Source organism: Canis lupus, chromosome X (assembly GCF_011100685.1).
Source record: "Canis lupus familiaris isolate Mischka breed German Shepherd chromosome X, alternate assembly UU_Cfam_GSD_1.0, whole genome shotgun sequence".
NCBI classification, from domain to species: domain Eukaryota; kingdom Metazoa; phylum Chordata; class Mammalia; order Carnivora; family Canidae; genus Canis; species Canis lupus.
The window spans coordinates 5071-286078 of NC_049260.1; the positions used below are offsets into that span (position 1 = coordinate 5071).

Sequence of the window (281008 nt, forward strand, 5' to 3'; positions counted from 1 at the left end):
ACATACCGTGGGACAGGGGCACGCGTGGACAAGCATAGGTAGACTCTGGGTGTCTCAGGTGGAGAGAAGCCCTGCAGCAGTGGACATGCCGTGCGGGTTTATACTCTTGTTCGGAGGCCTCTGCAAGTGTGCCCTAGGTCATGAAGCTTCCGGGATCTCTGCAAGGCTGTGCTCTGGGGGGACTTTGCTGTGGATGGGACAACAGGGCAGGGGGGCGGGACCCATGCCTGCCAGGGCTGGGACCCATACCTGCCTCGGAGGAAGCACCGATGCCTGAGGGTGGGGCAGGACCCATGCCTGCGGGTGGGGGCGGGGGGCGGGATCCATACCTGCCCGGGGTGGGACCCATGCCTGCCACGGAGGAGGGACCCATGTCTGCGAGTGGGGCAGGACTCATGCCTCCGGGGGGGGGGGGGGGCGGGCGGGGCCCATACCTTCAACGGGGGCGGGGCCCACATGTGATGGGGTCGGGACCCACACTTGTCACCGGGGGTCTGCGTGGGGGGCGGGACAAGAGGCCACGGGGCAGGACTCACCGAGTAGGCGAGGGACAGTGGGCACGTGGCCCAGATGGCCTCACACCACGCATGGGCGGGACTCGGTCGGAACCGGTCCAACACGCACCTACGCCCAGAGAGCTGCCAGGTACAGCGACAGAGATCAAGGGCACAGGACACCGAGGGGCCGAGCCCACAGCGACGGCCCAGGAGACTGCCGACGGTTGACGGTGACACCGAGGGCGGACGCACCGCGCCGAGCTGCCAGGGCTGAGGGCCGGAGCCTCCGCGAAGGGCTGACGGTCCATGCACCGGGCCAAGCCGGGCAGAGGGCGAATGCGGGGCTCCGAGGGGCCAAGCCCCGATGCAGGGTGCCGAGCAGTGAGGACGCCACGGAGCCTCACCCTCGAGATGACAGGGGTGCCGGGGCCCACGGGGTCCCCGAGCAGTGGGAGGGCTGGGGAGTGCAGGGGGGGCATCGGGGGTCGGGAGCAGTGAGGATGACTCAGAGAGCTGGGAGTGCGGGGGTGGGGGGGGCGATGGGGTCCCCGAGCAGTGAGGATGGCTCAGAGCCTGGAAGGAGGGCTGGGGGTGCGGGGGCTGACAGGGACCCAGAGCAGTGAGGAGGGCACGGAGGGCTGGGGGTGTGGGGGCCGACAGGAGAACATCGGGTGGTTTAAATCTTTTTTTTTTTTTAATTTTTATTTATTTATGATAGTCACACAGAGAGAGCGAGAGAGGCAGAGACACAGGCAGAGGGAGAAGCAGGCTCCATGCACCGGGAGCCCGACGTGGGACTCGATCCCGGGTCTCCAGGATCGCGCCCCCAGCCAAAGGCAGGCGCCAAACCGCTGCGCCACCCAGGGATCCCCATCGGGTCGTTTGAAGGGAGGCAGACAGGCAGTGATGGAGACCCGGGGACGGTGGCCTGCTAGGGACTCCGGCACCCACAGCCCTGCAGGGGAGGCACACTCCTGCTGACTGGGAGCGGGGCGCCCGCCGGAAAGCCCACCTAGTGGGGCTCACACATCCTCTCTGAGCAGCACACACTCAAGGAGCCCCCACCCCACCCCACAGCCTTGAGAGTTGGAAGACTTATGCTATCTTTCTGGAAAGGCACATTTTCCTAAGTGTTTTCCCTAAGGGCCTCCACTCAGCACGCCGGCCACAGCCCTGTTTGTCTGTCCCGCAGGTGTCCTAGCAGAGGAAGAGGTGGGACACTGAGTCCCAGAAATCCTGTCCTGCAGGCTGGAGTTGTCCCCAACCCCGCCAGAGGTCTCGCTGCACCTGGAAGGTGGTGCACACGTGCTGCTGCTGCTGGGGGGCCGGGAAGCGGGCTGTGCAGGGGGGCTGGGCTGCAGGAGGGTGGACAGGAGGCTGGGCTCTGCTGGGGACCTAACGCGTACGTCCCCGTCCCCTGCCTGTAGCTGCACTGAGCACTGGCCCTTCCTTCTCGGAAGCAAGCAGTCACCGGGCAAAGCTGTGACCGTGGAGCCCGCGGCAGAGAAGTTCACCTGCGTGGGGATTGCCCAGTCTGAAGACAGGGCTGCTGAGCGTGGGGCCTGCAGAGCCTCGGCGGCACAGCGCCCGCTGCAGTGTGTCCCGGATGCCCACGCAGCTATGTGGCAGCCATACACGTTGCAGCCGCGCCATCTGCCCTGACTAGATGGCAATGGGGCTGTGCTGAGGGACCCGAAGTTTCTGGATAGACTATGAGGCTGCCATTCCGCCTGTGTGTCTGAGCTCCTTCCTTCAGAGCCACAGTCCCCTGCACGGGGCATAGGGGTGCTCAGGACCCTCCTGCCCCGACCACAACCGCACGATCTCCTGTCCCCAGACCGATGCCTCGATCCAACCACGGGGAGTCATGAGCGTGCCTGAAGAGCGAACTCTGGCTTCAAGGGCTGGTGTCTGCCCCTCCCCATAGCCTCACTGCTGAGCCCACGTACGCACCACTGTCCTCGTCTGCCCCCGCTCTTTGTGCCCCAGTCACATCGGTCATATCTACCGCCAAAGTCTATCTCCCCGGGTCCCACACGGATTCCCCCATATGGCACAGCGCTGCCCCCAGCCCCAGGCCTGGGCCTCATTCCTCTGTAGAGCCCAGAGGAGGCTCCTGACACGTGGTCACCTCAAGTCCAGCCCCAAGGAGAGGTTTCCAAGCACCAAGGAGACCGTGAGACTCATGCGCCTAAACTCCACGCAAAGCTTTCCCTCTACGTGAAGTGTCTTATGGGGGTGGGGGGGACTGCTGCTGCTGAGAGGCCCAGACATCCTTGCTGAGGCTGTCGGCCCCGCACCTCCTGACAATGAGCCCTTGTGTGCGCCGGTCACACGGACACCACAGTCATCGGATGACACAGCCTGATACCCCAACCTGCTCACCCAGAAGGGGGCCGGCTCCCTTGCTGCTTCATAGACCGGTTCCCCAGCCGATTCGCACACAGCGCGTGTGGGCACCTCCCTCCGTCCGTGAGCGGATGTTATGGGCCACACCACGTTCCCCAAGATACATACATTGAAGACCTCGGCCCGGGACCTCGGAATGGGACTGTCTTTGGAGAGGGAGTCTTTAGTCGGGTGGTCACGGTGAAATGAGAGGAGGGCGAGCCCTGATACCGTAGACTGGGGGTCCTTAGGAGAGGAGGACACAGCGAGAACACAGCGTCTACACACCCAGGAGGGAGGCCTCAGGGGGAACCAGCCCTGCCTGCCCCCACCCCCCCGATCCCGCACGTCCAACCTCACATGTCGCAACCCTGAGAAATGAATACCTGTTGCCTGAGCTGCCCAGTCTGGGGTATCTGTTGCGGGGGCATGAACATGCCGTGAAAACCAGGTGCCGGACCTGACAGAGCCGGCCGCCCTGTCGTCTAGAGCCGCAGGCCCCAGGGCCCGCAGGGACAGGAACGGGAGAGAAGCAGGCCTCGGCTCCTTGCCTTCTGCCGCACCTGCTGGGTGGCATGAGCGCCCTCTCTGTAGCAGCTACTCTGTGTCTGGGCCCTCGCATGCGTGTCACAGCAGTCCGGGGGCTGGGACACTCCTCACACACTTGGTGAACGCTCTAGCAACCCAGGCCCCGGGAGGACGTGGGTCACAAGCTGCTAAGCGGCAAAGCCAGTCCCAAGCACACCTTCCACGCGGAGTCCCAACCCCCTCCGCCATCTGCTAGGGCCCTAGAGCAGGGGAGCCTTGCTCTCCCAAGGGCAGCAGCGCCGTCGGGCGGGGGTGCCGGGCCGCCCGGCCGTTCCACAGCGCGGGATCAGGAAAGCCTCCCGTGCGAGCCGCACCGACTTGTGTCCTTGCTGGGCGTGCCGCCGGGCCCCGGCCCCCACCATGCCATCTCACACCGGCTGCCCTTCCACCCCATGCTCTGCACCGCCGAGCAGCTTCCTTCATTTCAAGGCCACTTCCCAGCTGCCCCAGCAGCAGGAGTGGATTCCGACTGTGTAGCCACCACCGGGGTCTGAGTGCAAGTGCACGCTCGGCCCTGAGGGACCACCATGCCCTCAGCCAGTCTCTGGGTGCCGGCCCCCCAGCAGGAATCTCCCTGTGGGGGCCAGACCCAGGAGTGGCACCTGGGGGCTGTCGGCACCCCCTGGCCTCATGGGCCCCCTGAGTGGGAGCAGCGGCCGCTCTGCTGCATCACTTGGAGCTGCCGAGTGCCCCGTGGGAGGCACACTGCACAACACCGTGTCCGTGGCCACCGTCCTGTACCCCTGGCCCTAGGCTGCCTGGGGAACACAGGGGGAGATCATTGGGTTTCTAGGTGGCACTCAAACCCAGGGGTGAGCATGTCTGCAGGTTACCGACACTCGTGACCCTTTTGGTTGTTACCTGTGCCGCTTCACCACCAACATGGTACCAACTGTTCCGCTTCCAAGCACGTGTGATGACAGGGACTTGCTTGCTTGCATTTCTCAAATGCACTGGCTGGTGTAAACATGGCCATTCTACCCACAGCTTCTTGGGAAGGCGGGGTGGGAAACACCACCAGCCTCGCCCCCAGTCACTGGGGTGTCTCGTTACCACTATGTTCACCTGAGCACACGCTCCACAGCAGCAAGTGTTACAAGCACCCTAAGTGTGCCCGGAAGGCTGACTGCTCATCTGGGGCGCAGACCAAGGGGCGCGCACCACACAACCCACTGCGCCTGCGTCTCCAAAGCGCAGCACAGGCGCCACGGTAATGGTACTGGTTCCATTGTTCACAAACGCACTAAAGCTTATACTACGTGACTATGTCTTTTAAAAGCAATAGAAGAGATTTTAGGTGCCTCACGTTTACCGCACCCCGTCCACATTCGCACAACACGTTTTCACTCTCGCTGGTTCTCGGTGTGTGCGCCTGCGTTGGCACCTCCAGGCTGAACCACAGAACTTTGCTGTGACCACCCCCAGAGCATAGCTGGACGTGTGAGCCACCTTCTATAGGATTTCCAGAACAAGGAAACATCAGAGAGTCCATACACATCTGTAACTCCTATAACAGAGGGAACCAGAGACTGCATGAGACCCTGGTGAGCCCACTGCAGTACCCAGTGACCCTTGTGGCACCTCGGCGACCCCACCGTGGTGTCTCAATGACCCTTGTGGCACCCCAGTGACCCTTGTGGCACCTCAGTGACCGCACTATGGCACCCCAGTGACCCTTATGGCACCTCAGTGACTGCACTATGGCACCCCGGTGACCCTTGTGGCACCTTGGTGACCCCACCGTGGTGTCCCAGTGACTCATATGGCGACCCCACCATGGTGCCGTGCCCTGGTGACCCTTGTGGCACCTTGGCGACCCCACTGAGGTGCCCCGATGACCCTTGTGGCAGGCACCTCGGCAACCCACTGAGATGCTCCAGTGACTCATGTGGCACCTTGGTGACCCCACCGTGGTGCCCCCCTGGTGACCCTTGTGGCACCTCAGCAACCCCACTGTGGTGCGCCAGTGACCCTTGTGGCACCTCGGTAATCCCACTGCAGTGCCCCAGTGACCTTTATGGCACCTCGGCGATCCCACTGAGGTGCCCCGGTGACCCTTATGGCACCTCGACGACCCCACTGTGGTGCCCCGATGACCCTTGTGGCACCCCAGGGACCTCACTGTTGTGCCCTGGCGACCCCACTGTGCCAGAGCTTCCCCACCAGACCCTGTTTTTCTTCCTTTTTCCTGCCCATGTCTCCACTGCACTTCCCAGGCTAACGTCACCTTGCGGTGTGGATGCCGCCTCTCTAGGTGTTACTAAGGGGACATAGCAGGATTGAGGAGGGTCTTAGGATGAGGGGTCGGCTCCTGTGTGATCACCCCAGCAGCCCCATCCCCTGCTGGCAGGAACCCTCCACCCAGAAGGAGGAAGGAGAGACCAGACGGACAGAGCCTGGGTCCCGGAGACCCACTGGCCCTAGACTCACATGACGAACACATGGCCTTCGACGGTCAGCCCTGCTGTGCCAGGGCGCTCCACTGCAGTAACACAGTTTCCCTAAAAACAAAGGTACTTTGCAAACCCCTCCAGGACTGTGACAAAAAATACGACTTCCTAAGACTTTTCCCCAAGCCATAGCCCACGCGGAACGTGTCCTTGCAGACCATGGGTCAGGTAAATGGCTTGAAAGCAGGGGCCCCTCTGAGAGGATCGCCCGGAGTTCAGGGCCCGCCCACTTCTGCCTTCAGCGCTGAGGAGGAGTTTCCTTGACAACCGTGACAAGCCTGCTCGGTTCCCATGGCAACCAACTTTCTGAATCGCCAAGTCTTCCCTGTTTGCAGCGTTCCTAATGGAGTCTTGTGGAGCCGAAAGTGACAGTGTTGTCATCATGTGCCAGCAATCGATTGCTCTAAACCTGCAATTATTGGTTACATGAGGTTTTTAATCATGAAATTACACAAGAACCAGCTTTCCAAGGTGACTAATTCTGCTCTTGGCACCCACGGAAAGCATGGCGTAACTGTTCTCGTGGTGGATGAGCCCCCTTTCTGATGGAGCCAGGCCTGGGGTCCTCCCTCACAGATGCTTTGAGTGTCCCCAGACGCACATGCCCACAGTATAGCTGTCAGCACCAGTCCATAGAAGACCTTACACATCCCCTAGGATGAAAGGGTTATCTTGTACCCAAATAGTGGGTTCAGTTGTGGACCCCAAGAGATATGTTCCCAGAACATGTGAAAGTGACCTTATTTGGAAAAGTATCTTTGCAGATACATTAAATGAGGAATTTTTAAAAAAGATTTTATTTATTCATGAGAGAGAGAGAGAGAGGCAGAGACACAGGCAGAGGGAGAAACAGGCTCCACGCAGGGGACCTGACGTGGGACTCGACCCTGGGTCTCCAAGATCACGCCCTGGGCCGAAGGCGGCGCCAAGCCGCTGAGCCACCCAGCTGCCCTAAATGAGGGACTTTGAGCTGGCACCACCTTGGATGAACACGGACCTAAATCCAATCACAGGTGCCCTTACAAGAGACACAGAGGAGGAGCCACGTGAAGACGAGGCAGAGAGGCAGGGCCGCAGCCACCAGCCCAGGGACTCCTGGAGCCCCAGAAGCTGGAAGAGACAGGAGGGACCCCTGCCCTCTGGAACCGCTGCAGGGAGCACAGCCCTGCCCAACCTGGACCTCAGTGGTCCTGCCCTGCCTAGGTCTCAGGCTTCTGGTCTCCAGAACTGGAAAAGGATAGATTTCTGTAGTTGTAAGCCATCCAGTTTAGTTTGTTTTACAACCATGATCCAGGCTCTGATCCAGGATAAAGCTAATATAAACTGCTGACTTCGGGGTACTTTCGATGGATGATGTACAGGAACTTTTCCACCATATTATTACCTTTTTGAAAGTCTTGTCATTGAGTCAAAACAAACATTAATGAAAATTCTCAGCAAAAGTCTATGTTTATGCTTGATATGGAGACATTCCTTGCTTACTAATATGTCTGTGCCTTTGCTTTGGGATGAATTTGGTGGACTTGGGGCAATAACACCTGCTCTCCACTCAGGTTATGAAAAGGGCACATAAACACAAGCAGCAAAAGCAGAAATACACAAACGGGACTACAGACTTAAAAGCTTCTGCACGGGGAGGCCTGGGTGGCTCAGCGGTTGAGCATCTGCCTTCGGCTCAGGGCGTGATCCCGGAATCCTGGGATCGAGTCCCACATCAGGCTCCCTGCATGGAGCCTGCTTCTCTGTCTGTGTCTCTGCCTCTCTCTGTGTCTCTCATGAATAAATAAAATCTTAAAAAGATAAATAAAAGCTTCTGCACAAAGGAATCCATAGAGTGAAAAGGAGACATATAGGAGAAAATAATTGCAAATCCTATTTCTGATAAGAGGTTGATATTCACAATATACAAGGAACTCTTACAACTACAACAAAAACAAGTGGCCTCCTAATAGGCAGACCTGAAGAGGCATTCTCCAAGAAGACACGCAGATGGCCAACAGATCTATGAAAAGATGCTCAGCATCTCTAATTGAAAGAAATGCACATCGGAAGCACAAATACCACTTCACACCCATCAGGACGGCCACTATCAAAAAACAGGAGACAACCAGGAAGAGTGGGTATGTGGAGAGATTGAAGCCCTTGGCTGTGCTGGTCGGAATGTAAAATGGTGCAGCCACTGTGGGAAACAGCATGCAGGGTCCTCCAAAAACTAAAAATGGAACTACCGTCTGACCCAGCGATCTTACCTCTGGGCACATATCCAAAACTGAAAGCAGGATCTCAGGAGCACCTTGCTGACTCAGTCCGTGGAGCACGCAGCTCTTGATCTCGGGGTTGTGACTTTGAACCCCACATTGGGCGCAGAGATGACTTAAAATAAAAATTTGGGGCACCTGGGTGGCTCAGTCAGTTACGGATTCGACTCTGGATTTGAGCCCAGGTCATGATCTCAGGGTTGTGAGGTGGAGCCCTGCATCGGGCTCCACCCTGGGCACGGGGTCTGCATAAGATTCTCCTTCTCCCTCTGCCCCTCCCCACCTCTCTCTCTAAAACAAACAAAACATTTTAAATCTTAAAATTAAAAAAAAGAAAGCAGGATCTCAAGACATATTTGAATGAATTGGGGCCCAATTCATGAAAATGCAAGTAGAATCGTGCGTGCCAAGGGCTGGGAAGACAGGATGGGGTCTGTTTAAGGGGCAGAGTTTCAGCGTTACAAGATGAGAAGGTTCTAGAGATCTGTTACACAAAACAGAAAATAGTTACTACTAAACTGTATGCTCGAAAACTGTAAAGAGGGTAAACATATTCTGTGTTTTACTACAATTAAAAATGGGGGTTTTGGGATTCCAGGGTGGCTCAGTGGTTTGGTTCCTGCCTTCGGCCCAGGGCGTGATCCTGGAGGCCCAGGATTGAGTCCCACATCGGGCTCCCTGCATGGAGCCTGCTTCTCCCTCTGCCTGTGTCTCTGCTTCTCTCTCTTGTGTCTCTCATGAATAAATAAATAAAACCTTAAAAAAATAAAATAAAAGCTTTAATGAATTCGGTTGGATAGTCACAATAGTTGAAAGTACGGCATCCTCAGTGGGAGAGAGTCCACGTCCTCGGTGGGGAAGGACTCAGGTACTATTGGACTCGGCACTTCCCACAGCCACTCCAGGCTCCAGATCTATGGTTTATGGCCTGGGACACAGCAAGAAGGGGAAAGGGGAGAAGACAAAATGCAGGGCAGAAGGCCACGGAGACGGAGGCAGAGGCCGGAGCAGGGCATGTACGAGCCTAGGCCTGCCAGCACCCCCCAGGAGCTGGAGAGGCAGTGGGACCCTCGCCGCTGGAACGGCCAGGGGGAGCGCGGCCTTGCCCACGTGCATCTCGACTTCAGGCCTGAACCCAGAGAGCCCGCGTTCCTGTTGTTCTAAGCCAGGGCTGTGGAAACTTGGCCCAGTGAGCTGCAGGCAACGCACCGACCTGGTTCCGTAGGCTCCAGGGAGCAGGGGGCTCAGGACAGGCAGGTGGGTTACAAGCGTCTCACAGCCAGCGGCGGCCGCCCGACGTCCCAGGGCAGCGTCTGCACCACACTGCTGAGGGCTCAAGTCTGGAGGCCCCTCTGTGCACAGGCGGCATCCCAGCCTCCAGAGTCTTGTCCCGGTGCATGCGGGGGCGGGGGTGCCGGGTCTGAAGCCTCACACACCATCTGCCGGGTGACCTTCAGGGTCACCGTTCACGGAGGGAACCAGGAGCCGGTAGATGCAGTGATGAAACCCCACTGGGGCATCTGCTGCGCCCTGAGCAGAACCCTGAAGCCGAAGGGAGGTGGTCAGAGCGGGGGAGGGCGGGGGTGTCCTCCTGTGAGGCCAGCAGGCCCCGTGCAGGGAGCGTCCCCCTTCCAGTGGAAAGCTGCCCCGTGAGGGGCCATCTGACTGCTAGCTCAGCCCAGCGGTGTCTGCCCCTGCCGGAGCCACCCACCCTCCTAGTCTTGCCACACAGGCCGTGGGCAGGAACCTGAAATGCCGGATCGCTGGCAGTGGAACCAAAGCAGGAAGGACATGCAAGGCCTTGGTGGGGATACTTTTCTGGAAGTTTCTGATTTACCCAAGTCAGCCCTTCCCTTCCTCACCCATGGCCTTGTCCTGCTTCCTCACCTCTGCATGGGGGGAATTTCACACCGTGCGTGCAGCTCACTCATCCTCTCCCTTGGCAGGTTGCAACCCAGCAATTCAGAGGGAGGTTGCAGCAAAGGCCGCTCAGACCAGGTGACCTGCACAGCCACGGCCCCTTGTTCTCTCTGCCAGCCCAACCCTGGGGCTACTGACAGGACAGGTAGCATCACCCTACGTTGCTCCAATGCAGTGGAGCATCGCACCAAGGCTCCACTGTGTCCACAAGAATTCATGAGGGGGGCTGGGGGGTGTCTACGTGGGAGAGCTCACAGCATGTTTTGCTTTGAAGAGGGGGCATTTCTACAGACCTCTGCTCCAGGGACACCTGGGCCGCACTCCCAGAAAGGCTACCCGTGGCTGCGTCAGGCTGCCCTGATGGGCCAATTCTCACCCATCAGGAGCTCATAGTGAAGAAGATGGACCCTGCGGGAACCGGTGTGGGGGTCAGGAGGGGTCAGGGCTGACGTGGGGCTGCTACTCTGGTTTGTTTTCTAAGTCATTCAACCAGGTGGTGAGTCAGGGTGCTTCAAGATCGTTCTCACAAGATGTAAGGAATAGGAGAGGACAGGGTGGTGGGTGGAGACACATGCCAGGATGCCCTTGGGTGCAGCAGGCACAGCAGCTCACCAGCCGAGAGAGGCCCTGCCCGTGTGCAACAGAAGCCTTGTACACGCTGGTGGAGGGGGCCGGACAGCATAGCCCTCTGCACCAGGAAGAGGTGGGCTCATCCAGGAGCAGCGGTGGGCCTTGCTGGGGCCCAGTCCGGTCTTCTAGTATCTGAGCTGGGAGCTGGACCAGAGGTGGGTGACTGTGCCCCACAGAAGCTCCTGGTGATGGCAGATAGAGCCTGCTCAGGGTGACCCCAATAATAGGACTGTAAAAATGGATCCCATTGAAGGGAAGGAGTTTGTGAAACGGATCCCACTGAAGGGAAGTTTTCTGCAAACTGAAGCCTAAGAGTCAAATTTTGTGACAGGGGTGGTCAGGGGGCATGGGGGGCAATGCAGAGGAGCAAGTGGCTACTCCAGCCAGCCCACAGCCCCAAAACGCACCAAGGCTCCACTGTGTCCACAAGACTTCATGAGGGGGGCTAGGGGGTGTCTATGTGGGAGAGCTCACAAGCATGTTTTTCGGGAAAGGTGTGAACGAGTGGGGACTCGGGCCCTGACGGCTGCCACCTTTGCTGTGGAAACTTAAATCTGTCCTGAGAACGCAGAGAGGGAAGAGATTCCAGCCGCGGGGGCAGACTAGTTGTGGATAGTTCTGGATGGTCTTGAGGGGCACTGGAGACATCTAGACGGGAGCTCAGCCTTCCAAACACTGGAGATGCTCCCAACACAGCAAGGGGCATAGGGAGAGGGGAGGTGTGTGGAGTCCGCAGGACCAGCCCCATCTCCAGGGACTTGTCCTCCTTGTCCTCCAGGAGGCTCACAAGAGTGGGAATAGGTTGCGAGCATGTGTCACGGTGCACCCTAGGGATGCAGGCCCGACCTCAAGGTTGCTGGAAGGGGTTGGTCAGCAGGAATCCGGGTGCTGATTCCTTATGCTCCCACCGAGAGTTCCCACTGGTCTCGCAGAGCATGCTGCTCCCCCAGCAAGGAAGGGTGAAAACAGGGGCGCATTCCTCCAGGGAAGCCCCTTGGAGACTCCGTGCTGGGCGGCCGATGTTCACAGGGGCACGCTGCCTGGCACCCACCGAATCCCGGGCACCCGGAAGGCAGCAGGTGTTCCGCGTGGACCTCCTGGTGCCAAGAGTGCAGGCACGGGGAGCCCCTCCCTCGGTTAGGAGGAGTTTCAGGTAGGGGACGGCTCAGGGCTGTTAGCTTCCTGGGGTCAGCACCGTCATCACACCTGGACTGGGAGCTGGGAAACACCTGGGGAGCCGGCTGGGCCTGGGGGTGCCGGAGTGCGTCCTTGAGGCCGCTGCCCTGGGGGCGGGGCGCAGGGCCAGTGTCCAGCGGGAGTGGGGAGGTCAGGTCATGGCCTGGGGGCTCTGGAGGGTTAGGGTTAGGGTTAGGTCAGGGCCAGAGTGGATCCTGCTGAGCCTGGGTCAGAGCCCAGCAGGGACTGAGTGGGGAGGCGGGTTAGGGGCATGGCTGAGGAGCCACTAGAGAGGGGCTGAGTCTTTCCCGCTCCTTCCGCTGCCTGAGTGGTCTTGCACACGCTGCCCTTTTCGTAGGCACATCTCGCCCACACCGGTGCACACATACACACGCATCCGTGCTCAGATGCATGCATGCACATACGAGTGCACGGACAGACATGCACATACGCCCACAGGTGAGACACGTGTATACCCACACGGGTACAGAGTGTGGGCATCTGCACTGTGCACGTGCACACAGCTTGTCGTGCATACCCACACGTCGTACACACACGCATGCACTCATATGCACGTGGACACCTAGCCACACATGGACACACGAGCGCAGCACACCCGCTCACATACGCATAGAGACATCACACATTTCCAGACGTGTGCGTCTCACCCACACAGCAGCTCATCTTTCCTGTTCCGTGATGGCCTTCTCAGGCCCTCCCATCGCACATCACGGCCGACCCACTGGCTTGCACTGCAGGTGGTCCTGGCCTGCTGGGAAGACGTGACCACATCGGCGCCTGCCGTGGCCCAGTTTGTCTCTCCAGCGTCGGCTGCACAATGAGCACTTGGGTTGTCAAGGGGCAGCTGTGCTGTGGGGCTCAGCTCCAAATCTCCTTTTCCAGGCGGGCACAGAAATCTTCTCAGGTGACACGGGGCGTACTTTTGTGCGGCCAGTGAGAGAACATGGGACTCTGCTGGTATCTGGACAGACATCGGGAAGGTGTGAGGCTGAGCTGTGGATTTGGCCTCTTGATAAGTATCGAAGGGTTAGGGTCTCTGCTTCGAACCTTCTTCTTCCTTCTGCAGCCGGTGGGCACCATGTCCTCATGGCCCCCAGATGAACACACGGCGCGCCCACCTGGCTTCTCCGGCGGGGCAGGTCCAGGGCAGGTGTGAGAGCTGCACTGCTGCGTGTGGCCGCGCAGGACTCCCGTGTGTGTTAACCCTCCATCGCTTGCTGTCACGTGGGCTGTTCCCGGCTTTCGGCGGTTGTGCCGCTGCTGCCGTGAACAGCTGGATACAAGTTTCCACGTGCACGTATATTTTCCTTTGTGTTGGCCACGTACGTGGGAGCAGAATTGCTCCCGTCGTGGGCGGCTGCCTGCTGAACATCTTCAGAGGCCGCCAGACTGTTCTCCCAAGTGACGGGACCATCGCACATTCCCACCGGTGATGTTCGAAGGTTCCAGTCTCTCCCCTGGTTTACTGTCAGTGTTCTGACTGCAGCCTCTCGGTGGGAGTGGAGCGGCGTCTCGTGGTGGGTTATATTGGTGAGAACACTACCCTCCCTTTCACGCATCTCATGCAGAGGCCCGAGGGTGTGTCTGCACGCGTAGTTCACATCTGATGAAATGCACACATCTATACGCAGCTGTAATTGCACGACAAAGGGATAAAGGGAGATGAAACGTACACGTGTTTTAATAAAACAACATGTAATTTAATATGTCAGTGCTCGGCTTCAACCACACTCAAGCTGTAAGAGTAATCGGGTGCTTGCATTTGAATTTAAGAAACGAGATTCAATTGGAATCAACCTTTATATTTAATATTCCCGCATGAGGGCAAATAGGCATATCTGTATAAAATCTGAATCACCATGGTTACAGCAATCCTGGCGCATTTATGGGCAATTCAAACACTGAGCCACGTTACCACTGAAGATATGTTTCTCCAAAATGCTGAATAATTCTCAGTAAGACCTTGAGTAAAAATGAGAACCTTTCCTAGAATCACACTGTAGTTACATTCCTGCAAAAATAAGTGCACCATAAAGCCATTCAGGAACGCATTGTGTTATGAGTAGACAACGTCAGAGTGTTTGCTCAGACTTGCTTGCTGGGCCTCCCCAGGACAGCGAGCGGGACACGGTGCAGCGCGCCAGCCTGCAGGATGCCTGGCAGCTCAAGGCACCCCCGCGATACGGGCACACAACACCGGACTTCTGTGCCCACCAGCAATCTGCGATTCCATGTACACCTGTGAGGACGCAGCTGGGCCCGAAGGTCTGCAGCCTGCAGCTCTCATGTCCTCTGTCCAACGTGCAGGAGAGGGCAGCGGTTGGGAGGGAATCTCTTTGCAGAGCCTCCGACTCATGGGCGCTCCTGAAACTAGCCTCCTGGGAGCTCATCTGCAGAGCAAACCCCTCATGCAGCCCCGTCTCCGACACACGTGAAATCCTCATGATCCCATAAATGCAAGATGTTGGGTTGTGGCCACCCTCCTGACTCTTTATAAACTAACTTATCTCTTTATTTTATTTTTTTTTAAATTTTCTATAATTTTTTTATTTATTCATGAGAGACACAGAGAGGGAGAGAGAGAGGCAGAGACACAGGCGGAGGGAGAAGCAGGCTCCATGCAGGGAGCCCGAAGTAGGACTCGATCCTGGGTCTCCAGGATCACACCCTGGACGGAAGGCAGGTGCTAAACCGCTGAGGCACCCGGGTTGCCCTAATTTATCTCTTTAAAGACCCCGTGTCCACATACAGGCACCTTCGGGGGCCCTGGGGTGAGGACTTGAACTCCTGGACGTTAGGTAGACACAATGCAGTCCGTGAGAAAAGGCTGCCCGCGTTTTGCAGCTGGAGATGTTTCTGTTGTAGGTGAAAGCAGGTGGCACTCATGGGGCATCATGAAATCTGCCGCCTACGGGCCCCGGGGCAGCGGGTCCTCCAACGACGCCAAGAATCCCTGTGTCCGGCAAGAGCGCAGGAGCGCAGGAGGGCAGCGCATCCCCGGTGTCTCCAAGAGGTCAGGAGTTCCGCGGCTGTGACCAGGAGCAGCGCTTCCCAGCTTTGCCCACCATCCTCTTCGGGTGCCTGGCAGGGAGGGGGGTCCCGAGAGTCAAGAGTCGACGGGCTGGGCTGTCAACAGTCCCACCCGGGGCTGCTGGTGCTGCCGGCCACCCTCCCCCGGAGCCTGCCAGGATTCCTTCCTGAACTGCCGATAGGCTGCTTTGCTCGAGCGGAGCTTCTGAGATTGACTCCTGCCCTAAGACCCCAGTCCAGGGCTGGCCGGGCCTCGCTTTGTCTTGCAAGCGTCCCTGCTTCTTCTGCTGAGACGTGTCTGTATTTTTCTGTTAATACGGTGCAGTCTGTGTGGTGGTCGGCTCTGTCCCTGCCCCTCCCCCGGGGAATTAATGTATGACCACGACAAAAGCCCTGATTTTTATATGTCTTCTTATTGACTTATTCCTAAAACAGAAAACCCCAAGTTTGAGCCACACGCTCGCAGGCACACACACGCAAGCATAGGCCCTTAGAAGACGTGCAGTAGCGCCTGTGGCAGAAGGCAGGTCTGGGGTTGTCTGCCAACAGGAGACGGCGGGGGCGGGAGGACAGCTGAGGACAAGGGAACGTCGTCCTGTTGACACGGCAGCAGTGTCAGGGTGTGCGCACGTGTCACAACTCACCGATCCTGTGCATTAAATGTGCATTTTTTATGTTACTGATGTGATCACCAAGCTGCCAGGAACATTCTGGGCTTTGAGTAGTAGCACATGGCGGCAGCTTCGGAGCATTGTTTTGCTCCATGTTGTTTGTGCACGAGCCCCGTGTTCGTGGCAGTTCCGTGGCATCTGGGTGGTGGCTGGGCTGGTTTCAGGAAGGGGCCCCCGCTCGCCTGGCCGGGGGTGGCGAGCTTGCTGTCAGCACACGGGCGCGCATTCTTCTCGCGTTGCCTGCGACTGTCTGAGGAGGGAGCGGCCTGGGTGGTGGGCCGGGATCCAGGGACGGACACGCAGGCAATATCCCATCACCTAAGCAGGAGGATCTTTGGTTTTTTAAAGGTTTTATTTATCTGACAGAGAGAGAGCATGAGCAGCGGCAAAGGGAGAGGGAGAAGCAGGCTCCCCCTGAGCAGGGAGCTGGACGCAGGACTCGATCCCAGGACCCCGAGGTCATGACCTGAGCTGAAGATAGACACTTCACCGGCTAAGCCACCAGGCGCCCCTAAACATGCAGATCTGAAGATCCTATGAGTGAGAGGCCTTATGAAGATAAAATACCCCGCGGGCAAAAGCGGAGTAAGATGGACCTCCCCCAACTTTCCTGAGGCTTTGAGCACGTGAGCCAGTCGGGGCACCCGGCTGGCTCCGGAGACTGAGCGTGAGACTCTTGATCTCGGAGTTGTGAGTCCGAGCCCCACGTTTGCTGTACATACTACTCAAAAATAACGTCTTTAAAAAAAAGAGCAAGAATTTTTAAGTCAAACACTATCTGGCAAAATCAACAATTGCGCAATTGCTAAGCAGCGCTGAAGCCTGTTGGCTGCTCCCCAGACCCCGAGAACGGGAAGCCAGTTTCCTGAGTGGGCCACACATCCTTTTGAACGTTTGCCACCATTTGCTTTGCACTGGACTGAAGGAGAAGCGGATCACAGTGTCCGCTGAGGGGACACAAGCCTCCGTGCAGTCCTTGGCACGTCGTGAAGAAGCAGGTGAAAGACGTGATATCGTAACAAGCCGTCGATGCCCGTCTAAGGAGTCTCGCTGCTAATATCTCAAGGTGGAAATGGGGAATATATGTAATGAAGCTTTTTCAACTTTAATTTTATGTATCCATTTAGGTGATCTCTACTCCCACCATGGGGTTTGACCTCAGGGACGCAGGGTCAGGAGTCGCACTTCTGCTGACTGAGCCGCTGTAGTGATGCTGCCGTGATCAATACCGCGTTTTTAGGCATCAAGATCTGTCACAGAATAGTTTCACTGCAGGAAAAAGAAAATGTCTGACAAGCTGAATGATGAGGAATGAGAACATAACTTCAGGTAGAAGCAGAGGAGAAGAGAGGGACGCCTGTCTGGAAGGGCAGACGTCGGGAGCCGTGAGAGTGGTGGTGCTGCGGGCGGAGGGGCCAGGCGCGCCCAGGGCACTTGGGGCGGTGCCTCTGCTCTCCAGGCCCCGTAGCTGCGGACTCGCGTCCTTGTCGGGGGTCCAGGCCCCCAGGTGGCAGCAGCAGGAGGAGCCCGAAGGACTCGCAGGGTTCATGACGTGCGACGTGAGCTCATCACTCATCACTAATGTGCCGCCCAGGGCCCGGCGTTCATCATCGGGGGCCCGGGGGGGGAGCTCACGGGAGCCCTGCATTTTCTGCTCAGGGTTTCCGTAGACCTGAAACTGCTGCAAGAAACAAAGTGTGTTCGTTGTAGCCCCAGAAGGTAAAGCAGAGGGGTTAGGGGAGAGAAGGAAGGAATAACAGCAAAGACCGGAGGCCCCGCGCCGCGCGGCTTACGAGGCGGGGTTCCAGGCAAAGGACTGCAGTCGGAGGGACCACACTGCGGAGGCCTCACAACAGGTGACTGTCGCCAAGGTAACGTTCATGGGACAAGGAAGCCCCTCAGGATCCCATACGCCGTGAAACTTTTTGCAAGTTACAGACAGTAAGAGTTAAAAGGCACAGCTTTGAGGTGCTGAAGTGGGTTGAATCGTGATCCCCTAGACATGTCACATCCTAACCCCTAATCAGGATCGTATTCGGGAAGGGTCTGTGCAGATGTGATTCAGTGAAGGATGTGGGACGAGCTCATCCTGCAGGAGAGGGGCCCCGAGGCCGGCGACCGTGTCCTTAGGAGACACACGAACCAGAGGCAGAGACGGAAAGTGTAGGTGGCACTGAAGGCGCCGACGGGCGATGTGTCTACCCACAAGGGGCGCGGGGATGACCCGGGCCAGAGCTGGGAGGCAGCCTGGACGGACGGTCCCCTAGAGCTTCCGGAAGAATCCAAGCTGCTGACAGCCTCGCTTTGTGCTTCCGGCCTCCCCAGCGTGACCGTGAATGTTAAGGGCCCCCATGTGTGCTGATGTGTCGGAGCAGCCGTGGGGAGGCGACAGGAACACCCAGGGGGCCAGAGCCACCCCAGGGGGAAGGCCCGCCCCAACTGTGCTGGCCGGGGCGGGACAGCAGGGCTGGGTGCACACAGCTTTCCATGGTGGGGGTTCGCAGGTGCTGACCAGACCCAAATTGTCACACAATGTGCGCTCGTGGGCACAGCACGCTTAGCGACCCAGGTCCCTGATGTCCAACTGGCCACTGTGGTCCCTCGGGACCAGGCGATGCGCTTTGCTGTGATTTCACGGAGATCGGCCTGGATGGTGTTGGGTACAGCATGTCTGGTGCAGGTGGAGATGGGAAGGTCGTCGAGCCCACGCAGAGCGGCGAGCAAGGCTGCAGTCCATGACCACCAGTCTGCAGGCGGCTCCCGCGTGGCGGGCCATGGGCGCGGGGTCCTGGCTGCGGTGCGCGGGAGTGGCTCCCCGACCCAGCCAGCTGTGAGGAGGGGCGCACAGCAGGGCCACCTGGGGCTCAGGTGCACGGCGGCCCCAGCCGGAGGCCTGGTGGCAGGACAGAGGCTGAGCCTGTGGTTGGTGGCCCTGATGCCCACAGGCCGAGCGCTCGGGCGGCAGAGCCAGCGGTGGCCAGAGCGAGGGAGGGAGTCCTCGGCCCGAGTCTCAGAGGAGCCACGGGACAGCGCGTCACCACCGGGAACCGGGATGCCAACACCAACGCGCGCTAACAGTGGTGGAACGGCAGAAATGTGCGCACTGTCGCCGGGATCTGGGGGTGCTGCCCGGTCGCGGCTCTGGGTCTCACTCCGGGTCGCTCTGCGGGGGCTTCGGAGACGGAGGGCTTCCCTTCCATCCTCTTGTGTCCGGTCACTGAGGCCTGTGCGTTAAAGAAAAGAAAGATCAAAAGGAAAGCAGAACGCAATTCCCGTGAACACCGACACGCAGAGGGCTGCACAGACAGGAAGGGACGCTCATGGATGTCGTCACGGTCACGGGCGACGGACCCTCTCAACTAAGGGACAGCTTGGGTTTTGAGGGAAGATGTTGCGGGGACGAGAGCATGAAATCATACGGCTGCTTTAGGTCTGTCTTCAGTGTCTGCAGGTGCTGCCAGCCCATCTCCAGAGACGACGGTCACTCCTCGTCCTGGTGCAGGACAGGGTGCCGGAGCTTAGGCCACTTTTAGGTGGAAAAGAGGGTGGACACCTCCTCCGTACGTGTCCGTCCTCAGGTGCCAGAGGCTCGAGCCAATCTGTAGGCCAAAGTGGCTGTTCTGGGGTGGCAACTCTGGGTCCCCTTGGAGGGACCTGAGGCCCAGATGCGGCCGATCCGGGGACGGCTCGGCTCCAGGCGTGTCCCACAGTGTCTGCGGGCTGCTGGGTTGTGGCAACTTCTCAGGACGCTGTCCCTGGGTGGGTGTGTGTCTGTGGCCCCGTTTCCTCTCCTTATGTGAAAATTGGTCCAACCCAAGACCTCGCTTGACGTGATGGCCTCTGCGCGGACCCCGTGAGGTCACAGAGTGAGGTCCTGGGGCTCCAACCCCAGCATCGTCTCACCCACAGTGCAGCTGATTTCTGGAGCACCGAGGCACGGATTCCTTGGATCACTGCACTCCTCCAGGTGCGCAGGATGGGGTGACCCTCTGCACCCTCGGGGTCTCCTCATCTCTTCTCCCAAGCCCATTCCCTCTGTGTTCCCTCGCCCTGCTGCGGTGCCTGGGCTCTTTGCTGGGATCCCACGTGGTGTCGCAGAGACGCCCACCCTGCACACTGGGGTCAGGTCCGGAGCTGAAGACCCCAGCCCAGGAGCATGTGTCCGGAGGGGGGCGTTGGGGGACTGTTCTGCTTCTGCAGCTGTGAGAGCACATGTGAGCGTGAGCTTCGGTGAGTGTGTGAGCGTGTGAGCGTGATGGAGAGAGAGAGACAGAGACACAGATGGAGAGAGACAGAGAAGGAGACACAGAGAGTCACAGAGAGGGGAGACCCATGGGCGGTGGTCCTCATAGTGTGGACACACAGACGACACACGGACGACACACGGATGAGCCTGCATGAGGTCGGCTCCACCCCGAGCAGGGTCGCAGGAGCTGGACAAGGAGCACGTGGTGTGATCCCTGGGAAACGTGCACACGTCGTCTCCCCACGCTCCCGACTGAGGAACTCGTGCATGAATGTGGTCCCTGGACATTTCACACGATGCTGCTTCGGAGCCTAGGAAACTGGTCTCGGGTTCTTTCCCCAGAACCGGGAGCCCACGCGGGTGAGGGAGCCCCAGCGGCCCGGCCCCAGTGGGGCTGCTTGGGAGTCCCTGTGAGATGCCTACAGGCGGCCCCGTAGGGACGGCAGCCCCGGGGGACTCAGGGTCACGGCAGCCTCCCCGCTCTCGGGCCCGTGGGACTCAGCATGCCTCTGCCTGTCGGGGTCTGCGGCTGCACCAAGAGGCAGACAGACGGGGACCTTGGGCAAGAACACAGCCGCGGGGTGACTGACGTCCATGAGCCCCCCGGCAGAGGCAGGACGGTGACCCCTGAAGAAGTGACCAGAGCAGGAGAGGTAGCACCGCTAGAGAGGTAACACAGAGAAAGGTTGGGAGGGGCTGTGGTTGTGGAGAAGCCACAGGGACCACGTGTGGGGACAGGGACAGACCCCGGGCAGGGGACACGGGGAACTGACCTCAGGGAGCAGGAGGGGACACGGGGACTGACCTCAGGGAGCGGGAGGGGACATGGAGGAGAGACCTCAGGGAGCAGAGGGGACACGGGGCAGCAACTCCGGAGAGCAGTGGGGGGACAGGGGACAGGGAGGACAGGGGTGATGTCACGGGGTGGGATTCACTGGGTGGAGGTCACTGTACTGGCGGCCAGGCTCACAGGGTAGGGGTGAGGGGACAGCATCTGACCGGAGAGTCCGGAGCAGTGGCCACAGGGGGAAGGAGATCCCTGCATCCGGGTAGACCCTCGGCGATTCCCAGGATCCCCAGGACCCCGCCTGTAGGTCCCCCGCGCAGAAATTCAAGGATAAGTCGGTACCTGAAGAATTGGTACAGAAACAATACTTGATGGAAAACCTGTAAAAGGTGTTTAGAACCTTGGTTTTTGTGTTTGTTTGTGTCCCTGCTGGAAACCATGAGAATCAGGAAAACGACCCCAGGAGAGAAAATCCTGCTGACCTGGTGCCGGACACGAGTCGTGTTATCCCGGGAGGAGTTTCAACCCTGAGACCTCTTCACCCCCAGGTACATCCTGTTCCCAGCACAGGTCCCAGAGAAATGGGGTGGGGGTCACAGGGTGGGGTGATGTCACGGGGTGGGGGTCACAGGGTGGGGTGATGTCATGGGGTGGGGGTCACAGGGTGGGGTGATGTCATGGGGTGGGGGTTACAGGGTGGGATGATGTCATGGGATGAGGGTCGCTGGGTGGGGGTCACATCCCTGGGGCCAGGCTCACAGGGTAGGGGTGATGTCACGGGGTGGAGGTCACAGAGTCAGGTGATGTCACAGGGTGGGTGTCACAGTGCTGGAGGCCAGGATCACAGGGTATGGGTGATGTCATGAGGTGGGGGTCACAGGGTGGGGTGATGTCACGGGATGAGGGTCGCTGGGTGGGGGTCACATCCCTGGGGCCAGGCTCACAGGGTAGGGGTGATGTCACGGGGTGGGGGTCACAGAGTCAGGTGATGTCACAGGGTGGGCGTCACAGTGCTGGAGGCCAGGATCACAGGGTATGGGTGATGTCATGAGGTGGGGGTCACAGGGTGGGGTGATGTCACGAGATGAGGGTCACTGGGTGGGGGTCACAGTGCTGGGGGCCAGGCTCACAGGGTAGGGGTGATATCATGGGGTGGGGATCACAGGATCAGGTTATGTCACACGGTGGGGGTCACACGGTGGGTGATGTCACAGGGTGGAGGTCACTGGGTGGGGGTCACTGTACTGGGGGCCAGGTTTACAGGGTAGGGGTGATGCCACAGGGTGGGGTGATGTCACGGGGTGGGGGTCACATTCCTGGGGCCAGGCTCACAGGGTAGGGGTGATGTCACGGGGTGGGGTTCACTGGGTGGAGGTCACTGTACTGGGGGCCAGGCTCACAGGGTAGGGGTGATGTCACAGAATGCGATCATGGGGTAGGAATGATGTCCAGGGTGGGGCCATGGGGTGGGGGATGATGTCACAGGGTGAAGGTGATGTCACAGAGTGGAGGTCACAGGGCTGGGGTGATGTCATGCGTTGGGGTCACACCACAGACTCAGCTGCCTTGATGTTAATACTTTGCCCCCAATGTGACAGCACAGTGCTGAGATTGAGGGTGTCCTTGGGAAGAGGTGGCCATCGTCCTCCACAAAGGAAGGTTCTTTGAGCGACAGTGCTGGCCCCCCACAAGCAACCTGTGCGGGGAAGACGACCCCACTGCCTATAGGGTGCGCCGCAGGTCCTGTCCTCACACTCATTGTGGGTTGTGCTTTGGGGACTGACAAAGCTCTGGGACTAAAGGAATGAGGTGCCCAACATCCAGGAGGAAACTGGAGGTGCCCATAGCCCAGAGGGGGAGGGGCCGGGGTGCAGGGTCAGCCTCAGTGGGTGGGGGAGGGGACCCGGGTGCAGGGTCAGCCTCAGTGGGTGGGGGAGGGGACCCAGGTGCAGGGTCAGCCTCAGTGGGTGGGGGAGGGGCCGGGGTGCAGGTCAGCCTCAGTGGGGGAGGGGAGGGACCCGGGTGCAGGGTCACCTCAGTGGGGGGAGGACCCCGGGTGCAGCGTCAGGTTTGACGTGGGTCTCTGGGCTCACTGAGGTGTGGGCACGGCCGCCCCTGTGGGTTCCCTAGCCTGTCCAGCTCCCAGAGCCCAGCATCCCTTGGGTCCTGGCCCTTGTTTTGTCTGCAAAGCCAGGAGGCTGGGCGTCCTTGTCTGGGGCGTCCTCCCCGTGTCCCCACATCCGCCCCGGGACAGCCTGACCACTTGGGTCTTTCAGGGCCATGTCCTGCTTGGGCTCAGCAGCTTCTGGGGATGGCCGAGGTGCAGTCCCCGTCCTGCCGCCTGGGACAAGGCTGGGACTCAGGAAGTTCCCCCAGATGGGGGGAGGGTCTGTTCTGCAGGGGCGGGGAGCCCAGAGCTGCTGACTGTCAAACCCCAGAACTCACCGCCCCAGCTCACAGGCTCCGTGTGGGGCCCTGGGCTGCCAAGAGGCCAGGGGGCCAGGGAGAGGGCTTCAGGCAGGGAGCTGAGTCTCCATGGAGAGAGGAAGGGACAGGGAGGAGGGGGGAAGGGGGAGGGAGGAGGAGGAAGGGGGAGGGGAGGGAGGAGAAGCCACTGGGCTATGATGGCCTCTGAGCTGTGTCCCCGTGAGACCCCACGGTGCCTGCAGCCATCAAGGACTCCAGGGTGAGGGTGCCAGGACCAGGACAGAGCGAGGCCACGGTCCAAGGTCCCACCCCGCCCTGGGCTGGCCCTCTGAGCCACCCCACACCTGTGTCCTGTGTCCCCGCTAGGTTTCTGTCTCTGGCAGGCATGCACACACCTGCATGAGGCACATTTGCTGAGTGTGCCATGAACGGGGGTGGGGGGGCGGGCAGCCGGGGCAGGGTTGGGGGGAGGACCACGGTCCCACCTGCTGGGCTCCCAGTCACCTGGGGTCAGCATCAGGGCAGGGGGCGGGCTCCAGGTGTGCCCTGGGGAATCCGCCTCCTCCACGGAGGCCACATGCCCTGGTCAGGCCCGGGACAAGGGCCACTCAGGCTAGAGGGCTGGACACTTCAGTGGAGGACATGGTCACTTTGTCGACCAGGGGCTCAGAGGTCACAGGCACTGGGCGCGGAGGCTGTGAGGCCAGTGGAGCTCTGATGAAAGTCCTGTTTGCTGTGGCCCCGGGGTCCAGAGTGACAGCAGCAGACCACAGCCAGGGCTCGTCCTCCCGCCCCCGCCCCGTCCCACGGCTGCTGGCCCCGTGCTCACGCTCAGGACGTCCTCCTGTCCTCACGTCCTCTCCACTGACCCCACGGTCACACTCAGGACACCGTGAGGACACCCTCCTGTTCCCTAACCACTGACCCGGTGGTTGCACTCAGGGTGCCCTCCTCTCCCTGTCCTCTGACCCCTGACCCCACGGTCATACTCAGGACATCCTCCAGCCCCGTTAGACGGTGGTCCCCGCAGCCTGGGGCTGTGAGGACCTTGGCCGTGGGCCAGCGCCGGCCCCGGGGGGGGCTCCTGCTCTGGGCCTGGGGGTTGCAGGCTGCTGCCCGGTCCAGGTCCAGGGGCAGAGAGAAGCATCTAGGAGGCAGCTCCTCCTCCCCTCGGGGTGGTGCTCCCGGCGACCAATGGCCTGGCAGAGTTCGTTTTAGGAAGTGCTTGAGCGGCAGTGGCCAGAGGAGGGAATCTCTGCCGGAAACTCTGTTGGGAGAGACTGCGGCGGGTGGTGAGTGCCGGGCTGGCCGGTGGGGGGCCGTGGGGACAGCAGGCTGAGGGGGACCCAGCCTGGGGTGTGGGCACTGGGGCCACTCCTCCTCTGACCCGCGGGAGGTGCAGCGGGAAGGGCCACCAGAGTGTCCCCTGCAGACTCGCAGGGAGGGTGGCAGGGTGCTGGGGTCAGAGCTGAGCCGGACGCCCAGGCTGTGGCTACAGGGTCCTGATGGTGGCAGGTGCCCTGGGCACCGACCCTGCTGCCTGGCAGGTGAAAGGATGTTGGCGCCCCGGGTGCCACCGCCGGTCTGGTCCTCAGGTGCTGGGGCACCGCGTCTGGCCGGTCTGGGAGCGCTGGGGAGCCCGGTGAGGACGGAATGCCGGCGGCTGGCAAGTCGCTTAGTTCACCTACAAGCTATTTCCTGAGCTATTTCCTGAGCTATTTCCTGAGCCAGTCACCGCCCGCAGATGTGCCACGTGGGGATGGGCAGTGTCCCTGCAGGCTCACAGGTGGGAGGCTCGGCTGTGTCACCTGCCTGGGCTGTGGGCGCCTGCAAGCCGGCATGCACTCCAGTTTTGTGCAATCCCTGTCCACACACACACTCCAGGGCTCCCTCCCCCAGGGGACCGACAGAGAGCGCGGGGGCACCGGGACCTCTCCCAAGGGACCATGGAGGGGCCTCCGCTGGTGGACATTTGCTGTCCCCTTTACGCAGGCACTGGTGTCCCGCCATGGACTGTGCTGTCGCTCCCGTCTGGCCGTCCACGGAGGATTGGGCCTGGGCTGGCCTCGGCTGCGGCTGCAAGGGGCGTGAAGGCCCCGCCCCCGTTCTCCTATCAAGGACATGGGCGGTAGCCTCCTGGGGCCGAGCACACAGGGGAGGTCCGTGCACACCAGCAGTGCTGAGGGCTCGCTTACACAATTCCCGGTCCGCCTGCATTCCAGACACGGCGTGTGGCCCCGGGTGCACCTGGAGGAATGGTTCCTGTGGGGTTGGGGGCGCAGCCCAGCCCTGCCCCCTGGACACCTGCTGCATGAACGTCAGTGCCCCCAGGAGCTGTGGGGTTCCACATGCTCTCCTGCAGGGACACCGCTGAGCCTGAGAGCGAGCTGAGCCCTGGGACACACCACGAGGGAAGATGGGTGCAGGGGTGCTCAGAGAGCCTCTCAGGGACCCCCTTACGGATCGGGAGAGGACGGGTGCTCGTCGCTGCCGAGGTGGGAGAACCAGCGCTACCGGCTCTCGCTCTCGGTGCCCTGGCCGCGGTGTAGACGGGGAGATTGTGCGCTCCCAGGCTTGGGGACGCGACCTGCAAATGAAAACGAGGAAAACCAGGAGGCTGTGGCTGGTTCCATGGGTGGAACGTGCAGCGCGTGATTTCGGGCTTGCGAGTTTGGGCTCCACGTTGCGCATCAGGCTTATTTTGAAAACTAACAAAGAAATAAACAAAATGACCAAAGACGCACAGGAGAAAAGGTCAGCTCCGTGTGCGAGGCCTCGCAGGGGAGGAGGATTCACGGAGGCCACCCCCGGTTTGCCCGCCTTCTCAGCGAGCCGGGCACCCCTGTGGGGACCCTGGGTGACACCGCGGAGGAAGGGGGCCGGGGTGTCAGGACAGTGACTTGTGAGAAGGTAGACGTTGAGGGGAAAGTCCGGGAGGGAAGCGTCACTTCTCTGCTGCGAATGTTCCTCATTTCTGGGCTGGAGCCAGAACTGGGGACGGAGCAGGGAATTGCCACCTGGTTTCAGGCAGAGGGGACAGCTCGGAGCTCCCGGGTGGCTGTGGTTTCTCAGTCGCCTTCAGCTCAGAATAATCCTGATAGCAAAGTGGCCTATTTCAGGGAGGCAAATTCTGAGCCCCTGCGCTGTGCACACAGAGCACCAAGAGCTGCCCAGGGGCAAGGGGCACATGCACACCAGAGGGGACTCGGCCCTCCCACGCATGGGTGGGGTGACGGCATGGTGGCCAAATGCTGCGTGGTCGCCATGGGCCTGGTTCTTACATCTCGTGTTTCTGCTCGGAACCCTTCCTACGCCCCAGGGCTGCAGCCAGGGATCTGGTGGGGGGTGGGGGGACACGGCTCAGCCCAGGACAGGCTCCTGCAGGGTGACCGGGATGTGTCACCTTGGGGCTGGGGACATGGCTCAGCCCCTGATGGTGTCCCTTGGGTACAGGTGGCAGGTGAGGACGCTGGGCTGTGGTGGGCAGGCATGTGGCTTTAGCAGTAGGGGACCCCCAGGTCTCGCCCCCTGGCCAGGGAACACTGTGCACACGTCTTGGGGCTCCCTTTCCTCTGTAGGTGATGTCACACACCCACGCGTGTGCTAATCCTGAGGGTCTGCTGCCCTGCAGGGGTCGGGCATGCTCCTGGCAGGGGCTCAGGAGGCAGTGGCCGGGGCCACAGGTTAAGGACCAGAGGGCTCCCTGCCATCCCCAGCCCGGCATCTCCCGTGCTTCTGGGGGACTGTGTGGGCTTCAGCGGGGCTCTGTCTGGGACTCCACGCACCACATTCCCTGCACCCTATCAGAGGGAGACAGAGTGTGGGGTGCTGACCTGGGCCCTCGAGGCGTCCCCCCCCTCAGGATGGAGGACCTGCCCCCACAGACCCGGGAAGGGAGTCGGGGGGATTAGCATGACGGGAGCAGGGGCCGCCCTGGAGGCAGCTGTGGGTCCCCTTGGTTTATGTCTGCAAACCTTCCCTTCCGTCCTCAGGTCACGCAGGGTGGCCCCCGATGGGCGGACAGCTGAGCGCTTCCGGCAGCTTCCAGAGCCTGCCATGCACCACAAATGCAGACTGGATGTCGGCGCTGTGCCCCCTGCTCTGGGATGTGCCCCTGCACCACCTGTCCATCCCAGGTGAGGGCCTCTGTGTCCCCTGCTGGGACGCTGCCGGCAGGGGACGGTCTGGGTGTGCTGGAAAGCATGCAAAGTGCACACTGGATACACATAATATAGTCGGACAGGTGTGCATGCACACATGCATGCACACGGTACAGGCACGTACACAGATCCATGTACACGGTATAGGCATGTACACATAGATGAACACACACATAATACAGGCACATAACACATGCACACCCACAACACAGGTGCGTACACAGATCCATGTACACGGTACATGGCACATACACACACATGGACACACACAATGCAGGCACCGATCCACACACACATGCACGCACATAGTACAGGCACACATAAACATGCACACACGTGTACACACGCACACTCGAGCACACGTGCACACACACACCATGTGAGTGTCTTCTCTTCTCCATCTCCTTTGTTATGATGCATGCCTGTCAGGCACCTGCACACCCCCGGGGCGCGTGGCTCCGTGGGAACCTGACAGCATAGGGATTCGGGATCACGCGCCCTGCCAGCCTGTCCCTCGTGTAGGGAACCCTCTGGCTTCTTGTGGCTGCATCCCTCATGCCCCGTCAGCCGCGAGCTCAGCGTCCTCTGCAGTTGGGGCTGGAGGGTCCAGAGGTCGACCCACAAGGAGGTCACACTGAGCTCTGGGGACTTTCTGGTCCAAGGACCTGGTGGCCCTGATTCAGGCCCTTGTGCCTCCGGTGGCCCCGGGACCAGTGGCCACAGGCCCACACTGATGAGCATGTGGGCATTGCAGCCTTCAGTTTTTGCAGAAAAGAAGTGTGTAGTGGATCCCGCCACGTGTGTCCACGTCTGTGGACGTGCAGTATCTGGAATTCCTCCTGGAAAAATAGGCAGATTTCTCACCTGGATACATGTTTACAGTTTTTGAGATTTATTCACATTTTCACATACAGCTGTGTCTTTCTTTGGGAATTTTATCACTTTTATTAAAAATTTATTTACTTATTTTAGAGGGCGGGGGGCAGAGGCAGAGGGAGACAGAGAATCCCAAGCAGACTCCCCGCTGAGCACAGATCTGAGCTGAGCTCGTCCTGGACCAGGTGGCCCTATGTCCAATGACAGGGGTTCTCATAGGAGACAGAGGAGGAGACGCAGACGCAGAGGAGGAGCCCCGTGAGGACGGAGGCAGAGACGGGAGGGACGTGGCCTCTAGCCCGGGGACACCTGGGGCCCCAGACGCCTGAAGAGGCAGGAGGGACCCTCCCTGGAGCCCCTGGATCTCAGGGGTCCTGCCCCCCCGCCCCCCCGGAGCTCAGATGTCGGGTCTCCCGAGCTGGGGGAGGTTGGATTTCACATTCTGTCTGCCGTGTGGCATTTGGACATGTGTGTCCCGGGGACACCTTTAGGACGTTAGTCCACTGACCACAGGGACACCCACAGCATCTGATACTGTGTCATTTCTATCTTTTAAGTTTCCACATCAAGGAAAAGTCCATTTTTTCCCCCTCACTGGGGAGGCCAGCAGCGTGTTCTCCCTCCGGGTCGCATTCAGAGCTGCCCAGGTCCTGGGAAAACAAACAGAAATATGTGTTTATTTGACAGACAGTGAGAGAGAGAGGGAGAGAGAGAGAGGGAAGGGAGGGGCAGACGGAGAGAGAACCTCAAGCAGACTTGCCCTGGGCAGGGAGCCCCACACGGGGCTCGAGCTCACGACCCCGACATCGTGACTGGAGCCGAAATCAAGAGGCGGATGCTCAAGCCACTGAGCCACGCAGGCGCCCCAAGGGAAGGTCAGCTTTTCTTTGGGAAATCGGGTCTGTCGGTCTGTCCTGCACAGGTCTCAGGTTAGGGCCACCCTCAGAGACACTGACCACGTGGCCCAGAGGGCTGTATGCCTTCCTTGGCCACCCCGATCTGCAAGCACCGTGGGGCGCGTTGGGCGGGGAACAGGCCCCAGGCCCCCGGTGTGCACCGTTCCCGCGTGGCCCGCTGACCAGGGCGCCTGCTGACAGTCCCTCAGGTCCGTACCACGCACCCCGGTGTGAACGCAGTATTGAGATCCGAGTCTGCGGTCCACGACGCCGCGTCTGAGCAATCGTGGCAGGCTTAGTTTTGCACGCATAGCACGCATAGCACGCGTACTTTAGCACCTCATAGAAAAAAATCCCCCTTTGTTCTTTTTGTTTTTCAAGTTTCTGGAAAACCCTCAGGTTTTTTTTTAATTTTTTTTTTTTACTTTTTTTTTTATTTATTTATGATAGTCACAGAGAGAGAGAGAGAGAGGCAGAGACACAGGCAGAGGGAGAAGCAGGCTCCATGCACTGGGAGCCTGATGTGGGATTCGATCCCGGGTCTCCAGGATCACGCCCTGGGCCAAAGGCAGGCGCCAAACCGCTGCGCCACCCAGGGATCCCAACCCTCAGGTTTTTTAGTGTGCACGAATGTGAGGGTGCTTCTTCCCGGTCAGAGGAGCACATCCAGGGCATGTGGGGCGACGACACGGTTTGCACAGGGCCGACCTGGCAGTGACCTCCAGTTTTCCCCTCCCGGGGATGGGGATGCCTGGTGTCTGGTGGCTTCTGCCATGCGTGTCTGTGTCTCCTCTTCTGCCGCTTATAGGGACACGAGGCCCCAGAGTTCGGGTTCCCCTGGTCCTGGATGAGGCTCCACATACCCAGGCCCCGTCCACAGGATCCGGGTGGGCGTGTGTGCAGGGCCACGGCCCACGCCCGGCGCTGGGCGTGCTGTGCACGTGCAGGTCGCACCACATGGCTCAGGAAGAGGCTCCCTGGTGAGACGTCCCCTCGGGTCTGCTTGTAGGGAGCCACGACACCATGACCTACTGCCTGAACAAGAACTCGCCCATTTCCCAGACCCAGTCCCGGCTCCTGCAGCTTCTGGACAAGGTGCTGCCGTGTGTCACCCGCCCCCTGGTGCTTAAGTGGTCCACCACCCAGGTAGGCTCAGTGGCGGGCCTGACCGCCGTCCTCCGGCTGGGCAGGCGCCCTCACCCCTGTGTGTGTGCGGGGGCTCTGAGCCCGGCCCCGGGCCCACCCAGCACACACAGCACCCCAGGGCCCTGCCTGTGAGACCTGGCAGTCTGTGTGTGGAGGCAGCCGGGGCTCGAGGCCCGTCCTCCCTGCAGAGGCCAGCGCTGTGTCCTCCCTCCGGGTCACCTTTCAGAGCCGCCAGGTCACAAAAAAACACACCCCCGAGCTGTGCACGTGTGCAGACAAAGCAAGAGAAAGGACCCGCAGCGATGGGTTTGTTCAGTAAATGCACGGAGGAGGGCGCAGCCAACCAGTCCTCACCCTCATGCCCAGGAGGGAAGAGCCCCTCCTTACCGACTGGGGTTTGCTCCCTCCTCCTGCTGGTCCCTTTTCTCTGGGGGGCCAGCAGGTGTGTAAGGAGGGTCACAGTGACTCTGGCGGGGGGGATAACTGCTGTGCAGAGGAAGGTCAGGGTGACCCAGGGGGTCCTCATGGGGGAGAGCAGAGGAAGGTCAGGGTGCCTTGTGGGGTCCTCTGGAGGGGGAGCAGAGGAAGGTTAGGGTGACCTGGTATGTCCTCATGGGGGGATGTGCAGAGGAAGGTCAGGGTGACCTGTGGGGTCCTCATGGGGGATGTGCAGAGGAAAGTCAGGGTGACTTGGGGGTCCTCATGGGGGGGCATGCACAGGAAGGTCTGGGTGCTCAGGGGGGGTTCTCATGGGGATATGCAGAGGAAGGTCAGGGTGACATGGGCCATCCACGTGGGGGGCACCCAGCTGCAGTGGGGCTGCATCCTGCAAGGCTTTAGGCAGCCTGTATGGTGGGGGTGCTGGCCTGGGCCCAGGTGCTGGCTCCCCCGCGGGGCCCCCCTGGGGAGCAGCCCGGCCCTCAGGGTTAGGCCCCTCAGGGTCGGGATCTCTGTGCTCAGGTCTCCCACATGGTGCTGGAGACTCCGTGGTGGCGGCACCAGCTCCGGCTCTGTCCTTCCCAATTGCTCTTCCTGGAACTCCAGTCCTGGAATGTGGAAAGACCGCATTCCTGCCTCCTGCAGTCACCCCGAGCCCCATGGGAGGGATGAGCCCGTTCAGTGCAGCGACCTGCAGTGCTGGGTCACACGGTCCTGGGGGCCCGCAGTGCTGGGGACCCTTAGCACCAGGCCCACTGTGACGTGGGCCACGAGAGGTCCACGTTGTGTACGCGGGTGTGTGGCGATGCTGGTGACAGGGCTGGTGGCTCAGCACGAACTGTGCGTGTGCAGGTACTGGGCTGTGGCCCTGGGATGCATGCAGGCCTCTCTGCCGTGCCCCCCCCCCAACTGTCAACGAAGGACCAGTAGGAGGGGTGTGCATTCCCCGCGCGGCTACCCAGGGTGTAGGCATGACTCCCCTGTAAATTCCTGCTTTTTCCATTATGGTGTTGCCTGCAAGGGTCCAGCCGTCCCGTTTACGCTCTGCGGACCCCTTCCTGCCAGTCCTAGTGCTGGTGGTGGGGTGGGGACAATGCTCAGGGTATGTGACCCTCCTGGAACATCCTGCCCTCCCCTCTCCCCGCCACAGGGTCCCAGCGAGGATCCCTGGAGCCAGGCGCCCATACAGGGTCCTTCCTGGTGGCTGCCCTGGAAGAAGGGGAGACAGGGCCCAGCAGGGAGGTCTGGAGGCCGGTATAGGGCCGAGGGGCCGTTTACCGCAGGACGGGACCTCGCAGCCTCCATCTGGGGCTGGATGTGCCCAGTGTTGCCAGGAAGCACGTTCCCAAATGCGCGGCCCAAGCGGCGTCCCGGACCCTGCAGGCGTCAGTACCTACCGACTCCACATCAAACGCAGGCCCACACGTGGGCATCTCCACACCAACTCCGAGCCCCGGCACGGGGGCAGTGAGCCAGCCGAGGTGGGGGCCACACGGCCCCCAGCAGAAACGAGGACCTTTGTGCACAGGTGCTGAACGTCACGGAGCAGCTGGACGCGGGGGTGCGGTACCTGGACCTGCGGATCGCGCACATGCTCGTTGGCTCTGAGAAGAACCTACACTTTGTGCACATGGTGTACACGACCGTGCTGGTGGAGGTGCGCGTGCGAGGGCGGATGGCTGCGGGGCCTCCCCGTCCACACCCGTGTCCACTCCAGACGGGAGAAGGCCGGCCTCCAGAACTCTTGGCCAGGGTGCATGTGCGAGCCGGCACCCACACCCCCGGGCCTCCCAGATTCTGCAGACGTGGGGCGCCCTGTTTTCCCGCCTGGTTCAAGGCGCTCCAGTCCCCTCCAGGCGCTGTGCGGGGCGCTCTGAAGTCAATATTCGGCGTCCCCGTCACGCTCATGCCTGCCCTGGGCACCCCGTGCCCCCCAGCGAGGCCTCAGGGCGTTTGGGGCCGGGAGACCATCCCGGGACCTCACTCTGCACGCCCCTTATGGGATGTTGATGCGGCCTCGCTCTTGCACACGCGGTACCCTCTAGCGTGAGCCTGCACACACTGGGTCACACGCATGCACAAGCGCAGCAGGCGGATGCTCCTGCCCTGGAGCATGTGGCTTCGGCGCAGCTGCGTCTGAGGGGTGTCTGTTGGTGCAGGACCTGGGCCGTCTGTCCAGGAGCTCTGTTTGGAGAAGCCCCTTGGAGCGGCGGGCGCGTCCCTAACCCCTGGTCCTCTCTGGGGACGGTCTGAATGAGCCCCCTCCCCTGTGCAGGACACGCTCACAGAGATCTCAGAGTGGCTGGAGAGCCACCCCCGGGAGGTCGTCATCCTGGCGTGCAGGAACTTCGAGGGCATGACGGAGGACCTGCATGAGTACCTGGTGGCCTGCATCAAGAACATCTTTGGAGACATGCTGTGTCCCCGAGGGGTAAGAAGCCCCATGGTGGGGCTGGAGGGGCAGGATCATGACAGGAGACTTCCCTGCTCACTTGGTCCCGCTGAGCGCGATGCTGAGGCAGGGTGGGGTGGGGGAGGTGCTCGTGTGTCTGCAGAATCCCCGAAGGATGGGGACCCTGCCCTCCGGGCAAGGGGCAGCCCGGTAGTGGCACGTGCGCTGGTGGGACAGTGCAGGCTGCTTCTCCGGCACCTTGGTGACCTGTAACGCCTGCTTCCAGGTCGCCTTGGTGACTCGCTGCCCCGAGCACGCTGCGTGTGCCCGCAGCCCCTGCCACATGCGATGCGGCAGCTGGCAGCTGCCGAGAGGGCCGGTGCCCTTGCGGCCTCTCCCGCGTCCTCGCGTGGTTCTGTGCGTGTCTGTCCCCCCATGTCCTCTTCCTGTAAGGACCCCAGGCTACGGGGTCAGGGCCCACCCTCCCGACCTCCCCTCCCGACCTCATCGGAACCTTCGGTATCCCCTTAAAGACCCCACCTCCAGAGAGTCATGTCCTGGGGGTCGGCTGAGGACTTCAACATGTGACTATAGAGGGGACGCAGGTCAACTCACAACACAACCTGCTTTATCATCTAGAAAATCTTTTCCATTTGTCGGGAGGAGAAAGGCCTCCCTTAATGCTCAGGAACCCCAAACACTGTGGGACTAGTGCCCGAGCCCCTAATCCTGCAGAGCCAGTGTCTCGGACAGGTGGCCCTGGCCTCGCTCACCCCGACAGTACTGCCCAGCTTGCAGCAGTAAAGCACCCCAACAATGACGCATCACCCCCTCAGCGCCCCGCCCCCCGCCTCGGGGTCCCTCACGCGCCCCGCCCCCCCGCCGCGGGGTCCCTCATGCACCCCGCCCCCCTCCTCGGGGTCCCTCACGCACCCCGCACCTCCGCCCCGGGGTCCCTCCGACCCGGGGTCCCTCACGCGCCCCGCCGCCCTCCTCGGGGTCCCTCACGCGCCCCGCCTCCCTCCTCGGGGTCCCTCACGCGCCCCGCCCCCCGACCCGAGGTCCCTCAAGCGCCCCGCCCCGGGGTCCCTCACGTGCCCCGCCCCCCTCCTCGGGGTCCCTCCCACACCCCGCCCCGGGGTCCCTCACGCACCCCGCCCCCCTCCTCGGGGTCCCTCACGCGCCCCGCCCCTCACCCTCGGGGTCCCTCACGCGCCCCGCCTCCCTCCTCAGGGTCCCTCCCACGCCCCGCCCCGGGGTCCCTCACGCACCCCGCCCCCCTCCTCGGGGTCCCTCACGCGCCCCGCCCCCCGCCCCAGGGTCCCTCACGCGCCCCGCCCCCTGCCCCGAGGTCCCTCACGCGCCCCGCCCCTCCGCCTCGGGGTCCCTCACGCGCCCCGCCCCTCCGCCTCGGGGTCCCTCACGCGCCCCACCCCCCGACCCGAGGTCCCTCACGCGCCCCGCCCCTCCGCCTCGGGGTCCCTCACGCGCCCCGCCCCTCCGCCTCGGGGTCCTTCACGCGCCCCGCCCCTCCGCCTCGGGGTCCCTCACGCGCCCCGCCCCCCTCCTCGGGGTCCCTCACGCGCCCCGCCCCGAGGTCCCTCACGCGCCCCGCCCCCCGTCCCTCCAGGAGGTGCCTACCCTGAGGCAGCTGTGGGCGCGCGGCCAGCAGGTCATCGTGTCCTACGAGGAGGCGAGCGTCGTGAGCCGCCACGCGGAGCTGTGGCCCGGGATCCCGTACTGGTGGGGCGACCAGGTGAAGGCTCAGGAGCTCATCCGCTACCTCGAGCGCATGAAGAGCTGCGGCCGCCCAGGTGAGCCATGCGCGGCCACACGGCAGACGCTACCCTGTCCCGTCACCCGCGCTGCCACTCACAGGGTTGCTTCCGCGTTTAGGAGAGGAGTGTAGGCCTCGGGAATCTCCTGTGCGTGTACACGTAGGTATGAAGTCACGTATGGGTGTGTACACGTGTGTATGTGTGCATGCAGGCTCACGCACACGTGAGCATAGACACAGACACGCACATATCCACATGACCCCTATGCTTGTGAACATACGTGTACGCACACGTGGCATGGATTCCGGCGTGCATGTAGTGTCCACACCCCGCCCAGGCTGTACTCTGCACGTGTGGTTGTGCAGCCTGCACAGAGGCATGAGCGCCCCGCGTGGTGTGCAGAGTGCCGTGCTCACACTCAGATGCTGTTTCTTGCAGCGAGTGAGCGCCTGTGCGGGGGGCGCTTGCTAAGGGTCCATGCCCGGGCTCGGTCGTGCTGCCGCTGCGCAGCGGGGACGTGGGGGTATCGCCTCGCGATGAGGAGTGAATCACACCCAGTGCCCGTAGCTGCACGTTTCCCTGGCCTCCTCCGCCTGTCCGTCGGTCTCTGACGGCGTCCCTGTCCGTCTGTCTCTGTCAAGTCTGTCATCCGACTGAGCTTTGGGCCTCCTTCGTACAATGGCTGCAAGGCGCCCACCTGGCGGTGACAGGCCTCTCTGCCGGGACCCCTCCTGGCTGCCAGCTTTGCACGCCCAGCGCCCGCTCGCGCACCCTCGGTCCCCCTGTCATCGGGCGGCTGCCCAAGGCCGAGCCCCGCGTCCAGCTCAGAGAGGCCGTGTGGGAGTCCGTGCTCCCGAGGACTCCCTGTGGGAACACCCGGGGGTCCCCGTGCCCTGAGTGTTTGTGCTGCTTCTGTAAAGAAACCAGCCGTTTCCTGGCACACGTGCTACGGTATCCCCGCTTTGCAGCTGTGCTGGGCGTCTAGGGTTTGTGGCGCCCCGGCTCCAAGATGGGGGACTTCCCGCGTGTGCGGTCTGCGGGTAGTACTTCACGCGCGTGGCGCAGCGTGCGTGGCTCTGCCGGTGCCCACGGGGCTCCGGGTCTGCGCTCTGCCTCATGTGATGCGCCAGTCGCGGGGATGCGGCTCCGTCCTGTGTCCCACCAGGCACGGCGGGCGGTTCCCTGAGCAGCCGCCTTCCAGGATGATTTTTTTTTTTAAGATTTTTTTCTATTTATTCACGAGAGCCGGAGAGAGGCAGAGACCAGGCAGAGGGAGAAGCAGGCTCCCCGCTGGGGGCCCGACGCGGGACTCGATCTCGGGACCCGGGGTCACGCCCTGGGCCGAAGGCAGGTGCCCCAGCGCTGAGCCCCCCGCGTCCCGATGACAATGTTTGAAAGTGACAGGGCGGGCGGCGCCAGCTGAGCGGCCACCGCAGACACCGTGGCGGAGGCGGTGCGCGCGGCGAGCTTTGCCCGTGCTTCCGGCGCCACTCGGGGCGCTTCTCCATGGAAGGCTGCCGGGTTTTCACCCCGCCGCTGTCCTGGCCTCCGGCTTCTTTGCTTGTTTGGGGTCCGTTGTGGGGCGCAGCTTTGATGGATGCTGGGGAGCAGGCGCACGTGGTTGAAACCTGAGGGTTGCGACTGGGGCACCGTCCTGCCCCGAACGCGGCTGAGCCTGGGCCCTCGCTGTGCGGCGCCCGTGTTGTCACGTGCTCCGGGTGGACACGAGCCAGGGTTCAGGGTGGAAGTGTAAGCTGGGTGGGTCCCACCGAAGCCAGGCCGTTGGCAAGGCCGGCAGCCTGTGCAGGCTCTGGGGAGCACCATGTCCTGTGGTCCCTCCTGATTGGGCCGTCCCACAGGACGTCCCCTCCGTGTGTTTCAATCCGCCGGTGCCTCCTTTCCTTACGGTGGGACCCCGCCCGCCACGTGGGGGTCAGGACAGGGATGACTCGGGCGTGACTCCGCCCACCACGCGGGGTCGGACCGGGGACGTGACTCCGGGCGGCGTGTTGGCTGGCGGGAGAGGCGGCCTGACGCGGACGCGCGTGTTTCCTGCGCTGCTGGGAGTCGCGCGGCAGGGAGCCGGAGCCCGCGGGGCCGGGTGGGCGGAGCGGCGGCCGCGGGCAGCTGGGATGGCCCCGCAGCGCGCCCGTGTCCTCCCGTTTCAGGCGGGCTGTTCGTGGCGGGCATCAACCTGACGGAGAACCTGGCGTATGTGCTCGGCCACCCGTCCGAGTCCCTGCGGAAGATGACGCTGCCCAGCCTGCCGTGCCTGCGCGCGTGGGTGCGGGAGCAGTGCCCCGGGCCGGGTGCGCGCTGCACCAACGTCATCGCGGGAGACTTCATCGGGGCGGACTCGTTCGTGGGCGACGTCGTCGGGCTCAACGCGAAGCTGCTGCACCGCTGCGGCGTCCGTCCCCCGCCCGGCCTGGGGCGCGCGCCTCACGGCCCCTGGGCGTTCCCGGCTGCGGCAGCTGGAGCGCGCCTGCTGAGGGGACCGTGCGGTGGCCGCGGTTGTCGCCTCAGCCGGGCCTCGGGAGAGCGGCAGCCGGCGGCGCCCCGTGGTCGCGGGACTGTCGGGCGGGGTCCCACGGAGGAGACCGTGGAGCGGGGAGAGCAGCGCCCGCTCTGGGGCCGCGGGGCCTGTCCTGCCGGCCGCCCTGGGCTCCCTGGGGCCTCGCTCGGGCTCCCCTAAGGAAGCGGCGCCATCAGGGCCTGTCCTGCCGGCCGCCCTGGGCTCCCCTGAGGAAGAGGCGCCGTCCGGGCCTGTCCTGCCGGCCGCCCTGGGCTCCCTGGGGCCTCGCTCGGGCTCCCCTGAGGTAGCGGGGCCGTCGCGGGCCGCCTGAGGGAGCGCAGCCCCCGCCGCCCGGTCCGGAGGCCCCCCCCCGCCCGCTGGCCCGTGTGCGCGGGGACACCCGTGAGGGGCGGCCGCGTGCCCGCAGCGGGGTGACACGCGCCCCGGAGCCGCCCTGCCGCAGCCCTGGTGCGAGCGCCTCCCGCCGGCGGCCGGGCCCTTCCCGCCCCGCCCGTGAGCCGCGGGGACCGCCGCGACCTCGCTCCTCAGCCGCCGCCGTCTGCGGGGCGTTTGTCGGCCCCCGCCCCGCCCCGCCCCCCAGCTCTGGCGTCGGTCGGTCTGTCTGTCCGCCGTTTCTCGCAGGCCCGAGGACGCCGTCTCCCTGCTCTCTGCGTCCCCACGCCCGCGTTTGGCCCCGCACGCTCGCTGACAGGCAGGCCGATGCCCACGCGGACACAGGCCCCCGGGAGCGCGCACGCGTCTCCACGCAGCCGGGCGCCCCATGAGCCAGCGCCCGCGGCCCCGACGCCGCGACTCGCGCTCCGCACGCGGGCGCCGACGCTGTGTGAGGCCGCAGGGCGCGAGTCCCGGAACCGTCCGGTTCCCGAGTGCGAAGGAGCGCGAGGTGCAGGCTGCAGCGCACTGGGTGTGCACTGGGTGTGCACTGGGTGTGCACTTGCGTCCACGCCGGAAACACCGCGCGCACCTTAAGCAAAACCTGCTTCCGCGCGACCGAACGCTCAGCGCCGCGTGGGTGCCTGGAGCCCCCGCGGGGACCGCGGCAAAGACGCCCCCAGGACAAATGTCGGCGGGAATCGCCGAAGTGTGATGCGGACGCTCCAGCTGAAGGCACGGGGCTGGCAAGGCGGTGCCGGCGGCCGCTCGCTACTGGGCGGCCACAAACACGCGGGGTCGGGTCGCGGGGACGCTCCGTGCGGGCGGGTGCCTGGGACCCCAGCCTCCACCCTTAGGGTCGCCGGCCGCACAACCCCGACCCGTGTGCTCTGTTCCAACGCGCCTTTTCCAGGGAAACTCGGGGGCCTCATGCGATTTTCTGCTTCTTGCCCCCAAACAGGTTTTTCCCTGTGGCCCCGGAGGGTGGGTGCGTCCCCTTCTCTGGGGAAACGCGGATAATTACGTTTCTCTTCCGGCTGAGACACTTTGGAAATGCGCCCCGGGAGGGTGTGTACAAGCCCCCCGTTGGCCCAGCACTTTCTCCGGGTCATGCACTTTGTTCAAAAATCACTGTCGGGGGGGATCCCTGGGTGGCGCAGCGGTTTGGCGCCTGCCTTTGGCCCAGGGCGCGATCCAGGAGTCCCGGGATCGAGTCCCACGTCGGGCTCCCGGTGCATGGAGCCTGCTTCTCCCTCTGCCTGTGTCTCTGCCTCTCTCTCTATGTCTATCATAAATAAATAAATAAATAAATCTTAAAAAAAAAAAAATCACTGTTGGAAAAAAAAATTTAAAAAAAAATCACTGTCGGCCACTTTATTCTATTAATTAAAAGACTGGATGCGGGGACCCCTGGGTGGCTCTGGTGCTTGCCTTGGGCCCAGGGCGTGACCCCAGGGTCCTGGGATCAAGCCCCACATTGGGCTCCCTGCCTGGAGACTGCTTCTCTCTCTGTCTCTCTGTCTCTCTGTCTCTTATGAATAAACAAAATATTAAAAAAAAAAGACTGGATGAAACATTTTAAAGTTGTTATTTATGTGAGTGACAGGGTGACAGCACGAGTGGGTGGCGGGCAGGAGGGGGGGGGGGGCGGGGCAGACTCCAAGGAGCAGGGGCGGGGGCGGGCCTGGATCCCCGAGCCCCGGGTCATGACCTGAGCTGAAGGTGGATGCTGCGCCGTGTGGCTGAAACTTCCAAGTTCTGTGGTATTGGAAGCCTGTCAGCGCAGACATGAAGGAAGGACCGCACACCTAATTTTTTTTGTGTGTGTGAAGCTTTTACTTTTAAGTAATCTCCACAGCAAGGCGAGGCTCGAACCTCACCAAGAAATCAGGCGTCGCACACTCCACGGAGCCCGCTAGCCGCCCCCCGCCCCCCGGGGTACTTACTCATAGAGGAGCTTGTATTTGAGGGTCGCCCGCAGAGGATCTGGGCGGCAGGCGACGTGGAGGCTGCACGAGGCTGCACGTGGAGGCTGCACGACGTGGAGGCTGCAGCCCGTGGGGGAGGAGGTGGCGCGGTTCAGCTCGTCGTTGACTGAGTGAAGGACCATCAGGGCTCGGTGTCTCTGTATCCCTCAGGCCCCTGAGGTCCCCTCCCGCTCCCCCCAGGTCCCCTAAAGCTCTTGGCCCCCGCCTGAGCCCCCAAAGGCCCCCGCCTGAGCCCAGGCCCCTGAGACGAGCCCCCGCTTGGCTGGGCACGTGCAGTGGGTGTCCCGCAGGCCTCAGGGGGGGACGCCCGGCACAGTGGCAGGTGCGGAAGGAAAGGGAGACCCCCGAGGCCTGCCCCCCGCACCCCGCCCCGGCGTGCCCCGCACGGGGGCGGCCAGAGCGCACACAGGGGCCTGGCGGAAGGAGGGCGGCCCTGGCACAGTGCCCACAGAGCGCCCGGCTGAGGGTGCACACCTGCAGCGCCGGGGGGATGGGGCAGGGCCTCGAGGGGGGGCGGCCCACAAAGGACGCTCCGTGACCCCACCGTGTCCCGAGACCCCTGGGGCTGAGCTGGGGGACCAGGAAGGCTGGCAGGGCTCCCGGCCTGGTGCGCCGCCCCACAGCTCCAGCCCCTCCGGGGCCCCCGCCCCCGCCCAAGAGAGGGGCTGAGACCCAGGCAGAGGGAGAAGCAGGCCCCATGGGGGGAGCCCGACGGGGGACTCGATCCCGGGACCTGGGGTCACACCCTGGGCCCAAGGCAAGTACTTACCTGCTGAGCCGCGGGGATCCCCCAGATTTATTCTCTTCAGGGTTCTGGAAGGCAGGAGGCTGATGGGTCCCTGGACCAAAGCCAGGGCCTGCGTGTCTCAGGAGCTGCTGGCGGGAACGTGCTCCATTTTCCACCCTCCCTGCTTCCTGCCTCCCTCCACCCTGGACACCAGCCGAGCCCACCTAGGGTTCTGACGCAACCTCTGCTCTGACCTCACACCTCAGGAGTCTGAGCCCCCGCCTCCCCGTCACTGGGACCCGTGTGGTGGCCTTGGGCCCGCGGATCACCAAGGCCATCGCCACGTCAGGGTCCTTAACCCCGTCCCCTCTGCAAAGTCCTCTCTGCCATGTAAGCAGCATCTTCCTTGACAGGAGCTGGGGGTCGGGACGGGGACGTCCTTGGGGACACTATTCTGTCCGCTGCGTCGGGGCCAGGACATGTGCGTGTGGGGACGGTATTATTCAAGCACACCTGCCCAATCTGACCTCCCACAGGATGGCAGAGTTCTGGAAGGCCAGCGGCAGGAGCACTTGGGGAAGGACCCAGAGGTGGCGCGAGGCCCGTAGGGCCATGTGTGTGGACAAGTCTCACGCGACCTGAGAACGCTCTGTCTTTAGAAAAGACACACCCTCGTGCACGCCCTGAAGCAGCGTTGAGATTTATTCCTGAATGCCGAATTCCAGAATCACTCAAAAAACCACACTGGAAGGATGAGCACAAATTGAAGGGGGAAAATGACGTGGGACGTTATCCATGGCTGCAAGGGACCCCTCACGTCGGCATTTCCTCTAGAAAACGGGCAACCGCGTGGGTCTAGTGGGCTCCCTGAGGTGCCAACGAATGTTTCAGAAAGCAGGACTGGGGGTGCCTGAATGAGGACAGGGGCGCCCGGGGGGCTCCCTTCATGAAGCGTGTGCCTTCACCTCGGGTCAGGATCCCGGGGTCCTGGTATCAAGTCCCACATCGTTGGGCGCCCTGCTCAGCGGGGGGCTGCTTCCCCCTCAGCCCCTCCGTTTGTCCCTCTGTCGCTCCCTCTGTCACTCCCACGCCCTCCGTCTCTCAAATAGTCTTTACAAACAAAGCAAAATTAAAGCAGAAGGGCTGGCATGGCCAGTTCTGCACCCCTGGGTATGTCCTGGGACCTTGGGTGACGACAGCCCAGGTCTGTGGGCCCGGGCCGCGTCTGTCCCTCCCATGGGCCACTCTGAGTGGCCTGCCCGCAAGCAGGTTGCTGCTGGTTTCATGCCGACTCAGTGACAAACCGTGTTTCCTCCGCCACCGGAGCAGGGAGGCCCGTGGGTCGCCGCGAGACGGTCAGGAGTCGCAGACACTGTGGGGCACAGCGAGGGCTGGCGGCTGCGAGTGTGAAACAGCCGATGGAAGCTCCAACACCGGGAGGACGTGGCGGCCCGCGGGCGGGAGAACCAGAAATGCCGGTGCAGACACAGCGGAGCCTGTTCCTTGTAGCCAAAGCCAGGGGAGGGGAAGTCAGCTGTCATGATGCAGGATCCACGATGCAGGACCCCCGGGGACCAGAGCCCCCTGCGACCTGACCTTCGACTTCCAGCCGCGGCCGCCAGCCTCCCACCCGGCAGCCCAGAGGCCCAGAGGCGGTGTCCGCTCACTCGGGGAAGAGCTTTCGGAATCTGCCGTAGGCTGAGCTGCTGATGACCACCGTGACGTCGGCCACCCCGGCCTCGGGGATCACGTCTACGTCCTGCACCGTGGCCTCCTGGTGCAGCCAGCTGACGGAGCGGGGAAGGGGCGCTCAGTAGGGACCCCACGGGCTGTGTTCCTGAGCCCGCAAGTGACCACGTCCTCACTGGCGGGTCCCGCCCACAGCCCGGGGGCGCCCACATAGGAGTCACTAACCCACGTGCGCGGCAGGCAACCCCACAACCCCACAGCCGCCAGGGCTCCTCTGCTCACGGGGCTTTGCGGCTCCACTGCCTTCCCCGCACCCGCACCCACTGCACGGCCACTGTCCCGCCTGCTGGGCGGCCCCACGCACCTCAGCTGCACGCCCGCCAGCTGGACCCGGAGGGTGAGGACCTGTCTCCCCGTGGCCCTCAGAACGGCGTCCTCCAGCCGCGCTTTCAGCTCCGGGAGCCCCTGCCCCAGGAGGGCGGACACGGCGACGGCCTGTGGGCCCGCCGGGCGGTACCTGCGGGAGTAGCCCCCCAGCAGTGCCTGCTCAGCCTCGGGAAGACGGAGTGAGGAGCGCCCAGGGTCCCCCGCCCCCGGGGCCCCAAGTGTGACTGCCCCAGTGGGTGCCAGGAGAGTGCATAGAGCAGATCACCAGGACGCGGCAGCGAGGGGCTCACAACGCGCCCCCCGGGGTGTGCAGCTCTGAGGCCCTTCCCGGCCCGTGGGTGGCAGAGGGCACCCTGACCCCCCCGTTCCCGAAAGCAGAGGGATGCCTCCAGTGCCCGAGGAGAGCAGCCCACTGTCACCAGCTGGGGCGGGGCCACGGGCAGTGGGCAGGGGCGCCAGGGTCGTGGGCAGCGGGTGCGCCAGGCTGCACTCACCCGGGCACCAGGTCCACCTTGTTATGAACTTCCAGCACGGAGTCCAGGAGGGCGGCAGGCAGGCGCAGGCCACGCAGCGTGGACAGGACGCTGGCTTTCTGCAGCTCTGTCTCCGGGTGGCTCATGTCTCTCACGTGGACGATCAGGTCCTGGGGGGCAGGGGAGCCACATGGTGGACACAGGGATGGCACCCCACGCGGGAGGACCTGCCTCGGACGGGGGCTCTGATGGCCACTGCAGGCCCGGGTGGGAGTGGGCTGCTTCCCATGGGGTCCCGGCCCTGTGAGGTGGGTGGCACCCGGGGCCGGAGCTCCCCGAGACCAGAGCTGGTGGGCGGCCCACCCGCGGCCCTTGCATGGGCCCTGCCCTGGCCAGGCTGCTCCCCTGCGCCCGGCCTGGGCCCTGGCATCCCTCACAGCTCCCGCACCACAGGGGCCTGCTAGATCCCTGCCTGCTCCGGTCCAGCCCCACCTCCCCCCGCGGGGGCCTCATTCTTCAGGGGCCTTTCAACCTTCCGTGAAACTTTCAGATTCTGAGTTATTTCAGATGTTAAAGAATGCTTTGTGCCGGGTTTTAAACGTCTCACTGGTGGGAATTTTGTGGGACGCCCTCCAGTTGGAGTCTGTCTGGTTTTCCCTGGTGTTGACGCTAGGTCTGGGGCTCGGTGGAAGCCCAAAGAAAATGGGCCCTTGAATGACATCGCTGCAAACCTGTGCGCACAGGCTGACCGAAGGGTGGAGGCGCAGTCACCCACTCCCTGCACAGCGGCTCCACCTCCTTCTGGAATTAGTCTTGGAAGAGGTCACTAGGAAGGGCTCATGCTCAGGGTGGGTTAGGCACTAGCTTCGTGAGGAGGTGGTATGTAAGGGGATCGGTCCCCGGGGTGCAGTGTGGTGAGGGAATCCAGTCCCCAGGGTCGTGTCATGTGAGGGGATCGAGCCCCCACGTTGTATCAGGTGTGAGGAGACTAGTTAGTCCCTGCGTCCTGTTGGAATCAGGGAATCCAGTCTCCATGTTGTGTCATGTGCGAGGGGACCAGCCCCAGATCACGCAGGTCTTTTAGGTAAGAGCATCGCACACTCACCGAATGAGCCACGTCTTCCAGGGTGGCGGAGAAGGACTCGATGAGGCTGTGGGGCAGCTGGGAGAGAAAGCCGATGGTGTCCATGTAGATGACAGCCACGCGGGAGGGCAGCCACCCAGCATGGGCTGTGATGTCCAGCGTCGCAAACAGCTGATCCCGGGGCTGCACCGCATCATCGCCTGTCAGGGCCTTGATCAGCGTGGTTTTTCCTAGAAGGTGGGCCCCAGAGGACATGCTGCCTGAAAGGCCCCCTCCCGTGTGTCCTACTATCTACTGTTGCACTGTGGGCGGCGCCACGTCCAATCCACGTGCCTCTGCAGAGGGGGTGCCCGTGGTCCGTAAGGTCTCTGAGCTCCTAGGTCTCAGCAGGACCCTTGGGATGCCCTGTATGGTCGAAAGGAGGATGGTGCTGCCCGTTGTGCTCGCGGGTCGAGAGGGCCAGGCTCTGGGGTACGAGTGCCTACACACAGCAGAGTGATGGTGTAGACAGGGTGCTGATGTGTGTGAACCTGGGGGGGGGTTGGGCACCTGTGCCAACAAAGGCAACAGTGTAGACAGGTGCTCATATTTGCATGTGAGTGATAGGTGACTGGTGCCCACATAGATGCGGCCGGTGCTTTGTGCCTAAGATGTAGTGAGTATCTGCATAGGGGAAGGTGATGGTGGAGTGGGGCGGGTACAGGGTGAGGGGGTGGGTGTCTGTGTGGATGGGGATGATGGTGGAGTGGGGCGGGTACAGGGCGAGGGGGTGGATGTCCGTGTAGACAGGGTGATGGTGGAGGAAGCGGGGCCCCTACTCTGTGTGACCTCTGTCAGCCACTGCCGAAGGCCCCAGTCACTGCCTGACACACCCTGACACCCCTGCCCCATGCACCCCAGACTCACCCCCGACACCTCCCTGACACCTGCCCCGCCCCCCACACAGCCACGCAGAGTACTCTGCATCCCCAGCACACGTGAACCTACACCTTTGCAAACAGGATCTTGTAAATCCTACGAGTACCCACAGCTTCCCGTTTCAGGTGGGGCAGTTCTGGGGACCTTCCCCCCCCAGGTCAGGGAGCTGCTGACCTCACGTGGGGTTTGGAGCACAGGCGGGCACACTGCCGCTTCCAGCAGCGAAGCACGGGATGGCAGCTGTACCACGACGTGAAGGGGCAAGCCTGCCGTGCTTTCCCTTTACGGGAGCATGACCGTGAGCTCAGGGCTTAAGGACGGAGGAAACCCCGCTCGGCGTCCCGCACACAATCACAGTGACCCGCACAGGAACCTGAACCCCGAACGCACCACGGGGTCTTACTGGACACGACCTGAACTGCTTTATAGTTCGTCCGGACAGGTCTACCAGACACGAGCTCCAAAACACCACGTTTCCTCTCATCTCTGAGTCTACAGAGCAGCGGCGAGAGGCGGCAGTCCAGTGCGCCATCCAGCACCCGAGCACCACGCGAGTGACATGCAGGGTGCGGGCCGTGGGTGCTGGAACACCCTGGGACACAGCCACGCCAGCCGCCTCTGCTCGGCACGTGCTGACCCGAGTCCCCGGTCTCGCGGCCTTAGCCAGCGGGATCTCCCGCGACACGGCAGCCCGACAGCGGGGTGCCCGGCGTCTCACTCCTGGAGCCGTGCTCACCACAGTTGGTGTACCCCACCACGGAGATGACGGGGAACTCCTGCCGCCGGCGCTGCCTCCCCAGAAGACGCCTCTTGTTCCTCAGCCTCTCCAGGGCCTTCCGGATCTTCATTTCCTGGTCCTTCAGGAGGCGCTGCTGCACCTGCACGAAGGATTCCCCTAGAAACACGGAGGTGGCGAGGCCGTGAGCACAGGTGGCAGGAGGCACGGAGAGCACCATGCGCCACTGGGCTCCCTGTGCGGGAGGCACTCGGGCATCACCTCGCTGGGCCCCCGACCTGCTCTGCACACAGCCGCAGCCCCAGCGCTTTCCCTCCTGCACCGTGGCTCTGCCCAGCGAGGGCTGCCGCACCTGCAGCCTCGTGCCCTGAAGTCAGCGGGGCTCCCCTGGGTCTGGGAGCGAGGGGGAGCCTGGGAAGGAGCGCCCCTGTGATACCCACGGCCGCCGGAGCAGGCCCTGGGAGAGACACGGACATCCTCACCCCAGGACCTGCGAACGCGACCTCATTTCACAGTAGGGTCTGGGCGCCCCTAGCTGGTCAAGGCTCTGAGATGAGCTCGTCCTGCACGAGGTGGCCCTACGTCAACGACAGGGGTCCTCGTAGGAGACAGAGGAGGAGCCGCTGCCGCTGAAAAGCACCCAGATGTCGCAGCTGGTTCGGATGTGACCACTCACGAGGCCCACATGCAGCCCCTGCCCCCCGGTGGTCTTCCAGCGACATTGTCCCCTTCCTAGGGGAGGACGGCTGCCGTGACAGCCTCCGTCCCGAGTGCCCAGTGCTACGGGACTCACACGTTACCTGAGCCCATGATGTAGCGCGAGCCCCATCCTCGTCTGTCCGGGAGGGCCATGCTGGTTTTCAGGCGGGACCTGCCGTGGCAAGGGGGCATCTCAGCACGCGGCCGCACACACGCGTGCCCACCTAGGAGAGCACAGCAGGCGCCAACACCTGGAAGTGAGGGTGGTGACGAGAAGGCAGGGTGGCCTTCCCTCCCGCCAGGGCCTTCGGCACCTTGAGGGGCCACAGTGGGCCACCGAGCTCTGGCAGGGGCACAGCGTGGGAGCCACGTGGTCTACAGGCCGGGGCCAGGCCGTGTTCTGTGTCCACCGCGTCCCAGGTGACCGTCCAAGACACGAGTGCGAGGAGCGGGGGTGCGGTGGCCCCTACCTGAGCAGGGGCAGCTCCGCCAGCGCCACCTGCAGCCGTGCCTCCTTGGTCCGCGCGTTGCAGCGGAAGATGTGAAGCACCACCGTGAACCGGTCGCACACCTGCACACCCCAGGCAGCCTCCAGTTCCTTCTGGAAAGGGAGACGGGGGTGAAAGCATAGGCCAGGGCAACCCGGCGACGGGGGCGGGCGGCACGCCGTGTGGGATCCCGTGTGCCCGGCGGTCCCGTTCCCGCAGGACGCTGGCCCGGCTCTGTCCGCCCACACCGGGGGAGACCACGGGACTCCGCAGTACCTTGGTAGGCGCGGCCAGCCGCTCCACGTTCAGGAAGACCGCCGTGATCTCTGGAGTCCCCCTGATTTTCTCTGAGGAGAACAGCAGGTGCCTCAGACGCCCCTGCTCCACGCACTCTGTCGTGGAACCGACCCGGGGCTCTGCTGGCCGTGTTCAGGGGACACCCATACCCCCGAGCGCGTGCTGGGGAATCAGGTGTGCAGGACAGGGGTCGAGGGGAGGACTGGGGCTGCCTTCAGGGCTGTGGGTCTGTGCACGCACGGAGGTGGCGCAGCCTCAGGGGCCTGAACGGGCCTGAGGGCTGGGGTGACACGGATGGGTGGCACGTCTGCGGGGCGGCCCGCTGCTCCTGCCATGTGCTGGAGGGCGGCTGGGGCTGCAGACCCTCGGGGTCCCTCGCAGCACCGTGTCTGCAGGGAGGGAGGGCTGGGGCCGCGGGGCGGTTCCCACCCGAGTCATAACTGTCCCGACGGCACCAACGGGCATGGAGTGGGTTCTGAGAGGGACACGTGGCTTTCCCATGTCGGACGCGAGTCCTCGAGGGGCTGCCCACATGGAGCGCCCACTGCTGCTGCTTCTGTGCAGACGGAGGGAGCTACGGAGGGGATGGACAGGGACAGGGACGGGGACAGGGACCCACCCGTCAGATGCTCCAAGGTCCCTTTGCCAAAGATGAGCTTCCCGTCTGACGATTTGCTGGGCACCACCATGCTCTCCACCACCGACCAGCCGTCCAGCGTGTGCACGAGGGCTTCCGCCTCCGCCACCTGCCACTCGGCTGTGGGGACACACAGGGCCGGGGTGAGGGGGGCGTCCCTGTGGGGTCGGCCCGGGCCCCGTCCAGCCCTGCCCAGCGCGCCCTGGCCCGTGTCCCTCGGCTGGGAGGGCTCCTGCAGTGTGCAGAGGGCCCCAGAAGGCCCCCAGGGAGGCCTGTTCCCACACACGGCTGTGCTGTTCCACGCAGACCAGCAGGAGGGACGACAGGCAGGAACAGGAAGGACGGCCCCTCCTTACGTGGGACCTGGGGCTTGCACGTAACGGGACGTCTGCTCAGTGAGGCCCCAGGGACTGTTGTGACCCAGCAGACGGCATGTCCTGCATGGCAGCCCCTGAGGGCCCAGGACCCGCTGCTTCCCCCGCAGTGAGCCCCCGAGGGAAGGAGTGGGCGTCCCCGGGGCCTGGTGCCAATGTGGCACAGGAAGAGGCACCGCTCAGGGCACATGGGATGACACTTGGGTCCTCGAGGCCGGCCCCGCAGGAGGGGGTCCGCGGCAGGTTCTAGGAGCATCGCCGGTGGTGGGTGGTCATCCCCCGAGCTCAGGGACAGGGAGGAAACAGGCCGGGTGGGGATGTGCATGAGAGGGCGGCAGGGTTTGGAGGCCAGGGGCGGCCCCAGGCTCTGCTCCGGGGGGACGGGGTCCCCATCCTCTGGGCTGAGAGGAGGCACAGTGTCCTCAGCTTTGACTGCTGATGGACAGAGCTGGTCCTTCTCACCCCCACCCCGTGGCCGCTCAGGTCAGGTGTGCAGGGCCACCCGGACGTCCCTCCTTCACCGTCACGCGTGGCCCACTGACACACCACACCCGTGCTGTCTGCCCTGACCTCCGCGGGGGCCCAGGTTCCCCAGCTCCATCGTGGATCACGGTACAGCTTCCCATAACCTCCTGCTGGGGTCAAGTGCCTTCGGGCTACTGCCACGGGCCGCCGCCTGGGGGCTGCTCAGAATGCCATGTGGCACCCCTCAACTCCAGGCCTCAGGCCCCCGTGGGGAAGCCAACGCTGAAACGCTGCTGCAGTCCACAGCTCAGAGGCACGGGCGCACTGGGGACTGGGGCTACCGAGTGCTTCCCCGCCTGCACGTCACCAGCACAGCACCGCAGGCCCACGGATGGCAGCTCCTCGGCCCGCGCCTCATGCCTGCCCACCAGGCAGGAATCACAGGGCTCGCCACGAGGAAAACGCGCAACGTGAAGACAAAGAGCAGCATCAGAACCAGAGTCTGACAGTGGCAGGGCTGGTGGATTCATCAGTTGGGGAACCTGAAGCGACTGTGACTGACGTGCTAAGGGCCGTGACAGAAGACGGGACGCCTGGGTGGCTCAGCAGTTGGGAGCATGATCCTGAGGTCCCGGGATCGAGTCCCACATCGGGCTCCCTGCATGCAGCCTGCTTCTCCCTCTGCCTCTGCCTCTCTCTCTCTCTCATGAAAAAATAAATAAAATCTTAAAAAAAAAAAAAAAAAAAAAAAAAAGCACACAAGAACACACGGCAGCGTAAGCAGACAGACGCACAGGCCAGGAGAGAACGGAAGGCAGATGCCGGCTAGCGGTCAGAAACACGCTAACAGAAGTGAAGACTGCCTCTGATGGGCTTCAGTGAGGGCCACTAAGGCTGAGCCCAGAATCTCTAAGCCTGCGGATGCGAGGACGAGTGACAATGACAGACGTCTGCACCTGGAAGGAAGAGTCGGGCCACAGACCAGAGCGAGACGTTTGTAAAAAACATGTGAGAAACGACCAGTCTCCACAACGTATGAACAACTCCGGAGGCTCGGCGGTAAGAGAGAAAAACTTGATTAAAAATGGGGCTGGAGGGATCCCTGGGTGGCGCAGCGGTTTGGCGCCTGCCTTTGGCCCAGGGCGCGATCCTGGAGACCCGGGACCGAATCCCACATCGGGCTCCCGGTGCATGGAGCCTGCTTCTCCCTCTGCCTGTGTCTCTGCCTCTCTCTCTCTCTCTGTGAGACTATCATAAAAAAAAAAAAAAAAAAAAAATTGGGGCTGGAGACCTGTCACAGATGTCACCACAGGACCTGCGGACACGCCAAGCTGGGAAGAAGACACGCTCAGCGGGGGGAGCAAATGCAAACTGGAATGAGAGCCCAGCACGCGGCCGTGAGCCGGGCCCTAACGCAGCACGTGCAGACCTGTGGGGCCGTGCAGCCACGACGTCTCCGTGGCTGCTCACGGGAACGCAGAGCGGTGCCACCGCTGGGAAAGCACCTTGGAGGCTTCTTACAACACTTAACACAGGTGTGGGGCGCCTGGTGGCTCAGCAGGTGAGGCGTCTGCCTTCAGCTCAGGTCACGACCCTGGTGTCCAGCCCCGCGTCGGGCTCCCTGCTCAGTGGGACTCTGCTCCTCCCTCTTTCTCGCTTGTGCTCTGTCTCTTGCTCTCTCTCTCTCTCTCTCTCTCTCTGAGGTAAATAAAACCATAAACCACATCAACAACAACCCAAACCTAAATATGCTCGTAGGGTCCAGCGGTCACGTTCCCTGGGGTTCATCCAAGTGAACCGAAAGCATGTGTCCCCACACAACCTGCAGAAAGATGTTTACAGCCGCTTGGAAGGACCCATGTGTCCCCAGCAGGTGGATGGATAAAGGAACCAGGGCCCACGCAGATGACAGTGTCATCAGCACTAAACAAGTCAGCTGTCAAGCCACAAAATCACGCAGGAACCTCGGATGCACGAGTTGGTCTGCAAAGGCTGCGCGGTGCACGAGTCTAACTACGACATCCTGGAAAAAGCAAGATGAAGCACATGGTAGAGAGCTGTCGTTGCCGGGGTGGGGGTGGGGTGGAGTGCAGACTGGTGTGGCCATGGAACTACCCTATGTGACCCCGTATGGTGGGCGAGCGGCATGGCACCCTGTCCAGACCCACAGAACGTCCAACACCCAGAGCGAAAGGTGACCAAGCCGCGGCCTCTGGGCACGGCTGCATGTTCATGTAGGTTCCTGCACTGGAACACGCCTCCCAGTGTGGTGGGGATGCCGATGACACACGATGCTGAGCAGTGGGACACGACCTATGTGGGAACCCTCTGCGAATCTGCCCCTGCATGAAAACAAAGCCTTTGAGCAAAAAAAAAAAAAAAAAAAAAGAACAAAAGAAAAAAAGGAACAAAACACTTCCACAGCTCGTGCAGAAGAAGCAAGTTCACAGAGACGCAAAGCACATTCAGGGCTGTGAGGGGTGGGCAGGCATGCTGCGGAGAGTGGCCGCTATTAGCGGGACGGGGTCTCCTTCCCAGGTGACGAATGTAACCTGCGCAGCGGTGGAGGCCGCCCAGCACTGTGGACGTACTAAATGCTACTGAACCTGCCCATGAAATGGTGAATTCTATGTTACCGAGAATTACACAGAGTTCGGGGAAGGTCTCTATGGAGCAGGAAGGCGTGGAGGAGGGATCCCTGGGTGGCGCAGTGGTTTAGCGCCTGCCTTTGGCCCGGGGCGCGATCCTGGAGACTCGGGATCGAATCCCACGTCGGGCTCCCGGTGCATGGAGCCTGCTTCTCCCTCTGCCTGTGTCTCTGCCTCTCTCTCTCTCTCTCTCTGTGACTATCATAAATAAATAAAAATTTAAAAAAAAAAAAATTTAAAAAAAAAGGAAGGCGTGGAGGAGATGGGAGGAGGAGGGGAGGAGGGAGAGGCGGGGGATTGAAGGAGGGGAGGGGGAAGGGATGTGAAGGGAAAGGAGAGGGAGGGGAGGAGCAGGAAGGGGGAGGAGGGGGGAGGAGAATGGGGAGGGGAGGAGAGGCAGAGGGGGAGGGAGGAGAGGGGAGGGGAGGAGAGGTGGAGGGAGAGGGGGAGGGCATGTGGGGGGGAGGGGCAGGATAAACTGCACCGCCACCCTGTGGGGTCCCTGTTCTGCCCAAAGCCAGTGTGGTTGTGCCCTGGCCTCACGCGAGGCTCACACCCGTGCCTGTGTCACCGCCAGGGACTGGGCTCTCCGCGGCCTCCCTCTCCGCAGCCAGCAGCAGCCAGCCCCGGGGCGAGGTCCCTGGAGGGCCGTCTATGCTGTCCGGAGGACCTCGTCCTCCGGCATCCTCCCGCTGTGGGGCTGGGTCATCCCAGGGCATCCAGGACCACCCTGCGGGGTCCCCAGCCCCTGTCGCCCGGCCCAGGGGGCGGCTCCCTGCCTGTGCCAGCGGCGCCCCGAGCCTGCGTCAGGGGAGTCACGGGAGGGCGGAGGGTGCCCCTGCCCCAGGGACGGGGCCTGGCAAGGGCAAGGGCGGGCCGCCGCCGGTCTGTAGCTGTACCGTGTGAGCACGGTAACACCGGTGGCGCGACCCTTAGGGTTCAGGGACATGATGAGAGTATATGCCCGCTCACACTCACGCTCGCGCTCACAGGCTCGCAGACCCGCTGACACACACACCCCCTGGCCGTGCACAGGCTCTACAGTTGTGTCGGATTCCTCCTGTGCAGATGGGGAGCAGGAAGGTCACGGCACTTATATGCCCCAGGGAGGGGGGGTCCCGGGGCAGGGGGTCGGCAGCTTCCAGCCGACCCAGGGCAGCTTTGGGGGGATGGCGGGGACGCTTTCAGGGTGATCCTTGGAGCCCCGCCTCTTGCTTCCGGCCCCGCCCCCTCAGCCCCGCCCCCTGCTCCCGGCCCCGCCTCCTCAGCCCTCGGAGCCCCGCCTCCTGCTCCCGGCCCCGCCCCCAGAGGGCCACCGCCCACTCCAGCCGTCGGAGCCCCGCCTCCTGCTCCCGGCCCCGCCCCCTCAGCCCTCGGAGCCCCGCCTCCTGCTCCCGGCCCCGCCCCCTCGGCCCTCGGAGCCCCGCCTCCTGCTCCCGGCCCCGCCCCCAGAGGGCCACCGCCCACTCCAGCCGTCGGAGCTCCGCCCCCTGCTCCCGGCCCCGCCCCCTCAGCCCTCGGAGCCCCGCCTCCTGCTCCCGGCCCCGCCCCCTCAGCCCTCGGAGCCCCGCCTCCTGCTCCCGGCCCCGCCCCCGGAATCCTGGCGTCCCCGTCGCCCTCCCCCCGCCCCTGCGCCGCAGCGGGTCACCTCGAGTCAGCTTCGGCTTCTCGGGTCCCCGCTTGACCTCAGGGTGGATCAGGCACACGCGCTGGGTCCCCAGAGGCAGCAAAGGCTCCGTCCTCAGGAGCGCTTCCTCCTCCTCTTCTTGCTCCGCGTCACCTGGGTCCTCCTCCTCCTCCTCCTGCTCTCCCGCTCGGCTTCTCGGGCCATCATCGTCCCGGCGGCCCCGGCCTTCACCGCCTCGCCTCTTGACGCCCCCGGGGCCGAAGGCGGCGAGCGCGCGCTCCGGGCAGGCGGGCGGCGGCGGCAGCGGCGCCAGCGGCTTGGCTCTCGGAAGCCGGCGGCCGCGAGCCAGTCGGCAGAGCCCCGGCCCCGGGCGGACGGCGGCCCGCAAGGCCCACATCCCGCGGTCGCTCGCGCGGCGGGGGCGGGGCTCCGGGGGCGTGCTCCCCCGCACTCCCCATTGGGCGCCGGGCGTCACGTGCCCGCCGCCTCCTGATTGGTGCGCGGTCTCGGGCGGGCGGGGCTTGGGATGCCGCCGGCAGGCGGAGCTCGGCTCGCGGGGCCGACTCTCGGCGGACGCCCGCGCCAGGTAGTGCGGCCCGCCCGGGGCTCCCCGCACGCGTCCCCCTCGCCCCCTTCCCGCCCGGGGTCGCCGAGCCCTCCGCGGGGGGCGAGTGCTGCCCTGGGTGGAGGGGGTCCCACCTGCCGCCGTGGACATCCGTCCAAGTGCTGCCCTGGCTGGGGGGGGGGTCCCCCATCCTGCCCTAGGGTGCGTACCTCCTGCACTGCAGGTCCCCTGGGGGGTCCTCATATCCTGCCCCAGGGGTCACATCTTGCCGTGGACATCCGTCCAAGTGATGCCCTGGGTAGAGGGGAGGTCCCCCATCCTGCTCTACGGTGCGTACCTCCTGCACTGCAGGTCCCCTGGGGGTCCTCATATCCTCCCCCAGGGATCCCACCTCCTGCCTTGGGCATCCAAGTGCTGCCCTGGGTGGAGGGGGGGTCACCCCATCCTACCCTAGGGTGCGTACATCCTGCACTGCAGCTCCCCTGGGGAGTCTTCATATCCTGCCCCAGTGGTCACATCCTGCCTGGGACATCCATCCAAGTGATGCCCTGGCTGGCGGGGGGTCCCCCATCCTGCCCTAGGGTGCGTACCTCCTGCACTGCAGGTCCCCTGGGGAGTCCTCATATCCTCCCCCAGGGATCCCACATCCTGCCTTGGGCATCCGAGTGCTGCCCTTGGTGGAGGGGGGGGGGTCCCCCATCCTGCTCTAGGGTGCACTGCAGGTCCCATGGGGAAGGGATTCTCATATCCTCCCCCAGGGGTCCCACATCCCATCCTGCCTTAGACATCCATCAAAGTGCTGCCCTGGGGGGGGGTCCCCCATCCTGCCCTAGGGTGCATACATCCTCCATTGCAGGTCCCCTGGGGAGTCCTCATATCCTCCCCCAGGGGTCCCACATCCTGCCTTGGACATCCATCCAAGTGCTGCCCTGCATGGAGCGGGGGGTCCCACATCCTGCCTTGCAGGTCTGAAAGCCCCCAGGGATCTGGCACCTTGCCTTAAGGGGTGCAAGTGCTGCCCTGGGGGTCCCAGACACTTCCCTGGCTTCACATCTGAACCATTCCCCGGGGGTCCTGAAGTCTGAGATAGGATCTGGAGCCTGGCTGAGGAGTGGGGACTGCTTAGAGATTCCGAATTTAGCCTGGGGGGTCATGAAGTCTATGTTGGTAATCCAGGTGAGGCACTGGGGGTTCAGGCCTCAGAGGTTCAGGCCCTGGGCTTTGAACCAGCCATCGGGGTCCGCAACTCTGCCTTGGAGATTCTGACCTGGCCGCAGGGGTTCCATAGCCAGGACTGTGACCCAGGGGCCCTAGACCCCGCTTTGGGGAGATGAGCAGAGCCTCGGGAGGCCTGAACCCTGCCGTGGGAATCTTGTCCCATCCCTGGGGGTCTGGAACCCTGCCTTGGGGGCCCCACACCCTGCCTCGGGGATCCGAGCCAGTCCCTAGGAGTCTCATTTTTCCTAGCACGTCTGAGTCCATCACTGCTATGGGGGTATGACTCCTGTACTCTGCCTTGGGCGTGGGATGGTGACTTGGGGCATCCCCAGTGCGGCTTGGGGTTCGACTCCGGCCTGGGCAGGGTTCAGAAGTCTGTGCTGGTACTGGCCTGCATGTGACCCTAGGGGTCCCAGGTCCCGTTTGGGGACCAACACGTGGCAGGTAAGTGGTGTGCAGCATGATTGCAGAGTCTGCTGGGTCCAGGCAGAGAGAGCAGGGCTGTTCCAAAGGAGCGCGCCTCCCGTTCGGGCCCTTCTTTATAGTCTCCAGGGAAGATCCAAACGCGCGCGGTGTTGAAAGGGTCACGTGGGTGCCCGCTGTCACGAGGAGGTTCTTGTTTTCACAGAGGAGCAGTTTTAATGGAAACGTTCCCTTTTAAGTGTGTGCAGGATGCCGCGGCCTTTTTGCTGTTTAGAGAGAGGATGTGAAAGCTCCGCCCTGTGACACGTAGCACGGGGCAGACACCCGGGGGCCACGGGGGCCGTAGCCTGGGCGGCACCTCCGTTCCTACGTACGGGCAGTAAGGGCACCCCGGACATGGTGTCACCGGGCAGGCCTGTGGTCCGCGTGGCCCCAAGTCACGCGAGCAAGCTGAGCAGGACTGAGCTGAGACATCGGTCCCTCGGCACACGGAAAACGGGCAAACTCAGCCCCGACGGGCCGTCCTTCCCGGTGCCGTCCCCATCCCCGTGTGGATGGAACAGAGACGGGATTAAAACTTGCAGCCGGGGCAGGTCCCCCAGCCCTCTGCTGTGTCGCACGGCTCCAGGCCTGCAGGGATGAGGGAGTCCGGGGAAATGCCACCGGGTCGTGGGTCCCCCAGGAGCTGGCTCTGGGAAGCGGGAGGCCCGTGGGCAGGGCAGGCCAGCGGAGAGCGCTCGGGAGCCTGCTGTGGTCCTGCAACGCCACCTGGCGTGAGGTCCGGGCAGGTCCCCGCACGCAAGCCCTGCCTCCTCGGGAGAGGGGAGCGTGTGGCTGGGGGAGAAGCGCCAGCGAGCGTGTGCGGGCCGGGCCGGGCCGGGCGCTGGCTCCCCGCGGCTCGCGCCCTCTCGGGGGCCTCGGGCCGCATCCCGGCCACATCCCGGCTGCATCCCGCCCGCGCCCCGAGCCGGCCTGCCCTGCGGCCTGTAGCAGTGGCCGTGGGAGGGCCACGCGAGGATTAACGCTTCATAATGAGGTAACGCATTTTTTAGGGCTTTGCTGTGGACCTTGTGTCTCATGGCCGCTCCTGAGGGCAGACGGTTCCCCCGAGTGAGCCCCGGATCCTGGCAGCCTCGCGTACGCAGAGCGCTCTGGGGACCTCACTGGCCACGCAGCCCTCGCACGAGGGTCCCCTGTTTGTGCTCCACGGGCAGCGATGGGGATGAGGCTGCGGGGGGCGTGGGGAAGAGGGGAAGACGGGCCCCGGGGCAGATGCGCTGTGCACGCGGGCGGGGAGGCAGCTCCGAGCGCTGGGCTGCATCTGAAAGTGTTCCATTTTCTCGATTGTCCGCTATCCGCGCTTGGGAGACGCAGCGCGGACGGGAGGCTGAGGTATATCCTGGGCTCAGACGCCCCAGACCCCGCAGGGTGACTTAGCAGCAGGCAGAGGCGGGGGTGTGATTCACCCCTCCCTCCTCCCTTCGCAGTACGGGGACCCCTGGAGCTCACGCCTTCCTAAGCCGGCCGCTCCCGATTCCTTGGCATTGTCTGCCGTTGTTGCTTCATTCCCTCTGCCGACAACCATTTGCAGAACGCGAGTGGCAGACGAGCTACTTGGCACCCCCGTGTTTGCAGTCGCGCTGTGTGCCTCCGACAGACTCGCGGGGGGGCGTGGGGGGCGGCCTGTGGCACCAGGGGCTCCAGGCCGCCGTCTGACTTCTCTTGTGTTTTGGTGGAAGGTCTGGCCGAGAGAGGGTGAACGCGGTGGCAGTCTGTGGTGGCGGCGGCCGGGACGCTGTGTTGGTAAGTGCTCCTGCGCCGTGAGCGCGGCCACGTTTACACGGACAGCGTGCACACGGGAGCACGGAAGGCAGTACCCGTCCCTTGTCATCCGACCGTACAGCGGTCACTGCCAAGATTTTGGTGAACATTCGTCCAGGATTTTTATTTTATTTTATTTTATTTTATTTTATTTTATTTTATTTTATTTTATTTTATTTTATTTAGGTAATGTCTACACCCGATGTGGGGCTCGAACTCACAACCGTGAGATGAAGGGTGGCGTGCTGTCCCCGTGGAGCAGCCAGGCGCCCCCTTCTGCTCTCTTTGTACCACACACCTGAGCGCACGTATGCACCTGCGTGTCTGCTCGTCTGCGCCCGCAGATAGATGCCCGAAACCTTAATTGAGAAACGCGTTCACATCATATCTATTGTCTTACAAAGTTTTAAGGCTCCGTTGGCGGAGCGGGCTGGCTCTTGATCTCAGGGTCATGAGTTCGAGCCCCGTGCTACACGTGGAGCTTACTACAAAAAAAAGGGCAGAAACGTACGAGAAAAACAACACAGTAAGGCTGAATGTATCCTGAGTGCGGCTGGCGTGAGCACTGGCTGCGGAGTCGGCGATCCCATCTGTGGCTGTTCCGAGTGGGGCTGATAACCCCCAGCGGACACTGGGTTGTTACCAGCACCTGAGGCTGTGACTGCACCGCAGTAAGATCGCTGTTCTCTCTCTCTCTCTCTCTTTTTTTTTTAAGATTTTATTTATTTATTCCTGAGAGATGCAGAGAGAGAGGCAGACACCCAGGCAGAGGGACAAGCAGGCTCTCTGCGGGACTCGATCCCGGGACCCCAGGGTCACGCCCTGAGCCGAAAGCAGACGCTCAACCCCTGAGCCACCCCGGTGCCCCAAGATTGCTATTTTCTGATCGCTCCTGATTTCAGAACGAAAATAAGCAGCAGCCCGGCTATGATTTTGGTGTCGCACGGGCGCTGCCATGTGGAGGGTGACAAGCAGTGGTCTCCAAACGAGTGAGAACCTGCTGCGTCCATGTGCGGCACACGGGCGGGCGTGTGGGTTAGGCTGCGGCCCTGTTGGGCGCGGAATCCCAGGCCGTGAGGGGTGCTGAGGGTCGGGGTGAACGGGGCGGGAGCTGTGTCCCCAGGAGGAGTCGCTGGTGACGCTCCTGCCCGACTCATAGGCACGGAGCCTGCTTCGTGGGCTGTTCTCGGCTCCCCGTCCCTTGATCCTGCTGCCCCCTCCACGCGGACGTGACGTGTCCTCTCGTGTACCTGCCACGGAGACTCAAGCTCATTGCATGTTTTTCCCTAAATGCTTGATGTGGAATCAATGCGTGCTGAAAGCGTGCGGTGTGACTAGGTCCACACCGTGAGACCATCACCACCATCGGGACGGTGGCACTCCGCCATCCCCCCAGTCTCGTAGGGCTCGGTCTTGCCGCCTTCGTCACGGGCGTGCCCGCTGACCGTGCCCCCTGAGCGCGGCCTGGGCTTTGTCTACACGGGCTCATGCACTACACGGTTCTTTTCCGTTTCTCTTTGGGTTTGGTGGGGCTTCTGTCCTCAGCACGACGACGTAGTTCCGCATGTGGCTGCACGGTGACACCTCGGGAGGTCACCGCCCTCGTGGCGACCAGGCTGCCAGCCCGTGGGCCCCCGGCACGCTGCCTGTGTCCTGGGGTGGGCCGAGCCTGTAGGTCGGCTTGTGACTGCGGAGCTGCCAGGAGGCCATGCCCAGGGCTTCACACTGACACAGGCCTGTGCGTCTCGGGTAAATGCAGGGGCGCAGCGTTGGTGCACGAGCTCTGCACGGCCGAGAGTCGCCGCACTGCCTTGCAGCGTGCTCGGGTGCACACGCCGGCAGCTAGGACCGTCCCCGCCAGCACCCTCAGCTTGCGGGATCTTCGCGGCCCCCACAGCGGCCGAGCGGATTCCGTGTGCACCCAACACGAGCGCCTCCCCATGTGCGTCGTCCCGTCGGAGTGTGCTTTCTGCTGAAGACTCTGCAGGAATCTTTCACGGGTCATTTTTACTGACCTGTTTCATTCCTTGTTGAGTTTTGAGCGTTCTTTAAAATAAAATATCAGGAAACCTCCTTTGTTAGGTTTGTGCTTTGCAAGTATTTTCTCCCAGACGCTGGCTTGTCTCATCCTTCCGTCCGCAGTATCTCTTACAGCGGAAACGTTTTCAGTTTTGATAGAGCATAGTTTATCAATCATTCCTTTGATGGATTGCGTTTCTGGTGATGGGTCTAAGGACTTTAACGCCAGATAACAAATTTTTTCTTCCATTGTTTTTCTTGTGAAGGCTGTATGGTTTTAAAGCTTTTAGGTCCAGGGCGGCCCAGGTGGCTCAGCGGTTTAGCGCCGCCTGCAGCCCGGGGCGTGATCCTGGAGGCCCGGGATTGAGTCCCATGTCGGCTCCCTGCATGGAGCCTGCTTCTCCCTCTGCCTGTCTCTGCCTCTCTCTCTCTCTGTCGCTAATGCATAAATAAATCTTAAAAAAATGCATAATAAAATAAAGCTTTTAGGTCCATAATCCATTTTGAGATGATTTTTGGGTAAGCCGGAAGATGTGGGCCGGAGGTCACTGTTTTCATACGGGTGTCCAGTTGTGCAGCACGATACTTAAGCAGATTATCCTTTATTCACTGAGTTGCTTTTGCGCTTTTATAAAAAGCCAGTTGACCGTATTTGTGGTTCTCCTTGTGGACTGTGTCCTATTCCACTGATGTACGGGACTGTCTTTTTCCACACAGGGTTGATTAGTATACTTTTACACTAAAGTCTGAAATTAGATAGTGTGAATCCTCCAAGTGAGTGATTTTTGCAGATGGTTTTCACTGTGCTCATTGCTCTTTCTTTCCACTTAAATGTTACACCACCTCACAAAAAAAAAAAAAGAAAAGAAAAGAAAAAGAAAAAGAAAAAGAAAAAACCCAGCTCACAAATATCTAGGGAATTTATGCTGAGGTCTTGATTGGGATTTTGCTGACTCTCTAGATCATGTTGCGTTGTGTTCACTTTTTAATACTCGGAAGTCTTCTGGTCTATGAACATAGGATGCTTTTCCATTTATCTATATCTTCTTTAATTTCTTCCAGCGATGTCTTGTACTTTCCATTATTCAAGTCTTTCACCGTCATGGTTAAGCTAATTCCTAGGTCTTTTATTCTTTTTTTTTTTTTTTTTTTTAGGATTTTATTTATTTATTCATGAGACACAGAGACAGAGAGAGACAGAGACATAGGCAGAGGGAGAAGCAGGCTCCAAGCAGGGAGCCTGACGGGGAACTCGACCCCGGGACCCCAGGGTCACGCCCTGGGCTGAAGGCAGGCGCTAACCGCTGAGCCACCCAGGAATCCCATAAGTGCTTCTATTCTTTTAGATACTGTCGTCTGTGTCCTCTTCTAATTCCTTTTCAGATTGTTCGTTACCGGTGTGTAGAAATGCAGCTGATTTTTGTGTGTTGACCTTGTATCCTGCGACTTGACTGAATTCATGTGTTGGTTTCCACAGTTACGTGTGTGTGTCTAGGATCACGAGCGTTTCTACACGTGACATCATATCATCTGCAAACGTAATTGGACTCATTCCGGTTTGGACGTCTGTCTGTCTGCCTTCCCTCCTTCTTCCTTCCTCTCTCTCTTTCTCTCTCGCCCGGCCTGCTTGCTCTGCCACTACTCCCACTACTGTGTTAAATACAAGTGGCACGGGCAGCCCCGGTGGCCCAGTGGTTTAGCGCCTGCCTTCAGCCCAGGGCATGATCCCCAGGTCCTGGGATCGAGTCCCGCGTTGGGGTCCCGGCATGGAGCCTGCTTCTCCCTCTGCCTGTGTCTCTGCCTCTCTGTGTGTGTGTGTCCCTCATGAATAAATAAATAAAATCTTTAAAAAAAAGCCATCTCATAAATAAATAAATACATAAATAAATAAAGTGTCACAAATGAACATTCTTGCCGTGCTCCTCATCTTAGAGGAAGACCTTGGGCCTCTCCACGTTCCCCATGGTGTTCACTGTGGGCTTTTCATAGACGGCTTTGGTTACACTGAGATTATTTCCGTCTATTCTTAGGAGGTTCTCGGTGTGTGTGTGTGTGTGTGTGTGTGTGTTTGTGTTTATCCAGAAGGGTACTGCGTTTCGTCAGATACTTTTTCTGAATCAATGCAGTTGATCATGTGACATGTTTTCCTTAATTCTTTTGGTGTGGTACCTTAAGTTGATCAGTTCTTGTATTTTGAACCAAGCTTCGACTCCAGGAGTAAGCCCCACGTGGCTGTATCGTCCTTTACCGTGCTGCTGAGTTCTGTTTGTGGGTATTATTTTTGAGGTTTTCCACATCAGTGTTCATGAGGGAGAAATCTTTAAAAAATCTTAAATCAAAATCTTAAAAAAAAACAAAGCAGGTTTGTACAATTCTTCAGTGAAGCCGTCATGTTCATGATCTCTCAGATTTTGGTTAATGATTCAGTCTCGTACTAGTTATAGGTGTGTTCAGATTTCTTTTTTAAAGATTTTATTTATTCATGAGAGACACAGAGAGAGAGAGAGGCATAGACACAGGCAGAGGGAGAAGCAGCCTCCACGCAGGGAGCCCTACGTGGGACTCGATCCCGGGTCTCCAGGATTACGCCCTGGGCCGAAGGCAGGCGCTACTGCTGAGCCACCCAGGCATCCGTCACTTCTAATTCTTTATTAGTTCTTTCCTTCTGCAAGCTCTGGATTCACTTTGTCCTTTTTCTTGATCCTTAGCATGTAAACTTACTTGCCTTGTTTATCTGAGATCTTTCTTGGTTTTCAGTGTCTGCATTTATAGCTATGAATTTCCCATTAGCACTGCTTTCCCAGTGTCCTGGAAGTTTTAGTGATGTTGTGTTTTCATTTCCCTTTGTCTCTAAGTATTTTCTAATTGCCCTTGTGATATCTTCTCTGATCTACTCATTCTTTGGTAGTACGTGTTTTATTTTATTTTATTTTATTTATTTTAAGATTTTACTTATTTACTCATAAGGGACATGGAGGGCGAGGGGGCAGAGACAGAGATAGAAGAAGGAGCAGGCTCCATGCAGGGACCCCGATGTGAGACTCGATCCTGGGTCTGTCTCCAGGATCAGGCCCTCAGCTGAAGGCGGTGCTAAACCACTGAGCCACCCGGGCTGCCCAGTAGTATGTGTTTTAATTTCCATAGATTTGTGAATTTTCCAGGTTTCCTTCTGTTCCTGGTTTCTGACTTCTTTCATTGTGATCAGAGAACATGCTTCGTATGTTATGTCTTTTGAAATCTATTAAGACTTCATTTGCGGCCTAAGAAGTGGTCTGTTCTGGGGAGTGTCCGGAGTGCTCATGAGTGGAAGGTGTGTGCTGGCTGTTGCTGGGTGGAGGGCTCAGTCTATGTGTCTTAGATCTAGTTGGTTTCTTAAGTCCTTTTCGTCCTCACTTGTCTTCTGTCTGGTCGTTCTGTCCCTATTGAGAGTGGCTTATTGACGTCCCCAGCTGTTGTAGAGCGGCTCAGTCCCCATTCCATTCCATGGACATGGTATAGCTCACTGTTTCTGAAGGTCTTATTTGATTTTTTTTCATCAAAGTGTTGTAGTTTTCCTACACAGACCCTACACGTATTTTGTTAGGCTGATGTCTTAAGTATTTTGTTTTTGAGGAGCTGTCGTAATACGTATTGCTTTTCTAAAACTTTTGGTGTCCAATTTTTCATTGCTTGTTTATCGAAATATGATTGATTTCATTATACTGACCTTGTATCCTGTGGCCTTGCTAAATTCACTTTTGAATTTGAGGAGAGAGTTTGTTATGTCCTTTGGGATTTTTCTACATAGCCAATCATGTCAAAATTGCCTCAGAATAATTTTATACCTTCTTTCTGAGTCTGATGCCTTTCATTTCCTTCCCCTCCTCGTTCCACGGGGTAGGACTTCCAGTACCTTGTGGAATAGAAACAGTCAACCTTGCCCCATTTCTGGCCCAGTGTAGATGCAGGTATAGGACAACCATCCAGTCTTCCATGGGCAAGGAGACTTGTGCTTCTAGTGCTTATTCATCCCTCATGCAGTGCTGCTGGCCACATGGAGCAATTTATTTTTATTTATTTATTTATTTTTAAAAATAGAGATCGTTTTTTTTTAAGGTTTTATTTATTTATTCATGACAGACACACACGTAGAGAGAGAGAGAGAGAGAGGCAGAGACACAGGCAGAGGGAGAAGCAGGCGCCATGCAGGGAGCCCGATGTGGGACTTGATCCCGGGTCTCTAGGATTGAAGGCAGCGCTAAACCGCTGAGCAACCTGGGCTGCCCTGTGTATGATTTTTGCACATGTTCTGCAAGTCTGTAATAATTTCAAATAAGAAAGTCTAATGTTTGGCTTTTGGTCCTTGTTATCCCCAGGACATACCACTTGCTTGCCATTCCTCCACCTTCAAACATTTACTCTGCTCCCTCTTCCCTATCCTACGTAACACTACAGAAAATGCCTTTTATAGCTTCAGATTTTAACCCAATTCTCAGACACTGATGAGACAAGTAGGGATCAAAGATATAAATTCCTCACATGAGCATCACACCACATGTGCGTCACCGCAGTGTCTCTGGGGATGCATGTACCTTTGTAATTTTATCTTCCTGAAGGCACCTGAGAGCGTGTTCCTGACGCAAGGACTGTCATGTACACACGTGTCAATGTGCGGTTCCTAGAGGCGGGACCTGGTGTGTGTGGCGGTGAGGTCATCGTGCCAGTGAGCCAGCCTGGCCTAGCCCTGGAGACCTTGCATGTTCTCGGTTATGAAGACTGTGCCATGTGGTGATGTCATGGAGGCCCCCAGGGTGGGGATGCAGGGGTGGGGTGCTGTATGTGCGCCTATCCAGCAGGCCCTCTGTGCCGCAGGATGGCCCTCGGGGACTCACAGTGTCAGGGAGCCCTTGGTGGGTCAGATTGTAGCAGGCGGGGCAGCCTCGGGTCGGGGCAGGTGTGGCCGTGGCTCTCACTGCGTCCGTAGTGGTCCTCACGCGGGAGCTGCAGCCCACTAGGGAGGGTCAGGCTGCTATGGGGCAGGAGTACCCTGAGTGACCCCTGAGTGCTGCTGTCTGCCTATGTGGCCGCAGTTTCTGCCAAGACCCCCCAGTCTCACGGTCTCCATGACTGCCGGGGTCTGCCGTCTTTGCGCATGACCGCAGCTTCTACTGTGACCCTCTTCATCGGCATGTGAACATGACCCCGGATTCCGAGCCACCCTCCCTGTGCCCCCTGAGGCTGTGGTGGGCTCAGACCCTGGGCCCCACCCACCCGCCCATAAGGACAGGGAGAGCTGGCTCACCTGTCCCAGGAGACTGACCTCCCCCGACCTTGGTGGTCATGCGCCTGAGCTCCCCATCTGCATCCTGGGCCCTGATCAGTGGGGTGATGGGTACCCCATGGCGCTGAGGGACAGCCCTGAGCACTGGGTTCAGAATGGTTTGCAGTCCCCTGGACATGGCTGGTTCATGGCTGTGGCTGTAGCACATGGACTTGCTGTGTCAGGCTGGGCCGGGGACGCAGATGGGGACGCGGGCACAGGGGAGGCTGGTGTATGAGCAGTCAGCTGAGGGCCTGGTGACAGTCTGGAACTCTGACCGAGGTGTCTGTCCCGCAGCTGCAGTGGGTGACTTGGGCGGCATCCCTCCTAGCCTGGGGGCCCCTGCTGGGAACCGGCAGCTGTAGCGGCTACTTTGTGCCTGTGCTTCCTGACTCCTGTGGTGAGGGGTCCTGTCGTCAAGCCGGCGTCCGGTCCCCCGCCTTCCCTGACTCTTCACATCCCACGTTCTGCTTGTAGGTGCAGGAAGGACCCTCGGGGGGCCGGGATGCCAGGGGGCGTGGACCCCGACGGCGAGGGCGGCCCTCGTGCAGGAGGCTCAGGAACCAGGCTGGCCAGTTCATCTCCATGGTGACCTTGTTTGAGGTGATGACAGGAGGAGGAGCTCCAGCTGGCACAGAGCACTGCTGGGAGGGGTGCCCGGGTGGGGGTGGCGACGTGCTTCTCCATGGCAGGCCGGGCGCTGGGCGGCTCCCACCCTGGACCCTGGACCCTGGAGGCTTTCGTCCCTACATTGCCTGCCCACCGAACCACAAGCCCAGGGCCCCATGGTGCTCCCAGGGTGCTTCCCCTCCCAGTGCTCAGACACGGCGTCCCCTCCTTGTCCTCAGGCTCAGTGTCCCCTCTCCATCCGCAGACATTCAGACATGGTATCCCCTCCCCTGCCCTCAGACCCGGCGTCCACTCCCCACCCTCAGGCTCAGTGTCTCCTCCCCATCCTCATACATGGTGTCCCCTCCCAGTCCTCAGGCTCAGTGTCCCTTCCCCCGTCCTCCAACTGGGCGTCCCCTCCCTGCTGGGGGGGTGCTGGGGTGTCTTCGGCCACCGTCACTGCAGGTGCCCGTGGCCCAGCCCATCCTGCGGTCCCCGCCCGGGGTCCCAGGTGAGCAGGGGTGGCCTCTGGCAGGTGCAGACAGGCCACGCGGAGCCAGGACTTGTTTGATGTGATGGCCGGCCGTGAGGACGTGGTGTGGCCGGGCCCCCCAGGGCGTGCCGCGGGGTCGCTGTTGTCTCCTGATTGTGACCGTGGAGCTCCCAGGACCGTGGTCCTCGTCCCCCAGGACCTCAGCAGGGCCTCCTCGGGCTCCCGGGGACACGGGGCTCCGGCGCAGGGTGCAGCCCCGACACATCCTCGCCTTGGCTTTCAGACGCAGGGAGCGGCCTCCGGGGGCCTGAGTGCCAGCGGGCAGGGCAACCACCGGCGAGGGCGGCCGCCGCGGAAGCCACGCAAGAGGAGAGTGGCCGTCACCACTGAGCTGACCCTCTTTGAGATGGTCGCCCTGGGGAGGAGCTCCGTGCAGGTGCCGCCGCCGCCGTGGGGCGCGGGTGCGGGAGCGGATGCGGGTGCGGGAGCGGATGCGGGCGCGGGGAGCGGGTGCGGGGAGCCGGCGCGGGGTGCAGGAGCAGGGTGTGGGAGTGGATGCGGGAGCGGGTGCGGGCGTGGGCCGCGGGTGTGGGAGCGGGGAGCAGGGTGTGGGGTGTGGAGCGGGGTGCACAAGCCGGTGTGGGAGTGGGGTGCGGGTGCGGGCGTGGGTGCGGGCGGGGCGCCTGGTGGGAGTCTGCGGACTCAGTACCCGCTGCAGGCAGCAGCGCCGCAGCCCCGTGTGAGCCTGCCCTCCGGCTGTCACGTATGCCCTTTGCACGTGTTCCCTGTGGCCTGGCACACACACGTGCACACACGCATGCTCAGTGCTGCCCGGCACACACACCTGATCTCACACTCACGTGCACACACATGTGGTCACCACTTCCCATCCTACACACAGCTGATCTCACACACGTGCTCACAGCTGCCCATCACATGCACCTGATCCCACACACATGTGCACACCCACAGGTGCTCAGTGCTGCCCAGCACACACACTTGCTCTCTCCCTCACACAGACACACACGTGCTCACCATTGCTCATCACCCACACCTGATCTCACACACACATGCACACGTGTTCGTCACCGCCTGTTGCACACAGGGGACCTCACACACACATGCTCACAACTACCCATCACGTGATATCTCACACATATGTGTGCTTTCATGCTCCTCATCACACACATGTACATACACACATGCTCACTGATGCCGTCGCATGCACCTCATCACATACACGTGCACACACAAGTGTTCACTGCTGCCCGTCATACACACACCTCATCTTACACACATGAGCACACACATGTGCTCACTGCTGGCTGTCACATGCACCTCATCACCTATACACACACACAAGTGCTCACTCGTGTCTGTCATACACACTTGACCTCACACACAAGTGCCCCCACTGCCTGTCACACACATATCTCATGACAGACATGCACATACACATGCTCACCACTGTGCACCATATGCACGTGATCTCATACACACATAAGTGCCCGCTGCTGCCCATCACATGCAGCTTATCCCACACACAGACACACACACACAAGTGCTTACGGTTGGCCCATGCATGCCCTTCATCACACATGTGTGCCCACACCTGCTCACAGCTGCTCCGTTACACACAGCTCATCACAAATAGACAAGTGCTCACACATCTAATCTCACACACACACACACACACACACACATGAGTGCCCACTGCTGCCCATCACATGCAGCTCATCACACACAGACACACACACACAAGTGCTCACGGTCGGCCCGTCACATGCCCTTCATCACACATGTGTGCACCACTGCTCACACTGCTCTATCACACACTGCTCATCACAGACACAGGTGCTCACCACTGGCCATCTGATGCATGATCGCACACGTGTTCTCACGGCTGGCCTGTCACATGCACCTCCTCACACTCGCGTGCTCACCAGTGGCTGTTGCCCATGCAGACGGCCGTCGAGGAGTGGGTACAGTCGTATAAGGAGGACAGGGAGCTGGCCCTGCTGGACCTCATCAGCTTCTTCGTCCAGTGCTGTGGCTGCGAAGGTGAGCTGTGCTCCTGGGCACTTGTGGGTGTCCCCAAACATGGGTTCGCTGGGCCTGCCTGTCCTGCCTACGTGCGGATTTAAGAGCCAGGGTGGCCCGGAGGCTCCTTTATGTGGGAGAGCTTGCTGCTTCTGTGAGCAGCGTTGTCATCTCAGAGCAAAGGATGGATTCTTCCCCAAGGGAAGATGTGCCCACGTCCTGACCCCAGGACCTCAGGATGTGACCTCACTGGGAGGTAAGATCTTTGCAGATGGAAGCAGGAAGATAGTCCTTAGGGTGTCCCTGGTCCCATGAGACCTTGTCCTTGTAAGAAGAGGGACGCAGGGGCACCTGGGTGGCACACTGGTTAAGCATCTGACACTTGGTTTCAGCTCAAGTCATGATCTCTGGGTCGTGGGATCGAGGGGTGAAGATTATTCAGCGACAGGCAGTGGGGAAGCGCTGACCTCTGCTGCCACGTGCATGGACTGTGAACACATGGTGCTCGGGGGGATGTGCAGGCACCGGACCGCACAGCTGTGACCCCTTGTGCACGAAATGCCCACAACGGGCACGTCCAGCCACCAACGGACGACGTCTCAGCGGTTCCTGGGCCGGGGAAACGAGAGGACGCTGCCCACGTGTGGGGGGGGGGGCTGCCTGCAGTGGGCCCTGGTGATGGGCGCTCACAGTGAGTGTACGCACCGCCGCTGAGTGCGCCCCTCGCCCGTGCGTGCGTCACACCTCGAGCAGTCGTCCTCACCGGGGACAACCAGGGCATCCTCTGGAAGCTGCTGCGGCCACCGCGGGGCCCACCAGCCTGTCGAGAAGCCCCTGCGGCGGCCGACGGGCACCCTGTGCGTGCCTCACCGAGGCCCCACCGTGCAGACAGTGGGAGCTGCGGGTTCTGCGGCCTCGCCCCCTCTCTCACGGACGAGGCGTCACCACGGGGGAGAAGGCGGCTGGGGCCACGTGTCCCCCTTTCTTCTGCAGGGGTGGTGACGGCCGAGCTGTACCAGAGCAACCAAGGCAAGAGCGTGGTGCACAAGATGACCGAGAAGTTTGACCAGGTGCGGCGGGCTCCGTGCAGCCCGGGAGCCCGGGGCCGCGGGGCGGGAGCTGCCTCCTGAGCGCCGCTGCCCCGCCGCCCCCCGGCACGCGCGCCCACAGGCGGGCTGGGGCACGGGCAGGGAGGCCACCCTGTTTCTGGGGTGGGAGCCGTCCTGCCGCTGCTGGCTCATGTCACTGCGCACCACGTCCTCAAGGTCCGTCCACAGCAGGTGCACAACGTCCTTCCTCTTCGAGCCTGCGCCCTGTTCCGCTGTGTGAGGGGACCGCGGTTTGCTCATCGACTCGTCCTTTCAGGGACGGGCGTAATTTCTGCATTCATGGCTCGTATCTTAAAACACTTTCACAGTGCCCTCCGAGAGTCTTGTGAATCAGGTCAAAGAACAGTAACTTTTTTCTTTGATTTCTTATTTGGAACGACTAAACTAAGAAAAGGGGAAGGACGTGTAAGCTTCGAGTGTGTTCAGCAGCTAATACTCTCCTGCCTTCCTCTCACTCCCTATGTGTGTGCATGTGCCTCTGAGTCGTGCTGTGCGTACACACACGTGTGCACATGAGGGGGGGTGTGTGTGCAGGTCCATGCGTATGCATATGCCTCTGTCCAGTGCTGTACATGCACGCACGTGTGCATATGTGCATGTAAGTTTGTGTGCAGGTTCATGTATGTGCATGTGCTTATGAATGGTGCTGTAATGCTCACACGTGTCCATATGTGTGCAGGTCTGTGTGTGCATGTGCCACAGCGCTGCTGTGCACACACACGTGCATGTGCACGAGTGTATGTAGGTCTATGCGTGTACATGTGCTTCTGTGCTGTGCATACATGCATGTCTACAGATGTGCACATGAGTATTATGTAGGTCCATGTGTGCATGTGCCTCTGTGCTGTGCATGCACACGTGTGCATATGTGCAGGTGAGCAAACGTGTGTGTGTAGCTCTGTGCACGTGCTGCTGTGCTGTGTGTGCATGCACATGTGCCTGTGTGCACCTGAGCGAGTGTGTGCAGGTCCATCTGTATGCATGTGCCTCTGAATGGTGCTGTGCATGCGTGCATGTGAGCGAGTGTGTGTGCAGGTCCATGCATGTGCCTCTGTGCTGTGCTGCATGTGTGTATATGTGCACGTGAGCGAATGTATGTAGTCCCATGCATTGGTGTGTGTGCCACTGTGTGTGTTTGCCAGAACCCGCTGGGACCCCATGTGATGTTCACCGTCTGTCCCCGGGTGGGCTCCCCTTAAGCCCGCAAGCTCAGGGGTGTGGGGAGCCCAGGCCTTCAGTTGTGGGGGACACCCCTGCTGTTCTTCTGGCCTCCACATCCCAAAACTTAGGTCCTTCCTTTGGGTCACTCGGCGTGGCCCTGACTCAGATTGTGCCTCTTCTTCGGGGAGCCCCCGTCGTGGATCGGGGTCGTGTTCAGTCTCCCCCACCTCAGAAGCAGCAGTGGTGGCTCTGCCAGCCCCCCACCCTGCCTCCGTCGCGGGAGACCCTGTGCCTTCCAAGGAGCAGGACACTCTCCGGGGAAATGCCGTGCGTGCAGGGCCCACAGCAGGCGGGTGACACACGTACTGGCCGTAGGGCGTGCACCAGGGGAGCGCGAGCAGCACACGCCCCCGCCCCCCCGCCGAGTGGCATCTGTGCCGAAGTGGCATCTGTGCCGTGCCTTCTCCCCTGCCTGGCCTCCAGGGAGACGCAGTGTGTGTTCTGGGCGTGAGCCCGTGAACCCAAGGGCTGCGCCCCATGGCCGCTGTACGTTCCCGCCCCTCCCAAGGGTGCTGGCGTGAGGGCGGACGTGGACTCCTGCCTAGAGGAGGGCACGCGCGCTGTCGGCCGCCCGGAGCAGGGCCCCCTCCGCCACGGGCCTCGGCCCCTGGGGGGTCGGAGGTGCTCCGAGCGCCCGTGCTGCACGGGCCTGGCCCGCCGGAGCCAGTCGGGTGCCCCGGGGACGCTGCACGTCACCGCCGCTTCTCTGTTCTTGCAGGAGACCGGGCTGTACTACAAGAAGTTTCTGGCTTACCCCTGGATCCTGACCATCATGTGGCCAGAGAAGCTGGTAACACGCTTTGCGGAGTTTCAGAACGGGGCGGTTCCGCGTGGTTTCCTGCCGAGCCCCACGTCCGCGGAGCCCGCGGAGCTCGTGTCGGGTTCCCCGTGCGGGGCGGGCGCCCTGGTCGTGGACGAGGGGCCACGGCGTGTGCCGGGTAGCGCTAGGCGGGCCCCGCTGCCCGGGTCCTGGCGGCCTGCTGGATTGTGACCTCACCAGGTCCTGACTGGGGCGAGGGGAACTCCCCCCGACCTGACCCGTCCCGTCCACACTGGCTACAGTAGCGCTTCCCAGGCTTGCGCACAGTGCGACGGTACCTGGCGGCGCTCGGTCCACGCCGAGTACACTGAGGGCCCACGTGAGGTGGTGGGGCCGGGCTGTGTCTGTGCGCAACAGGGCAGTTAGAGCTGACTCGTCCTGCAAAAGTGAGTTCATTCAGTGAGTCCTGTCTACACTGGGACACTTAGGCCCGAGCCTGTTCTGTCTACACTGGGAATGTCTACCTGCCGTGTGCTGCCTACAATGTGCATGTATACCCGATGTGTCCTGTCTGCACTGTGTCATGGAGCCCTGACAGTGATCTGTCTACACTGGCACACTGACACCTGATCGTGTCCTGTCTGTACTGGCACATTTAGACCTGATGGTGATCTGTCTACACTTCATCATGGAGCCCTGATATGTTCTGTCTACATTGGTCATGGGACCCTGACTATTCCATCCATACTGGTACATTTAGACTTGATCGTGTTCTGTCTACACGGGCACATTTAGACCTGACAGTGTTCTTTCTACACTGTGTCATCGAAGCCTTACTGTTCCTCTACACTGGCACATGTAGACCTCATCGTGTTTACACTGTGTCATGGAGACCTGTGTTCTCTCTACACTGGCACATTTAGAGCTGATTATATTCTGTCTACACTGGGATGTTTAGACCTGACAGTGATCTGTGTACACTGCGTCATGGAGCCCTGACAGTGATCTGTCTACACTAGGCACATTTAGACTTATGTCCTGTCTACAGTGGGATGTAGACCTGACGGTGATCTGTCTACATGGTGTCAGGGACACCTGTGTTCCATCTATACCAGTACATTGGACCTGATCTTGTTTTGTCTACACTGTGTAATGGAGTTCTGACTGTATACTGTCTACACTGGCACATTTAGACCTGATCATATTCTGTGTGTACTGCAATGTTTAGACCTGACGGTGATCTATCTACGCTGTGTTGTGGAGCTCTGACAGTGATCTGTCTACACTGGCACATTTGGACCTGACAGTGATCTGTCTACACTGTGTCATGGAGCCCTGACAGTGATCGATCTTCACTGGCACATTTAGACTTGACACTGATCTGTCTACGCTGGCACATTGAGACCTGACAGTGATCTGTCTACACTGTGTTGTGGAGCCCTGACAGTGATCTGTGTACACTGGCACACTTAGACCTTACTGATATGTCTACACTGGCACATTTGGACCTGACAGTGATCTGTCTACACTGTGTCATGGAGCCGTGACAGTGATCTGTCTACACTGGCACACTTAGACCTGACTGATCTGTCTACACTGGCACATTTAGATCTGGTCGTGTTCTGTGTACTCGGTGCGTCAGCCCCCGAAGGGTGTTGTGATGCTCATGGTTGGAATGACCCGCAGTGAGGGTTTGTGTAGTGTGTGCGTGTGCGTGCAGAGTGGTTGAACAGGGAGTTGTTCTAGGGCACCGAGCGGCAACCACAGGTTCCGGGGGGGGGGGGTGGGGGAAGGGGGGTGATTCGTGGGGGACGGGGTGGAGGGGGTGCTGTGCGGGGAGCAGCGCAAGGAGTGCACGGGGCAGGGGTGTGGGCAGGGGCATGGAGGCGGCGGGAGGAGGGCTGTCCCCGTGAGCCCCGTGTCACGTGTGCTGCAGGAGGTGGGCGCGGGCTGTCCTGGTGACTTGTGGGCATTGGGGCGGGAAGCAGACGGAAGGCGGGGGGTGCCCGTGCCCGCAGGCCCAGCACTGCTGCCTTTCCCGACCTCGGCCTCCGACCCCCTCCCCAGTGGAGTCCCTGGGAGTCCCCTGGTCCCTTGGGGACAGCAGGACCTGGCTGAGCCCCACGGGCCAGAGCGGTGCCTGTAAGGAGCTTTCACGCTCACACGGCGGTCGGCAGCTGCACGTGCTTGGCCACAGCCAGAGGGCCCAGCTCCTTGGGGCGCGTGCCGGAGTGGGGGCCGCCCGGCACAGCCTGCCGACCTGCCCAGGGGGACGCGGGACCGTCGGCCCAGGTGCAGGCTGTGGGGGACATGGGGTGACCCTGGTGGCTGTGGATATGTGACCCCCAGCTGCTGGGTCTCAGGGAGGTGGGGTCACTGGGTGTGTATATCTGATCTTGGCTAGGGGCACGGCGTACGAGAGCTGGGGTCACTGTGGTCACTGTGGACCTGTGATCCCCCAGGTGCAGGACGAGTGAGAGCTGCGGTCACGGGTGAATGTGGACGTGTGACCCCCCCAGGTGCGGGGTCAGGGAGACACGGGGTCACCCTGTGTCAGTATGGACCTATGACGCCCCCAGGTGCAGGGTCAGGGAGATATGGGGTCACCCTGTGTCAGCGTGGACCTGTGACCTCCCAGGTGCAGGGTCAGGGAGATGCGGGGTCACCCTGTGTCAGCGTGGACCTGTGACCCCCCAGGTGCAGGGTCAGGGAGATGTGGGGTCACCCTGTGTCAGCGTGGACCTGTGACCCCCCAGGTGCAGGGTCAGTGATTCGCGGGGTCACCCTGTGTCAGCGTGGATGTGGGACCCCCAGGTTCATAGGGTGTGCTCGTGTGACCCGGAGACCCTTGTGCGGGGCAGAGCTCCAGGTCGCGATCTCGGGGCCCAGTCCCCTGTGCCCGTCACACAGCACCTCGCCCCCTTCTGTCTTCAACACAGCAGAATGACTTTTACCCCATCGTGGGGCCGGGGCCCTTCTGGAAACGGTTTAGAGTGAACTTCTGCGAGTTCACGGAGCTGCTGGTGCACCTGACACACTCGTCGGTGCTGTGTGACGGCCACCTCATGGACACGGTCATCTGCATGCTCAGCGGCCTCACCAACTCGGCCGTGTACAGCCTGCGGCACACCAGCTCCCTGGCAGGTGAGGCGCCGCCGGGCGGGTGCCGGCTCCCGGGGCTGGGGGCGGGGCCACTGGCCACAGGGGCGGGGCCACTGCCTTCGGGGCGGGGCCACTGGCCACAGCGGCGGGGCCACGGTCCGGGGCGGGGCCACTGGCCACAGGGGGCGGGGCCACGGGCTTGGGGGCAGGGCACAGACCGGGGGGCGGACCCACTGGTTCCGGGGCGGGGCCACAGACCGGGGGCGGAGCCATGGGCGGGGCAGGGCGGGGCCACTGACCACAGGGGGCGGGGTCTCGGGCCCCCGCACATCCCGGGGGCGGAGCCATGGGGCGGGTCCACTGGCCCCGGGGGTGGGGTCTCGGGCTTGGGGGCGGCCCCACGGGGCTGGGGCGGGGCCACTGGCCACAGGGGCGGGGCCACGGTCCGGGGCGGGGCCACTGGCCACAGGGGGCGGGGCCACGGGCTTGGGGGCAGGGCACAGACCGGGGGGCGGACCCACTGGTTCCGGGGCGGGGCCACAGACCGGGGGCGGAGCCATGGGCGGGGCGGGGCGGGGCCACTGACCACAGGGGGCGGGGCACGGACTGGGGGCGGGGTCTCGGGCTTGGGGGCGGCCCCACGGGGCTGGGGCGGGGCCGTGGGCGGGGCCACTGGCCACGGGGGCGGGGCCGTGGGCGGGGCCCCGGGGACGGGGGCTTGGGCCTGGGCGCCTGTGTCAGGGCTGGTGTCCACACCCCGCGCTGCCAGCGTGCGGACCTGCAGGCGCAGAGGCTGCTGGGCGGGTGGGCCCGGGAGCTGCAGGGGCGCAGAAGCCACGGAGCGGGGTTTGCTGCGGGAGGACCCGGAGCAGAGTGTCGGGGGCACGAGCGGCTCCTCCCACCGTCCCGCGAGGAGCAAAGGCCGTGACAGCGGTGGGGGGAGCGCGGCGGGCCAGGGCGACGTGTGCGGGAGGGCGCGGTGCGGCGGACCCGGTGCCGGGGCCCTGGGCCTGCGCTGCCGTCCGCCCGAGTCCCGGGAGTGGCCTTGCCCGGCGGGTCCTGTTTGTGTCGCAACCGTCTTCAGTTGTCCTACCGTCCGTGGGGTCTAACGTCTCGTGAGCGACCGCTGGCTCCAGACACCGGGTCATTGGTTGCGCGTCGCTACGTTGGCGTAGCTGGTCCCTGGGCAGGCGCTCGCGGCCAGCGCGGAGCACGGGGACTCGGTGGAGGGTCCTGGTTCCCGTCCTGGGAGTGAAGCGAAGGGTGCTTCCGGAAGGTGCGGCAGCCGACAGCCAGCGCCCTGCAGAGTGACCGTTACACACACACACGCACACGCGCACACACGCGCGGCCGTCACCTGGTAACCGCGCAGGAGCGCAGGGGCCAGGACAAGGCTGCAGCGGGAGGCTGCACGTGGGGCTCGGATCCCGGGTGCCAGACGGGTCGTGCACACAGAGGGCTCTTTCCCGTGTGTGCGTGGGCGTCAGCCCCACTGGGGCCGCGTGTGCGTCGTCCCCACGCCTGGGCCTGCAGGGGACACGGGTAAAGGCGGCGCGAGCCCCCGAGGGTCCCATCCTGGCCTCTGTGGCAGGAGGGTGGGGCACAGCGACGGTCCCTTGGCCGTGCCCTCCAAGGCCGCGTGCGGCCCACTCCGTCCCGCCGGCACCCCAACCTGACCTTGCGGCGGCGGAGGTCACGGGTGTGTGTACGTGCCGGGGTTGCCCATTCGTGTTCTCGGGTCGGCACACACGCTCATCATCGGGGGGACCGTCCACGCGTGGCCCAGCAGGGGCAGGACGCAGCAGCCCCTGCGGCCCCGGCCTCCCACCCCCATGTCACCCTGATCCCCCCGTCGGACGGCCAGAACGGGCCCTGGCGTGGCAGGTGCTGCCCAGCGCTGGGGTCACGGCCCGGGGTCACGGCCGCGCTCTGCTGGCAGCCATGAAGCTGCTGACGGCGCTGGCCAGCGTGAACCAGGGCATCTGCACGGGCAGGCGCACGGCGCAGCGGCTGTACGAGATCGAGAGCATCACCAAGCTCAAGGGCAGGCACAAGTACTACATGGAGCTGCTGGACCAGCGCCGGCACCAGGTGAGGGGGTGGCGCGGGGGGGGGGCAGCACGGGAGGGAGGGAGGGGACCCAGGTGTGAGGACATCACTGTGCAGGAAAGCAGGTAGGAGCCAGAGTCCGCCCTGGGCCCCTCCGCCGCCCGGCTGCCCCCTGTGTGGTTTGCACCCCATGCATGGGCGCCGGTGGTGAGGACAGACCCCGTCCCCAGGGCTGTGACCTTCCCCAGGGTTACAGGTTCCCAAACGCCGCCGGCGGCCAGGAGGGGTGCGGCCGCACAGCAGGGCCAGCAGTCCCTGCCCCTCCCCCAGTCCCTGTCCTGCTCCAGCTGCCGACCCTGGGGGGGGGGTCATCCCGGGGACAGGCAGGTGCCCCCCCTCCCTGCGATGCTCACAGACGAGTCTGTTCCTGGGCTCACCTGTGCTTCCACCGGTGCAAACTGTCATCTGCCTCTCTGCCTCCTGCGCCCTCTCCTGTCCCCGCTTCTGCCCCCCTCATCCCCCTGCTGTCTGAGCCCCCCCACACCTGTGGGCACATGGGAGGTCACCTGTATGGCATCCACACCTTGGGGTACAGGAAGCTTCCAGAAAGACAACTGTGCACCTCTGAGGGTCCTGCCCCTCTAAGTTCCTCTGGCGCAGCACAGTCCTCCACCCTGTCCCCCCCGCCATGCACCGCCTGCATCCCCCACCCTCACCCTGCACGCCCTCACCCCTGCTCCTCCCCTCCCTGCACCCCTTCTACCCCCTCCCTGCACCCCTTCTCCCCTCCTGCTCCTCCTCCCAGCGCCTTCACCCCTGCCCTGTATGCCCACGTGTGTGCATGGTCAGCATGTGCGAGGCGGCCCCAGAGGCCCAGATCCAGGGGCGGGATGGTCCACAGCGAGTGGCACAGGCTGGTCAGCATAGAGGATGCAGACGTGTGTCGAGGGGTGACCGCCCCCCAGCCGCGGCTTGGTGGCGGCCTGCAGCGCCCCGCCCAGCGCCCCCGTCCTTGTGCCACCACAGTTCCAGAACAAGCCCATGGCCATCAACAACATCATCTGCGCGCTCTTTAAAAGGACGTTTGTGCCGCGCTACCGGTAAGGCTCTTCCCCGCGTGCCCCGCGCCCCAGGCCGTGACCTAGCCTTGCTCAGCCCGGGTTGCCACGCGCCCGGCCGCCGGGTGACGCGCTCGCTCGTTTCCCAGGGACGTGAGCTCGGACATCCGGGTGATCTGCATGGGGGAGCTGGGCTGCTGGATCCGCCTGTACCCAGACATGTTCCTAGACAACAATTACCTGAAGTACATCGGCTGGATGCTGTACGACAAGGTGCGCGCGCCGCCGTGGCCTCGCCCTCTGTCCGGAGCCCAGTGTCGTGGGGAGGCTCTCTGCGCTGCCGTCCTTGGGCCCGACGGCGGGTTTGGGCTGTGGGGTCACCTGTCCTTGGGAGACCTGCGGACGTGGCCCTGCGTCGCGCCTGCCCCCCGCAGAGGATCACGGAGCGGCCATGTCCGCAGGTGACCCCAGCCTGCGTCCCCGTAGCCCGCCCGGTCCCGGTCCACCCGCCTGCAGCCAGCTCAGTCCTCACCCGGCCTGACACCGGGCCACCGCCGTGGCCCTCGACTGCGCAGCTCTGAACCCCGCGCTCACGTCCCCGCACAGCAAAGGCGGGGGTTCCGCGGCCGCCGGGGCGCTTTGCTCCCATCACAGACGCAAACGAGTGCCCTTCGGTGCTTCTGATCAGATGCCTTCTGGGCGGCAGCGACCGTGATGTAGCCCTGGGAGTTGTCTGTGCCCACCCGTGGCTGTGATCCCGTTTCCGGAGCCGTTTTGTCCTGCGCATGACTCCCGAGCTGGGGCTCTTGCCTCCAGGGTGCAAGGGGCAGGCGTGGGTGCACCCCTGGAGCTCCGCTGCTCCACGCATTTTGCAGGCAAGGCCCCACAGGCGGTCCTCCGCTGTGCGCGGAGTTTTACGAGTTTGTGGCTCATCACGGTGTTGAGACGAATGCCACGATTGCCTGTGGCGTGCTGCCCGTGGACGGCGTGGGTGGGAGGGCGGCGGTCGGCCATGCGTGGCCGCGGTCTTGGGTTGTTGCGTGGACGAGTTTGTTTCTGCGGGAAAGGGCAAGGCGGCTGGACTGTGAGCTGTTCTGTGTCCTGGGGCTGAGCTGGGGCAGGCGGCGGTGGCGGACCCCCCGCGGGGCTCCCCAGCCCGTGTTCCCTGTCCTCACTGCTGGGCTGGGCCGTCCCGGGTCCAGGGGCCTCAGACCCGACAGGAGGGAACCCTGATCCCTGGCTCACGGTGCGCCTCCCGCCTGGTCCTCGCGTGGAGCCTGGGGCGAGGGGGCGCTCTGGGGCTCGTCCTTTACAAGGACCCGGCCCCCTCCTTGGGGCTCCAGCCTTAGGACCCGGGCCCCTCCTTGGGGCTCCACATTTAGGACCTGGTTCCCTCCCCAGGGGCTTGACCCTTAGGACCCGGTCCCCTCCCAGGGGGCTCCACCCTTAGAACCCAGTCCCCTCCCTGGGGGCTCGATCCTTAGGACCTGGTCCCCCCCGGGGGCTCCACCCATAGGACCGGTCCCCTCCCGGGGGCTTCACCCGCACATACCATCCCCTGGGGGCGTCGAGAGCTAACCTATGGATTTGGGGCACACATTGGCCTGGAGCAGACTTCTCTGCTTTTCCCCTGTGGGGTGGGAGTGGGAGAGGCGTAGTGCGTGGCCACAAGCACGGTGACTGCACTGGGCCACGGGAGCCAGGTGTGCAGGGAGGAGGCCGTCAGGGCTGCCACTGGGGCCACGCTGGGCCTGCGGGGCTCGGCCGTGGGCGCTGTCGCGGCAGTGGGGCACGTGGGGGTGTGCGGTACTCCTGGGTCCTGGGGGGCTGCCCCCACTGTGCCCCGCATTGCTTGGGGGGTGGAGAGACCTCCGGGAGGCACTGAGAGGCCCCGCGGGCCCTGGGTGCGGCGAGCGCCCCTGCAGGGTGACCCCTGGGTGCGGAGGACGTGCGCTCCCTGATAGGCCGCCTGCCGCGCCCCTGCGGGCAGCCTCACCCCACGTGGGGCCACGGTGTGGCGCGGGCCTGTGTCCTGCTTCGGGCCCCGCGCTGCCAACGTGCGGCTTTAGCCCCGAGACGACCTCAGGGACCCCCTTAGTTTTGTACAGAGAACGCGTGGGGTGCAGGGGTCGCGGAGCCGTTGGGTGTGCTGGGCCAGGCGGGTGTTTGTTTCTTTCTTCTTGTTTTTTTTAAGATTTTATTTGTTTATTTGAGGGAGGCCAGCAGGCACACGCCGGGGTGACGGAGGGGCGGAGGGAGCAGCACACGCCCACTGAGCAGGGATCCCTGACCTGACGTGGGGCTCAGTGCAGGACCCCGAGATCGTGACCCGAGGCCTCTGTCCTGGGCGTGGAAACCCCGAGCTCTCCCCGTGTCCTTACGTGCCCATTCCACTCCGCGTGTCTGTGTCCTCCCGTCTCTTTATAGGGGCCCCGTCCTATGGGATCAGCCCGCCCTACTGACCTCATTTGGCAGCCTCGTCCTGCCATTACAGACCGCGCCTCCCAAAACAGCCCCATCGGAGGTCCTGGGGGCGCGGGGGCCAACCTATGAGCTGGGGGTGCACAGTTCAGACCTCAGAAGGCATCTGTGCCCCGCGAGGGGGTTGCGAACCCGCAGGTCCCGCCTCGACTGTTTCAGGCTGCGGGCGGCCTGGCTTGCGCGGTCGCGGACGGAAGCGTCTGCGGGAGAGTGTGGGGGCGCGGCCGCCCTTCTGCGGTGACTCGTACCGTTTCTGTCCCCAAGGACGCAAACGTGCGCATGAAGTGCATCCTGGCGCTGAAGGCGCTCTACGAGAAGCGAGAGTCGGCCATGAAGTTGGGGCTTTTCTTCCACAAGTTCAAGGTGCGTGAGGTGTTGCGTCTTGGCTGCCGTCTTCCTCCGAGGCATCTCGGTGCCTGTGTGGACGGGACGCGCAGCAGCCGCTGGGGGCCCAGGGTGTGGCACACGTTGGAGCTGGGTGCCCAGGCCGCTGTACTGCGAAGGTGAACCTGGAACTTCTCGGGGTGTCCGAGCCCTCGGCCGAGTTGCCCGGCTGTCACTACACTCCGGAGATGTGCGCCCTGGCCTGGAAACAGGGTGCGTGGTGTGCGCACCCCCAGGGGGCAGGCGGTGTGCTGACCTCTCCATCATGCGCGCGGGAGCCACACGGGGAGGACCCAGGACACGTGGCTGGTTGGGAGTGGGGGTGGGGCCACGGAGGTGCGTCCTGGACGTGCAGCGCTGGTGTGCGTGGCGGAGGCGCCCCGTCCTCGGGGGAGTGTGGGACAGCAACTGGTCCTCGACCCTGTCAGCGTCCCCAGCGGGGTCTGAGCAGGAACCCGGCGAGGGCAGGTGCCAAGCAGCCCCACATGGTCGTGTCCTCATAGAAGCCTTTCCTGACCTGGGGACCCCCGAGGGGAGGTCAGGACACATGACGTCACGCCTGCGGAAGGGTGGGCGTCAGGGAGAGCCCGGGCACGATCGTGTGCACCGTCTGGGAGCTCAGGGCGCACCTGTGCTGCAGGTGCAGGGAGGCCGCGGGGGCTGCTGTGCTGGACCCATGGGCTCTCAGACCCTCCAGCTTCAAGCACCGGGGTGTGCAGGGCGCTGAGCCCCCTCAGGGCGCGGTCGTGTCTGGGGGCAGAAGGTCCCAGTCCTGGTCCTGCGACCCCCGGGACCTGATGAGTGGCAGCGTCTGGGGACGGGGTCTCCTGTCTGCTGGCTCTAGGGCTGGGGTCTGATGACCGGTGGCCCCGAAGGCGTAGTCCCCGCGTCCCAGCTTCGAGCGCGCGTTCCCTGTCACGGTGCGCCCGCAGCAGGTGACCGCTAGGGACAAAGTCTGGGGACCCTAGGGCGTCACCCAGGGGCGGGTGCTGGCGTCTGGGCCGACCCGGGGCGCCCACACGAGGGCACGACCCAGCGCACGGCCTGGGGGCCGCGGGGAGCGCACGTGCCCCCGACCAAGGTGGCGGGGCGGGGGCGGGGGGGGGGGGCTCTCGGCGCCCAGCTCGCGGCCCGCTGGGGCCAGGCTGCGTGTCGGCCGCGCCGTGGGCGTCCGGGCGGCTCCGGGGGCGGTGGGGCCGCGGCGACACGTCACGCAGACGGTGGTCGCGCGCGGTCTTGCTCCCGCAGAAGCGCATCCTGTCCATGACGCAGGACCAGCAGCCGGAGATCACGTCCGAGTGCATGCAGCTCCTGAGGCTCATCTCCGAGTGAGTGCCCGGCGGGGGCGGCGGAGGGACAGGTGCGTGGGAGGGGCGGGGGGCGGGACCAGGTGCGTGGGAGGGGCGGGGAGCGGGACCAGGTGCGTGGGAGGGGCGGGGGGCGGGGCCAGGCGCACAGTTGGGGCGGGCCGGAGGGTGCGCAGGCGGGGGCGGGGCCAGGCGCACAGGTGGGGCGGGCCGGAGGGTGCGCAGGGGGGGCCAGGTGCGTGGGGGCGGGGGCGGGGCCAGGCGCACAGGCGGGGCGGGCCGGAGGATGCGCAAGCGGGGGCGGGGCCGGGGGAGGTCCGGTGGGCGGGCCCAGGTGTACAGGTGGAAGGTGGGGCTTGGGAGGGGCGGGGGCGGCGGGGGCGGGGCCAGATGCGCAGGCCAGGCGAGGCGAGGCGAGGCGAGGCGAGGCGAGGCGAGGCGAGGCGAGGCGAGGCGAGGCGAGGCGAGGCGGGGCGGGTGGGCGGGCTCTGGCGGCGGGCGCTCCTGCAAGTTTAAAGAATTGTCACCAGCGTCCTGGTTCGAGATCCGAGGGAAGGGTTCGTTGGGTCACCTGAGGTCACCCCAGGCTTGGGCTGGCACTCGCGGGTGTGGGGTTCTCTCTGGGGTCCCAGTCTCCCCCGTCCGCTGCTGCCCGTGTGTCAGGGGCTCCAAGGAGACAGAGGGGCTGGATTCAGGAGGCAGCAGCGACTGGCCCGGCCCACAGAACCTTCTGGAAGTTCCTGGATCCCTGTGAGGTCTTAAGCCGGGACGATGGGTGCTTGTTCCCCTGTACGTCCGGCACCTGCAGGATGCAGCTGCCTTGTTGAGACTCAGGCGTCCAATGTTGATGTGAGGCGTGTTGCGGACACGGGGACACAGGTCACAGCCTCCTGCTCGGCACTGTGTGTAGACGCCAGCATGGGTGCCGGGGAGACGTGCTGTGTCCCAGAGGCTGCGTGCTTGCCTGTGCTGCCGGTGTGTCCTGAGCCGAGGATAGCGTGAGGCCACTTGGGCATCGGATCCTCGGTGGCTGTGTGTCCTGCTGCTGCGCACACGGGCACCCTGGAGCTGGGGATGGGCATCCTGCGTGCTGTGCTGTGGTCCCACGGAGGCTGGCGCCACCCACACCTGGCAGCACGCCCCCTGCGCCCCCGGGAGCATGGATGGGTGACGAGGTGTCACGTGGCAGTGCACCACGGTGTGTACAGAGCAGAACGCCCACGGGCGGCGCGGCCTGGGTTGGCCCGGATCCTGGGAGGAGCACCTGCAGCGCCCTGGAGTCGCCCCGTTCTGAGCACAGCGCGGACGCACTCGGGGCGTGGGCCCTCTCCTGCACACCCAGACGAGCCTGTGGGCAGAGACGGCCGGTCCCCCAGTGGACGCCACGACTCTCCTGGCGTTGGCAGCAGCGGGCAGCGCGCTCGTGCAGGGATCCAGAAGGTGCTGGAGGCCTTGGGTCCGGGCGCAGGGTGGCCGTGAACAGGAAGCCGTGACCTCGGGGCATCTCTGCTGTGCTCAGATCACGTCCCGAGGCCGTTTCGCTCGTCTCGCGGCCGGGCCTGCGTCCTTCAGGTGCCGTGTCCCCCAGGGGCGCCTCAGGCCTGGCTGTGGTGGCCCCTCCAACCCCGGGTGGGGGCCTCTGCCTCCTGCCCCGTGGAGGGTGGGCGGCCCAGGCTGGCTGCGTGTCCTGCTCTGTGCTGTTCCCTGCGGCCGCTGTGTCAGCGTCCTGCAGGGAGACGGGGCTGTGGGGACATGGAAGGAGGCCCTGGTGGGAATCGGCTCACTGTCGCAGAGGTGGGGACGTCCCAGGACGTGTGTGCGAGCTGGGGAGGGGAGCCCTCCTGAGGGCCTGCACGTCGGCGGGTGGCCCTGGGGCACGTGAAGCAGGCTCTGGGACTGAAGCTGGACACACGCGTGGGGCTCGTCATGGCTCGGGGTCTGCGGCGAGTCCGCAGCTAGAAGCTGCACGCGCCTGCCAGGAAGTGGCAACGGCTGAAGCCTCGCGTCGACCTCGCTGCTCCCCGTTGGTGGGCGCTGCGGGCGGCGGCAGCTTACGTGGGATTCCAGGCTGAGGAGCTCCCGGATAGGTTGGCCTGTGCTCCCTGGGGGTGGGCCGCGTCTAATCAGGGGGCCCTGCCTACTACAACGGGGAGGAAGTGTGCGTCTGCCGGGCCTGGCTCCCACACGCACGTCTGTCTTCTGTCGCCCTTGGCGGTCCTGCTCCCGGGCCTTCCAGCTGCATCTCTGATGGCAGCTCACGGGCCTCAGGGGTGGGGTAAGGCTCCAGGTCTTGGGGCCACACCGTGGCCTGAGTCCCCAGGCAGGTGCCAGTGCACTGGGTCGGTCACGGCAGGGGCCTGGGTGCCCCACACTGGGCGGAGCCGCGTGGCTTTGAGGCTTGAGGTTTGGACGGGGCCGACTCGGAACCACGGAGTGTGCTCCCTGCTGAGTGCGGTGCCCGCGGGCGAGTGCAGGTGTACCCCTCACTTGCGTGGGGCCTTCCCCGCCTCCTTGGGACCTCCCCCATGCCCTTGGGGTTTTTTGTGCCCTTGGGGTCTCTGCCCTGCCCTTGGGGCCTCCCCGCATCCTTGAGGTCACTCCTCCACCGTTGGGGCCTCTCCTGCATCCCTGGGACCTCTGCCCCCACCCTTGGGATCTCCCCATGTTCCTTGGGGCCTCCCTGTGCCCTTATGGTCTCCTCCCTGCTCTTGGGGTCTCCTGCCATGTCCTTGGGGCCTCCCCGTGCCCTTGCGGTCTCCCCCCTGCACCTGGCCCCCCCCCCGCCCTTGTGGTCTCCCCCTACCCTTGGGGTCTCCTGCATCCTTGGGGCCTCCCCCCATCCTTGGATTCTTCCTGGATCCCCTGAGGCCCTGTGTCCCCAGAATCCCGAGGTCCCCTGCCCTGTTCCTGCTGCTTCTGGCAGCGCCCAGGGGCTGTCGGCAAACGGCTGCGCTGTGGCGGACCCGGTGCCACACGTGGGCTCAATGTGCGTCTTTGGACAACGTGGCGTCCCCCGTGTGGTGTCGGGGTGTCCCCCACCCTCATCCCCTGATCGCTTCCCCCGAGTGCACCCTGCAGGGTGCCTGCTTGGCACCAGGAGCGCTGCGCGGGCCGGGGGCACACCCCGGAGAGGCCCTGGTGCCCACAGGGGCTGGAGGGGAAAGGGCCCAGGACTGGCGGCCCTGTCGGGGGCGGGCCTCCCAGGATCCCGCGCTCGGGGCCGGCTCTTGTGGCATCTTCCCCCGTGGCCTGGGCTCACGTCCTGGGACGTGTCTGCGCGGGTGAGCGTCGGCTTCCCGGGGGCCCCGTGTAGGGGAGGCTGCGACTGGGGCCACTGGGCCAACAGGGGATTAGGAGAGGAGCGTGGCGCCCCGCGTGCACAGGCGTGTGAGGCAGGGCCCTGGTGGCAGCGCGTCTCGTGTAGATGCGTGGGGAAGCCCCGCGTGCAGGCCCGGGGCTCACGAGCGCGTCCCCCCAGGCACTACGTGGGCGTGTTCTCGGCCATGGAGTACGTGTTCCTGTTCCAGTTTGTGTACGCGGCCTACAGGCCCATGGCCACGGCCGCGGGTGAGCTCATCTGCAGGAGGTGAGTGCAGCACGTGCCCGCTGCTGTCCCCGGCACCATGACGTCACCGGCACTTCGGAGGCGGGCCCCACAGCCCGTGTCCTACGTCCCGTCAGCTGCAGGCCCGCAGGTGCAGGGTGGAGGGCAGGCCAGGTGCCAGGGCTTTGTATAGGGGACAGAACGGGACGTGCGGGAGCGCCACGGGAGAGGAACGCTGCTCCACAGTCGCATCCGTGACCGCACGCAGGCTCACTGGTTACCTGTTAGAGGCAGGTCTATGCGGGGATTGCTTTGACTTGGTGGGGTGGTCCCCCATCCCCGAGGGCGCCCGCCTTTGGGATCCTCTGAGGTCTACTGTCCTTGGATGCCCTGGGGCCCCCTGTGTCCCTGGGATCCCCTGAGGTCCCGAGGTGCCCTGTCCCTGGATCCCCTCTGGATCCCCTGAGGCCCCCTGTCCCTGGGATCTCCTGAGGTCCTCTGGATCCCCTGAGACCCCCTCTCCTTGGGATCCCCTGAGGTCCCCTGGATTCCCTGAGGCCCCTGGATCTCCTGAGGTCCCCTGGATCTCTTGGATCCCTCGAGGCCCCCTGTGTCCCTGGGATCCCCTGAGGTCTCCTGGATTCCCTGAGGCCCCCGAGGTTTCCTGGATCCCTGAAGGTCCCCTGGATCCCCTGGATCCTGAGGCCCCCTGAAGTCCCCTGAGGTCCCCTGTCCCCTGGATCCCCTGGATCCTGAGGCCTGTCCCCTGGATCCCCTGAGGCCCCCTGTCCCCGGGATCCTGATGTCCCCTGGATCCCCTGAGGCCCCCTGTCTATGGGATCCCCTGAGGTCCTCTGGATCCCCCGAGACCCCCTCTCCTTGGGATCCCCTGAGGACCCCTGGATTCCCTGAGGCCCCTGGATCTCCTGGATCCCTTGAGGCATCCTGTGTCCCTGGGATCCCCTGAGGTCTCCTGGATTCCCTGAGGCCCCCTGTCTCTGGGATCCCCTAAGTTCCTATCCCTGGGATCCCTGAGGTCCCCTGAGCCTCCCTGTCCCCAAGGTCACCTGAGGTCCCCAGGACCTCAGTCTGGTTGTTCATTCCCTCCCCAGTGCTGGCCTGAGCTGACCAGCAGCTCGGACAGCAGAAGTCAGTTCTAGAACTTTCCTCCACGGGTCCTGGTAGCTCTGCTCCCCGGGTCTCAGTGTGGCGCGTGCTAGCGAGGGTGCAGGTCAGCCCGCCTCGCAGGACCCGGGGCCCAGCCGCGTGCTTGGGGCCCCCCAGGCCGACGTTGAGGCCCCTCTCTCGTCTCCCTAGGCTCCTGGCTCCTCCGCCCCACGAAGGTTTCTTTGGCCAAGAGCCCCCTGACGAGTTTGACAGAAACCTCCAGAACATGAAGACGCTCATTGACTTCTACCTGCAGGGTGAGGTGAGGGCGCGGCAGCGTGGGGCCCGGGGACGCGGCGTCCGAGCCACACGAGGGACCGGGACTTGGGTCCCGCCCCGCAGCCCGAGTTCCGTGCCGTGTCCCGCGCCACGCGCCACGTGCCCGGAGGTGGGCTGGGCCGGGCCTTGCTTCCCGTGTGAACAGCCTTGCTGTGGCGCGTGGGACTCGGGCCGCTGGGTCGCTGTCCTGCTGTGTCCTCACGTGTCTGCGCACGGGGGGGTCGGGAGGGGGCCGTTCCTGCCTGTGTCATCACGTGTTCTCCTTGCTGTTCGTCGTCATCGCATGACCTCCCTGCCCTGTGTCATCATCACGTGACCTCCCTGCCCTGTGTTGTCATCGCGTGTCCTTCCCATGTTATTACATGACCTTCCGTGCCCCGTGTCGTCATCACGTGTCCTCCCTGCCCTGTGTCGCCGCCACATGAGCTTCCTGCCCACGTCGTCGTGTGTTCTTGTCTCCGCGTGGTTGCGTGTCCTCCCTGCCCTTTGCCACTGTCACATGACCCCCGTGCCCCGTGTCGTCATCACGTGTGGTCCCTGCCCCGTGTCTCACTTGTCCCGCTGTCCCGTTCTCACGACCTCACACGTCGGGCACGTCCCTGTCAGTTCCACAGACACGTCCCGTACCTGGTGGACGGCCTGTGGGAGGCAGCGCCCACCCTGGTGCGCAACTGGGAGTGCATGACGGCCCTGCTGCTGGAGCCACGCGGCGGGCGCCAAGGTGAGCGTGGCCAGAGCCTGCTCGGAGTCGTGGGCCGGGCCCGTGATCCTGCTGGCCGCCCTGCCGTCCCCCTAGGCCCACCGTCCCTGCCGTGTCCTGCCATCCTTCCCTGTCCTGCTGTCCTCCCCGGGCCGTGCTATCCTCCCCACGTCCCACTGTCCCCCCATGTCCTGTTGTGTCCCTGTGTCCTGCCGTTCCCCCATGTCCCCGTGTCCTGCCATCCCCATCACCCTCGTGTCCCCATGTGCTCCAGTCCCCCTTGTGTCCCACCCCCACCTCGTGTTGCATGTCCTTGTCTGCCTGTGTCCCGCCATGCCCCTCCTCCTATGTCGCGTCATCTCTGCGGTCCCCTGCCGTCCTGCCAAGCGTCTGTCCATGGTGTCACTGATACGAGCGGCCGGCACAGGGCGCTAGCGGCCCTGTCCACACTGCTGTGCAGCGTTTGCTCCCTGACTGGTTGGTCCGGGGGAGGGGCACGTGCCGTGCTTCCCTGGGGCGAAGGGTCCTCAGGCCTTGATGGGGACTCCCCGGTCTCTAGTTGGGGTCTGCAGGACAGTGGCCGCGGCTGCTGTCCTGCAAGGGGATCAAAGCCCGGGCCCCGCGGTCAGGATGCAGTGTGGGCAGCTGCCTGGTGAATGAACCCTGGCAGGCTCGCCCCTCTGAGACCACCCCGTCCCCCCGGGCACCGCCCCAAGGAGACCGCCCCTCCTCTGACGCAGGCCCGCAGCCCCACTGGAGGCCCTGCCCTCTGAGACCCACCACCCCCCCAGCCCTGCTGAAGACAAGTGTCCTCTGCTAAAACCTGGAGTCCCTGAGCCATGCCTGAGGCCTCCAGGCCTGTCCCCTTCCTGGTGGGGCCAGCAGCCTCCACCACGCTCCCGGGGGCCACGGAGGGGCCCGTTCCTTCATCACCGGGGCGCCTCCTTTACTCTGACTCAAGTTTCCAGACCCCGCCGCGGGGTCTCTGAGCTTCTTGACCATGAGCTTGGGCCTTTGCTGCCCCCGGGCTCATAGTGGCACCGATCCCAGGATGTGGGACGCTGGACAGGAGGACCCAGGTGTGAGGTTCTCGCGGTACCTATGACAAATGACCTCAAACCTGGGGGCTTAAAACAAGAATCCGTCCCCTCCCAGCTCTGGAGACCAGAGTCTGAGGTCCGGGGGCTGGACCCCTGAGGTCCGGGGCGGGGCCTCCGGGGAGGGTCCCTCCCGCCTCTTCCAGCGTCTGGGGCCCAGGCCTCCCTGGGCTGGTGGCCCATCCCTCCCGTGTCCTCCATCCTCATGGGGCTCCTCCTTTGCATCTGTGGCTCCTCCTGTCTCCTACGAGGACCCCTGTTGCTGGATGCAGGGCCACCTGGTCCAGGACGAGCTCAGCTCAGAGCCTCACTTAGTCACACCTGGAAAGATCCAGTTTCCCCACAAGCTCCTGTTCTGAGGTTCCGGGTGGCTGTGACCTGGGGTGAAAGTCCCTGGGGAGCAGCCGGTGAACACAGTGTCCCCTCAAGTGCGTGGCTTTAGACCCGAGTCCCAGGGTACGGGATGGTGCCGGGTGGGCTGCCGCCCGCCGCTGGAGGTGGCGTCAGGGGTTGCCGTGAGAACGCGGCCCGGGGCTGTGTGCACACTTTGAGGGAAGGGCTGGCCCTGGTTCTGCACACTGCTGACTGCGTGAGCCGGGTCGGGGCCTGCTGTGCCCAGGAGCCTCCCGCTCCGCACGTGCTCCGAGCCTGGGCCAGGCCCAGCCAGGCCTCTCAGCAGTGCATCAGTCCAGAAGCTTCCGTGACCCGGTGAGGGTCGGTGTGGGCTGACCTGCCCCCGTCTCCGTGTCCCCGCAGCGCTGACGAGCCAGCAGGAAAGAGTGCTCATCGAGATCCTCGTGGCCGCCGTGAGACAGGCTGCCGAGGGCCGCCCTCCCGCTGGCCGCCGCCTGGGCAAGAAAGTCAGTGCCACCCCTGCCCCCTGCCTGGATGCGCTTCCTCCCCTGTGCTGACCGCTGCGCTGTGGCTGCTGTGCCGCTGCTGGGAGCCCCGCGCACGGGGGCGCTGTGGGTGCCCGCGCCTGCCTCAGCCCTGTCGCGCCCTGCCGCGCCCTGCCCGGGGCCGGGGACCGCTTGCTGCCGCTTCAGCCTTGCGCTTGCCACCCTGGCTGCTCACCCGGCCGCTGGCGCTGCGGGCAGGGCTCCCGGCCGCCCAGGTAGGTGCTGCTGGCTGTGCCTGCGGCTCCCGCGCACCCTTCCCGCCGGCTGCCAGGCTGTTTGCCAGCTGGTCCGTGTCTGCTGCCTGCCTCCCTGGGGAGGGCCCTGCGCAGTCCCCCCCCCTGCCGTGTTCACACCGGACACGGCAGTGTGTCAGCCAGCCTCTGAATTGCCTCCATGTGAGCCTCTGGTGTCCCGGGGGACATAAAGCCATGGGAATTAAGCGCTCACCGCAGTCCTAGAGACCAGACGTCTGAGCCTGGGCGGGCAGGACCACCGAGATGCAGGCGGGGTCCTTCCGGGGCTGCAGGAAGGGTCCTTCCGGCCTCTTCCAGCTCCAGGAATCCTCGGGCTGTGGCCGCGTCTCTGCCTCCATCCTCACGTGGCTGTCGCATTCTCCCTTGTGCACGTGTCCGGCTCTGTGTCCTCATCTCTCATTCTTATGACACCAGCCCTGCGGCATTAGGGTCACCGCGAGGTGCGAACTTGCGGGAGACAACTCAGTCCTGATGGCTTCCCTGCAAGGGAAACGCTTTCCTGGAAACCCAACACCAGAGGCAATCCGGAGCTCTGTCCTCGGTTTCCGGGCAGCGCCGCCCGCGTGTGACCTGGTCACGTGGGAGCAGGTCCCCGGGCCACTGCGGGACTCGTGTGGGCCGTGGGCTCAGGCCATGCATGCTCTGCCTGCAGGGTGCCAGGGAGGTGGACGGGACCCGCCGCTGGCGCGAGCATGCCAACATGAGCCGACACTTTGTCAAGGTGCTGCCCCAGCTGCTGTCCAAGGTGCCGAGTGGGGAAGGGCCCGAGGCCGGGAGCGGGCGCTGGGGGGCTCCAGGGCAGGTCCGGAGGCTGCAGGAGGGCGCTGGGGAGGCTCCGCGTCACGCCTGCTGTCTGGGCAGTTTGCAGCGGACAAAGAGAAGGTGACCCCCCTCCTGCAGATCCCTCAGTACTGCAACCTGGACGTGTACGACATGGACGGCCTGGGCTCCGTAAGTGCCCGGTTCCGGGCGCCTCCCAGGGGGACGGCCTGGCTGGGGTGGGGGCTGGGGGCTGGGGGGTGGGGGAGCGGGCCTCCTCCTCCTCCTCCGGGCCACGCCCCTTCCCTAGAGCAGCAGGGCCCCTTCTGGGCCACGCCCACTCTCCTCCGGGCCACGCCCCTTCTCTAGAGCCTCAGCACTCCTCTGGGCCACGCCCACCAGCCACGGCCACGCCTCCTTTCCTAGAGCCACACTTGCCCTCCTGGCCACGCCCCGACTCCTCTAGGCCACGCCCCTCCCCCCGCAGCCCTCCTGGGCCACACCCCTTTCCTGGGGCCACGCCCACTTCCCTAGAGCCGCAGCCCTCCTCTGGGCCACACCCTTTCATTGGGGCCACGCCCGCGTTCCTAGAGCCACGCCCACTCACCGCGGCCACGCCTCCTTTCCTAGAGCCACAGCCGCCCTGGCCACGCCCCACTCCTCCAAGCCACGCCCACTCCTCTAAGCCACGCCCCTTGCCTGGAGCCGCAGCTGCCCCTGGCCACGCCCCTACTCCACTAGACCACGCCCCTTCCCCCCTCCTCTGCTCCACACCCTATTCTTGGGGCCACGCCCACCAACCGCGGCCGCGCCCCTTTCCTAGAGCCACAGCTGCCCTCCTGGCCACGCCCCTCCCCCCGCAGCCCTCCTCCGGGACACACCTTTTCTGGGGCCACGCCCACTCCCTAGAGCCACACCCACTCACTGCGGCCACACCTCTTTGAGTCCGTGCCTGTGTCCCCTGGGGCCGAGACCTCTTCCCTAGAGCCCTACCCTTCCCCTGGGTCACGCCCCCTTCCCTGGGGCCACACCCCTCTCCCTCTGGGTCCACATCTTCTCCACTAGGGCCACACCTGCTTCTGTGCATTTAGACAAGGAGGCTGCATCCCCCTCCCTGCGGTGTCAGGTGTGGGGGCTCCTTTCCTCCTCCCTGTCCACCCTGCAGGGGTCAGCCGTCTCCCACCCAGTGGCAGGGTCCTGACTCCTATGTTTGCAGCTCCTATGAGCATCCTCTTGCCCCCATACCCCCTGCCCTGGGCTCCACCTGGCCCTTTTCTTCTAGCCCCCGATCGCTCAACCCTGTGATTTTCCACCCCACCCCTCATCGCCCGACCCTGTGACCCCTGACAGCTCCCCATTTGACTGCTGACCTTTCGTCCTTGACCCCATGACCTTTCATCTCAACCCATGACCCCATGGCTTCCTCCCTAATCTCCTGACCTTTCGCTGGCACGTTCGCCCTCAATCTCCTGAGCCCCTGAGCGGCCCTCTCGACCCCCCTCCAGTCCCCTGACCAGCCCTTGCTCCCCCGCCCCCCAGTACCTGGACGCGGCGCTCCTGGAACTGGACTGCCTGGTGCAGCGACACTCGGACGTGGCGGTGCTGGAGGCCTGTGCCCGCGCCTACGGCACCTACTGTGACGAGGGCGGCTCTGCCCACGGCCAGGCTGCCCCCGCCTGCAGCCGGCTGGTCGACATGCTGGTGGACGTGCTGACCCCGCTGCTGGACGTGTTCATCCAACACGAGGTGCGGGCTGCGGAGGCTTTGGGGGCTCCGTGTGGGCCGTGATGTGGGTGGTGCGGATGTTGGGGCTTGGGGAAATGCGTGGAGGTGGGGACCCCGTGCTGAATGAGGGTACTGAGGCTCCGTGCTCTCTTGTTGAAGTGTTATAAAGTGTGCACCTGTCAGGGGTCAGCTCCGTGACCTCGCCAGTGTGACCCTGGGCACGCAGGGCGGGTTCCCCTTCGAGCCCCGACTGCTGGTGCTGTACCCGATCTGCTGGCAGCGTGTACGCTTGGCGGGGGGTGACAGAGTGTCCTGTTTCTCCCCGTGGGAGCCCTGTAAGCCCCCGGAGCACAGCCTGTCAGAGGCCCTGGCCTGTGTCCACCGGGCACTGGTGTGTAAGGAGCTGCGGCGTGACTGTGCGCTGCTGGGCCATCCTGTGCCTGGCGGTTGTACGAGAGCAGCGCAGCCAGCACGTCACTGGGCCGCGTTCCGGTGGAACTTCCATGCAGACGGCGGAGGGCCGCGTAAGCTGTGGGCCGGAGGTGTGGCCCGGACTCGGCCGGTTACCGCATAAGGAGTCCACGTTGCTCTGAGTTCCGCAGCCCGGGGCCTCCCTGATCCTGGGGTGCTAGGGGGCTGCGAGCGCTTCTGCGACTGTTCTCCCAGCTGCAGAGCGAGGAACGCGTCCCGCGTGGCGGGTTCTTCACGGGGCGTGAGGCGGGTGCAGGGAGCTGGCCCATCCCGGATCGTCCCGGCCCCGCTTGCCAGCGGCGTGGACAGAGGTGCCTCTGCGCCTCTGGGGTGGCCTCTGGTCTCCCGTGTCTCCTGGCGAGCTGGACGCGGGATGGGCTGTGACACAGTTTCCCTTTTTGGGAGTGTCCAGCGCTGCCTTCCGAAGTGGGGGACAGACAGTGGGGGGAACGCGGGCTCGGGGAGGCTGCCTGGGCCGTGCGAGGTCCGCCCCACCCCGCGTGCTCTCCCTGCCCCGCAGAAACAAGGCCTGTTCCTGGGACATGGGGAGATGGGGCGCATCTGCTCCACGCTGCGGAGGCTGGCTGCCTTCTACAGGTGAGGGGTGCGCGGCCCGTGCCCTTGGGCTGTTGCCTGACCGCGAGCAGGGGGCGGGGACAGCGCCGCGGGGTGTCCATGGGTGTGCCCGGGGCTGAGCCACGTCCCGGGAGCTGGGGCTGCCTCACCCGCGGGGCTGGACACCGTAGTGGACGGAGCCCCCGCCTGCCGTGTGGGGAGGGTGCCCCCAGTGTCCCCACGGGCGGTCCCTCAGCCCCAGGCCGCTGACCGACCGCCGTGAGTGGCTCACCCGGGGCCGAGGCGGGTGCTGAGATGTCTCGTGGGCCTCGTGCGCAGCACACACGACCTAAGTGGCTGGAACCTGTACGAAAAGATGGACAGCCTGCTGACGTTCCGCAGACACCAGGGCAGCCTGCCCACGGAGGTGAGCGGCGGGGTGGGCAGGCGCAGTGCTGCGGGAGGGGGTCGGGCCAGCCCGGGGTCCCTGCACGGTGCCCCCGGCTGACGGCCCGCGCCCCTCAGGTCGTCCACTGCGCGCTGCAGTGCACCTACTATGCGCTCCTGTGGCAGATCGTGGCGGCCACGGACCGGCTGCCGTCCCAGGTGGGTGCAGGCGCGGATGGGGTGGGGCCTGTGCTCTGCAGCCGTGCACGGGGTGGGGTGGGGTGGGGGGACCTGGGGGGAGTGGGTGCAGGCACAGGCCCCGTCATCTGTCGTCCCGGGCTGGCGGGGCTCCGGGGCTGTGACGTGAGCGCCCACCTGGGGCCACGGCCCGAGCGCCCTGTGCACCTGTCCCACGAAGCAAGGGTGTCTGTGGGCGGAGACCTCAGTCCCTGGTGCTGGCCAGTCCCTGCGTGGGGCGCCAGACAGGTTCCGGGGTATGTCTGTGCTTCTCTGGGGGTGCGTAGGCCTCAGTCGGTCCTGAGCAGCACAGGGCAGTGGGGCGAGAATAGGGGGTGATGGAGGTGGGGGTGACGGGGAGGGGCAGTGGGGGTGGGTGACGGTGGGGAGGCGGATGGGGAAAGGAGATATAGGACGGGAGGGGCGGGGTGCACGCCATCATGATGGGAGGCCCCGCCCCCGCCCCCCAGGAGGCGCTCCTGGACCTGAGGAAGCGGCTGCTCAAGTTCTGCCTGGCGTGCCGCGTGTACCTGAGCCACCAGAGCAAGGTGCTGAGCGAGAAGGTGGGTGTGGCCGCGGGGGACCGTGGGGGCCGGACATGGGGACAGGCCGCACCAGCTGTCTGGAGCCTGCCGCGAGGCGGTGGCCTGCCGGTGCCCCAGGCGTGGACAGAGGTGCCTCTGCGCCTCTGGTGGCTCTGGCACACGGAGTCTGTGGGGGCACGAGTGGGGGAGCCGGGGTGAAGGCTCGGCGATGCGGGTCCGGGCTCCTGGTGTCCACTCGGGAGACTGTCCCGCTGTGGATAAAGTGTGTCTCATGCGCGGCCGTTCACTGGGGGGGGGGGGGGTGTCCCTCGGCAGCCATTGCCCTGTCCTATGACCCTGCGCGCCCCGTGCACCAGGTGTGTCACGGCCTCCCTGTCCGTGGGGCTCGGTGGTGGCCTCAGCCCGCCCTTCCTGCCCGGGTGCTGGGGACGTTTCCGATCGCAATCCGTGTGTGGGGTGTGGGTCTCGGGTGTCCGTCAGCACGTGCTGCGGCCGCATGTTGGGTTTCTGGTGGACGGGGGTTACGTTACAGGGTGTGTGTCCTGCACGTGTGTTGTCCATGTGCGGGGTGTGCAGGCCCAGCTGTGTGTCCCGACTGCGTGTTGTGCATGTGTCCTAACAGCCTGTTGCATGTACAGTGTGCCCTGCCCGTGTGTTGCGTGCGTGTCCCAACCGCGTGTTGCAGGTGTCCTGCCTGCGTGTTGCGTGTGCATGTCCTGACCACATGTTGCATGTGCAGCGTGTGTCCTGCCCACGTGTTGTGTCCCAACTGCACGTTGCATGTGTGCAGCGTGCGCACGTCCCGCCTGCGTGTCCCATCGTTCTGCTGTCACCCTTGAGCGCCGGCATGTGACCCCAAGCGTCCCGCGTGCTTGTCCCATCTGTACCTTCACACTTGGGCCTGTTGTGCCTGCGGGGTGGGATTCAGGTGAGGGCGCCGGGTGCTGAATGCCCTGGGAGCTCTGTGTGGGCGGCGCATGAGGTGGGTCCCTGTGGGGGTGGGGTCCTGTCCCTGGGCGCCCCCTCACCCCTCGCCCCCTCAGGCCTTCATCCTGCTGTGTGACCTGCTGCTCATCCTGAGCCACCAGGGCCCCGAGGAGGACACGGGCCTGGGGCTGCTGTTCTTCGTCCCTGATCACGTCCTGCAGTGCAAGCTGCTCACCTTCGTCAGGGAGCACGTGTTCCTGGAGGACGCGGGAGCCGCAGGTCAGCCTCCTGGGGACCTGGGGGAGACGTGCGGGGCCTCGGGGGTGGGGGGGGACTTGGAGGGAGCCAGGGCAACCTGGAGCAGGAGGGGGCCTGGGGGGGAGCTGGGAGAGAGCCAGGGGCAGGAGGGCGGGAGAGCGCCGGGGGGCAGGTGGGGGGACCTCTGGGGGGGGAGGAGAGGTGGGACAGGCAGGGGGCAGGAGGGGAGAGAGCTGGGGGCAGCCCGAGGGCACAGGGCAGGAGGGGCCCTGGGGAGCCTGGATGGGGCTTGGGGTGCTGTACCCCCTGGGTTCTGGAGCTGCATCCCCGGGCGTGTGTCGCTGTGGTTCGTGCTGTGAGGGGGGCGTGGGGCCTGTCCAGGCAGGCGGTCAGGACCCGGACATGCAGGGGCCCACGGCCCTCCTGGTCTGGGTCTGCGCCTGCACCCTGGGGTCAGGATGTGCGCTGGTGGCCCTGCCCCCTTGCTGTCCCGGCTCCCGTCCCCGGACACGACAGGGGCGGCGGAAGGCAGGGCGTGGGCTGTGTCCCCAGGTGGCCGCCGAGTGTACAGGGAGGAGGACGCGGACGAGCTGCACGAGCTGTTCCACAGGAGGAACATGCTGGCCGTGTTCTGCAAGCTCATCGTGTGCAACGTGCTGGAGATGAGCGCGGCCGCCGCCGTGTACCAGTTCTACCTGAAGGTGTGTGCGCGGCTGCCCAGACCTGGGGGCGACGCCGGGCGTGCAAAGTACCCACGGACTCCCCGTTGGGACCCGGGTCCTCCCCCGGAGGAGCCCACGTGCGCATGTGGACGGCGTCCCCCTTGGTGTCTCGGGCCGTGTTCTGTGTCACACCTCTTCCCACAGCTGGGCCCTGGGGTGCGTTTTCACTTGGGGTGTCGTGTCCTGGGTTTTCAAGCTGTGCCGGGTGGTTCACAGAAGCACCGCTGTTGGCACTTTCCTCTCCGAGAGTGAGTGTGAGCGTAGTGAGGGCCGGGCTGAGCTGAGGCACTACCGTCTGCGCCAGATCGGCGGGGGCAGTGGTTCTGACGACCGCGTGGCGGGGGGCCGGCGACGGAGGAACGCGTGATGCCCAGACGCGAGGGGAGATGCTGGCGGAGGAGTCGGCGGCTAAGTGGGTGGACGACGCCTGGGTGGCTGCGTAGACGGACGGATGGGCAGGGGAGGCTGTGACGGGTGGATGAGTCGGTGGGCACATGGATGGCTGCGTGGACAGACGGACAACCGGGCGGGTGGAGGAGTGGCGGGTACCCGCGTGGGTGCATGCACGGAGGACGGCCGCAGTGGACAGTCACCGCACCTCCCGTCCCAGAAGCCGCTCCGTCGGGACCTCCTTTTGGTGTTGGTGTACGACAGAGACGTGAACCCCTTGTTCGGGGTCATTTGTGGGAAATCCGGTCTCGATCCCTTTTTGACTCTTGAGTTTGGTGTGTGCCACGCTGTTTCTCTTTCCCCGTCTTCACCCTGCGTGGGCCTGAGGCTCACGGGACGCAGGGGCTGCGAGGACCAACGCCCCAGGTCGTGTGGGGTGCGCCCCCTCCCAGGTGGTGCTGAGCGCACCGTGGGGTCCCCGTCCAGGAGGCCCCGGGGAGCCCGGGGTCCGAGCTGCGTGGCCGCCCTGAGTGTGTCCCGTGGAACACGGCGAGGAGAGCGTGGGCGCGCAGGCAGGGCGGTGCTGACGGCTTCCGTGTGGCTCACAGCACTATCATCACTTTGGCGACATCATCAAGGAGACCATGACGAGGACGAGACAGAACGACAGGCTGCGCAACGCGCTGTCCCTGCTCCTGTGCCTGCAGCAGGTGAGTGTCTCCCGGCGCCCCGGCGTGGGCCGCATCGTGGGGACACCCCGCCACGGCACCGCTGCCCCTCGCGGCCCAGCCGTGCGCACACCCCTCCACCCGGACACCGGGCTTGGTGTGCGATCGGTCCTGCTTCGCAGCCGGGGGTGTCTGCCTCTCATCACCAGGGGCGACTTAGACGCGTGGGGAGGGTCTCGAGCGCGGGCCGCGTGGACGTCCGTGGCATTGGGGTCTCAGAAGACCGCGCGTCCGCCCCTTCTCCTGGTTCTGGCTCTGTGCACCCACGTGGGGCCGCCGACGTGCGAGGTTTCTGGAAGGACGTGGGTCCCGTCTCTCCCCCCGGGGCTGAGTCTCCACGCGTGTTTGGCAGGGCCGGGGGGTGTCCGCTGCCCCTGTGGTCCCGGCCCTGGTGCTGCCTGTGGGCGTGGGGGGCAGGCCCCTCCCTGGGCACTTGGCGCACGGGCTCTGCCCGCGGGTTCCGGAACGCGGCTTCTGTTTCCCGATTCCCGAGGGCTGTGCACACCTGCGACACCCACTCACCTCACCGTGCACACCCCTGACACTCAACAGTGATGCGGAGCTTCCCCAGGGCAAGCGTGCAACGTTGGCACCACGTCCCCACCACGGAGGCCCCCGCCAAGTCTCGCTGGTTTCCTGTGGAGCCCGTGGTCGCCGGGGAGGGCGGGGCAGGTGTCACCCGCGGCCTGGGCGTCCGCAGATCCCGCCGTGGGTAGCAGAGTGTGCCGCCGTGCTTGTCCCCCCCCCCCCCCCCAGCCCCTGCAGGGTCCCCTGCAGACAGCCTTGGGCCCGCTGCCTCAGCCCTGGGTGGAGGGGCGCGGAGGGGGGCGCAGGAGACGCTTGCTTCTCTGGGTGTTGTTGAACGTCAGTGCCCGGGGCAGGGGGCACAGTCAGGCCGCCAGCCCCTGGCTCCTGTGCGGGCTTCACGCTCTGTGCCCCACTCATGCGACCGCAAGGCCACGCTGTGCCTCCTCGTAGCGCTGACGGGGCGCGGACGCGACGCCCCACGCACACGGCGCCCCCCTGCGCTCCAGGCGCGGCACCCCTGCGGCCGAGCATGTACAGGGCCACTGCCAGGTGCCGGGCCGCGGGGTCGCCCGCACCCCTGCCCCACAGCCCTGTGCTCCCGCAGCTGTTCCAGAAGCACGTGGACACGTACGGCCTCGGCTCCGACCCCATCGAGTTCATCTGCGGCCCCTTCTACTCCATCCGCCTGCTGGCCCGCCGCTTCGCACTCACGCTTGGCTTCGACTCTGCCCGCGACGCTGCCCACCTGATCCACAGGTGCATGCCGGGAGGGGCCCTGACCTGCCCGACCCATGCCCCGGCCCGTGCCACCTGCCGCTGTGCTCCCAGGTGTCCCATCCTGCCCCCTTGTGACCCCCGCCTGACCCCGGCCTCATCATGACCCTGCCCGACTCTGACCCCTGCCCAGCCCCTTTCCCGGGCATGACCCCGCCTGACCCTGTCCCCAGTGTGACCCCAACCCGATTCCTGTCCCCATCCGATCCCTGTCCCAGCCCCACCTGACCCCAGTCCCTGGCGTGACCCCACCTGATCACTGTGTGCAGTGACCCTGCCGATCCCTGTCCCCGGAGTGACCCCCACCAGCCACCCTGCCCCAATGAGCGCCACCTGGTGCTGTGCCCCGTCTAATACCCGCCCTCCCCCCAAGCCTCACCTGACCCCACCCGTCCCGTGGGAGCCCCACCTGACGCCCCACTGCCTCCCGTCTGTGCCTCCGCCCTCCGCCCCACCTCCCCGCGGGACCCGTCCCCAGGCGCGGGCTGGCGTTCGCGTTCTCCGAGTCCCCGGTACCCGAGGAGGAGGCCCGCCAGCGCTTCCCCAACCTCAGCTTCCTGCTCGTGCTGGCCGAGTTCTCGTGCAAGATCCCGCCCGCGGAGCGCGCGGCCGCGTGAGTGTGCAGGCCCCGGGCTGAGGCCCCGGGAGGGGCGCGGGAATGGGAGGTTCTCGGGTGGGCATGACCCGGGCTGAGGGTCGCCGCTCCCTCTGGCGGGCTGAGCCTGCGCTGCTGGGGTCCGTGCTGCAGGATCGCCCTGTGGCTGCGGGGGGCGCCTCTCCCGCGGGGTTCCGGGGCCCTTAGCCCAGCAGGGGACGGACCACGGGGTGCCTGGGGGCGTCTCCCCTGACGTCCCCACCACGCCCCCTGTTGCCCGCAGACTCGCCCACTTCCAGGACTCCATCCCTGAGGGCGTGCCCGTGTTTGGGGAGGGGGACATGAACCCCATGCTCGCCTACCGCAAGTCCCTGATGCGCACGGACTACATGGCGCAGGGGGAGGAGGAGCCCGCCGCCAACCCGTTCGACGCCATATGCAAGGACAGCAAGCGGCCCCAAGGTGGGGAGAGTGGCCCGGGTGGGGAGGGGTGGCCGCGGGGCCCGGGCTGACGGCTCCCGGCCTGCAGAGCTGCCCGCGGGGACGTGCTCCACCTGGACGCCAGACACGCTGGCCAGCTGCGCCGCGGGGGACCGGGAGCCGAGAAGCTGCTCCTCCAAGGAGCGGAAGCCCAAGAGGTGAGGCCGCCGCGGCCCTGCGTTGGGGTGGAGCGGGGCTGCCAGGCCGAGTGTCCCAGAGCAGGGCCTGGGGACGGCTGCGACGGGACGCTGGCCCGACGGGGGCCCGCCCGGGTGTGCAGCAGGGACGGGGCTGTTGGGGGCGGGAGGCAGGTGTGCACACTGCTCCTCCCGCGTCCCCCTGCTGCACAGCATTGTCCATGCTGCCCGTAGCGCCACCAACACTGGGGACATGACCGTGTTAGAGCTGCCGCTGGGGCCCACGTCCTGGGGACCGTGCCTTGTCCACGTGTCTCCCTGTCCTGCCTTCCCTCGGCCATCCACACACGTTCCGTCCACGGCACAGTCCCTGCCTTGGTCTCCCTGGAAACGGGCCACCCCTGGTCTCTGGCAGGGACATCTTTGATGTGGACTTCCTGTCGTCCGAGGACTCCGAGAACTCCTCCAACGAGGACGTGGATGTGGAGGGCATCTCTGTCCAGGAGGTTGGTGCCGCTGGGCCTCTGGGCGGTGGCCGCGTGGGGCACGGACGTGGGGCTGCCTCTCCTGCCTGCGCCCCCCCATCCCAGGGTGCTCAGAGGGACGTCCCACCTGATGGGGTCCTGGGCGACACTGTGGCCTCCGTGCCCAGGGTGGGTGGGAGCAGGTCCCTGCACACGTTCGCAGGGGACTCAGGCTCTGGTCAGAGGGCTCACCAGGTGTCCGCCGCATGGACGATCTGAGGCTCCCGGATGGGGGGATGGGGGCCAGGCCCTGAGCCGACCCAGTGTGCGCTCCAGGCCCACGCAGGGTCCTAGGGGCCGCAGGCTGGCAAGGGGCGGTCCCCGTGCCCTGGCCTGCTGAGCTTCAGACACTGGGCTTGGGGTGCCCTCGGTCCTCGGCATGTCTGCTGGCTCCTGCCTGGCTGCCCTCTAGTCACGCCTCCAAGAGCCGCGGGTCTGGGGTGGCTCTGAGACTGGTGCGGGGCTCCTGGGGGTGTGGGGGGCGGTTCGTGTGTTGGCCCTGGGTGCCGTTGGACGCTGGGGTGCAGGAGGGGGTCAGTGACCCAACCCAGGGGGCCGCGGGAGGGTTGGGGGGTTCAGTGTGCCAGGCCTGGGGGGTCAGGGTGCAGGGGAGGCCGCACCCCAAGCCCGCTCTGCATCCCGGCCTTGCTCTGGCGCTCCAGGGCCCTGGCAGGGGGAGGTCCCCGCCCCCTCCCGAGTCCCCGCCCCCCGCCGACTGGGAACAGGCCTGGGCCGGAGCGCTCCGTCCTCCAGCACGGTCCTCCACCTATCCGTCCCTGTCGGGTCCTGAGGGCTGTCCTCTGCATCCCCAGGGGGCGTCGGACTGAAGAGGATGCAGGCCCCGGTGGGACTCCTCACATCGGGGGTCACGAGTTCCCCGTTGGTCACCGCCTCGTGTCAACCACAGCCACCTGGTCCTGGGGACGGGGAGCCAGCGGCCTCCAGGGGCGGCCGACCGGGGCCCTGCGGTCTTCAGGGGAGGCCGGTGACCTCTGATGTCCGCAGCTGCACACGCGAACCCGTGTGTGGGGAGCGACCCCGTGGCCGCGGCCTGGGGCCCCCCATGGTGCCCGCGCACCCGCCCCCCTGCCCACCAGGTGCCTACTTGCCTGCAACGTCCTCGCTGGCTACTGCTGCACGCGGCTGGAAGGTTCCAGAACCAGCTTGCCCCGCCCTGAGCACGGTGCTGGTCTCCAAGCTGCGGCTCTGCTGCTCCTCACAGCTGGGCCTCCGTTGGGTGCATAGGGGTGTCCGGCGCTGTGGGCCAGCGGCAGGGCCGGGTGGGAGGGGCCGCTCCCCCGGGTCCTGACGAGGTGCGGCCTGGACCCTCGCAGGACGCCCTCCCCTGACAGGTGGGGGACGGGCACCCTGCCATGTAGACCCCGTGCCGGTGCCATACCTGAGCCCCTGCTGTGGGGAGGACGACGTGCACGTGTGCACAGGGAGGGAGGACGACATGCCCGTGTGCACGGGGAGGGAGAGGTCGGTGTGCGGGGAGGACCCCGCCGGGGGCGGAGGCAAACACGTGTGCCCGTGGTACGCGTCCCTGTGCCCGCTGGGCCTTGGGAGCCACTGTGGGCGAGCGCAGCCCCTGGTGGCGGCGGGACCGCTAGGGGTTGTGGGGAGGGCCTCCCTGCTGGGCACGGCAGGCCACAGGGCCAGGGCTGCAGCGTGGACGGGGTCTCCCGTGCTGACACTGCCGTCCGCCCCAGCAGCGCCCCCGCCTGCTGTGTGACCTGAGTGTGCCGTGTCCGCGTCGAGGGCCGGGTAAGCCGAGCCCGTCACAAAATCCTTAAACTCTTTATTTGAAAATACAAACGTGATCTCGTAAAACATTTTTAAACTGCTATACACACCAAATAAAAGTTAACTTTACACGTTTTGTACATGTACACAAACACGTGAGTACACGCGAGGGGTGCTCCTTGGCAGGTCCCGCGTGGAGGGCGGTGGCTGGGGCAGCGCCCCAGACACTGCTGTGGACGGACACCTCCTGGAATGTTCCGGACCCACCTCGTGAGAACACGGGGCTGCCCCACACCCACAGGTCAGCACGCGGCGGGCGAGCTCCAGGCGCGGAACCGGGCTGCCCTCCACGTGGACGGACGTCGGCCGGGCGGGTGAGTCTGCAGGGGCCGCGTGTGTCCTGCCTGTCGGGGGTCCTTGCACGGACGTGGGGCCCCTGGACGGGCAGGGACAATGCTCGACGGCCACCTGACCAGCTTCCAGGAAGAAAGAACAACCTGTCGTCCGGCACAAATCACGTCCCACGGAAGTCCCGATGGGACACACGCCGCTGTGCGCGCAGCAAGCGCCCGCCCGTCCTGGAGGCGCGGTCACGAGGGCGGCAGGTCATCGTCCTCACACGCATACTCGTACAGGTCCACGGCGCCCAGGGCGGACGGCGCCTCGAAGAAGGGCCTCTGGGCCAGCGGAGACCTCAGGGAGCTCAGCTTCTGCTCCACGGGGCTGAGCTCGGCTTCGTACCTGCAAGAACGCGGTCCTGAGCACCCTGGGGCACGGCCCCCTGTCCCCTGCCTCGTGCGGTGCACTTGCGCCCAGCCCCAGGTGCCCCTGGAAGTCACCCCTGGGAACGCGCTGACGTGTCACCGGGGCCGGCTCCTGCCCACAGGGACGGGCAGCACGTCGTGCACACGGAGGGCTGCACGCAGCAGACGGAGCCGGGAGTGTGAGGTTGGGTGTGCACCGAGGGCTGGGGTCCACGCAGGACAGGCGGCTACCCGACGGAGGTCGTGGGGACGTCCTAGCAGGGCAGCGGCGGGTACCACTGCGGCCGTGCACGCAGCAAGGCCTTAGAGCCTGTGCTGTCGCCCCTGCAGCAGCTGCCACGCCCAGCACACCCGTGGCCACTTGGCTGCCGGCCGCCCGCCGCCCACTGCAGACCGCGACTAACTGCCCTGCCGGCAGCAAATATCAGGAAGCGCTGGGGGACAGGACACCCAGAGCCACGCACTGGAGGCCACTAAACCTGGCGGAAGCGGCCAAGGCCACAGGACGCGGAGATGCGTCCTGGGGATGCCCGCCGGCTCTGGCACACTCACGCAGCAGGCAGCCAGTGAGGCGCTCCACGCGCAGTTTTAGGATCACACGGGCACAGGGATTTGCCGTGTGGCCGACGCACCGATGCCCATGACCAAGGAAGGCTGGCGACATGCAACCCCAGAGTCGAGATGAGGACAGGGCCAGCACGGGCTCACGGTCACCCCACAGCCACTAGCTGGGGCTGGGGTGCCGAGGCTCCAACGGTCCCAGAGACCCCGCACCCGGCCCGCGGGCCCATTCGGGGAAATCACCAGCGGCTCCCCCGACGCGCGTGCAGGTGAAACCCCGTGGCCACAGCCCTGTGAGGGAGAAGGCAGGCAGGCTCGCCCTGACGCCTCGGCCGGAGGGCACCGCGGAGATGCACGCACAGCGGCTGCTCTGCCCTCGGGACGTGGGGGCCTGGGGCGCACAGCACGTCCCCACTAACCCGCACCCGGTCCCCGTGATCCCTCCACCGGAGGAGGTGTACCAAAACCACGCCGGCAGGAAGGGCCACGGCCCTGACCCACCCACGAAGCGGCCTGCGGCTCTGAGCGACACGGCATCCGACACGGGGACACCAGGGCCACAGCCTGAGACGGCAGCACACACGCACGCGGCGTCAATGGGACGAGCCTCTCAGAGGCGACGCTGCCATGAAAGTGGCGCCCACGCGTTAGGGGGAAGCCAAGAACCGCGGCTCCGCGGGGCCCTCGGGAGCGTGAGGCCTCCGGGAGGGCCGGTCCACGAGGTGGCAGGCAAACGTCTGGCCGTGTGGCCGAGTGCCCACCGATGCCCGGCGCTGGCAGGGCCCGTGGGAGGGAGGCTGGCTGCACACCGCGGTGTCAGGGAAGCACGAGCCGGAGGAGCAGCGCCGAGTACCGCCAGGAGCTGGGGGGCAGGATGAGGGGGGCTGGACGTGCCCGGCCTCACCGGGACCCTTGGGGCTGGGGTCAGCCCCCCAAGACAGCCCCGTGCGCACCCCGCCCCCGGGCCCAGCAGACCAGGAGCCCGTGGACTTGAGGCTCCCACCCTACAGGCTCCACTGCTGCCCGCGACCACACGGGAAACTCGCCTGACCCCGGGTGACCCTGACCCGGTGCCGGGGGCCCTCGGGTGCCTGCGGTGGGTGGGTGAGGACCCCTGACGGGAATGGGGAGCACGCGTGTGACCAGAGCCCGTCGCGTGTGTGTGGCCAGATGGACCCCCAGAGTTCCAGGCGACCCAAGGGTCAAGAGGGCAGGAGGCCGGGCAGGACGCAGGGCGGGGTACGGCACGGCGCACACACCCTGCAGGGCGGCTGTGGGGCCGGGGAGGGGTCACCCGGGCCTCCCGGTGGGTGCTCACAGGTCGCTGTCGGGGCAGAGCCGCGTGGCACTGCCGGGCCTGCGTCCAGAAAAGGGGTGGAGGCCGGCGCCGGGGCGGGCGCGGCTGGGGTGCGGCGGCTGCACTCGGCACCTGGCCCCTGACCCCGGGATGAGCCCTCCCACGGCCGCCCCGGGTTCCCCTCAGGGTTCAGGGCCCACGTGCCCGCCCTGCCCTGTCCCATGGACACACGGCCGGGAGGCGCGTGAGCAGCCCCCGGGCCCTGCCTGTGGCCGAGGCTGTGGGAGTCGGGGGCACCGCCGCCCGCGTACCACCCGGGCCCTCCCGCCACGCCTGCGACCGTGCCCACTCACCCGTCCTCCCACGGCTCGGCCGCCGCCTCCTCGGCCACCAGGATGTCATACTCCTCGGCGGCATACTTCTCCCAGTCGGACAACTCCGGGCCTTCGCTCTCACTGTCCTGCACGAGACACGTGCGTCACGCGGCGCGGCCGCAGCGGGCACCCCGAGCCCCCGGCCACACTCACCCTCAGCAGGGAGACCTGTTCCTTCTGCTCGTGGTCGAGGTATTTCTCGATGTTGAAGAAGGTGTCGAAGAACACGTTGGCGAGCTTACACCTCTTCAGGTCGCGCAGGGTGATCTTCCCTACGGGGAGAACCGCCACATGGTCATGTGGGGGGGGGATGTGGGCGCCCGTCCTGAGGAGCCTTGAAAATCGGCCCACTACTGTGCTTGGTGGGCACCTGTCCCGACAGCACTGCGCCACCGGCGGCCGCGGCAGGGCGGACACGTGGGTGGGTCGCGGCACACTAGCGCCCGGCGCGCGGGAACAGACGCTGCGGCCGCAGGGGAGCCCACGCACACACCACGGGGCGCCACGGGGCACGGCCCAGGGCCAGCGCAGGGACCGTCAGCGCCCCAGACCCGGTTCCCTGCAGCAACCGTCCGCGTCCAGGCGTCCCGCGGGGGCAGCTTCCTGTCCCGCTGCCCTGGGAGCGCCCTCCTCCGACCCCTGCTGGCTGCGCCCCGGCCGCAGGCTCCTCAGCTAAGGGGTGTCAGGAGGTCCCCGGGTGGGGATGTGCGCCCGGGGCCGCGCCCACAGCAGGAGCTCCTGCTCCATGTCCCCGAGCTGGGGAATTGGAGCACAGGTGGAGGGACGTGGCGTCAGGGACACCCCTGACCCTTGAAGGACACGTGTGCTCACCCCACAGGGCAGGATCCTCCCACGGGCGAGGCGGAGGGGGCACGGGGGGGTGGCCGGCTGGGCCGCACTGTGTGGGGTCCACACTCAGCAGTCACCACCACTGGGGGACGAGGGCGATCACGTCACACAGGACGGCACCTCCTCACCCACCCTGGGTGGCGTCTTGCGGCAAGGTCGGGACCAGGCCTCCCCAAGGCCCGCTCACCCTCATCACCAGCTCACAGTGGGGATGCCATTCCCTCAGGGGCGCCCTTCACACGGCCGTTGCTCACACAGGGAGCATCACACGTGAGGCTATCTCCTCTCACTCGAGAGAAACGTGCTGTCGCTTCAGGGCATCCATCTCCCAGGAAGAACATCCCGTCACACGGGGTGTCTCCTACACAGGGGGGTACCACAGGGGGACATGGCACATGGAGAGCATCCCCTCACACCTCACAGAGCAGACCTTCCCTCACACAGGCTGAGGCAATATCCCAGGGGGACGTCCCCTCAGAGTGGCTTCTCCCTCACAAAGGGGGGTCACCACACCTCACGGGGGTAATCACCTCACACAATGTGTCCCCTCACACAGGGGGGACATCCCCTCACGGGGGTCACCACAGCTCACGGGGGGGATCACCTCATACAATGTGTCCCCTGACATGGGGGGGGACATCCCTTCAACGGGGACAGCACAGCTCACGCAGTGGAGAGAGGAGTCCCCTCACACATGTCCCCTCACACGGAACTGCATCATAGGTCACGGCGAGGAATCCCCTCATATGTGTCTCCTCACTCGAGGGGCCATCCCCTCACAGGGGGCAGCACAGCTCACGGCAGTGGGGCAATCACCTCACACGATATGTCTCCTCACACGGGGGCGTCCCATCTCGGGGAATCACCTCACACGCTGTGCCCCTCCCTCCGGGAAACCTCGCCCCACCCGGGCAGGTGTCGCAACTATGCTGAGGAATCACCTAGACAATGTGTCGCCTCACGGGGACACCGCCCACGGGGCCGCCCCCCACGGGTGCCCCACGGCGCGCTCACGGAGCCTCACCGTCGTTCTGCGGCTTCACCAGGTCCAGCATCTGGCACAGGCAGTCCTCGAAGGGCAGGGCCTCGATGGCCATGCTGTCCAGCCGGCGGCACTGCTCCTCGTAGAAGTACTCGAGCTCGAACATGGACAGCGCCCCGTCCCCGTCCAGGTCCATGCAGCGGAACCAGTACTCGATGCTGCAGCGCGGCGGGCCGCGGGGACACGTGCTGGGGCGGCGCCGCAGGACCCCGCGCACACCCGCCCGCCCCCGCCAAGAGTCGCGCCGGCGGCCGCCGAGTCCCTACCTGGTTGGAGTTCTCTTGTCTTCCTCGGAGAGCAGAAACCACACGAAGTCGGCGTAGCTGATCTTTCCCTCCTTTTGCACCTTCCTGCCCCTGCCGTCGACGGGGAGAGCGAGAGCGCGTGTGTGGCAGCCAGGCGGGGTGGCTCCTGGGCCTCTCACGCTCATGGCCTCCCAGGCCCCGCCCACGTGACAGCGGCGTCTGCTGCCCTTTCTGATGACCTCCCGTGACAGAGAGTGTGTCCTCCTAACGATCTCACGAGGCAGGAGTGTGGGCGTCCCCGTGACACCACGTGACGAAGCGGCGTGGGGCTTCCCTATGAGCTTGTGTGACAGCAGCATGTGTCCCCCTTACCAGTGACCTCCCATGACAAACGTCCTCCACGATGACCTCGCGTGACCCCAGCACTCCCTGTCAACGCCTGACGAGCCCCCGGGGGGTGACTGAGCTAGGGCCGGACTGAGGCGCCGCGCCAGGAAGCACCGAGCGGCAAGGACGGCGGGACGTACCTCGTCACGGCCCCGGAGAATATCCTCTCGATCATCTTGGTGGAGACGGCTGCGGACACAGAGTGGGCGGTGAGCGCAGGGGGACGCGGGGCCCCTGAGCCCACGTCAGAGGACGAGAGTGGGCGGCCGCCCGGGGGCCCGACAGTGCACTGTCAAGGGCGGGACATGCCCACTTGCACACCTGCAGACGCTCTGCTGCCCGACACGCACACGTGGTGATGGAATCCAAATGCCTTCAACTCACACCCGCCAGGTGACAAGCACCGCACCAGCAAGCGTGGGCGTGGGTCAGAGAGCGCCACCGACTGGGCAGGTGACACACCCCCGCCTAGTCCCCGTCCCGGTTCCGGTCCCGGTCCCGTCCCCGGCGGTGGGGAGTCTGAGCTCCACGAGGGGTCGCGGCTGGTGACCCCAAGGCCGGTCTCCCGGGCGGGCGGCCGTCTCGTCCCCGCGTCCTCACGTGCGCATCCCTCTGTGCGCGCTGTGTCCTAACGCCCTCGTCTAACACCGGGTCCTGACCTCGGGGCCCCGCTACTGACGTCGTGTGCCCGTCATCACCTCTAAGCCCCACGCTTCCACTTACAGTCCCGTCCTGGAGTCTGGGGAACGTGGCCCCAACAAATGAATTTTGGGGGACACGGTTCGGCCCCACCCAGCGCAGCACCCGCCAGACGGGGAGAGGAAGACAAAGTCCCTCTGCACATCTCCTGGTTCATCCCACCCTGAAGACTGGTCTCCCGCCGCAGGATGGCTGGGTGCTGCAGCAGGCTGGACTGCGTGCCCCAGAACACGTCTACACCTGGACTCCTGGTACCGGGACGCGGGGCCTCAAATGGAGGTAGAGCGCTGCAGGTGGGACGACGTGAGGATCTGAGCTGGGCTCGCCTGGACCACGTGGCCCTGCGTCCAGCGACAGGGGTCCTCGCAAGAGACAGAGGAGGAGCCACAGACGCAGGGGAGGAGCCCCGTGAGGACAGAGACGGGAGGGACGCGGCCACCAGCCCAGGGACGCCTGGGGCCACCGACGCTGGAAGAGGCGGTAGGGCCCCTCCCCAGAGCCTCTGGAGGGAGCGTGTCCCCCCTGGACCTCAGACTCAGGTCCCCAGAGCTCGGGGAGGATGAATCCGACCGCTGGAGGGTCCCAGTTTGTGGTCACTTGCTCCAATGACCTCAGCCGCCTGCACAGCCCCCCTAGGTGACCGTCCATATCCACATGTCCCGCGTGTGTCCCTGGCTCGTGTGTGCCCTGCGCTGTCACGCACATGGCCATCTCACGCAGGTGACCATGCCATGGCAGCAGACACAGCAGGGCCCCGAGGGCCAGCACCTGCATCCCCTCGTCCCCTCGTCCCATGGGCCGCATGCTCACCGTGGTCATTGTGCCGGGCCAGGTCCTGGGAATCGATGAGGAGGTCGTGGTCCGTGTCCAGCTCCCAGAACTTGCAGTAGATGACGTAGAAGTGCTCGTACGAGAAGTACTCCGTCAGCTGGTTGATGTCTGCTTCCTCTTCCAAGAGCGCCACGTTCTGCCAAAACACAGCCAGCAGAACTGCGGCACCTTCCAGAGCAGCGGGGCCTCTCTGTGCGTGCGGCCCCCCGAGGCGTCTCACACTACGACGGTGGGGGCCCCAAACTGGCATAGACAGGCCTGAGCGTCCGGAGCACAGCACCCAGGCCAGGCGCGCGCCAAGCTCAGGGTCATGCCGGAGACTGCCTGGCTGCTGCTGGCACCGTGAAGCAGCCTGTGGTCACTGCTGTCACAGCGGGGCCTCCTTGTGTGGCAGGTCAACACCCCCCTCGCTAATGCCCACGTGTCCACGGGACCTGAGTGAAGAGGACACCCTGCTCCCAGTGCCCATGGGTCATTTCTCCTGCGTGGATGGTGCATGGTGGAGGGTCAATGGGTGGGTAGGTGGGTAGAGGACGCGGAGAATACAAGATGGAGAAGAGACAGGGAACAGCTGGAGAAAGGTAGAAGACGGAGTGGAGGATGGAGGGAGGAGGGTGAAGGATGGAGGGAGGAGGGTGGAGGATGGAGGGAGGAGGGAGGAGGATGGAGAGGAGGGTGGAGGATAGAAGGAGGAGGGTGGAGGATGGAAGGAGGAGAGTGGGGGGTGGAGGGAGGAGGGTGGGGGATGGAGGGAGGAGGATGCAGGATGGAGGGAGGAGGGTGGATGGAGTAAAGGGTGGAGGATGGATGGGGTGAAGGGAGGAGGGTGAAGGATGGAGGGAGGAGAGGAGGATGATGGGAGGAGGGTAGAGGGAGGAGGGTGGAGGATGGATGGGGTAGAGGGTGGAGGATGGAGGGAGGAGGATGGAGAAGAGATGGGTGGGGAGAGGGTGGAGAACGGGTGGTGGGGGGTGGAGGAGGGACAGAGGAGGGTGCAGAGCGGGTGGATGAAGGAGGCTGGAGCACGGGTGGGCGGGTAGACGGTGGAGGAGCAGGACGATCGCGGATGGAAGAGAGAGGAGGGTGCAGGATGGAGCGGGCGACGGAGGGCATGTGCGCCGCAGGGGCAGGGAGGTGCGGGCCCCACGGCCCCGCTGGCCGCTACCTGCAGGAACGTGCTCCTCCGGAGCTCCGCGCACGTGATCCTCCCCGACCAGGACCTGTTGACGGTGTAGAAAATCCTCTGTATGACCTGCGGGAGGAAGGCCGTGAGCAGGGCGCCTGGCCCCGGGGGACGCGGGGCCCCCTCCGCACAGGCCCAGCAGCGTGGTGACAATGACGGTGCCCCGGACCACAGGGAGGCGGCCAGGGGACCCAGGGGGCCGCTTATCCGCCCCCGAGGGGCCTGCACCGCCCAGGGGGACCAGGGCACACACAGATACACCTCAGCAGGCGGGGGGCCGGGGACAGCTCCCGGAGGCGGGAGTCCTCACGGCGGGTGAAGGACCCAGCTGCGCTGACCTCATGCAAGAACGCCCAACTCGATCGCACGCACGCTGGGGCAGGACCCGGGTCCGCAGTCGCACACGCGCTGGGGCAGGACATGGGTCCTGGTCTGCACGCGCACTGGGGCCTAGACCTGGGTCCTTGTTCACACGCGCGCTGGGGCCTGGACCCGGGTCCTCATTCAGACTCTGAGGCAGGACTCGAGTCCTTGTCGGCACATGCACTGGGGCCTGGACCCGGGTCCTTGTCTGCACACGCGCTGGGGCCTGGGCCCGGGTCCTTGTCTACATGCTCACTGGGGCCTGGACCCGGGTCCTCGTTGGCACGAGCACTGGGGTCTGGACTCGGGTTCTTGTCTACATGCTCACTGGGGCCTAGACCCAGGTCCTTGTCTGCACGTGTGCTGGGGCAGGACCCGGGTCCTCGTTGGCACGCGCACTGGGGCCGGGAGCTGGGGCGGAGGCTGTGCACATGGACTCACCGTGGTGATGTAGCGAGAGTGGAACTCTGACGCCTCCTTCAGGAAGGCTAAGCCCGGGTGCGTGTTCACCACATCCTGCACACAAACACAAGATGTTGCGGCGCACACGCAGAGCCCGCCAGGCACTAGCACCATATCCGCCGCCAAGCCCTGCACAGTGTACACGCCGGGGCTGCCGAGTGCAGACGCCCCAACCACGTGGCAGTGGGCAAACCACGACCCCAAGGCTACGAGTCTGTGCCCCTCAGGCTCATGCGGCGGCGGCTCGGGGCGGCTTACCGCAAGCCCCGTCACGATCTCGGACCATTAACTGACTCCACGCGTATGAACACACTGAGGACCCACGCAAACGCCCCTGTGGAGGGTTCAAATACCCTCGTTTACGAGGCACGGTCACGTGACCCAGGAGGTTGCATGGGCTGCACAGATCGGAGAACACCGCCCTGCACCCTCAGCTACCACTCTGCCACCTGCGACCATGGCCTGACCGGGTCTGGGGGAGCACGGGCCGTTCTAGAACATGGAGCCCTGCCCCTACACCGCACCAACACAGTGGGGCTGCGCCCCGAGTCTCCGCAGCCCAAATGCTGCAGTTGCTCACGGTCCCCCACTCACACCCCTGCACCATGGGGGGGCACACTGGGTCCTCCCTCTCACATCCTGCACTGCGGGGAGCACACTAGGCTGTCCCCAGACACCCTGCACCGCAGGGAGCACACCAGGACCTCCCCCACACACCCCTGCACTGCGGGGGGCAATGAGGTCACCCCCCCCAGACCCCTAAAGCGTCTGGCCCCTGAGCCATCTCTTTCGCAGGCAGTTCCCCAAGGGAAGGGAGCCTGAGTCCCAGGCAGCGTGCAGTGTAGACGGAAAGCCGGGCCTAGAGGAGGGGAGGAGCGTGCGGGGGGATGCAGGGCCTACCTGTAGGAAGGGGACAAAGTCCTCTTGCACCAGGTAATTGCAGCCGGGGTTCATGAGCAGGTGCAGGAACTTGGCCGCGTCGTCGTGACAGTTGTGGAGGATCCTGCGGGGGAGGGGTGTGAGGGGGTGCCCAGTGATGACCTCACAGGGCAGCACGGGCCCCTCCCCAACACGGGCCAGGGCGGGCCGTGATCCTGAGGCGGCCCCAGGACAGGACGGCCAGCGCGTGCCCTGGAGGCCGCTGCCCCCTCCTGGTCAGGCCGGGGAGCAGGGGACCTGGGGCCACGCCTGCCCTCCCCACCCCGTCCCCGCGCAGGCCCCGGACTCACTTCCTCCACATGGCGACGAACTTGTGGACGGAGACGGAGCCGGTGCGCTCTCCCCCGGCGCTGCAGAAGAGCGGCCCCTTCCAGTAGAGCGGGCAGCCGCACGCCTGCAGCGGGGACACAAGGGCCGCAGGGTCAGCACCTGCCTCCGAGCACCCCCATGCGCCCTGCAGGATGCCGACAGCCCGCTGCACGAGGTGCCCCAAACGTGCACCCCACCCGCACGGTGCCCCCACGCTCCTCCCCAACACAGCACACACTCGGTTCCCACACACCGGCAGCCAAGAGGCACCCATGGCAGCTGTTATGTTGGGTGCCGGGAATGCAGGACGGGGACGGGGACGGTCTGCAGCACGCGACCAGCAGGCCCCCCAAATCTGCGGGTCCAGCAGTGGGCAACGACTGTGGCCAAGGGGACGCACAGCGTGAGGACGGGCGGGCCATGCGACAGGGACAACAGTGCCCCTGAACGTCTCCACGTGGGCAGCGGTGTGGCGTGTGGCGGGGGCGCCGGCACACAGGCTGGGGACGGCCACTGAAGCTCTGGCCTCGGACCGCAAGGAGGGAGGGAGGAGCCCAGGGAGGCGGAGGCGGAGGCGGCATCCTCCACGCACACGGCGGCGAAACCGGCAGTTGAAGGCCGCCACTCAAATGCATGAACGCAGGTAAGCGCCCCTCGGCAGGAGTCGCCAGGCGCAAGCGTCAGAAAGCAGCAGTCGGGATGTCCGCCGTCCCCGCAGGGCCCGCAGGTGTCAGGAAGGCGTGGGCACGCACAGCTTCACGCCCGCGTGGCACAGCCCTGGGGACACGTCTGCAAGGCACTCTACGTGCCATGTGAAGCTTTGCCCGCCAGGTGTGTGGAGCCCCGAGGCCTGGCCATGAGCGCGTGCACACGTTTGGGGAGAAAGTCCCGGGCCCCACGCGGCCCTGCCACGGTCACAGGAAGGGGCAGCTGTTCATGCTCGTGCTGGGCGCGCACGTGGAAGCGCCAGGGTCTGTGCAGGGGCGCGGGGCGTCGGGGCCGCCGCGGGTCAGGAGCGCGCGCTGCCATCCCACAGACCCTCGGCGGCGCGTGGCATGGCATTAGACGCTAGCAGCGAGGAAACCCCCCCGCAGGACGCCGACCGCGGGCGGCGCCTTTCTCTGGTTTCTTCTTTGCAGTTTCAGTAACGTGTCCTCCCGCACAGGGCTCGAGCGCGTCACCGCAGGACCACGGGGCGCGCGCTCTCCCCAGCTCCACCTCTGCCGGTCAGAGACTCTAATAAACCGCCTGCGGGGAAAACCCACAGCGCACACGGGAGCGCAGGACCCCTCTGCGCCCAGCTGGGGCCTGCGCAGGGGCAGGCGCGTCCCCACACGGCTGAGCCAGGGCCCTGGCGGGACACACAGGAGCGACAAGGGCCCGAGGGCAGGACTGGGATTCATGGCGGGGGACGGAGGCGCATCATCGCCTGCCGAACCGGGGCCAAGGTGCTGGAAGCAACGAGCACGGACGGAGTAACCGACCGTACGAGCAGAGCACGGGAGTCACAGGGACTAATGTCTTTTGACCTTCCCGGAAAGAAACGGGTCCGACCGCAGACACGTCTGGGCTCCCGTGTGGGTTCTACTGAACACAGATGCAAAAGTAAACCCGATTCCAGACAGAAGGCTCCAGAAAAGGGCCTGGTCAGGAACGGCCCTGGGCCATTCTGTGAGGACACCCTGACCGCCAAGCGGACACGAATTCCGGGGACACAGGAGGCCACTGAGGTCTTTCCTGGAGCGAGATGCTAACCCTCAAGCAGACGTGCTCATGGTCTCCACGTGCACAAGTGACCGAGCACGCGGGTCTACGGTACGGAACACACGAGCTAGGTCAACAGGAGACCAGGACCCCACTCTTAAGATGCACGACTGAGGTGAGAACACACACGGTCATACACGCACAGTCCACGACAGTGTCAACAGATGCACGGCTGACGGGACAGAGCAGCCACCGCAAGTGGGCTCAGGCCATGGAGGCCGGGGGGCCGCGTGCACGGCTGGCGGGGACGTGAATTGCTGCCATGCTGTGGAAACTGCATGCCCGGGTCCTCCGTGCTTACACACGGAACAGTCATGGAGTCCACAGTCAGGGGGCAAGGGCATGTGTAGATACACACACCTGGAAAATAACTGAACGCACGGACTCTAACCAAACCCTGCACGCCCGTGTGCACAGCAGCGTTCTTCACAGCCGTCCAAATCTGACATGCACGCACACCCGTCCGTGGGCGAGCACGTCAACACCACGCGGCCCAGCCACATGGAATGCAGTTACTTGGCCGTGAACGCGAGCAGAGCGCTGACACCTGCTGCCACGTGCAGGGGCTCCGAGGACCCGAGAAATCCCCAACAGACCGTCCATGGCCGCAGAGAGCGGACAGCGTGCCAGGAGCTGGGGGACGGCGGGTCTGCTGAGGCGATGAGAACGTTCTGGAACCAGATCATGCTAATGGGCACACAACAGGCTACGTGTCATGAGCGGGTCTGACCGTACTCTTACGACTGGTAAGATGCCAATGGCAGTTTACGTGAGTTTTACCACAGCAGAGACAGAAGTGTCTACTGCGTGACTCTGTAAACGGAAAATCCCAGAAAAGTCACCTAACCAACAGTACTTCCGGCGGCCAGGGACGAGCAGGTGGCCAGGAAGGGCAGATTCGGGGCGCACAGGGAGTGCGTACCGTCGGACTGCATGCACAGTGTCAGGGACACACACAGGTCACAGCTCCTCAGATCACACACAGGAAGCGTGTGCCTGCGTCCGCTCCGGGGACACCTCAGGGAAGCCGCGGAGGATGGGGACGTGCACGGGCGAAACACACACACACCAGAAAGTGCTCAACGTGACCACCAGGGAAATGAGAAACAAAGCCCCGAGGAGGTGCCCGCACACACGCGGTGGAACAGCTGAAGTCAAAGGGTCGAACCAAGCGCCAGGGAGGTTGGCGGGGAACGGGCGCACTCGAGCACTGCGGCCTGGAGATGTGCCACGGACAGCACTTCTGGAAGGCATTTCCAGGTTCTTATAAAACCCGTCGCCAACAATGCCAAGTCCGAGTATCTGCTGCCTGCGAGATACAGATGTGCACACACACACACGCAACGGTTGCTCTCCTCAGCAAACACCACGGATACAACCAAGCGCTGGCCCACTGGGAAACACATAAGGCACAGCGAGTGTCCACAGCGGGCAGCCTCCGGCAGTCTGTGAGCCGGGGGGGGGGGGGGGGGCGTATCACAATTATTACCGTGTGAAAGACACCAGGAAGCACAGAGAGAGCACGGCACAGGTCCCTGCCACATGATATTCCTGAAGCGGCAACATAGCGCCAGCCTGTGTGTGACGGGCAGGGAGCCAGGAGCGGACCAGCTGCAAGGATAGTCTGGCGGCAGGGACGGCACTCCCCGCCCTGACGAGGACGCGTGCGGGGGACACGTTCACGAGACACAGTGCGCTGTACGTGTAACACGGGGAATCTCCCTGTGCGTCATGTCAACTCTACACCAACGACACTGACCAAGAAGGAACGAGTCACTGCAGAAGCTAGGAAAGAACAACCAGGTAGAAAAACCTGCAAGAAAATGGTAAAGATGAGCGCAGAAATCGCGACCAAAAAAACAAAACGATGATCCCAGAAGCTGACGGGTGCTCATGTGAAAAGTGAGCCGAATCCGTCTCCACCGTGGCCACACGACAAAGGAAGCCGAGACAAACAATACTAAGTCCCTGGAGGCTCACGTGCAGGCCTGGTCAGGACGCTAAAAGCGATACAAGGAAACGAGAAAAAATACCGAAGCAACTAACGTACAAGTCACACAAAGAACCGTTTCAGAGACACGTGAACAGGTGAGAACCGAGTCTACGGGTACATGCTAGCAGAGCAAAGCCGCCTGCACGACGTCAGCAGAGAGGACACGCTCCGTGAAGGGGCCTGTGCCCTCGGGGCAGCGGCTCCGTGGGAGGTGGGAGGTTCTCGGTTCCGGTCTCCTCACAGGCCCCAGGACAAGGAGCGAGCACGGGAACGGCGGCAGGAGGAAAACCGTCCTGGCAGAGGACCATGGGCCACGCACTGGGCGACGAGCAGCACCACGGAGAACCGAGCGCACGTCTCCGTGAACCGGCGTCGCGGACATTCCTCCAATACCGTGTCCGCAAACCACCAGGAACGCCAAGCAGACGTGCCCGAGGACGCCGCTGCCCGCGTCCGTGATCGCCAGCCCGTACACGTCACGCGGCACCGCTGCCGGGGCCCGATGGCCAATGCGTCACGTGTTCATGCACACACTACCCGGGGGACTCATGACACCGAGACGGCGGCACCGACGTGGGAGCGAGCACAGACATGACTGTGGTGTGTGCGGACCCGGCGCCATGTGCCTGTGACTCGGCTCCCACACGGACAGCACGGTGCGTGGGGGAGCCTTGGCCTCCTGTCGCATCAGCCTGCTTCTCCGGGGGCCTCAGGGGGAACGTGAGAACGTGCTGCTTACCCCTGAAACCCGCTCCTTCAGCCAGAGGTTGCAGCATGGCGCGCCCACTGTCGCAGCCTGATGGTCACACGCGTCACTGCGGCTGCAGCCGGAGGTCCGCTGTCCTGCGGGCCGGGTTCTGGGGGAAACAGGACGGGCACGGGCGGGACGCGGGGACGTGAGCGACCGCGGGAACATGTTGCGGCCACAGGACAAGGGGCTGGGTGGCCAGAGGACATGGGCGATAGCCCGTGACCCCCACGGGTGAGGGTGGAACAGGAACTCGGACGCGCCCACAGGAAATGATGCCGGCCTCACATGCAGGGACCTCCCAGACACACGTCACGACACAGAACGTGCAACGGGGACAAGGCGGGCAGCCAGGCAGACCCGCAGCAGGACCACGAGCCAGGCACGGATGGGGAGCTCGCGCTGCACCAGGGGCCAGTCGACACGGGATGAACCCATCAGCGTCGCCTGCGGACGTCTGACGATCCTGTAAGAGGCCCAGCTGCGAAGGGAGACGGGAACCCGTGTGACCCCTGCTCCATGAGCCATGTGACTAATGTGAAACGGAGACGCAGGAGTCCCCAGATGGCAACAGAACGTCTGAGGGACATGGACGCAGGTGACATCCTGAGTGAGCCGATAGCACGAACACCCAGAGGGGACGACGCCCCGCGGCCACGGCGGGTATTCCCTGAAGGAGAGGTTGGTGCTACGCGGAAACACGGGATCAGGTGGATGAAACACCAAACCACGGAGCAGGTGCACACGAGGCAGGTGACACACGCAGCGCACAGCCCAAGTCCCGCTGCAGCTCGCATGCTGTGGGGAGACGTCCCCCCCCGACACACGTGCTGCGCAAAGCGCACAGCTCACGTCCCACTCGTGGGTGGGACACCACATCCTTTCCGCACGAGAGCAGCGCAGACCCAGGGCCGTGCACACGTCCAGCTGCCCCCACGCTACACAGGAGCTGAGCCAGTGGCACAGGGAGGCACAGAGAGGACAGGAGCCATGCACACGCGCGGTGGGGAGGATGGTGGCCAGAGGGACCCCTGACACATTTCTCCCCTGTGGACACTCACGGACACCCCGAAGCAGCACGACAACAGACATGTGAGGTCACACATGTGCAGGACACGAGATCCACAGAGCATCAACTGCACTTTCACACACTCACCAAAGGCCGTCTGAACAACACGTGCGTGACACAACTGCACTGATAACAGCAGCAGAGAACGAATTTAACTAAAGACGTGCAAGGTTCACGCAGAAACTCTGAAACCTCACTGGGAGGAAGACAAGCTCCAAGACGCGGAGAGAAGCCCGCGGACACAGATCGCAGGAGAGACTGTGAACACGGTGGCAGGTATGAAGGGGTGACCCCAGGAGCTCACCTGCTGACCTCTGTGCAGATCCCACGACCCCTCCACGGCCATGCGGCCTGACCCCCAGGCACCCACCCACTGACCTCTGTGCAGATCCCAAGACCCCTCCACGGCCTACGCAGCCTGACCCCAGGAAACCCCTGCTGACCTCTGTGCAGAAGCCACGACCCCTCCACAGCCATGTGGCCTGACCCTCAGGAGCTCACCCGCTGACCTCTGCAGATCCCACGACCCCTCCACGGCCACGTGGCCTGACCCTCAGGAGCTCACCCGCTGACCTCTGTGCAGATCCCACGACCCCTCCACGGCCACGCGGCCTGACCCCCAGGACCTCACCCGCTGACCTCTGTGCAGATCCCACGACCCCTCCACGGCCACGCGGCCTGACCCCCAGGACCTCACCCGCTGACCTCTGTGCAGATCCCACGACCCCTCCACGGCCACGCGGCCTGACCCCCAGGAGCTCACCCGCTGACCTCTGTGCAGATCCCACGACCCCTCCACGGCCACGCGGCCTGACCCCCAGGAGCTCACCCGCTGACCTCTGTGCAGATCCCACGACCCCTCCACGGCCACGCGGCCTGACCCCCAGGACCTCACCCGCTGACCTCTGTGCAGATCCCACGACCCCTCCACGGCCACGCGGCCTGACCCCCAGGACCTCACCCGCTGACCTCTGTGCAGATCCCACGACCCCTGCACGGCCACGCGGCCTGACCCCCAGGACCTCACCCGCTGACCTCTGTGCAGATCCCAAGACCCCTCCACGGCCACGCAGCCTGACCCCAGGAAACCCCTGCTGACCTCTGTGCAGAAGCCACGACCCCTCCACAGCCATGTGGCCTGACCCTCAGGAGCTCACCCGCTGACCTCTGCAGATCCCACGACCCCTCCACGGCCACGTGGCCTGACCCTCAGGAGCTCACCCGCTGACCTCTGTGCAGATCCCACGACCCCCTCCACGGCCACGCGGCCTGACCCCCAGGACCTCACCCGCTGACCTCTGTGCAGATCCCACGACCCCTCCACGGCCACGCGGCCTGACCCCCAGGACCTCACCCGCTGACCTCTGTGCAGATCCCACGACCCCTCCACGGCCACGCGGCCTGACCCCCAGGAGCTCACCCGCTGACCTCTGTGCAGATCCCACGACCCCTCCACGGCCACGCGGCCTGACCCCCAGGAGCTCACCCGCTGACCTCTGTGCAGATCCCACGACCCCTCCACGGCCCACGCGGCCTGACCCCCAGGACCTCACCCGCTGACCTCTGTGCAGATCCCACGACCCCTCCACGGCCACGCGGCCTGACCCCCAGGACCTCACCCGCTGACCTCTGTGCAGATCCCACGACCCCTGCACGGCCACGCGGCCTGACCCCCAGGACCTCACCCGCTGACCTCTGTGCAGATCCCACGACCCCTGCACGGCCACGCGGCCTGACCCCAGGAGCTCACCCGCTGACCTCTGTGCAGATCCCACGACCCCTGCACGGCCACGCGGCCTGACCCCCAGGAGCTCACCCGCTGACCTCTGTGCAGATCCCACGACCCCTGCACGGCCACGCGGCCTGACCCCCAGGAGCTCACCCGCTGACATCTGTGCAGATCCCATGACCCCTGCACGGCCACGCGGCCTGACCCCCAGGAGCTCACCCGCTGACCTCTGTGCAGATCCCACGACCCCTCCACGGCCACGCGGCCTGACCCTTAGGAGCTCACCCGCTGACCTCTGTGCAGAACCCACGACCCCCTGCACGGCCACGCGGCCTGACCCCCAGGAGCTCACCCGCTGACCTCTGTGCAGATCCCACGACCCCTCCACGGCCTCGCGGCCTGACCCCCAGGAGCTCACCCGCTGACCTCTGTGCAGATCCCACGACCCCTCCACGGCCACGCGGCCTGACCCCCAGGAGCTCACCCGCTGACCTCTGTGCAGATCCCACGACCCCTGCACGGCCACGCGGCCTGACCCCCAGGAGCTCACCCGCTGACCTCTGTGCAGATCCCACGACCCCTGCACGGCCACGCGGCCTGACCCCCAGGAGCACACCCGCTGACCTCTGTGCAGATCCCACGACCCCTGCACTGCCACGCGGGCTGACCCCCAGGACCTCACCCGCTGACCTCTGTGCAGATCCCACGACCCCTGCACGGCCACGCGGCCTGACCCCCAGGACCTCACCCGCTGACCTCTGTGCAGATCCCACGACCCCTCCACGGCCACGCGGCCTGACCCCAGGAGCTCACCCGCTGACCTCTGTGCAGATCCCACGACCCCTGCACGGCCACGCGGCCTGACCCCCAGGACCTCACCCGCTGACCTCTGTGCAGATCCCACGACCCCTGCACGGCCACGCGGCCTGACCCCCAGGAGCTCACCCCGCTGACCTCTGTGCAGATCCCACGACCCCTGCACGGCCACGCGGCCTGACCCCCAGGAGCTCACCCGCTGACCTCTGTGCAGATCCCACGACCCCTCCACGGCCTCGCGGCCTGACCCCCAGGAGCTCACCCGCTGACCTCTGTGCAGATCCCACGACCCCTGCACGGCCACGCGGCCTGACCCCCAGGAGCTCACCCGCTGACCTCTGTGCAGATCCCACGACCCCTCCACGGCCTCGCGGCCTGACCCCCAGGACCTCACCCGCTGACCTCTGTGCAGATCCCACGACCCCTCCACGGCCTCGCGGCCTGACCCCCAGGACCTCACCCGCTGACCTCTGTGCAGATCCCACGACCCCTCCACGGCCACGCGGCCTGACCCCCAGGACCTCACCCGCTGACCTCTGTGCAGATCCCACGACCCCTGCACGGCCACGCGGCCTGACCCCCAGGACCTCACCCGCTGACCTCTGTGCAGATCCCACGACCCCCTCCACGGCCACGCGGCCTGACCCCCAGGACCTCACCCGCTGACCTCTGTGCAGATCCCACGACCCCTCCACGGCCACGCGGCCTGACCCCCAGGACCTCACCCGCTGACCTCTGTGCAGATCCCACGACCCCTCCACGGCCACGCGGCCTGACCCCCAGGAGCTCACCCGCTGACCTCTGTGCAGATCCCACGACCCCTGCACGGCCACGCGGCCTGACCCCCAGGAGCTCACCCGCTGACCTCTGTGCAGATCCCACGACCCCTGCACGGCCACGCGGCCTGACCCCCAGGAGCTCACCCGCTGACCTCTGTGCAGATCCCACGACCCCTGCACGGCCACGCAGCCTGACCCTCAGGAGCTCACCCGCTGACCTCTGTGTAGAACCCACAACCCCTCCATTGCCCCGTGGCGTGACCGGGAGTCCCCGGAGCCTAGGCGGCCCTGAGCAACACCTTCAATGCACGAGAGCCACACTCCCCACTGAAACGTGACCACAAAGCACGGCGCCACAGCACGGTCGTGGCGCCACAGCACAGTCGTGGCGCCACAACAGAAACACACGTGTCTGCACAGGGGCAGGATCCAGTGATCCACGTGCACCCGTGATTCGCTCTTCCCCCGGGGGTGCCAAGACCTCCCCAGAGGGCGTACCCCGACAGCGCCACATACAACCATCTCACAACCTGTGACACGCGTTCTCGTCACAGCTGCAGGCCCTGGACCTGCAGAGAGAGGAGGCTCCACCTCCCCAGCCCTGAAAGGATTCCCAGTAAATGACGCTGAGCACAAGCCACAAGGAAATCCTGGGTGCGACGACGTGCGTCAGCGTGAAAACCTTCCCTGCGCCTGGACGGCAGAATCGTGAACACGGGACACAGGCCCAGCCCATGGGAGTGCTGGCCTCTGGAGCACGGGGAGGACCTGTGCAGGAGCACGCGGGGCAGGGGACGCAGGGGCACGCGGGCAGCTCAGCGCCCAGGGGACACATGCCCTCGCGTGGGGGACTGTGCATGCAACTCACAGCCGCTTCCTGCTGCAGCATCAGCACTGCAGGCTCTGCGGATGGGTATGCGCACAACCCAGGGGGGCCCACACGGGAGCCGTCCACCCCGAGACGGGAAGGGCCGGGCCGGGCCTGTGGGAACCCTCGCGTGCTGCCACAGAGCCCACTCAGGGCCACCCGCACAGCCACCGCGGACATGCACATGGACACCTGGGTCCGGGACGCCGCATTCACGGGGCACGCGTGAGTCCACATGGTGCACGCCCGCAGCAGGACGGACAGCCAGAGTGTGCAGAGTCAGCCCTGCACACCTCGACGCGGACACGCCTGCAGCACGGCGTCCAGGACACACGAGGCCACCGCAGGCCGGTCCCTGGCATGAAATCACACCGCATGAAGGCCTGTGCGCAGCCCCAGGGACAGAGGCTGGGGGAGCCCGGGACCGCGACCCAGGCTGCGCGTCCCTCGCCTCGTCGGGCGGGGCTCCCACGCGGTCCCACGCGGGCTTCGAAGGGCAAGCCACTGGGATGGTGAGCAGCCGAGCTGCGCACTCGTGGGCGCCCACCTTGGCCACGCGGCCCATGTCGTCCATCGTGGCTCTCTCGTGCGGGAACTGGGCGAAGGTGTGCTCGATCTTGGAGATGACGGCGTCCACGTGCAGCGTGTCTGTGGGGCGGCCCCGAGGGAAGTAGAAGGCAGGAATGTTCTGGCTGGCGGCGGGCGGCAGGGGCTGCTCCTTCTTGGCCTGCACCTGGGGACGACACAGACACACGCGCGTCAGAACCTGCCCGGGCTGCTCTCCATGCCCACGCGGAGGGGCCGGGCAGCAGGACATGCACCCGGGACATCCAGACACACGACGGCAAGCAGCCCCTGCGGGGGTCGCGCGCCCACGCTGCCAGCCCCCCACCCCAGCTCCTGCCCCAGGCTGGACCCTGCGGGACGGGGACAGGGACGCTAGGCTGCCCGAGGAGGCGGCGCGGAGGCTCGTGGACAGGGGAGGGCCAGCCCAGGGCTCAGGTGGTCGGTGACGGGCGGCTGCGTGCACCCAGGACAGGGGACCCAGCGTGTGCAGCACAGAGGTCGCCAGACCCGCCCAGCACCCTGACCCGACCCGCGGGAGCCACGCACGCAGCACCCCGCCCGCCCCCTGCTCGCCGCACATAGCGCGGCCCGGGCCGCCCCGTGGTGGCAGCTAAGGTGGCGGCTTCCATGTGCCAGCACCGTCCCGGCCCCGCTGATGACATGTACTGGCCGCCGCTCGGCAGAGCGGACGCAGGGGATGTGCGGTCACCTCGTGAAGCGACAGCCGTCCGCGCGCCGGGTTACGTCAGTAAAATCCCGGATTGGTGTGCTCCTGAACGCGTATGCACTTTCCCAGAAACAGGTCGGTGACACGCGCACGCCAACGCACGGGTGTCCGTCCGTCCACCCCCAGGGACAAACGACAGCTGAGGCTGCCATGGGGGACGGCCACCGGAACCCGCCTGGAGCTGGGGAGGCCTGGGACAGCGAGGCGGGGACGCCCCGGGCTGCGCTCAGAGGCCCTGGCTGCCCCCCTGCCCCGCCCCGGGCTCCCAGCAGTGCTTGGGGGTTTGTCCTGCAGACCCAGCAGGGAACACCGCCCCCCGCCCCAGGTGCCCAGGCCCACAGACCCGAGGCTGATGCTCACCCACAGGGAGGGTCTCAGGGAAGGGGGTAGATGCCCAGGGCACACTGGGATCACGGCTACAGGGGACGGCCCGGCAGCCCCGACCCCGAGGAACAGGGATCCCCACTGTTGGCAGGGGCGCCCAGACACGGACATGCACCCGCCTCACCTGCGCGGGCAGGGCCTGGACCCCAAAGGCGGTCACCCTGACACACGGGGCTTCTGCCCAGCTGCATGACGGCCACAGGCACGGTCCCCGTCCCCTTGATCACAGGTTCCCCTGGACCCCGTGCCCCCCTCCAGTCACAGGTCCCCGCGCTTCCCGTCCCCCGCCCCATGGTCATAGATCCCTGCAGTCTCTGTCCCCCCTCGTGGTCACAAGTCCCCACAGTCCCTGCCCTCAGGTCACAGGTCCCCAAGCTCCCCGTGGCCCCCATGGTCACAGATCCCCGTGGTCCCTGTCCCCTCTAGTCACAATCCCCATGGTCCCCATCCCCTTCCCACCCTGCAGTCCCTATCCCCTCCACAGTCACAGGTCTGGTCACGGTCAGCCATCTGTTCACCCCCTCCGCTCTTCTGCAGAGCCTTCCCCCTGGAGCCATGTGCTCCCGCTCATCAGACCTGGCCTCAGTTCACAGTGGGGGTGGCGGAGGCGCCCACACAGGGGACATAGCTGCATAGCGAGGTGCACAGGGATGGTGAGGGAGACGCCCCCAAATGTGGAGGGGGGAGGGACAGAGAAGGAGGAGGGAGGTAGGAGGTGGGAGGGGACCAGGGGGACACAAAGGGAGAGAAGAAGGCAGGAGGGAAAGGAGAGAGGAGAGAGGAGGGAAGTGCCTGGAGAGGATCAGAAGGCAGGAGGAGGGAGGGGAAGGGAGGGGGAGGCAGGGAGAGGAAGGGGGAGGAAGGAGCAGAGAGGTGCTGGGTGCAGGGTGCAGGGGTGTGGATGGGAGGGGCACAAAGCAGGCTGGAGGAAAGGGGAGCCCAGGGACACAGCTTCCCGTCCCTGCGCTGCACACATGCAGCAGGTCACTGGAGTCCTGGTCAGGTCAGGGGAAGCCTCCCCTCCTCCCCTGCACGGGCACCGCCCCTCCCCCTTCCCCCTGGAGGCTGCTGAGGGAGCAGGGTTCCTGCTCAGGGGCGGATGCTGAGGACCAGGAGCCCAGGAGCTGGGCAGGGGCAGGTGTGCAGGGCCTCTGGCACACTCCGCATGGCCTGCCCCAGACACCCCCACTCCCTCAGTCAGCCCCTCCCACACCAGGCTCAGATCCCGCCTCCACGGCCAACACCCCCCCCACTCCTGCAGGAGGGTCACAGGAGGCCAACAGGTGCTGCGAGCAGGTAACGGCCACACCGGCCGCTCCCAGCCAGACGGCAGCAGGGCTCCGAGCCGCTGGGCCCCACACCCACCCCGAACCACAGAGCAGACTGGGGGCCGAGCCAGGGCAGCTGCGAGGGTCAGGAGAGCTCACCTGTGCAGCGTCCAGGCACAGGTGCCCAGACTAACCCTTGACTCGGGGCCCCACGGGTGCCCAACAGGGTCTTGTTCAAAATGCCCTTGGGACCATCTATACCTTGACGAGAAAGCACGGCCTCAGGCTGCCAACGCTCCAGGGGAGATGGGGGGGCCCTGGGGAATCTCCATCCTGGAGGGGAGGCCTGGAGGCCAGTGGAGTCTGGGTCCTGGAGGGGGACCTGGGAGGCTCATGGAGTCTGGGCCCCGCAAGGGGACCTGGGGGGCCTGTGGATTCTGCGCCCTGCAGGGGGACCTGTGGAGTCTGTGCCCTGGAGGGGGACCTGGGGGGCCCATGGACTCTGTGCCCTGGAGGGGGACCTGGGGGGCCCGTGGACTCTGTGCCCTGGAGGGGGGCCCTGGGGGGCCCGTGGACTCTGCGCCCTGGAGGGGCCCTGGGGGGCCCGTGGACTCTGCGCCCTGGAGGGGGACCTGGGGGGCCTGTGGATTCTGCGCCCTGCAGGGGGACCTGGGGGGCCCGTGGACTCTGCGCCCTGGAGGGGGACCTGGGGGGCCCGTGGACTCTGTGCCCTGGAGGGGGCCCTGGGGGGCCCGTGGACTCTGCGCCCTGGAGGGGCCCTGGGGGGCCCGTGGACTCTGCGCCCTGGAGGGGGCCCTGGGGGGCCCGTGGACTCTGTGCCCTGGAGGGGGCCCTGGGGGGCCCGTGGACTCTGCGCCCTGGAGGGGCCCTGGGGGGCCCGTGGACTCTGCGCCCTGGAGGGGGACCTGGGGGGCCCATGGATTCTGCGCCCTGCAGGGGGACCTGGGGGACCTGTGGAGTCTGTGCCCTGGAGGGAGACCTGGGGGGCCCATGGACTCTGCGCCCTGGAGGGGGACCTGGGGGGCCCGTGGACTCTGCGCCCTGGAGGGGGCCCTGGGGGGCCCGTGGACTCTGCACCCTGGAGGGGGACCGTGACCCAGGCCGTGCATGGAGCATTGTTGCCACGACCGGGGCTGCACACGGAGCCTCGGCGCCCAGGGCAGAAGCGCCACGGGGCAGCCAGCAAGGAGGGAGGCTGGGCTCCGTGTCCGTGTTCCCAGGCCCCAGGTTCCCAGGGCTCGTGTCCACAGGCCCCATAGCCCGACGCATAGCCCCAGGAGCCGGAGCGCAGCCCAGCGAGGCTGCGGGGACGTCCAGGGTTAATCTCGGGGACATAAATAGACCCGGCGGCAGCACAGCTGCAGGACGCACATTCCTGTGGGCCACGGGTGCCGTTGGGAGCCGGCCACCCCAGTCGCCGCCCAGTGGGAGCAGGGCTCGGCTGAGTCCCTGGGCTCCAGAAGGCCACACGCCGCGACGGCGAACCTGCACCGGCAGGTGCGCGCGGAGCAAAGGAGTGGGGCCCGGCTCCCAGGTGCTGCGCCCACCTTCCTGCCGGCCGCCCCCTCTGTGTGAGCCCGTGGGGCACGCCGCCCGGAACTCCCTGATAAAGACGACACGTCCCCTCGCAGAGCTATTTCTGTCCAGCACACTGAGTCACCACGAGGCCGCCGAGCGGGAGCACGGCCGCGGCGTCCAGCACACACACGGCGGGGCTACCCCTATCCATGGGGGCTGCCCACGGGTTCCCATCGAAGCCACCGCGGCCTCTCGGGGTGGACGGCCGCACCTGGCACACACACAGTGCAGGCTGTGGCTTTGCCGGGGGGATCCTGTCTGAACACCGGCCTCCTGTCACAGGGTGAGGGTGGGGACGTCAGAAGGGACCTCACCCCCTCCCGCGGGACAGACACGCAGGAAAAGCCCAGTGACGGTGATGGGCCTGACAGGCCATAGGAGCTGCGCTGGGCAGGGTGCGTGTCAGCTGCAGTGGCCCAGGGCGCACCCCTACCTGGGCCGCGGATGCACAGCTGCTGTTGGGGTGGGCCGGGGGGCCCCGAGGGACACGCAGGTGAGCTTCAGGCACTTTGAGGCCGTGGCGGGGGGGTGGGGGGACAAAGGGTCCCCAGGCACACGTTCTCCTCCCCTCCCATGGGCCGTCCCTGTGACAGGGCACACGTGCCAAGGAGCCTCGCACAGGACGCCCGGGGTGCAGAAACAGGACCCCCGAGCTCAGGCCGCAGTGCAGAGGAGCTGGAATGGCCTCGGCACGGGCCGTGCTCCTGGGGAGGTTCTGGGTGGCCCAGCAGCACACGTGACTTGGGGCGGGACACGGGCTCCCAGGGGCAGGGACCAGGCCAATGTGGCCCCCTGGGGCCTTCGGGACCTCGCTCCAGCTCGGTGCCGCAGGCACAGCACACAGGGAGGGTCTGCTCTCCACCAGGCCGCGCCCACGGGGTGGAAACTGTGCGCAAGGTCTTCCCCCCACCCCCACCCCGGCCGGGGCACCACGGACAGTCAGCCGCCTCCCACACCTCACCCACAGGCAGTCCTGTCCCCTGCTGGCCCTGGCAGCCTGGGTCCAGGGAGCCGACCCACCCCAGCACCGTGACCCCGCTGAGCCTGCAGCCCTGCTCGGGTCCCCACAGCCAGAGCCCAGAGGCCCCGAAGTCACCGGGGGCGGCCGGCTGGACATAGAGGCATGTCAGCTGGGGATGGCGTCACGGGGCCTCCCCTGGCTCTGTGCAGGGCCCATGGTCCCCGTGGAGGACCCTGCAGGGCCAGGACGGGCAGTGACAAGGGGCAGGAGCGGGGACCAAGGCATCGCCCAGGGTGCACAGGCTGCCGCTCCACCTGGGGGAGCCTGGGGAGCACTGCCGGGGGCAGGGGGCGACGGAGCGATTGCTGGCGTTCCAGCTCAGCCAGCGCAGGCGACAGGGCAGCCCTGATCCTGATCCGAGGGCCGGGGTGGAGGCGGGGGTGGGGTTCCCTGACCCAGGGCCCACGGGCTGCAGCATCAGGGAATAAGTGCCCCCAGTGGGTGCCGCAGCCTGAGGACCCGGGACGGCAGGTGTGAGGCGAGCTCGCAGCCCAGACACACGTGGACACACTCCTGATGCCAACGCAGCACAGCCGCTGCGCCCGAGGCTGCTCCGCACCAGCTCCTGCAACACCCGGCCCCACCCCATGTGTCCCCTTTCCATCTCTCCTCTCATCTCCACCCTCACCCCTCCCATCTTTTGTCCCCCTCCCATCCTCAACCCTATCTGTCCCCTCATCCCTCTCCCCATCCTCCCCCTCCCATCTCTCCCCTCTCATCCCCCTCTGCATCCTCCGCCCTCCCGTCTCTTTTGTCCCCTCCCATCCTCCTCCCTCCCCATCTCCCCTCTCATCCACCTCCCCCAACCTCATCTCTCCACATCTCTCCCTTCACCCCCCTTCCCATGCTCACCTTTCCCTGTCTCTCCTCTCATCCCCCTTCCCATCCTCCCCCCTCCCATCTCCCCTCTCATCCCCCTCCCCCATCCTCACCCCTCCCCATCTCTCCCAATCTCATTTCCTGCATCCCAGTTAGCCTCTCTCCTGTGGGGCTGTCAGGCCACTTCCCGAAATCCCACCTTCCCCCATCCTCCCTCATCCCTGCCCTTGCCGCTCCCCCCCGCCCCCTGCAATCCCCTGTATCACCCGCAATCTATGTCCCTCCATCTCTGTCCCACCCACCGTGCCGGTGGCCCCCGATGGCACAAGCATATGCTGAGCTCCGTGCCCAGGGCCGTGTGCACATCCACACCCAGATACCCCGGGGTGGAAGGAAGCCAGGAACCCCCCCACCCCGCTGTTCCTCCCCGAACCGTCCCTACCCCCCCACGAGAAACACCATCTGATTGACCACAGGGCCCTCAGAAAAGAGGCGCTGTGCCCCGTACACCCCGTCCCCCCCCCCCGCCCCCCGCAGGACACGGCTGACTGCTGTCTCCCGCAGGGGAACAGCCTCCTGCTAAAGGAATTCACAGAACTTGTCCCCACAGTGATGCTGGAGATGCCGGTCAGCCTAGGACCACCAGGGCTTCAGGAACCCCAGCCCCAAGGGCAAGGGCAAGTCACTGGCAGGACGGTCAGCCCACCTGCGGCCCAGGCCCAGCGCAAGGCGACACCTGGAAGGTCAGCCCACCCAGCACACCTGGAGGAGCAGCCGCGGGTGTGAGGACTGCACAGGGCCGATCCCCTGATCTTCCCTCCGCCTTAAAGATCCCGAGCAGGCACTGGCGTGGCCAATTGCTCCGGGTTTCCTCACATGGAGGGAGCAGAGCACAGCTCCACCCACCTCCCCACACAACCTCGGGGGGGGCCCCCAAGGCACAAAGGGCCCAGCAGTTCCTGACCCTAAAACTGCAGTCGCAGCGTCAGCCAAGCAGCCCTTCCCCGCCCCGATGCCCCCACAGACAACTGATTCCCCCTCCCAGCCCCGCACAGACCTGGGACTCTGGGGGCTCTTTCCTGAGGCCACATGGGCGCCCAGTCCCCACGTGCCAAGGGAACGCTGGGCTTTCACGTAACAAGTGTCAGTCGGCCCAGACAGAAGGCACTTGGGCAGCAGTGCCCCGCCTCCAGACCTGTGCTGCTGTGCCGCATCCTACCTCCACCCTGTCCTGTCTCCCCCTCCGGCCCTGCGCTCCTGTGCCCCCCACCCAGACCACCCATCCTGTGCCCTGTCCTCCCCCAACCCGTCCACTCTCCCGTCCTGTCCCCCCCACCAAGACCACCCACCCTGTGCCCACCCCATCCACCCCCCATCCTTTGCCCCGTCCAGTCCACCCGATCCTGTCCCCACATACGGCCCCCTGTCCTGTCACCCCCGTGCAAACCTGTGGTCCTGTCCCCGACCGACCCCTGGCACCCGAGCACTAGGGGGCAGGCGGAGGGCGACAGGCCACAGACAAACCCGCCATACAGAGTAACTTGGGAACTCACAGGAAGAGCCAGACTTTTCAATTTCGGGGTCCCCTGAGACTAGCTGACGACACACAGACACGTGCGTAGACACGCACGGACACACGGACGCACACAGACACACGTAGACACAAACATACACAGTCACACACACAAAGCCACGTTTTCCTCCTCTGAGCTCACGGGACGACAAAGTTCACAAGCCAGCGGGTTAGTACAAGCCCCTGACGACGGGCTGCGGGAGCCCCGGGGGGGACACGGCAGGGAGCGGGGGACGCTTCCATGGTTCACGCAGGGAAGAGCCCCGGGGATGACTCCCGAGGACCGCCAGCAGCTGGGGGACAGGCGGTGCAGGCGCGCTACAGGGACGGCGGTCCTCAGGGGCGGCTGAGGACGGGCTGAGGACGGGCGGGGCGGCTGGCCCAAGGCACACCGGCTGCCCGGCTCCCGCTCCGGGGGACGCCCGCACGCCCCGACCACCCCGACCGCAGAGGGCAGGCCCGGGCACGCCAGCCCCCATCCCGGGACGCGGCCCCCCGGCCCCGCCGCCGCACCTGCTGGAAGGCTTTGAGTCTCTTCTTGAAGCGGGACGGCAGCACAAAGTCGCAGCCGCGGGCCAGGGAGGCCAGCTCCTGCCGCAGATCGGGGTCCTGGCGCAGCGACAGCTCCCGGAGCCGCATGTCGGCGCGCACGGGCCTCCGCAGGCCGGTCCAGGCGCTGCGCTCTCGCTCGCGGGGCTGTGCGGGCTCGGGGGGCTCAGGGGGGCCGCGGCGCCCGGCGGGACGGTCCGGGCAGCCGGGCTCAGCGCGCTCCATGCGTGGCCGGCCGGGCGCTCTGGGGGCCGGGCCCGGGCGGCGCGCATTCCACAGGCTGACGCGGGCACATGGCTGCAGGGGGGGGCTCCCGCTCCTCCCCACGGCCGCGGGCGGGAGCCACTGGGCAGGAGGGAGCCGTCGGAGCCGGCTCCTGGGGTGCTCTGACCGCCGCGCTCCCCGCGCCCCTGCCCCTGCCTGCGCCCCTGCTCCTGCCTGCGCCCCACAAGGAGCCCTGTGGGACACGCCTGCTGGCCCCAGGGGCGGGGGCGGGGCGGGGGCGCTGTCCCCGCTGGGAGGTGACCCAGCTAGTCAGCAGAGGCGGCGGAGGGGGGCGGGGCGCTCTCCAGAGCAGCTGCTCCCTCCCTGAAATCCTGCCCGGAACAAAGGGGTCTGCGCCACCACCCGCCCTCTGCACTTAGGGCTGAGGAAATGCAGCACGGGGTCCTCGAGGCCTGCAGGATCCCACCTGGCCTTCCTACAGAGGCAGAGGCAGACCATGTGCCGTAGGGCAGCTTGTGCGGAATATGGGTTGTGTACCTTGGATGACGCGCAGGTAAGCGGGGAGCAGCAAAGGCCACTGGTACAGCGGAGGAGCTACCAGGGAAGGCGACCCAGGTAAGGGAGGGACGCTCACTGCAGGAAGTGACCAGAGGGCCACGGAGCACAGTATGTGAGGTTCAGGACGCAGCAGGGCGCACCCGGTCCAGGTGACGTAGGACGGCCCCTACTAACACGGGCACAATGCAAGCTGATGTAGGCACACAGCACAGGTGGCCCCACGCCGCGGCCGCACAGGGACTGTCCTGACCGCGCACAGACAGCACAGAGTGGACGGAGCAGGGGGCTGGGAACCTAATGTCCCAGGCTCTCCACCTCCCTCGGCACCAGGAAGGAAAGACGCAAGGAGGAGGCCGACCCCCAAAGCCTGCCAGAGGTCCCCCATGTGACCCGAGTGGTTTCAAGGACAGGATCCCAGGTGTGACACAGACACTAAGGCACACCCAGCAGCAAAGGGGAGCAGAACCTCAGCGTCCAGCCATCCCACTGACAGGAACCAACCACCCTGCAGGGCCCAGAACAAGTGCACCTGCAGGGCCCAGAGCCAGCACACCTGCACTCCCCAGAGCTACACACCTGTACTCCCCATAGTGAGCGCCCCTGCAGGGCCCAGAGCAAGCACATCTGCACTCCCCACTGACACACCTGTACTCCCCAGAGTGAGCGCACCTGCAGGGCCCAGAGCAAGTGCACCTGCACACGCCAGAGCAAGCGCACCTGCATACTCTAGAGTGAGCACATCTGCAGGGCCCAGAATGGGCACACCTGCAGGCCCCAGAGTGAGTGCACCTGCATACTCTAGAGTGAGCACACCTGCAGGGTCCAGAGTGAGTGCACCTGCACACCCCAGAGTGAGCGCACCTGCCCTCTCCAGAGCAAGTGCACCTGCACGCTCACAATGAGCGCACCTGCAGGGTCCACAGTGAGCACACCTGTACTCCCTACAGCGAGCACACCTGTAGAGCCCTGAGAAAGGACACGTGTAGAGCCCTGAGCAAGCACACCTGCAGGGCCCAGAGGGAGCCCACCTGCGCGGCCCAGATTAAGGCCTGCCATGTACTAGACAGAAACACTTGAGTACCTAGCCAGTGTTACGTTTGGGGTATGGGCAGCCGAGATGCCCCTCCGTGGACAACACTGTGTCCTCCGGAGAAAGATGGCCCTCTTCTTGTGACGACTCACTCGCTGCAGGCCTCACCCCGCCCCGGACGCCCGTGCCCCAGGACCCCACCCGCAATCTGCTCCCCCTGAGGCTCTTTGGCCGCCAGCGCCTGGGTGGCCACCCAGACGGGAAATGACCCAGGGGGCTGCTGCCCTCTGCAACCCCCCAGAAGATGGCAGCTCTTTACTGGTCCTTGCCCGTCGCCGCCGTCGCATCTCTCCCTTCCTTCCTCTGAGGTCTGTCCAGTGCGCACCGCCTGGCAGGCACAGCAGCCACGTGCACAGGGTTCACGCGGACGGTGCAGTCCAGCACACGGTGTAGGTACTGTTTGAATAAGCGCACTCAGAGACACAGGCGTCCTGAAGACACGCAGGACCCCGGAGCAGCACGAAGCCGCGTTAGCTCCAGCACACGCCGCTTCCTGAACCAGGCCCCCACGGACATGGGCGGGCGTCTCCTTTGCAGACCCTCTAGAGCTGGGCCCCCAGGAAACCGCAGGACTCCAGGGACACCTCATCCGCCTGCACTTGCCATCCCGCCTCCCAGCAGGTGGACTCCCAGCAGGTGGACGTGGCCTCTCTTCCTGCTCCAGGGACAGGGACATCCAGGAAATGCCAGCGGTCACTAAGCACTGGCCCAGAGCACACTGCACCCACCTTCCCTCCATAACAGGCTTCGCTTTCAGGTTTATGGAAATGCAGGGCTCCCATGAGCTCCCCTCCCCCGCCCCGGCCCCGATTATGAACGTCCGGCCCTAGGCTAGGCGGCGCATTAGTGATGAGCGATGAGCTCACGATCCCTGCGAGTCCTGCGAGTCCTTCGGGCTCCTCCTGGTGCTGCCACCTGGGGGCCTGGACCCCCCACAAGGACGCGAGTCTGCAGCTACGGGGCCTAGGGCCGGGAGAGCAGGGGCGCCGCCCCGAGTGCCCTAAGCACCCTCCCTGTTCCTGTTCTAAGTCCTGTTCCGGAGCACGTCCCCCACCCCCACCTCCCCACTGTCTCACCCCAGCAAGTCCATCTCTGCCACTTCTTATAGGTCTTCTAGGATTCACAGGTCTGCCACGACCCCGTCTGAGGCGTCCAGACACTCAGACCTGGGCAGGGCGTGCAAACCGCCAGGTTCCCGGAACACGCGGGTGCTGGGCGACCTGGGCGTGCTGTGTGAGACCACAGGGAGGCTGGTCCACTCAGACCCAGAGGCCACTGGCAGGAAGGCTGCCCGAACACCACGCGACCGGGACAAGGGATCCGGGGATGGCGTGCATCAGACAGGGCCGTGGGGTGTCCTGCCAAGCACGGCCATGCCGGCTGGTTTTGCTGCGTTCCTCTTTCCTGCATACCCCCAACAGGACATGTGACCTGTGCAGCTTGAACACACGGGCAGGGCCTCCCTGCCTCCCCCTTGCAACGTGACCGCAGCCTGTCCCACAAGGACACGGTGGGCTCTTGCGGGGGCCACACATCGCTGCCGCCACGGGAGTGTGTGTGTGAGCCGTGCACGGGGCCGCCCCTCCCTGCTGGTGCAACGCTCCTGGCGTGAACACAGGGCGGGCAGCAGACCGCCACGCAGAGCAGACGCCTGCCCCCCGAGGGGCCCCACATGCCGCCCCAGAGCTGTGAGCTCTGCCCGTTAGGTCCTCAGCATGGGGCGGTCTGTTCACGCCGCGGCGATGGGGCCAGAGCACAGGAGGCCCACGGCAAAGCAAGGCACGCCATGCAAGAGCTTGGGCGCCTGCGTGTGGCCTCACCGGGCCGGATAAAACGCCACCTTCAAATGAAGTCCTCTGGCTTCCCTGCTGCGGATTTCTGCAGCGACCGAGGCGTGCGCGAACCAGGCACCACGGCACGGGGCTCTGTGAGACGTTCCACGGACGGGACTGCTGCACCGGAAACGCTGCTACAAGCCCGAAATCTTATTCCAAATATAAAAAAAGAAAGCTTTTCCTCATTTGTCCACCTGTACGTACGTTTTGGGGTAAGATTATTAGCAACTCAAGAGTTCAGAGGTATATTTATGAGAGTGGGGGGGACATAGGGGCACAGAGGGACAAGCATCCCCGGTCCCTGCCGTCCGATTCACATTTAAAATACTTCTTCCTGAAGAGCAACTGCGAACCTTCTGACGGTCCAGGACGTAGGACGGACCTTACGCAGGATGACCACGTATGAAACATAGCCTGAAACACACCCCAAAACCTAAATGTAAGAGCCCAGCTTGCAAATCTCATAGAAGAAAGAGGAGCAAACCTTTTCGACCCTGAGCGTGGCAAAGACTGTTTAGATCATGCCATGTCCTATTTGGGACACAACAAAAACCCGTGGCAAGTCGCACGTCATCGACGCGTGAAGCTTTCCTGCTTCCGGAGACGTGAGCACGAAGGGAAAGGACGTCACCGAGCAGCAGTGAACGCTGCACTTGCAGCAGCTGTAATGGGTCGCGCAGGGAACCGCAGCACGTCCACGCAAAGCGAGCAAGCCCGCGAAGGACGCAACGCGGGAGGAGGACAGTTCACCGATGACACACACGGCCTCAGCGCACCCCCGGCCAAAACCCTAGGAGCTGCTTGACAGCCGTCCCGTGAGGCGTGCATGGCGTGACCCCGGGGACGCGGACGCCCGCAGTGTGGAGCGGGATGGAAGCTACCACAGGGAGGGCGGGCAGATCCCGTGCGCCCCCCGCGGGACGCCGAAAGGCGCCGCCACCCTGGAGAACAGCGCGCCCGGTTCCCCAGACTTTAAGTGTGTGTTCACCGTCACCCCCAGGAACTGCACTGCAGGCGTCTCCCCAAGAGAAACAAAAACATACGTCAACACTAACACTTAAAAACCAAAGTCCTGGGACACCCGGGGGGCTCATGGGTGGAGCGTCTGCCTTCGGCTCAGGGCGTTGCCCTGGGGTCCCGGGATCGAGTCCCGCAGGGAGCCTGCTTCTCCCTCTGCCTGTGTCTCTGCCTCTCTGTGTCTCTCATGAATAAATAAATAAAGTCTTTAAAAAAAAAAAAAAAACTAAAATCCTCAGCGGGATTCATCATGACAGTGGAAAGCAGCCCAGGACGCAGCGGGCCGCACAGGCCCAAAGGAAGGCACCACCACGGGGTGCCGATGGAACGCAGCTGTTGGCGATCTGCAGGACGCACGGCTGCAGAAGACGAGCCTCACAACAACACTGGCTGCTTGGGGGACACGGTGGTGTGTCAGAGTGAACGGAGCTTGAGCAGGAAAGGGGAAAGCACCGCCTAGGCGACAGCCAGGCCACCTAATGTCTGCGATAGCTGCACCCCGAAGTGGCAGCTGTCCACCTGCCAGGGAGCCGTTCAGGGGCATCGGGGCAGGTGCAGCTGGGGACAGACCCTCCCGTAGGTGACGTCCAGGACAGTACAGCTGCGAGCCGCAGGGCAGGTGAGCCTCTGGGGCATCAGCATCCAGGCCGGCTTCTCTGGAGCTGGGGAGACTGGAGGCCCTGTGAGTCAGCAGGGGCCCCCCGAGAGTCAGAAGTGTCCCCACCTGCCATGGAGCCCCTGCATCCCCCCACCCGCTGTGGGAGCCCCTGAACCCCAGAACGTCCTGAAGGACACTCTGCCCTCCCCAACAGACAGGGTCCCATGCCCCCCTACCATTTGAGGGGGCCCATGCCCTCCCGCCACCTGAGGAGGCCCTCGCACCCCTCCCGAGGGACCGCCATACCCCCCAACGTCGTGAGCAAGTCCTCACACCCCCTACCTCCTTCAGAACACCTGCGTTACAAAGCACGTGCTTCAAGCTTTATACGGAGAACCCTCCCGGCTCCATGTTAGAAGAGACTCCAACCTAAGACCGGAGGAAATACCCGAAGGGAACCTTATCGGCGACCAGAGCGGGTGCAAAGGAAGCTCTACTGCCCAGGCGGTGGCCCTTGGCGTTTCAGGAACGTCAGATCCCACCGCCAACGCTGTGTCTGCTGACGGTGGTCACAGGCGAAGGTATCCTGGGTATCCTGTCCCCTGATGCGTTAGTGTGCCTCTGGGGGAGTCCCCCAGGGACAGTCGGGGCTTCCCCAGGCCCAGGAGCTACAATGCTCTGAGACGTGGTGAGACGAGGCGACGTTAGGGTTACTTATACTCTAACCTGAGTCCTTATCGCTCACCACACAGCACACGGAGGATGAACGAACATGGTAGTTCACCAGGACGTTCCCCATGGGGGGGCAGAAGCAGGCAGGAGGCCCTGGAGGAGTGTGAACTGGCCACTGGTCCAGGTCGCCAGGGACGTTCCCCACTGTGGGGGGGAGGAGTAGGGGGAGGCCCTGCAGGGAGCGTGAACTGGCTGCTGGACCAGACCTCAGCTCTAACATCTGTTTAAAGCACCACTTTGCGTCCTCTAGGAAGGAAAGCCGGGTCCGTGGTCCCTCAAACTGCACCTCGATGTCTCCCGTGGACGAGGTCCCCGGGGTAGGAAGTCCCGCAGACACTCCCGTGCACAGTTAGCTCTGACTGCCCTGGGAAGAACTTCCCTAGAGGCACGTTTAGGGTCATCGTAGCAGGGACATCCTGGTGGGACTGTGGGAGTCAGACGCATGGAGTCCCCCCCATTCAGACTCCGCCTTCTCCACGGGGAGTCAGGCAGGGGGCCGTCCAAGTGTCCCTAGCGTTTATGTAACGTGTCTGCAAACCCATCACGTAATCCGTGTGCGGCGACACTCGCGGGGTGCGTGACGTAACAGGGCCATCGGGCGCTCAGTGGGAGCGTTTGGACAACCCGTGCCTCCGCGTCCTCGCAGCTGGGGAATCACACGGAGCAGGGCTGAGAAGCCGCCGCACAGGGCGCACCTTCCGCCTTCCCGTGTCTGGAGCAGGGTGCTTCTGTCCCTGGGACCTGCCCTCAGACCGTGAGCAGCACCCGACCGTCTCGTCCCGTCTGTGCCTGGGAATCCGGGTCTCCGTTCACACGGCCGCCGCAGCGCGTGGGCGGGGAGCACGGCACTGGGGCCCTGGCATCTGGTCCCTGTGAGAACACCTCGCTGCCCGAGGTTCCCCTGAAACAGTCCGTAAATTCCAAACATGCTAGGACGCGCTTCAGGTCAACGTCACGTCCCAGACAAGAGCCGACGTTGCGGTGAAAACCCCAAAGAGAAAAACCGCGTTCTGCTCCTCGTCAAAACGGCTGCCCTGCTGGTCGCGGGCACTGCCGAGCAGCCCAGGGACCTCCCATGGCCCCGAGGCGGCGGCAGGTCCCAGCAGCCCCTCCCTGGACCTCCCATGGCCCCGAGGCGGCGGCAGGTCCCAGCAGCCCCTCCCTGCCTCCTCCCGCGTCCTGCACCGGCACCCGCCGGGCCTCAGGGTGTCTCAGGGCTGCGGCAGCACACAGGGTGCGTCTCTGCCTTGCGGGGGAGAGCGCAGGGGCAGAGGGAGAGGTGCACAGCCTCTAGCAGAGTCTGTGCTGCGCGTGGAGCCCGACACGGTGCTGGATCTCATGACAGAGACCATGACCCGAGCTGGAAGTGAGACTCGGGTGCTCCGTGGACTGGGCGTGAATCGTGTAGCTCACTAGTGTGCCCCCTCCCCCTCCGGCGCACAGCATCCGCGAGCCCTGGCAGCCAGCCGAGGAAGCATGCACAGCACCCTGGGCCCAGAGCGCTCACCCTGCCCGAGCACCCTGCCCAAGCACCTGCCTGAGCACCCTGCCCCAGCACCCTGGGCCCAGAGCCACACCTGCCTGAGCACCCTGCTGAAGCACCTGCCCAAGCACCCTGCCAGAGCACCCTGCCCAAGCACCCTGGGCCCAGAGCCACACCCTGCCCAAGCACCCTGGGCCCAGAGCCACACCCTGCCCAAGCACCCTGCCCAAACACCTGCCCAAGGACCCTGCCCAAGCATCATGGGCCCAGAGCCACACCCTGCCGGAGCACCCTGCCCGAGCACCCGGCCGAAGCACCCTGCCCTAGCACCCTGGGCCCAGACTTGGGCCCAGACCTGCACCCTGCCCGAGCACCCTGCCCAAGCACCCTGCCCGAGCACTGTGGGCCCAGAGCTGCATCCTGCCCAAGCACTCTGCCCGAGCACCCTGGGCCCAGACCTGCACCCTGCCCAAGCACCCTGCCCAAGTACCTGCCCGAGCACTGTGGGCCCAGAGCCGCACCCTGCCTGAGCACCCTTCCCAAGCACCCTGGGCCCAGAGCACTGTACCTTGCCCAAGCACCCTGCCTGAGCACTGTGGGCGCAGAGCTGCATCCTGTCCAAGCACTCTGCCCGAGCAACCTGGGCCCAGAGCACTGCACCCTGCCCGAGCACTGTGGGACCAGAGCTGCATCCTGCCCAAACACCCTGCCCGAGCCCACGGGCAGGTGGCCACACGCCTCCCAGTCAGACGGCTGCAGGCGGCCCCGCTCATCAGCCAGCCTTCCCGCGGCCCAACCGCTGCAGCCTCTGAGCGAGGCGGGACACGGGACGTCTTCCCAAGTCCCCTTGTTCCCTCCTGCCCAATGTGCTTCCCACTTGACATGAAAAACCTCTCTGTGCTGTGAACACCTGAACTTAACCCGCAGCGCCACACACCTCCGAGCCTGCTTTACAGAAACACGCCCTTCAGGAGGCATCCAGGGCCCGTCCTCATGCAGGGCTGACCTGCCACCTGCAGGCCCCACGGGGTTCACGCGAGGTCACGGGGTCCCAAGGCTCCAGAATGCACCTGTGAGAGCGGAGGAGCCTCCCCGAGACGGGCTTTGGGGTCAGCCCCGAGAAGACCTGCTGAGGACGGATGCCCCCGGCCCTGCGAGAGGCGAGCGCTGGCCTCTCACACGCCCCGCGGCCTCCGGGCGACGAGCGCTTCGGGTGCGACCGCAGACCGCGTGTTGGTCCTGCAGGTCAGGGGGACAGCGACCCGAGCCAGGGCAGGCAGGACGGTCTGGGGCCTGCAGCTGGAAGAGCCTCCCTGGGGGGCGACCCGGGGCATCCACAGCAGGCGGGGTCTGGCGTGGCCTTGAGCCTCCTGCCTGCTCCCTGCAGACACCCCGTGGGCCGCGTCACAACAGGTCCTGGCGCAGCAGTGGGCACCAGCCACACCTGCTCGTGAACTGCTGCGGCCACCGCGGCAGGGCTCTGAAGGGCCACGGAGCCTGGCGGCAGAAATCCACACCTCGTCCGCTGCACCCCTGCCTGTAAGCACCCCGGACCCTTTAGGGACGAGACCACACAGGAGGCAGTTACCTCTAGGCTCCACGCCCGAGCCTCTAGAAGAAACTGCAAAAGCAGGCCCCTGAAGGCCACGACTCCAGCAACCTCAGGAGCCAGACGGCCGCGGGTCGGCTTCAGCGCGCAGGGCCGCCGTGTGGGGACCCACCAGAGCGTGACGCTGGTGCAGTCACAACCCACCCCCCCATGCTACCCTCAGAGGTGCGAGCGGAAGTGCGCATGGACTTACAGCTCTGGTCCCCGTGGATCGACGAGTCCCTCGTGCGTGTGGGCCGCTCCTGGGACTTGAGGCGGCTCCCAGCGGGAGCGCGGTGGACGCGGGGGCCAGGCTGGGCACCCCCAGGCCGTCCAGCACCCCGGGCTTGCAGGCGGGCGCTGCGGGGGCGAGCAGGGCGCCGGGGCTCCTCCCGGGCACCTTGATCCGCTGCAGGCAGTCCCGCAGCAGCGCCTGTGTGCTAGACTCGCTGAGCCAGCGCAGGAACAGCTCGTCCACCTTCATCTTGAGGACCGGCTGCAGGACTTTGCCGGGCGGCATCCTGACGGCCGAGCCGTGCTCCCGGGGAGCCCCTCCTCTGCACCCCGCCGGACACTGCGGGCAGAGTGTGGCCGGAATGGAGCTCGGCCAGGCCGGGGTTGGCCACCAGCGGGAGTCCCGGGTCCCGGGGACGGGCGGGGTGACAGCCGGCCTAGTGACGGTGCTGGGCCTGCAGCCCCGGGCCCTGGGGGCCGAACCCGGAGTTCGGGGTCCCGGGTAGGCAGGGATTGCCAACCTGCAGTTCGGAGTCGTGGGGTCACGCGTGTAGAACCCGGAATTCCCGGTCCCAGGGACCAGGGATTGTGAACCCGGAGTTCGGGGTCACGGGGTCACGGGCTGGGGGCGCGGAGTCCAGAGTTTGGGGACGCCGTGGTCACAGGCCCAGAGATTGGGGTCCCGGGGTCACGAGCCGGGGCGCGGGGTCTCAGGGGTCACGCGCCTAGAATCCGGAATTCTGGGTCCCGGGGTTGCGAGGTCACGGCCGGGTCGCGGGTCCGGAGTGTCAGGCGGCTAGAACCCGGAGTTCGGGGTCGCGGGGTCACGCGCCTAGAACCCGGAGTTCAGGGTCGCGGGGTCGCGGGGTCACGCGCCTAGAACCCGGAGTTCGAGGTCGCGGGGTCGCGGGGTCGCGGGGTCACGGGCCCGATACCGAGGCGAGGCGCGGGGCGCGGGTGGGGACAGAGCCCGGCCCCGGCGGGGGCCCCGGCGGGGGCGCGGGCGGAGGTCCGGGAGGAGGGCGGCGCCCCCGGGAGCGGGAGGGGCGCCGGGCGGGGTCCCGGCGGCGGCGTCCCGGCGGCGGCGCGTCAGGAGCGCGGACAGGCCGGCGCAGCCCCGGCAGCTTCAAAACGGGCGCGCCGGCCGCGCTCCCCAACAAGGTCGCCCACGTCGCGCGTCACCGCAGCGCGTGACGTCATCACGGCGGCCCGGGCCCCGCGCGCTCCCCGGCGTCGGACGCGGCGACCTTGGCCGGGCGCGGTGGGGGCGTGGCTGCAAGCGGGGGGGGGGGGGGGGGGGCCGGGGGGCGCTAGGGCTGGGCGTGGGGGAGGGGCAGCAGCCTGGGGGTGTGAGCATGCGCAGTGCGTGCCCGCCGCGAGGCGCTTGAGGGAGCGGGGCCGGCGGAGGGCCGGGGGCGGGCATGCGCGGTGCGTGCCTAGCGGGAGCGAGCCGGAGGCCCGGCGGGGGCCGGGGCGCGCATGCGCGGTGCGTGCGCGGCGGGAGCGCGCGGACATGCGCAGTGCGTCTCCGCCGACCACGGGGACGAGCGGAGGTCGGGAGCGCGCGCGAGGCCCGTCCTGCAGTTTTGCGGGAAAAGCGCAGCCTCAGCCCGCAGAAGGACCCTGCTTCGCTGAATTTCCTTTATCAAACGGTGTCGGTGCGTCGCGCGCGTGCAACTGTTGAACATTTGCTTTTTAGCAAGAGAACGAGCTCGTGAACAATCGCAATAGTAATAAATGTATCTTGTGGGAGGTGTTATTAGTGACCCCGGTGACCTTTTGCCCCGAGTACCTTATTTCCGTTTATGCTTTGAACAGCGCCGTTACATCATTCACAGCGCACACCTGCACTCTCCTCTTGGCCTCTTCTATTGTGTTTTTTTTGTTTTGTTTTGTTTTGCAAACGGCGTTTCTTTTCTCTGTAGTGTGGTTTTGTAAAAACGTTTTCAGGCTCTGGCCCCCTTTCACGGGGTCGTTTCCAGGCTCTGTGAGCCGGGTTGTACGGAGCCGTGTAGGTGCAGCTAGCTCACTAAGTGTCAGGTGTAAGTCTGCACGTACCACGGTTGCAAACACCATGCGTGTTTCACAACTGCCGAGAACACTGCGTGCACGCCCGCCACGAGAGCGCCACAACATGGGAAGTCTGTGACGTGATTTCTGTTAGCTGGGACGACAGGCTGCTGTGGACGACAGGCTGCTGTGGGAGCTGTCGTCCCCGCAGAGCAATCCGTACCCACGCACGGCGCTCCCGATCACGGACACACATCTCGCAGGGAACAAAGGTGCCTTTCACCCCGGGGCCTTGAGGAGCTGCCACTTGCTGTGGTTTGGCGGGGGAAGGGCCTGCACAGGACGGCTTTGTGCGCCTCGGGGCCTCCCAGGCCGGGGGAGGCCCATGCAGTGTCCTGGGCGGCTGCCAAGCGCCTGGACGGCAGCTCCTCCAGGACAGGAACAGAATGCGCCCTCAGTGAGTGCTGGCCGGGGGGGGGGGGGGGGGGCAGAGAGGTGCCCTAGGGGCCCCAAGCTCCCGCGCCCCAGCCCTGCGCCCGCTTGCGCCAACTCAGGAGCGCAGTCTGCTGCTGACTCGGTTTCCCTAGTGCGTTTCGCTGAGGGACCTGGAGAGGAAGGCACTGAGATGGGTGGAGGACACCGTGGCTGCTGCCTCTGCACACCTGAGCCCGGTCCACTGCGGCCGCAGCCCACCACCGGGCCCCACAGAGCTGGTGCAAGCGTCCTTGGCTTTGGCCCTCCGGGGCCTGGCTGCTTGGAAAGGCCGCCCTCCTGGCGCCCCGTCTCTGAACGACAGCACAACCACGTGCCCGTGTGCAGAGCCCGGGGTGCTCGATGGCAGCCCTGCGCGTGAGGATGAAGTCGCCCTAAACGGCGCACGTGAGGCCGGATCTCACGGGTCCCAGGCTGACCCTAAGCCGCAAACACACTCACGTGTGCACCTGCAAACCAGACTGACCCAGTTCATAGCTGCCAAGTACCTGCATCCAAAATGAGTTGCTTTTTTCTCCTTTTTAAAATCTTTGTTTTTATCATTAAAATGAACTCCGGTGGCGCCTGAGTGGCTCATTCAGTTGAGCTGCCAACTCTTGGTTTCTGCCCAGGTCGTGATCTCAAGGTCATGAGGTCAAGGCCTGATTGGTCTGGAGATCAGCGGGAGTCTCCTTGAGGTCCTCTCTCCATCTCTCTGCTCCTCCTGCTCCTTCTCGCTCTAAAATTAACCTCAGAACAAAAAGCGGCCTCCACAATAGCCATAAGCATGCCCATGTCTGATATCAAGCAATTTCCTTCAAAGGAGCGAAGCGGGAGCTTAACGGGGTTGTGTTGGGCCCTGCTGATATGAACTGTGCGTCCCTGCCCCTTCTCTTCCTGCTGTATTTGTTGCACGTTGCTGCTGACCGACTTCCTTTCCAACATTTGGTTTGGTTCGTGGCTCCATGACGCGTTCTTGTATACAATTCTGATGTGGGGCGGACACCTGGGGGGCTCAGCACTTGAGGATCTGCCTCGGCCCAGGGCGTAACCCTGGGGCCCCGGGATCGAGTTCCACATCGGGCTCCCTCCTGGAGCCTGCTTCTCCCTCTGCCTGTGTCTCCGCCTCTCTCTCTCTCTCTGTCTCTCATGAATAAATAAATAAAATCTTAAAAAAAAAAAAAAAAACAGGGACGTGGGTTGAGGACCTCACAGACCACGGGGCTGTGTGTCTCTGGCGTCCTGCACATGAGCCCCGACCACTGGGCGATGTGTGTATGTCCCGACGCCGCTGGGATGCTGGGAGAGCTTTGACATTTGCTGTCAGCTCGTCTGAACCCATCCGTCAAAGCTGTGTGGTTGAAAAGTGTGGGGTTTTTGCCCAATCAGAAGTGTGTCCATTATGATGCCGCCCTGGGGTGTGGGTGGGGGACCTGTGGGTGAAAACCCCTGAAAGATGGAAGGTGGACAAGGAAGAGCCCAGAGGCCCTGTGACCAAGTTTAGGGAGAAGGGCCAGCCCGGATCGGTCTAGATGTTTCAACTAGAGCACTGGGGATGCTTGTTACGCACGGGCAGCTGATTGATACATAAAACTGGAGCCACTGAGTCAAGCAGGGATGGAAATGGTCACGTGGGGTTGAGGCACTCGAGGTGCCTAGCTATGGCCGGGAGGAGGAAGATCCCTTACAGACATGGCATCTAGGCCAAGTCCGTGGGCTGGAGGCCTTCACAGGGGCGCTTGCACACCCACTTGGAGTCCAACAGGGGGTCCAACATCTGGGCACACAGTGCACGATTCCTCTTCTGCGAAATATCCAGAATGTGACGATCCACATAGGCAGAGAGCAGATCCGTGGTAGCTGGGTGCTGGGGAGTGGGCCACAGGGGGCTGCTCTCAGAGACGCGGCCTCCTTCCGGGGCGATGAGAACATCCTGGCAGCAGGCAGTGGGGAGCATGGCTCGCCTTTGGGCGAGCGCCAAATGCCACTGCGTTGTAGCCTCCTAGGCAGTGACGTTTGTATTACGTGCACCTCACCTCAATTTCGCTGGAAGGAAGCACGTAGGTGGGGAATGAATGAGAGGCAGTCGAGAGAGGAACCCGCGTGAGGAGTGGGAAGACGAGGCACGCGATGGAACTGGAGGGAGCGACACAAGAAGCCCACCGTTGCCTCTGGAAAGTGAGACTCTGTTCCCTGCAGTGGCTGTGCGGCTCCGTGGGAGCCCCAAAGGGACGCCCCACGTCCTGGCCTGCAGACCTGGGGAGGGGGCCTTAAATAGGAAGAGGTCATTGCCAATGGGATGATGTGAGGATCTGAGACGAGGTGGCCCTGCGTCCAACCAGGGGTCCTGGGAAGAGACAGAGGAGGAGCCACAGACGCAGGGGAAGAGCCCCGTGAGGATGGAGGTGGAGATGGGAGGAGAGGAACAAGGGCGCCTGGGGCCCCAGACGCTAGAAGAAGCGGGAGGGCCCCTCCCCGGAGCCTCCGGAAAGAGTGTGTCCCCCCAGGACCTCAGACTCAGGTCCCCAGAGCTGGGGGAGCACATGTTCCTGTGGTTTTATGCACCCACGTTACGGGAATTGGTTACAGATGCCACAGAAACTAGCCCCCTGGCCGCTCGTGAAAACGGGAAGCTTCTGGTGAAATAAGGCTGAGAATCTTGTTCTGATGCAGCTGACGGAGGCCGCGAGGAACGCTGTTCCTGCCCTCGGGGGGCGGGGGGCGGGGGCGGCCCAGCCCGCAGGTTCATCCGTGTCCCAGAGAGCTCGGCATCGCGGAGGAGCGCCTGTTCCGTTAGGTTCTGTTCCCAGGCGGTCACGGTGGCCTGTGCGTGGAAGTCTCTTCTTTTCCTCTGGTGGCACAAGTATTTTGTCGCATGGCCCCATGAATGAACATCCATGTTGGGGACACGCATCCCCTGCTCAGGGCTCAGATGCTGGAGGCTCCGATGGCAGCGAGCGCTTGTCCGAGGTCCCGCCAGCCACAGGGGCCCTGCGAGCTCCCTGACGGGCCCCCCTCGGGCCCCAAGTACACCGCCCCGGACCTGCGTCACCTCTTTGATCCATCGAGGCTGCGTCCCGGTTCCTCAGACGACTCCCAACCCCCCGCACGGACGCCGCCTCGGCCCCTGCGCCGCTTGCCAGCGCTTGTTTGCAGAAATAAAAGTAAAGCGGGAACACGCCCCTTCTCCGTGTTCATCTCTGATCCAATTGTCTCCTGCCCCCCGGCTCCCCAAGGTGCTGTTTTGGGGTCGGATGATAAGGAAAAGAATTTTGTATTTGGATAATAAAATTTCCTTACTTGCCTTCAGCAACCTTCAATTCAATTTCCCGTCCCCGAAGACAGCGTGTAGTAGGGAGAGAATCCGATGCGTCGTTCGTAGGGGGAAAGTGCCACCTTGATCTGAATGTGCGGGGCGGACGGCGCTGGGTGGCGGCGCTGGGTGGTGCATGGAAATGGTCCGGGGCGGTAGGAAGCGGGGAAGGCTGCACTCTGGAAGGGATAATGAGGTCCGCTTGGGATTCCAGGGGCTGCGGGTGCACGTCACACTGCCCCCCCCCCCCCAGTTACCGGCTCGGCCCCGCTGTCCCCGAAGCAGCCAATACATAGATGAAGGGCGTCCGCATGTGAGGGGGCCCGGCGGGAGCGCAGGAAAATATAACAGGCGGGGGCGGGAGTGTAGGATGGGGGCCCACGGGTCACCGGGCCGACACGGGAGCGCGCAGGAGCGGGTCTCCTGGGGGGCCAAGGGGGAGCTTCAGGATGGCAGCAGGGACACGTCCCCTGATGACGACATGGGGACGCAGGGCATTGATCCTGGGGTGGGGGTGAGAGGGAATTAGAAGCACCTGCTATAGTGAGTCGTGCTGCATGTTGGAAACCCAGGCCCGCTGGGAGGGCGACACCTGGGGCCCAGGCCGACAGACAGGGGAGCGTGAGCAGCACTCGGGGCCCGGGCGCGACCTTGTGTCCAGGTCACAGATGCTCGGGGACGCACGGCAGGTGCCACCTTGCTCCCCCGGGTCTCGATCCTTTGGCGTGCTGGGTGACAACAGTCACCGTCCTCCCTGTTCCTTGTTAGACGTGACCCCCGATGAGCTTTCTGGCTGCAATCTTCGGCTTAGGTGGCGAACGCTGGGGGCCGCGCCTCTTTCTTCCATGCATGACACGCAGGTGCTGTCTCCGAAGGAGGACGAGAGCACAGACGGGTTCTGTGGCAGGAAGCTGGCCTTTCTGGGACGTGTTTCCAGAAGGAAGAGTCTTTCCCTGTCAAACCTCCATGGACACGTGTGCTCTGAAGAGCCCCACGGACAGCAGGGGTCGGCTCCACCTCCGCATGTGCTGGGCGGCTGAGTGGACCTCGGGGCCCCCAGACGCAGGAGGGACCCTCAGGGCGGACAAGGGCTACAAGCCAGCATGACCTCTGCTTCCTCACCACCCTCATCTGATCACAGACGGGACCTCACAGTGACCTGGGCCTGGTCCTGGGTGACCTCTGTGACCTCACCATCTCCTGAGTGACCTCCATGACCTCATCACCCATATCTGCTCACAGACGTGACCTCACAATGACCTGGACATGGATCCTGTCCTCAGGTGACCCCTGTGACCTCACCACCCTCAGGTGTCACTTCATCACCTCTGCTCTGCTCAGAGATGTGACCTCTTAGTGACCTGGATGTGGAGGTGCTCTCAGGTGACCTCTGTGACCTCACCACCCCTGCTCTGCTCAGAGATGTGATCTCTCAGTGACCTGGACCGGGTCCCGGGTGACGTCTGTGACCTCACCACCCTGGTCTGTGTCGGATGTGACCTCACAGGACCCGAACCAAGTCCTGGGTGACTTCTATGACCTCACCACCCTGGTCTGTGTCAGATGTGACCTCACAGTGACCTGGACCGGGTCCTGGGTGACCTCTGTGACCTCAGCACTCTCATCTCACAAGGTGATCCCACAGTGACCTGGACATGGACCCCATCTCCCGGTGATCCTCGTGACCTCGAGCTGCATGCCCTTTCCCTTCGTGTCCCTGCTTTGCTGGCCCTCGCTCTTTGGGGCACAGGAAGGAACCCAGGGGGCCAAGCCGCCCCCGCCCGCCACACTGTCCTCCTGGGCTCGACTGAACGTGTAGTGCCGCGGGGAGCAGGGCCACAGCGTTTGTTGGGACCCTGGTGCTGCCAGCCGCACTGCCGGGGCCCCAGGGCCCTCCCGCGAGGCCAGCCTCAGCGTGCCGGGTCTGCTCCTCCTCAGCTCCTGAGCGCCTCACCGTGCTGGGGGGGGTCAGGTGCGGCCGATGTGGCGAAGGGCCCTGCACGGAGGAAACCTCCTCCCCTGCCTGCCGCTCAGAACACGTCACCGTACTCAGCTCTTCACGTTTCACGTTTTTACTTCAGATATTTTGTTTTGAGGTAAAACTCACGTAACCTAAACTCAGCTACTTTAAAGCCAGCGATGCAGCGGCATTTTGCACATTCACAGCGCTGTGCAGCCGTCGCCTCTGTCTAGTGCCAAAGCTTTCCCATCCGCCAGACGGGGACCCCGCCCCCACGAGCGGCCACCCCCCGCCCGCTCCCCCAGCCCCCGGCGACCTGTTTCCTGTCTGTGGGTTGCATGTTTCAGATGTTTCATATAAACAGAGTCACATGCCACATGTCCTTGTGGGTCTGCTTCCCTCAGTGACCCCCACGACCTCAGGGTCCATCCCCGGGGCAGTCCGCTCCTTTTCACGGCCAGGTAGTAGTCCCCCGTGTGCGTGGACCATACTTTGTTTGTGTATCTGTCCGCGCACAGGGGCTGCTTCCACTGTGTGTCTGTGCCGAATCGCGCGTGATGAAATGCTTCGTGTTGGACGGGGACAGCTCATCCTGCTGTGTCAGCGTGGGCTACCTGGTGACCAGGGCTCTGATTCACCCACTTGCGGCCTCCGTTTGCTCCTCGGTGACGTCATCAAAGCCCTCGCCTTGCGGGTTCTGCTGAGCATTCGGTGAGCAGACGTGCGCAAAGCCCTTAGGACCATTCTGCAACCTGAGTATAGGATTTTATTTGGGAATAGGGTGTTTGCAGATGGGATGACGTGAAGGCTCTGAGATGAGCTCGTCCTGGCCCTACGTCCAACGACGGGGGTCCTCGGAAGAGACAGAGGAGGAGACGCAGATGCACAAGAGGAGCCACATGAGGACGGAGGCAGAGACGAGAGGGACGTGGCCACCAGCCCGGGGACGCCTGGGGCCCCAGACACTGGAAGAGGCGGGAGGGACCCTCCCCGGAGCCCCTGGATCTCTCTCAGTGGTCCTGCCTGGAGCTCCAGAGCTGGGTCAGGATGGGGTCCTATGTAGGTCCCCGTTTGGGGTCATTTGCTGTGACCACCCCAGCAGCCTCACACGGCACCCAAATCCACTGTAGCCGTGGAGCCTACAGACCTGCAGTGAGGCCTTTCTCACCATCACCAGGACCCCTTCCAGACCCTTAGGGATGAGAGACACTCCTCCGTAACCCCTGGGGGGTCGTCCGGTTCAGCCATTAGGTCAATCCCTTTAAGTCATGGGAGGAATGGTCGTGCATTGGTGAAGATACAGGGAGGGCACCTCACCTGGGCGGGCACTGCCATCTGGGCACAGGTGGCCTGCCTGTATGTTTAATGAGCACCGCGCGTTCCTTGCCGTCACCTGCTCCGTTAGGGCCCCCCAGGAGCAGGTGCAAGCTACGCTCCGGGGCTGCGTGGCCTTCACAGTCCGCAGTCCCACATGGTCCGCCTGCAGCCTCCTGCGGGGGATGAGCCTAGCGGGCGCCTTGGGGGCGGCGCCTGGGGCGGGAGAACCTGAAGCATCGCCCACCTGGAGGCCGGAGGCCGGGACCAGCAGGACCCTGACACAAGCCGGCCGCTCTCCACCCAAACGGCCTCCGGCCCGGGCAGTGGCAGCCCCCGCGAGCCGATCCCGTTAAGGCACCCACGTCGTCCGTGAGCTCGAAAAGCGTTTTCTCTGTCTCCCAACTTTTCCAGAGTCGGACGCGCACTGAGCTAAAAATAAACGTGCGTTAAACGTGTTTTGGAAACGAGTTCGGGCTATAAATAAGTTTATAACCAGACAGAAGGCATCTGGCCGCCCAGCCTCGTGCCGCGGCGGGACCCCGCTCGCAGCTCTCTGGGGGGGAAGCACTGTTTTCTGGACGGTTCTTGAGTTCTGCTCAAACCGCGGAAGCAGGACTCTGGCTGCGGCGTCCTCGTGCCCCTGAGCCCCCGAGCGTGAAGGTGGCAGAGACTCCAAGGACCGTGGGGGCGATGCTGTGTTCCGCTCCCACGAGGACTCCGAGTTCTGGAGAGCCAGAGTTCCTGGCGTGGATCATTACATATTTTATTTTTTAGGGGTTACAAATACTGCTTGGAGACAACTTGCAAAGCCCAGGCCCAGGATAAAGGGAACCATGTCTCCTCTTCCACGTGCCAGGCCGCCGCTCACAGAAGACGGGAAGCGTAGGGGTTCCTTTGTCCAGATGTGAATAACCACGTCTGAGGACTGGTTGCTGCACACGGGGTGAGGGTAGAAACGGGGAGGAAGGGAATCACGTGCAGGCTCTGATGCCGGGAAGGGCTCCGTTTGACCGGACGTGGGGGCTCCTCTCAGCTGCGTGCTCTGGAAGTGGGCTGGAGACACAAAACAGAAGGAATTAGCCCGAACATGTGGGTAAGGGTCCCAGGCCCAGGGTCCCAGCCAGGGGGCAGGTCCTGAGGCAGGAGTGAGGCATGCGTGCCCAGGGACAACCGTGGCTCTGGGCTGGGGCCTGAGGGCAGCAGGTGCGCCATGCCGGTCCGTTCGGTCTGGTGGGGACGGGACAGGGAGCCCCCGGGAGGAGCTGCCCCCACGGGACACCTTGCCATCGGTACTGTTAAGAGGGAACAAGAAGAAACCTGCCAGTTCCTCAAGGGTTAAACACGGAGGTGGCCTGTGACCCTACAGGGGTCGCGGGGGACGTGACATGGGAGCTGCGTGTGTGCGCGGGTGTGTGAATGTCTCAAAGTCCGACCTGCGCAGGAAGGAGTTATGGGCAGGTGAGCAGGTGTCACGGGCGGGATGGGGGCATCCCCAGGACACACGTCCACATGCCAACTTCCAGCACATGGAGCGGAAGGGACGCGGCCAGCAGCCCGGGGACGCCTGGGGCCCCAGATGCCGGAAGAGGCTGCCGGGACCCTCCCCGGAGCCTCCGGAGGGAGCGCGGCCCGCCTGGACCTCAGACTCTGCTCGCCAGACTTTGGGGAGCGAAGGCAGCCCAGAGTGGTGAGCGCCGTGTCCAGCACGAGTCCTCAAGCGGCACCTCGGGGCGTCTTGAGACAGACTGGTCAGACCGGCGACCCTGAGCACCACAGCCCGTCGGGGCTGCTGATCCCCGGGGTTCGAGAGCCGCCCCCCCAGCCGGGCCCAGCCATCTGCGTGTCCTCGCCAGCAGCCCGCGTGGAAAGAATGCCCTTGCGGAGGACAGCTGAGTTAAGTCTTGTTTTGGCAGCACATAACTCGGGTTATTTTAAGGGCTCTTGTTCATGCCCCAGAGGTTATGTACCAGCAGATTGCAGGAAATCACAGCCACGCATGGCATTAGGGCCGCATTACTGTCTGGCTCCAGAATCCGAGGTATGTAATTAACTCCTAATCCCCGGCGTCCAACCCCTGTCGGGAACTTCCATGACAGAAACGCGCTGTCTCACGAGCCGTTCCGGGGTCACGGGGGCACAGAGCTCCACTGGGTTTGAGCAGACGCTGCCCTGGGCGGACACATCCACGCCGCGCCAGGCCCACTGCACACACGGAGCGAGGTGGAGTCAGGTGTTGGCAACAGGCGACCGGCTCCATCTCCTCGCATGCTGCCCTGGCGGTCGCGACGGCCAACCTCCCAGACTTGGTGGCATTTCTGAGGTTCAAGGGCAGCAAGAGCCTCACTAGGAGCCAGACAACGTTCCCACGACCACCGGGGATGAGGCGGGCTCAAGAAGCAACTGGCCTGCACAGGTTGTGAACTCTTTGGTCGAGTTGTCAGTTTTCGCGGAGTCAGAACTGGGTTACCTGAGAGGAGCGGGTTGTGAACTTCAGTTTCCTTTCTGACCCACTTTAAACCCAGCCCTGATCCCGTTGTGCGACACAATGCAGGTTCTTTCCCGGAAAATGCACAGAGACAATGGGCCCTCCAGTCTTTGAAAAGGAGCGCCCATGTGGAGTTTGGGTGTCCTTCCAGACTTGGGGATGAGAGAGAGAGAGAGACAGAGACAGAGACAGAGAGAGAAAGAGATGATGGAAGGATGGATGGATTGACAGACATGATGGATGGATGGATGGATGGATGGATGGATGGATGGATGGATGGATGGGAGGATGGACAGATAGATAATAGATATAATGGATGGATAATAAGATAGATAGATAGATAGATAGATAGATAGATAGATAGATAGAAGAATCAATGGATGGATAGGTAGATGCATGGATGGTTGGATGGATGGATGGAATGGATTAATCGATGGGTAGATGTGATGGGTGGATGATGGATGGACGGAGAATGGATGGGTGGATAGATGAGTTGATGGATGATATGATGGAAGGAGGGATCGATGGATGCACACATAGATAAATGGGTAATAGATTGAAAGCAGGTGTGTTTCCTTTACTCCGCTTGTTTACAGCGCGCAGGTGCACACACGGAAAGATGGTAAAGAGCGTCTGAGGCTGTACATGTGGGTTTGTGCTGGTGCAGAGATGAGCAGAGTCCCTGATCCGTAGACACAAAAATTAGAGGCATCATGATTATGTATCGAATCTCGCATAACCTCCCATAACACGGGTGCGTAACACGGAATACAATCATATCATGTAATACGTGAGTGTGTGCTACACTGCACCGCATAGCATACACGTATCTGCCTTGTAGAGCGTGTAATTTTAGGAAACACGTGTATCCCTAGCCCATAAAAACACAATGTAGTAGGCCCGATGGTATGTAATCTGGTTTCTCCTTTTGCGTTATTTTTATAAGCCGTGAGTTGTGAAGATGGCTGTCAAGTTTCCTATCTGGATTTCAACCCCACACCTGCACCGTGAGGTGAATTACTCCTGCAGTGGACCCTCCCCAGTGGATCTGTGGACAGGTGGGGTCTGTGGACAGCTGCAGTGGAGTCTGTGGACAGGTGGGCTCTGTGGACAGGTAGGCTCTGTGGACAGGTGGGGTGGGGTCTGCAGACAGGTGTGGTGGGGTCTGTGAACAGGTGGGGTCTGTGGACAGGTGCCCTTCTTCCCACTGGGGTCATGGCTGTGTCTGGCCAGTTGGAGATTTCCCGAGCCTGGCGGGACAGGGGTTCAGGCCCCCAGGACGTCGAGCTCAGCTGAAGGCAGATGCTCCACCCATGGAGCCCCCCAGGTGCCCCTTGAATCTGCAGGTGTTCGGGGCGGGCGCGATGGGGGAGGTTGCTGCAGGAGGGTGCTGACGCGAGCTCCGGGCACCGACCGCGCAGGAGCACCCGCTGCAGACACCAGGCCTCCGCGGACCTGACCCCACAGCGCGGGTGCATGGGAGCCCTGGGACTCTGCGCCCACCTGCAGCAGTTACAGGTTTGCCCTGACAGGTGACGCCCCGCGGCCGTCGGAAGCAGCACGCCTTCCACAGATCGTACCTGAAGTGCGTGAGGGCCGCAGGAAGCCTGCGCCTTGCCCGGGGCCCTGTCCCAGCGCACAAGCGGGCCCCGGTGGCCCCCAAGCCCGCAGAGTCTCCCGGACGCCTGTGCATCGAGGGGCGCAGTTATTTCTGGCCATAGCACAAGGGGACCGGAGGGCAAGAGTCTAAAAACACCCCATGCAGAGCGTGCGGCCCACACCTGCCAGGCACGCCTACGCGCCTGTCGCCTGACAGCGGCTGGCCGGAGCCGCTCTATTTCTGGGGAGCAGGTGCAGGAAGGACGGACGACAGGCCCCGCGCTGCCCATGTGGGCGGCGACACTCAGGCATTCGCCCCCAGGTTAACAGGCTTGCGTCTCGGCCTTGCCGTGCACATAAACCCTGCGGTGTCAGGGTCTGCGCCCCATCTGGGTCGCGGGGTGACGGTCGGCACAGGCCGCTGTGGGGCTCAGGGCACCAGGTTAGGGGTCTCCCCTCCTGGCAACAGGTGCTTCTTGGTCTTTCCGCCGGCCCTGGAGGTGGCTGGTCCCACCCTTTTCCGGGCTCGCCAGCTGGCTGGGAGGACGTGCCCCTCTCGGCATTCAGAAAATCTGCTGGGGTCTGGGCCCCCACGAGAGCGCAGGCCCCGCACCTCCCATGCAGCACACTCACGTCCGGACTCCGGCTCTCCTCTCCGGTTGCCAAGGCAGGGCTGCATCCGACAGCCGACGACCCCCCGAGGTCCTCCTGCTTTGGGTCTGGGTCCCCATCCCGGCCCTGCCCGCGGTCCCGTCAGAACACAAGACACACTCAGAGACTTGCCGTGTGGCTGGACCCGAGGAAAGTCAGTGCAGGCAAATGCCAACTTGCAGCTCCCCAGCACGAGCGGGGGCCGCGGACAGCGCGTTTTATGTTCCCTCTTTTACTGCAAAAGTGTGCGTTTTGGTGAACCTGAAATTGAGAGGAAACCTCCGCCTTTCCTCCCTCCTTCCACATGGAATCAGGTCGCCCTGGGAGCTGGGAGCTGGTGTTCCCGTTCTCACAGAGGGACGGGCTGGTTTAAGAGCAGCACACGTGAGCACCATTCTTGTCCTACAGGAATAAGCTGTCGTGTCTGGGCGTTTTGACGCTCCTGTGGGCCACGTGTTGTGTGCTGGGTCCCGGGGACGCAGAAGTCAGTGAGGTGTACCTTGGAGGAGCTCCCAGTCTGGGGGAAACAGGAGAAAAGGTGGTTGACATGCTTGGTGAGGTGGGCGGGCAGGCCAGGAAGGAGGAGGACGTGGGTGACAGGGTGGGAGCCCACCTCGGATGGAGGACACAGCCCCGGCAAAGGGACGGAAATGGGAACCGAAGTGTGTGTGCAGGTCCCGTTGTGGTTCAGGGCCAAAGTGCACATGTCGCGGTCCCAACCCCCAGGACCTCAGCATGCGAGGTCTTACAGGAGTCATCAAATGCAAATGAGGTTGTTTAGGTGGGCCCTGCCCCAGTGGCCTGGGGTCTGCATAAGGAGGGGACGATTGGATGTGGGCACGGCCACACACGAGCACGGGGGCAGAGATGACGGGGATGCGTCCACACACCACGGGACGCCGGGAACCACTGGCAGCTCCAGCTGGGAGAGGAGCAGCTCTTCCCTCCAAGCCCCCAGGATGTGCCCACGCCGCCCCTCCTGGATCTCAGACATCTGGTCTCCACAGCCAGGGAGGATGGAATCCTGTGGCTTTCAGATCCCCCTCTGTCCCCGGGCACATTGCTTACGGTCGCCCCGGGGATGTGCGTGCGAAGCCCCACATACCTACATTCCCAGGTGTGAGGGCAGCTGTGGGTGCGGCGATACGAGGAGCACACATGCCCCAGGTGGCCAGCGACGTCCCAAATGTGCGGATGCTCCGGGGAACTGAGGGTCCTGGAGAATCCCCCCCAGTCTCTATATTTCCTGCTTACATTTCTGCCGCGCGGGATGAAGTGTCATTCACATTCTGCAAAGTGGCAAAGCCAGCGATGCTCCATCCCGGCTGTTGGGGGCCGGGAAACGTCCGTGGTTGCCTTGGGAGGTACTTTAGCTGGGTATGGAATCACAGGCTCACAGTTGTGTCTCTTCCAGAACCTGAAAGCTGTTGCTCCACGGCCTTCTCACCCGTGTGGTGTCTGGTGCAAAATCCTGGTGGCTCAACGGTTGAGGATCTGCCTTCAGCTCAGGTCGTGAGCACCACCCCAGCTCCTGTTGCAATGCACCCCCCCCGGGGGAGGGGGACCTCGTTTTGCCCGCTGCTGGGGCCCCAGCCCCTAAGACAGTGCCTGGCACAGAGGAGCTTTCCACTACATATGGGTGGCATCAGAGCCACGGGGCTGGGGCACGGGCCGCTTTCACTGCTGAGATCCTGTGCTCCCGAATCCCTCCTTGCCGTCCAGGCCAGCGGCAGTAATTTGGAGTAGAGGCGACTTGGAAGAAGGGATGTTCATTCACACGTTCACACGAGGTGCTGTCCCAACCATCTCCCCACCCGTGGACGTCACGAAATCCTTTTACATCGTATAGTTTTCAGCATTCTGGAACATTCTTTTTTTTAATTAATTTATTAATTATAAATATTTTATTTGTTCATGAGAGAGAGAGAGAGAGAGAGGCAGAGACACAGGCAGAGGGAGAAGCAGGCTCCATGCAGGGAGTCTGACTTGGGACTCGAGCATTCTGGAACATTCTGAAGACGTGGGGCTGCCGGGACCGAGGGCCCTGCCGTCTCCAGGGTGAGTGAGGGGTGAGCCGTGTCCACACCGCTCCATCCTCCTAGCTGGGAAAACCTCAGCTCAGAGTGTTGTTGCTCAGCACTGCCGCCTGCCCGCGCCCCGTCTCAGGAATAAAGTATTTGTGTGTGTGTGTAGCTGTGTGTGCTGGTCTGTGATTGCGTGTCTCTGTGCGAATGTCCTTGCCGCCTCGTCCCCCGTGGAGAGAGCGCGTCTCTGAGGCGGACTTGAGTCGTCCCAGCCCCGCACGTCGGCTCCGGAGGCAGGAGGTTTGTGCGGAATGCTGACTGTTCCCCCAAGAAGAATGACCCCAGATCCGCGGCAGCTGTTTCATTACAGCTCGGAGCGACGCAGACTTATTTAATAAATAGAAGAATTTTTTAATCAAGTCATGAGACAGGATGTATAAACTTTATTATTGATTACACGTTTGTAAAAGCTTTCTCAATAAAGCAGGCTTGCTCCCCTCTGTCAGGTTTCTATTAGGCAATTTAATCTGTGTAACTCTTACTTTATACGGTTCTTTCTGTTTTATTACTTCGTATTACACTACATCTTTGTGGCCACAAATTGAATAGCATAATTGTTTTTTCTTCTTGGGACCCCCCCCCCAAAAAAAAAGCCTACAAAAAACCCTGTGCTTTTTGTTCCAGGAGGTAATAATTTTAGACAAAACGTAACCATTTTAATGGGTAAAAGTTCTACCAAAAAATAATAAAAAAAAATGAAAAACGCTTCATGGGCATTTACGGCTCCCTTTTGATCTAAAACGTTGGGGCAATCTGCACGATCTGGTTTTTTTTTGCCGAGCAAGAAAGAGAGGTCGGTTGTGAACGGTGCCATCTGCTTTCTTACATATTTTATGTAGGAAAGAGCTAATTTTGTTCAAGGGCGTTTAATTTTACGGTCACAAAGTTGGTTTTCCCATGATAGAGCAGGTGAATCGCTATCAATTAAGGGGCATCAACGCTTCATGGAGGGCGGGACCGCTCAGCTCACGGGCTCGGCCCGGACGCGCACTGTGTAGACATTTCTGTGTTTGTTCACGGCAACCACTTCTGCACACGGGGTCTCCTTGGTGCTCTCGTGGGTCTGGGGTGCAGGAAGCACCCACCCGCTAAGGTCACTCTACATTAAAGGTGGGGACGGAGAAATGGGGGGGGCTTAGCCGGGGGCCCGGATGGAAGCCGGCGAGGTCATGGCAGTCAGCTTCACCGCCTCATCGTCCATCCCGGGCCACATGTCCCGTCCTGGGGCGCTCTGCTCCTGGGGCAAGACCCATCACTGGTGCCACGGGAGCGGCATTGTGGTGTCCCCTCAAAGTCGTGGAAATCCAACGTGAAGGAAGCACGAGCGAGCCTGTGAGTGTTTGTCCTGACCTCGTCGTCATGACAGGACAAGCGCTAGTCTTGGTGTTAAGGATATCATCACCACCGTCGGGCAAAGCCCGACGGCCGCCCTCTCTTGTGACGCCGACAAAGGTGCCGTGTGCATGGCCGTCCTGGAGTCGGAGGGATTGTCATGACACCCCGAGGAAGTGGAGGACCCCACGTGGAACGGGGAGACAGCCAGTTTGCTCGCTGGATGAAGACAAACGTGCCTTTGGGTCGGTTCCAGAAGCTTCCACCAGGATCTTCTCTCCAGGATGTGAGGAACAACAACAACAACAACAACAACAACAACAAAAACAGAGAAAAGAGGTAAAATCTGACCTCACTGTGGTTTTATTTAATCTTTTTTGGGGGGAATTGGCTAGTTGGCAAATGCTTGCGGACGTGTGGAAACGATATGTCCAGGAAAAGCCGTCACCCTGGTGGCCGCTCGGTGGGGTTTCTCGGAAAGGCATCCACCGGCGGGTGTAGACAGGCGGCGTTGGGCATGTGGTGCCGGATGATGCGATTGGGGGAACACCCGTCCGGTGGGTTGACTGTCAACCCTGTTCCAGTCGCTCAGGCCCAAACCGGCCCAGAATCAGACCCCGCATCCTCACCACAGTCACGTCACGCGGCCGTCGGCCGACAGAGGAGCTCCCGCTTGTGGGTTAAAACCCTCGACAAGCACGCGCAGAGCCGCCTCCAGGATTTGTCCACTTGGTGGGCTCGTCTTAGTGGTTTGTCTGCCTGTCGCCCGTCTGCCATCGCTCGTCTTTACAGTGAGCCCGTGAGCGTGTGATGGAGTAAGCATTTGTTTTGGGGGAACTCAGGTGAGACTCCGTTCCTAAAAGGAGGCGAAACCCGGGGAAGGGAACGTTGCCCTTCCTAAGCCTGGGGTGGCCGCCCGCGGGGGTCGGCGCCACCTCGTGGGCCCCAGGGACATGACACCTGGTCAACCTCCGTGCCCATGGGGGGGGGCAGCAGGGGCCCTTTAGGGTTCTTGCCCTGAGCAGCGACCTCCGAAGGAGCCCAGCATGGCCTCAGCTCCTAGGCAGGCCCTCCCCACGACCCCCACAGACACGTCCTGATGCTCGTTCGGGTCCCTCCACAGGCCCCCCCACCCCTGCATAGGATCCGTCCAGGCGTCCGTCTGTCCGGGCCATTCTTCAGCCCGGGTCGTGGCCCAGGAGGGGCAGTGGCTGTGGCGGGGGTGGGGCAGCAGCTGCCGGCAGAGGAACAGCTGGGGCGTGACCTCCTGGGCTGGCAGGGTGGCCTCCCGCCTCCTCCCTGTCAGCAGGGCCTCAGGTCTGTTTACTGGTTTCCGTGCGCCTGGTTGCCATGGCTGCCCAGCGTGACACTTCCTGCCTCGTCCCCCCTCCCCCTCCCCGCCATCCCCCACGGTGGCTCTTCTGTCCTGCAAGGTGGCTGGACACGTTCTCTGTCCCACCCGGGACCTGCAGGAGGAAGGGGATTCCAGCAGGTGGGACCCTCAGGGAGGGGGTCCTGGGTTGAAGCTTTGAGGGCCGGGTGTAGGGCGTGTTCTGAGCCAGTTCCCCAGCCGTGGACGGTCGGGGTCACACGCGCACCCATCTCTCCAGACATGACCTGTGCAGCAGGCATCCGATCTGTATCGATCTGTCATCTGCTCTCGTGCTGTCCATCTGTCCAGCTACCCACTCACGCCTCTATCCATCCATCATGTATCTACCTACTGTCTATCCATCCATCCATCCGTCCATCCATCCATCCACTTCCCTATTTACTTATTTAATATCTGCCCATCCACCTGTCATCTGTCTACAAATCCACCAAGTATCTATGACGCATCTACCATCTGTATCCATCCACCATCCACCTGCCATCCATCCGTCCAATCTGTGTATCCATCCATTTATTTACCACAATGTGCCCATCCATCTATTGATTTATTATCCACCCATTGATCTATCATCCATCCATTCATCCAATCTATCCATCTATCTCTCCATCCATCCATCACATCTATGTATCTTTGTATCCATCCATCTGTTCATTGGTTCTCTATCCATTGATGAATCCTTCTATCATCCATCCATCCATCCATCCATCCATCCATCCATCCCTCCATCATATCTATGTTTCCATCCATCCACTCTATTTACTTACGAATATCTGCCCATCCACTTATCATCTGTGTATAAATCTATCAAGTATCTGTCATGTATCTATCATCTCTGTCCATCCATCCAACCATCATCCATCATCCATCGCTCATCCATCCATCCATCAAATCTATCTATCCATCCATTTATTTACCAACTATGTACGAATCCATCATCCATCCATCATATCTATGTATCTATCCATCCATCCATTTATTTATTATCTATCCATTGATCTATCATCCAGCTGTTCATCCATCATATCTATCTATCCATCCATGCACCCATCCACCATTCATTTATTACCTATCCACTGATTGATCATCCATCCCTCCATCCATCATAGCTATGTATCCATCCATCCATCTATTCATTTATTATGTATCTACTGATCGATCATTTATCCATCCATCCACTGGATGAAGGAGAAGAACGCAGACTCTGACAATACCGACGTGGGGCGTGTGTGTGTTTGGACACGTGTTTGGTGGGTTCGAGGAAGCGTGTACAGGCGTGAGGGCAGGTACCGTGTGCACCCCGGGAGGTCATGTGCAGCAGGTGCAGAGCCCAGCATGAGCACAGGCCCCACAGGGCTTCGTGCATCTGCTTCTCTCATGAGCATCATGTGCACGCGGTTCATCCACGGGGCAGCAGGTGCCAGAGCCCTGTTCCTGTCTGCGGCTGAGTCGTGACCCCCTGCGTGGACGCCCCAGCTGCAGTTCACACATCTGTCTGTCCATGGGCACCTGGGTTGCTTCCTCCACTTGCTCTCGGGGGGGGGGGGGGAGGAAGGCGAGGGGGGGTGGGCTGCTTGTGCCTCTGGGTCCCAGGTGTGAATCGAGGGTGGTGAGGAGCATGGGACCCGAGAGCCCAGGCTGCAGTCACGGCAGCTCACGCCTGGGTGGACAGACGTGCGGGTGGAATATGTGACCCTGAAGGTTTGGGTGTCCAGGTGTCCGGGGGCCCTGGGGGCCGTCGCTGGAATAAGCAGCAGACATGGTGGCAGGGACAGCGGTGAGCCTGCCTCGGTCCCAGCGGCACCCCCTCCGAAACCCCAAAGGTGTAGTTTCCTGCGGCGTTGGGGACGGCGGCAGGGCGGCTCCCACTGGACAGCTTCTGAAGACCAACGTGGCTGCGAGTGGGAGCAGACAGGTCGCCAGGGGGCCCACCGGGCCACACGCTGCACCCCAGGGGCGGATCACGCAGGACGGGCCGTGGAGCTGCAGTGTGAGCACCTGGGTGCGGACCCCGCCTCCCACGGGGAAGCAGGTCTGCGCCCCTGAGGTGCACCCAGAGCCGTCCTTGGGGTGGACACACCTGGGCACCCCCGTCCCCCGTCCCCCCGCCCCCCGCCCTCCCGACCTGCCTATACCGAGTGTGGCCTTGACCTCAGCCTCCGGGAATGTGGCACCTTCCGAATTAGAAAGGAACCAGACCCACCCTGGAGGGACCGTCACACTGCACAGCTGCCCCTGAGCTGGCCACCGGGTGCAGCGCGGGGACCCCGCACGCCCTGGGCGTGGGTCTGTGCTCGGCCCATCTGCGGAAAGGGGATCTGGGCATCTAAGACCTCGGGGCCTCGCCTTTGCCTCTCAGCTGTCGCTGCCACCATGTGTTTGTGCGGTTGCCGGGCGACGCGGCTATAAATAGGGCAGGGTCAGCTGGGGCCGTGGGGGGGCGGGGGGAGTGCCAAGGTCCGGCTGTTGTAAACAGTGACACGTCCATCCGTGTGGCTGGCTTCCGGGTGGCTCTTCAGGACCCGAGTGAGCGCCCACAGCCCCGCAGGGGCCGCGGGGTCAGCGGTTGGCCTGTGCCCCCTGCCCCCGGGCGACACCAGGGTCTGGTCCTGGTGGAACTGAGTCCCCACCAAACAGAAGGCTGCGCAGACACCCAGGGTGACCCGACAACTGTGTGCAGGGCTGGGGCTGCGCCGTGGGCACGAGCCCGTCAGGAGCCCCCAGGCCACGGGTGCGGGTGCATGGCCGGTGGGCTGCTCGCTGTGTCCTCGCACGCGGGGAGCGCCGGGGATCTCTGGGGTCTCCTCGTGGACCCGGATGCGCATCCCACCCTGGGGTTCCACCTCCATGACCTGGTGGCCCCCACGGGTGCATCCTGCACAGCAACCAGAGGGTGAAGGCCGCGTGACAGACCCCGTTGTGCACCCGGGTCCACGGTTCGCACACGACCGATGGCCACACAGCGGCTCCCGAGCCTCATTTTTCTCCCGCCGCGCTCGTGAATCTCACACCCTGAGCCTCGCCCTGCAGGAAATGTTTGCGGCTTCCTGCACCCACGAGGCTCTGCAAACACGCTGTTGGTTTACCAGGTTGTAAACACGTTTAAGGGAGCCGCGCGTGGGGCAGCAGGCGGCCCCCAGCTCCGACACACGTGGGGTGTGGGTGCAGAAGCTGCTGAGCCGCTGCGGGGTCTCCGGGCCCATGAGGGAGGGAGTGGGCTGAGGTCTCGGGGTACACGTGGCCTCACAGGCACACGTGTCCGTCTGCAGCCCGTCAGGGAGCTGGGTGCACCGCACAGAGGCGGGATCCCCACGCGGGGGGGAGGAAATCATCTTGGTGGGGACAAGACAGGTGCACGGGCACCACCCAGGATGGGCTTTCTCTGTCCCGACTCTGCTGGGGGCTGGGGGGCATCCGGCTCTTGGCTTCAGGACGAGAAACCCCCGGAGCAGTCACACGAACAGGCCCCTTCCCTGTTTCCCGCTGGCGGCTTGGCGTTCCATGCTGACCTTCACCTTCGTGACCACGGAGGAGTCTCGTCTCTGATTGATGGATTTAGTGATAAAGGGACTTGTCCCCCAAAATTCAAGAAGGTGAATGAAATGAGGCATGAAAATAGTAAGCAGAGTGGGGTTGGGCAGGGCTCTGTCCATGTCGAGCTGACTCGGCCCACGGGCCCGGGCTCCGTCCCGTCCAGCCGACTCGGGGGTCACAGCATCTCCACCCGGGGGTCCCAGCATCACCGCCATGGGGGTCCTGGCATCGCCGAGGTGTCCCTCCATACGCCGCACATTTCCCTTACCACAGAAACGTGGCCGCACGTTTACTCGCCTGTCTTTCAAGCTGGGAACTCCCCAAACCCTGGGATCCGAGATCCCTCTTTTTGGAAAAATCGATCTGCATTTGGGCTTTTTTAATGTTCTCATCTATGACCTATGAGGGGAGGCCTGTCTTAGCCAGAACCATATTTTTATTTTTGAAGGCTTTGGTAACGGGGTCCTGGGATGACACGGTGTCCCAGGTCCCCAGGCACTTGTGGGATCGCTCGGGCAACGCCGTGCCTCTGTGATCACGGCCAAGCTGTCACACCGCGTGAAAAAGGGTCAACAATTAATTCACGAATTGCAGAGCTCACCTGCACGGTTTCCTGCACCTGCGGGAACAAAGGACCAAACACAGGGTCTTCAAACCCGGGGGGTTTATTCCGTCGTAATGGTGAGGGGCCAGCTCGTTGTGAGCTGAGAAGTCATGCAGACCGGGTCACCCCGCCCACCGAGCGCATCTCATGAATCAGCTCCGCAAACACCCTGTTTCCAAATGCGGCCGTACTCCTGGGCACTCGGGGTGACGACTTACCTGAGGACCAAAGTCCCCCCAGGACAACACGGATGACGGTGGGGGGGTCCCCGTGGAGGCTGGCACGGGTTGAGCATGGTTCATGGGTTACACGGGTCTCTGATTCATCCCAGCGTGCGTGGAAGAGACGCTTTTTACTTTTCAAGACGATTGCCCTGAGTTTACTCTTTTTATTTTATTTTATTTTATTTTATTTTATTTTATTTTATTTTATTTTATATATTTTTTATTTTATATTTTATTACATTTTATATTTTATTTTATATTCTATTTTATTTTATATTCTATTTTATATTCTATTTTATTTCATATTCTATTTTATTTTATATTTTACTTTATATTCTATTTTCTATTCTATTTTATATTCTATTTTATATTGTATTCTATTTTGTTTCATATTCTATTTTATTTTATATTTTACTTTATATTCTATTTTATATTTTACTTTATATTCTATTTTATTTTATATTTTACTTTATATTCTATTTTATATTTTACTTTATATTCTATTTTATTTTATATTTTACTTTATATTCTATTTTATATTCTATTTTATTTTATATTCTATTTTATATTGTATTCTATTTTGTTTCATATTCTATTTTATTTTACTTTATATTCTATTTTATATTTTACTTTATATTCTATTTTATTTTATATTTTATTTTATATTCTATTTTATATTGTATTCTATTTTATTTCATATTCTATTTTATTTTATATTTTACTTTATATTCTATTTTATATTTTACTTTATATTTTACTTTGTTTTCTATTTTATTTTATTCTATTTTATTTTGGAGAGAGGATTTTTATTCAACTTTTTTGTTTTCTTTTAAGTGCAACAAGGTAGTTACAATTCAAAAAACAAAATCGCTTTCCAGGATGACCTAACGTTCTCAGGGGTTGGTCCTAATGGTTTTGGGGTTTCCCGCTGATGCTGTTTAATTAACGAATGGCGAGAAGAGAAACATCCAGAGACGTGAATTTACACATTGTTTCGCCGGCACTGGCTTTGTAGCTGCACCAGGCGTAGATCCTTGTTCACGTGTATATTCGCTTCTTTGCAAGGCTTTCCGAGCGTTTGGCCAGGTTTATGGTCTTGCTTGTCTTTAAAAAAAAAAAAACTATTTTTGGGGGGGTTTTGTTACAATTAAGAATAAAAATCTGTACGTGGTGGTCCTTATCTTGCTATAATCTGCTCAGCGATTTCAGGGATGGGCTTTTCAAAAAGCGTTGCATGTAAAGAAATTAAATTTCCCATATCGCACTAAAAAAGTAATGCACAGGTGAGAAAATGTCCTGCCCACTTTGTTCCCGGGGCGTTGGGCCGCCACTGGGCCGCGCGGCGAGGACCTGGAACCTGCAGCCCGTGGACGAGGACCTGGAGCCGGGAGCACTCGCAGGCCCTGGTGACGATGGGATGCGGATGCAGAGCGTCACCCATTTCCACTCACGATGCTGCCACGCAGGATCCGAACGCCCGGGTAGCGGGATTCGCGGAGACAGAGGCCCAAATACCTCGTGTCCGGTCACCCGAAGCACGCGGCTAAGAGTGATGATGACCCGGGTGGATGCGGCAGGGTCACGGGGCTGGCTCGCGGGTGCTCAGTTTATCCTCTGCCTGTGGATGGTCGTAAAATGCACATAACATGAAATTTTTTTGACCGTTTTTACGTGCAGGGTTATGTGGTTTACATCCCCGAGCGTCGTGTCGCGGCCTCGAGGCCCATCTGCGTCCTGGCAGGTGCACAGGCATCCTTCCTCCTCAGGCCTGTGCCGCAGGAACCACGGTTTTTATGTGTCCATCCCGAGGCCCCTTGGGCTGCTGCTACGTCTCAGTAAATATCCAATATCACGTCCGGGAACATGCGTGTGCAAAGCTTCTCTTTGGGTTCCCGCTTTCGAAGGCTTTGGGAGAATTCCAACGAGGATGGGTGGAGCCAGAGCTAAGTCAGTGTTCACTGTTCCCTCCGAGGTGCTCCTCGCCCCGCCCGCGTCTCGCTGCCACCAGCCATCGCTCGCCATCCTCGGGGACGCGTCGTTTCTGGTTCGACGGGCGAGAGGGGATACCTCGCTGTCTCCTGACATCCGACGCTTGCTTCTTTCTCCTTATTTTGCATTTTTTTGTGACCACGGGTTACGATCCCCACCCCCCGGGGTTTACTGAGTCGTACTTCCTTCCCCTGGGGAAAAGGCCACATCCGTTCCTCACCCTTGAGCCCCTTTACTTACCGATTCCGGGGAGTCCTGAAGTAAACACGTGCCCACTTTGTTTGCCCTCGTGTTTTTGCTCCACGTCTGTGCATCCAAACGTGTTGCATCCTGAGACTTACCACAGTGGAAGGTCCTGGCCCTGCTGAGGGGACGGCCTCCCCGCGTCCCAGAAACGGGCACACGTGCTGCTGTGCTTTTCTCGGACACGTCTTTACGCGTGTGGCTTTTGCACGGAAGCCCCCGATGCGCGTGGAGGTCACGCAGGCGTCTCTGGAGAGGCGGGTCAGTGACGCGACGGTTTTGCCACAAGGGACCACGTCACCACGACGGGCACCAAAGGACCCTTCCTGCGCCTGCTTGGTTCTGCAGTCTCAGCCCCGACCGAGAGCCGTTCATGTTGGGGCCATGCGTCCCCTTTAACTATTTCTGCGAAATGTTGCGATCACCCAGGGCTTTGAGGGGTGGCCTGCGAGGTGACCAAGTAGGGCCCGGTGGGCACACAGGCCTGAACCCGGGTCAGCCGGGGGTCTCAACCGGCAGCCTGATGGAGCATCTGGGCTCTGCAAACTCCCTCTGCACACTTGCTCTGCAAACTGCTGCCTCTCTGCGGTCTTCTCCCTCCTGTCCTTGTTCAGGGACCCCCCGGGGGACCTTCCCGTTCAGAGCCCCAGGCCGTGCGGGGGTCCCGATGAGCTCGCTGGGGCAATGGCGTGCATGACGGGCCCACGTCTAGGGGGTTTTGCCCTCCGGACATGACTTGTGTGTCGATAGCTGCCTTTAATCTATTTTGATTTCTTTCCACGGAGAAGGAAGCGCACAATTCTGGGCACCTGCAGGGAGCCGGGGGAGCCGGGTGCGGGATGTGGCGGGAGGGCAGGCGGGCGGGAGGCACTGATCCTGGTGCCCCTGAGGCCGCACCGCACAGGGGGCCCCTGGTTCCGACGAGCAAGGGGCCAACCCTGCACGGGATTGATCACCTGTGTGACCTCAGACCAGGGACGGAAAACAGGCTGGAGGTGGTCCTGGGGACGGGGACAGGGACGTGGCTGGACAATCAGCACAGAAAGAGCTTTTCTCCCTTGCACTACAGTCCCGCGGCCGTGCTGCACTCAGCCTTCTACGTGCACGCCGAGTGTCCGTCGTGGGAGAGCCCCAACGCGATAGACAAACAACATAATATTTAAGTGCTCCAGGTGGGCAGCTGCTGGGAGGCCACCTTGCAGGGTGTGGCCGGGGGAAGGACGGAGACACGCCTGGGCTGGTCTTGGAAGTAGCCGCCAAGGGAGATGCGATGTTTAGAACAACACCTCATGGGCCGGGAGGACCTGGCCAAGCGCAGGGAAAAGCGTCACAGGCGGAGGGATCCGAGTGTTTACTCCATCTGGGAACCACCGTCCCTGCCCGCTGGACTCACCTGTGTGCTCAGCTGTGTGGGTGTGAGCGGCGCTCACCTGCACGGCCCTCACGCTGGTGTGCTTGCTGTGTTGTGGATGAAACCACGGGCAGGGTCACCCCCATCCCCGCGAGGCCCTCATGCAGGGGTGCATGGTCCCCTGGCGCTCGGGTGGCAAAGCCCCTCCAGGCGCCCTCTTGCCCGCCCCATGGACACCCTGCAGGTGCAGAGCGCTCTCGCCGTGGGGCTGCCCTGGGCTTGCAGGGCATTGGCAGCTTTCTGGGCCCTGTCTGGGTGCTGCTGGGATGCCCGGGGGACAGCGGGTTTCCACTGCATTGTCTCTGCCGTGACTCAGTCTACCTGGATGACAGTGCTGGCGACAGAGGGCACGGTGAGCTGAGGGCCGCCCACGGTGACCTTTGGAACGGTGTCCTCTCAAACAGGTCAGCGTTTGGAGGCCCGCATCCCCGGCTGAGGGCGCCTCGGGAAGGAGCCCAAGGTGGCACCACCGGGTTTGGAGTGCACGGAGACCAGAGACCCTGCATACCCCGAGGGCTTGGGGTCACCAGGGATGGCTGGTGCATTGGGGGTGTCTGTGTGCACGATCCGGCGGGTGCTGCACCCTCCCCTTGGGTCACAGTGGTCACAGTGGAGTCACCTCTTTGGGGACGAGAGGAAGGACAGGGAGACCCAGGCTCCCGGGATGGGGGGGGGGGTGCTGCAGGCTCCAGAGGCTTTGCACGGAGTGGAGACGGCCAGCGTCCCCCCTCACTGCCTCTGCGCCTCTGTCTCTCCCGCCTGTCCATCCAGTATCGATCCATCAATCGAGGTGAAGTATCTATGGATCAGCGGTGTGTCTCTGTCTCCTAGTCTTTCATCCCTACGCAAGTGCAGATACGCACACGTGCACACCGCTGGGCTCCTGAACTACACGGACACCTGCCCACACGCGCTGTGGGCATCTGAACAGCAGGACACCTGTACGCATGCGCCCTGGGTGTCTGAGCTACCCAGACACCTGTACGCATGCGCCCTGGGCGTCTGAACCATGTGGACACCTGTACGCATGCGCCCTGGGCGTCTGAACCATGTGGACACCTGTACGCATGCGCCCTGGGCGTCTGAACCATGTGGACACCTGCCCGCACGCGCTGGGGGCGTCTGAACACATATGTCTTTTCTCCTCAAACCACGTGGAAGTCGAGTCCGCAGCTCCCTCTGCTCCTGAGAGCATCTCCTGGGAGCAGGACCCGCTGCGCCTCACACGACGCGCCCTTCCCGGAACACACAGCACCCAGGGCACGCTCCAGGTGGCACAGTCGTCGCTAACTGTACGGGGACGCCCTGCCTCGTCCCCAACCGCTCACAGGTGGAGGCGCCCGCCCGGGGCTCCTGGTCCGGGGCCAGGCCGCGCCCTTGGGGGGAGGCCAGCCGCGCAGGGACCCGGAGCAGAGAGCAGGCGCCGTTGCGCGCGCAGCCACAGGATGGCACTGTGAGCCACGGAAAGCTCCTGCGCGCTCAAACCCCGCCTGCACCCTGGGGTTTTCCCTGCGTTTCTCCCGCCGCCTTCCCCACGGGTGTCACGTTTCGCTTTCGAAGTAGTTCGGGGCACACCTGTGGCGACCGGGTGCCTGTCCCCATCCTCCCCCGGCCGGGACGTGCGCTGCCCGGGGCCTACCCAGGCACTCAGAAGTGACCTTACGGAGCCCACAGGCTTCTCGCAGCAAAACCACCGGGTGGGCTGCAGGGCAGGGGCCGTGCGGGTTCACAAGGCATCTCGCGTGTCAGATGGACACCGCCGGCCACGGGTGGGTGTCCAGGGTCCCCCACGCGCCCCACCGTCCGCCCCAGCCAAGGATCCCTTGAAGAAAGGTCAGGACCCGGGCTCCCCATCGTCAGGAACACGACCGGCGACCTTCATGCTGCGCAGACACAGGGAGGGCCGTGCCCGTGTCCCTGGGTCCCCGGGTCCCTGCCCAGCCCGGCGGTTCACACACAGGGCGCCCTGCAGGCTTCCCTGGATCCCTCTAGGGCACCTGTGGCTCCGCGTCGCCCTGTAAATGCCACTTGTGGTCAGACTTCCTGAGCAACTGCTCGGTCGGCTCCCCGCTGCTTCCTTGAATCCTCTGAACAGCGCATGCCCAGATGGCCTAAGTGGCCGAAGCGTCCCCGCAGAGCCTCCTTGTCAACCTCCCCGTGGACGGGCCTCCGGTGGGCGCGAAGTGTGTCTAGGTGGCGGCGCCTTGGTGTCCTGGACTTGGGATCGATCCCGTGCTTGTAGCTTCCAAGCAGCGCAGCATGCGACGTCCCCGAAGTGTGACGGCCGTCTGCTGTTGTCACGCACGAGCAGGGCGGCTGGTCCCGAACCCACGTGTGGCCTCCCGACCCCAGAGACGGCGGCCATCTGCAGCTGCCCGCTGGTGGCTCTGGGCTCCGGCCGCGTGTGCGCACGGGCAGGCCCTGCAAGGTGCCTGCGGCTCCGGCTCCAGGAGAGGTGCCTCCTCCGCCACTTGCAGCGACCTCGCCGCCCAGCGGGTGGCCCCCGGGCCACTGCCCTCTCCACCGGCGCGCACCCGCGTGTTCTCCACGGCTGGGCATCCCTGCGGCAGCTGCCTCGGCTTGGGGTGTGGGTGGGTCTGGGCCACACGGGCGAGGGGCCTGGGCCTCCTGTTGGCAGGTGCGCAGGCTCCTCGGGGCGAAGCTGCCAAATGGTCACATAAAGTGGTGGAAAGAGTAATTTCGACCTTAGGTACGTTTTACCACGATTCCCAGGAACCTCTAAGCAGTCACGCGCGTGCTCTTTGGCCCGCAGCCCTTGGCACTTGCCCGACGACGCACGAGCTTGCACCGTAGCTTCTGGTGAGTAGGAGGCCACCTGCCCAGGTCACCTGATGGCTCTCTGTAGTGGCCTCTGCCCTGGACTCCCGTGTGGCCTGACGCAGGAGCTCTGTGGGGGCGACTGCCACGGCTCAGGATTGCACGTCATCCCGTGCGCATCTTGTCCCGGACTCAGTAGGAGCGGCTCTCGGGGTTTGTCTGGGTGGGTCGGTGTCACGTGGCCGGGCGGGGGGTGCAGGGGGCTGCAGGGATGGTGGGGACGTGTCCGTGTGCATCTCGTCTTTTTATTTTATTTTATTTTATTTTATTTTATTTTATTTTATTTTATTTTATTTATTTTAATTCTATTTAAAGATTTTATTTATTCATTCATGAGAGACCCGGAGAGAGAGGCAGAGACACAGGCAGAGGGAGAAGCAGGCTCCATGCAGGGAGCCCGACGTGGGACTTGATCCCGGGACCCCAGGGTCACGCCCTGGGCCAAAGGCAGATGTTCAACTGCTGAGCCCCCCGGGGATCCCGTTATTTTAGAAGGACAACCACCTTCTGTAACTTTCAGGGCTCTCTGATCGCTCCTCCTTCATGAGTGTGCGGGGGGTGGGGCGAGGTCCAGCCCAGGCTTTCTTCTTTTGTGTAACTTCATTATCACATTTATGTTTTTCCCCTTTTCTCATTGTGATCGAATATACGGAACATGAAATTATGATTCGTAACCACTTTTAAGTGCACAGCTCAGTGGCGCCGGGCGCATTCGCACTGTTGTGTGAGCATCCCCACCATCGTCTCCAGAACGTTCTGTCTCCCGCAACTGAAGCCCCATCCCCATGAACCACGGACTCCCCGCTCTGTCCCAGACCCTGGTCCTACCATCTCCTCTCTGCACAAATGTGACTCCCCTGGGGACCCTGTGTATCTGGAACCAGGCAGGATTTGTCCTCTCATGTCTGGTTTATGTCACTGAGTGCAGGTCCTCAAGGCCCATCCACGTCCTGGCAGGTACAGAACATCCTTCCTTTTCAAGGCAGAGTCATATTCCACTGTGTGCATGGACTACCTGCTCTTTGTTCATCTGCCCATTCATCCATCCACCCACCCACCCTTCCATCCATCCATCCATCCATCCATCCACCCACCCACCCTCCCATCCATCCATCCATCCATCCATCCATCAATACCACCCATGCCAGTTCCATCGATCCAATCCATCCAGATCCATCCATGGCCATCCATCCATCCACCCACCCTCGCCCATCTCATCACATCCAGCCATTCCAATTCATCCATCCAACCCCACCCTCCCAATCCAGCCATCCATACCATCCATCCATCCATCCATCCACCCACGCTGCCATCCATCCAGCCAATTCCATCCATCCATCCAGCCATATCCACCCACCGCACCCTCCCCATCCATCCATACATTCCATCCATCACTCATCCAGCATCCACCCCACCCTTTCCATCCTCCATCCATCCATCCATCATCCATCCATCCATCCACCCACCCACCCTCCCATCCATCCATCCATCCATCCATCCATCCATCCATCCATCCATCCATCCATCCATCCATCCATCCATCCATCCATCCATCCATCCCATCCCCAATCCACCACCCACCCACCCACCCACCCACCCACCCATCATCCATCTAGCCATCCACGCCGCCACCCATCTATCCATCCATCCACCCATCCATCCAACCCATGCCTTCCATCCACCACACCCCCACCCCCCCAATCCATCCATCTATCATCCATCCATCTATCCATCCACCCACCCACCCACCCTTCCATCCATCCATCCATCCATCCATCCATCCATCCATCCATCCATCCTCCCATCCACCCATCCTCCCATCCATCCACCCACCCAACCCACCCATCCATCTATCCATCCACCCACCCATCTATCCATCCATCCACCCATCCATCCACCCATCCTTCCATCCACCCCCCACCCCCCCATCCATCCATCTATCCATCCATCCATCTATCCATCCCACCCACCCTCCATCCATCCATCCATCATCCCCACCCACCCATCCATCCATCCACCCACCCATCTATCCATCCACCCATCCATCCACCCATCCATCCATCCAACTATCCATCCACCCACCCACCCTCCCATCCACCCATCCTCCCATCCATCCATCCATCCATCCACCACCCACCCACCCTCCCATCCATGCATCCATCCACCCACCCATCTATCCACCCACCCATCCATCTGTCCATCCAACCACGGACACTTGAGTTGCTTCCACCCCTTGGTACTGTGAACAATGACTGAAATTTTTTGTGTGTGCTTCTACGTGAACATGTTTTCGGTTCCTGTGTGTCTACACCTGGTGTGGAATCACTGGATCACACGAGGTTCTTCTCTGTTTTTTTTTTTTTTTTTCTTCTCTGTTTTAATCCAGTGAGAAGCGCTTCTCATTTTGGCTGCATATCCTTGGTGCATGAGGCTCAGGACCCTGAGCAGGGTCTGGCTCCCAGGGACCCTCCGTCCCCTGGCGCTCCTGAAACGTCCCCTGTTGGTGTAATTCTGTATGTTACACCTCAGCCACGTGAAGAGTAAACTAAGTCAGGGCAGGGGAAGACCACTCTGTCTTGGCTTCTTCGTTTCCAACCCAGCTCTGAATTGAATCCTGTGGGACCTGTTGCTTGGCGGAATGGGAAGGGGGTTCAACCTGGATGCAGGGCCAGCATCACGACTGTGCAGCCAACACCGCTGCCATGATCACCCCCCACCATTGACCCTCCGGACCCGCCTCCCCCTCGGCCACCATCACCCCATGGACTCTTCAGTCCCGCCTCCCCCTCGGCCATTACCTCTGGGAATGTAAACTCCTTCCACCCGCCGTTTCCTTGGCGTGACACCCAGAGGCTTCCCGGAGACGCGTGTCGTGGCTGCAGTGGGTTCTGGACGTGGCGTGTGGTGTCCCGTCCACCTGCACCGTCCAGCTGTGCCTCCCCCCCTTGCACCCTGGGCGTCCGCTCTAGGCCTTGGGTCCTCCGGGCAGCGATGGGGGGCTCACCCCACATGACCTCCCTGCCCTGGGTGCCCGTGCCCACGCTCCTTCCTTGTCCCCAGCCCTCCCGCGTGCTCTCGCCTAGCCCTTTGCCCGCCGTCTGCACGCCCGCCATCCCCTGTGACCGTCACCCTCACCCTCACCCTGACCGTCGTAGGGGCCTCCCTGTGCCTGGCTCCTCCGCATGCCCCGGTCCTGACCTGGGCCCTTGGGTGCCCCAGGTGTCGGTCCCTGTGAGCTCCACCCAGACGATACCCACCACACACAGCGTCCCCATCGCTCGGGTGCCTGCGCTTCCCGTGACCTCCCCCCGCAGCCCCGTCCAGGGCGCCAGCACGTCTGCCCTGACCACTCAGCAGCCCCGTGGCCACTGCCTGCCGCTTGACCCCACCTGACCCCGCTCGACCCCACTGCCCGCCGTCTACCAGGCCGCCAACCCATCCTCTGTGGATGGACAGGCCAGCTCTGGACTTGTCCCTGCACGGGATGCTGCGACGTTGGCCCTTTGGTACCTGCTTGTCCACCGGGTACATGTTCCGGGTCCGTGCATGTGGGAGCAAGTGTCGGAGGGTGAGCTGGGGCAGGTGTGGATGGTCCCTTCCCTGCGTCCGCGTCCAGGCTGGCCTATCCCACCGCAAACAACACGGTGGCTGCCCGTGCAGGTGGGGGCCATGTCTGTGATTGTGGCGGCGCAGGGCGAGACCCCACAGCCGGGAACGTGGACGCCCAGCCGTCTGGCTCCTGGCACCTGGCGTCTACACCCTGGCCCACGGCCTTCGGGTGCTGGCTTCCCACTCAGCGAGAGGAAGCTGTGTGACGGGAGAGCAGAAGGGGCGAGACCCTGTGGCCTCCCAGCCCTCGCGGCTCTGACCCCCACCCCCAGGCTCCCTGCCCATAAAGGGCACGTTGGACGTCGTCATCTGGAGCAGGAAGCTGGGGTTCAGGGCCTGGGCGTCCCCTCCTTCTGCTTCTGCTTCCCACGCCTGCGTCTCCTGCCATCGTGTCCTGGGCACGCGGGCGAGCCGGGCAGAGTACACACGGTCCTGCAAGCCTGGATGGAGGCCCTGAGCGAAGCCTGCAGGGCGCCAGGAAGCCCTTTCTGGGGACCCGAGGGTGTTTCTGTGCCCGGGCCGGGGGTCGGGGTCCGCGCCGGGGGCGTCGGGTCCAGCTTGTGTTCTATTCCCTGTGACGCCAACAGGGAACAAGGGCGTTTCCAGGGACATGCCCGTTTTCTCAGGGGTTAGGGACATGTTCGTTTGGCGGAGCTGCTTCCTCCAGCGGCCTAGGATCCCCGGCAGGGGAGGGAGGGGCTTCCCACAGTCCGTTGGGACGGACCCCATTCCGTTTATCTGTCCATCCTGGGGCAGTTGGTGGTTTCCGCCTCTGCTTGGTGTAAATAGAGACGCCACGCACGTGTTTTGAGGCCCCCGTTGTCCATTCTTTGAGGGCAGACGCCCGGGGCGTGAATCCTGGGATTGTGGGGTTATCCTGCATTGAACCGTGGAGGGGGGCACGGTTCTTGCCGCACAGCAGCGAGGTTGCCCTGGGACGTGATCCCCAAGGTCACGTCATTGGGGTCCCTGTGTTCACATCCCCTGGGACCCTGTGAGCGGGACCTTATGCGTCAACAGGGTGTTTGCAGATGCGGTGACGTGAAGGACATGAGATGAGCTCGTCCTGGACCAGGTGGCCCTACGTCCAATGACCGGGGTCCTCATAAGAGACAGAAGAGGAGCCGCAGATGCAGAGGAGGAGCCCCGTGAGGACGGAGGACACAGGAGGGACGCGGCCTCCAGCTGGGGGACAACTGGGGCCCCAGACGTTGGAAAAGGCAGGAGGGACCCTCCCTGGAGCCCCTGCAGGGAGCAGGGCCCCGGGACACCGTGAATTCAACAGGCCAGACCCGCAGCAAGGGCCTGGCCAGGCCCACAGCCCTGCCTGCCCGCACCGTGCACAGCCAGCGTCCACCCGCATGGTGCTCTGCGTGGGAACCGCTCCTCCCCGAGCCCCACAGATGCCGACCCCACTGAGCTCTGCAGGCGGGTGCCTCTGAGCCGGGGTGCGGGTGGGGGGCCCCCGCGGATCTGTGTGCAAACGAGCATTACCTGCGGTGTTCCGCGAGCGGCCCTTTGATGTGGGGTCTGACACCCTGAGACGGTGAGGAAGAAAATAACTTTAAAAATTTTAAGAAACCCTAATTGAAGTTAACATAAAAGAAGATGCACGGTGTTAATTGGTCTGTCTCTGGCATAATGCGGGCCCTGGAGACCATGTCCCTCGCCCCCTGCCAAAGTGTCAGGACTCACATCTTTAATTCAACACGCTTTGTATTAATTACCTCTGGATAAGGTAAGCTTTGATGGCGAGCCCTTTATTAGGACACGGCGCCTCCAGATAAATAAATGAGGGCTGGATGAGCGCGCAAAACTCGGTCTGACTGCGCCCGGGAAGGGGCGCTTGTGCGTGGAGTGCGTGATGGATGCAGGGGCGGCGTTCCGCGGGCATCCTGGGCGGGGCGGGGATGTGGCTGGGGGGGCGCGGGGGCGCGTCCAGTCCGCCCCCCCCCACCAGGACTGCGGGGGCCAGGGGGTGTGGGCAGCGTGCGCACCTGTGCGTCCGGCCCAGGAGCGGTGTTCCGCCGGCATCCTGGATGGGGCGGGGGGACCGGGATGTGGCTGGGGGAGGAGCACGGGCACGTCCAGACCGCCCCCCCCACCTGGACTGCGTGCGCCGGCAGGGTGTTGGCTGCGTGCGCACCTGCGCGTCGGGCCCAGGGGTGGTGTTCCGCGGGCATCCTGGACCAGAGTGGGGGACGGGGACCAGGGACCGGGACGGAGACGTGGAGGAAGAGGGGGGCACAGGGCCGCCCCCCCAACTGCGTGGGCCGCGGGTGTGGTCTGCGCCTGCACCTGCGCTGCCGGCCCTGGAGCGTGCGTGACCTGGAGGCTGTGAGGAGCGAAGGAACAGGCGCGGCCACGTCCAGCTCCGCCCCGCGCGTCTGGGACACCTGCCTGCGGAGCCGGGGCCGGAGGGCGCCTGCCCGGGGTCTGAGCTCCGGCTGCGGGCTCAGCGGTCACGGCGGCCCCAGGACACCCGGGCGCATAGTCCCGGCGCTGGGGCCCTGCGGGGAGACGGATGCGGGACTCGATCCCAGGACCCGGGGTCACGCCCTGGGCCCAAGGCTGACGCGCAACCGCTGAGCCCCCCGAAGCGATGTTTTCAACTGAATTTCAACACTTTCTTGTTTTGCCGGGATCCCATTTATGGATCCATCTTCGTTATTACAGACGCGTGAGAGCGCGACAGGCGGCGCATGTCCGACGAGCCTTTGCGCTTTAGTCTCGTTACCAGGAAAAAATAATCTGCACGTTCCAGCGGGGGAATCCTACAAACCCTTTCTAGAAATGGGCATGTTCTAATTAATGAGAATACAGTTATTTACTTAGTTAATCATTAATTAATTGCCAGTTAACTCATTTGAGAACCAGCCGACCGCGTTGAACGTCACCACGGGAAGGCTTGCGGCCTCGGGTGCGGCAGCCTGGACAGCTCGGGAGGCTCCTGCTCTGCTGGCCTCGCCTCACCTGCGGCCCCTGCGGGGACGCCCACGTCTGTGCCCACGTCCAGGGTGGGGACCCTGCCCGCCGCACCTGCGAAGTCTGCGAGGCTGCCATGCATGGAGCACGTTGGTGTGCAAGACGGCGCTGCAGCTCTGCGCGTTGGCTCTGCCAACCTCCCTGGGGTGTGGGGTGACCCCAACACGCGCTGTGTGCACGTCCAGGTCTGGACGCCTGAGACGGGGTGTGGACGCTCGCAGGGCATCGCCGGGACCACCAGCCCTGAGGCCAGAATTGGGGGTCGGTGACCCCCAGCCCGGGTGGCCGATGGGTGCCCTGGGATCGGACTTGGCCGTCCAGGTCGAGGCCTCCGTGGCCTGTGCGTGGGCACAGACATGAGCTGCTGCCCTCCGGCATTGGCAGCAGGTGTGATGCCCCCAGGGTGGGGCTCGGGGTGTCCCGGGGAGACCAAGCAGCAGGTAGAGTGTGTCCAGCTCCCCAGGCTGCCCAAGGCATGGACGGGTCCTCCTGGACACCAGGCTGGGCACACCTGCGTGCTCAGAAGGACGCACACATGCCCCGGGCTGCTTCTGCGAGGCCACTGCCAGAGGCCTGTCCCCCTCCATGCACAGAGGCCTGTCCCCATCCATGCACAAGGGCTGTCCCCCTGCATGCACAGAGGCCTGTCCCCTCCTACATGCACAGAGGCCTGTCCTCCTCCATGCACAGAGGCCTGTCCCCCCCATGCACAGAGGCCTGTCCCCCTCCATGTACAGAGGCCTGTCCCCCCCATGCACAGAGGCCTGTCCCCCCCATGCACAGAGGCCTGTCCCCCCCACGTACAGAGGCCTGTCCCCCCACGTACAGAGGCCTGTCCCCCCCACGTACAGAGACCTGTCCCCCTCCATACACAGAGGCCTGTCCCCCTCCATGCACAAGGGCTGTCCCCCCATGCACAGAGGCCTGTCCCCCCTGTGCACAGAAGCCAGTCCCCCACGTGCACAGAGCTCTGTTCCCCCCCGTGCTCAGAGGCCTGTCCCCCCCATGCACAGAGGCCTGTACCCCCCATGTACAGAGGCCTGTCCCCCCCATGCACAGAGGCCTGTCCCCCCCATGTACAGAAGCCTGTACCCCCCACATACAGAGACCTGTCCCCCTCCATGCACAGAGGCCTGTCCCCACCGTGCACAGAGCCCTGTCCCCCTCATGCACAGAGGCTTGTCCCCCCCGTGCACAGAAGCCAGTCCCCCCCCCCATGCACAGAGCTCTGTTTCCCCCCCGTGCACAGAGGCCTTCCCCCCCTATGCACAGAGCCCTGTCCCCCCATGCACAGAGGCCTGTACCCCCCATGCACAGAGGCCTGTACTCCTCATGCACAGAGGCCTGTACCCCCCATGCACAGAGGCCTGTACCCCTCATGCACAGAGGCCTGTCCCCCCCCACGTACAGAGGCCTGTCCCCCTCCATGCACAGAGCCCTGTCCCCCCCCTACATGCACAGAGGCCTGTCCCCATCCATGCACAAGGGCTGTCCTCCTGCATGCACAGAGGCCTGTCCCCTCCTACATGCACAGAGGCCTGTCCCCCCCACGTACAGAGGCCTGTCCCCCCCATGCACAGAGGCCTGTCCCCCTCCATGCACAGAGGCCTGTCCCCCCCCGTGCACAGAGGCTTGTCCCCCTCCATGCACAGAGGCCTGTCCCCCTCCATGCACAGAGGCCTGTCCCCCCCTGTGCACAGAAGCCTGTCCCCCCTCCATGCACAAAGGCCTGTCCCCTGCCCCCTGCACAGAGGCCTGCACCCGCTGTTCTATCTGCTCATGGACTGAGGTCAGTCCCCTGTGTCCCCCTGAGTACTCAGTCTGTGCCCCCCAGGGGTAGGTCCCCCATATGCCTGTGGGAGGATGGGTGTCCTGTGGAGAGGGCAGGCACCTGTTGTCCTGCGGTTCCAGGGACGTGTGACCTCGCAGGGCACAGCAGTGGCGTTCATCAGGTCACCTGTCGGGAGCTCTCACCCCCTGGGAGAAGCACAGCGTGGACCTGTATTTGGAAGCGGGGTCTCTGAGGAAGGGAGTATAAGGCCAGATGAGGTCAGGAAGGTGGGCCCTGACCCCACAGGCCTGGGGTCCTTAGAGGAGGAGGACACGGGGACAGAGACACACGCAGAGGAGCGACCACGTGAGGACGCGGGGAGGAGACCGCGTCCACCCACAGGAGGAGGCCTCAGGGGGAACCAGCCTCAGCCCCTCCTGGATGTCAGACTCCCCGTCTGCAGGCCCGGGGTCCCCGAGCAGCTTCTTACAGCAGCTGCAACCGGCCCGTGCGGGACCGATAACCCCACGGAAGACCATGGACCCCGGGGGCGCCCTGTTGCCTTCGCCTGCCCCACGTCCTCCGTCCTCTGCAAACCTCGGCGTGACCTCGGTCCCGACACGGGCACAGGCTCTTCTGGCTCTTTTCTCTCATTCCCTTTATTTGTTTTTTCCCCCTTGTCTTGCCTTTTGTTTCCTACTTGGGGGATTTTATTTATTTTTTATTTTATTTATTTATTTTTATTATTATTATTTTTTTACTTGGGGGATTTTATTTTTTTTATTTTTTTTTATTTTTATTTTTTATTTATGATAGTCACAGAGAGAGAGAGAGAGAGAGAGGCAGAGACACAGGCAGAGGGAGAAGCAGGCTCCATGCACCGGGAGCCCGACGTGGGATTCGATCCTGGGTCTCCAGGATCGCGCCCTGGGCCAAAGGCAGGCGCCAAACCTCTGCACCACCCAGGGATCCCACTTGGGGGATTTTATAACACGCCGGCGCATCACGTCGTTTTGTCTGTCGGTGGCTCAACACACGTCTGTGAGCCACGCGTGTGCCTTACTGTGCTGCTTGCATACGGGTCGCGAGGGTGGGGAACTGTTACAACCCCGCAAGGGGCACTTCCTTGTCTTTTTTTATAAAAACATTTTACTTATTTATTCACGAGAGACACACTCTGGGTTGAGAGCAGACGGGGTACAGATGAGATGAAGTAAAGTAGCGCAGAGAGGAGAGAGGATTGTCCGCGAGCATGGGGAGGACCGATTCCTCAGACTATGTGTATTTTGGGGCACAAAACGCACATTCGCGGAGGCGGAGTGAGCACAGGCCACGGGGCAGCGGGCGATGGCTCCTCAGGGAGGACCTGTCCCCCCGGACACTCACAGGTCCGGAAATAGAGCATCTCCAGCGGCGAGGAGGTCCCCGCCTGCGCCTCTCGGTCAGGGCCTCCTCTCAAATGTCCCCAATATTACGGTTTTTGTCAGATTATGAAACTGGCATCGTTATATGTGTTTGTTACACATGGACGGGTGTGCACATCTCACTATGGAAGGAGGATACGTCGTGCTACCTCATGACAGTTTGTAATGATGCATCTGGTACACAGTGCTCCCGGGTCTCAGCCGCCACCACAAGGGCTCCTTGGTCTCGATCCGTCATCCTGGGTGCTCCCCGGTCTGGTTCCCATCACCCTGGGTGCTCCCCGGTCTGGTCCCCATCACCCTGGGTGCTCCCCAGTCTGGTCCCCACCACCCTGGGTGCTCCCCAGTCTGGTCCCCACCACCCTGGGTGCTCCCCAGTCTGGTCCCCACCACCCTGGGTGTTCTATGGTCTGGTGCCCGTCACTGTGGGTGCTCCTGATCTGGTCCCCATCACCCTGGGTGCTCCCTGGTCTGGTCCCCATCACCCTGGGTGCTCCCCGGTCTGGTCCCCACCACCCTGGGTGCTCCCCAGTCTGGTCCCCACCACCCTGGGTGTTCTATGGTCTGGTGCCCATCACCGTGGGTGCTCCTGATCTGGTCCCCATCACCCTGGGTGCTCCCCGGTCTGGTCCCCATCACCCTGGGTGCTCCCCGGTCTGGTCTCAACCCCCCTGAGTGCTCCCTAGTCTGGTCTCAGCCCCTCCGGGTGCTCTCTGGTCTTGTCACCATCACCCTGGGTGCTCCCCGGTCTGGCCTCAGACCCCCCCGGGTGCTCCCTAGTCTGGAGGGGTGGCGTCGTGGGCACCCTGGGGTCGATCCCCAGCACCGTTGCGGAGGTAGCAGAGTGGGGGTTGTGCCGACGTGACCCCTCCCACACGGCGCCCGGGTGAGGGAGGACAGACGTGCGGTGTGGCGACCCCGGCACCCTCAGCCGCTAAGGCAGACCTCATGTCCCGCCCCGGGTGCACCGTCGCCGGCCTGCAGGGACTCGGTGACGGGAGGCTGCGGGGCCCTGGGGCCGAAAGCCCGCCTCGTCCACCTCGGCCAGAGCTGGAAGCTCCCGCCACGAGAGACAGAAGCGTGGATGAAGGTGAGTGGACGGGTTTTCCTGTCCCACACACACGACCCTTTTCAGAGGAGGGACAGGAGAGAAAGTTGCAGAGGGGAGCCCGCAGGCTGGCCGCAGGTGTGCGCGCAGGTGTGGCTGACGGTGCGCCCTCGGCGGTGCACGCACAGATGAGCCCGCAGGTGTTCCCGGGTGCGCGTGCCGCGGCGCCTGTAGCTGTGTCTGCAGGGGAGCCCGCAGGTGAGCCCATCCACCCTCCCAGGGCGTGCACCGTGGAGCCCTGGCCCGTCCTCCCCACGCGCCTAGTCCTGCAGCGCAGGGCTCCTTGCTCCCACGCAGGCCGGCAGCTCGCGGACCTGCTGACCGAGGCTCGTGTGTGGCGAAGGCGAGCGGCAACCTCGGGCGGTGGGTCCCGGTGCCCTCGTCACCCGTGCCGTGGGTGCCTGGCCGGGCCGAGCCCGCTCTCAGCAGCCTGTGGCTCGGGACCGTCCACACCCACCTTGTCAGCCCTTGCGCGTCTTTTCCTTCCCTCCTTTCTCTTTTTTTAAGGGAGAAAAGGAACAGAAAAGCCGCGGCCCAGGCTCCCTGGCCGCCTTCCTCCCTTCAAAGACCGCGAGCGCGCGGGTACATGACATCCGCCAGCTCCCCGCTCGCCTGCATGTTTGATTTGTGCCGCAACTCGGAAGCGGGCTGACAGCCGGGGGGGGGGGGGGGGCGCGGGCGTGGGGGGCGCAGGTCCCGCGTGGGCGCCCCGGGCCGCCGCCGCCTTTGTACCGCCCGCGCCGGCCCCACGCTGCGCGCCCGGCTGGCTGTCAGCGGCGCCTCGGCCTGATCGGTAGGAGCGGCTCCCCGTAGGTTACACATCTTCTGTGTTTTGACATTGACCTTAATACATAATTTAACCGCGAAGCCCGAGCAACGCGGAACAAGATAAGAAAAGACCGCGGAACGGGCAAATAAAGTGATGTTCAATCAGAAATCGTATTTGTTCCTGGTGCCCGAGACGTGTGCGTTCAGAACAAGAGCGAGGCTGGCAGGGGGCGGGCGGGGGGACCCGGGGCGCAGGCAGGTGGGCGGAGGGGGTCCTGCGCGGGGGCCGCCGCTGTCCCCGGGAGGGTCCCGCAGGCTCGGCGGGGGCGCAGTGAGGGGGGCGCGGGCAGCCAGGCCCCGGTCTGCGTGCTCTCCGGGGGCTGCAGGTGTGGCTCGCAGGTGTCCGCCGAGGGGTGCACGTGCCCCGCCACTGCGGCCCCGCACGACGTCTGACCTCGGGGCTGCTGTGCCCCGGACGAGAGTCCCCGCAGGGACCCGGGGGTGGGATGGGGGGCTCTGGTCTGCAACCTGGGGCCACAGACACGCCGCCGCCTCCGCGCCAGACACGCAGGGGCTCGGGGGCACCACTGTGGGTGTGGACAGGCCGATGCCTCCAGGCCGGACACGCAGGGGGCTGGGGAGGGTGGCACTGCTGTGGGTGTGGACACGCAGGGGCTCGGGGGCACCGCTGTGACTGTGGACCAGCCTCCTCCCCCAGGCCGGACACGCAGGGGCTCAGGGGGGCACCGCTGTGGGTGTGGACGCTGCGGGCACAGACATACGACCTGCACACAAGACCCCGTTGGTTTCCCGCAGCTCAGCTTCCACACGGGGAGACCGACACGAGGGAGGGAGGACACGCAGGGGGCAACACACCCTCCCCCGCACGAGCACCCACACAGACACGTGTACATGCACACACGCGAGCACACATGCACCTCTCCACACATCTCTGTGCACGTATGTGCAACACAGCAAACATGGACACACGCTGCACACACGTACATGCACACTCATGTGCACATATGCACACCCACCTCTATACACACAGGCACCCATCTGTGCACATGCGTGCAACACACCAAACATGGACACGCCCCCACACGTGCACCCATATACATATGCACACACGCACACACATGTATCCATCTCTGCACATATGTGCAACACACCAGACGTGGACACACCCCCATACACACGCACTCATACATATACACTATTACATGCACACACGTGCCCCCATGCACCCCCACCAGTTCACACACATGCTCCCGTCTCTGTGCACATGCATGCACACACCAAACATGGACACACAGCCATACACATGCCAATATACAACGGCCCCTGAACACACATATCCACACACATACACACACACACCCATGCATACACACCCAGCTCTCCACACAGACACGCCTACACACTCCCTTGTACATACACACTTCTACGCCCAAACTCACAGCCCCATACCACATCCAAGACACCTCTACACACACCCTCACTCACGCGCGTACATGCATAGTGCAACACACGTGCACACGCGAGCCAGTACTCCTCACAGCTCCACACCACTGACGCACACGCCCCGGTACACGCACAGAGCCTCACGCACACGCACACGCACACACACTGCCCCGCACCCCGGCTCGTCCCCTGCATGCAGGAGGTGGAGCTGACGGTGTAGACGAGGACGCAGGCAGCCGGCTCCGGAGCCAGACCCTAACACCCAGGCTTGTGTCCAGCCGCAGCCCCCAGCCCGGCCGTGGCCATGACGGAGCCACGGTCATTCACGATTCAGGCCCCCGAGTAGGCACCGGCCACCTGAAACACGAGCCTCCTGAGCTGCACTCGGCCCGTGGACATGCTGGCGACGGACGCTTGTTTGCACACAGCTGCGCGACGCGTGCACACCACACGGACGTGTCCGACAACAACGAGTACCTCTGCAAGCGGAGAGAGAAATATCTGCAGGGCGTTTCCCTTTGCTCTTCCCTGCTGCGGCTCGGAGTTTTAATTTGGGCTTTTTTCCTCCTTGGAAAGAGGTCCTCTTGCTCTTGGATTTTCGTGGTTTACATCAGAGACGAGTGTGGGATTTTTGTTTTGTTTGTTTTTATCGCGTCTTGTTGTTTTCGTGCAGCCGGCTTTAGAACGTCCCATGAGGCAAAACCTACTCATTAATTTTTAATGATGAAAATAAAATATATATAAAGTGAAAAAATTTTGAAGACGGAGGAAAATGTAACAGAAATACTTTGGTGCATTTTGGTGATATTTTGCCGCCTTTTTTTTTTTTTTTTTTTTTTTTTTTCCCTTAAAGACATGCTTCTGGGTGATAGCTTAGGGAGGGCTTGTGAGTCTCCTAGGGTCACAGAAGTGGATTCCAACCCAGGTCTCGCTGGTCCCAGAGACTCGAAGCGACTCGGCTGCTGGGGAGGGAGTCATGGGAGGCATGACACGGGACACATGTCACGGGACACGCGCTACACTTGCCGACCCCCCGCGCGCTGCCACCTGCCTTAGAGTTCTCACTGTGCTCCTGCTTCGTGATCTACGTAACCTGTCGTCCGTCACCCATCCACCGTCTCTCTACCTACCTATCCTCTATCATCTTTTCACGCATGCAAGGACTATTTAAAATTTTTAGATTTTATTATTATTTTTTTTAGATTTTATTTATTATTAATGAGAGACAGAGAGAGAGAGAGGCAGAGACACAGGCAGAGGGAGAAGCAGGCTCCATGCAGGGAGCCCGACGCGGGACTCGATCCCGGATCTCCAGGATCACGCCCTGGGCGAAGGCGGCTCTAAACCGCTGAGCCCCCTGGGCCGCCCTGATATTTTATTTTTAAGTTATTTCCTCCCAACATCAGGCTCGAACCTCACAACCCTGAGATCAAGAGTCGGGTGCTCCTCTAACTGAGCCAGCCAGGCGTCCTAAGGACTGTTTTTATGTTTTGCTTTCCTGACTTGTCCACTTGTCTATTTTTACAATTTTCTATACGATTTTTGGTCTTTTCCCTCTTTTTTTTTTTTTAAACTCATTATCATAGCGATAGCAGCCATTTATCCGTGATACATGCTCCCAAAAAATCTTTCTCAATTTGCCTTCTGCTTTTGACTTTTTGCTTATTTTTTTTTTTGGAGAAGGGGGTCAATTAGACCAAAAATACTTCATGCCGTCAACTGCGTGACCCTTTTATTGCATGTAGATTTTCGGTCATGGTCAGAAAGGATTTCCTTCCTCGCAGATGATGTAGGAAAAAAAAAAAAAAACGAAGAAAACTAGGGCTTTCTATTTGTTGCATTTCACTATTGTTTCTCTGAAGGGTCATTTGTAGTCTCATTTTATTCCTAAGTCTTTTATCTTCTCTGTTGCGACAACAAATGTCATTTTCTCGTACTGTAGATGTTCGGTGATCATTTGTGTCCGCGAAGCCCGTTCATTTCCGCATGTCAATCGTGGATCCCGCTCCCTCGAGGGCTCAAGACTCTTGTGGCTTGAGTTGGCTCTGTTGTTGCTTCTCTAGGGTCTTGCAGGTTTTCTGTAAGGTCACTGGGGATGCCCTATCACATCATTTGAAAAATAAATGTAATTTTGCCTTTTATTTTCCAGGTCTGGTAAATCTGATTATTTTCTTTTGTCTTCATTGCATGAGTTAATTGCTCCAGTATGAGGTGAAATCCTCATCTATACATACATATGTCATTGTGTATAGATATAGATACACGCAGACCTATAGATACCCCATTAATAAGTAGCCATCTGTTTTTTATTTTTTCACTGTTTTTAGGAATTTTGCCAAAGAGAACTCATAAAATTTTTCTCCTTAGACCTATATATATATAAACAGAAATCACAGGGACATAGGATCACGCCCTGGACCAAAGGCGGCGCCAAGCCGCTGAGCCACCTGGGCTGCCCTATATTTTTTCTGTGATATTGAATCATCCTTTTACCCCAGGGGTGAACCTCATCTGGTCACGGTGTATTATTTTTCTTAAAGTAGTGTTGTCGCTAGTTCATTTCGGATTTTTAAACTAATATTTGTAAGTGATTTGGGGATGAAAAATTCACATTGGTGGAAATGACTGATACGTGTCTCGTCAACGCAGCCCTATGACTTTGTGTTATGAGTAGCATTTGTGTTTGTTTTTTATTGTCACTATCACATGAATTTGAAGCGCATGGTCTTCTTGGCCTTCTAGAAGCACCAAAGCTCTGGGTGGTGTGGGGTTTGTCTGTGCTCTGGGTTGATCTTGTGAGTTTTGTGGAGTAAGTTGGAGAGATTCTAACTGAGGTGATGGTGACTGCCCCGGTCCTGCAGTGTCAGAGCCCACGTTGGTTTTACTTCACTGCTTTAACACAGGAGGGTGGACCCTAGTGAGGCCACTCCACGTAGGGTGGACGAGAGAGCAGAGACACACGGAGAGCCTGTCGGTTCCCAGAGAGCTCAACAGCTGGGATGGAGACGTGTTAATATTCACCTAATTAACTCACAGTCCGCGACTTGCCCTGATCCAGGAGGATGTGCGTGTGTGTGCAAACACTTCCCATCGCCACTCGTCCTCTTCCTCCTCATCGTGTTGCTCGGAGGCCACAAGAGCAGAATGTGGCTTGTTCCCTTCACTAAGTGTCCGCCTTCCTCTTCCTTTTGAGGACGGTTGGAGTTCCTCGGCGTTGAATCTACCGGAACTCCCAGGCGTTTACTCGTCTGCTTGGAGGCCGCAGCGTTTGTCATGTAGACTGGAGTTGTCGCCACCCAGGACCCTGGAGACCCGCCGCCATCTGGATTCCTCAGCTGCTCCTGATTGGTGTCACGGTCTCGAGGTTCCACGTGCAGGGCAGACAGGCCCATTCTCCGGTGTGCGTGGATGCCGGGCCCGCAGGACGGGGCACGTCCGCACCCCACGGCATGCTGAAGAGCCACGTGGGGTAGGCTCCCCAACACTGGCCATATGGGAATGACCCGAAGCCAGCAAGGGCCTCAACCCCAGCAGAGCAAGGCGCACGGAAAACCAGAGCGAAGATCTCTGATCTGGCCACCTTTATGCTTTGCCAAATAAGAACCAGAGGCTCTGAGAGCTGGTGGCACTTGCTTTCAAGGTCCTGATAAGTCATAGTTAACTCCACAACGGGAGGATGCTCCCGGAAGAGCCTATTCCCACCCTCCCGACTGCATGAGCCCCTTTCCCCTCTATTCAATGATCGCGAAATGTGCACCAAAAAAAAAAAAAAAAATCCCATCCGTGAACCCCCCAAAACAAGCCTCCCCTCTTGACCAAGTTGCGGAGAAAGACGGAACTCTCCAAGGCCGGCCCCTTTTTTCGAGTTAGGAGCAGGAAAACTTTGGACGCTCTTCGCCCAAGTCAGAAACCTATTAATTTTTCAGAGCCTGGTGAGTCCAACGTGGCTCGTCCAATTTGCTTCAAACTTCCCAGGCCGAGATGAAGCCGGAGAACTTTCCGGCCAAAGGAGACAGTTTGTCAGAGTGGAAAGGAGGTCAGATGAGGGCAGTGAGTGTGGAGGATGTGATCGCCCGGGCCTGGGACCCTGGACGGTGTCTGCCTGGTTACAACTAATTCGCAGTCTGGGGAGGCGGGACGTCCATGCCCAGAGCAACGCCGTTGGCCTCGCCCTCTGGTCCTTTAATATCCCACAGACGCTCGCCGTCCTCCTCAGCCGATTTATTTATGGCAGGCGTCGACACAGCAGCAGGCGACCCCCCCAACGTTGGACCCACAAAAGGCCTTTGTGTTTGCTGTTGTTGGAAAAACCAACACGTCCCGTTTGCTCTGAGCTTCACCCGCTGCCCCAGAACGTGATCCTGGTGCACCTGCCGGGAAGGGTCCCACGGTCATGTGCCATGCCATGGAGCCCCCTCTCTGCACACGGGACAGCCCTGGGGCCGACGCGGCGTGGGGTCGGGAGACGGGACGCTGGGTGCCTCCATCTCAGGCTTTGTCCTGGCATTGAAGTCAGCATAGAGCTTGCAGTTTTTCCAAGTTTTTTTTTTTTTTTTTTTTTTTTTAACAAAATGTGCAATCAATCATTTTAGAGCAAAGAACTCAGGGTAGCTTCACACCTTCACGGTGTCGTGCAAGCATCACCTCTGTCTGGTTCCAGAGCATTCTCATTCCCGCAAATGAAGACCCTGTTCCCATGGGCAGCCTTCCCCATCCTCCTCTTCACAGCAATTAATAATTAACTTTCCGTCTGTGGATTTCCCCGACCTGGACATCTCGTATCCGTGGGACCCCACGGCACGGGGACTTTGGTGTCTGGTCTTCTCACCAAGCACCGTGTCCTCGAGGAATGTGCACATAGCAGCAGGTGTCAGGGCTCCGTGCCTGTGCACGGCCGAGTCATACTCCCCCTTGGGGATGAGCCCCGTGGTGTTTACCCACTGGTGGGCCTTTGGGTTGTTCGTGTCCAGCGGGGGCAGGACCACCAAGGTCCAGAGGCTCCGGGGAGGGTCCTTCCTGCCTCTCCCAGTGTCTGGGGCCCCAGGCACCCCCCTGGGCCGGTGGCCGTGTCCCTCCTGTGTCCTCCGTCCTCACGGGGCTCCTCCTCTGCATCTGCGTCTCCTCCTCTGTCTCTTCCGAGGACCCCTGTCGTTGGACGTAGGGCCACCTGGTCCAGGACGAGCTCATCCGGGGATCCTTAATCACATCTGGAAAGACCCTATTTCCAAATAAAGTCCCATTCGAGGGCTCCCAGCGGGCATGAAAGTTGGGACCACTCTGCGACTACGTAAAGGAACTCCAGAGCGAGGGGACGTGCCCCGGTTCTGCAGCGAAGCCGATAAAATGCCCGTAACGAGGAGGAAGGCCAGACCATCCCTCTCTCTCTCCGTCTGGATTTGTAGCCCGCATTCCTCTGCTCGGTGGTGAGACTCACGTCCCGGTTGTGCAGAGACGGCGTTTGAAGAGTCTGTGTGGCTTCCGGGACATCCGATGGTTCTCAGGAAACAGCTGGATGAGCTCGGGGTCAACGAATGAGAAGCAGATGGCTGGGGGGGGGGTTGAGGGAAGGGCGCAGGGCTGGGGGGATGGAAGGGGCGGCGGGCCGAGCTCGGGGGCGCCGGGCGAGGGGCTGGCGACTGGAAAGCGCTGATTTAAGCTAACGAGGACGGGGAGGCGGCTAGAGACCCATGGCTGCTGTGGCCGTGCGTGGGCGTGACGCCACCCGCGAGTCCGCGCCCGCGCGGGAAGTGGGTCCGGGGCGGTGGCTGCACAGACCTGCTGTCCTGCGCCAGGTGGTGGTGGCCATGGAAAGCCAGCGGCTGCTCCCTCGGGACGTGCTCTGGGCAACCCGCACCCTCCAGCTGCAGGACGCAGCCATGGGGCCCACGACGCAGCCATCGGGACACTTGGAAATCACGATTGGGAAGATGCCAGGATGTCCTCCGGCCGCGCTCAGGGCACACCTGCAGGAGAGGTTAGGGTTGTTCCGGCGACCGCTCCCTGCTTTCCCCTCCCCTCTCCCTCCTTCTGTCCTTTTTTTTCTTTTTTCTGAAAAGTTATTTAAATTCAAGTTGCCGATATATAGGATCACCTGTCGCGCGCCTCTCATCATGTGCCCCTCGGTCCCTTCTCGATTTCCACTCGCGCTTCCGCTCAGTCTTTTTTTTTTTTCTTTTCTAATTTTGAGTTTCTTTTTTGTTGTTTTTCTTTTTTTAAGGCTTTAGGGAAAAATAGCTAAAACTGTATGTATCGAAGGCGTCCCCCGGGATGTTTTGATCTGCGTGCGTGCACGCTGGGTGATGTGATCGCCCCATCACACAGGTGCACACATCCATCACCTCACCTGTGACCACGTTTCTCCTACAAACTTTGCAGTGAGAACATTTAAGATCGACCCCCTGCGACTTGCAGGGACTCCCACGCTCACCATGTGGTGCATGAGGCCCCGCAGAACTTACCCACCCCAGGGTCCCCCCCAGAACCTAACCCCCCCAAGGGTCCCCTCAGAACCTAATCCCCCAGGGTCCCTCCCAGAACCTAACCCCCCCAGGGTCCCCCCAGAACTTACCCCCCAGGATCCCCCCAGAACCTACGTCCCCCAGGGTCCCCCTCCAGAACCTACACCCCCAAGGTCCCCCCCAGAACCTACTCCCCCAGGGTCCCCCCCAGAACCTACCCCCCCAGGGTCCTTTCCAGAACCTACCCCCCCAGGGTCTCCACCCCAGAACCTACCCCCCCAGGGTCCCCCCCAGAACCTACACCCCCAGGGTCCCTTCCAGAACCTACCCCCCCAGGGTCTCTACCCCAGAACCTACCCCCTCAGGGTCCCCCCCAGAACCTACCCCCCCAGGGTCCCCCCCAGAACTTACCCCCCAGGGTCTCCCCCCCAGAACCTACCCCCCAGGGTCCCCCCCAGAACCTACCCCCCCAGGGTCCCTTCCAGAACCTACCCCCCCAGGGTCTCCACCCCAGAACCTACCCCCCCAGGGTCCCCCCCAGAACCTACCCCCCCAGGGTCTCCACCCCAGAACCTACCCCCCCCAGGGTCCCTCCCAGTAACTACCCCCCAGGGTCCCCCCCAGAACCTACCCCCCAGGATCCCCCCCGAACCTACCCCCCCAGGGTCCCCCTCAGGGTCCCCCTCAGAACCTACCCCCCAGGGTCCCCCCCGAACCTACCCCCCCAGGGTCTCCACCCCAGAACCTACTCCCCCAGGTTCCCCCCCAGAACCTACACCCCCCAGGGTCCCCCTCCAGAACCTACACCCCCAGGGTCCCCCCCTAGAACCTACCCCCACCAGGGTCCCCCCAGAACCTACCCCCCAGGGTCCCCCCTAGAACCTACCCCCCCCAGGATCCCCCCCAAGAGTCCCCTCCAGAACCTCCCCTCCCATCCCCCCCAGAACCTCCCCCCCAGGGTCCCCCCCAGGGTCCCCCCAGAACCTACCCCCCAGGGTCCCCCCCAGAACCTACCCCCCCAGGATCCCCCCCAGAGTCCCCTCCAGAACCTCCCCTCCCATCCCCCCAGAACCTCCCCCCCCAGGGTCCCCCCCAGGGTCCCCCCAGAACCTACCCCCCCCAGGGTTCCAGTGGAAAGTCTGAGCACCTGGACCAAGGGCTCCGCGTCTCCCGCCCCCCCCCGCCCCGCCCCGGAGAGCAAGGCCCACTGTCTGCGTCTGGGAGTCTGAGGATGTGGGGCTCTGTGGGCAGGTGCAAGCGGGCTGGATGCGTCCTTGCAGGCGGAGTCTGGGCCTGGAGGTCCGTCCACGTTCATGCAAACGGCGGGACCGCCTCGGTCCTCAGGGCTCAGTGACCTTCCCTCTACCCCAAGCCTTCGTTGCTCCCAGCTCTGTCACCCAACTAGTCCAATGACGGTGCTGCCCACACGGTGTTTCCGTGCGTGCGTATTTCCTCGTTCATAGCTGTGAGGCCACACGTCCTCCTGGAATGGATATGAGCTGTGCTCGGACATTCACCCCCACCCCCAGTTTGGGGTGTTCTCCCCTCCTCTGGCGTCCCTAGACCCGCGGCTCCTGCAGGCTGGTCCACACCTGGACGGACAGCCACGTTGGACCCACCTGGCCTGCCTGGGACACCTGCCACACCCAGGTTCCCTCGTTGTATCCGGGGCCCCAGAGGTTGTTTTCACGTGGCCCCGGGCGACTCTGATGCTGGCTGGGTTGGGAAGCCCAGGTTTTCCCCTTGTACCCCCAGCCCTTGCACCTGAGGCCATCAGCTGCTGACCTGCACCCACTTGAGCTCATGTGAGCCCCTGAAAGCAGGTGCCTACGTTGTCCTCCCAGGGGCCGGGTGTTGGCCTGGTCTTCTCTCAGTTCCTAAAAGAGTGACAACATGACCCCCAGCCCCCCGCACACCCGTCCCCTTCTTTGTCCTCCTCCTTGCTCATCTGCGCGGCCAGCTCGTCTGATGCTCAGCACGCAGGACTCATCACTTACAACCGCTAGTGGTGTGTGGCTCATCCTGTACCAGCCGGGGGAGGAGATCATTTTACTCATGTTTCTCCCTATGGTCCTTCCGGGAGTCTGTGTACCCGGTAAATCGAAGGAGGACATTAAATCATGGATTCAGTTGTCTATTTTTAAAAGTGCTGATTATTTACCATGTTGCAGGTGCAGGGTGCTGGGGACTCACTAGCTCATGGGAAAGCGTGACCTCTGCTCTCCTGGAAGGGTCGGTGGGGAATATGACGCTCACCACGTGGTGACCATGTGCCATGTTAAATTCTGAGGGGTATTGTGGGAGCTCCTTATCCACCCATCCTCACATCTACACATCTATCTGTCCGTCACCCATCTACCCCCTCATCCATTATCAATCCATCCATGCATCATCCACCATCCATCCATCCTTCCACCCGTCCATCTAGCCACCCATTCACTAACCCATCCATCCATCCATCCATCCATCCATCCATCCATCCATCCATCATCTACCCATCTGCCCATCCATCCATCCATCCATCCATCCAACCATCTCATCACCCACCCACCATCCATCCACCATCCATCCATCCATCCATCCATCTGCCCATCCATCCATCCATCCATCCATCCATCTCATCACCCACCCACCATCCATCCATCCAGCATCCATCCATCCATCCATCCATCCACCCATCCATCCATCCATCCATCCATCCATCCATCCATCCATCAATCCATCCATCCATCTCCTCACCCACCCACTATCCATCCACCATCCATCCTTCCATCCATCCAGCATCTATTAAGTCTTGAATCAATGAGCCATGGCCTGTGCCTCCAGGTTACTGAATCTCACTTTAGGCTCTACATAAAGATACTTTAGTCTCAGATTCTTGAAGAATAGTTCTTGTCTTCTGGGAAGGACACATTTTGCTATGTACCATCCATTCTGCAACTTTAGGAGAAATCTTCCGTAACAACAGCAGGACGACGACTTCCAGGCTGAATGGGCACCACTCGTGGACGCTGATGTCATCCCCCACTGCAAAGACAAGAACGGCCTCTTGGGCTTGCCTGAAAGTCTTTCACTACACGTACTTTCTATGAAGGCATCATCTTGCTTCCCACTTATCCTTCCTCCTCCTGAGCGCCCATCTGGCTGAGTGACATCATCGGTATCTGCATCCCTCACCTGCCAGGCCAGGATTCCAAAATCACTCTAGAGTCCCAGGTTTATGCTTCTCCTTGGCCTTGCATTCAGGGCTCACCCTGTTGTGCTGACCTCCTTCCTTAATGACCTCCCGGCTCTGTCCTTCTACCTCCACTTCCTCCCACCCTGCTCACGCCAGGGGCTCCCCTCTCTTCTCCTGGCTTACTGGGATGGGATCAGGATGGCTTCTCAGCTGGGGTCCCTGCCTCTTGTTCTATGTTTTTCTGCATTGGGTTTTCGGAGGCTGCCGTACAAAATCAGAGAGGTGTCCTCTCACAGTTCTGGAGGCCAGACATCTGAGATCCAGGTTGGTTCCTAGGGAGGGCCATGAGGGACCATCTTGGTTTTGGAGGTGGGCCTCCTTGTGTGCCCGTCTGCCGCTCTTCCCAAATATCACCTTCCTATAAGAACACCAGTCGCACTGGATTACGGGCCCACTCTGATGTGCAATGACTGCATCTCAACTGATGACATCTGCAATGGCCCTGTTTCCAATGAAGGCCACCTTCTGAGGTGCTGGAGATGAGGAGGCTCACATATGACCTTTTCTGGTGGTGGGCGGGACACAGTTGAGCCCATAACACCTTCATGGCACCAAAAATCCACCTGCATTTGCAGATGCAAGAGCCTTAGGTGTGGTTGACGATGGCACTAAAAATGGTTCTCATGTTCTGTGGGGCAGAAAGTGCATGTCACGCCGAAGGGAAGCTGCTCACATGGAAGGTACTTGGTGATGACATGGGAACACCACGCCACCGCTTGCTCCTGGAAGAGCAGCTGATGTTTAAAAGGCAGAGAAGCAGCAGCAAAGGTCTCGCTCAGGGATGTTGGGTGAAGCCATGCAGGCAGGAGGGCGACGGGCCCTGGAATCACAGCAAACACCCAACAGCATCCTTGTTTCACTTTGGGGCCGTTGGATTGGTTTCCGTGAGGGTGGGATCACAGCAAAATCCTGACAAAACCCCGACAGTGTCCTTATTTCACTTTGGGGCCATTGCATTGGTTTCCATGAAGGTGGGATCACAGCAAAATCCCGACAAAACCCCGACAGTGTCCTTATTTCACTTTGGGGCCATTGCATTGGTTTCCATGAAAGTGGGATCACAGCAAAATCCTGACAAAACCCCGACAGTGCCCTTATTTCACTTTGGGGCCGTTGCATTGGTTTCCATGAAGGTGGGATCACAGCAAAATCCCGACAAAACCCCGACAGTGTCCTTATTTCTCTTTGGGGCCATTGCATTGGTTTCCATGAAGGTGGGATCACAGCAAAATCCCAACAAAAACCCTAGTGTCCCTATTTCATTTTGGGGCCATTGTGTTGGTTTCCATGACGGTGGGTCATGTGAAAAAAACTTTGGTTTGCCTGGAACAGTTGGGCCGCTAGTCCGTTTCAGAGAAATTAACTTCAAAGTTGAAATAGGGCATCCTAAAGAGGATGAGAAGGTAGAGGTATGTTTTATTGAACAACCCGAGGCACGGAAATATGAATGATCAAAGACCTTGCATGGGCATGTTTTCCCAGTTACGCGGAGCTGAGCCCAGTGTGCTGTGATCTTAATTGTGGTCAAAGGTGACTCTCCCCGAGCGGGTGGTCCTCCCGCTTCCCTGCTGGGGGGCGAGGTGGGGTCAGCAGCGCTGACGGGCGCCTGTGGCCGTCAGAGGGCATCTCAAGATGCCGCACAGAATGACTTTGCAGTCGGAGATCAAAACTCTTCTTTATTCAGCAGAGCCGTGTGCTTTGCACCGTATTCATGGCGGAGTGTGCGGTGGCGGGAGGAGGGCGTCCATCCATTTCGGGGGGACAGGAGTCTGTTTCCCACGTGGGGATCAGGACGTGGACAACCTCTGGGGACATTATGCTGGTCCCTATGTGGGGATTAGGATGTGAATGCCTTTGGGGACATTATTCTGTCTCCCACAGCACTAATCAGGTCTTTGCTCTTTCTGACATTTTTGTTAGACTCGGGTTCCTTCCAGTCCAATTTGTTCGGGAGGGCATTGCCAACATTTTCGTTAGGCACGCCAAGAACCAATTAGGAGGACTGCGGGGTCAGTCCCTTGCCCGAGCGCCTTCCACACCCCCTGTGTGGTATGAAGTCACAAGACGCACGAGACGAGGTCAATGTGATACAGTTTGGAAACGTGTGGGTTATAGGTCCAGGGTGTGAGGGGTTCAACCGACGAATTAACATCAGCTTAAAAGCACAGCCACGTGTCCGTGCTGGGTGGGGATGGGAACCGCCAAGGCGCCATGGGGTCCACCCTCAACCCAGTTGGGGTTGGGGATGGGGATTTCACGGTGGGTGTGAAAGCCGCGGCTGCCGGGTGTCTGTGGGACCCCTCGCCCTCCGTGATGCTCTGCCCGATGGCCTCCACAGCTTCGGGGTGAGTGACATCACAAGCTCAGGTGGGTCTGTGCCCAGGTGTTCCTGTGCCCCCCCCGACCTCAGGACAGGTGCAAGGAGGCTCTTGGAGGCTTTCAGTTCAGGCACTGGCCCTTGGGGGCTGCGGGAAGTGCTGGGACCCCTCCCCGGGCAGGTGCTGAGGGGGCCTGAGGGGTTGGGAGAGGGGATGGGAGTCCATACACGTGTGCCCAGGGAGAGGCACACGTGATGCTCAGCGTGCTCCTCGGAAGAAGGTCTCTACCGTCAGACTTTTCCACGCCTCACCGCCATGCAACTCGGAGAAAAGTTTCTCCCCTTGCGCCAAATCCTGGGACTCCATGTCCCTCCCTGCCGCGTCTCCTTCCAAGGTGCACGAGGGGCGATAGCTCTGTCCGTCTGCAAATGCGTCACCCCATGAGGTTCGAGAGCGGGCACCGCGGATCAGTCAGTTCATGGAAGAGGGAAAACTAAGACTTAGGGGGTGCGCGCTGTTCCCTGGAAGTTAGCCACATCCGCCGATGTTCGCCGAGGGGTCTGCACTCCAGGGGCGTTTGACCGAAACAGACCCCCCGCCCCCCGCGCTGGGTCTCTCAGAGAAACGTTTAATGGCCCACCCCCACTGGCTGCACGGAAGGCGGGGAACCCCCGGGGAGGCCCACTGAGGCACTGCCGGCTGCTGTCTTGGGGCTTCCGCTCTATTGAACGGGATGTTTGGGTGATATTCTGAGACCAGCAGTTTTATAGGAACTTAGGAGACCACGAGTCATTTCAGTAGGAACAGGCGGGGGCCGGGCCGGACGGGCACCATCCTTGTCCGCGCCGACGCCCAGCCCAGCCCTGTGCATTTTGAAGCCTCCTTTGCCCGATGTGGATCCCGGGGCCTCGGAAAGCTTCCAAATGCTCGGCTCCAGCACCGTAAAGAGCGTGCCGTTCCCGTGGGCCTCCACCCTGTGGAGCCGATGCTTCGGCAGCACCCGAGAGCTCTGGCCCCGATGTGACGCTCGGGGCGCCGCCGCCACCGAGCCCGCGCACCCCAGCCCCAGCAGCGGTGGTCCCGCTTGGCTCTCTGCCCTTCGGGGGTCTCTACGCGATGCTTTGGGCAGCCCAGAGGGGCCCCGTCTGCTCCGTGTGCCCGTGCACCGAGCTTGACTCACCCCAGTTAACGTGCAAACGCCCCTGGTGGTCACGTGATGCTGCTGCTGTGCTCGAGTGGCCTTGGGAGTCAGTTCTGGAAGCCACGGCACCCGGAGTTGGTGCACCGCTCACGGACGGGACCTGGGCAGGGCTGTGGCTGGATCCTGTGTCCTCTGCCCGTGGTGTGGCGCTTGGGGAGGTTCTCCTGGGCAGGTGACCCGCGTCCCCCCCGCGGCAGCCTGGACTCACGGTGACTTGTGCTCTGCTTGCTTCTCACTGCTTCCCGCTGCGGCTTCCACGCACCTCCCTCTGCCCGTGCTCCTGGCCCTTGGGGATCCCGCTGCAGCAGGATTTCCACCGGGGACCCCGGGGGCTGCGTCCGGCCTCGCAGTTTTGGAGCAAAGACTCCTGACAGGGGGAGGAAAAAAAGACTCTTTTTGCGTTGAAGAATTTAGGGGTTCAGCCAGCAGAGGACTCTGTGGGTATAGATATAAACGCAGAGTGATTGTACGCGTGTCACACACTGGGAGCGAAAGGTCTTGCAGACAAGTGCAGGCCCTCCCCGGATTCTTGGAAGGCCGGGAAGCAGCCCTTCGAGGTGACTCGGAACCCCGATTCTCAACCGGGGATGACCTGCATCCCACAGAGACACCGCGCGGTTTCAGGGGCGTGTTTCTGGCTTCGTGACAGCCGGAGGGGTGCTTCTGGGCTCTGCTGGGTGCAGACCAGAGAGGCCGCTCAGTACCCCACAGTGCACAGCACACCGCACCGTGGACAGTGAAGGTCACCAGTGCCGAGGGTAAGAATGAACCCGGCAAGGAGGCATCTAGGTCCTTTTGCAGAGTCTGCAAGTGGGGACCTGAACGAGAGATGCTGGTGCGTGGGGGAGGCCGGTGGCTCAGCCCGCCCCCTACTGTGGCCGCCGGCGCGAAGGGAAGGCGTTTGGAGTGACAAAGCGTGCCCCTCTCTCCAAGCCTGGCTCCCGCCTTCATTCCTCCGGAGGGACCAGGCTGCAGGGGGTTTGCGATGCCTGACTCACGGGTCCTGGGCGGCCCACGGGTGCCGTGTGTGCGTGGGGCCCTTCCCCACGGGACCTGGTGCTGGAGCTGAGGCACACCCGTGGCCGCAGAGCCTGCAGCGTCCCAGGTCCAGACGGCCTCCCCGGGCCACTCTCGACCTCTCGCCCCGGCTTCCTGCGGCGGAGGCTGGCGAGGGAGGGAAGCCCTTGGTGGGTGCGGGGTCCCGTTTTGCTTTGAAAAGGAAGGAGGCTGATTGTAGCTGATGCCTTAGTGCAACACGAGCGTGTGCCATCAGCTGTGTCTGCAAAACCACACTCCGCAGGGTGCCTCCATGTGAAGCCCACGGGGACGTGCCCTCGGAGGCTCCTCAGGTGAGGGGATGCTCCCCGTTTCTGCTGCAGACCGACGGGCACTCCTGTTCCAAACAGCCGTGGCTTTCAGCGCAGGGATGCCACAGAGACAGGGCGGCTGTGTGGCGACCCCGCAGCTAGGAGGTGCACTCGGGTGCTTGCTTCAGGTCAGGAGTCCTTGCTCTTGCTCACAGAACCTGCGCAGCTTGTGTCTGCAGCGCAGCGGCTGGGAGAGGCGAGAGGCTGCCCTGAGACTTGGATTATGTGGCTGGCACTCCTGCGCGGGGGCTGGCGGGAGCGTGTGCACCCAGGCCTTCTCCGGGCCTGACCCCGGGGGGCAGCAGCCGCAGGTCTCCCAGCTGGTCACCGACCTCGGTTTATTTTCCCTCCCGGGGTGACGCGCGCCCCAGCGCACCAGGTCCAGGCAGCGGCCCAGACGCTGGTGGAGAACCTCTCACGATGTTTGATTACCCTGGTGCGCGTCAGGGCGCTGCGTAAACTGGGGTGGCAGCCCAAATAAGTAGCGCTAGACTTAACTTGAGCCTGGCCACGGGAACGCCGTGGGAGGTGGGGCCCGGGCGGGGCGGCTTTGACCCCACTCCTGGGCCGCTCCCTCCGCGCCCTCCGCTTTCCGAGGCCTCTGCGGGATTCCGCGGATGATCGCCTCCCTGCGCGCAGGGACACGGGCTTCTGGATGGTTCCGCGCACGTGTGGTGCGAGAGTCACAGCCATCGTGCTTGCAGGAATCTCATTCCTTCATCCGTGTATCCCTGTCTGGGGCTGACTAGTGGCACACGATGAGGGCAGGTTGCTCGTTCTAACGCGCTCACGATCTGACCGGCTTCTGAAGCGCAGCTGCTGCAAACCAGCGCCCGGGGTGCACGGCCTCGCTGCACCTGGAGCGCACTGGCTTTCTTCAGGGCCCGTTTGCGCGGGGCTGGGGACCCGGAGGGGTGCTGTGCGCAAGTAGAGAGCCCCGTGCCCTGCTGGAAAGCCGGTGACATGCGCTCAGGGTCCTGGAGACCACCTTGGGAGAGGCTCTCTCGGGAAGGCGCGTGCAGACCGCCAGCACGGGGGAGGCTGCCCGGGGACCCCAGAAGGAGGTGGGGCACAAGGCGGCGCGCACGGACCCGCAGCGCACAGCTCCAGGGCTCCGTGCAGGCGTCCGGCCGGCGCAGCGCATGGACCGCGGCACCGCGAGCGCACGCGCGCCGGGCCTGGAGCAGGGGAGCGCGTGGCCCCCGCGCCTCGGGGATGCGCCCCGCGCCGGGAGCGAGCCCGGGAGGGGGCCTCGCGGAAGCCCGAGGTCGGGGGGCCGGGGTGGCACGCGCCTCGCCAGGGGCCGGCCGCCTCTGCCTCCGCGGGGGGAGCCGCCTGGTAGCCGTGGCGGCAGGATGAGCTAACATTACAGACTTATTTGGGATTTAAGGCTTAGTTAAATATGCCCCTCAAAAAAGTTTCCCCACTTTTTTGATTCGCTACTTTTGTTATCAGGGTGTTAATAAGGCGGCGGCGGCGGCGCGAAGGAAGCTGTTGCCGCGTCAATTACACGGGGCTGCATTTCCGTGCTCATTAGTATTCTTGGATGTCTCTAATTTACATCTAAATGTACTGACTAATTTTGATCCAATCATGTCAGAAATGATAGGTACTGTGTGGGACGAGATGACAGCCCCACCAGCAGAAATTGCCAGAGTGAGGATCCCCCAGGGCGATGATTTAATGCCCGAGTCAGCCAGGGCTGTCAGAATCGGCGGCCAAATTATGACACATTATGCCGGCAATGGACCCGCACGTCCGCGCGCGGGGAGCTGGGTTGTTAGGGCCGCGCCCCCGCGCCCCCGCACCCCTGGAGAGCGGCCCCTCACCCCTCCGACACCCCTGCCAGGGCGGGCTGGGAGCCGGGGGGACCCTCGGGTGCCAGAGGGTGGGCCACCCCCCCCCGTACATCTGCATTGTCCCCAAAACTGTGTGCAGCGCGACTGCAGAGAGGGCGGGCACCCTGCTCCCCCCGGGTGGGAGCGTGCTTGTGAATCCACGCGTGCCTGACCTTGTGCACACGGGGGTGTCTGGGTGCATAGGAGCGTGTGCGCGGGTGTGCATGCTCGTCTGTGCACGTCCCTATCTGTCTCCGTGTGCACATGTGCGTGTGTGCATGTGTGTCTGTGCTTGTGCCTGTGTGTGCGCATGTATGTGTGCACGTGTGTGAGGCTTGTGCACACGGGAGTGTCTGTGTGTAGCAGCGTCTGCACATGCGTGCATGTCTGTGCACATCCCTCCGTATCTTCGTGTGCACATGTGCATGTGTACATGTGTGTCTGCTTGTGCCTGTGTGTGCATGTGTGTCTGTGTACATGTATGTATGCATGTGTGTGAGGCTTGTGCACACGGGAGTGTCTGTGTGTAGGAGCAGGTGTGCATGTGTGTACATGTCTCTGTGCCTCCGTGTGCACATCTGCATGTGTCTGTGTGTGCACATGTGTGTGTGTGTCTATGTGTGAAATCTATGTGTGCACGTGTCTGTACTCAAGGCTGTGTGCATGCCAGTGCTTGCTCGTCACTGTGCGTGCATGTGTCTACATGAGAGTGTGTACATATGGGTGTGATCATGTGCATGTGCTTGTGCATGAGTGTGCGTGTCTGTGTTTGTGCCTATGTATACATGTGTGTCTGTGTGTCCGTGTATGTGTGCATGTGTGTGAGGCTTGTGCACATGGGACTATCTCTGTGTAGGAGCATGTACACGTGTGGATGTCTGTGCACATCCCTCTGTGTCTCCGTGTGCAAATGTGCATGTGTGCATGTGTCTGTGTATGCACACGTGTGCGCATGTGTCTATGTGTGAGCATCTATGTGTGCACGTGTCTGTACTCGAGGCTGTGTGCATGCCAGTGCTTGCCCGTCAGTGTGCGTGCATGTGTGTGCATGTGTCTACATGAGACTGTGTACATATGGGTGTGATCATGTGCATGTGCTTGTGCATGAGTGTGTGTGTCTGTGTTTGTGCCTATGTGCGCACGTGTCTGTGTGTGCGCATGTGTGTGCAGGTGTGTGCGTGCGGGTGTGAGCTCCGCCCGTCAGGACCTCTCCTGCAGGGAACAGGCCCCGCAGCCCGCCGGGCCCTGCGTCCTCCCCGATCAGCTCAAGGGGGTTCCCTGCGCGGCTGAACCCAAGGGGCAGGAGATGTTTATCTTTGTTCCTGCTCTTTTGCTCCTCTCGGGAGGAGGCGGCGCCTTCCGGGGGCGCCCGTCGGGGGGGTCTAGTGCCCTGGACGCTGCCGCCCGGGCTGTGCCTGGAGCGCCCTTCCCCTGGGGCCCTGCGGGTCAAACCCGGGTCAGTCCCCGCGGGGACGAGACGGTCCCGTGCTTTCCTAGAACTCATGGTGGCTTCTCCTGGGCTCCCGGGGGCTTCCTCACGCCTGTGGGTTTGTTTTACTTGTGTTGGTTGCGTCCCCGGAATTTCCTTCAGAAAGTGCCCGGATGCCCAGGGATGGTGTCCACGGCTCCCGAAGCGGGTTGCTGTGCGAACTCACGAGGTGACGGACATGATCTGACGCAGGGACGTTTCTGGGGCTGGGTTGCCGCTTGAGGAGCATGCGATGCCCTGAATTCTGGCACCGTTGGTGGGTCCCCCGCCACCTGCTTGGGTACGGCCCAGCCAGGAGCTAGATCTTAAACAATTTTATTGCGGTATAATCCACACAGTCGAGCAACCATCTCTGTGGCCCATTTTGCAGCCTCAAAATGAGGCCCCATAGCATGTCCCTGTCACCCTTGAGAGCCTTCCCCAACCCTCAACAACCAGCCGTCTAGGGCCTGTCCTTATAGGATTGCACGTTCTGCACATCCCACGTATAGGAAATCAGGCAGCGCGGGCTTTACATCTGCACATGGCCAGAGCCAAAAACATAAAAATAAAAAGATGAACATTTTACAACGCGAGAAGACGGCATGGAATTCAAGTCACAGTGTCACGTTCCCGGAGAGCAGAGCCACGCCCTCGCACGTGTGTGTGATCCGTGGCAGGTTTTGCCCAACAACGAAGGAGTTGGGTCGATGCGACGCCTGCTGTGGTCCCACGCGCGGACCCTGCCCGGGAGATGGTGTTGAACTGAGGGAGGCGTGAAGGTGGGACGGGCCTGAGGGTGCAGGTCTCATCCGATAGCTCTGGTGCCGTGGAAAAGGACTCAGCACCCCTGTGACTCCGTCATGCGGCACACGCGTGCCCGCCCTGTGCACAGGCAGCCCAGCCCTCGTGATGTCCCCGCGTCCGGTCCCAAGGGCGTCCGAGCCGGTGCTCCATGGTCGGGTTCCAGGAAGGTGGACAGAACCCGGAGAGAATATGCCATGAGCACCTGGGGGGACGCCCAGCCTGGCCCATGGGGCTCGGCCTCCCACAGGGGGTACCTGCCAGGGGCCTGGGGTTGGGATGGTGGGGACGTCCGCACGGGCACCAGCTGGACACAGAGCGGGCTGGTGTCCCCGGGCTGGTGGCCACGTCCCTCCCGTCTCCGCCTCCACCTTCATGTGGCTCCTCTGCGTCTGCGTCTCCTCTTCTGTCTCTCCAAGCACCCCTGTGGTCGGATGTAGGGCCACACCTCTAACATCCTCTTCCTACACGGGGTTGGGGTTTCAGAACCTCCCTGACCCCGAGGCGGGTGTCATTCTGGGAAAGGTGGGGTCCGGCCTGGGCTGAGAGGTGAGGCTGGGCTCTGGGCTCTGAGGGTTCCCTTTCCTGGGAGCCCCCAACCCACATCCTGACGCCACCTCGACACGGGGCCACTGGCGGGGGCGGCTTTTGCCAGCGGCTCTTCCCCCTTTCGGAAGGGCTTTGGGGGAAAAAACAAGAGAAGGCTCGCCTTTTCCTGGTCGGTAGGGCAGGTGACTCTGCTCACAAGAACACGCTGGGCGCGAAGTCCCAGATTCTAAAAAGCAAATTAGTCAGGGACCACTTATTCCCACCTCGGAAGATGACACGGGGGATCCTTTGGGGTAGCAGCAGCCTTTGCGTGCCGCTTCGCCCTTTAAAATCGCCTTCCCCATCATAGTAAACACGCTTTACGTTCACCTACATGCAGCGGGGATGGGGCGGAGGGACGGTGATGGTAACGCGCTCGCCGGTGGAAACAGCTGGGGAGACGGGGACAAGGGGGAAACCAGGCCAGGGGCAGCGCGGAGAGGCTGGCGCGGAGCGTGGTGCCCGGGTGGCCGCGTTCCCCGGCAGCCGACGCACAGATTTCGGGCTTCATGGGGCAGGGGACTAATTCGAGGTCAAGGGCCCTAAAAGACGAGGCTGGGAGCAAGGGGAGGGGACGCGGATCCCCGGAGGGTCGTGTAGGCTTCATGGGGACGCAGGTGTGGGTGAGCATGGCCGTCGCCGGTGCCCCGCGTGGGGCTAGTAACGTCCTTGGGCTCAGTCCCCGGGAGGCTGTGGCTCTGGGCGGGTGGCTCTCTGCGGCGAGGCCGACCCCAGGGGGGGGGGTCCTGCTGGCCCCTGTCCGTGGTGCCTCGTGGGGGCCCTCGTCCTTGGGGTCTGGGTGCTGCACGCGATGTCTACACGGTATGCTGAGTGTGTGCACGCCGTGGGAGTGGAGTGCAAATCCACACTGAGCTTGTGCGGTGCACCTGCCACTGTGTGCCGTGTGTGCCTGCCTCCCAGGGACCCGTGTGCCTCGTGTACCTGCCTCCTGGGGCACCTGTGTGCTGTGAGCATCTGCCTCCCTGGGCACCCATGTGCCACCTGCACCTGCCTCTTGGAGCACCCGTGTGCCACCTGCACCTGCGTCCCTGGGGCACCTGTGTGCCGCGTGCAACTGCCTCCCGGGGCACCCGTGTGCCACCTGCACCTGCGTCCCTGGGGCACCTGTGTGCCGCGTGCAACTGCCTCCTTGGGCACCTGTGTGCCGTGTGCACCTGCCTCCTGGGGCACCGTGTGCCGCCTGCACCTGAGCACATATCTGAGCTGAGTTTCCCACATGCATCCCCCACCTACACCGTCTGCGTGTGCATAGTGAGGGTGGACCACGCGTTCACATGGAGCTTCTACACGTTCCGGCCACTGCACACCAAAGGTGTGCACGCTGTGTGCATGGACCACACGTGCACAGGGGCCCTCCTCAGGGCCGTGAGCAGGACCCGTGTGCAGTTAGGGGGTCCCTGGGCCGTTAGGCCTCTCCCCTCCCCCGTGCCGGACAGTGAGCCCCGGGAAGTCACGGCTCACCCTTGTCTTCTCCTTGGTGGCATTTCCCGGGCCCATGCACTAAACGGGACACGCAGACACACCACACACATTCGCTAAACCAAATATTTTTAAAGATTTTAAAATTTAGAGACCCTGTGCGGGGAGGGGCAGAGGGAGACACACAGAGCATCTCAAGGTCCTTCTCTCCCCGTAGGGATTTCTGGGTGATGTGGCGGCCGTCTTTGCCCGATTGCCCAGCGGGGCGCCCGGGGCCCCGTGCCCTAGGTCTCGGTCCCTCCGTCCTCCGACTCTGGCTCCCGTCCTCGGGCCGCAGGCTCCATGGCCTTGACACGGTCGTGGAGGACCCTGGCCCAGGGCTGCGGCCTCCTCGCAGCCGCGCTGGGCCGCCTTCCCTCTTGTCTGTTTTCCGCGGGAGTTTGTGGGGGGCTGGTGTTTCCTCTCTCCCTAAATGTGGGGCGGCGTTCCCGGGGGACGGCCATCTGCGTCCGGGGAGATTCTTCGTGGGGACTCTTTCGAAAATATGAATTCAATCTGCAGGATAGACCCACAGCTAATCAAATTTTCTATTTCTTGTGTCAGTCTTGATGCGTCGTGTTTTTCTGCGAATTTGTCCACTTCATCTACATTCTCCAATCTATTAGCATAAGCTTGTTTTAAATATTTATAGCAACGTCCCCCTCCATTTTTTAAATTCCCAATTCTGCTGATTTGTGCCTTCTCTCTCTCGCTCCGTGTTTTTGTTAGTCTTGCTTGAGATTATCCATTTTATTGTTCTTTTTTTATACGACCGACGTTTGCATTTATTGATTCTGTTACATTCTCGTTTCCTATTTTACTCATTTTTTTCTTTTGCCACTTTGCTTTGTCCTCTGCTTTCTTTTATTGTGATTTCTTCTCCTCTCTTCCTAACTTATTCAGACGAGTGTTTAGACAGTGATTTTTCAGATTTCCTTCCTTTGTAAAATACAGAATCAGGGCCGGAAAGTGTGCTGCAGGCCGCACGTTGCGACCTGTCGCATGAGCGCAAGGGTTTTGTCCAAATTGTCGTCCGTTTACGGTCGTCGTCTCTGTCTTGACGCACTGGTGCCTTGGGACCATGTCGCTGAAGCATTTGGAAAATTGCTTTCTGGTTTTTTTTCTTCCGCTGCGGCCGCGGATCATGTTGCGTATGGTTTTCTTCCTTTCACGTGTGATGAGCTTCGTGGGACGACCCGGAATGTGGTTGTTTGTGGGAAACCGGACCCCCTGAAACACAAAACGGTGTGTTTCCTGCTCCCGATGGGGGATGAAGTCCATCATGTTCCTTAGGGCCACTCTGGTTGTCGGCCCCGTGCAAATGTGCGCTTCTGCGCCCACCGGGCAGCGTCCTTTCCTCCCCGTGAAGCGAGTGCGGCGCGTGGAAATCTCCCGACACGATCGTGGCCGTGTGAGTCTCTCCTTTGCTTTCTGCCGGGTTCTGCTTTACATATTTTTAGGGTTTGTCATCCTGAGCACGGGCGTTGACCCCGTCGCGGGTTCCCGGCGGCTTGAGTGTTGCTCTGAGACGTCTCCCTTCATGTGCACGAATGTGGATTCGCTTGCGGCGGGCGAGTCGTGTGTGACAGCCGTGTAGCCAGCCCGCCAGCCCGCCAGCCCGCCAGCCCGCCAGCCCGCCTGAGTCTCACCCCAACGTCATTTCTCTCCTTTGAACTGTGAGTCTGTCCGCGTCCTACAGGGTGCATTTCACAAATCTGGTCGGAGCGCGTCTGTATTTGAACAACTTCTCCCTGATTCGTTGCGTTGATCCACGATGATCGATTGTCGACCCACTTGCTTGGACACGGTGTTCTCACGCTCCCTTTTCCCGCCGCCCACCTGTTGCCATTGCCCCGCCTCCTGTTTTCCTTCTTGGCCTCGATTTTCTCTTTTTATCTGACCACATCCCGCATCCTTTTGTTTGCCAAGTCACCACTCTTGGTCGTCACTCGTGCGTCCTGTATTTTAATTCCACAGAAGTTCGGAGCCAGCCGTCTGCGTTTCTCATCTGGAGCCTCTGATTTGGGGTCAAGGTCACGCAGGTAGTTGGCGAAATTCAGTTCCTCGCGGTTTTACGGTCCAGGGTGCCGTTTGCCCTCAGGGGACGCCCATAGTCTTGCCACGAGGCCGTCCGGCCCCCTGAGCCCGGAGGACGGTCTCTGGTTCGTCAAGGTGGAGTCCTACGTAAGGTCACCTCGTCATGCAAAGGTGACCCAGGTGATGCTGGCCCATCACCTTTGCCATGTGAGGTGACCTAGGGGCGCCCGGGTGGCTCCGTCGGCTGAGTGTCTGGCTCCTGACTGTGGCTCAGGTCGTGATCTCTGGGTCGTGAGGTCGAGCCCCGTGTCAGGCCCCGAACTGAGCATGGAGCCTGCTGAGGATTTTCTCTCCCCCTCCCTCTGCCCCTGCCCTGCTCTGTCTCTAAAGTAAAAATAATAATAATAATAATAAATAATAAAAATGTAAAAATCCACACACAGCACACAGACACACACATGTACCCACACACGTGTGCATGCACGCACCACCACCACACACCATGCACACACCCACATACACAAATGTACCCGCACGTGTGCACAGACACCACACAGATATACAAACACACGTGTACACGTGGATACACACCACACACTCACACACATGTTCATCCACACATGCACGCAGCATGCGAACGCCTTGGAGACTTTGCGTCTGCACACCCGTCCCTGCAGACGGGCACCACTGCTGTGCTGGGGCAGCTCAGACATGGGGCCTCGCTCTGCCCTGGGGGTATCCGACCCGCGTGGACAGGTCAGGACTGAACCAGCCCCGGCTCTGAAACCATCCACGTGGGAGACGGCGCCTCCCGATGCAGGAGACGACCTGGGACACACACGTGCCCGTCCGCCTGCGCCTGAACGTCACCCGCCCCTCCTTCCGTGGGGCTTCCCGCCTTCCGAGAGGCCCCCGACGGGCGAGTAATACCCATCGATCCTTCCTCGTGTCCCCCTCTCTGGCTCCGCTCCCTGTCGGGACACTTGTGCGTTAGGGTCAGATGTTACCACGTGCTGCTTTGCAGCCATCGCCCGTGGGCCCCGCGCGCCCCGTGATCCCGTGCACTCCCGTGCCTGATTCCATTCCTGTCTCTGTGAGTGCCGCTGCGTGTGGGCGGCTCTGGAGCACAGGTCAGAGAAGGGGGTGCACACGCTCCTGTGTGTGTGAGTGTACACGCGTGTGCCTGCAGGGAGGGTGTGGGCAGGTGCGTGCTTGGGTGCATGCGTGTGCATTGCTGGCTGGAGGTCTCCCTGCTGGGAACCCGGGAGCACACGCGCTCCGGATCTGCGGGCCCGCCCAGAAGCAGTGCGTCCTTTCATTTCTGGTCTCTCAGCCTTGCCCACGCGCTCGGGCGTGAACGGACCCAGGCTCCCGTGGGTTTGACACAAGCCCAGCTGGAGCCCACGTGTTTTTATGACGAATGCATCTTGCTTTCACCTGCTTCGCCCTCCGCCTGCACACATGACGTCCCCGGGCGCCAGGCCCCAGCCACACAAGCCGCCCTATATGCAGAGCTCAGGCAAAGCGGCGACGGCGGGCGGGCACGGTCTCCCCTGCAAGTAACTCGGGGAACGCCCGGCACAGCCCCGCAGCCGTAGCATGGGCGGCTCGCGCCGCCGGCGTGCACCCTGAAGGTTACTGCAGGAAACGTCCCGCGGCTGAAGTCACGTGTGCGGGCGGGAGCGCTGCCCGGGTGAAGCCAGGTCACAGGGTGCAGGCGGCCCTCACGGGATCCCACGGGGCGTGGGCTTCTGCCGTCGCAGGCACGGCTCCCCGTGTGGTGGCCCCGCTGGCCTGGAGCGTGTCTGCGCCCGACAGCCTACATCACCCTGTGCCATCTGCCGTCGGGCCACCTCTCGGAGCGCCGTGTGTGGCTGGTTGGCAGCTCCCGGCTCTCCGTGTTCTGGGCGCTCGTTTGCAAACCCAGGACCTTTGCTCTGACCATTCCCGCCACTTTGAGCGTGCGTCCCACACGCACTCGGGTGGCTCAGCCCCTGCTTCCTGCAGGTCTGCGTGCCACAGCCACCTCATCGGAAGCGGCTCCTGGATTGGGGGTCGTCAGGGTCGAGGCGGACACGGTTAGGGTTAGTCTGAGATGCAGGGGAGGCCGAGGCTGGTTCCCCCTGAGGCCTGTCTCCTGGGGGTGTGGACACTGCGTCCCCACGTGGTCATCCCTTGGAGCATGTCTGTGACCCGCTTCCTCATCCGATAGGGACCCCAGTCCTATCGGATCAGAGCCCACCCTGCTGACCCCATTTACTGGAATCCCGTCCCCAAGGACCCCGGCTCTGCGTACAGACCCACCTGAGGTCCCGGGACTCAGGTTTCCAACCTGCGTATTTGGGGAGGACACACTTCAGCCCACGCGTGTGTGCAGAGACCTTCCCATGTGCATCCAGAGGCGTGACATGTGTCGTGCTCCTAGTGCTGCCTGTGCCCGCCCCCGACCCCGGGTGCGACCTGAGGGCAGGCTGGCGTGTGTCGTACCCAACACGGGTGGAGGATGCACGCCGGCCCGGCCGCCCTGGGGGGTGGCAATGACGTCCGGGGGCGGCCCGTGGGGTGGGTGCTCAGCTCCCCTCGATGGGCGGGCAGGCGGCTGCGGGCCGGGATGGGGGGTGGCGGCCCAACGCGGCTTCCCGGTGTCCTGTTTTCTGCATCTTGGAAGTCGTAATGAACTTTAATTGCGAGCCGTGTGCATGCTATGGCTTCAATTTAGTCCCCATCAAAATTAGCTAAAATCCGTGGGCTTGATTTATTGCATTAGCAACGGTCCCGCTAAAGGGACGTAATTCCTCCTGAAAATGCCACATGCCGGCGGAACAGGAAGCCAATTAGGGGCCCGGCGGATGATATATGGGCATTTTAACCAGCAGTTTACTTAATATCCCCATTAAACAAGACTCTTTGCATTAATCATTTCATTCTCCTGCAGTCTATAAGGCCGTTTAATTGCTGCTTAAATGAGCCCTGTGTTTCAGCCCAAATTCAATCTTGGATCGGGAGAGAGAGAGACTTTCCAGGGCTCAGCTGACCGGCTGCCAAGAACTGTCACATACGATCACGTAACGGTTCACATTTCTCACGGCCTCATCGCAGCGCCCGAGATTGACAGCGCGACTGCGGGCGTGGGTGCGCGCGTGGGGGAGTCCGCTGCCGGGAGGGGGACGGGGATGGGGACGGGGGCGCAGCGCCCAGGGGTGGCCCTGGGACCGCCGTCCGCGCACCTCGCGGGTGGGTGCACTGCGTGTGGATGTGTCCGCTGCGCCCCGCGTGCACCCGGGAAGCAAAGAAGGTGCATGCAGGGTGCAGGGTTTACAAAGGGAGCTGCCCTCCCGGGGCTCCCGGGGCTGTGACCGGTGTGGGGGGCCCTTGAGCATTGGGGAGCAGCCGGGCCGTGCACAGTTTGCAGCTACCTCGTCCCGGGAGCCGTGCGCCTGGGTTTGTCGTGCACCGTGTTGGTCACTGCAGGAGGCTCCTGCGTCTGCACCCGCCCCCTCTTCCCGGGGGTCTAGGTCCGCGTGGCACCGTGCGGGGGGACAGACACGGGAACGCGGCCCACTAACGCTGAGGCGTCTGAGCGACGCCCGGGAGGAGGCCGGCTCTGCGGGTGGTCCCGGCCTCTTCCCTTGGCCTCAGATCCGAGCGGGGAGGAGGCCCCGGACGTCGTATATTTCGCGACTGTGAAACTTGGCAGAGAGCACAGCCCCTCCCGCCCCGGCCCGAGCCACCCAGCCCCGGATCCACCTCCAGCAGGAATTGGCTGGAATGCACGCCCGTGAGCTGCCGGGGAGGACAGGCGGCGGGTCTTGGCTGGGCGCTCAGGAGCTCGCGAGGACGTGGGGACCTCGCTGGACGCCCCCTCGGCCTACAGAAGACCGACCTCCGAGACCCGCTGCCCCGTCCTTCCTGGACGGGCCGGAGGTGGACACCTCGGGTGACCTGCTCGGGGAGCTCGGGTGGCCCGCTCAGGGAGCCTGGGGAGCTCGGGGGAGCCCGGGTGGCCCACTTGGGGAGCTCAGGCAGTCCAGGGACTTGTCTGTCCCTGCACTTCTGACTCGGGTCCGGGTGCGAGGAACCCTGGCGCCACCTGTCCACAGCTCCCCATGCCCTGCAGCGCTCAGCAGACGCCCACCGTGGGGTGCGGCCAGCGACCCTTGTAGATGCCCACGTGCTGGAAGTGCAGGCCCCGGGAGCCTGGGTGCGTGGGCACAGACACTCTGATGTGCGTGGTGGCCGGATGCCGCGGTTTCCCCAGACGCAGGACTGCCGTGGAGGGGACGCGGCCCCGCGCTGTGCTTCGGCGGCTCCTGAGCCTCCTTCTCCCCGTGCAAGGGTCCTGGGGCCCTGCCGGTCAGTGGGGTCTGGGGCTCCATGGTGGTTTTGCACGGAGCTCTGTGTTTTCTGTCCCTCTCTCTCTCCGGGATGCTCTCCGACGGGTCCAGATGCCGACCTGCATGCAGACGCAGGAGCACACAGGGGAATCGTATCTGCCCGTGCAAAGGAACGGGCTTGGGGAACTAGGCCGTGGGCATCGCTCCCTGAGTGGGCAGGAGGTCCACCTCGTCCCCGGCAGCGGGCAAGGGGAGCCGGCTCTCCGCTCTCCATGAGAAAATGCCGTTTGGCACAGGCTGCGCTTGGAGACTCGGAGCTGCCCAGAAGGGGCGTCGCCCCCACACCCGACCTGGGCTGCCACCCCCCCCGGGAGGAGGGTCCCTCCACGTCCGCCTCCGTCGTGTACCTGCTGGCGTCCACTCCTTTAACGCACCGTTTTGTCCAAATAAATAAATAAATAAAATAAGAGAACTTAAAAATATATTCAATTACTGGCTTTTTTTTTTTTTTGGTTTAAATGAAGCCACACCGTGCCCTTGACAGCTAAATAAATGGATTTTATTAAGCCAGTGATTACAGGCCGTGATTATTTAGTATTCCTGTTTTATGATGTCGTCGGGGTCTGCCGGGAGTTCGGAGTCCCCGCTCGTCATTTCCAACATTGATTCCTGCATTACGGGGCTACATTGAATAATTAATATAGTTCCTATGATGGATGGCTCGCGTGGCCCGGATATTAGGTTATCAATCACGACCCACTTGTTGTAATGTAATCATATTGAAAACGTGTCAGAAGCTGTTTATCCCGGGATGACAAGGGGCGCGCGGTGCTCTGGCAGGTGCGTGTGCTCCGGCCGCGGCGGGAGAGCTGGGGAGCCCAGGCGCCGAGGCTGTAGCGCCGTCCGGAGCCCCGCGGCCGGCCCAGGCTCCCCGCTGACTTGCAGGCCGTCCGTGAGGCGCCACCGTCCTGCACACAGCGTGAGCTCAAGGGCTCTTCCTCCTGCGCTGAAGGCGAGGCGCTGTCCGGGGACGGGAAGGCTGTCGGGGGTCCCGGGCCTTGGAGGTGTGGCACGTGCAGGCACCCAGCACCAGGTTTGCTTTCCTGAAGAGCTCGCCGTGGACTCAGCAGCACAGCGATTGTGCATATTGTGTTACGCAGCCACGTGGACATCCATCTGGTGGCCCGCCCGCCCGACCCTGGGGGTGCGGGTGTGGGCGCACACTTAACACCTCCCCGTGCACGGCGTGCGTTTCCTGTGTGGGGTCCAGCCGTGGGAAGGAGCAGCTCCCCAAGACAGGACCCGTGCGGCCGCCCACGGGAATGGGTGCCGCACGGCCTCCTTGTGCCTCCGGCATCTGGAACCCCGCGGGGTTCCCTGCTTGAGCTGCACAGGGCACTCTGGTTCTGCAGGCCTCCCGGGAGGGACGCTCATCACACCCCGGGCTCCGGCTCCGCCCCCTCATCCGAGCCCGACGCCAGCTGCCCCTCGAACGGCTTGCCCAGTGGTGGCCTGTCTGTCGTTCGGCCTTGGGGGGAGTCAAAGTCATACACCGATTTTGGACTCTGTGAGTGTGCCTGCAGGTGGGTCGGCGCACGTATGGGGACGCTCGTCATTGGCCTGGGGACCCACCGTGACCCAGGATGGCCTCATGTCAGGGCCCCCGGTTGCATCTACGAAACCCCCGTTTCCACAGCAGGTCACATTCCCACTTGAGAATGTCGCCCTTTGGCGTCTCTTGGGCGAGACCCTCCGCCCCCGCGTCCCCTCCCCCGTGGCCCACAGGAGGCTGCTTGAGCTTCTCACCTCGGGGAGCCCAACGTCCTTCCTGCTCAGGTGCGGGCCGCCCCAGCCCCGAGGACACGGCCCTCCCCGTCCCTCTGTCCCCAGCCTGCCCGGCCGCCTGCCTTGTTTGTCCCCAGAGTGCCCGGTGCCGCCTGCCCTGGGACGCCGCCCCAATTGCTGGCCTGCGGGGCTCCACGGGGATGGCGATGGGATGGACGCTGCGGGCCTCCAGCTGCCTCGGCAACCACCACGACCGAGTGCCCACTGCCGCACGGGCTCACGGAACTGGGGGGCACCGCGCAGGCTCCCTGGTTGGCTCAGAGGCCACGCTCTGGTTCCAGACCACACTGTGCTCCAGCTGAGCTGCAGGTCCTCCAGGGCGGGGGGTGGGGGGGCGCTTTCACATGCTGCCACCGTCTGTGACCTGTGCAGCCGCCCGGTGGGGTCCGCTTGCTGCTCCCCAAGCGCGGGCTGCCGCCGTTCGACCGCCTCCTCTGCTCCCCTCACCCCTTGCCGAGCTGCCCTGAGCCTTCCCTCACCCCGCCTTCCACCCACACCGGCCCTTCCAGCTCAGGTGAGGCTCCCAGTGCTCCGGGAGTGTCCTCCCGGGGCTTTGCCGTGAGCTGCCATCTGTGGGAATCTGGCCTCCGCCTGAGGGACATGTGGCCTCCCAGGTCCCTTGTCCTACTGCCGTGCAGGACGGTGTCACACGCGGTGCCCCCAGCTCCCGCTGCGCAGGGGTTACTCCTCGGGCACTTGTAGTTCCCATGGACTGAAGCACCTGAGTCGGGGGAGCCTCACATGGCTGCTCCGAGGAGCCACGGGAGGGACAAGGAGCAGGTTTGAGGTCAAAGAGTATATGTGAGCACACAGCGATGCATGCACACGTGCACCAACAGTCGCACACATGCAAGCACATGCACATGTGTACACATGTATGCACACGTGCGCACCAACCGTGACACACACACGTGCGCACAGGTATGCACACACCAGTAGTTGCACAGACGTGCACACAGAAGCACACATGCAGGCACACACGCACACCAGCAGTTGCACACATGAGCACACACGTTTGCCAACTGTTGCACACATGTGCACAAGCAAGCACACACAGGCACGTGGGCACACTTGCATGCACACACCAACCGTTGCACACGCATGCCCACGCAAACACACGGGCAGATGCGCATTTACGCATGTACGCAGACACCAACAGTTGCAAAAACATACGCAGGTGCACGTGCAGACGTGTATGCACTCAAATGTCCCAACACTCGCACGCACACGCACACGCAAAGACACGTTCAGGCGCACGTTTACACATGTACGCACACAGCAACAGTTGCATACACACAAGTGGGCACGCGTGCACACCTACGTCCCAACACTGGCAGACACAGGCACACGTGCTCGCACACCCCCCCCAACAGACACACACGCAGGCACACGTGCACACACCCACGAGCGTGTCGGCGCTGTGGGGACGCGGGGCGTGTGCGAGGCGCTGCTTGCACGAAAGCACCCGGAGCCCGCGAGGTCACTTGTGGCAATCATCTGCTCATTAGACGTGTAATCCATCACTCAAGTAATGGCAATTTAGGGCCGGAGTTTAATGCGGGTTGGTTTAATCCTGAGCAGCTTGTCAACTGCATAATTCACAGGGGATTGTGGGTATGCATGATTTAGCAGGCGACCCCTGACCCCCGCGGAGTAAGGAGCCTGCCTTCCAGGCAAAATTAAGAAGGACAATAAGCCAGACCCACTCACGGACAATTATTATGCTTAACAGCCCGACTGTCATTTTAGGAAGGAAAAGGCGGCAGAAAAGGGGGGAAAAAGGGTAAAAAAAAAAAAAAAAAAAAAAGGGAAACGGAAAGAGAAGCCGAGCATCCTGCATAATGAAGGATTAGCACGGGCGCAGACCGCGGGGAGGACCGCAGTAAATCACGCCTGTCACTGCGGGCTGCGACGCCGGCGCTCGCTCACTTAGCGGACTGCGGCTTTCCGGGGCATTTCCGGGCGGGAACAAAGGAGGGGCCCTCTGGAAGCCGGGGCCTGCGGTCTGGCGAGGCCCCGCTCCCCCCGCCGCCGGGCAGTGACCCGTGATTGTCACAGGTGAGCACAACGAGTCAGGAAAGTCTGCATTAGTGTCAGGCAGGTAGAGGATTTTCCCCGAGGCGCTAATTCATCTGGAGGCAAGCGCCGGATCGCGGGGCGCACCCCGGCCGCGCGGGGCCCCGAGCACGGGCTCCGAGCTGCCCATCGTCACACACGCAGGGGCATCTGCTCCATTTCCACCTGCCGGGACGCTCCTCGGGGCACCCCCTCGAGAGGCGCTGGCGCCCCGGGCCCCGCCCCCCGGCTGCAGGGTGCTGAGGCTCCCATCCCGCTTGTTATGGTCTAGATTCAGCCTTGACTCCCGAGAAGCCGCGTGTCTGGTGATTAACCCGCAAGCGGGGCCGACTGCGTGTGGCGCACAGAGGGTCGGGGTGCAGCTCTCGGGGTACGAGGGTGGGGTGAGGGCCGTCCCGCAGGCTTCCGGGCTTGTCCAGGGCTCGCTGAGGGTGCAGGGGGCAGGGGTCGGTGGTCTGGGGTCACAGAGCGGAGCACACGGCCAGCCTGCCCCTCCCGGCCTCCGGGTCCCTGGCACGGCCCCCGTGGGGTGAGGCCGTCACGACTGCGGCCTGCATGCTGCTCAGTGCGTGCTCCGACTTCAGGGAGCCAACGCGGGGCGTCCACCCTCCTGCTGCTCTCAGGGCAGGGCCCCCACCAAACCCACCGGCTCCCTCTTCCTGCAGAGCTGAGGGAGGCGACTCGCTTGTCACCCCGATGCTGCCGGCGGGGCGCCGCTCTGCGTATGTCCCCGCCTCGGTCCGTGTGGGTGTAAACGGGCCCCACCACCCTGCGAGGACCCTGCACGTGTGGACATCACGTGCCCCCCCACGCTGTGCAGCCCCCAGCCTCTGAGGACACACAGGGACAGCGTGGCCGACCTTGCCCTTTCCTCGGGGCCTGGACATGGCCGGGGGTCAGCGGTGAGCAGGGAGCCCAGCTGGTACCTGGGCTGAGGGAGCTCAGGCCTGCACAGTGAGCTTCGGGCGTCGGGGTGGATGCATAGGAAGGAGGAGGAGGAGGGCCCACGGGGGGGGGGAGGAGGGTCCACGGGGAGGGGGAGGAGGAAGAGGGCCCACGGGGAGGGGGAGGAGGGTCCATGGGGAGGAGGAGGAGGAGGAGAGTCCATGGGGAGGAGGAAGAGGAAGAGGGTCTTTGGGGAGGAGGAGGAGGGCCCATGGGGAGGGGGAGGAGGGCCCACGGGGAGGGAGAGGAGGAGGAGGAGGAGGGTCCATGGGGAGGAGGAGGAGGGGGTCCACGGGGAGGGGGAGGAGGAGGAGGAGTGTCCATGGGGAGGAGGAAGAGGGGGTCCGTGGGAAGTAGGGGGAGGGTCCATGAGGAGGAGGAAGAGAGGGTCCTTCGGGAGGAGGAGGAGGAGGAAGAGGGGGTCCACAGGGGGGAGGAGGGGGGTCCACAGGGAGCCGAGGATGGTTTAAGATTAGGACGTGGGGTCCGCAAGACCCTTTGTTTTATTTTATTTTATTTTATTTATTTATTTATTTTTTTAAAGATTTATTTTTTATTTTTTATTAATGATAGTCACAGAGAGAGAGAGAGAGAGAGGCAGAGACACAGGCAGAGGGAGAAGCAGGCTCCATGCACCGGGAGCCCGACGTGGGATTCGATCCCGGGTCTCCAGGATCGCGCCCTGGGCCAAAGGTAGGCGCCAAACTGCTGCGCCACCCAGGGATCCCCAAGACCCTTTGTTTTAAATTCCAGCCCCCCGTTATGGGACGTATGCACGATCGTCCCTGCCTCAGTTTCCCCAGTATGCCGTCCTCTGAGCAGCGCAGGAACACGGGGCCGGTGAGCGATGGACCGGGTGACGGTGTCCGGTGTCCGGGAGTGGTGGCTTCGGCTAGCGACGAGCCCGGCGAGGGGCGCATGTTAGCCACAGAGAGGCAGGGGCGCCTGAGGTGCGTGTGGGCCGGGCCGCGCCGGGGTAGGTTAGGGACTGACGGGGTCAGTGCCGGCCGGGTGGGCGGTGCGGCCGGTTGGTGGGGAGCCAGTTCCGGGGCGGGTGTTGGCCGTGGCCTTGGTGAACGCTGCAGGGCCAAGCGCGCTCAGTGGGGCCGGGAGCCCCGCTCCGTGTGGGGCCACCGTGCTGCCGGGGACGAGGGGACAGCCCTGCCGGGGGCCCGGCGCCCTGACTACTGTGGGCGCCACGAATGAGGATGGTCGCACTGTCCCGCCCGCGGCCCGATCGGTGCAGGGCGCACACCCCACCCTCTCCGGGCGGTTTCCTTCGGCCGCCGTGTCCCAGGACGTGTCCAGTGACAACCCGCGGCGGCCCGCTCTCATGGCTCTGCCTACCTTTCGGCGCAGGGTGCACGTTTGGTGGGTGGCACGCGTGTGATGCCAACGTCTTTAGCCGGACGTGCCCGAGGACCGCCGAGCCCGTGGTCTTGAGCGCGACCCGCGACGCTCGCGTCACTATATCCCAGTGGCAGGTGGCGGCATCTGAATGACTCCCGTGTGCCGGCGGCTGTGCCCTGCGGGGGATCCAGTTCCCAAAGGCCACCCTGTGCCCTGCAGGGATCCAGTTCCCAAAGGCCACCCTGTTCCCACTTGGAGGGACATGCGACCTTCAGGGACCGCCCGCATCCCGCTGGTTACTCTGGAGCTGGGGGTCCGTGCCTCTATTTCCCCTAAAGCCCTGACGCAGATGGGAGACCCAGTCTTGAGAGGACGGACCCCCTGTGGGACTTTGGGGCCTTATGACCCGGCCTGGGGGGCTCCGCTCAGAGCATTTCCTGCCCGCACGGCAGAGCCGTGACCACTCACCATGGTTCCGGGGTTCCCCTTCTGCGCGGCCCCCACAGGTGCCAGGGGCACCCAGGCCAGCTCAGCACTGCGCCCTGCAGGCTGCTCAGAATGACCAGGCGGGAGGGAGGTGAGCCCCGCCCCCGGGGTGCGGGGGTTGGGGGGGTCCCCTGAGCTCCTGACTATGACCTGCTGCTGCTGCTTTTTGTTTTTCTTCTTTTTTCCCCAAATTCCTTTGTTTAGTTTGATTTTGCATTAAGAACTCCTCACGCGCGTGTACCTCGTTCCCAGGTGTTGGGGGGCCGGGACAGTCGTGGTATCTGCGGGCGCCCCGGGGTCCTGCGCATCTCCAGGGCGCAGGCGCGCGGCGGAACCAAAGGTTCCCGCGGGGGGGAGCCGACACCCAAGGCCTCGTGGGCGCGTCCAGCGACCCGGGGGCTCCGACCCGCCCTCAGGTGTGGGTCCTCAGCAGGTGCGTGCGTGCTTTCACAGCAGCAGGTGTGCGGGCCAAGCGGCCCTCCCGCGCGCCCCCCACGCAGCCCCTCCGCGCCCTGGGTCCGCCGAGCGCCAGGATCTCCCCACCTCGCGCCCTGGGTTCGCCGTGCGCCCGGATCTCCCCGCGGCCCTTCCTCGCGCCCTGGGTCCGCCGTGCGCCCGGATCTCCACGCGCGCCCCCCTTGCGCGCTGGGTCAGCCGTGTGCTCGGATCTCCCCGCCGCCCCTCCGCGCCCTGGGTCTGCCTTGCGCCCGGATCTCCCCGCGCGCACCCCTCGCGCTGCGCTGTGACTCGAGGGGACGTTCGTGCGTCTGACCTGCGGCGGGGCCTCCGTGCACTTGATGCTGTTTCTAATTATTTTCCTGCTGATCTTTCATTTCTTTCGCGGCCTGTCTTTGCTGAAATTTCATCCGGGCCCCAAACGTGAGTGAAAGGCCCCGGGGCGGGGCGCGGAATGCACCCTCGCTTCCCGGCCGCCCTCCCCGCATCCCCCCCCAGGAAGAAAGGGGGCCTGGGAGGGTCTCCCCAGACTCATTTGTCAAGGGCACGAGAGGACGCGCGATCTCTGATTACAGAGGTGCCTCAATGCCCGCTAATAATCTGCTAATGATGACGGATGGCCGGCGCCCTGGGTGTCCCCGGCGGGGACGGTCGGGTCATTAGTTATGCGCTCCCGGCGTCGCGCATTTGCCCTCCAGCCCTGGCCTGTGCGGCACAGCGCGTTCCTGCCTCCAGGGCGGCGGTGAGCTTCCCCGTGGGCTTCCTGGTGGAAGCGCCGTCCTTGGCGCATGCCTCCCCCCCGGACGCGTGCACACGCGAGTTGCTTGCACACTGGGCACATTACGAATTGAAGAACACGCTTCTTCCGGGGGGAGCATACCCGGGACTGCAACACGCATGTGTTCGCCTTCCATAAATCCGGTGAACTAACATCTCGCCAAATGCACAAATATTTGGCCACCGGAGAAGCCGGAGAAACGCTCGCGCTGTGCAACCCTGCTTCTACCTCGAATCTGAGGAAACCGCCTGCAGAAGGCAGCAGGAATCACATTTGCACAGAGGGGGTCGGAAGGCACCAGCTCCCAGTTTTCCGCGACCTGGGTCCCGGGGACCAGCCGGCAGCACGGGGAGCCCAGCGAACGCCTTGTTTTTTGCACGCTGCCAACGCTGTGGGTCCTGCCGTGGGCAAGGAGGAACATGCCGAACGTGCCTTCCCCCTCCGTGTGTATTTACACGAGAGGACGGCCGGTACATGCACCTGCCGCGGCGATCGTCTCGCGGGCCGTGTTCGTCGCCAGGCAGAGCGCGGGCAGCATGGGCAGGGCTGCGGGGACGTTATATCCCAAGTGCAACGGCCGGCGGAGCCCACGGCCCGGGGCTGGTTGCGGAGGGGACGGGAAGCCCGCTGGTGGCTGCGTCCCACCCACGTGCTCAGCACCCACAGGGATGATTTGCCAAATCTCTTGCCTGGACGTGGGTTTGAGGTTTGGACTCAACAGGAGCCAGACCAGCGGCCCCCGGCGGAACAGGCGCCACCATCCTGGATGTGGGGGTTCAGAGATGCTCCCAGGTCGGGTGGGGAGGAAACGTTCTGGATGGAGGTCCCGGCCACCGGCTCGGGGGTGCATGCGTCTAAAGGCACAGGGGAAGAAATCGTGGACTGGCAAGGACGTGAGGGCGCCTCCTTTCCTGCTCAGACGGGCATGTCCGCCGCTGGGGTGTGTGCACCTGTGTATGTGTTATCTATGTGTACACGTATGTATCTGTAGTGTATATATGTGCACAGGTGCATGCGTGTACATGTATGAACATGTACTGTGTATACGTGTGTCCACCTGTTTATACGCGTGTATGAGTGTGTGTTTTCCATGTGTGTACGTGTGTATCTGTACTCTATATTCTGCTCCGCATCCTCCTGGTCCCCCCGCTAGTTAACGAGATCTTGCTCATCTCACTGACACAGGTGTGTTTAATTCTTGCCTAACGGCCCATTTTCACCAGCGCTGCATTTGGGCAGGGACACGACGACGATACATCCGTCCCGGCTGCAGGGACCCGAGGGCTGGCCGGGTGCTGGGGCCTGGCCGCAAACCCAGGGCTGGCCTCAGCGGACGTGGCGAGGCGGGGGCTCTGGCACGGTGGCGCCGCCAGCCTGGGGGGAGCGCTGACCGGGACAGCGGGACGTGGCCAGGTCGGTGGTGCTGACGGGGAGGCCGTGGACAAAATACGCATTTTGTACAAGGGGCCCAGGACCCTCGCCCCCCGACGTGGGGGTTTTATCCACCCGCATTCCGATTCCCACCGGGATTCCGTTTTCCCGTCCAGCTATGTCATCCTGTGGGACGCATGTGAATGACGGGTTTTCTAAGCTCTCTGACCTCACGACAACCCCACAAGCCACATATCTTACCGCCTTACTTGAGACACGCAGCGGGGAGGCTCAGAGAGGGAAATCTCTCTCCAGGACACTCAGCCGCCAAGCGGTGCAGCGGGACCCGAACCCTGGTCTTCTGCATCTGCCTCCCTGTCCCTCCCTCCGCTGTCTCACCCTGCACCACTCAGTACACCTGCCTTCCTAGTTTTTATCAACCCACATGGAGAAGAAAAAACTTGATTTAATGTGCATTTCTCTGGTTATTATCGAACTGGGGTGTCTCTTCCTGTGTCTTGTGTCCACCCCGTCCTGTGACCTCCGTGTTCCTATCTCGTACACGGAATCCTTTGTGGCGCTTTCTTCTCCTCGCAGATCTACATGTTCCAGAAACACGTGTTAGTGCTTCTTTTTCTTTTTAAATCAATTTTTTTGTTTTTATGTTTTAAAATAAGTGTTAGTGGTTGCTTATTTTTTATTGATTTTGATTTTCATGTTCTCAAGTGGGTTTTTTATCGACTTTATTTTTTTATTTTGAAAATTTTTTCGACTTGAGAGATCTTAAAGTTTAAATTCAATTCAGTTAGCATACCGCGTACTAGTAGTTTCAGTGATTTTACATTTCGCAAGCATCACCCTGGAGCTCTCTGATCGCAGCTAAGCTGGATTACAGGGCCGCCGCGGAGCACCGTGCCTTCCTTTGGAGGCCGCCGGACTCATCCACTTTTATCACGTGGCTTGTGTTTGGGATGCTTTTCTGCCTGTCCGGGTCACAAAGCGTTTTCTTACATTTCATCCTATCAGACTCTATTTTTATTCCTCCTTTGTTACAATGAATTCTTCAAATCGCCTGGAACACGCAGTCTCGGAAGGGCTGATGTCACGTCCCCGGGGGCAGAAATTGGTTCTTGAGGGTGATGGGAACATTCTAGTGTTTTCACGTACAAAGCCCAGGTACACAGGCGATATTTACAGGTAGACGGTGTATGTGCGATGCTAGACCTTTGTGGAGGGCGATTAGGGGAAAGTGTTGAAAAGTCTCCTATGGGAAGAAACGGTGGAGAACACCTCAGGCCAAGGGCTCGTGGTGGGGATGCGAGTCTGAGGTGCCACCCACGTGACCTGCATGACGATGGGAGAAGTGCTGGTCTACAGGGTCCAGGCCGGGACTGAGACGTAGATGCCCAGGCTGGGGGCTTGACGAGCACCAGACATGCACTGCGCAGGGAGTCAGGACGCCTGTAAACAGACGGTGCACCATTCGTGCACACTGCAAAGTGCTAGGCCCACCGGGAAGCAAACAGGGAGCTGCCTGCTAGTTGTGACTGCTCATGGATATGTGTGTTATCCACACGCAGTTATACTCCTACTTGGAAATACATACAACCTATATATAAATGTTGAGATATTTACTATAAAGAAATTATATGAGAATATATTGATGACATGTTAATTCTATTAGATCGATACTGGATTAATCACAATTAATTACAGTGATTATATAATAAAATATGTTGTTTATATATAATGTTAGCATGTTATATGTGTAATCAAGATGATATACAATTATACGTAACGACTATATAATTTAGCTTATATGTGTATGTACGATCATATAAGACAACTATGTATTTGTTATGTATTAAACGTAAGAACTATATCTAATACGCAATTTTATATAATAATATGTAAATATACACAATTACGTATAAGATTTATATATAGCAACTATATCATTTATTTTTTACTTTTATTTATTTATTTTTGCAATTATATCATTTAAACCATGTTTACTGGGGGCACCTGGGGGGCTCAGCAGTTGAGCGTCTGCCTTCAGCTCAGGTCGTGACCCGGGGATCCGGGATTGAGTCCCGCATCGGGCTCCCCGCGTGGAGCCTGCTTCTCCCTCTGCCTGTGTCTCTGCCTTGCTCTCTCTCTCTCTCTCTCTATCATAAATAAATCTTTAAAAAAAATAATGTTTACATGTAGTTATACATAGCAACAATGTAATTATTGTTATAAATCGTTATATATTGTTGCTATATGTAATATGATTATAAGAATTGCATGAAGTCGTGCAATTAATGTAATCATGTAATTATAAGTAATAATTATGTATTAGTCAATAAAAATCAAGTCATAGGCAAGCAATTAATATATAACTAACATACATTATATATATGAGTAACTTAATATATAAAAATATAAGGAATCAATCAACAAGCATATTGTTCTTTCTCCCCTGAAGGGAGTCAGCCGGCTGTTTGCACACACGGGAGTGTTTATTTGTCGTGCTGTTGTTGGTCATCGGCGCACCGTGCAGGGAGATGGCCGGCGGTCGCGGGGCGGCGACCTCGTACCTGCGCGGTTACTGCCGTGGAGACAGGGTGGCCGTCTGTGTCTGCAGGCGGAAGGCTCTGGACTCTCCGGACATGCTGAACCCCCAGGTCTGTACGTGTGTGTCCGTACGAGTCCTCAGAGAGCGGGGAGGACAGGTCTGCAAAACCCTCCCGTCATGGGCCAGGTGGGGCCATGTCCCCAAAGGTGGCCAGTGTAGACAGCTCGCTCGGTCCACGTCCACACCCACAGGCCACCCCAATGCTCTCTCGTCCGGGCTCGTGGCCCAAGGGGACTTTCCGACTCTACAGATTTTCCTGTTCTGCACACCTGTCATATCCGTGGGTCACACGTGATGCGGCCTCGTGAGTGTACACGTCTGTGCGTGAGCATCGTGTGCTCCAGATCCGCCTGCGGGGCAGCAGGGGTCACAGGCTGGATACCACTCCCCTGCCTGAAGCTACAGCGGCAGGAAAGCCAGAGGGAGGAGGTTCCTTGCTAAAACACGAGCGGCAGCCATCAGCCGCCCTGCAATCATGCAAAGGTTTGGGGTAGCTGGGAGTTCACGGGAAACCAGCGCCGTTGCTGTAGGGGCTCAAGGTGCACCCCACCTATGCCGTTTGGCTAAGGATGGCTGTGAGCTGCAGCCACTGAGCAGACACGGATGCAGAAAGCCGCCTCCCGGGCCGCGCACCAGGACACATTCTTGCAGAGCGAACACTCCTGGGGAATGTTTGTGGCCACCAGTGGGCAGAGAGTGCGTGTGGGGCAGCTCCCCAGACGGCCTCATGCGCCCATTCCGCGCCGTCTGTCCCTCGCGCACCTGCCCAGCCTCGGAGGCCGGAACACACCATCCCCATCGCGTGCGTCTCTGCACAAAGCGCGTTGTTTCCTAAGTCGGGGAGCCCTGTGCTCTCCGGTCCGTGGTGAGCGGCGCCGGCGTGGACGTGAGGCCCTACAGTGCATGTGGGGTGCACCTTGAGTCCTGAGCACCCCGATCCCGCCTCCCCCCTGCCGTGCATGTACATGCTCAGGCCCGCTCGGAACCAACTCTCTGCAGGTGCAAAGAAAACACAAATTCGAGCCGGTGCCTTCAGACGCAGAGGTGCACGCGCTTGCGCACCAGGCAGGTGTCATCGCGACCCGGGCGCCTGAAGCCCGCGGCCCCCGGCCTGCGAACCCTGCACGCACCCCCTGCGTGCACCTTGCTCGTCTGCAGCGCAAGCTCCAAAGCCCCCTCCACGCCCGCCCTGCGCTCGGTCTTGCGGCTCCCGGCCGCCGTGTGCGTGGCTCCCGCGGTAAATTGATCGCTGCGGCCCAGGCCTCCAGGTCTCTGGAGAACGCGGGTATGTGTGTGCACATTTCTCCACGTAGAAGGTGCACGGGGCCACAGCGAAGGCGTGCAAGTCGAGGGACCAAAAAAAAAAAAAGACTTTTTAATGATAATACCTGAAAAAGTGTTTTTCTCTGGAACCATACATCATTGTCAAGTGAGAAGATTAAACTTATTGTTTCTTTTGGAACCGGGAACTCAAGGTGAGTGGAAATGTCTTGAAATGCAAAGCAGCCCAGCAGACAAAGTGCCGCGGGGATGCGGGCAGACAAGCCAAGTTCTCCAACCGGCGTTTTTTTTTTGTTTTTTTTCCCCTCTTCTTTCCTCTTTTTCCATTTTAAGTGATGTGCGGATGAAACTTCACACACGACAAGGCTCACAGTACACGGAGACGCCCCTGGACGTCGCCGTGGCCGGTGGCTTTGCAGAAATCCCGCTTCATCCTTCGTTTATTCTTTTATCACACACGGTGCACGGCGGTCCGCGACGCACCCGGTCCACCGTGGAAACGGATGTTCACAGAAAATGAAAAAGAAAAAAAAAAAGCAACTTTGCAAATATAACAGTTTTCTAAAGGTATTTGTTATTTTAAGTTAATTTCACGTGATTTAATTTAATTATTTACTTTAACTTGATTTTTGTTTGTTTTTTTAGTTTCAGGGGTAGAATTTAGTGATTCATCAGATGCATATGGCACCCAGTGCTCACCCCAAGCGCCCTCCTTTTTTTTTTTTAAAAGATTCTATTTTTATTTATTCATAAGACACGGAGAGAGAGAGGCAGAGACACAGGCAGAGGGAGAAGCAGGCTCCATGCAGGGAGCCCGACGCGGGACTCGATTCCGGGACCCTGGGGTCACGCCCTGGGCTGAAGGCGGTGCTAAACCACTGAGCCCCCCCGGGCTGCCCCAAGCGCATTCCTTCATTGTAAGTGTATTTTTCCCGTGGTTTTTTTGGGGGGCCATGGCTAATTTTGTTCCGCGTCTGGGTTACGGGGCGTTGGTTATTGCTGCAGGGTGTGTTTGGGATGGGGGCGTATCCGTGTTCAAGACCCTGAGCTTTGGCATCTGATAGATTTAAAGCCTGAACCATAGCTCACTCGCTCCGGGAGGCTGGGCGGTTTCGTTAACTCCTTTAATTCAATTTTCCAACACGTAGCAAATCAACTAGGGGTTTTAGAGACAGTTAAACTGGGTATTTTATGGCAAGCGTGCAGCATAAAAATGTTGACGCGCAGAACGCGTTCAATGAGCAGTTGCCGTTCTTATTGATTTGTGAGCGCTTTTTACATATGAAGGACACACGCCCTCTATCATTAATACAGTTTACAAATACTTTCCAGCTCCTGTTATGCTGTTGAAAATTGTTGATAGTTTTTAGATATAAAGCGTTTTAAGTTTGCATGTAGCCCAATCATTCACTTTTCCCATATAATTTGTCCTACTGTTTGTGTTTCTGGCAATTCCTTGTCAATAGACACGGTGACTTTGTACATTTAATCCTGTATTTTGTGATTTAATTTTTATACTGAACACTTTACTATGCTTGGGATTAACTGTGGGCTTTGACCTAAGCTGAGGTCCTGATTCATTTTTTTTCCCCAACGCTACACACCAAATAATCCTATTCCCCGTCCTCGTTTCTCTGTTAGGTTTTTTTTTTTTTTTTTTTTTAAAGATTTTATTTATTTATGCATGAGAGAGAGGCAGAGACACAGGCAGAGGGAGAAGCAGGCTCCATGCAGGGAGCCCGACGTGGGACTCGATCCCGGGTCTCCAGGATCACACCCTGGGCCAAAGGTGGGTGCTAAACCGCTGAGCCCCCCGGGCCGCCCCCTATTAGTTTTTAATCATTTATCTATCAACTGTCGACTATTCCTACGGATTAGGTCTGGTTTTTCTTTTTTTTTTAAGGCCTTTCTGTTTCTCCCATCTGCTAATTCTTATTGTCCTTCCATACCGTCTTAATTACGAGAGACTTAAAGTAAAATATGTTTCGCTCTTTGAATGGATAACTCTTTCAACATTGATGTGCGTCTACGAAAAAAAAAAGACTTCTTAGCTTTTCTTACAAATTTATTTTCCAGATGAGCTTGAGATTTATTTCACCAAAGTTGAAACAAATGTGTCTGCATTTAATGGGAACCACATTGACCTGAAACATTCGGTATTAACGGCTTGATGTCTTCATACTCTGTTGGGTCCGTTTTGTGGAAACGGTAGGTCTGCGCGGGGCTTCCTGCTGTCGTCCTTCGGCGTGTTTCCTCCGTGGGGCCCGCGCGGGTCCACACGTATGTCGCCGAGGACCTACGTGCAGTTTCCACCCGAGTGGCTGCCGTGCACGGACTCGGGTCCTCCGCTGTTTCCCGGAGGCCGCGCCGTGGGTGCCGCCGAGAGCCAGGCGACGGACTCCGGGATATTTATTTAGTGTCAAGCGCTCCTGCCAGATTTGCTTATGGTTCTAAACACTTTTATGATTCATTCTCTTGGGCTTTTATTGGACGTCGGTCGTCGCCATCTGGAAATGATGTGCTTTCTTCTTCTTGCCGAACGCTCGGGGAGTGTATATTCCCGTCTCTCGTGGGACCGCGCGGGGGACTGTGACACGGACGGGATCCGGGACCTTCGGAGCATCTCTCCGGGGGGAGGAGTGGGGACAGTCAGCGGACAGACTGGCTGATGACCGCTCGGCGGGTGAGCGGGGATCTGAGTGGGCTCGCGGGGGCCCCTGCTCCGGGGCTGTGACGCCGCCATCAGGTGCCGGCCAGAGGCCTGCCTCACACCCGTCAGTGCTGGGGAGGCGACCCCAGGTCACACCGGCAGCCGGCCTCCAGCTCGGTGGCTCATGTCTGCAAAGACTCGTGCAGGAGAGCGGGAGCTGGGCCTGCACGCCAGCTCAGGTGGCGTCGTGGGAAATGTCACATGACGACAGGTGACACCCCCTCACCTTTGCTGCAAGCGTCCACCTGCACTGAGGGAGCATCTGTGACGTTGGCCTGCAGTGAGTCTGCGCTGCTGGGCAGTTAGGCCAGGCCCCTGTCTTCCCGGGGGTCACGGGGATGCACCTGTGGTGTTGCCAGCATGAGGGTGACAGCGCCCCAGGGGGTCTCAGGGATCCACCTGCAACATCCCCGTCTCCACGGGGACGGTACCTCTCACAGTCACGGGGATCCAGCAGAATGATGCTGACGATGTCTCCCTGACTATGTAACCGGAATGCGATGCCTTCCCAAGTGGGGCCCGCCCAGCAGCCCCTCCTTCCCCGGCTGTGCAGACACTTGCCCCTCGGAACCCCTGCCAGCATCGCTGGGCAACTTCACTGGGTTATTTCACGGCCGTGGACATGTTTGGGGACCCCTCTGTCCTAGCTGGTTGCGGCGGGACTCAAGGGGACAGCATGGACGTCGGAGGGTCTGAGGCTACGTGAGACCCTGGCTTTCATCCAGCCTCAGTTTGCATTCCAGCTCCCAGCCACCCGTCCCCAGGTCCAGCCCCTACAACATACAAAATTTATGTAAAACCACCTTTCCCCCCCCGTGATGCCTGCTGGCTCCGCGGATGGAGCAGGGAGGCAGGAAAAATGCTGCAAACTGGTGCATCGTGGGTCCTCGTTGGGCACAGACAACACGAGTGGGCTGCTGTAAGTGGGGCATTTACCGAGAGAGCCCGATGGCAGCTTCCAGAACGGGTCTGGAGCAGGTGCCAGGGCCGCTCCAAGCACCCTGGGCCATAGCGGGCATCCACGGGGCTTGGCAGATGGCGCATGGGCTCCACTTAGCCACCGTGTCCGCAGTGACCCCGCGACCCCGGAGCCCGTCTCGGGGCAATCCGGCCTCTCTCGTCCAGCCGGCGCAGGCCCGCGTGTGCGAGGAGCGCACGGTGTTGGTGTTGAGGGCCGCCGAGCGAGGCCGTCCGCAGGCCGGTGCTAACGGAGCCCACGGAGCAGGTGACCTGATGCTTGTCAACTGCTCTTCAGAAATTCCTTTAAAAGGACGATGTGAGTCGGGAGACGGGAAAGGGAGTGGACAGGGTCCCGGGCATTAGCACGTGGGCCGGGAGACGGGAGGCGGGAGCAGGCGCGAGCAGGTGTCATTGTGAGCCGCTCGCCGGCGAGGCCCTAAGCCCCGGGAGAGAGCTTCCCCGGCACGTCCGCTCCCCCGCCCGCGCGTGGTTTGACAGACGATCCGTCTGCGGAGAGGCGCTTTCTGACACTGCAGCGGTGGATAACGAGGCGGGAAGGAGGGTGTGTGGGCTCTCGGCCCCGGGGCCCGGGCGCGCGGCAGCCCGCAGCGTGGGCCTCGCCGCAGGAACGCAGGTCTGGGGGCCTGTCTCTCCCGCGCTCAGGAGGCGCCGGCTGGCGGGCCTCGGACGGGCACGCGTGCTGGGTAGAATCTGTGTCAGCAAAGGAAGATGTCACGGGACGCGTGGAGATGCCTCCGAGGCTTCGGGAGAAGCGAGTGTGGCACGTTGGCGTTTCATATAATTAGTGATAATCGAGCCCCTGTCAGCTGCGCCTGATGCACGGGGGCAGGCAGGGGGCGGGGACGGGCCTTGAGCGAGCGGAGCACGAGGGGCTCGCCTGTCAGGGCGCGAACAGACGTCAGGAACAGGGGGTTGGAGGGAAAGGAAAAAGGGACAGCCGCGTGCTGCATCTGCACGCGGGCACGCTTGCACACACGTGCACACCCCTGGACGTGTGCACCCACACGTAGGTGCAGGGATGTGCATACACGCACATGTGCACTCCACTGTCGTCACATGCACACGTGCACAGTGACACACACGCATGCATGCTTGCATGTAAGTGCACGCACTCCCATGTCATACACACACATGCCTGCACTCACGGTCATATGCACACACATGCAGAGGCAGGGACACATGCACATACAAGTGCACTCCCATGTCATATGCACACACACATGCCTGCACACACATGCATGCACTCACGGTCACATGCACACACATGTAGATGCACGGAGACATATGCATGCACACACCTACGGTTACAAGTACACAACTGCATGCACATGAATGCACTCATGGTCATATGCATAAGCATGTAGATGCAGGGACAGGCACACATGCAGACACAGCTGCACTCCCATGTCATATACACACACATGCTTGCATGTATGTGCACACATTCACGGTCATATGCACACGCATGCAGATGCTAGAATGTGCACGCATAGCACACACACATGCAAACCCAGGCACAGGCAGACACACATACACACAGCCGGATACATATGTACGTGATGAGCACGCAGGTGTCTATGCACGTACCTTCACACAGACACAAACACGTTCTCACAGTCACACACACACCTGCACAGCACCACATGTAAACAGGCACACACACTTGGACACATGGAGTCACATGTTTATATACACACGTGCACACCTACAAGAATGCACCTGCATGCACAAACATGCACATGCAGGCATGCGCTCACGAACACACCACACAGTCACGCACAAAGGCACAGACACAGTAACATGCACACATTCACGTGTGCCTACAGGCACACACATGCATTTGCACACATGGGCATGCACAGGTATGCACACCTGTGTATGCATGTGCATATATTCATATGCTTACTCAGATTCACGCATGCATGTGAGCATGCACATGCACATGTGTGCATCAAGATGCACATACACATGCAGACAAGCACATATGGGTCATGCCCAGAGCCCAGATGGAGGCCTGTACAGGGCACAGACCAGCTTCTCTGTGAGTGTGACCATGTAGCAAGTCCTCTATGCCTCAGCTTACCTTTGGGGTGCAAAGGGGTGAGTCTTACAAAGATTTCCGGGGTCTTCACAGCAAAAACCGACAGAAGGCGAAAATGTGAAAACAAATGTCCCTGTTTGTGTGCAGCGATTGGGGATGTGAGTCCACCGTGGTTAAGAAGGAGCTGGGTCAGGCGGGGGCCTCCATGGCTCCGTGAAGAGAGCACGTGCTCTGAGGCCAGACTGCCGGCGTGTGACTCCTCGTCCGCCGCGTCCCAGCTCCAGTCCCATGTTCCCTCTGTCAAAGGCAGTGTCGCTGGGATGAAAGGGGAAGGGGACATTAGTGGGGGGTGTGTGGGCCGGGCCGTCCCAGGTCAGACGGCGGGTCCACGCTCACCAGCCCGCCAGCACCGGGCATGCACGGCTGGCGTGGCTGGTTCCCTGTTAGTTGCCACGGCGCAGGCCGTCACAGCCCGTGGAGCACGCCTGTGTCATCCTGAACGTGGACGGGAGGCTGCGCCCGAGGAAGGGGTGCAGGGGCCTCGGTGGGGAGTGGGGCTGGGATGGAGTCCTTGGCTGGCCACGCCGAGAGCTTTGTCTTATTTGCCTGGGGCCCCTGGGGGGTCAGCACAGGTGGGCAGAGGGGAAGCTCACGGCAGCAGCAGGGGTGCAGCAGCAAGCCGTGGTTTGGGGAGAGCCCACCTGGGTGCCTACATGCACGCACAGAGAGGCTCACGCACACACACACACCTCGGCGGCCACACATGTGCACACCTGCAGACACATATGCCCCCATGTGCACAGCTGTAAATGCATGCTTGCAAGCACATATGCTGCAGGTATGCACACCTGCAAACATACATGCCACACGTGTACATCTGAAAACATGCATGTGCATATGCACACCTGCAAACATGCACACCATGCATATGCACACCTGGAACAACACATGCAAACATGCACACCTGGAAAAACACGTGGTGCACATATGCATACCTGCAAGCATGCGTGCACATGGGTGCATACGAGGTCAAGGCACACATAATAACCGTGTAGGCACATGCATGCCCATGTGTACCCACGTGCATCTGACATAGAGTACGCTCAGACTGTCACACAGCTGCAGGCATGAACACATGGACACACGCACACACTCATCCATGTGCATACCTACATGCACCCCACACACAATACACTCCCTCTGTCACACACTCATCCTTCTGGAAACTTCCGTGCTGGAGGATGCTTAGTCCTGACGGCTGGGCCCCCGTCCCTCATCCTTTCTGGAACCTTCCGTCTTGGATTCACATATGGGCTTCTCAAGCTCCTAACACAGAGAGAGAGAAATATCCCTTTTTTTTTTTTTTTAATAAAAGCTCCGCATTCTAACAGGTTTTCAACGACAAACCAATGTGTGTTCAGGACGGAATGTCCCAGGGGAGGTGGGTTTTGTGGGATCTGAGGGAGGGGAGCCGTGAAGCACGGTATTTCCTGGATTGTACCGTGTGTTTGGAAAATGCCATGCGCATTGCTAGGTGTCCACGTGGACGCGGAAAGCATCTTTGTAGGAAACCCCGCAGGACGGGCGATCATGGCCCCTGCGACATCCTACAGCCGTGCCCGTAAGGTGCACCCGGGCCGGTTTCATTGGGAGGGACTCTGGCGGTGCGGCCTCGTAAAGAAGCCCCTGAAGCCCAACATTTCGGGCCTGGGCGGTGGCCGGGGACGGTACTGATGCCTTGACTCGGTGGTGGGTGCACCTCCAGCCTGGGCGCGCTCAGCGCCACCCAGCACCCCACTTAATGCATTTGTTCAATTCCTGCAAATGATAATTAAGCGGAAATTAGCGCCCAAAGCAAGATGTGGGATTAAACCACAGGCTGCTCCGTGGGACCTACGCAAGGCCCCCCTCCAACCACCGCCCAAACCGCCGCCCGCACGTTGCTTTTTAATTTTTTCCCCCCATTCTCCATCATCTTACAAACCCTCTGATAGAAAGTTTGGGCTTTATCGAGGCAGAGAGTGTAATAATACGCCATCTGGCTCAGTTAAACATGAAAGATTACGGTGATATACAGTAAGAAGGCTGCTATTCAGTTGCTAATGGCCAGAGCCGCAGCTCCAGGGGTGGAGGAGCCGCTTTGCAAGGACCGCGGGGACTCAAAAGAGGGCCCCCACCCCCCGAAATAGGACGGGAGCACTGAGGGAAGGCAGGACAGGGCCGGCGGCGCCCGTCGAGGGCTGATGCTCGGCATCTGTGGGCCCGCCCGATGGACACAGAAGCCAGCATCCTTCCCTCCGCGTGTCCACTCCGCGGGGCGAGGACGTGGCCACTGTGGCAGTCGCCCGCCTCGAAAAGTTGGTGCGCAGGGGACACATCCTGTGCTGAAAATCAGCGTCTTTCCTCAAACGCCCGCGGGCTTAGTTCCCTGGGCCGCAGGTTGCGAGCACGGAGTAGAGTGGCGCCCTGGGCTGCAAGTCGCCCCCCTGGGCTGCAGGTCGCCCCCCTGGGCCTCAGGTTGCAAGCACGGAGCAGAGCGCACCCCCGCAACTGGGCCGCAGGTCGTGAGCACGCAGGCAGACCTCCGGGCCAGCAGGCGCTGGCGGACTCCGAGCGGCTCCGCGCGAGCTGCGCCGCTTATCACTCTTGGGAGAGAATGCACAGAGGTTGCAGGTGGCGGCTGCTCGCCCGACGCTGAACACTCTCCCGCTGTGGCCTCCCTCTGGAGGTGACAGCTCGCCCCGGGGTGCAGACAGGCCAGCGGGGAGCCGGGTTGGGGGGGCAGCGTGCCCTCCTGCTTGGGAGGTACGTGAACGACCCGGACCATAGCGAATCGCATCGGGCAGGTTGACAAGCCCGCGGCTGTGACCGGGCCCGTGTCCGTGGTCCGAGTCAGCACGCGTCAGACGCTGACAGTTGCAGAACGTGCGTCGTACCTCAAAAAAGATGGGAAACATGGAAGCACGTCGCCCGGAGATGCGCCCTGAGCGCTGGGCACAGTGGCCGTCGGGGAGGGGGATGCCGAGTGTGTCTGGGGGGGCGTGCCCGCGTGGATGTGTGTGCATCTAATAGATGCTGTGGCCACACGGCACCGGGCTCACCCTGCCATGAGCACAGACTTCAGCCTCCAGTGACCACACACGGAGTCTTCACTCTGCGGGTGCAAACAGGTCACTGGATCGCAGGCACTTGGCGACCCGCCCGACGTTGCATGGGGTTCTGTAGGCTTTAGGGACGCGGAGAGGCCGTCCTTTTTCTCACCACGTGGAAATAAATGGTCAACCCTCAAGGGTGCGTGAGCCTGGGCTGGGCTCCACGGAGCAGCCCCTCGGCGCCTGGCCACTCCTGGGGACACCATCACTCGGGATGTCCCCGTGCCGACAACAGGTGCATGGGTGGTTCCTGCTCCCTGATGTGGCCACTACAGGCTACGAGGATGGGCCTGGCGTGGGGACAGGTAACCCAGCAGATGGGTGTCAGCCTGTGTGGTCAAGCTGGGGGACCCCAGATGTGCCTCCTTGGGCATCCGAGGGGGACACATGTCCATCTGTAGCAGGAGTGAGATCGAGGGGAGGGTCCCCTTGGGGGTCAGGGGTCAGCATAGGCCTTTAGGGGACACATGTCCATCTCAGGGGGAAATCCGAGATCCAGGAGCTGGTCCCCTTGGGGGTCAGGGGTCAGCACAGGCCTTTGGGGGACAGGTATCTATCTCAGCAGGAGGTCTGAGATCCAGGTGTGTGTCCCCTTGGGGGTCAGGGGTCAACACAAGCCTTTGGGGGTCACATGTGCATCTCAAGGGGAGGCCTGAGATCCAGGTGTGTGTCCCCTTGGGAGTCAAGGGTCAGCATGAGCCTCTGGGGGTCACGCATCCATCTCAGAGGGAGGTCTGAGATCCAGGCCAGGTTCCCTTGGGGGTCGGGGGCAGCACAGGCCTCTGGGGGACTCACATTCATCTCAGGGGGAGGTCTGAGATCCAGGTGCGGGTCCCCTTGGGGGTCAAGGGTCAGCACAGGCCTCCGGGGGACACATGTGCATCTCGGGAAGTCGGAGGGACGATGGCGCAGGTCCAGGCTTGCCGTCTGAGCTCATGCGGGGTCCCACCTCCCTGACCTGCTGTCCTGTCCCACCCCCTTCCACCGACGGGGTGTCTGGCACCTGCTCCCGGCCCCCCAGCCAGCCACCCCACTGCCCAACCGGCCCTGACAGGAGGTCAGGGTGCAGTGACCGGTCCCCACGGGCCGGCGGCATCACGGGAGCCCAGGGGTCCCCGAAGGTCTGCACGGCCCCGAGAACCCCATGATAAGCACCTGGGGCAGGTGAGCACGGCTGCAGACGCAGGAGCCCCACAGAAGCACGAGAACGCCCCCCCTCCACCGTCTCCAGGTCGCTGTTTGCAGAGCCCGTTCTTTCTTCTAGCAAACGCCGGTGGGATGGGGGGTGGGGGCCCCGGACTGGCCCTCCTGCGCTGGTTTCCTCCCCAGGTCGTGCGCGTGGAGCCCGCAGTGTGTGACCTGGGGCGTTGGGAAGGGGACCAGCCGGCCGGGGAGGTCAAAGGGCCACGGAGGGCTGAGCCGTGGGGTTTTCACTTTTGCGGGTTTTCCTTCCCGCTACTCGGGCCTGCCCGTGGAGCCGAACCAGCCACAGGGAAATGCCCCAATGCACACACGTGCCCGAGTTCCAATAAAGCTTTATTCACGAAAACATGCCGGGGGCCGCGTCTGGCCCACAGGGACCCCCGATCCTGACGCTTGCATGCCCGATTTCTCACTGTGCGCGTGGTGGTGTTGCACGCTCAGAGCTGCAGTCTGTGCTGTCGAACGGTGCCGGGTGGACAGCGGCGTGCATCGCACACGCAGGGCAGGGCACGGGACACGTGCAGCCGGGGAGGGAACGGAGACCCGTGAGTGGGCACCTCTACGCTCGACCCCGCGTCTCGGAGAGCAGCCCTTCTGCTCGCTGTTCCCAGTCTGTCCCCCCCGACCAGCGTGCTCCACCAATTGCAGGACATTCTTGTGTCCACGTGCGTTGGCGCCGCGTGATCGCCCGGACAGGTGAAGCCGTGTTTGCGTTCCATCTGCGTGGACTGTTCCCGGGCGACCTCACATGTCCCTCTGGGGTCCTGCCCTGCAACCTGGCGACGTCTGTGCCGCTGCAGCGCCCACGGAAGGTGCTCCCGGCCTGCACATCGACAGCCCGGTCACTCGTGGAGCCTCAGAAGTCACCCCGGAGCGGCCGTTGGAGGAAATACATAGGTCCCGACACGGTCCTCTGGGATCTCCATGCAGAGTGCCGCGTGTTCAGAATTTTTTTCCCTTTTTTTCTTTCTTTTTATTTTGCCGCCAACCTGACACAGAGAATCTCGTTATCTCAACAGCTGTAAATCCCAAATATTTCACAGCCTCACATCCACCCTCAAACGTGCATGCTTAAAAGTAATAATAATAAAAAGAAACCCGGAAAGCGGCCAGTTAGTGCACGTGTTACTTAGCGCCCCGGATCCGGAGCCCGCGGATCGTTCCTGTCTGGCGAGTCCGCGCTCCGACGCTCATTGCACGTTTCCGCATCGTGTCCTGGCCCAGCCGGTGCAGCGTGTGTGACTCAGGCCTGACACGCAGCGCGGCCGTTGAAACCGGAGCGTCGTGCGCAGGGCCAGGGCACGGTCACTAAGGAAGCTGCTCAGCTAGTGCGCACGGCGGGCTCTGAACCCGGGTCCACGGCTCTCGGGCGGGGCGTGCAAGGTCGCACGTGGCTGTGTCTTTCACTCCCGCATCCCCCAGACGGAGCGGAGAACAGGTGCGCGTTCGCAGGCCTCGAGTGTCACCGACGTTTCATCGATTTCTTCTTCCGCCACAGGCTCGCCTTACATTCAGATTTTTTTTTCTTTTTTTAAATTTTTTGCAGCGAGAAAAATGTAAACAAGCAGGAATTTGAACAAGGCAGGGCCCTCGTTGGTGACCCTCGTGGACCTGAGCTCCAGGATCCGTCGTGGCCCAGCCCCACCACGTGCACACGCTGAACGCCTTGCACAGGGACACACGGTCTCATCAGGGCCCGTCGTGCGGGCAACAAGCTGCTTAATGAGGGAAGATGGGTCCCGGCGCGGCCGTGGATTTCTGACATCGGTGTGTCGGCGCCCACAGGCCGGGCACACGTCCTCGCCGTCCCCACCCCTGAAAGTAAATAAATCCAGCTGGCCCAGCCCCCCCCCCCCCAATCACATCGCCCCCGCCACCCGCCTCCCCGCTCCAAGGGGACCCAGTGGCCACAGCGCCGCGCCGGGCACCTCCCCGGGAGGAGCGCGGCTGGTCTTTAAAGCGGTTTAAATATCTCCTGCGCGCACATGCGTCGGGCCCTGCTGGCCCGGAACCAGGTACATCCAGGTCAGAGCGCGGGAACCGCACCTGCCCGCAGGCCGCAGGTACGGGCAATGGCCCGGGAAGTTGCCGCCCGCCTCTCGTTGGCCATTCTGCTCATGCAGATCAAAGTTCTCCGATCCGGCGCTAATTAAGAAGAGCGAATGCGGCATTTGAGGCCTTCTGGCACCGATCGGGGTCTCGGAGGATGCTGCTGACATATCGCCAAGATTTAAATAATTAATATGACACCTTGAGCTCCGGATGGGACCATTAAAAAAAAAGAGAGAGAGACAGAGAGAGAAAGAAAGGACCGGCAGGCAGGCCGGCGTTGGAGTTTGCGACAATGCCCCGGACAGTCTGATGCCATTTGAGGCGGGGGAGACGTGGGGGGCTCTTTGTCATGCTAAGGGGCCCCTTTGTTGGCACCGGGTCGCGGGCAGAGCCCGGCCCCCACGGAAGGAGGCCGGGAGGAAGGCCAGGCTGTGCGACGGCTGTGCCGCGGGAGCCAGAGGACTCCGTTTAATGGTGTTTAATCCTCTTAATCCGGGCGAGCGCGGGGATCCCCCCGGAGCCTGGTGGGTCCCTGAAGCGTGCTCTTGGCGAGCCCGGCATTGTCCTCGGGGTGTCTGCAGCTTCCCGGAGACACCTGACCCAGGGGATGGACACGGGCTGCAAATCCCATGTGCGGGGCGGCCGGACGGGGCCGAGTTCAGGCGTCGCCCCATGTCCCCGGGTCCCCGCCGGGCCCTGCAGCTTCTTGCAGCCGACCGATGCAATGCCCTGTGGAGCCCGGACACGGATGAGTCCCAAGCTGCGGACCCGCTCACATCGCAGTGTCCCCGGTCAATCCATTTTAACTTCACAAAGCCAGAGGTTCCCGACCCCTTGTGCGGACGTAACGGGAATCGGTGGCTCTCGTCTGGTAGCTCAGCAGGAACCGGAGCCGTGCGAGACAGGCCGGGGCAGGAGGCAGCTGTGAGCATGGTGTCGATGCACAGAGTGAGCTTGGGGCAATCCGGTGGGGCTTCCCGGAGGAGGCGAAGAGTCCTCGCACGGGTGGGGAGCACAGGCGGGGCCGTGTGTTCACACGTGCGTTCCAGGAGAGAAAGGAGACGTTTGGGAGAAGACGCAGGATGCTCCTTGGACGGGCAGAGGGAAGAGGTCGGCCTGGAAGACGGCGGGGGCTGGTGTGCACCGTGCATGAGCTCTGGGCCCCACTCGTGTGCCTGTGCTGTAGGAGCACACGTGTGAGGCCGTGTGGGTCCATGCGGGGTTGTGTGGGGTCACACGGGCTATGTGGGGCCATACGGGGCTGTGTGAGGCCGTGTGGGGCCATGCGGGGTTGTGTGGGGTCACAGGGGCTATGTGGGACCATATGGGGCTGTGTGAGGCCGTGTGGGGCCATGTCGGGTTGTGTGTGGGTCAAACAGGCTATGTGGGGCCATACGGGGCTGTGTGAGGCCGTGTGGGGCCATGTGGGGTTGTGTGGGGTCACATGGGACCATGTGGGGCCATGTGGGGTCCTGTGGGGTCACATGAGGCCATGTGCAGTTGTGTGGGGCCATGTGGGGTCATGTGGGGTCACTTGGGGTCATGTGAGGCCATGTGGGGCCATGTGGAGTCATGTGGGGTCACATGGAGCTGTGTGAGGCCATGTGGGGTCATGTGGGGCCGTGTGGGGTCATGTGAGGCCGTGTGGGGCCATTTGGGGTCATGTGAGGCCATGTGGGGCCATGTGGAGTCATGTGGGGTCACATTGGGCTGTGTGAGGCCATGTGGGGTCATGTGGGGCCGTGTGGGGTCATGTGAGGCCGTGTGGGGCCATTTGGGGTCATGTAGAGTCACATGGGGCTGTGTGAGGTCATGTGGGGCCATGTGGAGTCGTGTGGGGTCACATGGGACCATGTGAGGCCGTATGGGGTCACATGGGGTCATGTGGGGTCACATGGAGTCCCAAGGGGCCACATATGGCAATCAGGAGAGGCTGCCCAGGCCCAGAAGAGCCACAAGGTCACAGAGGACATGTCGAGGTGGCCAGGTGCGGCCTTGGGGTGTCATGTGAGGTAGGGGTGTGGGCACGCACCCAGACACAGCACACAACACGGACACACAGAGGACACACACACAACACACGCAGCACTGAACACACAGGCCACGTATACACAGGACTCAGGCACGGCTGACCGTTCCCCTACGCACGTGCAACACGCACAGCACACGCGACGCTAGACACACAACACCAAAACCGTGTAGGTGCCCCCCCCCCTTGTAACAGGCCGGGTCCTCCACGTGCGTCCGCGTTGTCCCTCGGCCACCACCCTGCTGGCCCTGGACGGCTCCTCGGCAGAAGGTCGGCACTGCCACTCCGTGCCCCTCCGCGGGCAAGGGCACCTGGACGCCCTCCTGACCGTCCCCTGCAGCTCACGACCCTGCCTCCGCCGCCCAGACACCTGCCGGTCGTCACCTGGACGCCACTGAGCTGCACCGGCCCTCTCCACGCACACCTGTGCGCGCAGACCTCCTGAGGCTCAGGGAATCACGAGGGTCCTTATCACGGAAGGCAGGTGGACATTCGGCTCTGCCCCAAGCAGCCAGAAAGTAAAAAGGCGTCAAGACCCAAAAAGCGTGGCGCTAAGTAGCGCGGAACGGACGCCGGTGGCCTCCCAGGCGGGGCCAATCCACGGGGCACGCGCGTGTCCTCACTCCTCGCCTCCGCGCTCTGTGCACGCGCGCCCCGAGCGGCGATCTGGGGCGGCCCCCGCGTTGCGCCCAGGGCGCAAATGTGCAAGTGCCGAACGCACAGGTCACGAGGGCGCTCGGAAGACACGGGGTGGGGGTCAGGGTGGGGGTCCACACCTCCCCGGGGGGACGGGAGCTCGCTCGTGACTCTGAGTTTGCAGGGAGGGAACGGGCGCAGGGGGAGCGGCCCCGAGCAGAGCCGTGGCGCGCATGCGTGCGTGTCTACACAGCCCGCGGCCTGGGAGGTGTGGCTGCTGCGTGCGCGGCCCCTGGCTTCCCCGCCGTCGACCCCGCGGCCTTGTGCCGCAGCTGCACGCCTGCGCACCTCTGCCTTCCCGTGCTCCCGTGGGTGCGGCTGAGCGCCCTCGGTGTGGACCGTGTCCCTGCAACCCGCTGGGGCTGCTTGTCCAAGCTGGGAGCCAGGGGGTTGTTCTGGAGGGTAGGGGGCGCCCTGGGGCGGGGCGCATGTGCACGTGGGGAGCGCGCAGGGGTGCGGAGGCTGACTTCGAGGCGCAGGGCCACGAGGGCAGGGGCGCGCACTCCAACACGGTCTGCGTGCTTCTGGGCTCGGCTGAGCGCCCTCGGTGTGGACCGTGACCCTGCAACCCGCTGGGGCTGCTTCTCCAAGCTGGGAGCCAGCGGGGGCGTTGTGGAGGGTAGGGGGGCGGCCTGGAGCACAGGGGCAGCAGGGCGCAGCCCTTCGGGCGCATGTGCACGTGGGGAGCGCGCAGGGGTGCAGAGGCCGACGTGGAGGCCCAGGGCCACGCGGGCAGGGGCGCGCGCTCCGACCCGCCTCCGTGACATAGGGGAAGAGCGAGATTGCAGGGGCGCCTGGGGGGCTCCGGTCAGGGTCCCGGCGTCCTGGGGTCGAGTCCTGCATCAGGCTCCTGCTCCGCCCGCCGCAGCTCCCCCTGCTCGTGCGCGCGCGCCCTCCCTCTGGCAAATCAATAAAATCTTAAAGGAAATAGATGTTTAGCGCCCGCGCAGGCCCTGAGGCTGCGCCCCTAAGTTGCGCGCAGTTCCGAGGGGGTCCTGTGAGCGTTTTGTGCTAACGAGGCCCCTGTGGGTGGCTCCTGCGCGCCCCGGGGACCAGGAAGAGAGAAGCGAGAGAAGCTGGGAGCTGGCTGCCCGGCACCGGCCTCCGGGGACGACAACGCCCGGGAGTTGCAATAACAACCCCCACCCCCCCGCCCCGGGGTGGGGGTCGCCCCGCGTCCCAAAGGGGCCGAAGGGCCACCTCTCCCAGCGCCCCTGCAGCCCCAGCATCGATGCCGGAGCCCACAGGCGACAAGTCGCAGCCCCACGGCCACTCCCGCCGCCCACCTGCTGCCTTCGTGGAGTCTGGAAGCTCCCAGTGCGTTTTCAGTGTTTGACTTGAGAAAAAATTTAAAAAAAAAAAAAAAAAAGTGGAGTGACTGACAGCTCACCCCAAGTACGCATGGTTTGAAGTGCACGCTTCCGGGCACGAGGTTTGTGGGGCCGCTGCTCATCCCGCCTGGAGATTTCCACGGGAGGGTCCACGGATTTGCCGGGGCAACACGCGATGGCAGGCACCACCGTTGTCCCTCGGCTGGAAACCGCAGAGACAACGGAGAGGCCGTGGCAGTGGGGCGATGGCCGCAGCGGCGGCTGGGAAGGAAGCCACCATCTGATGACCTGGCCGCAGGGTGGCAGTCGGCCAGGTGGCGCAAGTGGGAACGCAGATGCAGGTTAAAGGAACGAGGCGAGCAGGTGGGCATCGGGACTGAGAAGAGAGACGCGCTGTCAAGTCACAGGCACACGCCACGGTGACCCAAACCAACAGAAAGTGCTGGAACGAGAGCAAAGGATAGAGGGCAACGGGCTGTGTTGGCAGGCGACACGGGCCCGTCGGAGGGGGCGACTCGCAGGTGAGCCGGTGGGACCATCCCCCACGTCCCCCCAGGACACGACATCTGGGACCTGATGGTGCGCTGTGGGGGGACCAGGGGCTGCCGGGGGACCTCCCACCTGTGTTCCCTGGACCCTGGACCTCAACGTGTCTCCCCTGGACCTCGATGTCTCTCCCCTGGACCTCGACGTGTCTTCCGTGGACCTGGACGTGTCTCCCCTGCACCTGGACGTGTCTCCCCTGGACCTGGATGTGTCTTCCCTGCACCTGGACGTGTCTCCCCTGGACCTGGACGTGTCTCCCCTGCACCTGGACGTGTCTCCCCTGGACCTGGATGTGTCTTCCCTGGACCTCGACGTGTCTCCCCTGCAACTGGGATGTGTCTTCCCTGCATCTGGATGTGTCTCCCCTGCACCTGGACGTGTCTCCTCTGCACCTGGACGTGTCTCCCCTGCACCTGGACGTGTCTTCCCTGCACCTCGACGTGTCTTCCCTGCACCTCGATGTGTCTCCCCTGCACCTGGACGTGTCTCCCCTGCACCTGGACATGTCTTCCCTGCACCTTGACGTGTCTTCCCTAGACCTGGATGTGTCTTCCCTGGACCTTGACGTGTCTTCCTTGCACCTGGACGTGTCTTCCCTGCGATGAGTACAGATTCAGGAGGACACGGCACATTGGGCATGAAGGACACCCATGCACAGGAAGGTCCCGGCACAGGGGACACGGAGCTGAGGGCTGGGGCTGGCGGGGCCCCGGGGTCAGGAAGGACTGGAAGTCAGGCTCCGAGGGAGGGAGCCATGGTGGCCTCCAGGAGCCCCTCGGGGGCAGCTCTTTGGGATTTCTGGAGAAACGCAGGGCACAGGCTACCGAGTCCGGGACAGGAACGACCCGCTGCGCCCTGTGCACCCGAGTCGCCGCTCACGCGCCCACCCACAGTGAGGCGCGGCCTTCCTGACCCCCGGCTTCCGCCCTTTCCCACGACAGGACACGAGCTTGTGTCCACCCGATGCTCCCCCCCGGAGGCGCTGCTGGGGCGCTGGTCACCCCGTAGGTAGCCCCTCGGTGGCCACGCTGGACGGGATTAATTTAGCGGCTAAATTGTGCTGAATATGAGAAAAGCCTGTCATCGCATTACCCCGGTGCTACCTTTCCCCGCACTCCTGGGCTGCCTGAAAATTGCGTTTTATTCCAATTATAGATTTTTACGGAGAAATTGTTTGATAATGTAATAATATTTGCCTCTTCCCTTCCTCGGAGGGCGATTATGAATGTTTAATAAGACACCAAAGTTGGAGAGGCATTATGAGCTTCTCCAAAGAGAGGTGGTACATAAATTAATCATAGCGATAAATTATGCAAAGCTTTGTGTAAAGAGCAAAGAGAAATCAATGGGCGTGCTTTTCCACGACCGCCAATCTGCTTGATATTCTGGGTTTTGGAGTTAATTAATTAAGTTACGCCCTGCGTTTAAAAAAAAAAACAAACATGTCAGCTTTTTTTAATTCTTTATTTTGCCTGCACTAAACATCGCGGGGCCCCGCGGGACCGGATCCCGCCACGCGCTCCGAGGGCGACGTGGCGCTCGGCAGCGAGACGCGGGCAGAGGCGGGGATGCGGTTCCACGAGTCCCGGGTGCCCCCCCGGGTGGGGAGAGTCCGGACGGCACCGCGGGAGGTCACCAGGTGTGTTACAGGTGCGCCAGGTGGGGAAGCGGTGCGGATGGCTGTGCCCCCAAGAGCATCCACAGGTGAGAGGTTGCTGCCTCGGTTTCCCCGCCCTGCACTTGGGGGCGGCACATGGATGAAGGACACGTGGCCGAATCCCGTGCGTGTTGCTTCCTAGACAACAGCTACCTGCTATGGGCTGGCGCCGAGAGCGTCCCTGCGTCCAGCATCCAGCCGCCGCGGCCGCCAACCGCCCACCGATGCTCACCTGCGCACCGGCCCCCGTCGGCCTGTGTCTACGCACCTACGTCCGCACCTGTCGTTGCCTGTTACCCGTCTGTCACGACCATTACGATCCGTCCGCTCAGCCAGGAGATCGCACCTCGGCACCGGTGCGCCGACTTCCAGGACATTCCATAAACGCGCTGCCATGTTGTGGTTTAGGGGGAAAGTGCTGAATAGACGTGAGCACACAGCGGGGGCGGAACCCGCAGCTTCGTGTCCCGCACACTGAGATTCCTGGCGGGTCCCCTCCCCGCAGGAGGACGAGGGCCACTGCTGTCCATGTGAGCCGTGGGAGGGCCTCACGGCTCCCCCGTGCCGGGGACACATCGTGAACCCGGGTGCCCGCGACGTGTGTCGTCCGGAGACTCAGAGGGGTCACTGCCGACGCGGCTGGAGCCCTTTCCTCGTCCCCTCTGTCTCGTGTCCCTGTACATGGACGTTTACAAGCTTTATGGATGGAAACTGCCTTTAGAGGGAGGAAGGTGGGCGCTGGGTTCTAGAGCTTTCCCTGTACCTGCTGCTTCCCGGCGGCCTCAGGCTCAGGAGATGCAGAGAGCAAGGGCGCCCTGCTCGGGGTGCCCGGCGTGCCGCTGGCTCGGCGGCGTGTCCCTGTGTCCAGACCCTGGGAAGCCTTCCCGAGGCACAGCCGCCTCCCCTGGCGGAGCAGGGGGTGTCCACGCAACAAATGTCACATAAAAGGTTTGCTTCACGTGGTTGAAATTGTGCACAGAGACCCCCCACACACACCCCGTTCCTGTTTTCCATCAGAACGGTCGCACCCTGCCGACATCCTTGGTTTAGCAGATCGTTCCAGCCGCGCGTGCGGGAAGGCACAGACACGCGAGTGTCCGGTGTGCACCCGGGTCGCGTGTGGTCCCCGGGGAGGTGCCCAGAGGTCACGCCCCGTGGGAGCCCAGCCTGGTCCGTGCTGCTGGTCTCAGGGGTCGCCCCCTGCAGCAACTCTCCGAGCGCTGAGTGCATCTCGCCCCAGCACCGTGCGCTGCGCGGCAGGACTGCTCAGAGCAGCATTTGGGTACAGCCGCGGAGCACAGCCGGCGACACGGGGCACGTGGGGTCAGGGGTGACGACCAGCTGCGTCTTGCAACCCATTCCTCGTGGCCCGGGCGCTCCCCGGCCTCCACCCGACCCCACCCTCCTCGTTGTGTCCTCCTCACCCTCCTCCTCTGCATCCACCCCCCCCTTTTTTTTTCTGTTTTGGACGTGTTAATGTCTTTTGAAGTTTTGATTTATATGCTTCCCCTAAATCTTTATTGCTCTGTTCACTTCTAAACAATTTATTTTGTTCAATATGTGGTGCTTCGCCTTTTTTTTTTTTTTTTTTAAGTTTGATTCCGACGTCCCCCGTTGGTGCGTCTGCGGCGGATCCCCAGGAGCCCCGAGGGGCAGGAGTGTCACCATCTCCATACGTGATGGGCCCATCTGTCTTCCTGTCAGGGGCTCGCTCCCCTCCCCTCGCCTCCCCTGCGAGCCGCCACTCCATTATGCAAACAACCCCGGGTCGGATGCAGGGGGAAATATCGCTGCGGCACGGGAACCACGGCGCTATCAGTACGGGGAGCGCTTTGGTGGCGCCGGCCGGGGTGCAGGACGCAGACGGGACCCTCTGCCCTGGTTGGGGGTTTCGCGAGGGTGTCACGATTGGCTCTGAGACAGTGAGCCTGCCACGGGGCAGCAGGTGCAGGCGGCGAGCAGAGGGCCCCGCGGAAGAAGAGGGAGGCGGCGCATCTGTCCAAGGGGGCGCGCGTCTGCCCCTCCAGGTGCGCGCCTCTGTACGTCCGGGTGCGCGCATCCGTCCGGCAGGATGTGCGCCTCTGTCCCTCCAGGTGCAGGCGTCTGTCCATCCAGGTGCGTGCACGTCTCCATCCGCGTGCGCACGTATGTCCCTCCAACTGCGCGCGTCTGTTCATCCAGGTGCGTGCGTCTGTCCTTCCAGGTGCGCGCGTCTCCATCCGCGTGCGCACGTCTGTACCTCCAGCTGCGTGCATCTGTCCGTCAGTGTGCGTGTGTCCGGCCGCACCAGACGCCGACCGCAGGTGCGTGACCCTGCGTCCCACGCCCCTGCGCCTGCTCCAAGCCGGGCTTCCTCTGGGGGGCTCCCCGGGGGTGGGGGCCCCAGAGCTGGGGTCTCTGCGGCCCCTGCTGAGCACACCGGTCACGGCCCAAGCAAGCCCTGGAGAGAGCACACCAGTTCCCTCCGGGGAGATCTTCCAGGGGTGCCTACTGTTCCCAATCCCCCGGAGCAGGAGGCGGCTGTGCACCGGGGTGCGCCCTGCCCTGCCTCCTAACCCGGCCGCATCCTTAACAGATATTTGCACAGCTCCCAGACCCGTCGCCTGAGCGCACAGCGCGCTCGGAGTACAGACCCGCACCCCTGGAGGCACCTGCTGGGTCACTCATGCGCCAACGCCAGGCGCATCACTCATGGTGCAGCCGGACGCTGGAAGCAGCCCGACCTCGCCAGCCGTGAAGGATGCTCAGCCGGGGCCAGGCCGCGTCCTGCGGGCCAGCAGCTCCTGGGAGGCGGGAAGCCGACGTGAGGACGGCGCTGCACACTCCGCCCTGGTGTTTTGCGCGTGGCGCTCACGTACCCAGCACGCGTGTGCTCGAGTGGGAACGTGCTTCTGCTGTCCTTGCTGTGGGGATGCGGGTCGCGGGGCACAGAGAGGTCACAGAGAGTGCGCGTGAGCGCCTGGGGACTGGAGAGCCTCCTGTGTGAGTCCAAAGCCGCCCGTTGCCACCTGCGTCTGGCCAGTGGGGCCTGGGACAGACTCGGTCTCCAGGAGGAGATGTTCGTGGGGAGGAGCTTGGGTTGGGTCGGCAGGTGCGGGGAGGCCACCGCAGGCTTCGGGCAGGGCCTGCTCCTGCTCTGACCTGTATGGTGATACAGGTGAGCTGGAGGAAGAGGACGGAAGGTGCGGGGCGGGGGGGGGGGGGGGGCTGTCCATGGTCCACAGGGCGGCTTTGCCACCTGTCGGGAAGGTGCCACCAGGCTCATTGTCACGGCGACGATGCACACATGGCTCCTCCTGTTCCCGAGTGGACGGGAGGGAAGCAGGTCTGGGGCCGTCAGGTGCTGGACCCTCATTTCCCCTGGACGGGGGAGCCCCACGGGGAGGCCAGGGTCGCTGCCCAGGTGGCCTTCCCGCGGCGTCACAGGAGTCCATTGTCTGCAAAGTGCGTGTCTGCTGCCCCGGATGTCCCCGAGCCGTCCCAGCCCTCAGGCCACATGGGGGGCCCCGACCGAGCAGCGCCGGCATCCGGGGCTCAGCCCTAGGGGTCCTCTCCAGTACTGGAGCTTGCAGGAGCCGCCGGCTTGTCTGTGTTCACTCGTGGTCTGCGCGTTCACGTCACAAACACGGAAGCAGGACAGTGAACACGATTCAGGTCAGACGGACACGAATCACGCCGGGCACGCGTGGTCAGCAGAACCCCGCCTTGGTGCTGTGACGCCCTGGGAACACCGGCAGCTCCGGGGAAAGCAGGCTGATTTCTACAGAAAGAGAAAGGGGCGCCACCTATGGGGAACCCTATAGGATTTGTGCTTCTGTGCTGGGCTCCCTTTGCCACCTGTGGGTGCAGCCGCGTCATCACACGCACGCCGGGCTCTCCCTTCTCGAGACGGGCGTGCACATGGGCGATGCACGCAGCTGGGCACCTTGCACGCATCCGTGTGTCCCTGCACGTCACTTACACCTCGACAAAGCGTGACGGGGAAAACCAGGCATGTGGTTCGACGTCCGGACCTCAAAGTCGCCATGAATCGCAACCCCGTAAGAGGATATTCTTGCGGACACGTTTGCGCCGATGCTTTTGACTGCGGCGGACGCACATCCTTGGAAAACTATGCTTCACCCGACGGACGGATGCAGACACAGCCAAGTCCGCCTGCCATCGCAGGATGAATCTGTGGGGCACAGGCCTGTCGCGATTGGTGCCCGGGCGCCCACTGGCGGCGCAGTCGGCGTCCCCACCAGATTGCACCGAGCGTGTAAGGAAACATCCTGATTCCAACCGGGAGCAGAGGTTTCGTGGAAACGGAGAATTAATTTTCCGAGGCCGGCATGGCAGGGGCTGCCAGGAGCCGTATCATAGGCCGGAACGACAGGTGAGTCTCACGTGGGAGCACGCGTGCCCAAGTCCTCACGGGGCGCGTCCCGACCACACGCACAATTGCACACCAAGGAAACGTGTGTTGTGAGCGAGCGGGCTGATGGCGGACGGCAGGGCGGCTGGACGGTTCCAGCACCAGGGCTCGCATCCTCCGAGCAGAAAGCCGGGCACGTCCCGCATGCCTGTGTGTGTGCGTGTGTCCGAGCACCGCACGTTTGTGCACGCGGCGCCGTGCAGGTGTGTTCTGTTCTTCGGAAACAGCTCTCCGCCTGCTGGTGTCTGGTCCCCCGGAGCCGGGCCGCGCCCCTACCCCCGCCGCTGGCTGCAGAGCCGGCCCCGCGGTGACCTCCGGGGGCCCGACATTCTCTGCACGCAGCACATCTGAGCCCGCGGCAGATGGCTTTCACGCCCGCGTAAGTGCTCTCACATGTTCCGCGGCGCCCCGCCGGGGAGCACGCTTGCCTTTCATCGCCGATGCACAGAGCCCGCCCAACGGTTCCCGTGTCTGCGTGCACACGTGTGCTTGGACACATGCCTTGCTTTGCCCACGTGGGGCTCCAGGGTCTAGGGACCACGAGCGCCGGGGAGCTGGGCCGCCCGCATGATGCTCCCCTTGCGGGAGGCAGCGAGTGCAGCCTCGGTGGAGAATTAGAACTTCATTTTGGGGGGCGCCTGGGTGGCTCCGTGGTTAAGAGTCTGCCTTCAGCTTGCGTCACGGTCAGTCCCCAGGGTGTTGGGATCAAGCCCTGCAACGCGGAGGCTTCCCGTGCAGCTCGGAGCCTGCTTCTCCCTCTCTTGCTGGCCGTCCCCCGGCCTGTGCTCTCTCCCTGTCAAATAAATAAAATCTTTTTTTTTTTTTAAAGTTCATTTTGGGAACGGGAGCTCAGGCCTTCCTGGGCACTTGGGGGGATCAATGTGTCCAGACAGGCAGCAGGCCCACCTGGGTTTCCGGCATCCGAGCTTATCGCAAAGTGGCCGTGATTTATGACGCGTGTTTGCAGCCTTTCAGCCCGGCCCTGCATTTCTTCCCGGAGCCGACACACGTGTTTTCTTCATCCCCCAGTGAATGGACCCCATTCACATCCTATTCTCAGCCCCTATTTCTTTCTTTCTTTCTTTTTTTTTTTTTTTTTTGCACATTCATTAAAAAAAAAAAAAAAAATCTCTCCATGTTCTCCAAGCTGCAACCTGCAGGGGCCTCCTTTGGGTTGCACTGTGCGTCTTTCTGCCAATATTGTGCCACGAAGCAGTCCCCGCCCCAGTGCGGCCTGGGGACCCTGGTGGTCCTGAGCGGCCAGGCGCGGGCAGCCGGAGGTCAAGACCGGGCGCGGTAAAGAAGATGTAACATAAAACGCGCAGGGACCCGGGTGCGGAGCTCTTATTTTACCATCAGACGCATTTACACCCAGGCGCATGGAAGGCCCCGTGTGTCCACCGCGTCATGCGTGTCTGGCACCTGCTCCGCGAATCCAAGCGCACGGTCTCGTAGGCGCTGGAGCGCGGAAGGTCTCACGTATGTGTGGTGCGCGGCACACAGTCTGGGGCGCATCTGGGGCAGAGCCCTGGAGCGCGCAAGGCCGGTTTCCTGTGCCGGGTGGCTGAGCCCTGTAGCTGCGGGCGCGCACGGACATGCGTGAACGCACACAGACGCCGACCCCGCGGCCCTGGAGCAGCCGGGATGCCGGTGGCTGGAGGCGCTTCCCCGGAGCCTTGGAGCTCTCCTGATGGATCGTGTGCCCAGGGCGCTCAGGGATGTGCTCGTTTGGAGAAATCCTACAGACACCCACTGGGACCCCAGCGCGCACCGCGGCCTTGGTGCGTCACGCGCCCCTACACGTTTATCCACCACCACAGGCACCGCCCCGAGCATGCGGCTGATAATCAGGGACGTGGACTCGGCGGGGACAGGCCCTGCACCGCGCACGCTCTGGACTTCCCGCTCCGTGTCCCTACAACCCGAAAACTGCCCTAAAAATATTCAGTTTGTTCATTTATGGCACAGGTGGAAAAAACCATCGGCCGAATAGGGGTCCCTGCCACGCAACCCTCGGCTTTAGTGCTTTAAATGCGGAATCCGTGGCTGAGGGGTCACGTCCAGGGGGGAAGCGTCCCCGTGACATCTGGAGGGTGGCAGGGCACACTTTCCGCGTGGAGACGAGTTCTCGGCATCTCTTACGGTCTCTTCTTCATCTCCGTTCTTAGGGCATAAAGTTCCCAGAAATGCCACCTCCTCCACGGAGGCCTCTGTGATTTCTCCCACCTGGCGCTGGCGTTCCCTCCACTATCCGCGTCGCCCCAGGGTCTCCGGATGCCACCATGACCATGTCCAACGTCCCTTCCAGGATGATGTGATCTGTGCCCCGCTGCTCACTTGACTGCGCCCTAATTCTAACAAGGAAATTTCTGACTTTTGTTCGGGAGCAGCACTCGGCGCTAAAAAAGCGGATGGGCGCTCATTTTTGATCTGCAACCAGGACACATGCGTTAGCACAACCCCCTCCCCACTGTCCTGTTCGGGATGACGCTTCACAAACACGCACGTCCTTCCTGCCCCCTACACGGCCCCGGAGACCTCGGGTTCATCTCTGTCTCTGTACCTTGGTCGTTTTAGGGCCACGGTCCAAGCACAAGCCTGGGAGGCAGGACTTTGTGGGATTTGCAAGGACCCCCAACCCAGTTCCCCGGGGGTTTATCCAAGCTGTCGTATCTGCGATCAGCTTTCCAAACCGTGGCTGGAAAATATCTAAAACACTGTATTTCGGCCACATCTGCCCTGAACATGTGCTGCAAACCCTGCTTCTGATGCTGGGACGGTGACCCCTGTGTGTCCACGAGACGTGGCTGCACCGTCACACCTGATAAATGCGACCATCGGGGACCAGGCGGCTCCTGCGTGTGCACAGTCTGTGGGCTCACGCCTCCCTCCCTCTTCCAAGGACACCTGCTGCTGCCTCTGAGGCCACCTGGGTTACCCAGAATCAGCTCACCTTGCCGTGTGACCTGTAATTTCCCTCCCGGGGGAATCCCAGAGAATGGAAAAGAGGAGCTGGACAAAGCGTGTGCAAGTGAGTGTGCACAGCAGCACGACCCAGTCTACATGAGGCATGCAAGCAACCTGAACGTGGAGCAATGGATGGATGGATGGATGGATGGATGGATGGATGCATGGATGGACGGGAGGATGGATGGGTGGATGGATGGATGGATGGATATGCAGGAGCAGGTGCATCCACGCAGGGGAGTACAACTGTGCCGTGAACAAGAACGTAGCCCTGACACCTGCTGCAGGTGGATGAGCCCTGAGGACACGGCGCCCCATCCTGCGTGATCGCATTGATGCGACATGTGCACACCATGCGCATCTGCGGAAATGGGGGCGCGCGGGGAGGGTGAGTGGTTCCCCGGGACTGGACATGCGCCGGGCAGGGCTGGCCAGTGCGGATGGGGTCGCCCTCAGGGGGCGGGATGACAATGTCCTGGAAGCACATAGACGTGGTGGGTGTACAGCCCTGGGGGACATGCCACGAGCCCCTGACACGGGTCCAGCCCAAGGCACACAGGCCTGCGGTGTCAACGACGCCCCCAGGACGCGGTTCGTAAAGTGACCAGGAGAGTGTGCGGCGGCGGTGCAGGTGGGCTGCAGGGTCCACGCCGGGTGGTGCGTCAGCGCCGGCCTGTGTCGTCCCCGCGGGGTCTCGCCCTCGCTCGGGGCGCCCTGCGCTCTGCAGGTGCCAGGGGCCGCACCGCTGATGGGGAACCTGCCCCGTGCTTGCCCGCGGAGGGCAGCGGGACGTCCACCCCACGGGCACCGCGCGGCCAAAGGACCTCGGTGCCGGGCGCACGGGAGGCGGCGTCTGCGGGAGCAAAACGGAGACAGACACGCGTCGGGGGCCGGGTGGGAGCCTTTTGTCTCCCGCGTCATCCCTCCCGCGGCCTTGACAGGCCGAGAGGGGCGTGCTTGAACACCTCTTTATGTGACAGCTTCATGCATCAAAACGGAGCAAATAGAACCAGATCAAAGTCTACGCTGCCTGTCGGCTCGCGAGGAAGGCGAGGCCGCTGCTGTCTTTATCGGGGAGGTGACAGTTTCCCCGGCACCGGTGCGGGGCTGGGGGGCTGCAAGCGCGGCGGGGACGGACGGGGTCTGCGCGGGGTCGCCTGCGCAGGGCGCACGGGGTGGCACAGCCGCCCGCTCCTGGGTCTGCGCAGCGCGTGCGTGCGTCCTGGGCGCTCGGACCCGGCGCAACCCACGCGGGTGCGGGGCGTCGGAGGAAGCGCGGGCGAGCAATGGGATTCAGTGCGCGCGGAGCGGGGCGCATCACCGCGTGGGGCCACAGGTTTACGCAGGGTCTGACCCCGCCCCTGGGGCAACGCAAGCCTCCTCTTGCCTGAGATGGAGACGCAGGCGCAGACGCAGAGCCTGAACCGGGGGCGCACGGGCTGCGGGACGCAGGAAAGGACACCGAAGTGCGGGGACGTGGCACCGTCTCCGAGCACCGGCGCGGCACGCGCCACCGGAGGCCGGTTCCCCGCGTCCGCAGATCCTTTGCCAACGAGGCCGACGCGTTGCCCCGAGCACATGCTCACGGCTTGCACACTTTGCTTCCCAGCCCTGAGCACCTGCGCATGCCTTGCACACTTTGTTTTCTAGCCCCTGCCTTGCACACTTTGCTTTCCAGCCCTGAGCATGTTCGCACGGCTTGCACACTTTGTTTTCTAGCCCTGAGCATTTGCGCAAGGCTTGCAAACTCTGTTTTCCAGGACCCACGTGGAATGAGGTGGGCTTCGGCCCTCGGGACGGCCATTCAGACACGCGTGCAGCTGCGCAACATGTCACAAGGCTGAGGCACGCACAAGTCACCAACACGCAGCATTCCTTAAACTAAAATAAAACACATTTTTAAAAGGAAGCCCGGTGCTTGCGGTCATCCTGTGCTGCTTCACCGCGCTGTGGGAGCGTCCAGGGGTTCCCGTCCGTGCACAGGCGGCTTTGCCGCAGGGTTGTGACATCTCCGCACGGGCGAAATGTCCAGCTAGCGCTCCCCCAGGGCAGACGTGTCTGCTGCGTGTTTCTGGAGGAAAAAGAGGAAACGCCGGGAGTGTCTGAATGCCGAGCGCACGGCCCTAAGCGTCACGCTTCTGGTCTCGGAAAGGAGAGGCCGGTGGGCGCAACAGGAGGTGCCTGGTGGGTAGACCGAGTCCCGAGCCATAGGGGCCACGGGCAGATTGTCCCTATGTTCCCGGACCCCACGGGGCATCCGTGGGCCGGATCTCACGTGGAGTGTCCTCGAGGCAAGCCATATCAGGGTACTTTTACCAAGGAAACTCTCCTAGAAATTTTTTTGGGGGGATTCAAAGCCCTCAAGGATGCTTTCTGAGAAAGTGGGATCTGCGGTTTCCCTCGGGCGCCCTATGTGAGAAGCAAGTTTCCACGCCTCCCCCACGGACGGCCCACGTTGGCCTGCTGTCCTTGGGGCCACGTCCACCTGCTGTCCTTGGGGCCACGGGCTTCAGACGCCTCCTGACACCTGCGTCTGGGTTTTACTCCCTGTGCCCAGCTCTGGGGCCTTGTGGCTGCAAGTCCCCCGGTCTTAGACTTTCCCCTCGTTTGTGAAGCTGTATGGTCGACCCTAGTGTCACTTTGGGAGGTGGACGCTGCCTTCTGTCCCTGGGAGCCGGGTTTTCAGGGACACCGTGAGCAGATGCGTCCTGGGAGTGCAGGTCTCTGAAAAGACGCCCCCTGCGCTAGGACTTTGGAAGCTGGGCTCTGATTTCATTTCTTTTTAAGGCAGCATTTTGATCCCGCAACCTCACAGGCACCACAGAGGGCCGCTTTTCAACTTGCACTCACCTGGAACAATTAGCTCGGTGCTCCCGCCGGGGTCTGGAGGCGTCTCTCCAGGCGGCCGGGAGCTTGGCCTCCTGGCTGCACACGTAGAAGGCGGGCAGGGGAGGCTGGGGTCTGCCCCCGGGCCCCTGTCCAGGTGTGCCAGACAAGGCGGGGGACATGAGCGGCGTTTGCATACCAATTGGCGTGATTTGCATGCGGCGGCCTGAAAAATCCCAGAGCACCAGCTGAAGGGAAAGTTAATAACAGTCCTCGGGGTGGCAGGACCGAGAGCTCAATGGGACCAGCTGTTTCCAGCTCCTCTGAGGGCAGGAATGAAAATTAAATTAAATTGAAAAAAAACAACAACCCATAATCGCTGGGAGGGAGGCTGGAGCGGGGAGGAGGAAGGATGGCACAAGGCAGGGTGCCGGATGAGGGCAGTCGCGGGCACCCAGGTGGGGCGGCCCCAGGTGAGATGCCCAGCACGACCCCCGTGCGGCCTCTGCACACTGTTGATGCAGCTCCGTAACCCGCAAGGTGGGGGTGCAGGGGACAAGTCCCCGGGGGCGCGAGTGCGACCTCAGCCCGTGTGCACGTCGGAACCCGCCTTGCTGTTCGTGGCCGCCAACGGGTATTACGGGGAGAAGACACTCCCAAGGGGACAGACGGGCTGCAAGAAACCTGTGCACAGCACCTGCGCGCTCGGCACCTGCCGTGGTGTGTACGCATACGTGTGTGTTCGTGTGTGCGTGGCTCACGTGCCGGGTTAGGTGCAAGACGAGCGAAATACGGCGACACCAGCTCAGGCACGCAAGTCACATTGAATATATTTGTTTACCTAAGACAATAAGGCGATAAACGGTAAAGTCTAAAATATGGTATTTGTACATTTGATGTATATTTGTATTTTTGTACTTCATATGCAATTTATAGATAACGTGAGTTAAATATATGAACACTATATTTGAATCATACATACAACAAATATATGATACATTATGAAATAGATTTATATATTCTATACGTATTAATATATTTATAGATAAGATAAATGAGTTGTATATGAATGGTAAGTTTATTTGAATCATACACACAAAGCAATATATAATAAATCATAAAATATAATGTCTATATTTTTATATGTATTTATATACTTAAAGGTAAGCTACTATGAGTTAAATATATATAAGTATATATGAATATATTCATATAATATTACAAATGACTTATATATTATTAAATATGTATATTTGCATATGACTATATAAATTGTAACACAAATATAATATTTATATATTTTTAAAATATTAAAATTTATATATTTTTAAAATATTAAAATTTTATATATAAATATAATATTTATATATTTTAGGTATACTTATATTATTATGTTTTATATATAGGTTACATATAATATCAGTTAAATATATACTAAATTTAATGATATTACACATAATTACATAAAACAATACATTGTTTTTTATTTTAGATTTTGTTTATTCATTCATGAGAGACACAGAGAAAGAAGCAGAGACACAGGCAGAGGGAGAAGCAGGCTCCATGCAGGAGGGAGCCCGATGCAGGACTCAATCCCAGGACCTCGGGATCACGACCTGGGCCAAAGGCAGGCGCTAGACCACTGAGCCACCCAGGGATCCCCAAACAATACATTTTATATACAGTAAATCATAAAATATAATATTTATACATTTATATACTAATGACTTGTATTTTGTATATAAACTACATAAAATATGAGTTAAGTATGCAAGCGATAACTATTTGAATCATATTAAATATGCTTATTTATATAAAACAATAAATATATTATGAAATATATAATATATAAAATATACCATGAAAGATTTATACTTTTTGATATATTTAAATTTTTGTATGTAAGTCATGCAAAATATGAGTTAACTATATAAATAGTAACTTTAAATCATATTAAATATACTTACTTGTATAAAACGAACATCTAACAAAGTATAATATTTTAGAATCTTTTTTTTTTTTAATTTATTTATGATAGTCACACAGAGAGAGAGAGAGAGGCAGAGACACAGGCAGAGGGAGAAGCAGGCTTCATGCACCGGGAGCCCGACGTGGGATTCGATCCCGGGTCTCCAGGATCGCGCCCTGGGCCAAAGGCAGACGCCGAACCGTTGCGCCACCCAGGGATCCCAATATTTTAGAATCTTATATATACTTAGAGTTACATTATATAAAGTGAGACTTACCTATATAAATAGTAACTTTCTTTTACTATATAAATAGTAACTATGTAAATAGTCTATTTACATCATATTAAATGTGCTTCCTTGTATGAAGCAGTCAATACATTTATAGAATAAATCATTGCATGTTTTGCTTCCCTGGCATCAGGTACTACGAAGCGCTTCGCCAGTCTCGTGGGTCACCTTGTTGCTGCGCCTGCACGGCGTCTACGGAAAACACTCGCCTCACTTTCCTTGTTGTAGATGTACCGAGCGTCGCAAGCGTGAGCAGAGGCTGGAACAGGTGAACGGATGAGCCAGTGACGGTCGGGCCGTGAGGTGGAGTATCAGTGAGCCACGAAGAGGGGAGAAGACGCGCCACCTGCTGCAGAATGCGCGAGCCTGAAAACACACAACCGGACGCGTGAGGCCGCACGTTGCAGCATCGCGTTTACATAACACGCACAGGACACAAGTCCACGGAGACAGAAGGCACGTCCGCGGCCGCCAGCGGCTGGGATGAGCGGGGAACGGGGGTGCGGAGCTTCCCTGGGGGAATGAGAATTTTCTACAGACGCATAGAGCTGGTGGTTGCACAAAATTGTGAGTTTACTGAGTGCCATTCAATTACTCGCTTCAAAGCGGATCTGGAAAAAAAAAAAAAGGAAATGAATAGTTTTGTGTTATGCGCAACCCAGTTCAAAAAAATTAAAAAAAGAAATAAGTGTCCATGGACCGATGAGTGGATGAAGAGGAGGTGGCGAATGTGCACACAAGGAAAGATTCCTCAGCCATAAACAGGGATGAAATCCTGTCATTTGCAATAAGGCGGAACCAGAGGATGTGACGCAAAGCGAGATAAGTCCGTCGGACAAACAAATACCCTGTGATTTCAGTCATTACGTGGAACCTAAGAGACGAAGCAAATGAACTAAGAAAATAGAGCAAAATTGAGGAACAAGACTCGTGTTTACGAAAATTGCTTGTTGAAATAATAAAGAAATGAAAAAATGGTTTATTCTTTAAACTTAGTTTTATTTACATAAATATGCATAAATATTTACATAAATATTACAATCATTAACATCTAGTGTATTATTAGTTTCAGAGGTGGAGTTTACTGACTTATCAGTTGCATAAACCCCCACTGCTCATCACATCCTGTGCCCTCCTCGGTGCCCATCCCCCAATGACCCCATTTCCCCCCCATCTCCCGTCCAGCGACTCTCAGTTTGAAGAAACAGATTTTTAACGACAGAGAAGACGCTGATGGTCACCAGCAGGGAGGACGGGACGGGGGGACGGTGACGTACCAGGCGGGGATGCAGAAGTGCACCTGTCCTGACGAGCACGGGGGTCCCGTACGCAAGCGTTGAATGTGTCTGTTGTACGCCTGACCCTAATATGATATTGTACGTTAATTATACCTCCATTAAAAAAGGCAAAAATATCCTAAAAACGAACAAATAAACAAGTGCAAATAGCATCCTGATGACCTTTGACGGTGAAAGTACATTTCTGGATGCTGCGGATGCCAATGACAACCTCAAACACACGACCCGGGAAGCTAAAACGTGGTATAAAAGTTATTTTTTTTAAAATTTTTTATTTATTTATGATAGTCACAGAGAGAGAGAGAGGCAGAGACACAGGCAGAGGGAAAAGCAGGCTCCATGCACCGGGAGTCCGATGTGGGATTCGATCCCGGGTCTCCAGGATCGTGCCCTGGGCCAAAGGCAGGCGCCAAACCGCTGCGCCACCCAGGGATCCCGTATAAAAGTTATTTTTTAAGAAGCTCCGTCCTGGTGCAAGCACGCGATGCACGGAGACGTGTGGGGGGCCGAGGAGAGAGAGGCTGCAGCTCTGAGGAAGCTGGTTTGCTGGGCGGAAATTTTTAGGAATTATTGAGGAACGAGGGAGCAGATGTCACGAAGACGCCCGGAACAACGTGCAGAGAGGCACCGGGTAGGGCTGAGTATTGTGGAAATGCGCTCAGCGGGGCGCGTTGGCCGGTTGCGGAAACCTGTGTCAGGAGGAGACGAGGGAAGCCGTCCTACGTGGTTCGACCTCATGGAACGGAAGAGCGTGTTTTATCGGGAGAGAGAATCTGGCGAGAGGTGCTCACATTTCGGTCACGTGTTTCTCCCGTCCCTTCGTGCTTTGATTGCCCGATTTTGTATTTTCGGAGACCGGCAGGAGATAAACGCAACAGGGGAACCCCGGGGTGGGTGAGTTGGTTCGTAGTTTGCTTTCCTGATTCCCTCATGAGCTCCAAGAGCGGAGATTGTTCAGGTCGCGGACTTCTCAACTGTGGCGTGGAACATGGTCAGAACTGATGTGGTTTTCCAAGAGACTCCGTCGAGTGCATTTTATCTTACTCTGTTAGAACGCCTTTGTTCTTACTTATTTTTGTCGCGATGTTAAAAATAAAGGATCATTTCGTGCTTAAAAAAAAAAAAAAAAGAAAGAAAAGAAAGGAGGCTCAAGCAGCTTTGCAGAAGCACAGGCGGCAAAAATAGCTTCCAAGTCGCGTTGAGGAGGAAGTTACGTCAAGGCCAGGAGACCCGCCTGGGACATTGTCATGGGGAGGAACCTGGAGGTCATGGTTTTATTCACCATCGTGGGTCTCAGGGGCACCTCTGTGCGAGCTGCTGACGTTTCGGGGACAACCGTCAATTTTGAGGACTACAGGATGGGTGGATTGGTGGGATGACTGGTCAACCCCGACCAGCGTCGTGGGATTGTCCCCATTCTCCAAGCGGACATGGCCGTCCTCCGTCTGTGCCAGGATCGGAGAAAAGGGCGGTTTGCCTGTGGGGTCTTGGGTCTTGGGGGTCTTCGTTGACGGTGCGGGCGTGGAGGCCGCCATCATATTCCCACTGTGTGTGGGTGAGTTCCCGTGGGGGGTGCTGGTCTGCGGCTCCCTAGGGTGACCTCTTCTCGGAAGGCGCCCTCCGTGGCTGCACGGCCAGCGAGGCATCTGTAGGTCTGTTGGCACCTTCTTGGCCTCTGCCCCAGGACTCTGAGGCGCCCCACCCGAGGCCGATCTGAGCAATGACTCTCCGCCCCCAACGCCTCTTCCAGCGTCACCCCCAGCGAGGCGTTGATATCCCAACGCTCCATGTGTCGGCAGGAGCGTCTTCGCACATTCAGGACCAACTGCCTACACCTCATTTCCCACCCTGTACAGCAAGCTGCACCGTAGCTGGCTCTCGGGAGTCGCGAGGACATCTCCAGCCGCCATCTACCCACACGCGTCTGTGAAGACGACGACAAGGTGACATTCTCCCCGGACTCCGGTGCTGAGGCCCTTCCCAAACCCATGCACGGCGGATGGGAAACAAGCACGTCAAGATCGTCCGACACCCCCCCTCGCTCCCCCCACTCCCCGCGAGTCACAGCAAACCGGGTGGATTTGCAGGGAAGGGAAGCAATTTGAAAAACGCTTCGCTTTAGCAAACCCGGGGCGGTGGAGAACACAGGCTTGTTTCTTCTAAGTGGTGCGGCTAAATTATAATTATATTTCATTCTGTGTTTCCCAAAAGAAGAACGTTTTTGTAACAAGACCCCACGTTTGGCGCCGGGCGATTATAAATCTTGTAAGTAGAGGCACGTGGGCCGCGGGAAGGGGGGAGCGCTCTGGATTTGTGGGCGGGACTTGGGCATCGTGGGGTCCTCTGAGCCTCGGGCTCCATATTTATGACGCTCGGGTGCTGCAGGAGGGAAAGGGTCTGTGTCGGGTGCGGTGCCACTAACGCTCCCTCCTTGCTTTTCTTGAATTTATCTCCTGGCAAAGAAAACTAAACGAATTCCTTGAAACCTAATAATACACTTTGTGCCAAGAATCCGAATGGGGGGCGGCCAGGAGAGGCGGCACTAATTACTCGGCTGATTTGTGGCATCCCTCACCCTGAAACGCTTTGTGCGAAAAGAACATAAAAAAAAAAAAAAACACGCACACACCCAAGGGGAACCTCCCGCCGCTGTGGTCGGGCGCAGCTGTCACAGAAAAGAATGGAGAGCTCCCGGCCGCGTGGCAGACGTGGGGCGTCCACGTCTCCCCCACCCCAGGGGTGGGAGGGAGTCCGGCCCGTCTCTGGCCTCAGCGCCCTCCTGTCTGGGTTGGGAACCATCCGGAAGGGCCGGGCTTCCTGAGGACACACAGCTCTGCCCTGTGTGTTTTGCAAACCAGCCTTGCGGAGGGCGGATCTCGCGTCCAGCGTCCATGATGCTTTTCTCGGGCAACCGCTAGGAACATTCCTGCCCTAATTCTGTGGCGGCGCATACTTTCCGGCCAAAACCCTTTGAACTTAGCTCAACGGATTGCATTCCGATACCCGTTTTCTCCCAGAGGCGAGCTCGGGGGCCAGGGTCTTGCCCACTGGTTTCGGGGAGATCACGGAGGATTCTTCTAGCTCTGGCTCTGCATCTAAATAGTTGTAATTCAGGACCTGCTTGACGGGAGGCTCAGAGGGGCAGACGGGGCGGAGGACGGGCACGACGCCTGTAAGGAGTTAAAGAATTTAAAAACAAAACACAACAAGCCAGTTGGCCCGGATTAACAACTAGAGGGCAGCCGTTGAGACACAAATCAGGTTGTTCGCGCCCAGAAACGGAGCCTGCTTTGGCCGCCATTCTGGCCAAAGACGGGACGAGAACAGCGTGGGCTGTGACGGTCGATCCCAGGGAGGGATTGGAAGGCCGGGAACGGTGAATAAAAATGCAGCCCTACGTACGGGGGGAGTGAGAACATTCTTGGAAGTGGCGAACCAGGTACTGCCTGTGGCCTCAGCATTTTGCCTGAAATTGGTCACATTGGAACAAACATCACATAGGGTGAGTGGTCGGCAGCGGCGACCCGGCTTGATGAAAGGGCAGGTGCTACGTATGCCCATTCTGTGCTCTTTGGCTCTTCTCGCAGGAACGGGGGGCACGGCATAGACGATCCTCCCCGACGCGGTGGGGTTGGTGCATGCGTCACACGGAACGGGGGACAACCGACATCCCCTTCGTATTTCCCCGCATTATTCACATGTCTTCAATATAATTTAAAAACCCAACCCTGTAAGAGGGAGGAAACAATTGTACCGAGTCGTGCCAGCGGCAGAGGGGATGTCGATCCGAGTAGGTCGCGGTCGTCCCCGCCGCCGTCTTGCTGAGACATGATGCGGAGCCCTCCAGCGGTTGAGTGCACGCCCGTTCTGTGGGCTGACGTTGAGAATCGAAGACAGCTGCGTGGGAAACACCGTCGTCACAGGGGACGGGAGAGCAAACGCAATAAGGCCACGGGAATGGGGGTCGGAGGAAGGTATTTCGCATTTCTTTTGGGTTCTGGCGTCGCTGGATGATCGCCGATCGGGAAAAAAAAATCAAAATTAAAATTAAAAAAAAATTGGTGATTGAGTTCTGGCTTGGGGTCGACCCACGTCTTGCTAATGGAACCCATGCTGAGCAACCCACCGCCCCGAGGTATCTCACAGTGTTTTGTTTTAAATCGCAGGGTACGACCGAAGATAGGATGAATCATAGCGTCTTGGGAGGGTCACGCTGTGCCACATGGGGGTCAGGGAAGGGCTGCCTGAGTAATTCCTCAGCCCGCCGGCAGCCAGCAGCTCCATCTGTGCCGTGCGGGTACCTGATGGGGAAGGCGTTTGGCACCGTCTCCCCGTTGTTTGAGCATCAGAGTCATTCTCGTTATGGGGTCAGATCCATCGATAGTGGCTGTCACCGCCAGGTACGGAATAGTCGCTGCGGTGAGGACGTCATGCAGGCAGTGAATTCGGGTTTCCAGGCCCGTGAAGAAAGACGACTTGAGAGACGCTGTGAGGACATCGCTGTGCACAGTGATGGGACAAAGGGGTGTTTCCTGGGCTGTGGATCTACACGCAATGCTTCCCACACGGGTGAGGGGCAGCTGGGCCTCGGTGGTCCTTCCGGGCATGAACAACGTGATCAATGTAGGAGCTGCTCCTCGTGGGATGGACACGCCCAGTGACGCTCTTTGGAAATAGGGCCTTATTTGCATATATACTCAACTTAAGATGGTCATTAGGGTGGCCCTAAATCCAACGACAGGGGTCCTCGTAAGAGATAGAAGAGGAGATGCAACGCAGAGGAGGGGCCCCGTGAGGATGGAGGCAGAGACAGAAGGGACGCGGCTACCAGCCCTGGGACGCCGGAAGATGCAGGAGGGACCGTCCCCGGAGCCCCTGGAGGAAGCGTGTCCCCCCTGGACCTCCGAAGGCTGGTCTCCAGAGAGATGAATTCCTGCTTTTGAGCCACGCGCTCTGTGACGGCGTGCTGTGGCCACCCCAGCACATGCATGCACCATGAAGGCCGCCGGGCGGGTGTCCATGGGCATTGCAAAGCCTTGACAGGCAGGGGCGGGGGCATCGAGGTGGGAAATGGAGATGAGAACCTGGCTTCACAAACAGGAATTGATGCAGAACCTCCAAGCTCAGGGCAGGAGCAAGAAGGACCCTCAGCTCCCGGACGTCTCTCCTGAGAACACCCTTACAGGCCATGGATGGGCAAGATGGCGGGCGGGAGCAGGGCAGAGTGCCCACCACGTTTGAGCTTGGGCTCGTCTCCGTGAAGGAGGGAACTGGGTTAGGGGGTCTGGAGCATAAGGCCGTGTAGGGTGGTCGGGGCGACACGCCAGTGTAGGGCTTCCTCCTTCCATTCCTGGAGACTGAAACAGGTGCATGGTGGGGAGACCCCTGGGGGGGGGGCGGGACCCACATCACGTGGGGTCCCTGGAGGGCAGGGTGGGCGCGGGAATCCAATCCGTGCAGGGGCTAGTCTGTGCTCAAACCCCACTGTCCTCCAACCCAAAGCCCAGTCTTGCCCCACATCCATGCGTCATCAGGGACAGTTCCCGGGGGCTCTTGCTTTTCCCTCACGGTGGACGTTGAGCAAAGCCGACCTTCAGACGCATGCCTGTGACACCGTCGGGTCACCACTGCGCACCAGTTGGTGGCACTATATCCTAATTGCAGGCAAAAATATTAGGGAAAATAAATAGCTTCCTTGTTTGTTTTTGACCGGTATACCAGCAGCCCGTTAATTTTTTAAAAATGAAAAAAATAAATAAAAATAAATAAAAACGTGCATGTAGGGGAAATAGGAAAAAAAAGACACAGACACAGGACAACTCAAGTCCAACATCACGTTCTGGAGAGGACACTTCGAACGTTTTGGGGTGAGCGTTTTGGGGGGAGCATCAGCATCATCGAGGGTTTGATTGCGTAGACGTCAACATATTCGTGAACAAATATCCGCGACAGGAACACGCGGTCTGGCTGGGTGGCCCACGTGCTTCGTGCGAGGTCACCGTCCCCGTGAACGTCCCCTCCCCATCTGTAACGCCCCGTCTACGGGATCTTGCGTGAGCGGCGACAGCTGGTCGACCTCGCGCTCTGTGAAGGCCAGGATGGCGTGTGGTTGTCCCCGGTGGGATCGTCGCCCTGAGCAGGTGGACACACAACTGTCGTGTGCGAGGGACTCGTGTGCATCAACGGCGTCTTCTGGGCGGACACGTGTCCCTGGAGACGCTGGCACGGACCTTTCACGCAGGCCTACGCGGTGAGCGAGTCCCTGAGGCCACGCGGGAGCTTCTTTCTGGGGCGTTGGATGCTCCTTGCAGCCCCGGGGATGCTCATGCTTTGCGGTGTGAGCCAGCGTGGCCACGGAGGTCGTGGTTTGCGTCTCTGTCCACGTGTGCGATGCGAGGTGGTTACCGGCCACCATCTTCTAGAGACGGCTCCAAGCATTTATGTTTGGAAGCCCGGACGGGCAGCAACGTGCGCATCAGGATCAGAGTGCAGATGTGAACCCGTTCAGACACCCACATGCATGATTACATTTAGAAGGAGCCGCGCGGAGCTCCCCGGCCCCCGCTGCATCCGACGGTTAGGACCGTGGCGTCTCCATGCGGCCACATGGCGAGGCTCTCGTTTTTTCTTTTCCTGTTTTCATCCTCCCTCAGAACCCAGCTTTGCACGTGCAGGCCCAACCCCCAAAGAGGTGTGAAGTCCCGCCAGGGAAGGTCAGCGTCTCTTCCTGCTGAGCGGGCCAGCGCGGGCTAAGTGGAAACACACGGCCCAGCAGCCCCGCTCCGTCTTGCGGATTTCCTCGGCCTCTCGCGGAGAACCCCGGCCTCTCCTCGGGATCACGAGAACGATGTGCGAACACGGCGCTTCTCCCTCGTTCGGAGGGAGGGACACTTCCGGACGTGCTCGGCAAATCCAAGTGTTCTGACCTCGCGACATTTCGACGAGTTAAGTCTAAGTGAATCAGACACATGTGGATTCAATTTGCTTCTTCACCCTCGGCGTTGAAGGGCTTTGGCAGGTCCTTCCTTCCTTTCCTTCTTTCTTTCTCTTTTCTTTCTTTCTCTTTTCTTTCTTTCTTTCTTTCTTTCTTTCTTTCTTTCTTTCTTTCTTTCTTTCTTTCTTTCTTTTCTTTCTTTCTTTCTTTCTTTCTTTCTTTCTTTCTTTCTTTCTTTCTTTCTTTCTTCTTTCTTTCCTTCACTTCCTGGCGACCTAAACAGGTGCACACGGGGATGACTCCTGGGACAGCTGAACCCACAGCTGTGGGGTCCCCAGGGGGGTGGTGAGGGGAGCAGGGCGGGTGCAGGAATTCAGACCGTGCATGCATCCATGCGCTGCAACCCCACCGTGTCGCGATGTGCTTTGGAAGCAGAGTCCCCATTCGGGGATCTTAGGGAGTACACTTGGGAAAAGCTACAAAGAGTATAAGTGGCAATTGAGGAAACAGGCGTGGGCTCGGTTGGGGTGCCGCTGGCGTGGGTAGCACGCCGCCTGCGTCCTGGAGCTTGCAGCTGACCTGAGCCTGCAGGGTGCAGGGTTTGGCCGCCGCTGCACTGCCGCCGGGATGTTTCGGGCTCGCCAGGCCTGGCCGCATCATTTGCATCGTGCCTGCTGAGTCCAGACGCGGGCGGGAGGGCGGGCGGGAGAGCATGAAGGGCGTGAGCCGCCCTTGGGTCACCTGCAGGCATCTGCATGCCTTGACCTCCACCCCAACTATTAGCATGTCATCAAATGTGTGCTCGTGCAGGAATGCGGGATCTTGGCGGAGCAGCAGGGCTCCGAGGCCTTGGATGGTGTTGAGGCAGCGTTCACGCCGCGGCTGCATGTCGCCCGTCTCTCTATCTCTTTATTTCCGGCAGTGGCGGTGGCGGTGGGGGTTGGGGGGGACGTGCAGCGGTGTCATGGCAGCCTAATGAATAGAAGATGAGACGTAATCAGTGAGATGTGTCACCAATTATGTAAACATGTCATCTTTGTTTTTGTCAATAAGAATTACAGGCAGGCACATTTTCCTTACGGAGCGTCAGCGCGAGCCCCCGGAAGCTGGGAGAGGGGCTGGCGGGGCGGGGGGCCCGCTGTCGGAGGGCTCTGCTGTCTGTCGGGAAGTGATTAGATGCCACGCACGCCGAGGGTGCGGGGAGCATCCCTCGCGGGGCCCCTAATCATCCTTGGCATCCGCTGTCAGGAAGACGGCTTTGGAGCCGCGCCGGAGCCCATTAGGGATGAAGCAGCCGATGACGGAAACAAATAGGGTCTTAATCTCCCAAGAAAGGGGGCATCGCAGGCCGGCCTGGGAGGCAGGGTCCCTGAGCGGCGGCACCGGCGGGGCTGTCTGCGTCCCCCCGGAATGGGGCTGGGCTCCCGCCTGCGGGACCCACGGTGGGGCCAGGTGTGCGCTGGGCTGTGGCCGCCGAGGGTGCTCACACGAGGGTGACCATCCACAGTTGGCCCCGGTTTTGGTGAAGCGATGGGGGATTTCAGCTCCCTGCTCTTGAGCTGTTTGGCACGAGCCCCGCGTTAGCAGGTGTCTTTGTGTCTGGAGAGCGAAGGAGCGTTTTTGTGTGAATAAGTAGAAAAGATTGAAGGTGTCTGCGGAGAGCTCCAGACTTCGCCCCTGGCTTCTGGGGGCGCGGAGCCGTGTGGGTGGACGCCTGATACGGGTAGCTTGGTGCTCCACTCAGGAACCTATAACCAAACACCACAGACTCGGGGGCTGCGCACCTGTCCTGGAGGCTGCAGACTGAGTCCAGGTGCACGCTGGGGTCTGGCGGGGATCCTCTTGCTGGCTCACACACGGCTATAGGGTGGAAGGGACCAGGGCGCTCGTGGGGGTCTCTCTTCTAAGGTCCTTAATCCCATCACGGGGGCTCTACTCCCGTGACGCCGTTTCCTCCCAAAGGCCGCACCTCCAACGACCCCATATTGGCACTGGAATGAACTTGAGGACATACGGTCAGGCCAAGGCCACCTGTGCGCGGGGCAAGGTCCTGCTGGGTCGTCTCAGGATGTGATTAGGGGCTGGGTATGGGCACACGGGATGGACAAAGCTGGGCGTGGGAGCAGCCATGGCAGGTGCTCATGTAGGGTGGTGCATTCGGGGTCGTGCCATGTAGTCGTGTAGGCTGGTGGATTCGAGGTCGTGCCAGGTAGTCCTGTAGGGTGGGGATTCAGGCTCGTCCCAGGTACTCCTGTAGGGTGGTGGATTCGAGGTCGTGCCAGGTGCTCATGTAGGGGGATGGATTCAGGGTCGTGCCAGGTACTCCTGTAGGGTGGTAGATTTGGGGTCGTGCCAGGTAGTCCTGTAGGGTGGGGATTCAGGGTCGTCCCAGGTACTCCTGTAGGGTGGTGGATTCAGGTCGTGCCAGGTGCTCGTGTAGTGGGATGGATTTAGGGTTGTGCCAGGTGCTCCTGTAGGATGGTGGATTTGGGGTCGTGTTAGGTGCTCATGTAGGATGGGGATTCGGGGTCGTGCCAGGTGCTCGTGTAGCATGGTGGATTCGAGGTTGTGCCAGGTGCTCATGTAGGGTGGTGGATTCAGGGTCATGCCTGGTGCTTGTATAGGGTGGTGGATTCGGGTCGTGCCAGGTACTCCTGTAGGGTGGGGATTCGGGGTCGTCCCAGGTACTCCTATAGGGTGGTGGATTCAGGTTGTGCCAGGTGCTCACGTAGGGGGATGGATTCGGGGTTGTGCCAGGTGCTCGTGTAGGGTGGTGGATTTGGGGTCGTGCCAGGTGCTCACATAGGATGGGGATTCGGGGTTGTGCCAGGTGCTCATGTAAGATGGGGATTCAGGGTCGTGCCAGGTGCTCGTGTAGGGTGGTGGATTCAGGGTCATGCCTGGTGCTTGTATAGGGTGGTGGATTCGGGTCGTGCCAGGTACTCCTGTAGGGTGGGGATTTGGGGTTGTCCCAGGTACTCCTGTAGGATGGTGGATTCAGGTTGTGCCAGGTGCTCATGTAGGGGGATGGATTCGGGGTCGTGCCAGGTGCTCGTGTAGGGTGGTGGATTTGGGGTCGTGCCAGGTGCTCATGTAGGATGGGGATTCAGGGTCGTGCCAGGTGCTCGTGTAGGGTGGTGGATTCGGGTTGTGCCTGGTGCTCGTGTAGGGTGGCAGATTCGGGATCATGCTGTTTCAGTTGATATGGAGATTGACATCAACTATTTGAGCAATCAACGAATCCCTTAGTTAATAGTCAATCAGCCGGAGCCCCCGTAGGAACTCCAAATCCTGGTGCTCCCAGGGGCTTCCTTGCTTGGCCTTCTCCATGTGAATTGTTGCACATCAGTGCTTGAAAGTCTCGCTTCCCAGACCTTGTGGGAGAGGACAACAGGACCCTTGTCCTTCCTTGGGCTTGAGAGGTCATCTCTGATGAGAGTCTTTATTTCCTGCATTTACCCTGTTTCCCCAAGATTGCAAACTCCCAGAGGACGGACTATGTATCTCATTTTTCTGGGTGTTGTCCCTCCTGGTGCCAAATGCCTTCCTCTATCCTACAGCTCACCTTCTCAAGGTGGGACCTAGCACATCTTAGTGGGGATCGTTAGAGGGACAGTGGCTTGGGGAATCAGGAGACCCTACTTCAATTCTAGTTTGGCATCTACCAGACACCGAAGGACAGATCCTGTGTGATTCCACGTATACGGGGTCCCTAGGGGAGTCCCATCCAAAAGAGACAGGGAGTAGATGGTGGGACCAGGGACTGGGGCTGGGGGGACAGGGAAGTAGTGGCTCATGGGGACGTCGCTGCAGTTTGGGACGATGGAAAGTTCTGGAGATGATGGTGGAGATGGTTGCACAACAGCATGAATGGGCTCCATGCCACTGAGACGTGCACTTAAACGTGATTGCGATGGCGTCTTTTACGTGTATGTGTATTTTACCACTATTTTTACAAATTAAAAAATAAATAAATAAAACGAAGGAGATGATTAAAATGGGAAGAGGAGAATCATGGGCTCCTTCTTTGGTTTTGACTGTCCAGAGATGACTGTGATCTTTACCGGAGTCTTCACCGCAGGCAACCCAGCTGTTCACACAGAGGATGCAGTGCGACGGGCCAGGAAGGTGGCAGGGCAGGGGGGGCGGGTTGTAGGGGGTACAGTTACTTGATTTTTCTGTGCTGAGCTCCATTTGCATAAGGCCTTTGAGAGGCATCCTCGAGACGGTCAGGCACAAGGGTTGGCTTCTTTGGACAATTGGCCAACCTCTCCAAGTGTCTGAATTTGGGGAAATTGAGAAAAAAAAAAAAAAAAGATCTATCTGTGTATGTTCACAAGTACGGAGTATTTTCCGTAGACCAGAGAGAGACAACGATCATCCTGTGCGTGTGTGAGATAAAGTCCGACCTCCATCCAGATAAGGGGCCCTGATAGGAGTCAATGCCATGGGCCGTCCTGGTGCCATTTTGGGTGCGTCTTCAGGGACGACTCCTCTGTCACGTTTGACGTTCCAACAGTCCCAGCCCCCGATTTGTAGGAAGACTTTGTAGGAGAATTGGTGGGTAACCACAGAAGAAAAAGATTTTACCCTAAAACTGTGAGGCACACAAGGAAGCACTGAAAAATCCCGCCAAATGCTTACGTGTTGATTTATTTTTTAAAAGACAACTTTATGGGGCAGCCCAGGTGGCTCAGTGGTGGAGCATCTCCCTTTGGCCCAGGTTGTGATCCCGGGGTCCAGAGATCGAGTCCCACATCGGGCTCCTTACACGGAGTCTCCCTCTGCCTGTGTCTCTGCCTCTCAATCTGTGTCTCTCATGAATAAAGAAATAAAATCTTAAAAAAAAATAAAATAAAAGACAACGTTATGGAGGCATAATCGACACTCCGTGAAATGCACTCTTTCTGAACAATTGTACGCTTTTCAGTAAATTCACAGACTTGCATAAGCACCGCCACAGTCTAATCCTGAAATGTTTCCATCACTCCCCAAAAAAGGGAAGCCACAGGCCTATTTGCACGCAGTGCCCTGACGTCCCCCACATCTACCTCCAGCCCGAGGCAACCACTAATCTACTTACTGTCCCTACAAATTTCCCTTTTCTGGACAATTTATATAAATGAAATCATGTGCTCTTTTGCGACTGGCTTCTTTCACCGAGCAGAACGTTTCTGAGGATCATTGGAGTTGTGATGTGCATCCCCAGGTGAGTCCTCCCTGCAGAGAGATACCATCGATTCCGATGGGTGGACGCCATTTGGGGTATCCATTCACCGGCTGGTGGACACGTGGCTTGTTTCCGTGCTTTGGCGCTCAGAAATAATGGTGCCAGGAACATGGCCTTACAAGTGTTGGTGTAAGCACATGTTTTCACGCCTCCCGGGTACATACCTACGTGTGGGAGAGCTGGGTCGGAGGCTCATGGTACGTTCAACTTTTTTTTTTAGTATTTTTTTTATTTTTTATTTATTCACGATAGACCCACCAAGAGCACATGAGGGTTCGTCTCTCTCCACACCTGACAACAGCTGTCTGTAAACACGAGAGCCTCTCTTGAGAGCGTGAAGTGGCGTCGGGTGGTTGTGATTTCCCCGATGGCTACAGGTGTCGAGTCTAAATGTCGAAACCCCGATGGCTGTGAGGCACGTGCTAATGTTCCTTTGTGGTGTAGGTTTTGGACGTTGGCTCTGGCATTTAAGCGGCTCAGGTCAACGGGTTCCTGCTCGGCTGTCTTCTTCCCCAGGGGAAGTTGTTTGCTCGCGAAACGCGCGGAGAGTGAGTGAATGAGATAAATTGACGCACGAATGAATAGTCCAATGTGGCTTTATCATTTTAATCTTCTTGATGACAAAAGCCATTTGCTGGACTTGGTGACTGTCTTGTTTCTCCTCCAGTGCTGGATTCATTATGTTCCTCATGGCAGATTGCTTTGGTCACTGCTCTTAATTTCGTCGCCACGGTTTAGAGGATGGAGGTGCCTGCCTGAAGGCTCTCTGTGGTTTTGAGCCGCGCTAATCAGCCATTCATGATTTCCACAGATGTCTATGAAACGTGCCACTCCCGGGATTAAACGCCCCGCGTCTGTTGTGCAGGAGACCAGAGTCTTTCCCTGCACGCCAGAGCCAGCACACGTAATATCAGTAAATTAATTATGCTACATTCACGTCTGCCCAAAGTTTAGTTTCTGCTTACACAGAGGATTCTCTGGCTGCACCGACTGATTCGTTTGCTGGACAAACTTCAACCGTCCCCATTTATTTCCTCGGGCAAAGGAAATATGAAGTTCTTAACAGAAAATACCTACCCTGCTTATAATGACAAATAAGGCAAGGGGAGCTTTGCTCTGTTTAAAAATTCCCTGTATGATAGAACACACATTCAAACTCTGTGTGATTTAAAAATAGGTTGCCCTATCTCTGCATAAACAAGTGCGCTTGGGATTCTTGGATGGCGTTAAACAAACCTGGGGAGGAATGCCAGCCTTCAGAGAAACAGATGGTCTCATAATCTAAATACAATCTAAACATACGCAACTTTATTACGTGTGCATCCATCCAGTTTCTATCCATAGATGCACCCATGTATCCGTCCATCCATCCATTAGTCCATTAATCCATCCATCCATCCGTCCACTCATCCATCCATCCATCCGTCCACTCATCCATCCATCCGTCCATCCACTCATCCATCCATCCATCCATCCATCCGTCCACTCATCCATCCATCCATCCATCCATCCATCCATCCATCCATGTATCCATGCATGCATCCACTCACCCATGCATGCATGCATCCATCCATCCATCCACTCATCCATCCGTCCACTGATCCATCCATCCATCCATCCATCCATCCATCCATCCACCCACCCACCCTCCCATCCATCCATCCATCCATCCACTGATCCATCCATCCATCCATCCATGTATCCATCCATCCATTAATCCATCCACCCATCCACTCATCCATCCATCCATCCACCATCCATCCACTCACCCATGCATCCATCCATCCACCCATCCATCCCTCCATCCACTCATCCATCCAGGTACTCATCCATCCATCCATCCATCCATCCATCCATCCATCCATCCATTCATCCATCCATGTATCCATCCATCCATTAACCCATTAATCCATCCATCCATCCACCCACCCATCCACTCATCCATCCACCATCCATCCACTCACCCATGCATCCATGCATCCATGCATCCATGCATCCATCCATCCATCCATCCATCCATCCACCCATCTATCCCTCCATCCACTCATCCTCACAGCATTTCAGTCTTGGAAGACATTGAGCTGCAAGTAGATAAAACACAGGCAGATATGTGAGCTCTTACATCTCACAAGAAACCACCAGCAAGTTCAGAAGGACACACCTGTAACTGTCTACCAGTGTCTGGGTGTCTTTCTGTACATAGGTCTCCTGACACAGGTGTGTGTGTACACGTATATGCATATGTCTCTCTGCACACACGCTGCATGTGCACCATTTATATATGTGCATATGTGTGATCATATGTGTATCCCATCTGTGATGTTTGTATGTGCACTTTCTTTAGGCTGTGAGACTGCTCTGGTAGAGGAGGTTTATGTTTCACACCAGGTCTGTGAGATTATCCTGACATCTCCCCCACCCACTTGGATGACCCCATCTTCATCACTTACCCAAGATGACCCCATCTCCCCCTCCAATGTGGATGACCCCATCTCTGCCACCAACCCAGGATGACCCCATCTCCCTCACTTACCCAGGATGACCCCATCTCCCTCACTCACCCCGGATGACCCCATTCCCCTCACTTACCCAGGATGACCCCATCTCCCCCACCTACCCAGGATGATCCCATCTCCCTCACTCACCCAGGATGACTCCATCCCCCTCACTTACCCGGGATGACCACACCTACCCCTCCAATGTGGATGACTCCATCTCCCCCACCAACCCAGAATGACCCCATCTCCCCCACCAACCAGGATGACCCCATCTCCCTCACTCACCCAGGATGACTCCACTCCATCCCCCTCACTTACCCGGGATGACCCCACCTCCCCCACTCACCTGGATGACTCCATCTCTCCCACCAACCCAGGATGACCCCATCTCCCCCACCCACCTGGATGACCCCATGTCCCCCACCAACCTGGACAACCACCAATCTATTTTCTGTGTCCATGGGTCTGCCTCTTTTGCACAGTCTCACGTCCGTGGGATGACACGCAATGTGACCGTGTGTGTCTGTGTCTGTCAGTGAGCATCATGTCCTCAAACTCCATCCACGTGGTAGCAGGTGTCAGAGCTCCATTCCTGTTCATGCCTGTAGAGTATTCCATTCTTTGGACGGACCCCATTGTGTTTATCTATCCTCCTGTGGATGGACACTTGGGTTGTTCCCTCCTTTGGGGGCCTGACCCTGTCTCCATGAACAGTGCAGGGGCTCTTCCCTCTTGGGTGCTCTCCTGATGGCTCAGTCTGGGGCATATACACTTTTACCCACATCTCATCCTTGTGAAACCCCTTTTTCCCACACAAACAGGGGGAGCTCTTGACTGAGATAGCTCTTGCCACACGGAGCTCAGTGGCCTCATTGCCTTGTTTGCCTTTATTCTTGAGCTTCCCCTGTATTGTGGGACATGAAGGTGACTCTGCAGATATTATGGTAGTATGATGAGGTCGTGCCCTAAAATAAGTGTGTTTGAATATAAAAATGAGTCAGTTTCAACAGAAATATTGTCAGTACAGGTGGAAGTGGGATGTGCCTAAAGTCCTAAAGGCGGCAAATGAAGAAACTGGGAGGAATTTGATCATGTAAGCCTTGAAGGAAATGCAGGTGAGACCCACCTAGAGATGCTGAGCTGAGAGGTCTTGTGTTTCTCATTATCAGGCCTTTAGATTCAGACGTAGGGGCTCAGAGACACCCATTTCTGAAGCCATCCCTGCATTTATGCTTCATCCTCCATGACACGTGGTTTCTCTAGACAGCAAGGAAGGACTGACAGTTGAGTTTTGAGTTATTTCTCTCCCCCAAATGCCTACAATGGAGATTTCTATCTTGGTTGCTGATGATGGCTAATTTTATAGGTCCACTTGCCCAGGCCATGGTGCCCACATATGTGGCCAAACATTATTCTATATGTTTCTGTACTGTTATTTAGATGGGCCTAATGATATCATTCGGTACATGTCGAAAAGAGCAGATCCCCTCCAGAATGTGGGTGGGCCTCGTCTAATCAGTTGAAGGCCTTCAGAGTCACAGAAGAGGCAGGAAAAAACCCATGATATACCCAAAGGAGAGGGAATTCTGTGTCCAGGTGGCCTTGACTAGCTGCAGCATTGGGTCTCCCCTGGGTCTCACTGCTGACTGACCCTCCAGAATCGGGGCTTGGAGCCTCCGTAATCACAGTCAGCAATTCCTTAAAAACACCTCTCTGGTGATAAAAGTGCATTCTCAACCCTACTGGTTCTGTTTTTCTGGGTGATGCGTGCTTCCCCTTGCTACAGAGGTCAGCCAAGGTGGCTTCCCGTTGGGGATTTTTTAAAAAAGCGGCCTGCGTGCAATATCGAGAGAGAGAGAGAGAGAGAGAGAGAAATTGAGAGAAACAGAGATTGTGAGAAAAAAGAGAGACTCTCCACTTGAAACCCAGTGTCTATGACCTCGGGGGAGTTTGCGTTTCATACTTACGGCACCAGAATCCAAATCCAGAATCCAAAAATCTTGCTTCAAAGCCCCCTGAATGCTCCACGGTCGTTTTTGGCAAAATGGAGCCAGTGCTCATTGGGACGATGGGCTTTGATCGCCACAGCGGACGCCGGTTGAATCAGCTCCAGGCGCAGGGTCAGGCCTGCTCTGCACACGGGGTCATGTCAACCGCGTGGGGTCCATGACATGGGCAGGAAATGCCGTGTGTCCGTCCGTTCCCTGAGGGCGACCGCGGTCTGGAAGCGGGAGGTCCTTCCCAGTGGGTCATCGGAAGGCCAACCGTGGCCAATGGTGGGACGTGCCTACGTCGTGCTCCCTACCTTATCACAGGGGCATTTTCACGGGTCACATCGTCATCACGAGGGGAAAAAAAGTGAGCACGGCACGGTACGGTGTTTTAAGAGAGAGCAGTATTTATGTAGAGAGATTCACATACTTTATTAGGGCCAGTTGCAATAATCGTTCTATTTTATTACTACTTATTGCTAATTTCTAACAGTGCCCGGTTTATAAGGTCAGTTTTATGGTAGGAATGAATGTGTGGGAGCAACACAGCCTGTGTCTGCCATTTGAGGTTTCCGCCGGGGGTCCTGGTGCGTACCCCCCACCGATACCTGCATAACCCACGCCGGGGTGATGTTCGATCCCTCTCTATTTCCTATGGTCTGGAATCTGGCCGGCAGCCTCCTCGGCCGTCCCCACGGGCAGGCAGGTTGTGCTTTGCAGACACGTCTTCTGTTGCCCCGTCCTGCAGGCACTTGCAGGTTTGCAGCGAGGCTTTGTGTCCAAAGGTGAGCACGGGGGCCTTCCCAGGGGTGGAACCGGGGGAGGCCCTGAGACCTGGGGCCTCCGTCCGCTTGACGCCGGGACCTCGCCGAAGTTTGCAGCTCCCACGCTCTCGAATGGCACCGAGGTCCCAACACAAAAGAGATGCTCCGGAGTCAGGCGAGGATTCGGGGGGCGACCTCTGCAAGGGGCCCTGGGCCAGCACGACGCGTCCCATCCGCACACGAGCGCTCTGTGCTTCCAATAGCGCCCGGTGCACCCGATTCCAAACGGTGCACGATGCTCCTCACCCTTTTTGTTCTCCAGTGCGGTCCTTATGAATCTAAGGAACAATTGTCACTTCTCGTTACGGGAACATAAACCTACGAGAACTGATGGGGCTTTCTACCTAATGCTGTTACCCGAACCGGGTTTGTTTATTTAATGAACAAAACGTCACATCCCATCTCCCTTCTCCTGACGTCTGAGCCTCTGGCAGCTGCTGGTGGCAGATTTCTTGCGACAGGGGTGCTGGATTAACTAATTTAATTTGCATGTCGTGCAAAAGTAAAAGCCAACGCACGCGCCTCGTCAGAGGGAGTTTGTTTTAAAGCTGGGGTTTGTTTTAAAGCCGACGACCCCCGGGGTGCGGTGGGTGTGTGTCTTTGGGGGCTTGGCAGGGTGGCCGGCAGGACCCACGCGGCCTCGGCTCCCGGAATTGGTGGCGACGCGAGATGAAAAGCTGCGCTGGGAGATGCAAGTGCCCGGAACGAGATACATAAGTGCCCCAGGAGCGCATCAGACTGAAGGCGGGCCAGAAAGCTTCCCTTCTCATGCCGTGCCAACTTCGCGGGCGAGGACGGTAGCCAGGGTCGGAAACGCGCTTTGCACAAGTGACGACCTGTCACTTAGCGAGCTACCCGGCGCGGGGCCACTTTATGATTACAAAGGGCGCACGGGGCTCAGATTGTGCAGCGTTTATGCGGGCGTGGTGTGTCTTCACGCACGCGCGTCCCCGGGAGCAGAGATTGCAGCCCAGCCCGCCCGCTGGCTGGTCTTGAGCTCCTGCTCTGGAGAAGGCGCACGGATTACTCCAGGCCCCAGCCAAGGCGAGGACGATGCACGCACGGCACCGCCTTTGGGGGCTTTGCAGGCGCGTTGTGCACCGTGGCCAAGACCAGAGCGGCCGTTCGCGGACTGCGGCACAAAACACGGTCCGTGTGCGTGCTACGTGACAGCGCCCGGCTCTGAAGCGCGTGGTAGGAGACCCAGTTGTGAGAGTGTCTGGCAATTAAAAATAATTGGGAAGCAGCTTTCGCTCAGCTCTTCCAAGAATGCCAGCTACCCTATAATGATGTTTCATTAGACATGCGGAAAGCTGTGCGCTCCGTATGGCAGTGGCAATTAAAGAGGATCATACGGGGGGGGGGGGGGGGAGAAAAGAGAAACATTAAAAATACCCTGGCTGAGATTAGCATTGCATTTAATGGCCACTTCATTAACTAATTGATTTCTTATTAGTTACAGGGAGAAGCCCCGGTTAGACGCTCTGCACACGTAATTAGCGGCATTTACACAATTAGCCACTTGCTCGTTTCGCAGCTCAGCGTTCTCAGAATCGGCCGCGGCGGTGGCAGCGCTGTGGGCCATTTGAATCGCTTTATTTTATTTTTCTTGCTAATATTGGCCTAACCTTCAAATAAAAAAAATTCTCTTTCCACCCTCACACACCCTCCGCGTGTGCAAACACACACACAGACACACACCTGCCTCACTGCCCCCCCCCCCCCCGCCCAGCCGCAGGCCTCCCTGTATTTAATCGGGACATTAAATGCACGGGAACTGGGGACGTCGGGGCAGGATCCTTCTCTCTGTCCTTCATTTTCTAATTCTTTAATGGGTCTGGTGAAGCCGATCCCCGTCGCTGATGAAAATAGTCGCCGGGTGCTTTCTGCCCGTCCAGCTGGCGAACATGATGAGGGTCGTGTTTTGCAACTGGCGCACGGAGCGGCTGTAAGCTAGACCACACATCTCTCTCTGCGTTATTTTCTATTTTTTGGCTTTTTTTTTTTTTTTTGCTGAAGTCTTGGGGAGCGTGCCTGGGGCGGGGCGTCTGGCACTTGGATGTCCCCGTTTCTTCTCCCAACGTGGAAATGCACCTGCTGGGAAGCTGGCAGCGGGGACGCCATTCTGACCTCAGCAAACGCTTTCTCGTGGGCACCCAAGGATGTGTTCACACGACTCCCGGGGCCAATGGCAGAGGCTAGGGCTGAGTTTCGGGGAAGACCGTGGAGATATCAGCTGTTTGTTGCCTGATGTTTTGCACGGACTCTCAGTCATGGAAGATTTGATGGAGACAGAGGTGATCTGAGGTCCTCACAGCACGGATGACACTGTGGATGAAAAGGGTTAAATGTCATGATACTCGGGGTCAGTCTCGCTTCATGTGTGCTTGTGTCCTGTTATGGGAGGAACTGTGTCTCTTCCAAATTCATATTGAAGCCCTTACTCCCAGGACCTCAGAATGGAACTCTATTTGGAGGTAGGGTCTTTAAAGAGGGGCTTATGGTAAAATGAGGTCAGTAGGGTGGGCTCTGATCCCATAGGACTGAGGCCCTTCTAAGAATAGGGGATGAGGACACAGATATGCACAGACGGACAATCATTGAGGATGCATGGAGAAGACAGGGTCTAAGTGCCCACTAGAGAGGCCTCAGCCCCTCCTGGATCTCAGACTCCCAGCCTCCAGGACCAGGAAACAAGAAATGTATGTTATTTGAGCCACCCTACTCTTTATCGTGCTAGCTCCTAGAAACTTGCACACCTCTCCTTGCTGAGGCTCTGCAGCCCCAAGAAGGCTCAGACGGTGTGACTGCAATGAAGCTCCATGATGCTGGGTCAATCCCTGCCCCAAAGGGTAGCACCTTGAATGCATCATCATCATTCTTCCAAAGAACGCAAGACGGAGCCCCTCTGTGCCCAGGAAAATGTGGACAGAAGCCATTAGGAGGCTCAGTGCTCCATTTGTTTTTTTCTTGAATAAAGATGCTTTTTAGAACTCATCTTAACCATTTTTAAGTGTATAGTTCAATGGCGTTAACCATCAGCACCGTCACCTCCAAAGCATCCCATTTTGTAAAACTGAAACTCTAACTCCCCATCGCCCAGACCCTGATCCCATCATTTACTTTATGGCTCCATAAATATAACTCCTCTATGGACCCCATATACATGGAATCCTACAGGATTGGGCCTCTTGGGTCTGGCTCATCTCCCTGAACACTGTGTCCTCAAGGTCCATCCAGGACATGGCAGGTGAGGAACACGCCTCCTTTCCAAGAACGAGCACTATTGCACTCTGTGGATGGGCCACCGTTTGCTTATCCCTCCATCCGTTGATGGGCGTTGAAGTCGCTCCCACCTGTGGTGAACAATGCTGCTTTATAAATGGGTCCGTGGATTCCAAATATTTTATAAATCGGTCCATTGCTAGAAATCACATTTTTTAATGATTTCCCACGTGCCACCTCCTCCCCCCAAAAGCATCGTATGTAATCTGGGAGACACCAGTAATATGTGTCAGAGAAATCCCAAGGAAACTGTGTTTATCCTATAGGAGTTAAATCCAAGATGGCGGCAGGCCTTCCCGCTAGTTTCTGGGGCTAAGTAGACGTGAGCACGAATGCTAACTTTGCCACTTGCTGGCTGGAAAATGCCTCCTTCTGATGTCTGGGAATCAAAGACAGCACGTCCCTTTGGCATCCCTGGGGGATTTACTGGGGTCTTGTCTTGCATTCAGCTGTTCTCGTGTGAACAGTTGTAAACCTGTGGTTGAGCCCACTGGTTGGATGGACAGGATGCCTCCCCTTTGGGGATATGAGTTGTGATCTCTCCGTGACCGTGTGCAGGAGTTGCCGGCTGCGTGGAGAGATGAATGGTTGGGACCCAGATGTGGTGCATGAGGGAGGATGGCAGGGATCCAAGGAGTGGTCTCAGGCAAGAAATAATCAGAGAGGCAGTGTGGGCGACGGTGGGCATTTTGGGTGGTGAGCTTCTCTCTTTCCCTTTTTTATTTTTTAAAAGATTTTATTTATTTATTTATGAGAGACACAGAGAGACAGAGAGGCAGAGACACATGCAGAAGGAGAAGCAGGCTCCATGCAGGGAGCCTGACGTAGGACTCGATCCCAGGTCTCCAGGATCAGGCCCTGGGCCGAAGGCGGCGCTAAACCGCTGAGCCACCCGGGCTGCCCTCTTTCCCTTCTTTAGATGCCCTGAGACATAGGTGGATATTCTTCAGCCTGGTGGAGCTGAGCCTGTGTTCCTCCCATGCCGAATTCTGAACCTTCCCGGGATCCCTTGGAAATGCCCATAAAACCACAAAGCTTGAGGCTGGCGACCCACCTCGTTTCACTTCACTCCGCGTCCGTCTCCCGATTGTGTTTGTCTCACCCATGGTGAGACCTGGGTGAGCATCCCCCGGGAAAATCATTCAGTCACGCTGGTGGCCAGACAAGTGATAAACGCATGAAAATTTAACACCGTGCTTAGCACGTGTTTGGGACACAGGATTCCACCAACTTGAGTACAGGCTATTATCCCATTTACATTCATGGGGGAAGTGGTGCCACAGGAAAAGAAAAATCGCTCGCAAACCAGGTATGGAGAAGTAGTCATTGCAAAATGTTCGGTCCCTCTCTCCCGGCACTACCTCTTGGGTGGGTGAGGGTTCGCTTCTCTGCTCAAAATGCATTTGGGTGCTTAGCTCACTTTTCATGACTCTTGGAGTTGCTGTGAGAACCACTGTCCCCGGGGCCGCTGCTGCATCCTTGGTCCAGACCCCGGAATGAACTCACATGGACCCGAGAGGAGCCCAGCCTGGTCCAGAAGCATAGCTGCCCAGCCGCACCAGGCTGCAATCAGCCAACCCCAGTTGGATAAACAAGAGCGAGCGACCATTTCTTTTACGCATCCAAGATAAGCAACATTTTGTTACTCGGCTGTAGCTGACTGCTGCAGGCTAGTGTGGACGGCTCTCGGTCAGCACCAGGCCAGGATGCAAACACATAGAACTCTAACCCGACCCTTATGAAATGGGAAGCTATTCGGAAAACTAAGAGGTGGGTATAAATTGACCAGACAGAGCCACGTGAAATTGCTGACATGTGACCACTTCTGACATAGGAAAATAGCAATTTTACATCATGTGACCTAACACCATTTTTTTAAAAGAAATAGACCCATAGAAAACATATAGGGTGTCCCCTCCCTCGCACACATGCTCCCACACATCTGTACTTACTGGGTAGAGAACAGCTAAAAATGACAGTACAGATGTGGTGGGGTTTTTTTGTTTTTTTTTTTTTTTTTTAGTACGGATGCTTTTAATTTAATTATGAGATGATGGAATTTAGGACTTGAAGCTACTTGGGAAATGATAGAAGTCTGGTCTAAAGAAATACTTGCAGGGACGTTAAGCATCTACTCAGGTCAGGTATCCAGCTATCAGCTCAGCTGGATCTAGAATCCAGACCCACGGTTGGCTTTGCACCGTACACCTCGGCAAAAACGCACAACACGGTATCAGATAAAGCGATGCATGATCTATAAAATAGAACTTTACAAAGGAATCCACCGCACTCTGCTAAGATTCACTATAATAAAAATTTCACTGATTTTGTTGAGTAGGAATAATGCCAGTCTTAAGGACAGGACAGCAGGTATCACAGAATATTGTAAAAAACAGACTTTCAACGCATATAATATTAAATGCTTGCAAAGTTTTGATGAATGACGCTCCGGTGGGTAATCCGATCATTTGATAGGCAATTATAATCGATCCCACATTTTTAGGTGTAAAATAAATGCTTCCAGACTACTGAAAGTGTCACCAACTCCCCTGAAATCTTTACGCTATTAATTTACTCGGAGGCTTTTCTTCATAGCCAACACTAAGATAAATTTCAGCCCAAATTCTGAATTTATGAGATCCTAATTAACGAGGTTTTATTGAAGAGACGTCTTGTTCCTGATGTGATTTTAATGTCATCGTTATCAATTATCTTGGTAGTTCAATAGCCCAAACACAGCAAAGTTTAATTCATTTCTATCAAACGAAACAAAAGGGAAACACACACGTACCCAGAAGATGCATTAAGGGGGCAGAAATAAAATCATTCTAACATCCATCTTGAGGCGTTGAGCCAATGTGTCTCGAGGACCACATCTATTTTTAAAGAGAATAAGATAAGGTTGCTGTTGCTCCTGACTCCCTCTCCTGGGACGGAACCACAGGAGGCCTCCCTGGGCTGTGTCCCCTCCCAGGGGACAAGATAGAGCTTTCAGGATGATGACCTCAGGCTCTCTCTCAACCAGCCACTCTCTGTAGACTTGCTAATGGAAGAAGAAGACCACACTTACCCCGTTAATGGCTTGGCTCCTGGCTTTCTTTGGGCTTTTGACTTTCAATAAGATGGATTGAAAAACAGCATAATGCAAGAAGACAAGCTGTGGCAATGACGCGTAGGAGGAACTTGTAGGAATAAGGCTTAAATAAAGATTTAAGAATTGCGTCAATTCCTTATTATCGAGGCGTCCATCTACCCATCCATCCATTCATCCATTAAGCACTCATCTGTGCATCCGTCCATCCATCCATTATCTGTCCATGTGTCCATCCATCCATTATCCATTCATCTATACATCCATCCACCATCCACGCATCCATCCATCCATCATCCATCCGCCACTCATCATCCATTCATCCATCTATCCATTAGCCATCCAACTGTCCATCCATCCATCCACCATCCTTCCATCCAACCACTTGCCATCTAGCCATCCATCTACTCATCCATCCACTCATCCATCATCCATCCATCCACTATGTATCCATCTACCCACCACCCACCTATATCCATCCATCCATCCGTCCAACCATCCATTTACCCATCATCTATCCATCCATCCACCCATCATTACCTGTCTCACCCAGGACATGCCAACAAGAAGGCAGTCTTGCCTTGGCTCTTAGATGAATTGATAATCTAATTTGGGATGTGTGTGCACACCAATAAGGTAAGACCTTGGGCTGATGCAGAAGTGAGTTGTTGGACTCCTGAAAGAGGGGGGGTTTAGGGCATCAAGTCACAGGCATTGGGCTTCCCACAGTGCCGGGTTACCACCCTCATCATTTCTCGTGGCGTGACCTTAGGACAATTATCTAGTAGCTGTAACTCCATGGCCCCATTTGTAGAGTTGCCATATGCAGCAGAGGGAATGATTCCCAGTTAAATTTCAATCTTGGACACATTACAAATACTTGTCCGATACAAGTATGTCCCGCATATTGCATATCGTCTTGTATTTTATCCCGTGACCCTATTCCTCTATAAAATGGAAATCAGAAGACCTCATTTGTAGGGTCAATGTAAAATTAAATGAGGTGAACTCTGAAACCTGCTCCTCCTTCAGGGATCCCAACTGCATGTGTGTTTGGCTGCGTGAAGTTGACCCACAGCTCACTGATGCTCCTTTAGGTCATTTTTTCTCTGTGTGGTTCGTTTTGGATAGTGTCCATTTCGCTGTCTCTCCAGGAGCTCATCTTTCCTTCTGTAATATCTCATCTGTTGGCAGTGCCACCAGGTATATTTTTCAGCTCAAACATTTTAGTTTTCCTGGGTACAAGTTTGATTTGAGCTTTTTTTTCTTTTTTTCTTTTTTTTTTTACCTTCTACATCTGTACTGAAAATGGTAAGTTTTTTTTTTTTTTAACAAATTGATCACAGTTATAAGAACTATCATAATGTCCTTGGTTTCTGATTTTTACAGTCTTGTCAATTCTGGCTCAATTTGAATTACTTGATTTTTCTCTCTTGTATGGGGCCTCTTTTTTTTTTTTTTTCTGCTTTTCATGCCTGGTAATTTTGGATTAGATGCAGACATTTTTAGGTTTGCCTTGGTGAGTGCTGGGTAGATTTGTATTCTTGTAAGTGTTTTTGAGCTTTGTTCTGGAATGCAATTAAATTGCTTGGAAATGCTTAGATGCTTTCACATCTCCCTTGTATGGTTTGTTGGGTGGATGAGCAGCAAATTTACGGCTAATTTGTCCAACCTATGGAGGCAAGATTATTCTTATTATGGGGTCGCCCAAGAGGTTAGCATGTGTGTAGGTGTGACCATACAGAGTTAGCATGACAGAAATATTAGGATGGGGGGTGATAGGACTCTTGTGTATCCTGACTGTGACAATGTGTACACGTCTCTATGTATATGTTAAAATTCACAGGACTGCACAGCACACACATGCAGAGTCAATCTTATGATTGTATAAAAGGCAAATTTTTTAAAAAGCCATAAAGGGGATACCTGCGTGGCTCAGCGGTTTAGCGCCTGCCTTTGGCCCAGGGCACGATCCTGGAGTCCCGGGATCAAGTCCCGTGTTGGGCTCCCGGCATGGAGCCTGCTTTTCCCTCCTCCTGTCTCTCTCTCTCTCTCTCATGAATAAATAAATTTTAAAAATTAATTAAATTAAAAAAATAAATTAAAAAAATAAAAAAGCCAAAAAAATGCAAATTTGCAAGCCCTACTCCCCAGACTATAGTAACACAATCTCTGGAAAGGAGGCCAGAGAAGCTTTCCCCTAAACAGCATCCCTCATGATGGATAAACGTCCCCAAATGTAAACCCACATTGTGCGTTAGAGGCTGAACTTCAGCAATGACTTATTTATTGAGTATTTTTTATCTAGACTTATCCGCCATTCTCCAACAGGAGGTGCAAAATTTAACATTTTGTAGCAATTGTTTTTTTTTTTTTCACGACCCACCCCCACCCGCCCTTGTTTCTCTGCTCTGTGGAAGTTGAACAAAAGCGATCCCTTCATGGTTTTGCCACGTGGTGGTGTCCATGTGAAAACATCACGTTTCAAGTCAAATAAATAAACCATTGTGCATCACGGCTGTCCAGATCCTTCTTTAGTTTTACAAAGCTCCTTTAAATAGGTGCCTCCAAGCATTTCTGCGGGCATTTCCTTTCTACCACGGTTGGATGTGTACAGATGAAATGGGAGAGGGAAGAAGACGGGCAGGTGACAAGACAGGGAGGGTGGGTGTCTGAGCAGAGTGACACGGCCGGGCACGGGCTTGTGTCTGCACCATAAGGGCCTCCTGCAAATGCATATCTCTCTCGAAGACTCCGACACCTCCAATAAGGGTTTCTCGATCACAGCACCGCTGACGTCTAGGGCCAGGACGTTCTCGGTTGTGGGG

General features: G+C 61.3%; 4 protein-coding genes and 2 long non-coding RNA genes across 15 annotated transcripts; 3 read left to right on the top strand and 3 right to left on the bottom strand.

The window, feature by feature from the left end:
- Positions 1 to 1261: 1261 nt before the first annotated feature.
- Positions 1262 to 6176, bottom strand: LOC111094897. Its single transcript, XR_005385884.1, has 3 exons — positions 5904 to 6176; positions 3272 to 4980; positions 1262 to 3131 (listed from the first exon to the last, which is right to left on the bottom strand). It is a non-coding gene; the product is annotated as an uncharacterized LOC111094897 (long non-coding RNA).
- Positions 6177 to 24276: 18100 nt separating this feature from the next.
- PLCXD1 (phosphatidylinositol specific phospholipase C X domain containing 1) lies at positions 24277 to 37621 on the top strand. Its single transcript, XM_038586688.1, has 9 exons — positions 24277 to 24381; positions 25082 to 25248; positions 27082 to 27225; positions 30031 to 30167; positions 32134 to 32262; positions 32881 to 33036; positions 34628 to 34811; positions 36944 to 37222; positions 37302 to 37621. Exons 2-9 carry the CDS (start codon positions 25098 to 25100, stop codon positions 37619 to 37621), a joined length of 1500 nt encoding a protein of 499 aa, XP_038442616.1. The 5' UTR covers positions 24277 to 24381; positions 25082 to 25097.
- Positions 31700 to 53317, bottom strand: GTPBP6 (GTP binding protein 6 (putative)). Of its 7 annotated transcripts, none has more exons than XM_038586699.1 (16): positions 52942 to 53317; positions 47789 to 47926; positions 47149 to 47219; positions 46855 to 46985; positions 46486 to 46556; positions 45686 to 45844; positions 44053 to 44261; positions 42969 to 43117; positions 42452 to 42604; positions 42066 to 42185; positions 41703 to 41900; positions 40441 to 40544; positions 39630 to 39777; positions 34874 to 34920; positions 34639 to 34737; positions 31700 to 32181 (listed from the first exon to the last, which is right to left on the bottom strand). In XM_038586699.1, the coding sequence occupies exons 1-12, from the start codon at positions 53315 to 53317 to the stop codon at positions 40538 to 40540; spliced, it is 1782 nt and encodes a 593-aa protein (XP_038442627.1). In that variant the 3' UTR covers positions 31700 to 32181; positions 34639 to 34737; positions 34874 to 34920; positions 39630 to 39777; positions 40441 to 40537. The 7 variants fall into 7 exon arrangements, with proteins under 7 accessions (XP_038442627.1, XP_038442623.1, XP_038442624.1 ...); XM_038586695.1 differs by having other exon boundaries at positions 40441 to 40547; XM_038586696.1 differs by lacking the exon at positions 34874 to 34920 and having other exon boundaries at positions 40441 to 40547.
- A 137-nt stretch (positions 53318 to 53454) lies between these two features.
- LOC102156180 (cohesin subunit SA-2-like) lies at positions 53455 to 101446 on the top strand. Its single transcript, XM_038586701.1, has 33 exons — positions 53455 to 53506; positions 56866 to 56929; positions 64743 to 64868; positions 65651 to 65803; positions 67332 to 67428; positions 68401 to 68477; positions 70456 to 70527; positions 73437 to 73641; positions 75539 to 75690; positions 76675 to 76748; positions 76856 to 76979; positions 79452 to 79550; positions 80820 to 80899; positions 84357 to 84464; positions 85740 to 85851; positions 86475 to 86589; positions 88422 to 88525; positions 89471 to 89563; positions 89680 to 89769; positions 91117 to 91323; positions 92294 to 92370; positions 92668 to 92755; positions 92854 to 92934; positions 93423 to 93515; positions 94541 to 94703; positions 95235 to 95383; positions 96403 to 96504; positions 97655 to 97806; positions 98303 to 98437; positions 98703 to 98881; positions 98949 to 99057; positions 99452 to 99542; positions 100373 to 101446. The coding sequence occupies exons 3-33, from the start codon at positions 64851 to 64853 to the stop codon at positions 100385 to 100387; spliced, it is 3414 nt and encodes a 1137-aa protein (XP_038442629.1). The 5' UTR covers positions 53455 to 53506; positions 56866 to 56929; positions 64743 to 64850; the 3' UTR covers positions 100388 to 101446.
- On the bottom strand, positions 101345 to 140198 carry PPP2R3B (protein phosphatase 2 regulatory subunit B''beta). The gene is made up of 13 exons (XM_038586702.1): positions 139225 to 140198; positions 121925 to 122110; positions 111593 to 111696; positions 111264 to 111366; positions 110343 to 110417; positions 109521 to 109607; positions 108335 to 108491; positions 106966 to 107014; positions 106460 to 106549; positions 106176 to 106351; positions 104456 to 104574; positions 104282 to 104388; positions 101345 to 102047 (listed from the first exon to the last, which is right to left on the bottom strand). Exons 1-13 carry the CDS (start codon positions 139528 to 139530, stop codon positions 101897 to 101899), a joined length of 1710 nt encoding a protein of 569 aa, XP_038442630.1. The 5' UTR covers positions 139531 to 140198; the 3' UTR covers positions 101345 to 101896.
- An 8614-nt stretch (positions 140199 to 148812) lies between these two features.
- Positions 148813 to 155840, top strand: LOC102154958. Of its 4 annotated transcripts, none has more exons than XR_005386047.1 (4): positions 148813 to 150353; positions 151747 to 151897; positions 154465 to 154840; positions 154970 to 155840. It is a non-coding gene; the product is annotated as an uncharacterized LOC102154958 (long non-coding RNA). The 4 variants fall into 4 exon arrangements; XR_005386045.1 differs by having other exon boundaries at positions 154465 to 154559; XR_005386046.1 differs by having other exon boundaries at positions 151747 to 151914; positions 154465 to 155840.
- The last annotated feature ends 125168 nt before the right edge of the window (positions 155841 to 281008 follow it).

Bases quoted from the DNA above. Each gene is read 5' to 3' on its own strand.
- PLCXD1 (XM_038586688.1), top strand. From the start codon at position 25,098: ATGGACTGTGCTGTCGCTCCCGTCTGGCCGTCCACGGAGGATTGGGCC. The intron at 27,226-30,030 runs GTGAGGGCCTCT...GTCTGCTTGTAG, and splicing joins GCACCACCTGTCCATCCCAG to GGAGCCACGACACCATGACC. The intron at 33,037-34,627 runs GTAAGAAGCCCC...CCGTCCCTCCAG, and splicing joins ACATGCTGTGTCCCCGAGGG to GAGGTGCCTACCCTGAGGCA.
- GTPBP6 (XM_038586694.1), bottom strand. From the start codon at position 53,317: ATGTGGGCCTTGCGGGCCGCCGTCCGCCCGGGGCCGGGGCTCTGCCGA. The intron at 47,927-52,941 runs GTGACCCGCTGC...GTGTCCCCACAG, and splicing joins GAAGCCGAAGCTGACTCGAG to CCGAGTGGCAGGTGGCGGAG. The intron at 42,186-42,451 runs GTGCGTGGGGCC...CCGCTCCGTCAG, and splicing joins CTGGCGGGCGTGCAGCTGAG to CTGGCTGCACCAGGAGGCCA.
- LOC102156180 (XM_038586701.1), top strand. The intron at 70,528-73,436 runs GTAACACGCTTT...TCTTCAACACAG, and splicing joins TCATGTGGCCAGAGAAGCTG to CAGAATGACTTTTACCCCAT. The intron at 93,516-94,540 runs GTGGGTGTGGCC...TCGCCCCCTCAG, and splicing joins GCAAGGTGCTGAGCGAGAAG to GCCTTCATCCTGCTGTGTGA.
- PPP2R3B (XM_038586702.1), bottom strand. From the start codon at position 139,530: ATGCCGCCCGGCAAAGTCCTGCAGCCGGTCCTCAAGATGAAGGTGGAC. The intron at 111,367-111,592 runs GTGAGTCCGGGG...CCTCCCCCGCAG, and splicing joins TTCGTCGCCATGTGGAGGAA to GATCCTCCACAACTGTCACG. The intron at 104,389-104,455 runs GTGAGTGTGGCC...TGTCTCGTGCAG, and splicing joins AACAGGTCTCCCTGCTGAGG to GACAGTGAGAGCGAAGGCCC.